This window comes from Plectropomus leopardus, chromosome 18 (genome assembly GCF_008729295.1).
Source record: "Plectropomus leopardus isolate mb chromosome 18, YSFRI_Pleo_2.0, whole genome shotgun sequence".
NCBI lineage: Eukaryota > Metazoa > Chordata > Actinopteri > Perciformes > Serranidae > Plectropomus > Plectropomus leopardus.
The window spans coordinates 6,411,557-6,661,011 of NC_056480.1; the positions used below are offsets into that span (position 1 = coordinate 6,411,557).

The following is a 249,455-nucleotide window of genomic DNA, read 5'->3' on the forward strand; positions in this document are numbered from 1 at the left end:
GTTTGGCTCATTGCTGAGGGGCTGCTAACTACGATGGCGGTGTGAAAACAGGAATGGTCGTACCTGAAGTCAGTGGTTTGTTTTCTGCTCTGGGCTACTTCATCAAGATGGTGGACTCCTCTCTCTAAACATCTCATTCTAAGGTAATGAAAACACACCAACTCTTATTTTCAGGTGATTATACACTAAAAAAAACATACTAATTATACTAGATTCCATTTCTGTTTATATATCCCCCTAAATCCTACACACCGGACCTTTAAGAATTGAATATAGACTAATTACAGTACTGTGTATTTATTCAGGAAGACTGCAATAGCAAAAATCAATCTGTTTTCACTTTGATTTCCATCATGCAAAAAGTCGTGCCACCCCAAGAGGACCCACCTACATAAGAAAAAAAATCAGTAAAAGTAATATTGCAAACATCAAATCAACCTCCAGCTAAGATTTGATTAAAGCGCGACACCTCCTGTGAGCTCCAGTCTCTCCTCCAACACTCTCACGCTCATCTTTCTGTCTTTCTCTCTCACACATGCATGTTTGTTGAGTTTTATTTATTTATTTATTTTTTTTAGTTGTTTACCCGTTTTCAGCCTGTCATCTTGTCGCCAGTGGAACCGAGGGAGAAAAAGCACTATACCTGACCAAAAAAGGGACGTGAAATCACAGGAAAAGGATTTACAAAAGCCCAAAGGGGGGGATGGAGGATGGGAGGGAAAGCAAAAAAGAGGGGGGGAGTGATAGTAGGATAAGGAGGATGTTCTATTTTTGTCGGATCTGGGCTGGGATCAGTAGCAGATCGGGGCTCAACGCATCACTCAGGCACTACAAAGATAAATATGTAATTGAAAGAGAAAGAGAAACAGAGACGTGTGGGATGACAGATGTGTGATTCAGACTCGAGTCCAAACCTTTGAGGCGATCTGATGCGTGTCATTAGCCAATGTTTTTTCATCTCCACCATGTGTACCTGCATATACAGTATGTGTGTAATGTGTAATCAGAGCGAGTGTGTGTGTATGTACAAAGGACTGTGTGGACAGAGTATTTGACGGCTGCCGCGTGAGTGTGTTTTTCATCATCTATGCATGTTTGTTTTGGATTTTTGAGCAAACAGATTTGTGTGCATTTGTACTGATATGTGCTTTCAAGCGACTTGGACAATTAAGTAGCGTTTTCTATCGGCTTGTGTGTGTGTGTGTGTGTGTGTGTGTGTAGGATCTTTGTATTTAAGCAAGCGTGGATAGCAGCGTGCAAAAAACAGCACTTATTTATGTGTAATCATGAAAAGATCGCTTACTCCCCAGTTGAAGGAAATAGAGGAAGAAGAAAGGGATATAAACAAGGCTAGATGGGAACTATATGAGGAGAAGGCACTCCCCAGGGGCCAATAAACTTGCTTAATTATGGGAGGCCTTGTTAATTTAGTCTCTGGCAATGCAGAAGATCTCTGTCTTGCCAAGGAAACACAACAGCAGCTGCAGCAGCTGACTCTTCGCTGAACTCTACACGGCCTTTTCCCAGTCAGCACAGTGCAAGCAGGAAGAGATTTATGTACAGTGCATGCTTTTTGTTGTAATATTTTGGGAATGTCGCTGTTACGGCATGAGTGTGGCAAGTGTCTTAAGTTCTTGGAAAGCGGAGTGAAAATCCTGACTTCATAGAGGGGCGAGATGTGGAAATTGGTTCAGTATGGGGATAACAGTGCACAGTTTGAGTATCTCCTGGAAGACATTCACAGTTTTGACCTGGTTGTTCAATTGAAAAGTGACAGAAATAGTTGTGTTTAAAGAAAAAAAAAGGAAAAAAGAGTGACAGAGAGAAGTCAAAACTCTGGCTCCTGTCTGACCTTCGCAAAGCTAGCCAATCATGGCGTGACATTGTGCGTCAAAAGGGCACAACACCTAAATTAAGAATTCCAATATGTTATTTCCATGGTCGAGGAAATTTCAGCGAACATATGTGAGCATGAGCTACTTTCTCTCACGGCGAGAAACCAGAGAAGTAAGTCTCAAACTTGAGATGTAATGAAGTATAAAGTCTGAAGCTCCTCCGTGAACATGTGAGAGTTCTCAGTTCTGAAGCCGAAAATGTACCCGTGTCCTAGAGCATACTGAACATTCCTCCTGGGCGCTCTCAGTATAATGTACAACATCTTCATCGGTTCACTGTCTATGGAGCAGCTCCAGACTTCATACTTGATGACATCACACATTTGAGCACTCTAGCTTTTGGACTTGGGCGAGTTCTTTCATGTTTTATTAATATTTTTTGGACTGTTAGATCATAAGACTAACATATGAATTTTAAAAACTGGCGTAGTTCCACTTTAAAGCATAGGAAAATGTCTCTTCTTTTGCCACTTTGACACAGTGTTGTTATTATTATCTCATCTTTTGTCTAAAAGTTTATTCTGAACGCCATGATAAAAGTTCGTTTTTAAAGTCTCTGCCAACCACAGATGTGTTTCCTTTTTAAGTTTCATAAGTTATAGTTTTACATTTCATTCGTAGTACCGCTAACAATGTGGTTATGTTCAGGCTCAAAAAATCCCACTTGACTGTAGGGTAAGGACAATATCATGTTTTGGCTTTAAATACTCACTTTGGACACCACAAGCAAGACTGACCATGTGTCCTCAAAAAATACAAAGATTGTTGCAACAAGAATGGCTGGAAAAGTTTCCACGTGTCATTTAAAAAAAATGGAAAAATATAAATATCCCCTCATGGTGTTGAAAAATACCCGGTTCTGTTGAAACAAAGTTAGAAATGTCCCAACCTCTCGTTAAAAATACCCTGTTTCATTGCAACAAACATCACTGGAAATGTCTCTACATGTCCTGAAAAAATACCAGGTTGTATTGCAGCAAACACAGCTGGAAATGTCCCTACGAGTCATTAGAAATACCTTTTTTGTAGCAACAAACATAGCTGAAATGTCCCAATCTGTTGTTGAAAAATATCCTGTGTTATTGCAACAAATATAGTTGAAAATTTCCCAGTGAGTTTTTAAACAATACCTGCTTCTGTCGCAACAAACATAGCTGCAAATGTCCTAACAAGTTGTTAGAAATACCCGGTTTTGTTTGTTGGTTTCGAACACAGTGGTCTGCTGCTGCTGCTTGACAGTCGTCTCGCCACGTCTCATGCCATTCATTGTCTCCTCCTCCTGATAAGAAACTCAGCTCATTTCTAATCCAAACTTCGTTACTATATTACTCTACAAAAGTTAATATGCTGTGTATGAAATGATCAAATCTGACATCTGTGGTTTGGATAACGTACAATGCACACATTTTATTTTGGCGACTGGGCTTAAGGTTTTGTTACCTTTTGCTTTTCATTTGGTCGACTTCTTTGTGATACTTACTCGACACTAGACACTAAAACTTAATTACTTTAAACGAATACAGCAGTTTTGATAAATGTGAGTTGAATATTGTTCTGGTGTTTTTGCTGCTTTGATTTTAATTTACAAGGGCAAGTATCCACTGTTCCGCTGCTGGGAGATTAATTCTCATGCACCATTTTGGTAACACTGTCTTAACAAAGACGAACCTCCACAAAGAAACAACCAACCAAACAACTGGTCAGATGAAAAAAATTAAAATAGTCACATTTCAATAAGCTGTGGTGAAGAGGAGGGGGAGAGTCGTGCTAAATTATTGTGAAGGAACTCATATCTTACTTCTAGCAGATGAGATGTTGTTAGCCCTCCCCTTCCCTCAGAGTGACTGTGAGTTTGTGTATACAGTCTGTGTATATGTGTGTTTGGTATATTACAGCATATTGCTACACAAATGACCCCGCTGTGAAATGAAAACTGCCATAGAGGGAGTAAGGGAGGGAGGAAAGGAGAGAGGGATTTAAAATATAGAGGGAGAGTCATTGATTAAATGCTGCAAAGTGAGAGTAATTCTGCGAGCGCTGGGAATACACACACCACACTCCTTCCATTATTCATGCCCCTGCATTTCTCTCCACACCTTCCTCTCCTTTCATTCTCTGCCTCTCTCTCCAGCCTCCCTCTCTCTCATCTGTGAGCTGGCTGTCGATGACCGATGATGAATTGCGGCCGGTGTAGAACCTGCGTTTAGTTCTGTCATTATTCAATAACAGGTGCAGCAGAAATCAAGGCAGCGTGGCAGTTATTGTACTGCTGCTGGCGCCATGTGATTATTCGCCATAATTTACTTTACTGCCCTGTCCTATAGAACCGACGTTAACTTGAGTTGTTTGTCTAACTGGGAGAGGAGAGAACTGTGGGTGTCCACCCGTCTGAGTAAGTACCTCAGTTTAATAAGAAACAAAGTGTTCCACAGTCGTAGATAATGAGAAAGTTGGCAGCGCTTTATCGGGGAAGTGGTGCACAGTGGCATTTATCTTTGGCAGCTTGTGCAGACACAACATGGAAGCAGCAGAAAGTGTATTTGAGATATGGATTAAAGAGTGGTTTTAATCAAATGTAGATTAACATATGCTATATGAAACAGAAATATAGTTCTCTTCTATATACACATCTTTTAAGATGTCATAAAAATAGTGGAATTGCCTATCACAGTGTTTCCCAGAGTACAAAATGATGTTTTTGTCTAATAAAAAGTCCAAAACACAAATATTCTGAATTTACATTGATATAAAACATAAAAAATTGCAATCATATGCAATTTAAGACTTATAATTTCTGAAACAATTCATCCATAACTTCAGACAGATGTAGGGGAAGCAGGCTTGGTTTCATACCCAGGACATCAAAATGTGCTCCTTGGGCAGTGTCACCTTGTAGCATCTGTGTGAGACACACTGGGCTTTGTACAAACTCCAATGCAAACCCATCAATATCCTTAATAGATGCTAAAAGCAGTGGATGTATTTTAAAGGCTGCAGATGTCTGCGTAGGGTGGCTGGAAGAGGATGTGGATGGATCCAAACTCAGGACTTTGACACAGGAGACTGTTGTGCGTGACAAACAAACAACAACAACATTGGCTGTGGAGTTTGTGCTACTTAAAGCCGGATGTTATTTTTAGCAACATCCGCAATCTTTTCCTAACATAACCAGGTAATTTTGTTCCCTCAACCAAACCGCTGACCCCTTGTTGTAGCATTTTGCTGCAGTTTCCACCCTTAGCTCAAATGATCATTTAACAGACATAACAAGCAGCAACATTTTCATCTTTCTTCAAAAATGAAGCCACACTTTAGACAGTTTATTCCTCTCGACATTGACTACTTCTTTTTGCCAGTTTGCATCAGCGTAGACACATGAGTTTGACATCTTTTTATGCCTCCTTTCAGTGCGGCTTCAGCGATGGCTGGAGTTATTATGTTTTTTCGGGTTGTCTGCCAACCCGTTAGTTTGCTGAAGGGTTGACAGACAACCTGTTCGTCTGTCCATCCCACTCTGGTGAACTCAGTGTCTTAAGAACGTCTTGATGGAATTTCTTCAAATTTGGTGCAAATGTCCACTTGCCCTCAGGGATTAACTGATTAGCTTTTAATGGTCATGGGTCAAAGGTCAGGGTTACTGTGACCATATCTCACCCATTCTTGTTAACACAGGGACAACTTCTGCCGCTGCAAAGCAGCAAAACATGCGAGTCAGGATGAAATCACATTCTGATGAGATTTCATTGGAAAAGCATGCCTCTCATGTCAAATGATAACTTTGATGGACTATTTGATCAGTGATAGCCAGCTGGCTAATTAACCATTTCAGCTTTTGTAAGAGCAGATAAACACATTGTTTAATTCCTTTATAACAATTGTGCCCTTGTGTTTTTAGTTTTAGAAACACAGCTTGACAGTTCATTTGTGTGTAGTTAAGGCTGCTAAGCTATAATTGGTCAACTGATCTTCGTATGAGGTGTTTAGTGAACTGTGAATTGTCTAATTGTTTCAGTTGTACAGTGAACACTGTTGGTTATGAAATCATACAGTTGTGTTGCCAGATTGTATCACGTGTATCATGACCTCCACATTAGTAGTTTTGACTGTCACAGCTGGCATCCAGCCAGCTCAGCCTGACCCCCTGCAGCTGTAGCAGATATATCAGCCTGCTCAGCTTAAACCGCATTGATATGTGGGGGATTCATTCTGCAGTACGTTAAGCCTGCGGGCTGCAGCCTGCTGACTTATATTGGAGTCGGCCACAGCGATGGCCTACAAGTGTTAATGGGTTGGCAGTGGGAGCTGAGGACACAGGAATTAGGCCTCTGCTACTAATTGCACAAGGGAAAGATTTATTTAGATTGGGAGGGAATAAGCCTGCTGTGCTGCAGTAGGGGGTACTCAGCCGAATATGTCGAGGCAGTAGAGAAGCCGGGCTGCATTTGGGGAGCTTCATTGACAAAAGCAGAAAGATAGGGATAGTTGCTCACTTTATAGATGTCACATTTTGTTCAACTGATGATCACTTTTTGCTGGTCAGCATAACGGTAGCTCATGTTTTTCTTTTCCTTGAGTTCAGGTCTGGCACATTAAGTTTAAAAATATGACTTTTTATATCTGAAGACTGCTAATATTAAAATAGAATGGAAATAAATTTGATTTTATTGATATTAATACCATAATCAATGCTGAATCATTCTGAGTCTTTATAGATTCTCGTATTGATGTCTGATCAGTTTTCTGCATGGAAAAAAAATTGGCCTATACAGGTATTCAGCGTCATTGCAACTGTTTTATTATTCATATAAAATAATTGAAATGTGAAAATATTTGAAAAGGCTTCATTTTTTGGACATGCTGCTAGGTCAGGATGCAATGGCGTTTAGAATGTCAAATATAATCCTAGAATTTAAGCCCATGTTGTGACAGATGTTTTCAGCATGTTGCTGGTGTTTCCACCTTTACTTGAAATGATCATAATACAGACATTAAAAGCAGCGCTATTGTGATATTTCTCTGTGAAATGAAGCCAAATTTTAGACTGTTTCTTATTCCTCTTCGCCATGACTCCTTCTTATTGTAAGTATCCAGCGGCGTTGACACGAGTTTTTTTTTTTTTATGTTTTGCAGTTCAAAACTGTCAAAAAAATACATCGGCATCAATAAAATGAATTGATAAGCTTGGAAGCATATGATATCGATGAATCAGATAGTTTGGAACTGGATCTTGGTTCCCATTCCTCAGTTAAAAGAACTTATTGTTTTGCTCATCATTTGAATTTAACTTTCTCTTTATCACAGAAGACTGACAAGGGTCAATTAAATAATTGCTGGTCGTCAGCTGGTTACAGTTCAGTAACTCTGTGTTGTGGTGTCTTTCAGCTCAGCTGTCTGTTCTGCTAGTAGAGAAAGTATTAGGACATTACTGTATTTATGACAATACTGAAATACCCTGGTATACCATAGTACTTCCACTGGCAACACACAAATTAATTAAATTTTCTCAACTCAATTTCAAAGCACCTATGATAATCGAACTTGATAACTTGATTTGAGCTCAAACTTTAATTCATTTATGTGTAACAGATTGAGGTAATTATTCAACAGTTTTCTTTTTTCAGCATACCTACATGACTTATAGTTTTTCAACTTTGACCCCAGTCTCTGCTGTCACTCTGCTTTGTGCACCCAACCAGTCATCCACCAGCCACCGCTTTTTTTTTTCGCTGTTCCCTACCTATGTCAAGTAATCACCAGTATTTTAATTTAAAAATGTCTCCACTATTGAATAACGTCAGGCAGCTAATCCCGTTGTGCCTGCATTTATTGCATGTAAACACTGATTGCTGTGGGATCCCAGGAGCCTGGTGCAAATGATTAGGAATGATGTTTCAATGAGTTCTTATTGATTGGCTGAAGGACGGATGCAGAATAATGACGGTCCAGTGGCTCATTTTATGTCCTGCATATGTGTGTGCAGGCTTCCCTGGTCCCCGTCTTGGACCCACTGCTTATAAAATTTTGCCACCTCGGAATTGCACCAACAATAAGTATTGCATATTATTCCCAAAATCCACACCCCCTCTCCTCCCTCAACAGTCGCTAATCGTGTTCATGTTCCTCCCAGCGGCGCTCACCGAGATGGTGTTTGAAGCTGGAGGTTCCTCACTCCACTGCTACTAACTCCCAATAAAGGATGCAGCAGGAGATAAAAAGCCTCTTGAAGCATATTTTTATTTAGCAACAGATGCATTCACGTCTGTCTATATAAGCTCTTATGCTCTTTTTCACTCCCCTCCTTTAAACGTTCTCCTCCTCTCCACCCCTCCTTCTCTGACACTCTGTTAAGCCCGCTATCTGATGTGGTAATGAGGCACTAATGAGACAAGGCCCGTCTTAATCTCAGGCAGAGAATCGGAGCGCCGGACGATTTTAAACAGTCTTTGGGATTAGCGGAGGGAAGGGCGTTTCCGTGAGGCAGGGCGTGAGAGAGAGAAAAGGAAGGAGAGAGTGAGACTTGATGGAGACAAAGGTGAACAGCAGAGTGTGTGTGTGTGTATACATGTGTATGTGGTGCAAATTAGTTGTGGACTTAGTGCACTGTTGTGTGACTTCAGAACATGAGTGGGTGGGGGGAGTCAGTATCTGGAGAAGAGAGTTGTGACCCTGATGGGAAGCAAATAATGAGGCAGTTGTTGTGTGCACACTCGACACCCACACATTTGTTTTAGAAAGAAAACACACAGAGATTGAAATCTTCATCACTCGTGAAGCTCTCTACCATCCTCAAAGTGGCAGCATCTTTCATCCTCTCTCTCAGGTCCAGGCCAGCTGTCCTGTGGCCGTCTGTCTTCGGCTTTCTGAAACATGAAGGGATGTCCTTTATTCTTTCAATAAAAAATCGAGGAGCTCGGCTGCAGATGTTCCGTCGCTTCCACCTCGTGCACCGCTGGGATCCCGCTAATCAATCGAGTCAATTACCACTGAAGTCTCATCATTTTCCCTCATCACAGGTTGATTTTGGTTTGATTTACTTGAAAGTTCGCCGCCGTGACTTTATCTTGACTCACGAGAACTTATGGTGGGGAAAAGTTTTTGATTTTCTTTTGCCTAAACTTGGAGGCATAAATTATCTCAGAGCAGTGACTTCTTTTCTCTTAGATTGTCACTGCTGGCTTTGCTATGAGTCAGGGGTTTGAGGACTTTTGCCTTGCCACAGACTTGTAAAGCTGACAGCTGATTTTGGCTGTCCCAGTCTGAACTGCGGCTGTGAAGTTGCCCTCCTGCTTGCCTTCACACTCTTTTTGTCTGACGCCATATGTTGCTTTTTTGACCGAGATTCTGCCCAAGGGATTATCTCGGATTATCCAAAAGTCTCGTCTTCGAGCTCCAATCCCACTTCTGGCTTCCTTCTCTGACTTCTGATTCCCCTCTGCAACCAGAAACTTTTCTCTTGGTGATACTTGCAGATTTGTCCAACATCTAGTTGCTATTGTAATGAAATGCAAAATACTCAGAGCACATCTCACAATTACCTGAAGACTTTAATAAAATTTGTCTCTGCTTAGAAGAAGCCGTGGTGTCGTATCCTACAGAATAGGAAAAGTTTACCAGAATTTACTGGAAATTTAAATTCCACAGACGATGTAATAAAATGTACTACAGAACTCGTAACCAATTAATTTCCTGTAAATGTAAGTACATTGAAAAAAAAAGAAGCCCTTTGAAGAAGAATTTCAAATGGCTGGAGCAGAGCATTTTGAATTTGTGTGTCGGTTAGTTCATTTAAGATGGCAAAATAAAATCAAATGATTCCTTTCTGCACAGACAAAAACAAGTTATATGCATTTGACATTTCTTAAAAAAAAAATACCCAACCTGTAGTTTTCTAGTAAGTGGTACACTGCAGTTTGCCCAGATGTAGAGAACTTTGTTCTTTTGATATTACTGTAAGAGGACGTCCCCCCTGGCTGTCTTCCAATGATCTCTGGTCACTTAGAAAAAGCCAGTAAATGGATGTATTTTTTAAGCTGTATTTAGCTTTCTGGTACAGTGTATTGCTCTTAAATAATTCAAAACATATTGAAGTAAAGTTCATTAGTTTAAACCTATTTTAAGTTCATTTATTTACTGTAATTCATTACTTTTTCCTGTGAATAATACACTTAATCATACTGCTTTATGAGACCAGCATCACAGATATATACAATTACAAATGACAAATAGATTAATAACATTATTTAAAAATTTTAAAAGACTATATTCTAAATAAGTGGTTTGTTTTCAAGGTTGTGGAAGCTTTTCAGTCATGTTTAGATTACCAAAACACAATGAATTTACCCTAAAACCATAATATTTGCCTGCCCCAAATTTATGCAGACATTGTAGTGAATATATCATAGTTTTGCTTTTGTTAAACTTGGACCCCTGTGACTTCAGTTGTTTGCCATTTTTGGATTCTTAGCTCAGTGAAGCATCTTACCAAATTTAACATAAAACAGAGCGACATGTTCCTTTAGGACAAACATGCCTCGGCAGTGTAACATAAAATCTGTTGTGTTCCCAACCTTTTACACTCTACAAATGTGTACATTGTCCAATGTGATGGAAAATGTTGAAACATGTAAACATTTACTTCTTGGTTATATTTATCTTGTACATTAAGAAACGTGGAGCAGAAAGCATATGAGTATATTTATGATAGCATGCAGGACTTGTCTCGTATAACGTAAGTGACAGTAGGATTATGGGAAGCGGAGCTGCAGCAATCTGTCTCCTCACTAACAGAACTGGGTCTCACGCCACATCATGCCACATGGGGGAAAGTGTCAGAGAAGTGATCTCTTTTAAGGATTTGCTGCTGTAATATTTAGGACACACACACACGCCACACACGGGCTGTAAGGTTTGTGCATGCAAGCGAGCACTGAGATACACACATGCACGCATGTTTGAATTATGTACATTATGCACAGATGCTTTCTATATACACACACACACACACACAAACAAACACTGCAATTCTGCTTCAGGCAGGCATCCTGTGCACTCACAGGCAACCAGAGGCAGCTCCTGTTTGCATGCCAACTGTAACATACTTGAATTGTGTGAACTCGAATCCACTCAAGTGATTTATGCAGGAAACGTACAAAACAGCGACCTAAGAGAGAGAGAGTGGAGGAATGTTGCCCCACTTGAAAACTGAATATTTATGACACCATGACACAGTGTACTTCCACTAAGGCCGCCTCTCTCTTTCTCTGTCTCCTGTTAAAGTGATAAATCTATTTTCCAAGGTTGTGATTACATTACATTGTTTCATTCCTCACCTCTGTATATCCCCGTGCAAATAAACTGAACTAAGCAAAAAACTAAACAGAATTTAAATGAATAGAACCAAAGTCACAGCAAACTAACATGAATATAAACTCGACCAATATTTTTTCTCCAGCTCCTGTTTTTTCTCTTCGTCTCCATTTTTTCATCTCTTATGGTCAAGAAATAAACTTTTCAGGCTGTTTACAGGCTGATTAATGTGTGTGCACCTGCTGCATGTGGCCATTTCATCATTCCCTCCCGCAGAAGGAATGACACATGCAGGCCATACACATTGTATAAATCCGTCAGCTACAGAGGCAGATAGCGTAGCCTAATACACTAATGCATAACGATATGTGGAACTATAAGAAGATTGGTTACGCTCTGACACACACGGTAATGTGCTCTTATACATATGTATGTACACGCATAACACCATTCGCTCTTATTCATAGCAGCTATCCGGCACACACGGTGATGAGTAAGGTTGTTTATAAATGTATAAATACTATGAATGCTAATATGACGCTTAAACTGTAATACTCTTAAAGACTTTGGGTCTTATTGTATTTTATAACAGCAATTTACACATTTCTTGATAATCTAACACTGGAACTGGGGCTGGACAATATATTGATATTATATGGGTATTGTGATGTGAGATTATATATTTTCTTACATATCATGTATGTAAGTTTCTACAGCAAAGCCATCCTGCCACAGGGATGTTGTTGCTTGTTGTAATTGTGGATTGAGCAGTGCAGCTAGCTTGCTTCAGTCTGACCTGGGTGGTGTGCAGTGCAGAGTGCTTACTTTAGCTAACCAGTGGGGACCAGAGGGTGGGCAATGGGCACAGTGTTTCCACATATTAACGTGGCTAGCCGGCTGTCTGTCTGCAAAACCAACAGAGAAAAAATAAAAGGCAAGACATAACATTTCGACGCCTCTAAAAGGATAGTGCTTTGAAATGTGGCGTTAAAGCTCACTTAGTCAGTGGAGTACCAGACTACAAGGAAAGGCCTCTTGTATTTTACTTAATTAATGGGTTACTGGGTGTTGCACGATTGGAAGAGAATTAACCAAAACTGACATCCCAAGTGAGAACCCAAATATCAAATGTAAAGATGAGCAACAATTAACATCTTCTGTCTCTCAGACAAGGCACTCAGGAGAGCTGAGACTTCTGTAGAAACAAGCTTTTCATGGTTTTAAATAGAGAACCAGCTTGGAGCCACTGACCTTTTAACCTCAATTAGATCAGAAAAATCGAAAACCAGTTGTTTGACCGCCGCCCAACAGACAGTATTTGTAATTGTGGCATGCACTGAAGAAGAAACACGCAACATGGCTCACATATAGAGTTTAAATCCAGCATAACTAATTACATTCAACAACACACCAGACTCATTACACGATTTGCTCTCCCACATGCAGACTGAGGTGTGACAACCCCCATCTGTATCAAAAGCATTTTTATTGTGTGTGACAGCTAAAGCCAAAGGTCACTTTGCACGTTTTGTGGAATATATGATTTGATTTTACAGTGTATGCTGATTAAAATGTGTATAGTGGGAATTTGTGCATAGATGCTGTAATGTGAAGAAAAATCCACTCTGGCATATGTATAACACATACAGTCTATGCAGCAACCTGTTGTGGATAACGTACAGTATTTTTAAATGATTTCAGAGAAGCCAAAAGACACTTAGTTGCCAATTAATTAGTTATATCTACAGCTAAAATTGACCTAGCCTAATACAAAAGCCCAGCAATAAATGCTACCCTCATGAATTTTGGTTTTTGTTTTAAGTGTTTCAGAGAGATAGTCCCAGTCGGCACCACAAGTCAATATGTCAGATAGAAATTGGACTCTTATGTTGGACAGTCATAAGACTTTAATTGGAATGAAAATCATGTTGAGGATATTTTAGATGTCCAGTGACTTTAACATTTTATGTTGTGTGGATGTTAACATTATGAGGCTTTTGCAGACATTGGGTTTTGTTCTCCATGCCTTATGATCGATGTTGTTATTGTACGTTGGCATGAGATGTTTGGAAGATGCTGGATTTTGGTTTCTTAACAACTCCACCTAAAATATCCGCGTCATAATATAACATAATACTTTATTGGTAGCAGCAAAGACATACATGATACAGTGTTCAGAAAAATTACTAATAAACACTTGTTCCGCATCAAATTAAGGTTCACATCAGACATTGTTCTGACATTGAATTCAGTCACCCAAAGTCACAACCTAAATGCAACCAAATATCAACATCAGACAATGTTGGTGACCAGCTTGGTTAATAAATAGCTCTGCGGCAAAAATATGTACTTTTGATAAGGGGTCCCTTTAATTGATATATGGACTCTTTTTGTAGACTAGCCTTTGTTTTAAAAGATCCAAATAAACAAATCTGTAATGAAAACAATCTTTGGTTGCAGCCCTAATGTGAGCTCTATAACACTTTCGTCACACCTGATCTTTAATTAATTTAATTTAATTGTGATGAATGATGATTGTAAATGCTGTGAAAATCACAACACGGTAATTGTTTTCTAAAACCTTGCTTTCTCCACTCAAGACTTTACCACTCTTCTTGCAAACCTGTCACTGGGAATAAAACCAGACATTTATAGCTAAGGGGACATTAGGACCGTCACTCTCTTTTAATGGACAACTTTTGAATTCAGTAGACCCTCAAAGCTTCAAAGCTTGCCAGAGCTGTACTTCTTAGAATTATGTTATTCAGCTTTGCTCCGCGTCAGATGAAAAACTGGCTCCCCACTCTTAAAAACAGGCAGATTAAATGCAGTGGTAAATCTTTCACCAAGCGAACTGTAGACACTTGCCAGGCCCCTGTGTGTACTGATGTGTTTTTCAGGGTGGCTAATTAAATACCTGTCTTATGAGTCCTGATTATGGTAATCGACTGCCAGGCAGGCAAGTCTCTGTAGATCAGACAGTGGATGTCCTTGTGATTAGAAGTGTAGCAGAGCTGGAGAGGACCAGGGAGCAGATCATTAGTAGGTCTAAATGTGGTAGCACCACTCAGGGGGCCCTATGATCACTCCTGAGAGAGCGGCAGGCACAGAGAGAGGACGGAGATTGAAGATTGTGTTTGTGTGAAGGCCTGTTTCCACTCAATTTCTGTTCCATCGGCTGAGGCAGAGAGTGAGGAAAGGTTTAAGCTAGATTAAACATCAAGAAGATAAGAGATGATAGATAGCTTTACTGGAGCACCTGAGTCTTACCTGATCCGATCCCAAACTGAGTTACTTTGATGTAGCCGGGAGTTTAGAGTACGGCGTGAGCGGGACGGTTTTTAACTGATATTTTATCCACCGTGGTTGTGAGGAACTCAACACTGTAAAAGTTTGTAAGCATGGCCAGATTAACCTGTTAGGGCAAAAATCCACTGTCAACCTGTCCAAGACAATGACCTCTTTGCAGTATGTACGTTCTGAGGGGCTAACTCTGGTTCTGAAAAGTTATAGTGGCCTCTGTTATCTGTTCATAGGTAAATCTTTTGTTGTAAAGGTATGTAGCTCTTTTTCACACTTTTTGCTTAGTTTTTATCACAAATATTATTATTCTTTTCTTTTTCCTTCTCCCTAATCCTGTGATGTTTATATAATAATAATAATTGCTTATTTTAATTTAATCGCCATAATGTTTGAATTATAAAGGTGTTTGTGTTTCGATTACAGAAAAGCTTAAAAGGAAAGAAAATATTTGGCCAACAGCCGAATTTGTGAGCATTTGAAACAGTGGCAATTGCTGTGTGGCATCTGAGTCTTGTAGAAAAAGAAAAGTGAAGCCAGTGCAGACGTGCCATAAATCTGCCCACCAGGGGGCCACTTCACCAGTTGCAAAAAGAAGTCTGATTGTAAAGAAGTCTATAAGAAAATGATCCTACTTCTTACTTGATTTATTAACTTAGAAAACATTCGTAATGCGTTTATGGGCTTGATTGCTAATTTCAAGTCTTCTTTAAAACAGCATCATGTTCATTTAGTAAATTCTAGTCCTTTTCAGAGTTTAAAAGACGATACACAAGGGTATGTTTTAGGGCGTGGCTATCTTGTGATTGACAAGTCGCTACCACCGCAGCGTCCGAGGGCTCTCAGTCAGATCACCCCTCGCTTCTCCACAGCTCCACCGTCTTGTCCATGTATAGTGACCGCTGGCCCAAAAAAATCAGAGATGGGCCATGGCCGAAATGCCAAACTCAAGGCCTCAAACAGGTAGTCCAAAAACCACTGGCTCATGTCATGATGTCCACTTCTTCTACACAGTCTACGGTATGATTCCTTTTGCATTCATGTTTTCATTAAGTTCAGCACAGAGAGAAAAGTCTATGTGGCAGCTTTATTAAACACCCAAACATCAAGCGTTACTCCCATGCTGGGATAATATTACCTGTCAATTAGTTTGTGGAATGTTGATTAAATAACTTTAATGAAAAATATGTCAGTAAATGTAACCTTAAAAACCGAAGGTGTTATAACTAGATTTTGACACAGGGCTCGTTTACAAGATAGATCGGGTAATGGTGCTTTATTGATGTTGTACTTTAATTACCAACTGGCACACAGTGAACCTGGAGCTTTAAGGGACACTGAGGGTCTTTGGTAACTGCCCACTATTCCCAGGTGCTATTCTTAGCTGTGGTCATCACACTTGGTGAAATTATGTTAATTTGAAACTAGAAAATAATAATCCTTGTCAATGTTTTTGAAGATTTTTGAAGATTTAAATACTATAGATATTATTATTTTGTTTGTTGTTGTTGTCTATTGATGTTTTTGTATCATATTTTTCTTCCTAACACTGCTTTTATTGTGGCTTCTTGGCCATGGTTTTCATAGTGAGAGATAATAATCAAGGAAAACTAAGAAAGAAAAAATAAGGTGGAACCAGGCCCCACAGAGTGGGGCTCAGCCTTGCTTTCAATTTTTCCCAGTGTGGTATTGCAGTAAAAAAAATCCCCTGCGGCCAAAATACATTTCCCACATAGACCAACACTGTAAAAGAGACCTCTGTTAAACTGTTAAAAGGACACCTCAAACGGCAAACAAGATCAGTTGTGACTCTTTCCATTATGATTTTTAATTCATGTTTTTTTTAATTATTTTTAAACTTTCCTGTAGCCAAGAAAAAGAATTTAAAAATCTAGTCTATGAGCTGAGAGGGCGAAACATTACTACGCATATTCATTGCGCAGCATACAATGGAAGTAAACCCGGAAGCTTGAAACTTTTTTTGGGTTTTGCCAGGTGAGCAGCTCTATTGGACTGGAAAGGCGCCATCTTGGGTTCAAGGTATTGATCTACATCTATGAACAGAACAGAGGCAGCAAAACATGATGCAACACGTCAACAACTAAATTAAGAAACAATTTTTACACCTAGGACCACATTAAGACCTCCTAACTCATTTATTAAACATATAAGTACACGTGCTTAATCAATCTTATTTATGTAAAATACGGTAAAATATCAGGAACAATGCAGTGTGTCTGCCTGGCAGTCAAAGCACTGACACAAATATGTACATTTTATTGAAGGGTACTTTTAATATTTCCAATCTATAGATCTGCTTTGAGTGGATGAAGTTTGAAAGTAAAAGTAATAATCAAAAATAGGCGTTTGAGAGGTATTTCGTACAAGAAGTCACAATGAGATGAACTTTTGAAAAATTAATCGACATGACAGTGATTTTTGTTTGAATATGTGCATAAAAAGCAGTTGATACGATATAGGAACACCAGAAAAAAGATTACATGAGGCGAAAAGTGTTCGGAGCACTGATTAGGTTTGAGCTGCGGGATATATGATGAGATTAGTTGTGCTGCCATGGCAACACTATCTGTGACCTTAATGTGTACGGAAAATATAATGCATAACAGTAATACCTACATGCTGACACGTATGATTGTGTGTTTCTCTGCATCACACTCACAATACACAGGGACTGCCTGTCTCTCTCTTTCTCTCACTTCCTTCCCATCTGTCACACACACACACACACACACACACACACACACACACACACACACAGACACCCTTCTAGACCCACCACTAGCATTGTGCACGCACAGCAGAGCGCACGCTTTGTGTGTGCTCGCAGACCGCTGTGCTCTATTTGACATCATATTGAATTTGGTGGGGTTGAAGACAGGGTGTTTGCTGAGCCTAATTTACCTGGGCTAGACCTCACAGAGGGCCTGGGAGGGGCTGATAATTAAAATGGCTTGCTGCTGCTGGGATGGAATATTCATGGGAGATTACTTCCACCCTCAAACATCCCTGCACTTCACCAAGCTGTGCGTGTGTGTGCAGGAACATGCTTGTGTGTGTGGTGTGGAGTCTACGTTTGATAAGAGTGTTGGCAATGACATTTGTGTGTGTGTGTGTGTGTGCATGAGTCAGTGAGATTGTGTGTGTTTTTGTGCTTGTCTACACCCCTCTGTGACCTTTCTCTCCCCCCATAATGTAAAGTCATCAACACGCCGCACAAGATATTTAGGTCAGTGTGAGACACCCCGCACAAGATGAGATGAAAGACAGGCGGAGTGAGAGACGGACAGAGAGAGAAATAATGAAATTGACGGGTCCCATGAGGTGATGACAGCAGGCTGTCCTTACTGGTTGACGGATGACAAATGCTCAGTGTCCATGTCCATCAGAGTCCCTGCACATCTCTGTCAATACGACACAAGTTAAACAGAAAATGTGGCCTTTTGGCTTTAATTAAGTTTGTCACTGACATTTTCTCCACACAGATAATGTTTTCATGACATGTGGATCAGTGACGATTTAGGAACTGTCACAAACTCAACTTTGCTAGTGGAGTTTCTGGACATGATTATGTGTACAGAGCACCTGCTACATCATGAATATTTGAAATTTTCCACAAATCCGTATTAAAGGAGCAGTGTGTACGATAAAGGGAGATTTAGTGCCGTCTAGCAGTGAGGATTGCAGATTGTAACCAGCTGAATTCATGTTAAAAATCAATGTTTTCTGTACCCTGTTTGCGCAGCAGACCTTCAGCAGGTTTTTCACCAGGAGCTGAATTATCAGCTGAGGTCTCTGACTCTCCAAGACGAACAGACCCTGTGATTAAAACCACTGAAAGTATTGAAATGTTCTTTTTTTTCTCTGCAGCAGTTTGTGACTGGCAGAGTGGATAATTGATCTGATTGTCACATCATAAATACCATATGTATATTCTAATAACGCTCCTAATAAATGGTCCGGCTTCAAAAATAGAAAATCTGTTTGTGGCGGCAGATGTTTCATGAATAAATGTTTGGGAAATTCTGCATTTCTGCTAATATCCCCCCCTAAATCCTACACACAGGAGCTTTAACCAGGACAAAATTAAAATTTCTACTTCGACTTTTCTTTCATATTTCTAAACTTAACCAAATGACCCATGGTACCTATTTTCTTTATGATGAGTCCTAATGTGCCTGTGAGCGATGCAATGGGTGCTTTGTGACCAGATACGCAGTCCGAAGAGCCTCGACCTTTAATCCAAGTGGCGAAGAGGCTGGCTCCACCTCTCAGCCTCTCTTCCTCCCCTGTCTTCTCCCTCTCCTCCTTCCCCGCCTCATTACGGTGAATTTGAATCTAAGGCCATTAAGGAGCGTGAGGCGAGAGTCTGAAATGAGATGAAAACAGTAGGAAGGCAATAAAAAACCCTTGTTAGAGGAATTTTATTACCGTTTTCTCCGCTCATAGTCTGGAGAACAGCCTGCGTCACACCAGGCGCTGGATCTATATCTGTCATAATGGGGCTGGAAAAAGACCTTTGCTTTTTTTCAAGTTTTTCTCATGTTTAACGCAGACAATTTAAGAAGACACTCAGGGCCATTTTCACTTACTCCTAAAACCAACAGAAGTAAATCCCCCCCGCTGATATCTAAAAAAACATGCCCTGCTGTCTCGTCGTTTGCTACAACTTCTTAGAAATCAAGCAGCACACGACTTCGCTGTCATATTTTGTATGAGGATCTAAAGCGGAGCGTCTTCCATATACCTGTGCAGATTCAGGCCTCTGACCCGCCCATTAATCATAATTCTGTGGCATTGTGTGTGAGAGAGATAGAACAGCAGATGAAGACACAGAGCAGATTGAGCTATTTGTTATCACAGCTTATCCCAACACCGGGATGCCTGCTATTATCCTGCCAACACTGGGAATGGCAGGTGGAAAATGGGATTCCGCCCTCTGCTCTGTTATTTTATTGGATTTTTTCCCCCCTTTATTCTTTTCTGCTGCATTTTCAGACAGATTGAAAATAATTTTACAGCGTGCATTCATGGAGGTTGTGGAGGCAAGGGCACAAACTGGGAAGAAGGTGGCGGAGGGCAAGATGAGAGAGGAGGAGGGGGGCTGACACGCTGATAGTGATAGATAAACATTTTTCTGCAGTTGTTATCCGAGGTGAGGCTATGACCTCTCTGGCTTGTTGATTGTAATGTTTGGCCAAGGCGTTATCTCTCCACCGCAGAGAGCAGCAGATACTGTCTGGAATATTAGCCTCATGTTAGCCGGGCAAAGACACTGGGATGCTGGAGCTTTGTTCTCCATAGGAGCGTGTGCACATGTGTGAATTTCTAAGCTAGGTGAGCAAACACACCTATTTTTTCCTGAGGTATGGCGCTGCATGTTATACGGCTCATTTTGCGTGGAATCCTAGCAGTCTGTGTGTGACAGAGAACACAAAGCTTCAGTGCCTCAGCATGAATGAGTGAGAGGAAGGTATGAAGTATATTTTTAGCTCAGAGCGGCATGCGTGCCTTTACCTCCTGAGGTCAGCTCACAGGGGGGCTGTGCGGATTAAAGATAGCGTTCAAGTAGATTCATTATTTATTCATCCACTTCCACCTGCCTCCACCACACCACTTACATCCCCTGTGGGTGAGTGCAATGCAATTAGATCTCTGCAAATGAAGACTCACCTTATCTGAAGTGAGCTGTGGACGAGCTCGTAGGGTTACTGAGCAGTTTTGTGAACTGATGGGCGGACTGACTCGCTGCACAGTATTAGTTCCTTCAAGCTGATGGAGGTCCATTGAACCTTGTGAGTTTTTTTTGCATAATATGTTACATACACATTCGATAGCAACAGCTGCCCAAGCCACAAAACTTCTCTTCAATGAACTCCCAGTTATCATGTCTACATTTACATTTGTAAAAGTATAACATTCATTTGAAAGACATGATTCAGCATCCCTCTTGTATATAGGTAATGAAAGTTGCTCAGTGGCACATAAGGCCAAAACAAGTTTGCCTTCACGGGCATAAAATTGCACTGATCCTCCTCATCATTGGGTCCATACTGCCGGCGCACTGCAGACTTTACGAGTAGGCGGTTAATTTCTGGTTTAGTGCTCTGCTGAATAAAATAGGGATAAAATGATTGAATCACGAGTCTCCTCTGGACTTCCTAAATGTTATCAAACCAAATTGATCAAATTTACAGTGGTTGTGACGTTAAAGAAAAACCCTTTGGAACTTTTTTTTTCCACCAGATGGACTGTTTACGCAGCCACTAAAACTGACCTTTGTTTACAAGCTTTTCTGTAGATGATCTTCATGTGATATGTCTTTGTTTGTTTTAGATTTGTCTGTTTTTCATTGTGTTGTCTGATCCATTTCCTTCCTTTGCTCTTTGTTATCATGTGTTGTGTAAACACAACAAATGTTCCCATAATACAACCTGAAGCTCATAAACACACTGAAGTCAGAGGCAGGACCATCTGAGTAGCACACGAATGCACCACTGGCCTTAGCTGCTCGAGGTTTAATTGCTTCTTGCTCACTCACAGAAGCAGGCAGCATGAGCAGTACCATACGATGACAGCAAGTGGGCAAGTGAGAATGTTGGGAATCTTCGAGCACTAGGATGTGCGACAAGCTGACGCGGTACATACTGGACACTAAAAAGAGTCGTTTGAAAGGATTTGTTCTTTTATTTTGCCCGTAGGTGTAGATTTTGAGGGAGATTTAGGGGACACACAGGCATTTGTTCCCCACAATAAAAACTTGAAAGCTTATCTTACAGTTTGATGTAATTCTTATTTTAGTTAATGCAAGAAATGCACGATGTGGTGTAAAAATGTAACCGAATGCCGGAAATCAAGTCTTTTGGGCTCAATACTTCCTGTAGGAGGGTGCCCAAACTCGCCCATTTCAGATGCATTTTCCCCTAAAATGAAATCTACACCCTTGATTTTTCCATCGTGTTGACAGTCGAGGAGGATGTTTTACAGGTTATAGCGTGATGCTCTGTTGCTGCAAAAGTTAAAAATAAATGAAGCAGTGGAGGATTAAGTTGTGATGAGGCTGAAGAGGAAGTTAAGCATTATGTGCGTGATGCAGTGGCATGAGAGAAAAGCAGAGTATGCGGGGGAAAAGAAGATGGCATGTGGATTTGTGTCAGTGGGTGATTTCATGTGCGAGTGGACTATGAGCGTGCAGTGATGGTTGTGTGTGGCAGAAAATGAGGGCATGTGTGCATTATTGCGTGCGGTGGTGGCGGGAATGTGTGTGTGTGTGTGTGTGTGTGTGTGTGTGTGTGTGTGTGTGTGTGTGTGTGACTGTCTCTATACCCTCTGGTCAGGTACTAGCACTTGAGATTGGGTCAACTTACCCCTGCTGAACAGATGGGGGTCAATTGGATGCACCCATGCAGAGCCAGCCTAACCTTGAACACTGGCACTGGGTGCGGGTTACCTTTCCAATTTACCCACTGCTCCCACTGCCAAGTGGAAGAGCCATGCCAGCCGTAACCAGCCCCCTCCTCCTCCCATCCAATCTACCGTGCTCGCAGCTGCCAACTACCCCCTAAGCCACCAGTCAGAGGGAGGGATGAAGTGGGGGAGGGAGTGTTGGGGCGTGTGAGAGAGACAACAAAAAGAGGGATTGGCAATAATGAGGATTTACAGAGAAAATGAAAGGAGAGATGTAGCAATGGCATGGTGGAAATGGGAGAGGGGAGACTGAGACAAAAAGAGAGGATTGACAGAGAAAATAGGTTAAATCAGGGAGGATGTGTTTTAGTGAGAGGGGCCAAAGGGGAGGGAGAGGGAGAGCTTCAGCCCCAGTGGCTCTCTGGAAAGCATGCATGCCGGGCCTTCTGATTATTGTATCTCATTGGCAGCCATCGTGGGGCTCCTTCATGTGTACTAATTGCCTGCTGAAAAAATGCAGACAATGGATTGTCTAAAATATTACACTGGTCACGAACTGCTGCAGGCAGAAAACAGTAGAAAAAGACAAAAACGCCAAATGCCAAGTTTCCCCGAGGCCAATTACAATAAGCTGAGACGTCAGTGTATAATGGTGAAAACAGAAATTACTTCCACTGAGTGTTTTTTTCTCTTTTCTTTGTTGAGAATATAAAAAATGACAACTTAATAATAGTGGTTTTGGTATGCAAAACACTAAAGGAACTTATTCTGTTTGCAGAATTGATATAATTTTCTACAGAAAACAGGAAATGGATTTTTGACAAATCCAGTTCAGCCCTCAAAGTCACTCAATCATTTCTACTACGTCAGCTGTAATTGGATGTGTGTGTTTACCACCACGAGTCTGACAAATACACTTTTTAATGACTGTCGTTTGCAAGTCTCCTACCTGCGTTGGTAAGCTCTGTCAATGGGTTGCATGAAGTAGCATCATATTGAGCATTTGGCATTTGAGATTCAAATACCAAAGGCTTTCGTTATTTCTGGAAGTGTCCTCTTTGCAGAGTGGAGGTACAACAATCATTCAGGTTAAGGCATTGAATTATCTCTTTTGCCATAACAACAGAAGTTGTTGCTAACCGAGTCAAAAAACATGCAATATACATACAATACCATAGATATAAAAGATAAGCTTAAAACGGAACAGTGCCCAATGTTTTTAATTTGAGTCTTATGACCTCAGGGAATGTCTGTTTTTAACTGAATTGCCAGAATAAATTGTATATAAATTGTATTTTTCAGCAAACTTTGGATCTAACATTTGTTGCCACAGTCCCAACTGGAAATGTCCCGATGTGTCCTTAAAAAATACCTGCTTTTGTTGTTTACTGGTCTTGATCAGTAGTCTGCTGTTTGGCTGCTTGGCAGCCGTCTCGCCTTGGTCTCATGCCACCACCGTCCCCTCCTCCTCCTGATAAAAAACTCCACTCACATACATCTGAACCACATCACTTTAGAAATGTTGATATGATAGGTTCAAACACATATCTAAGGTTTGCAGAAAAGTACAATGCCAACATTACTTCTTGCGACTAGGTTGCTTCTTTTGTACCCCTCGGATTCAAATAGAGTTGCTGGTGAGGCCAGACTTCTTATATTAATGAGAAGGTAGGCGAGGAGTGGTTCAATTTTCTTCAATATGTTTTTTTTAGTTGAAGTCAGTATACCAAACCAAACTGTGCTGGTGAATAACTAAAAACTGGGAAGATTCTGATGTATAAGTAGGTGGCAACACTTATAGGCTTAGCAGGACAACTCTTAAATAGATACCCCTTTCCCCAGAGGAAACCCAACGCACAAGACTACACACAAAGTGATAGATGTTGTGTGTGGCACTTAGATAATACAAAGGGTATCTGATGCAGACAGATTTGTGTGTGTGTGTGTGTGTGTGTGTGTGTGTGTGGTGAGAGAGAAAATGAGAGTTTGTACAGCAAACGCTGTCAAGTCCATTTAATTCATTCAGACACACAGAGGTAAACACACACCCCCACAATCCCCTGACATCCTCGCAGTCGTCATGTTCCCGAATCAGGTGTTCCCAGGTCCGGTGTGACAGATTACAGACGAGCCAAGCACTTCCTGGTTTCTGCTCTGCTTCTCCTATCAGAGGCCACCATCTCATCTGACACGGCCGGCCGAAAGCCCGTCCCGTAATCACATCAGAGAGAGAGCAGAGGGAGTGACAAATCACATTACAAGCACTGACTCACTGCAGTCATTGTGTAGCCTCGATCCCGTTCTCCGTCTTTGTCCGTATCTCTCCGAATGAAGATTCATGGTTTGGCCTGTGGGAGGAAGAGTAATGTGATAGAGAAGGCAGGCAGTGAGTGAGACTGGATGAGTGTGTTTGTGTGTTTGCAGGTGTATGCAGTCTATAAAGCTGACACTCGCCAGCCCACAGGCAGGTGGGACGTTTGGTGGGCCCGTAGTTCACATGGTCTGGTTTTGTTCAAGTAACTGTGCGGAGGGTGACGTCATTTCTTTTCTACAACTTTCATAACTTAACTTTTTCGTGGTGAAAGAGTTCATTTGAAGAAATATGCTAATATTTCTGACTGCCTCAAGAGTTCCATGCACATCTATAGTTACACCTGATGTATGAACAATTTACTGTTAAAAAAAAAAAAAAAAAATGTAATGATAAATAGCTATAAAAGTTAAAGTTACAGTAAGTTAGTTAAGGTGAATATTTAAATCACCTGAAATATTTAATTAAATAATTTAACATTTGGGAAATATGCTAATTTGTTTTTCTTTTCTAATAGGTAGAAAACTAACAATACTTTATTTAACTTTATTGTAACAATTACTTTATTTGACTGTATTAAAGCACCTTTATATATATATGTATATATATATATATATATATATATATATATATATATATATATAGCATTTATTAGAACAGAGCTTTATTTGATGGTATAAAAGCATTACTTTAATTAAAACTTTGTTATAACAGTACTTTATTTAACTTTATGAGATCAGTACTTTATTTAACGTTATTCTAACAGAAATGTATTTAGCAGTTCAGTATTTTAGTAGTCTACAGTAGTTTTGATGAGATTTCAAAATTTTGAGATATATTTTGTGCATCGCAATATAGCCGAAACATGCAATGCAATATATTTTCACTGTGAATATAATATTTAAAAACACTTTACAACAGGATATTGATTGAGTGGATGCCTCTTGTTTCCTACTTTTGTGTTTCACACTCCATGTCTTAAAAAAAATGAAAGGATGCCCTTTTCCTCTGAGAAATACAATGCATGAATAATTTGAGTGGCACTGGCAACGCACCATGAATGAATCCAATCAAGTACAAATCGCTATTTTTATAGATAACCCTATTAGTGCAGTGCCTTTGGAGCATAATTACAGGGATTTTTATGCTTATGAGGCTCCAAAGTGAGGGATAGCACCCTTCATGGAACAATCAGGCAGCTCAGAAAAAGAGATTTTTTTTTCGGTGTAATTTACATAATTATGATGTAGACCAGCGGTAGATAGCAAGGTAAGTAGGTTGGTGGTACCGTATGAAAGTGACATTTAGAAAATGAGACAACTATTTCTCGATGGTGTGTTAGGCCTGTACTCATCCTGGTTTTGGTGGTGCTTAACTTTGATCAGACATGCTGCTGGTGTCGTATATTTTGGCCGATCCTGAAGAGGGCTTGAATTGCAGGCTGCGGGGATTTTTCTTTTGGGTCTAAAAATTGTGATGGCTCTACCCCAGGCACATCCTCTCCTCTCCTCTCTCCCTCCTCTCCTCTCCTCTCCTCCCTCTCCTCTCCTCTCCTCTCCTCTCCTTTTTTTTTTTTATTTTTGTTTTTGCATTTTGCCTTTATGATAGGACAGAGTCACATCATGAAAGGGGGATAGAGAGAGGGTTAATGTGCAGCAAAGGGCCATGAGTCGAACCAACGGCCGCTGCAGCAACAACATTGCCTTCATACATGGGGTGCCTGCTCTATCCACTGAGGCACCAAACACCCTCCTCTCCTCTCCTCTCCTCTCCTCCTCTCTCCTCTCCTCTCCTCTCCTCTCCATCCATCTTCATCTCTCCTCTCCATATCGATCTGTTATACCAGTACACCAGTGGGACACACATACATCCTTACCACCCACCTGCCTGGGAATCCAATACCAGAACTACATCGTGGTACTGTCTTACAAAAGCACAACACAATGAAAAGCACCTGGTAAAATCAATGACGACCAGGTAGACACACACATGCACACACACACACATGCGCACACACACACACACACTAACACAATAGCACAAGTTCAACCACAGGCTGTATTAGGAGTGGGCTTACTGGTATGTAACAGCAGTCTGAGGGGGATACGACTCAGGCTTAGGGCTTTAACGGCATCACTTTGAGAGGTTTAATTTTCTGATGTCCAACCATCAGCGAGCCAGGACGAGGAGGGTTTACAAGCTTGTATTGTGTCTTTGTGTGTTTTAGAAAAGGATGGCAGCTGTAAGGATGCCAAAAAGTGTTTGCAAGATAGTGCTTCATGTGTGCAAAACACATTAAAAAAACCTCTAGTTTGGATATAAACTAGGGCTGTCAAATGATGATTTTTAATGGCGTTGCGATGATAATTAATCACATTTTTTAATGACATGTTTTCAATGCCATTATTTTGCATTTAAAAACAGTTAGGAAGTCCATATTGGTACAGTGAAAGGAAATGTTACTGTGTGCCGCAGGGGTCAGATTAGGTTAAGCTTAAAGGTCCCATGTTGTGCTCCTTTTTAGGTTATATTACTATATACTTGTATTTCTAGTTTATACTTGAACATGTTTACATGCTTCAATGTTTAAAAAAACAAAAAAACTAGAAAATTCTTGTCCAGAAAAAGCTCAGTCTGTTCTGACTGGTCAGTGTTTCCGGGTCTTCCACATCTGCACTCTCAGCATCAATGCACCATCATTGCAGCAGGGGATTGACTGTAATGGCAGTGTAGCATCCCTTTTCATTTTTATATATTATAATTGTTACATTAAAACTTCAAGGAAGTCCTGATGGCTCGTTTAAAGGCGCAATTTCTAAATACAGGCTGTATTTCTCTGTGGACTGAGCATTTTGATGCTTACACAGTATACATATAACACCTAGACCTGCTATATATTATATGAAGACATAGAAATCTGACTTTTTACATTATGAGATTTTTAAACAAGAATGTTTGTCAGTTTGAATTGTAATTTTTCTTCTTTTTTTTTTGCATTTTTTTTGTCATTGGATCAGTTTTACTTACCAACAATTACTACAGCTTGGATCATCCTAAAATTTATGAATTATGAAAATATGAATCAGTGGGAAAATGTGTTATTACTTTTTGCAAAAATTGTGTTTCCTTTGATTTCAAGGGGACACGGGGGGGCGTTCCCCTCAATATGTAGAACATGTGCATTTTTTCCCTCTGACCAAAAAGCAATAAGGTAACAGAGGACTTTTATTTTGACAAATAAAAGCATTTACATGATAAAATGAAGAAAAAAATGTACAAACCCCCAAACTCACCATTTGATGTGTTCCCCAATGTTGAATCAACACATACACCCTTGTGTATTTTCACAAGTCTTTGTGTGAGTGAGCATGCTTGCTGTAGGTTTTTTTTACTGTGTATTTGCGTGTTTATGCATGCATGTGACTGTGTGTGTGTATGTGTGTGTGTGAATAATACAGAGGCGTAATTAGAGAGACGGATGTAAATAAAGTGTCAGCAATGTGTCAGCCGATATTTCCACAAGGGTTTTCTCTGTGATCCCGTTGTTTAAATAAGGAGCTCTACTTGGCACTGTTGAGTTGTGTGATGTCAGCACTGTTGGGGTAAAGAAGGAAAACAAAGCCTTGCAGTTTGTGTGTGATATAGAAAGCATCTCATCAAGCATGATCATCAATACTCCAGAGCTGTGAGAGCGTGTGCTTTCTAGCACAAGCCTTTCTTGGCTTACACACCGAGTTTTACTTTGCTGCAACTTGATGAAGTTACAAAGTGTACGGATGTTTTGGTCAAAGCAATAAGGGCATGCTGTTTCTGGGTCCAATTAATTTGCCACCAACTATCTCCACAGCGCTGTGTAATTCCCCAAGGCCTCTGGTGCCCATATTTGGGCTTTCATCTTGTCTTTGGGGCTGAGGAGGAGGGAATCGTTTACCTGATCTGCACACTAACTTCCTTGTTCACTCACTTTTTCCAACTCGTGCTTTTAGAGGTGACTTTTACACAGCTTCTAAAGAAACTTAAAATGTCATTGCATTTTCCCTGTGAATTCAATTGGCACACACAAAGCAATTTGAAAACCAGATGTAATCTCAAAGCATATGAACGCATTGAAATGCATATATACACACAATCATGCACACACAGATAGCATCTTGGAAACACATTAAAAGAAACACTGGCAGGTACAAGCACATGCCACACACGCAAAAATAAACAAAAACAAAGTGTCAAAAAAGGCAGCTCATAAAAACTCCTCCAAAAGAAAAACTGCTGATTTTTCTCTGCCTACACAACCCAAATTAAGCTTTATGCAACACAGTATTACATATTTAATGCCAGAGGAGGGTAAAGAAAGTTCAGCCAAAGTTTGAGGAACAATTTTTCATTCACACGCCTCGAGAAATCCCGGAGAGAGGGACCGCAATCGGGATGCATGAATATTCTGCTTTGAATTTACATCTGCTTAGCTCTCATCCATCCAGCCATCCTTTGGCCAACTTGTACCTGGCTCCATTGACTGTAGGTGTAATCAATTATGCAAATAGTGCTGTTGTCCTAGCAAAATTGAGCACTGTCAGCGCACATTGGAGATGTTGGAGAGAGGAGTTGAAGGATGTTTACACACCTTCTCATCTTGCACTTGTAAATACAACAAAGCTTCAGGTAGCCAGTGCGTGTTTGGAAGTTGTCAGATGATGTCAATTCAGTAATGTTTTATGACTCAACAACGTCCTCTTAAGGATTGACTGACAGCCCAAAACATGATGTGCAAGCATCGAATTGCTGAAGTGAAGAGTTCTTTGTCAGTTTTCTTATATAAGCAGTTTTTAAAGTTTTGTGTGCTGAGGAAGTTATAGCAGTTGGAAGTCACAATAGCCTGTTGGCATCGCCTTAAGCCTTTTCATTTGGATATCCTCAAATGTCCATATAGCGATGCAACACACAGGCTAGGTGTGGACTTCTTATTGTCCTGCCCCCAGCAGCAATTTTAATGGAACTTTTTGCTGTTAATTATGATGCCATCAGACTTCATCTGTTGCTCTAGAAGCTTCCAAATGTGCTGATATTCTATTTTTTTTTCCCCTTTACATGGGGATAGCCAAGAAAAGGAACAGTCTTTGTCTCTTATATTTCATGCAAACAGACTTTTCGTCTTTGTCTTTGCGTGTCAGATCTGGACCATGACTTTCACAGCTATGTGTGTAAGGTTTACAGTGTTAAAGGAATATTTCACCTGCAAAATGATCATTTATATTTTGTGTCATTCATTTGTATCGCATGACTGTGAAAACATAATTCGTATTGAGAGGCCAATCAATGCTACCCAGAGAACCTGTCCCACCATAACTATATGCACTTGTACTGACACTTTTTTCTGCCCTTTTTATGCCAATGCACTGACGATCCTGTGACTGAAGACATAATATTTTTAGGTTGTCAGTACATCTGTACCTACATTCCTACCTGTCCCGTTCTTGTAAACACCAAGAGGGAATTTCTTCAAATATTGGCACAACGGTTCACTTTTAGTAAAGGATGAAGTGACCCACCTGGTCTAAAGCTTTGAATCCACCCACTCTTCAGAGTTGTCTAATTGGTCTGGCATCGTGGCATGAAACAGAGGTTTCCCAGTCCAAAAAAAATGGTTGATAATATGACTACTGCAGGGAACTAAATTATGATAAGATAATAAGCACTACAGCTGGAGCTAATGCCATTGTAAAGTTGTTTTATGCAGACAGTGTGTCCTCACAATGTTGCCTAAAATCATAGTTTGTTTTTTCTCCACTCTTAAAATACCGGGAAAACTATTATGTTGACATGGCTACACATCAGTGTAAACTTAAAATGACATGAGATTCAGGCAGGTATGTTAGTCTCTGTGATAGGTAAGGGAAAATTGAATCCCCCTCCCCCAAGGACATCGATTAAAGCAGACACAATGTCAGGTTGAAGATGGAAACAGTATTTAACGAGTTGACAGTTTTGTCTGATAACAGGCATACCTGGGTTCATTAACTCCTGTAAAAACCTAGTAAAATCAAAAAGCAAAGTTGGCATTGGCAGTTTATTTCATTTAGATAGACTAGTGGAGCTAGCAGTCTCACACCCACTGCAGGACTTAGTAGTAAGTCAAAACATCATTTAACAGCTTCCATAGGAATGCTCACACATTTGCCACATTTCACAATGTGTATTGATAACTTCACTAAATGGGGTTTTGTATTTTCTTACAATCACCTCTTAAAAATAGTTCCAGTCTATTCATAATATCTGTGCACGTATACTGGGGCATCACTTTCAGAAAGACTATCCAAACTCTTTCTGTTGTAATCACATACAGCCCACACTCAGAGGCTCTTTTCTGCACAGAGCTATCATCTGTAATCTACCTCTGGTGATTTTTCTCTGAGAATGGCCAGAAAAAGAGAGAGAGAGAGGAAGATCTGCCATCTGTTAAGCTTCAAGATAACGGCAATGAACGCCTCAGTTCTCGCTGCAACCCAATCTATGGCAGTGTATTGATATGAGATTGGTTTATACTGTAAGTGGAGCGATGTTATTGCCAGCCTCCAACCATTATATTCATATTCATTTTTTGTAAGATCCAATCTTAGTGCAATTTAAAGTCCTCATCATCCAGTAGCAAGGAATAAACAGGGGTGATAAAAACAGTTTGACCCTGGTCACAGACCTCAATAATGCCTCCCATATATGCAGGAGCCTGGCTGTGTGGCTATCTCTTTCTCCTCTGCCGGCCATGCATATTTCTGTCTCTTTATTGTCCTCTCAGTTGGCCCCACAGTAACCTAATGCCTGCCAACTATCCAGCCACTGCCGGACCCCCGAAGAGCCCTTTCTAAGCCTTCTAGTCACATCTCGTTCCATATTTTTTCCATGTTCTTGCTTTTAAAATGTTTTTTGTCTACTGTTTGTATATTTTAATGTTTAAACTCTTCCAATATTGATACTTGCAATTACATTTTTTCACTGTAAATACACACAAGCCAGCTGGGCACTTTGAGCACATAGACATTGCACAAATATTTAATATTACTGTCGTGGTTGTCCCCTCACACACACAGATACAATGTGGCTGACATTAAGACATGCTTAAAAAGAATACAACATGTTTTATTTGGTTAATCTAAAGTATTATATTGCCTCAAACAAGCTTCATCATCCTTTCCTCTGATATATAAGCAGCTCTTTGTCTGTGTGCGTATCATTTTCTACCCATGCTCATTATGAAGAGCAGTAGGAGGGTGAAGAGCCGATTTCTTGCATGTCTCTATGACTACAGCGAGCAGAAAGTTGGATGTCTTAATTTCTGCAGTGAAGATATTATTAAACTACCTTTGATTTGCGGAGCTGTAATCTAATTTACACACCCTGTGCCCTGTATTAGGTAGCTGCTTAATTACACAGTGTGCCACACATGCCACTGCACATTTTGTATTAGTGTAGTGAAGCTGAACCCTGCGACTCAAAGCTGTGATGAGGTGTCACTTGCAAAACAATAGCGGCTGAGACTTCACAGGGACATGCTGTATCTAAATATATTACAGCTACATTCAGCAAATAATAACATAGCCCATTGAAAAGTTATGTGTGTTCCCTAAGTACTGTGTATGATATGTTAGAGGGACAGTTCACCCCAAAATCAGAAATACATATTTTTCCTCTTACCTGTGGTATTTATCAGTCTAGACTGTTTGTGTGTGAGTTGCCGAGTGTTGGAGATGCCTGCTTTCCTCGTGATTATAAAAGCACTAGATGGCACTCATTACAGATGGGTATTAGTTTTCAGTTTTGAACATATACAAAATAACCCAGCACTAAGTAGTACTGGAACATCTCTAGTCAAAGGATACCTGCACTTGACCTTTTTAGTGCCGGGGGTCTCATCTCAGACCATCCTGACTCCCTGCAGCGTCAGCATACTTTCTGTTGCTGCTGTCTCTGGAGCCATTCTTCTCAGTGATTAGTCAATTAAATGTGTTGTGCAGTTAGCACGAGTGTAGCAGCTGACATCCAACACTGAGCCATTAAACAGTCCCAACAAACTTGCTTTTGCTGCCGTCTTCGGAGCTGCTCACCTCAGCGCATGGTCAGTTCATCCTCTGCCTGGTTAGCACAAGCTAAGATAGGTAACAGCATCTAACATTCACCATCAAGCAGTCAACAGTCTCATCATACTCACACCGAGACCTAAACAGCTCGACATTATGTAATGTTAACCGTGTTAACAGTTAGCCCTGTCACTGTGTGATTGAGCCAGGCAGACTCTCACGTCTCATGTCCCCAACGTAGAGCTCACACTCCTGCAGCAGCAGCTACAACCCAAATGTTTTGTTTGTGATGTGGTGAAGTCAAGCAGTGTCTTTGATGGAGCTGGCACTTAAGCATGCCGAGATGACAACAAAACTTTTGTCACCTTATTTACGTCATGGGTATGGTATGAGAGAGAGAGAAATCCATTCAATTTGAGAGAAGGCCGACATTTCAACCGCAGATATCTCCAACACTCACAACAAAACAATCCAGATGGATAAAAAGCACAAAAGTGTAAAAATATGTATTTTTGATTTTGCAGTGGATTGTCCCTTTATGGTTAGGATATTAAGTGATATAAAGACAAAGTAGTCACCAGCAGAAAATGATTGTGTGTGTGTATACAGGAGACATTGGATTGACTCTGTTCTTCACACTGAACATCTTGTAATAAAATTCAAACCTTGACGTACAAAAACCAAACAAATGTGAAAAATATTTATGTGCACACACTGTACACATCCATCAGCCAGGTATTTTAGTCTACATGCTAAAGAGTAATCATGAAATGACCTACGATACACATACATGGACACAAGTGTAGCCCCACACACACATGCACACAAAGGAAAGAGGGATACTATTGCAATATAATTTGTCTCTCGTGATGAATTCCCAACAGTGTCCCCTGAGACATCCAGCCCATGCTGACAAACCAACACATTTTTCACTCTCAGTCGACTGCTTTTCCTTCTGTCTCTCTATTTCCCCTCGTACTTGACTCAATTGATTTTTCATGCCCTTCTTTCTTTCACCTTTCCTCCAAGAGGAGAAAAGAAACGTACATAGCCTTAAAATGTGGCTGACGGCTGCTGGGATCACTCTGGTTATTAAGAGCAAAATTTGATGCCGGGGGTCTGACTGTTGCAGCACATACTGCGCCGTGCTTTATTTTCTCAGCTGGAGCCGGCAGAGTTGGTTTTGCATGTTTAGCTATGTTGATAATTCACACTTTTTGGCACATTTCCTAACATGGCCCACTGCTGTTTTGCAGTAAAGATGAAACACTGTAGTTTTTACCCTCAAGATCTTCTTTTTTTTCCCCATTTTTAATGGTTAGAAATTTGGTTTAAGTTTCCAGAACTCTGAAACTATAAAACACAAGCTGTTGGTCACTTAATTCTGTAAATGTAAAAAGCAGAAGGAGAGGCATCATTGTGGGTTCAATTTGTGACTGCAAGAGACAGACAGATTGAGACAACAGCAAAACAGAGAGTAGGCAGGTAGCAGGAGGAAAAAAAGAAGTAAGATAAAAATGAATAAGAAGAGGAAGGGTATGTAAAGGGAGAAGAGGAGGGACAGGATGATAAAAAAAAAGATAGTTAAAGGAGCGAAATAGAGGTGAAGAAAAAGCAAAAGAAGTCACAGTTGTTCCATTTTCCTGGCTGTCTGAAGTCGGCTCTAAAAATTGGAAACAGTGGCGTTCCCGAATCTCCCATCACCTGCACAGAGTGTATTCAGTGTCTGATAAACCGCCCTGCAACCCTGAACTACCACACACACACACACACACACACACACACACATTTAAATATAAAAGGATCATCCTGCTAAAGACGAACAGACACACAGCTCCATACAGACCAAGGCCATTTGTGTAAACTGTATAATTGAACTTTATCTGAAGTCACGATAGGTTTGCGCTATCTGTGTTGATATTTAAAAATACTGGCGCAGAAGCAGTGGTGGCTGGAATAACAGTCCTTTGGAAAAAACGATATCGGATTCAGTTCCTGCCGAGTGAGTCGCCTCAGAACTGGCCTGCTGCGGTTGAGAAATGAGGCCGCCGGGCAGATGTCATATCCGGGGAATGTGTCGGCGAGCCGTAGATCACACTGTATATTCCTGATTACTTAGTCATGGGCCTTATCTGCAAACTGCCACATGGCTACTTGACAGTTGGCTTGGCCCTGATTTCACTGTGTCCTCCTTTCTACCTCGACATCCCTCTTTTTCTCTCGCTCTTTTTAAACATTTACATTTTACTCCACACCTTTTCTTTCTTGGTGTCCATCTGGCCTCCTTTTGTTCAGTGCTACACTCTCTTTTCACCCTGTGGTAACAAAAATAAAAGATGAGTTTCACAGAGGAAAGATATAAAAAGTTTGTCAGTGACAACAGGGCAGGATTTGTGTTTCATGTTTATCTTTTTTGCCAAAAGGTCTGTAATGCCTTCCAGGATAACGTCATACTCTTTCTACTTTCTTTTTCAGATGTTCTTGCCCTCTTAATTTCAGAAAATTGGAAGCAAGAATGGTGTGAGCAAGATGTTGTTTTGACTGGCATTAAAAATTGAACCCCACTGCGCTTCCTTGTTATCCCAATTGCCAGAGTACTCAGCCAAAAATGTCAGGTCAAAAGCAAAACAGCAAAAAACCCATCTGGAAATAGTTCCACTTCAAAAGCAACCTCAATTATATGAGATCCTTTATTTTTGGCCACAATGTCCGAGACTAGTGTGATCGCGCTAATGGAGTCTAATTTCAAAGTTAGATATGTGCCACCCACTCTTAGAGAATTAATTTCATCTATCCATAACAACGTCCAGAGAAGTGGACCCTGAACAAAAATAGAATTTCTTTTTTGCTTCCTTTTTTCACAAGTTGAAATAGAAGGTCTAAGACTTTTTTGTCTGCAGACTAAAAGCTAAAAGAGTATAGAAGGAGTATATTTTCATTGTTGTAACTGTTCTTTTACTAAAGTAAAGCATATGTGTCCTTCTTCCACCACTGAGCCCACACCATGTCCAGCTGTGACTTTCGAAAAACTTTTGTATGACCTTGATGACACCACAAACTCTTGTAACCGGAACTAATTGCAACACGAGGACTCATTAGCCAATGACAGTCATCGTCCCATGGGTTGCTTTACCCATTTTTTCCCAGGACACCACGCACACACCAGTGTGACCTGCTTCCCAAATGAGACTGAGATGTAAAAATTTTTAAAAACGACCACATCCTGGTAGAGTCTAAATGTTACCAATCTGCTGAACTACGACCCCTCCTCCCTCTCTTCTCACTTCTGACGTCCTCAATTATTTGAAGTCTGATTTACAGTCAAACCACACGTGGAGGTTATTATCTAATTTGCATTAAAAAAAGAAAAGTATGATTGCAATAAATCCACTAACAAAATCACAAACAGGCCATTGTAGAAATACTAATGAAGGTAATAAAAACAATCTATCCAGAGATATTGTTAGAACGTATCTGTAATCTAATTTCATTATGAGATGTTGGTGTGATTAACGCCTGGCTGCTAATCATGTCATAAAGGGAATGACGATTGTCTACACACCCGTCTGAATAAAGAAAAGAGTGACGCCTGCTCCCCTGCGCCCATGTAAAACACTGAATCTGTTATAGTCACCACAGCTTTGTGTGTGGCATAGGGATGTGTGTGTGGTAACGCAGGACATCCTGGTGTATGTGTGCGTACCGTATATGTGTGTAGGCGTATATCTCTTTCAAAGACATATTAACACCTTTTCACTTGGCAGCGTTTTCAGGGTCCTGTCTTGGGAATAACACAGCTATGGTACAATACATCAGGGACTTGTAGCCTACTGTTATCAAACACCCGCTCTCTCCACCACCTCCTTCCATCGCCCCGTTTCATCTCCTCCTTCTTCCCTCCTTTTCTCACCTCCCACCGCTCTTCACTCCTCCTGCGCTGTGCGTAAATCCCAAAGGGTGTCAAAAAATTACTGTGGCATTATGCAGAAGGAGGATAAAGAGGGGGGACATTGCAGGGGTGTCAAACTGGAAACTACTCACCCTCGTTGCTGTGGCTTACACCATGTCCTCACTAAGGGACCATTTATACCGCAACAGTTATTGAGATTTTTTTAGAGGTTTTTCATGAAATGTTAAACTTTTGTTGCGTTTTGGCCCTTTATTCTCACAACAATGGTGTTTGTGTTGCCTGAAAATGCAAACTTTTGAAATCTGGTTCCAGAGTGTAATCTTTTGAAAACGCAACCCGCTCTATTGCGGTGTAAACTGGCAATGTGCAGATCCTGTGAGAACAGTGACGTCACGGCCGTACTTGCGCCTGGTGTTCTTCTATGGTGTGTCATTACGAAGTTGCACCGCCAACTCCTGACCTGGCATACATGCTACAGCCTTTTCAGAGGTTGTTGCAGATCTGTGCACACAAGGATCGTTTTCACAATGTTATTATATAAACATGGATTTTTTTTAAAAAGGCAAAGAGAAGACTTTTCCGTTTTTAGTAGGGCTGTTCTCGTCTAAACATGGCTTCATACTCATATTGGTGACAAAATAAAACACATGAAGAGATGACACTTCAATGTCCACACATTACAAATACCACATTTTCAGTGTCATTTTTCAAAATGTAAACATGTTGGCTTTCTTCAGAAAACAAAAAACTAAAACATATTGTAAAAACTAACAGAAATGGCACTTCAGAATAAAAGGTCTTTGTTTAAAATTCACTGTACTTCAAACATAAAATGTGTTTTTACAAACTTGAAACATTTAATAGTCTATTGTGGTCCATTAAGAATTGACCCGCGACCCACTTTTGAACCACAACCCACCAGTTGGGCACCACTGGTTTACATAGTACATGTTGTAACCTTAAGGCCAGAACAGAAGTTTACCCAGCGGACACTTGAGCGAGGTAACTGAGCTGTCTGTCCCACTCCTTACCAGATGATGGCTGTGGTTCACAATTTTGAGGAGGAAGAAATTTTTTTTTTTTTTCTGAATGGAAATCTTTACAAAAATGACCCAGGTAGCTTTTGCAAACAGCCTTTTCTGTTTTAAGCCAGCTAAGTGTGGCTGTACAGTCACACTTGTATGACTGACAGTGTGTGCAGGCCTGTATTCATGCACGCACTCCCACACCTCTTCTCCCATTATCTCTTTGTTCCCCCCTCGTTCTGCTTGGATGGGTGGGGAAATGGCCAGGGAGCAGAAAAGGTCAAGTGACTTCCTTTCCTCCCTCCTCCTCCTCCTCCTCTCTCTCTAATGTGTATATGAGGAGGAGCAGAGAGGGTGGGGTCAGCAGAGAGTATCAGCATGCAGTTGTCACATAGTAATAAACCTACTTGAACATGTATGTGCGTGAGACGCGTGCTGGAATTAACATGTATTTACTGCCTCAGTCCCCCCCCCCCCCCGCATGCCATCAGGTTGTGATTCACATGTTTTTATTTTCCCTGGTCATTATGTTCCTGATCAGTAATAATGCTGACACATGGCAGGGGAGGCGTTGCAGCAGATTGCCACCGTGTGTGGGCATGTGTTGACAGAGGGCAAAAGGGAAGAAATACTTTATGTGTGCAATGAGAAAAGCAATCAAGCAAAATAGAGAAGGAGCTTTTCTCAGACACTTAAGTCTGGTAATATTCTATTATCTCTTATTGTCTCCTGTTAACAATTCACATGAACAGACCAACTTCTGCGCCTTTTGTGTGTGTATTTAAACCTGATGCGACTTTTTTCTCAGCCCAGTCACCACGAGAACCCTGGATGGTACGTTTCATACCTATCGTATCAGCATTTTTAAAGTGACCTAGTATACAAGCTGACTCTGTCATGGGGAGGTGGAGGTGGAGGTGATGGTGGATGGCAGGACACCTTGGCAAGACATCTGCCAAGCAGCAGAACAATGTGCAAGACCAACAAATGACAAAACTAGTTGTTTTGTTGCGAGTAATTGCTACATGTTCAGCAGCTTTTTAGCCACCAGACGACTTTGTTGTCACAGGAAATGGTACCACACCACAAAAGGCAGTTGTCCTTTTATATAGAGACATTGTTGTATAAAGTGGTTGTTGTTAACCCTTTGAAACCCGAGCAAATTGGTTTGATTTCTTAAAAAAAAAAGGGAAAAAAGCAATGGCCAATTTGACAAGAGATGTCCCACAGCTTACAAGACATGAGTAAAAGGTGAAAATGACCTGAAAATTACTTTTAAAATAAAATAAAAAAATACACATTTAATTTTGGCTCATTTTATTGTTTGTTTTTGTTATTTACTTTTCCTTTTTTGGCTTATTTTGAGGTAATTTTCTTGATTTTTTCCCCTAATTTTTTGCTATTTTTTGGGTCATATGTTGCTCATTGTCTTCTCCACGTGTTTTTTAAAGAAATCAAATTTGCTTGGGTTTTAAAGGGTTAACTAAGACCACTGATTTTCAGTGGGGATTGTGCAACCAAAAGTGGGTACTTTAAGCCAAGGTGGGATTTGTGCCTAAACACACACATTAACCAACAAATTGTTGAAATGAAATGAAACAAAAACTTTTAAGCTCTGCATCATAACAACATGCAAATGTAAGGAATTTGTGGTTTGTGGTTGCATAAACGTACAATGTCAACATTCAATAGATCATTCATAGGTCTTAACTGTTAAAAAAAACTCATTGACCCCCACTGTTGTACCTCGTGACATGTTCCTAAATATCTTCAATTTGTGGCCATAGTATTTTTTTAGTGTTATTAGTACTGACCTGCTGCCAAAATCACTCACTAGTGTGTTTTAGTGTGCAGTTAAAAGTAGTCCATAGAAAATGCACTATTTAGTCCTGATTGAGTAATGTTTGTTAAAAGCTGCGATGCCAAGCTGTCTCAGAAAACTGATGAGCCTTTTAAAAAATGATCTTGGGGCTGTGTGCCTTAAACAAGGGAGGAAAGTCAGAAAGCAATCAAACAAGGGTTAAAAGTTTGGTGTTTTTTGCCTTTCCATGGGTTTTGTTGACAACTTAAAAAAAAAAAAACATTCTTTTGCTTTAAACCATAAGGTTTCAGATGACAAAATGCACAGGACAGTAAGTACTTAAACATACTGCATTTTAAAAATTTCATCGTGAAACTGGGCAGATGTGGTCATGGCAAATATGTGATGTGAGACTGAGAGCCTAAAGCAGTCTGTGTGTATGTAATGGACTGTGAGGGGAGAGACAGGCACAGAGTGAGTGAGCGGGGCTGTTGGCCTCTGTCCTTGGTGAGTAATGACCACAGAGGAGGACAGATGATCATGTTCATCAGCTCCCAGAACTGAGGCTACCAGCCCCCCTGCTGGGGAGGATCAGTCAGGCTGATGGCCCATAATCTGTGTGTGAGCGTGTGTTTGTGTGAGTGTGTGTGTGTGTGTGTGAGCCTGTGGTGAAGTAGAGAGAGAGCAGGGATGGAGAGGGGGGCTGGGTGACGACAGTGATAATGAGTCCTACGGTTGATCACAGAGCATATAGGACGGTGCTTGTGTGTGTGTGTGTGTGTGTGTGTGTGTGTGCATTCCCTCACATGCAGAGGGGGAGTCTGAGTGTGTGCGTTATTAAAAGTACTTACTACATTTATTACAAAGCTATTTTATGTCGGACAGTTGCAGGGCTTGCTTAAGGGGAAAATTAGGTGTGCTGACTAGCCTTTTCATTAGCATGTCATTAAAGTTTGAAAATTAGCTAAATAGCAAAGGCTGGCGGTATATATGGAGGAGCTGCCAAGGCTCAAAATCATTAACGCAATTCTCTGACCAGTTTATGTTTTTTAGGAAGTTTCATCTTTAAGCTTTGAACTCAATTCTTTGATCAAACTCACAAAAATAACTAAATGGAACCTGGACCCAGCATTCAGGTTTCATTTTGGAAGCTGAGTGTACAATAAATGAAAAAGCAAGGATCATTTCATACTATACATAGACTGATGGCTCAGCCTGTTCTCACTCCCAGCTCATCAAATACGGTTGCTTTGTCTGTGGACCTCGGCGTCAGACACCAACACCCTTTGCGGCGGTATGATGTGCATCGGGCAGCAGCAGTTTGTCATGCCGGCGGTAACTAGTGTAAAAGATAAAAAAAGTCTGTATAGGGCGGCTGGGAAGGGGGGTAGATTGGTAAAACAGTCCGGACTTTCACCTTGGAGCCTGATTTTTTATTACCCGTTTGAAATGAAAAGTCATTAAGTTATATGTTAGTTATTTTAAAAACAACATAATTTCTGATTTTTAAAATGCAGTGAGGAGAGCTCTGTGAATCTCCTGCAGCCTTCTCCTCTCAGCGCTCAGAGAAGACTGAATTGATCGGAGAGATTCAACCTATGTTCACATCACTAGTTTTCTCTCTGCACAAAACACTATCTTGCTTGTCAATCAGCAATAAACTGTATTGCTTTCCAAGCTAAACTGTGAGAATGATCAATCCAGGGCAATGCTTCTGTGCATACACTTTCTGTGTGTGTGTCTGTGTTTGTGTGTGTGGCTACGACAATGAGAGATAGCAGGAGGGACCTTTAAGTGTAGTCTCAGTGTTACAATGATGCAAACCCTTGAAACAGCACTTCCATGTTTCAATTCATTTTGCTCTCCTACCGTCTGAAGATGCATAAACAAACCCGGTGGAAAAAACTTGATAAAATTGCTCTGTGCAGAATGCCATGAACATGTCTACTTACTTTAAGCTGCATCAAATCAATAGTCCAGGAAGTGATTTTCATTATAGAAAGTGTCTTCAGTATATTTGTAGGCTAGGTGTGAAAAGAAAAATATTAAACTATGTCAATTATGTTGATTAAATTCGGCATTGTTACTGTAGATGTTAAGTGGGATTTTTTGCCCAAGTAGCCTTGGCAATTTTGCTATGTTTTCATGTGAAAGGATTTGTGGACACTGTCACAGATTTTTAGGATTATAAGGAGTTTTATGTAGTTATATGTAGTGCTGAATATATGATAACAGGAGAAACACATCAATAGGATCTTCTTTAAATCCACCATTTGTAGATTTTGTATTCATTACAGCATCTTTGCAAATGATTGTGATGACATAAGTGTTTGTAGAGGAATGAGTCAATGGTGATTTAAATGTGTTAAGTATGTGTTGCTCTCAGCCCATTTATTTCCGTTTAGGGGTGAGCAGACGTGAAGTCAAGTATGATCAAGTGCTTTTCATGAGTGGTTGCTGATATTTGTATTGTGTCATTATATTTTGTATATGTAAGGTAGAGTTGTCTAAGGATATGCAGACTGTAGCCTTAACTATAAATGCTGCAGTATCTGGTCTATTTGTTGTATTTGTCCCTTTCAAAAAGAGCATTAAACAAATAAATGTTCCCAGGTCAGATCCCTGGATCTTTTTTGATATTACAGTATCACTGGGAGGAACTAAAGTCAAATGCTTTGTATTTCTATGCATTATGACTTTGAAGTAGCTGTATACAATATTTAGAGCATTAAAATAGCGGCAAGCAGCTATTTGCTGTGAAGATATAGTGTAGATAATGGCATCCTGAGCAGAGAATGAAGCCTAACTCTCTTTCTGTGTTGTAATCTGAGGTACTCTGTTCTTTGTTGTGGTCTGGCTGACATGCATGTATATGTATGTGAGTCTATGTGTGTGTGTCCCACTGGCTAGCTAATCTTCACACCGCACCCATATGGCAGTTACTGCTGGTAACACTATCCCAACCCATGGTGTAGTTGCAGAAGCCTAACCACATGCTTTCGTTGTCTAATCTTATTAGGAAGTAAACCTATAAACACTTTTCCCCCCTATGTGCTGAGTATATTTTGAAAAGAGAATCTATGCATTTAAAAAGCAGAAACTGTACATTTTCTATGAAAAGGTAACATTATTTTGAAAAGACACGATGCAGGTAACAAGCGTAAATCAGCATGCCTTCCCCGAGCGGCCAAAAGTGACACTGACACGTGTTCAGAATCGGGTGTTCTTTGAGTGACCTTTGAGTCATTTTAAGGTAGGTCCTCACCATGTTTCTTCTCTTAAACCTAAAGACAGTAACTCAGCTTGCTTAAACCTAACCTCCATTACTTTAAGTTAATCATGTAACTGTATGTTAAGGACGTAACGTCACTCACGGGGCGCTATTTCATAGGCTATCATATGAATTTTTTGTGCTTTTTAAAAGGATATACAAACCGTTGTATGAGCAAACGTTGCTTTGTTTGCACCGTTAGCAGCTAGCTGCCACCTCAGCCACCTGCATGTTGAGAACTGTGTGCAGACAGCGTGAATCAGACTCTGATGTATACCCTATACAGTTCCTTTAAAGTCTGATTTTTGACATTTTTGTCTATAAAAATTATAATATGGCTATAACTAAATTCATGCACAGCTTAGCAACACCAAAGATGTGTTTTATGAAATAAAGACTTAGTCCTTATTTAATGTATTTTTCTAAATGAAGGAGCTGTCAGCTTTCATTGGAGTTACCGAGGTCAACCTTTTGCTACATTCACATCCAGGTTAAACCTCAGTGAAAGCCACATAATTGAAATAATAACACATAGTTTACGACCACCTGAGCCCCCTTTAGGACCGCTGCTGAATTCCGCACCCAAAATCAGAACCAAAAAACAAGCTCACAGGACTTTGAACAGAGGAAGGTAATCCTTACTACACTCAGAGATACATATAGGTTATAATTTACGCAACTCCCTCCACCTCTCAAAAAAAAGTCTGTGAAAAAACGCATTGTAAAAGAGTGTGTTGACTACAGTGGAAACACCTGGCGCGGAGATTTCAGGTTGCAGCTCCTTGATAGGTCGACCCTCCCGTACCCTCGACTCCACATCCCACTTCATTGCGCTCGCCCGCTGTCAATCTCTACCGTAAAACCCTCCCCCGAGATATCAAATAGACCGTGTGGCTCCCTGGATCTTGCACTATTTGCCCAGACGGCATCCGCTCCGTTCAAACACCGAGTGCGTCTCTGCTGCGGTGCGTTGCGCGCAGGCTGGAGAGAGATGACAAGAGCCCCGCGGAACTGGCCAGACAAACATGGATCTCCGTAAAACGCTGATTTCGGTGCTTTGGATATTATTGCTCAACCTAGAAGAAGACTGTCACGCCGAGGAAGGTATGTGTATGTGTGTCTTTTTTGTTTGTTTTGTTTGTTGTACCCAAACCGGTCGCCGCAGCCGTTGATCGACAGACAGATGTCCGCGGCGGAGATAGTTTGGCGTTTGTCCCGTGATGAGAAGCAGGTGCATTATTGACGGCACGGATAATAGTTTAGTTAAAACGGTCTTTAATTAATAAAACAAACCGCACACGGGAAGGAGAAATCTCTTTTTGTGTTTGTGGAGAGACGCGTCTCAAAAAGCTTGACAGATTTACGCATTTGTGCTCAGTTAACTCAAAGCGTTTCCCCCGAAAAACAAACAAACATGCGAATAAATGTGGTTTATTTAGACTGTCATGACTCAATTGCTTGTAAATCAAACTACATAAACATGACACTTGAGTACAATAGCGCACCAAAATTCCGTAAAAACTGATTTTTATTTAAAGCATCCACTCCAGATTGTGAACTGATTGTGGACGAGTTGATTTTCTTCTGAAAACAAACTGAGCACAATTCCTACATCTCTGTAGTTTCACAGTAGAGACCCTGTCTGCTCCAATATCCAGTTTGTGTTTTATTCAAAAGTCAGTTTCCTTCAGGCAGCCCTCTGTAGGAAATAAATCCCTGGTCTGTTGTCACAAAGATTTAGAAATGTGGTGCTCTTTCGTCACGGCATCTTTGTGCAACTGGTTTCTTTGTCTTTTCACACTCTGACAGTCACTGATGCTGTGGCACGGACGACAGGATGCATTATAAGCTGATGCCTCACTGCTTATCCCAATGCATGCAACTCTCCTCCGTTCCTCTCTGATAAAACGGCAGTTTTCTTTGCCTCAGTTAGTTTCTTTGTATTTCCATCAGCATTAAAACCAAGAATCGTCATCAGGGTAGTAATGCAGGGGAACAGAGTCACTTTATCATGATTTAGTGCTGATTTGGGATCCGGATTTGGATTGCTGGCTTGTTTAATTGCCCCTGTGCATCTGCACTGGAGTGTTTGGGAGGTGGGGAGGTGCTGCTGTGGTCCAACAATTCACCGGCAGCCTGGCTGATTGCCACTGATAAATACTTTCTGCACTCACAAGTTAGCCAGGATATTGTAAATCTATAGCTTATATCGCTTGAAACCAGCGCTGATTGGATGTGTTTCTTAGCAGCTGGCTCAGGTGAAGCTGGGAAAGTGTTCCCAGTCTGTTCTGAGATTGTGAGGAGGAAAAGAACATAATGGCTTTGGACCCTCAGGCTCTTTCTAAAGAGATGCTTTTATTGGCAAGGTATAGCTGAGTGGATTTGGGATACATACGCTTGCATGTGCAGACAAACACATTCGGCAGACATATATACATTAACCTCTATGTACTCAAGAAAAGTACATTTGGCTCACTTCACAGCCATACATCATTGACACACATTAATGCACTATAGTGGCACACACGCGACTCACGATCAAATGCACACACTCACTTGACACATATATATGTTTCCTTTGCATGCCAGTGTTCTCATGCAACGCTTGCGCACACATACTTAAGGGCCCCTTTTGTGCACGCACATGCACGTCTGAGCGCTCCCACTCCCTTTCATTACACACACTTCCTCTTGAGCATTGGATGCAACACACGCCGACTCACTGCCAGATTGATTTGGTTCCCTGGAATGCTGGGTAGCGGGATTTGGATGCTAGCTTTTGTTTAATTGATGTTGTGACAGCGATTAATTGCTGTGAAAGCAATGTGCTCCTGAAGGCTGCTATTGGCAGCAATTCTTCTTTCTGTTGGTACGGATTTGGCTGATAAAGAAAACACTAGGGAGAACTTCTCCCCCTTTTTAAAATTCTCTGCCATTATATCCATATTAAATTTACCTACCTGTCTATGTGTGTTCTGTTGTAGTGCGAAACGCCATGGGAGCTGTGTTTTAACAAAGGAAGTGTGTGCATAAGTCTTCCTTGTATTTGGGATTTTTAGAGTATCTGTTTAAAGCTATTATATTATATTACAGTATTAATGCAACTCTTTGATCACTATTCATGAATTTCTTTTTCGCAGACTGTGCTTGTCCGCGTTTTAATCCTTTAGTTGCTTTTATTCATGGTTTTTAAAGTCCCTTTGTGTTTGTCTTTTCTCTTATTTGAATTTTCTTTTTTTTTAAGAGCCAGCAGCATTTTCCTGCGTTGCATCTATATGAGGCTGCATTCTTATGTTGTACTTCTTCCTTCCTTTGCGCTCTTCTCTTCTTTCTGCCTTCCTGTTTTCCTTTGTTCTTCCCACTCTCCTCTCATATGTCATCCTCCTCATCTTCCTCTCCCTCCTTTCCTCCCTCTCCTGTACATGCCTCCCGCATCCTGAGCTGACTTAGCAAACACTAATACGTCCGGGGGGCTCCGCACAGGCAGAGCCGGCTGTCCACTATCCACCTATGCACCTCACACACAGTCAATCTAGCCACTCCCCCCCTCCTCCCTTCAGGCCGCTTTTCTCATTCCCCACGCCTCACCGCTAACACACCTTGGCATCTCATCGGGATCTCATTTACTTCTCCTCTCCTCCCTCTCCTCCCTCCCTCCCTCCTTCCCTCTCTGCATCCATCCATTCTGCAGCAAGCTGAGAGAGAGGGCACGAGCTCGGTACAGAACAATGGAGGCAGAGTGATGGAGAGCGGCGGAGTGATTGAGAGCGAGAGAGTCTCAGCGTAACCTGTGGGATCATCCTGTTTGTGCGGCCGTAGTTTGTTTGATGCCTTGTCGTGTCAGAATTGCCGGGGTGACTTGACTGCACTGTGCTCTTGGCAAGCATTCAGCCTATTGTTTACCTGCAGCCTAACTACGCTGCTCTACCGCTGAAACCTCTCATGTCATGTGTAATTTCAAAGTTAAAGCTGACATTTTCCACCAGCATGCTTTGTGATGCTGATGTCACAGTATTTATACTATTAAATGTGTAAGAAACCTGAAAAAAAATCCATCCATAGTGAAAAAGTACTTTTTTTTAGGGGTCTATAAGTCAGCTCTCTCTTGAAGCCAAATCCTGATATAGTTCCATTTTAAAATAAGTGTACCTTTAGGTTTCTTTCAGCATCTGTCTTATCTTAAAGGTGCTATAAAAGCCTTTGTGAAACAGTTTCTCAAAGGGGTTCTCTGAAGATTGTAATCCAGCATTGTCTGATTCTCTAGTACAGTTTGTGTCCAGGGAGCCTTTTATGTAGCAAAAGTTGCCGAGTTTCAGGCGAGTGGAAGGGCATGCAACTTCTGCGAGACTGCAGCTTTAATTTCGTCTCAACGTACTCGTTGACCCTGTGTGTGTGCGAGCACAGAGAGAGATTGTGTGTGTATAACAGCTCAGTGTATGACTGATTTGAGAACCAATAGCTCTGATTCTTTTCTTTTTATCCAGTTTCTCTCCTTTTCCGCTCCTCTCTGCATGTTTATAAAGTCATGAGGGCTCGGCGTAAGCTCTTTGTTTTGGATCAAGCTGAAACATTTCCAACTCGCTAGGTCACTTCTTCGCCTCAGTTTGCACTGCCCAGGGTGATTTTGCTACCCCTTGAGTCTTTTCGTGGATTTTATATGCTAACCTCCACCTCTGAAATAGCTGTTGTGTTAAGTTTGAATGCTCAAAGCTACAAGAAATGTCGGCATCTCTTCTTCTTTTTTTTTTTTCTTTTTTCAGTGACCTCAGTCTTTTCGTAAGCATATCCAGGAGTCTGAGTTGCCGAACCTTAATCGTACCTTAACCTCAGTTGCACTTTTCTTAGGCATTTGATTAATTCATTTGAGGTTTTGCAGAATCATCCATATTCATCTCTCTGTCTGGCAAGTGAGTTGCTGCAAGTTAAAAAATCCTGAAATGGCTTTTTATGACTCCGCACTGGTGATAGCTGTGGCCAGAGGCATTATGTTGTCGGGTTGTCTGTACATACATGCATGCGTCCTTATGTACATCTGTCCATCTGTCCCCTTCTCATCATCGTGATATCTCAAGAAAACCTTAAGGGAATTTCGTCAAATTTTGGCACAAATATCCAAGTAGAGTCAACAAAGAACTGATTAGAGTTTGGTTGTCAAAGGTCACTGTGACCCCACAAAACATGTTTTTGGCCAAAACTAAAAAAAACATCAAATAATAATGACAAAATTTCACAAAATTTGGCTGATAGAATAAAATGATGAGTTGATGATATTTTATATTCCAAAGGTCAAAGGTCAAGTTCACTGTGACATCAAAATAATCTGCAAAAACACTTTTCTGGCCATAACTCAATGCGATAACTCCGGAACAGAAGGGGAGACATTTGGTTAGATACCAAATTGTTGACACTAATCTTGGGTGTCCACCTTAACTGTCCTTATTTTGCAGATCTTTTTGCTGACGGGTTGAAGATGTGTGTGAAGCATCCAGGTTTTAGTATAGGTAGCCTCTTTGCAGCAACACTTGAACAACTGTCAACTGTCATGTGACAGGCATAGATGGGCGTAAACTGTAAGTGCAACTTGACTGGTTTACTGAGGCGTAAAACCACAAGGCAGTAATTTCACTTTTGTTTTAAGATGAGGCCGAGGCTATCTGTATCTGTATCTATAATCTTTAAAGGTTTACCTTGTCAGGTTTGTTGCTTATCTATAACTCCAATGATATCTATTTAAAAAACCCTCTATATCATAATGCAAAGCCCAGCCATTTCTCTTTACTATTAACTTCAACACAACATAATTCAAGTGACTATTCATTATTTATCTCCATTCATATTTCATCTGATTACTGAATCTTATAATTAGTGCTTAGAAGCAATCTGACTAATATTGGGTTTACCAGAAACTGCCAGACTGGCAGAGGAGTAGCACTCCACCCTCTACCCAGGCTTCAATTGGGACTAATTGTCTGTGATTGATGCGGGCTTATTTCTGCTCTGCTGCCGCTTCTGGGCCGGATGCACTGGTCCATCCTTGGCTGGCAGGGACAGCCTTGGACCTGCACGCGTTGAATCAGACGACTGTGACCTCTGTGTGGATGAAAGGTCAGAGTGATTTGTGAAGACAGCAGGCGTAGCGGCGCGACATTCTCTCGTCGAAGCCTCGGGGACGCTGTCATTTTCAGCAGAAAGACGGAAGAAGGGGCAGAAGCACAGGTGTGGGCAAATGAATGAATGTGGGGGGTTGGAAGAGGAGTCTCATCCCAAAAAAATGATGCATTACAAGTAGGAAAGGGAGAAGAGGTGTGTCAGGTCAAGGGGTGGAGAATGAGGGAGGCTGAATTAAAAGCAAAAAGCGAGGAGCGGCGGATGAGGGAGTGACAGAAATGAAATTGGAGGAGAGTAAAGGCATGTGGGAGGGAGAGGGAGCAGGAGGGAATTGTAAGCTGCCGCTACTGTTTTGTTCCACAGCCACTTGTATGTTACATGTAATCAAACAGAGCGAGGGGTTCCTGTAACAAGTCAATGCAGCAGCTCAGCCAGGTCCTTATTTACCTCCCACTCCACTGGAACACATTGACCGAGACTGATAGATGAATTGTGTGTGTAAGAGAGAGTATGCGTGTCTATTGGATCCCAATGGGGTCACCTGATTTCTTTTGTTCAGGGTAAGGACATTACTACAGCATTTATTCTGCTGGATCGGCAAGAATGAGCTTTTGGAGAGGGAAAAAGAGCAGTCTGTGGTTGTGTGTGTGCGCACATGTGGCAGGAAAGATGGGGCTTTAGCAGGTGTTTCAGCCATATTGGACAGTGAGGAAGGGGCTCTGTGCAGCTGCCTGTGATAAATGGTGGAACTGCGGATGGACTGCGCATTTGGGCCGTCATTTTATTGATGAATCTATGCTGAAACATCTTCCGCTGCCGTCTGTGTGTATGCCTATGCGACAGCCTTTGTGTGTGTGTTTTTCGCATACTTGTGTGCATTTGCTTACATCCACGTTTCCATCTAAAAGTGCAGGAGATATTTTCTGCACCTTGTTTCTTTTGTCTTTTCTGAGAGGCATCCTTAGAAAGCGCAGCTTTGGGAAGAATTAAGTGTAAACAAACCACATTCTGCTCAATGCATCTTAACCAACTCGTTGTTGTTCTGGAGAATAATATGAAAATTAATGAAATGAATGAAATGTTATTAATTTGTGTGGGGGGATAATTAAATCATTGCAGCAGCAAATGTAATTCAGCATGGAAGAGGACTCGGAGGGTAGGCTCGTATCAGCAATGGCAATGAAAGAGAGAGAAAATAGAGTTTAAAATTGGAATAATGCACACAGCAGAAAAATGAGTTTAGTTCATTATCGTTTGTCAAGTAAAAATGGCAAAGATTATCATCTCAAATATGATTATACACCACTATTTTCTTTTTTATATCTTTTGGTTTGGACTGTTTATAGATGTTACCTTGGGGTCAGGTAAACTTCTGCTATTTTATCTATTAAACAATTAATTGATTAATAAAAATACTAAGTGATAATCTCAATTGTAAAATTTAGCTCTTTATAGAGTATTAAAAATTGCAGTTGGTTGCTAACATGTATATGTGATGTATTGGTGCACTGAAGAAATTACTAAACTAATTGAATTTGAGATTTTGAACACACTGCACACCTTATCAATCAAAAGTAGCATTTCACCAAATTCTAATCATCAGTTCATCTGCCTATTTTTATGCCTTCACACTGGCAACAGTGGTGGCTGCAGGCATTGAGTTTTTAGGTTCTCCATCTGGCCTTTCAGTATCCATATGTCCATCCCATTCTTATGAATGCGATATCTTAAGAATGCTTTGAATTCCACCGTGAAAGTGTGCCGATTGTATAAATCTTGTGCTTCCCCATGGAGATGATTGTGAAGCATCCATGTTTTAGAATTTGTGGCTTCTTTACAGCAGCATCCATATTTAAAGCATTGCATACTCTCACGGCTACATATAAGTCTGGATAGACATCCATGTAAATTGATAATTGACTGGTTGGTGGCGGTGTGCAAACACAAGCAAATAATCGTTCTTTTTCTTGTTTGTTTTTTGTTCTTAGTTGCTTTGTATATGCAGTCAGACCTTTATATTACTACATTCCATAATATTCACTAAGTTCAGCTATATTATCATATAACCCACAAGCTAAAAGTTATGAACATATATGAAATGAACACACATTTCATATAAAATAGAGCGAAAATAATCATCATTGCATACAGTATGAGGAGAGCCAAGAAAAAAAAAGTCTCAAAGCCCAAAATGAAGCATCAAGCAGAGCTGCTTTAGCAAATGTTCCTGTGCTTTCATGCCAGAGTCTTATGTAAACATCTCAGGGGCCTGCTCTCTAAAGGTTCTTCAAAGGTTATATGCAAAAAAAACCTGCAATAAATTAAACTAGAAAAGAATCACATTAAAAATGTTCCCACCACCCACACCACCAGCATCCTGGAGTTAAGACATATTTCTGCCTGATTTTTATATGGATGCCTCAAACACATTATTCATCTTTGCTGCTTTTGTTGAGATACTAATGGATTAGAGGAGTTCTTGCTGGCAAGCTTTTCAGTCCTGAGGTGTCTAAAGTTGATAAATGTCATTGGTGTGTATTTGTGTGTAGCTAGAGCTGTGCTCTTGGCATAAATTTCAGCTTGGGGTGTTTTTTTGCATTGAGGGTAAACACTAACTGCATTAATGCGAGGCTTGATGTGGGTGGGCATGTTGGGAATTGAACTGACAACTCGGCTGAGCTCAGTCAGTCTACAGCCCTCACACTCCCAGGATTTCATTTAATTTCCTTGTTTTTTGATGGTGAAAACAGAATCTCCCACTCATTTGGACTTAAGTTTGAAAATCAGATTCATGGGAATAGATTTATTGAGGCTATCAGGAGTTTGTTCAGTCCATCTGTGCTCATACATACAGGATCTACTGGCCAAATACACTGGCAATCTGATAATCACCTGAAAACTCCAGTACCTGTGGAGTTATGGCTCTGTTGGAAAATTTGGCGTCATGAATCTCGACTGAGTGGGCCAGTTTCTCATACTTCTTTGTTCTGCTGATCCTAGACCTGTTATTGCCAGTTTCAATAATGATTGAACTCACATGACTCTAAAGTGGACTCATATTGCTCGCTGTTATACAGTTTTGACCATGCTGGCTCTGATGCGTCAAGTTTCTTTTGAATTAAGAAACGACTTTGAGGCTTTTGTGAGGAAAAAGCTGGGGGAGTAAGTGTAGCCTTTGTGTGTGTGTGTGTGTGTGTGTGTGTGTGTGTGTGTGTGTGTGTGTGTGTGTGGAGGCAGTGTTCTGCCAGAGGTTAAATGTGTTGCCCTCCCTTTCAGATGTTGGCTTAGAGACCATCAGCCTCAATTGGGCCTGGTTTAGGCAGTCGTATCACACTGTCATGGAGGTGGCCGAGGTCTTGGATTGCACCAAAAGACAAACACACTCTCACAGTTTGATTGTGCACAGTTAGCCATGCTTCTTTAAAGAATCAAAAACTTTTTAGATAGTCTTTTAGCAACTTAATTTGTGAATTCTAAACTGTGATGAAATGTAAATAGCATATTTTTTAATGCTCAACACCTTTTTGTCACATAATTGCAAACATTGACTGTATAGAAAGATGGACTACACGTCTACCCTTAACCCCACTAAATATAAATGAAGCCAAAATATCCTGGAAACTGCTCCTGTCATATTGCTCTGGTTATATACTTTGGAGCCAGAGACTACGCAGTAGCGATCTCCCCAGTATTGAGATCCAGCCATCTGACCAGTCACGAGCACCACCATTGAACGCAAGCACACTGATTGGTACGCACAGTAAAGCCAAACTTATCGGGAAAATAACACTTCAACAAACTTCAGGGTGATGAGAACTACCCAAGATAGCTTTGGGAAAATGTAGTTGATCTGTAGGTGCAGAAAGTACATGTATCTTGGTTGTTGGCTGTAGTTTGACTTGTGTTTTAATGCAATGTTTTGTCCGAGACAAGTCAAGTCAAGTCAATTTTATTTATAAAGCCCATTATCACAAAACACAGTTTGCCTCAGAGGGCTTTACAGCATACGACATCACTCTGCCGTTAGACCCTCATATCTTCTAAGGAAAAACTCTCCTGAAAAACCCCTGTAACGGGGGAAAAAATGGTAGAAACCTTAGGAAGGATGACTGAAGAGGGATCCCTCTTCCAGGATGGACAGACGTGCAATAAACACAGGTGACATGAAGCGAAGCAACAGTCGGCCTTCTTCCCCCTGTTGATTTATTATGTCTGGGCATTCAAAAAAAGGCATATGTTATTTTGGTTTCCTCACGGAAGATTGATGCTACCCTTTTTTTTCTGTAAGGACAGTCTTATCTTGATATAATAATTCTCAAATTCAGTATGTTCACCACAATCTGGGAAAAATACTGTCTTGGGCACAAGGTCATCCAACAGGCTTTGAACCTTTGGATGGGCTGCAGCTGAGGCGGTGATGTCCAGCAGTCCACATTCAGTTATGTAACAGTTACATGAACAGACAAGTGTGCTCTCATCTTGTTAAAACGTGAGGCGCTGTCCTTTTCATGTGTTCATGTTCCAAAGTGGAAATATAATGTACATGTTTTAAAGGCACATGAGAAACCACATCTCCTCTACACAGATTCATGCACATGCTTCCAACAGTCTTTCTCTCTTATAATCTTACACACACACACACACACACACACACACACACACACACACACACACACACACACGCACACACAAACACGTGGCATACTTGGAGACCTCCATACACCTCTACATCTCTGAACTCCATCCATGTCTTTGCCATTAGCCTCCCCTCTTCGTCTGCGCTCTGCTGTGTCAGTGTCCGCCTCGCTGGCTCTGGCTGAAGCTGGCCAGCCCGCTGCCTCTTAATGTGCTTTTCATGTTTGCTGGTTCTCCTCTGACATATCTGACCTGAAGACACATGTTAGCAGAACTTGCACCTTGTGTGTGTGTTGGAGAGGAGAGGAAAAGACGGCACATTACTCTTACTGCACGATTAAATTCTTTATCATGCTTCTTAAGTCCTGCTCATGTTTCTCTCTACAATCTCCTCCAACTCTATACAGCAGAGATTGTTAATGAAAGTTTAATAATTTTCTATACATTCTTCTAAAGTGTTATCCAAAGATGTGTTATGTAACTTTTATGCATTTGTGAAGAACACTTCTTTGCATGTACTCACAATTGCATGCACTCACCAATATTCAGAAACACACCAGTTGTAAAGATATTGAGTGTTGCTCCAATGGCAACCGAGTGATAACTTTGGCAATTACTTACTTTGCTCAAGAATCAAACTCAGACTCAAAGAAAAACAAAGACTGAGCACAGGCTGCTTTATGTGTACGTGGTGCATTCAGGCTTGAAACCTGTGTACATCTGAAAGTCAAACGTTGGCTGACAAACAACATCACATTAAAATAGTACCCCAGCAATCAATCATTGCACCCTTATAACACATAATATTGTTAGACTCACAATAGCACTGGGTATTCTCAAAGTAGTTATAGTACCAGAATCAATAATAATACCCTTAAAACGATACTGATACCAATAGAGTCCCTTGTGTGATGCCTTTTTTTTCTATTTCATTTGATACCTGTCATGTGAATGGAAGAATTTAGTTGTGCAAAATGCTACCAGACACCACAGGTGTGTAGTTAAGCCATTCTTTCAGGAAGCATGTTGGCACACTAAACTGCCAACAGTGCTCAACTTCACCACACCAAAGACTGCGTGGGTTGTAGATGCTGCTATAGTCGTATTAAAATTATATATATTGTCTTTTTTCTGGAAGTGGATACAAAAAGGATTGAATCCAGGTATTTTTTGATCAGAGAAGTTTTAAAACCACGTGGTACTGGATGATTTCGGCTGATACCTTGAGGGTATTGAGTATTGATCCAGGTATCAGAAGTGTTGTCGTTTCCATTTTCAGTTTGAGTAGTATTGACCAATCACGTTTGAGCAGGCTTTGGTTGAAGGTAAGCAGTCCATGCAGTTAATCTGGTACCTAAAACTTAGAGCTGTTTACACATAATCAAGCATGCACAGGGATGATTTACACATGTACATCGGGTGGTCATACTCACACTGTTCTCTACCCAGTGTCTGCTCCCCAGCAGCTTTGTGTCGTCCTTGTATTTGCCTGTGATCCCTCCTTCCGTCTCTGCTCTGTGGTGGTAATGACCGTCATGTTGGAAATGTGTCCGGCAGGGCCTCGTAAACCATTACCCCCGTGCCTAGGAAACCCCATTAATCTTTCTGAGAGGCGTTTGACCTTTCAAACTCATTAACCACAGCCGGTGTGCAGACAGACGTGAACGCATACACAAAACCGCAGATGCACTCACTTTTTCCTCCCTTGCACAAACAAACAGCATGTGCACACATACAAGCGGGGCGCTTAGGCAAACTTGGCTTACGCACACACACACACAGGTGAGGTGTGAATGCGCCGATGTGTGTCCAACTGCCAATATCGCCTTTACCAGCTTGCCATCGTAGCCACTCTCGCTCTCTTTATCTCTGTTGTCTCTCCGCTCCTGTCCTCTTCATCCCCTCGCCTCCTCACCATGTGGGTTCGGTCAGTGACCTGGAAAATTGCCCGACCTTTTAATACGCAGCTTCCTCGGTGATGAATAAATACATAAATCGCGCGGCTCCGGCTCAGTCACTTTTATGATACCCCTCCCTACCCCCTTTCTTCTCTCCCACACACCTCATCGCACCCCGTCATCTGCACCCTCTCCACACAGACACGGGAGAGGGAAGCAGGGTGTCTTTGAAGTGATAGCCCCCCACGGAGAAGAGTATCCATAATGAAAGGGTGTTAGTGACTGGGCCGAGGGCGAGGGAGTGTGAGTGTGTGAGCGGCGTCGATGGCAAAGGATGTAATGGGGTGAGTGGGTGAGGCAGGTTAACACACCAGCATGGGACCTGCTCTTCTCAGTTTATCAGAAGGAGAGGGCGGGAGTGAGAGTGCTTTGTAGGTGGCAGAGGATGTAATGTGGCGAGTGGCGAGGAGAGTTAACATAGCAGCATGGGACCTGCTCTGCTCAGTTTATCAGAGGTGCAAGGGAAAGCGGAACAGGCTGTAATAGGCTAAGTGGAGGGGCGGGAATGGATGAAACTGCTCGGTTTACAGTAGGTCCGAATGAGGGAGGGAAAGAGGAAATGAAGCATAGAGAGAATATGGGTGGGCAGTTGAGTGGAAAAAAGAGACAAAGAAAGAAAAGGATATGGTGGAAAAATGAATTTAAGAGTGTGCAGAGGCATTGAGGAAGGCAGTAGTTGGGTTGCAGACCTCTAAAAAGCCAAAACATCTGCAGAAGACGGCAAGATAGCTGGAAGGGAGAGCGGAGAAGACATGGAGAGCAGAGGCAGATATTGGGAATATCTGAATAGCTTAAAAGCTGCTTACACTGTATGTTCTCTGGACACTAAAGGTGCCCTGTGGAGTTTTCTTATCAACCAACAAAAAGTTGTGTTTACATTCAATGTTTCTCGCCAAAACGCATATAACAAAAATGAGTAGAGCACATTTTATCCCTCAGAAAACATTTGCAGATGCATATACTTCCACATAAGCCATTTAGACAAAATATTGCTCTATAATGCTACTTATGGTCAACAACTCCACAGGGTACCATTTTAATATACTGATGTTTTCAGCATCTCTACAGTGAAACTGCAACCATGACTTCAGTCAAATTTTAACTATGACCCCATTTTAACTGTCACATTCTGTAGTCACCCTGTTATTTAAAGCTGCATTAAGCAATTTTTGACCACCAGAAAGCAGAAAGCAGTCTACAAAACACACTAAAAGCAGCAAGCCCAAATGCAGTATACTTGTCTTTTTGGCATTATGTGAACCACTTAAAAAAACAGATGTCCCGTGGACAGGTGTGGGAGATTGTTGTTTGCATGATCCAAAATAAGAACAGAAAAATAAGAACCATAATAGCTGGAGCATTATTTTTGCAGCATTAAGGTAAGGCTTTTGTCTTCCCAATCATCATGTCATTACTTTACCTTACCTTTCATTTCATGTAAATGTGGTATTTTGCAATAACTATGCCATAATGGCCACAGAAGATGGTTGTTGGCATAATCCTGTTTTAATCCATATAAAATAAGAACCATAAGAGCTAGAACATTTATCCTTTGCAGCAGCAGAAAGTTAAGGCTTCTGTCTTCAGGTCATCACATTGTTAACTTATGTTACCTTACCTTACCGTACGGCATATGTGATGAAAATATGGTAGTTTGCTGTAATTATGCTGGTATCCCCCTGTAATGGCAGTTGGTGATTGTTGTTTGGATAATCCCATATATATTGATCTAAGATAAGAACCATAATATCTAGAGAATTCACTCTGTTATCTGTGTCATCACGTTGTACACTTGTAATTACGTCATTATGCTGTGTTATATGCAGTGGAAAACATGCGTGGTGGTGCCAGAGAAATGAATGATGGATCTTGCCTTTGCACTTTGCTCATAAAAATCAAGAAATCCAACTTGAATATGTACATCGTTCACATAACATATGTAATATTAAGAAAAAAAATGTTCATTTGTCTACATTTAGAAATCGTGATTGATATTTAAAGTAAAAACATGTCCAATTTTGGTAGTTTATTTTACTCAATAATTATGGTTTATTGACTTACATAACCTTTTATCGTGGGTTCCACAGTTTTCAAGGTTTGTGAAGCAGTCAAAGATGCTAAAAAATGACATAACAATAAGCAGCATTTCCACTGAAGGCACTGGTGAACCATTTCTCTTGTTGAGTTCACATATTTTTATGTAATGATAACAATACTGATCATCGGAACTGTGTAGGCCAATGTGTGCTACTTGGTTTTGTCTATATGTGCATCTGCTGTTTCTGTCAGCTTTGTGCATTTGCACTTTTGGCGACTTGTTATGTTTATTATAGCGACCAACAGTACATCTTGAACATATGTGTATTTGCGTGCATGTGTGTGTTTGTATTTTTTCTTTGTGTGGCTGTTGGTGATTGCAATCAGTGCACGAAATTTGGATGGAGCGCGCTCCTGTTGTTTCTCAGCTTCCTCTCCACTATTAATGTTGCCTTCCTGTTTGCAGGTCAATTAGTCTGCCAGCCAATCAGTGCACCAACCAGCCAATCAGTGCACCAACCAGCCAATCAGTTAGTCAGTTAACCAGCTGGCTGGACAACCCGTCATTTAGTCAGGTACTCTGGCAACGGAGCGACCGCTAAGACAGCTAGCCAGGAAAACCTTTAATCAGCCAGCCAGCAGTTAATCAGAAAACTATTCAACTCATAATTAAGTTAGCCAGATGCCCATTGCCATTTTGTCTTCTGCTTTGTCAGCCAGCCGGCCAATCACAGTGCATGGCATTTGATTAATCAGTCATTTCGGAGAGCAGCCAGTGATTGTCTGTCAACAGCATGAGCAGCAAAGGCATTTGTTCCTGTGTTGTGTCTGTAATACTTTAATAGAGTGCGATCTCACTGAACTCTAATCTTGTCACTCTGAACCTACATGACGCATAATCATCCCCAAAGCATCAATCACTGTCACTGATATATCAAAGGAGGGAATTGTTGTTCCTCAGGCAATGTACAGATTCAGCAAAGTAAGTGAATCCTGCTTGTTTTGCACCACAGGTGCCAGAACCAGAACTACAGTAAGACTGCAGAGGCTTTATTTGCTAAGAAAGTATGCAAATCAAGTTGTAGCGCCGACAGCCATCAAAAGAGCACAGCACAAGCGAAAACAAAAAAAGTAAAAATAAATCTTCACCAACTGTTGCAAGTACAAATGGTGCACCTCAGCTGGAAGACTAATCCACATTCTGGCACTGTAGCGCCCTAAAGCTCCCTCTCTAACTCTAACTGGGGCATTCTCTCATCTGATTTGAGAATGCAGGATGGAAACCCCCTCCTCTGTACGTGGAAACATCTTTTTGTGTCCATTAATGCAATTTAAACATCAATAACATTAAACAAATTGCCTGCTCCCCATCTCACCTGTAATTCATGCATGCTGGCTTGCATTGATATTGCTTTGGCCATACTGACACCTTGCATGAATTAAAATATCACGCTGTGCTGTACCTCCAAAAGCACACACTCACACACACATGCATTGACGTCATAAGCACACTCCATTCTCAGCTTGTTGAGTAAATATGACATGCAGTAATAAGAAAAGTGAATGCTCGATATAAAATATTGAAAAGCTTTTTTTTTCCCTCAGCAGCTTAAGCTCTGAAACTATTACATGGTTTTTCCGTATCGCTCTCTAGGTCCAGCCTGTAGCTAAACACCAGCTATGGTTATTATGGCTCTGCTGAGAGGGACTGAGTGTATAGTGGCGTGTGCCTTTGCAAGAATTGGTTTATCGGCTGTAATTGGTTTGCCCTCACATTCAACACGTGCTGTGTGTGGTTAGCTGTGTTTCTATGTGTGTGTTGGGCACACCTTTCATGGATGAATTGATTTTAATGGGGTTACTGAGGGTTATTATAAGGATGATAGTTATGTAGGCAATATCCTGTACTTTCTGTTGTGTGGTTGCACACTGCTGTTATTTGTGTACTTTTTGCTCAGCCTGAAACATTCAGTTTTTGGCGCTTGAATTTGCATGAGAACATATCGCATGAAACCCATGCAGTGGTGTTTGTTTTGCAAAGTTATTTGCTGTGCTTTCGTGCGTTTTTTATCTTTTCAGAGAAGATGTTAAGTTCATTAATAAATGACTCTGCAAGAGGGTAATCTGTACATGCATCTCAGCAGTGATGTAACGGTCAGATGGTCTGACTGGTATGGAGCTGAGGTGACTGGGGTACTCTCTCTAGGGCAGATGGGAAGGGATGCTTTTCCACAGGAAATGGCGGAATAAAGTGCCTTCCTCACTCCCGTCCTTATTCCCACTCACTCTATCACTCCCCCGTCAATTGCCTCTTTCCATCTGTCTCTCCCCTCCCTCTTTCTCTCATTCTCTTTCGCATTCTCTTACTCCATCTAACTCGCTCACGCAATTGAACTTGGCAGTGTTTCAGGGATTGAGTGGCTTGAGTTAATGGCGAATTACCTGCCTCTCAGAAGTCTTGAGTGTGTATGTGTGTGTTTGGAGGGGGGTAAAGTAATGGACTTTGCTACAAGGTCATTTGAAGGAGCCTGCCACTAAATCACTAAATGGCACTAAAGGCACTCAATGAAGCCTATTCATTTGCGGGGATTGTGTGGATTTACATGTGAATGTAAATTGGTTACCAGTTTGTGAAATGTAATTGTTTTCCTTGCTGAGGAATTTGTCTCCGGCACACACTGTAGCAGTGGCACTCAGCTCTCAGTACTGAAGCCAAGAGCCACTTTTCCAGCAACCTTCAACCTCCATACATGGTTTTTGTTTGTTTATATAGTGTAGCTAAGGTGTGTGTGCGTGTATTTATTTGTGTCCTTGTGGCATTTTTGGGTGATGTTGATAATGACGCACGGTGGCAACACCACTCAGACGTCTGACTCAGACCGCCACATCACACAAGACTCAAGTTAATAAACCATCTAGACACCATGATGACTGAAAGCACTTTTTATCCGGCTCCAGTTTCCTGAGCTGTAGAGAGATATGGTTTCTTACAGATGTGAATCTGGGAAGTTCAGAACAGATAAGAGTTGGTTGTTGGGGGTTGCAAGCGTTCTAGTTTTGTCACTTAAACTTATTTGTCCAAGTTGGCTCAGAATGCCAACTTTGTGATCACATTACTATAAAGTCTACTTTTTGTAAAGGGACATATTATGCTTATTTTCATATTTATAGCTGTATGATGAATTGATGTAGGATAGATGTTCAAAAAACAATTTTACTCATATTTTCTGTGCTTGAACACCTGTATTTACTCTTTGTCTGAAACACTCCATTTTAGCGACTTTTTGGTCAGCGCTTCTGGGGTCCTCGTCATTGCAACCAAGAAATGACTGTTACAGAGTATAGCACCATCCTGTACCCCAAAAAATCCTCAGACATATTCCACAAGGATCTGATATCAGAAAAAAATAACATCTGTAAGCAAGAGTACTTTCCCAGACGTTGCAGACATGCAGCTACATGTAGCAGTGTACTTGCAGTCGATGAGTGACTTTAAATGAGCAAAGTGACACTTTATCCCATAAAAAAATTACAAGTAAAAGCCTTTTCAACCAAACTTTTTACAGCAGGACTTGTTCCAGCAAGAGTACGATTCACAATCAGGGAGAAATTTAAAATATCAGCAACCCCGATTTCATGTTTCTTTGATGTTAGCATGTAGTTACATGTAGCAGTGTACCTGCAATCAGCAAATGACTGTTAAGGAAAATAGCGGTGCTTTATCCCATTAACAACATTGGCAACCAGGTTCCATGTTTTTCTAATGTCAGCATGTGGCTACATGTAGCAGTGCAGGCTATGTAATGTAAACACTGTAGTGTGCCTGGAGCAGATGACCATAAAGCTAATGCGCCACTATCCGATGTCACCGTGTCTCATAAGTGGAAAATACTGATAGGAACAGAGTATTCAGAATGGTCTAAAGCCTGAGATTTTCCTACATCGGGATAACTTTTACATTTTTTTACCTCATAACTTAAAACTTTGGTCACTTTTAATATGAACATCCATCAATGCTGCATTACACGGTAGATAAAAATAAGGGAAAGCATAAAAGGTCCCCTTTAATGTGGAGATTGTGTTCTTTCAAAAAAGTAATTTACCTAATCTGTTTGCTGTTTAGATTAGTATAATAAAATAAAATAATCTCACATATAATGTGACCTCCCAACACATTTCCTGTGTCTCTTAGATTTCAGCTTTCCCCTTCTTTATGCTGTCCCTTTTTTCAGTTTTTCTTTTAGTTCTTTTGCTCTGTCAATCTCTTTTTTTCTCACCAAGCCTTCTCTGGGACTGAAAAGTAGCCAAGAGCTCAGAGAATGCCCAACAGCAGCGAGTCAGAGATAATAGGGAATATATTAGCATGTCCTTGTAAACTGACTTTCCTTTCTCTCTCCAATTTTCAGAAGAATCAGTGCAGATGTGTTTATACGTAGGCCAAAAAAAACCCCTCAGTAACAGGACACATGATATACCTACAAATGCACACTTTTTTAAAATTCTTGATACATATATATACTCATACATATACAGTAAGAAGGCAGAGGGAAAGCTTGCTTTTAGCTGGCCACCCCCCGAGGATGAAGGCTGATGAAAAATTCAGCTCAGTTAGTCAAAGTGTGGCTCACAGGAAACGCTGTTTGGTTTAGTTGCACTTTTTCCTTCTTTCTCTATGTGCCTGTCTGTCATTTTGTCTTTCTGATTGTCATTTTCTCTACTCTCATTTCATTTTTGTTTTGCATCACATCTCAGATTTTCTCTCCATTTCTCCTCTCTATGCATGGTTAAAACACCTCCCTGTATCTGTTTGACAAATGGAAATGCCTTGTGATTCTGCCATGTGTCACACAGTGTAACCATTGGTCACTGAGCAGCACTCTGCGGTCGACATTTGCCCTGCGCGAGCTTGGCTCGAACTACAAACCTTCTGCTCACTGGGGCCATGTGACCACAGCAGTTTAACTGGGTTTCTGACCCGTGACTGGGAGAAGGTTTGAATTCATATGGTGAACTGATAGCTTTGTAACAATTAACAGGCCAAACCAAAATCTGTCAGCCATTAAACATTAAACCAGCTCATAAAAGCTGATTCATGTTGGTTTTTAAAATTGTAAAATGGCTCATAACGCTTCCAAATTTCCCATCTGTGATCAAACTTTTGATGTAATGAGGTTGTATCTTTAAATCTTGTGGGCGCACTTGTGTCACAACTTGTCAAATAAACCACTTTAATCAGTTTCACACTTTAAATTGTTTTCTAATATCCTGAAAGTTTTGTTATTCTTTCCCAGCGCTCATTAGGTTGAAGCCTTATTGAAGGTCTGTTGAAATTGCGAGCAGACAAGGGCAGAAGGAAAGGCAGCGAGGATGACGATTGAAATGCAGCTTGGAGAGGACAATACTGAATCTAATCTGTTTATACAACCTCACCTCCAGTCTCCCTCCTGTCTCCTCTCATTTCAAACTTGACAAACAAACAAATATACACACTTGTGCACAAACACACACACAGCTACACTTTATGAAAGAAACAGAGGTCCTTCGCTTATCTCGCAGGTGAAATCTGGAAAAATGGAAGTGTTGCATTTGCATTTTAATTTGCCCTCAATCAGGCATTGTGTTTGGTGTTGCAGCGAAATTGCCTGGTGTTTGCTCCTCGTCCCTATTTATAGGGGCTCCATGAGAGACGGGCCCTAAATTCAAATCTGCCTGCTATCACAGAGTATGGAGATGAGGCTTCCTCTCTTTTTTTCCTCATTGTCTCCCGCTCTCCTTCCGTCTGTCACTCATTCTCTGCATGTCTGTCCTCCTCTACCTTCATTTTTAATCACCTCAGTCTTTTGTTATTTTCTTTACTTTTTTTTCTCCACACACCTTTTTTTTTTTTTACAGTATTTTTTTCCTCTCCCATCACTTTCTCCACCTCCCGCCCCACCCATTTCTCATTGCCAGGAGAGCGAATGCACAGATTTCATTAGCGATGCCATGTGCGGCACCTCTGAAGGGCTCCGGCAGTCAAGGAATCACGACCCTGTTCTGCCCTCATCATCTCAACCCTCTGTCACCCCCCCCCCCCCCTTCATATCTACCGCCCTCCATCCGTTCTTTCCGCTCTAGCCGTCTAATACACAGCCATAAGCCGTCTGAAGGACCTCCTTCACACAGCTAACTGCTCCCCAGAGTCCAGAGCAGGGGAAGTTTAACCCAGTGGTGACTGTAAAGGCTGATATGGGCAGTAAATGGTGTGTGCAATAAATTCCCATAGGTTATTATGCAGCAGTTTGATAGAAAATACACATGTAAGTAATCACATAGCATTCTGTATCTCCAACTTAACAAAAATAGAGCCGACGCAACAGAGTGGAGCTTGTTTGTAAAACTGCCGCTGTGAACAAGTTTAAATCCCATTCTGGATTGTTGTCCTCGTTTGGTTTCCCTGAAAATCTCGTACACGAAGATCTGACTGCGCCTCCGGTTTTCTCCTCATATCAGAACCCTTTGTGGCCATCTGTGTCGGGTGCTAAAAGCACCTCATGATCAAATGCCTCAGTCGATCCATCATCTATGATTTGCACATGAGGCTACAAAACGCCTGAAGGCTTTCTGGTTGTAAAATGAGGTGTACACACGTTTGATCAAATCCCCCTACAAGCCGCTCCGGCTGCTCTGATTGGTTGCTGTACTGCTTGGCCGCGTCGACATGACCCTCGCTCGAAAGGCCGGGTCCTCCAGGGACGAGACCTTTGAGCTCTGCGCTGGCTGTTTTGATTGTTTGATACAAGATGTCAGGGAGGACTTTAGAGGTCAGGACAGATGACCTTTGCCCTTTAACCCTCAGGGGTTAGTAAGTTAACCGCAGGGCTGTCGGTATGGAAATGGGTTGTGTGTGTCCATGTAGGCTTGTTTATGGCAAGGAAAAGTGTGTGTGTAATTAAAATGTAGTGGTGCAGAAATAGCCCGCAGTGTGTATGGATGTTTACTGCTGTTGTACTGATTGGGGTTCACTGCCCTTTAAACATCTCAATAACTGTGATCAAAAAGACCAAAATTATTTTTATAATTATTAATGCTGAAAGTTTGAATCGTATTAGATATTAAGTGACAAGAATTTTTACCAGCAAGTCGTAGGGCTGGGTGATATGGAGAAAATTAAGACTCTTTGACCTAATACCTCCAGCAATATTGTGATAATATTAGAATTGATTGTTGGCACTTTCACAAAATATTGTCATCAAAGTTACAATAATAAACACTTCATTTTTTGAATGATCGTGGTATACTCATTTTACACACATAGCTCAGCGTTCTTCATCATATCTTGATTTTTTAATGATAAATGCACAGGCAAATGAGCTGTTAACAGGTTGGCATATAGTAAAATATTTCACTTTATATAGGTGTGTTACTTTTTTGTGTAAGTAAATATAAAATTGAGTGTAAAAATCTACATCATAGCTCTGTATCACTCGCTAATGTTCTCAATAAAAAAGCTGAACAATAAAAAAAGGCATTAAGCATGAAATAAAATCTGCAATGGTAGGCTGCGTGCTTCTATAACACTAATCCTTCTGAATATCCCATAATACTGTAGATGATAGAATTTAGGGAAAAAAACAACCTTGTATTTTTTAATCTCTGCCCCATTAGTCAGGCCTAATTATGAAAATGCTGTTATTGTGGTAATATTGTCAGTGTGTATGTGTGTATATTAATGACATGATTAGTGTGAGCTGAGTTGTCATATTGATGAACTATAATTAACTAAGGCCCCATCTGCAGATTTTATCACCCAACACGTTGCTTCTGTTGCTCACTACTTGTCTTTCCTGAGGATATCATATCAGCTTGATAACGACACACACGCACACACACATGCATTTGTAAATGAACACGTGTGTATCAGTGCACAGTCAAAAAGACATTAAGCTGTCCTCTGAATTACATGAGCATGTGTGTCACATGTTTTCACTGTGACTTGTTGAAGTGACTGAATGGTGGCTGCGTATGAGTATGGCAGCAGAGGGAAAATGTAAGTCTCTGAGTTAGGGATGTGACTCAGTTAATTTTTCTTTGCCAGCCCGACAGCCATTAACCACTAACTCACCAGTTTACTCACCAGTTCTTTTTAACTCCTTGGAGGAGTTTTGCCAGGGGGTAAGGAGGGATTTCTGGGCGCTGGTTAGGTGGAGAAAAGTTTACCACAGTTGATCCACACACTCTACCATCATTGTTTTGGTCGAAAGCTTGTTGAAAATTGGCGAAGTATCACTTTAACCATTGATATTCTTACTCTGTATGATTAGGTGGATGTGGTAAATTTAGTGGCATAGGTAATCACGTATTATGAGTTTGTAATTTCCCAGCAAAATTAGGAGTAGCACTCCTTCTACAAGCACTACTTGATTACCACACATTCACAGTTATTTAATCTGAACGCTGAAAGTACTTGGGTTTACATGTGAAAGTTCTTGACTTCATGATTTCCCACTGCAGACACACAGAGTTCTGTAGTAGCCAGCCACAAATAAATACCTGCTCACAAAGAAAAATCACACCCCCAACTCTGACAGACAACAAACTGAAACTTTAAAATGTCAAGCTGAGAAAGACATCCTTGTTTCCTGTGGTGTCCTCTCACCCCCTGCTCCTTCCAGTGAAAGTGGTGGCCACCTCAGGCATCAGCACCCAGGGAAGTGCAGCAGCGGTGGTGGCGGTGGTGGCCCTGTGGTTAACAGTTAGAGGAAAACAAGTAATTAGCCCTGATAATTAAATCCTCCAGTCAACCAGACAGCCCACGCTGTACAACCAGTCCTGCTTTTCTGCCCATTTACATAAACAGCAGAATTGGTCTGTTCAAAAAATGAGGAATTAGCAGATTAATTCTGTTCTATTATCTGTGTGGCGATAAGCAAATAAACAATTGGCCGTGGAGAAATAAAATAGGATAATGGATGGCGGAAGGGCCAAGAAGGGGAGGGGGAGGAAGACAGGGTGGTGGCGTTTAACAGCCACTGGTACAAATGAGGAGTACAAGCTGGCTGTGCTCTCTCCTAGGACTGGGAAGATTTTGTTAATTTGTGTGCGCGTTTGCGACTAAACTGTGCTCGTCTGTGCCTCTGTGTGTTTGCAACTTTATTGTTTAGAGTGTGTTTGTGTGTGTGTGAGCATATTTAAGAGCAAACTATCAGCATGCACTTGCCTGCTTTTGCAATCTGTCCTATTGGGTTCTTGTTTACCCGAGGGGGGAAGTCATCAGTAAGGGAAGTGCTCTTTGTCTCTCATTAGAGCAGCTCTTTGATTTCATTAATTACTGACCTACTGCTGCTGCTGCGGTTTGGCTCAATCTGGCATTCTAACCACTCACAGCGTACTGCCGCTGCTCCACTCCGCATTATTTATTTATCGCCTTGGCTTGATAATTAATAACCATGATTTCCCAAGGAGTCCTCTTCGGTGTGTGTGCGTGCGTGTTTGTGTGCATTTGTGTGGTTATCGTGAATGGATCGCTTGCTGAGGAGCGTCTACATTTCTAAAGTTTCTAGCACTTCCTTTTCAGCTCTGTGAAGGACCCGAGAAATATATTTTTCTTTAGCTTTTTGTGTCTTTGTAGAGTGACTGCAGCAGGTCTCTTGTGGAGCAGCCGGCTCGATTTTGCTGATGAGCTCCCATCTGATATGAATCTAATATCACCAGCTGCACAACCAGATCATTAAAGGGTTGTCTAAAATGAGCTCAACTGTTCTTCTACAGAAACTTGGGAACTTTTTCAAAGGATAATAACAGTTTGTGGTGCCGTCCGCGCTTGAAGAACTCCTCACATACATCCTTTGAAAGGTGAACCCAAGTTTGACTCACTTTTACTTTTCATGATTGTTTCTAGTCTTGTCATCTTCCCAATCTTAAAGTTTGTTTGGTTGGCATGTACAGAAGTCAAGCTGTGCTTCTAGACATCTTAACGATTCAGGAAGTCTTTCTGTCTGTGGTGCCTTTTTGTGTAAATAAGACACAAATAAACAGCAAGTTCTCCGATTACGTTGTTTATATATATTATATGTATATTTATATTGTTGATCAGATGGGCAGGATTCTTTCCGAGAGCTTTGCCTCTGAACTTAAACATCCATTGTTTTTAGACATTGTCGAAAAGACTGATGCTGTCATTTTTCTTGGGAGGACTTTCTCCAAATAAATACACACAAACACAACGCTGATTTCTTATTGTTTCTTCGCCATGTTATCTCATCCCTCATCTGTTCTTTTGTTCTAACTGACGTTCTTTTTCTGTCCCTATTACTCTTCACTCCTCCACCATTGTGTTTTTGTGCCATTTATACTGGACTTGTGTCATAGCAGACAGGCGGTATGTTTTTCTGGCCTATTGACTGCTACAACCAAGCCGTCTTTTCTCCTCCCTCTCCGCTCTCTGTCCCTGCCTAGCAGAGCTAGTTATGGAGCCTATTGACTGATTGGCTGTCGGCCACATCGATCCCCAAGGTCGCACTGCTGGCTATTGACGAATGGTCCCACATTGCCCTCCCTCGCTCCTTCCATCATCTTCTCCCTCTGCTCTTCACCTCTCTTGTATTTTCCTACTTCTCTCTATCTGCCTTGCTCCTTCTATCACGCACCTCATTTAATTTCCAGTCCCCTCCTTCTCCTCCACTCTCTGCATTCATCTGTCTGTCCGTCTTTGCATTCGTCTTTCGCTCTATCTCCTCTGTGTCCGTTGCTGCTATCGCTCATCAATGCAACTTGAGATCGATGCAGAGGATAATGGGTACCGGGTCCGCAGGGAGCTGGGCAAAGACTGTGCGGGTCCATAGACGCGGTGCTGACACGACTCGGATGATAGGAAGAGAGCGTAAAGATGAATAGATGACATGTGAGTGAGGTGGTGATGTCGCTCAAGGTAAAGCGGAGAAAGAGGGGAGAACAGGACAAGGAGAGACACAGAGAGAGATTCAAAGACGAGAGGAGAGACGGAAAGTGTCTGCCTGAGGGCAGCCATGAGACACATGGGGTGGCTTTTGGGAAAAGACAAGACAGAAGGTGATGAGAGAGGAGAGAGCTGCAAGAAGCCTGAAGCTGCCAGAGTGCTGACTTTATTTTGTGGATTGTGTCACTGAATTACATGAAGGTGGCTAATGTACCTCCAGAGTTAGAGAGCTCTGCTCAGTAAAGAACAAGCTGTCCTCATTGCCTGGACATGGTGACGTGGTCACCCACAGTTCATATGCATGATATATCAGTATATTATTGTAATATATTTAGGGATGCCCCTTTTGTGGGAGATTTAAATTATCAGTCTGAGACTGTATGTATTTTTGTTGCTAGTCAGTGTGCTGAGCAGTGTTCTGCTGGGGACATTTTGGTTCCCAGATTTTGCTGCAGAGTAAGTGCTCATGTCTTTCACACTACTCTTTGGTACAAGCAGCTGCATACATGCAGGCAGCAGCACAGAGGGAGCAATACAGCACCGTAATGTGAAGAAGTGGTGAATTAACAGCTCACAGCAAGTTAATATGACACAGTGGCTGGATCTTGGATAATATTTAGTGTTGGCAAAACATATTGTTGCTTATGTGATATGTTGTTAGTGTTGTTAGCTTGTTTATTATATTACATGAATGCTGCTGTCATACCAAACGCCCTGCTAAGCTTTGTTCAACCTTTTAAACTTTAAATGGAAAACAACAATCGTTGAATACTCGTGTTGAGCTGCCAAATCTGATTCAACTGGCAGAATTTTGAGTCAGGTATAGCCCTAAATACATTTAGGATTTATTAAGGATAATCTAGCACTGTAATAAAGCTTAAAGGATTAGTGCAACCAAATCGCAAAAAGCCATTATTATCTGTCATGAACTTTGGTATCAAGCCATTGGCTAGTGTTGGTTTAATGTGTGCTTCTCTGAGAATTTTACTGTCAACCTAATCTACAGTGAAGATGACTGGGATTTTGTTTGTTTTGTATAGGTGTCATTCACACTGGGGACACTGGGAACACATCCCCTTGTCTTTCTGAAGTGGTTGATTTTGTTCTCATCGGTTTTTGAAACCAAAATTTGTCAAAATGTTGTAAAAGATAATTTGCACCAAGAAAAATTAACAATTGAAAAAGGTTTACGTTTTTTTTTTCACATCAAGAAATCATACAATACAATGTTAAGCAGAAGAAGAAGAAATTATACCCACATACTCAGCAGATATAACGTTAAATAAGAAGAGTTGATTTTTGGGAGAAAAGATATTTGGAAGCAATACAGAATGCCAGAAATCCTTACTACATTATGTTCCATTGTATTTGTATATTTTCAGTTGTTATCTGCTGACAGAATATAGTTTTTTCCTTTACTTAAAGAAATTTTACTCATGAATTGGGGCATAAAAATACACCAAAATACAGGAATGAAGTCTGTCAAGCTCAAACTTTCCTGGAGGAGGGGACCATTAATGTCAAAAATTCTACCTATGCCATTGATAGTAGCCTAGGCTTTGCTTTTTAAACCCACCATTTTATTCTTAACCCGCCGTAATTATCTGCTCTGTCCTGATGCCAGTCCCACCAATGCATTGCCTAAAAGAGTCATTCTCAAATGTCAAGGAATTTTTTATTGCATTTAATTGATTTTTTTCATATATTTTTGTATTCAGAAACATTGCATCAGCTGAGCACACATCCTTTCCTTGGGGAAAAAAGGCTTGAGCATAAAGTTAAGTGGGCTTATAGATGAGGTTATCATCTCATTCTTGAATGTGAAATAATCCACTCTTACTGACATCCTCACCAGATGGCTAATGCATATGTATTAACCTAGTTTAACTGCAGCATTTTCAAAACATTATACTGCTGCCATGGCTGCAAGACAGAGGTTATTTAAGATGAGGTGATGTGAGACTATTAGAGCCCAGCAGACTGCCCCTATAGAAGCAAATGTCTTTTACATTACGGGAGGGAGTAGAGAGTAAGGGTGAGAAAAGGTACTAGTTTGAGAGCATGGTAATGATGCACAGTGTGTACCATGTGTTTATATATATATGCATGCAAATATGTACCTATGGCTTTAGCCCCAGGGAAACAGTCAATCATGGTGCTAAGTGTCTCAGATTAAAGAAGGTGAGCTGAAGCAAAAATATAATCGCACTCAAAGAGGTTCTCTGAGTCAAGCTACAGCGCTGAGTGATTGGTATGATTTCACGTAGGATCACCCACCAACACGACCAAGACATGGGGATAGGGTGATATATATTAGATATATGTGTATCTCCGTGTCAGCAAGTGACAGCAAGCAAGCAAAATATCCCTCTTCCCTCATCTTGCCATGGATGTTGCGTCTTTTATTTAATAAGGACACTTCTGTAAAAGGCTCTGTAAGAGGTCCGTGATTCCTGCACAGTCTACATGACATCTGATAACTATATTTCCCCTGATAAACTATATATCATGGTCTTATGCAGAGTTTATAGCTAAGGTACTCTGCCTAGCCTAAAAAAAGTGCAGTTTATATCGATAGATAGAAAGATAATATTAGGCTTATAGACTTATGGAAGAGCAAGCAGTGGTGATACTTCTCTTACTTAGAGGGCACATTTTTAAGGAGTGAAGTTATATAAATCTAGCAGAGATGCTTCAGGCTGTCTGAATCAGCGCAGCAGGTGACTGATTGATTGATCACATAGGTTCATTGTGCAGTGATTAATCTGAGCAGCATGTCTTCATGTTCAGGGAGAAAATGTAATTTAGGTTGGAAAAGTGGAGACAAACAGCCCAATCAGACACAATCAGGTGCTGATGTGTGAGAGTAAAAAAACGTATCACTGCACTGCAGGTCTGGTTTGGTAGGTGTCTGTATTTCAGGACAGTTTATTTGTTACCTCGACAATAATTTAATCATTGTGCAAAAAGTTGATGGTGTCATATTCCCATTAGGAAGTGGGGAAAATTACTGAATGGATGGTCTTTTTTAAATTTTATTTTAGGCAGACTTGACAAGCCTAAGGTTGCAGTTTTTGTCAGACAGAGAAAACACCATGGTCACGTGACTTCAATGTTGCCACCACGACAAGGCTGTAAAGCAGCGTTCAACTTGATGCCGCCCTGTGGCCTCATTTAGCCACTTGTTAACCTTCGTTAATTTTAAGGCTTCAAAATGTATGAATGACACAGTTGAAGTTGTCTGAAAACAACTGAATGTTCTGATCCCAGTAGAATTGCTCTGCAAGCAGGAGAGCTGTGCCACTGCAGAAATTGTTCGAAGGGATAGCTGGTTCACCTGGGGTTTAATACCAAAAAACATGTTTTTAAGACATTCATCTCTCTATGAAATTGTTTTTGAAGCCTAATTTTCTGTGCTGCAGTGTTGTCAGTGTCTTCCGTTTTCAGTGACTGGATTGTGTGTTTTGTTTACCTCTGCACAGCGGGATGTTTGCTTTGCAGTGCACTATGGGAAGATAGGAGAGAGACGATGAATACTGTTATGTCTGTGTAAGTGTCTGTGTGGTGTGTGTTCATTTATTTTTCTAGTTCTGCATGATGACACTTCTGTGTGTGCAGTAAGAGAAAAATAACCTTAGAGGAAAACAATAAAAATATAGGAAACCTTAAAGATGTCATATGGATTATACCAAGAATGCATCAGATGGATTGTGTTTATAGTTTTATGTGCATGTTGACCCCCAGTCAGCCCCTGTGTACATCAGCACTGCTGCAGGTGTTCTCTGTGTTTTAGCTGTCAGTGAATTAAAGGAAGAGGGGACGGTGAGGAATGAAGCGGGATAACAGGATACATCGGGGGGGGGGGGGGGGTAGAGGAAGACAACCTAATTTAATCCAAAGTGGTTCTCAGATTGAACCAGAGGGAAAACAAAGTCAGCACAAAACCTGCTGCAGTTATGTAACTCACTCCTCGCTCACTTATGAATGAGACAGGGAGAAAGGGAAGGTAAATAAAAAGACGAGGGCAGAATGTACAAAAAAGGTGGCAGGTGAGGGAAAAAATCGAGGGAAAAATTGGAGGACAGAAGGATAAAGTGTTGTGTTGTGCAGCGGGGAGAGAGCAAAACAGATGAGGGTGTTGTAAAGAATGAACCTGACAAGAGAAGATGACAAAAAGTTTTACTTCTCTTTGTCACACACACTATTATCCTCTCTCTTCCCTCCCTGTCCTGCATGTTTTCTCTCTCTGTCGCACTGACATCAAACTGAGCCCCCAGCAGGCTCTATTCCAGATAGTGGCCTGAATGAGTGTCGAGTTAAATAATGCAGTCTGCTGGCTGCCAGGCTGGCTGGACTGAGGAGAGACTAAAGGAGAAGATGGAGGAAGTAGTGGCACAGTGCAAAGATACAGACCTCTATTATTTAACAGTCCTCTGAAAGGCTTGCAAGTGAGGCATTCCTAGAATTAAAACTAAGGCTGGGTGTGTGTGTGTGTGTGTGTGTGTGTGTGTGTGTGTGTGTGTGTGTGTGTGTGTGTGTGTGTGTGTGTGTGTTCGCCAATAAATGTTGGCATTCAAAGTTTTGAGCCCAGTCATGCATTACATATGCTGACACAGGTGCACTTATATTTTTGCATGCACAAATCCAGCTTATATTAACCTGTGGAGGTGCATGCAAAGACATAAGAGTGTGTGTGTGCAGATATGAATGCCACGCATGCCACTTTTTCTTTACGCTCTGTGTTTTTATGACATTTGAAACAGTCTCCTGCACTCAAAAAGGTTAACGTTGGAGCTTGTCACGGCGGCAAGGGAATATAATTATGTGTTTGTGTGTGTGAGTGTCATTGCAAAAGGGAAAGTTTGCCACTAATTCTGCCTTCAGTGACATTTTCAGTCTAATTTTTTTCAGAAGCTTTTGAAATTTATGGGCAAACAAGCGTGATATTTTTAATTTGGCACGGGCTGTATTAAAGCAACATTCTTTATTTGTTGTGCAAAATGATCTAACAGTTGTGTATTCATGCTGTGCCAATGCAGCCATCCGAGTTTCTTCTGCATGAATAACCTCTATTTGAACTTGTTTCTTCAGAGAATCTGTAAGATGCAGCATACAGTATATGCACTCTACCTCCGAGATGTGTAGCCATGATGAACTCTGTGCGCACTTCTATTATGCAAGCACATTTAAAGCTGGGTCACTGAGCTCAACACATATGCACACTCACTGTTGATTGCTATTTTTAAATAGGGCAATGCATAACATAACATATGGATATCTGGTTGCATAAGAGCCCAAGGAAATAAAAGTCATGTATCTTACCTCATAAAAAGAAACACTGGAAATGGTTACATGTTTTAAAAGTTCCAGCGTTTAAATGGGTGTTACCTTGGAACAAAACATCAGTAATTCAGCATCTTCTATTATGATTTCTATTCAAGGCCTGTTGTTTTCCAAAAGCCTCTTTTTGTCAGCCTTGTTGTGCAAATATTATTAAAAATATTTTTGTCGCTAAGATGCTTTTGATTTGAAAAAAATAAGATTTGAAATTGTTCACTTTAAGGGAGCAAGCTGCATTTTTTTTTTTGAAAAGTCATCAATATTCACAGTCTTGCTAGTAGGACTGGGATAGAGGGTTAAAGGGACAGTTCACTTCAAAATCAAAAATACACATTTTTATGGTGATACCCGTGGTTAGAGGCATAATGTGTACGGGTTGTCCGTCCGTCCGTTCCCCTGTCTCATTCTTGTTAATGTAAAATCTTAAGAATGTCTTGAGGGATTCACTTGGACTTCACCGTAAAGCAAATAGATTTCGGTAGTCAAAGGTCACTGCTACCTTGCATCTGTCTAATTCTTGTCATTGCAATATCGCAGGAAATTTCCTCAAAGTTGGCACTAATTAAGTAATTTGGGAACCCTTTCCATAAAACTCGCCAAATCTATCACAGCTCAGTCCTCCTCAACTGAGCTGCAATGTTCGCTACCTCAGGAGTGCTCGGTAAGCTATCAGGAGATGCAGGCTTCCTTCTGCATGGTGATACAGTTGGTGGGTGTAGTTTGGTAGAGAAAGTAATTCCTCAATCAAACTTCTCACCACAAGGCCAGTAGATCATCTTGAGTAACCAGGTCATGATTTCTGGAAAGAGACAATGCTGATGAGTTTTTTTAAATGTATATTTTTTGGGGCGCTTTGAGCACCACAAGCCGAGTGCCATTTAGTTCCATTATATTGGAGACGAGGCAGACATCTCTACGGGCAATATCTCCAATGCTCTGCAACACCAACACAGTCTAGATTGATGTATAGCTACACAGGTACAAAGAAAAACATGTATTTCTTATTTTGGGGTGAACCGTCCCTTTAAAATTTCCAATTGGAGCTCATCACGTTCTCTGGGTGGATATACAGAAGCAGATGTATTCACTGTATGGTTAACTGAACATACACTGAAGTCACGTCTCTTAAAAACAATTTAAGTGCTTCAGACAAGTTGTTTATGTTGTATAAAGTGTCATTCAGTATCCGGATATCAGCGAATGAAGCCGCTTTGGAGCTCCATATTGCTGGCTTGTTCACAACTACTGATGCCGCACAAATTGTTCTTTTTTCAGAAATGATTGGTGTCACATTTAATGTCTTAAATGATCAAAAGGAAAGAGGAAATGAGTGAACTGTCAGTTCCTCTTGGTTATTTAAATAGTCATAGATTTAGCCTATTTCTGTGGGCAGTTGTGTCACCCAGTCCTGAAAATTGTGGCCAATTTCACACCCTTTAGGCTTTATTGGCAGCAAGTTCAGGACCCTGGATACAGAAAGCTGAGTCATTCCAGCACAGTAGAAACAGCTTGTCTGTATTTAAGTATCTCTTTCGTCATCTTTCATCCTCTCACTTTTGTCCATCTCTTCTATTTATGTCTATATCTGCCAGAGTCTCTTTCACCTGCATGTTTACCTGGTTGATATCTGCCATGGAATATTCCAGCGTTTTTATTTCCAGCACCTTGCTTTTAGTGCTGTGACTGTTCCCGAAATGGTTTCTGCATTTGTCCCTTCGCTTACCACTCTGTCCGTCCTTTAAATAGGTTCTACTTGCATGCTCCACTCGTTCCTTTAAACTGCTCATTCCTTTTGCTAAAAACAGGGTTAAAGTGGCTCTCCTGGACCTGAGCCAGCAGTCACGGAAGAGAGGATGTTAATTCTGGATTTCTGTGTCCTAAATGTAACCTGATACATAATATGATGAGTGCAGACCAGTGGTAGACAAAGTATTCAGATCCTTTACTTAAGCAAAATATTAATACCACCCTGTGAATATACTCTGTTGTAAGTAAAAGTCATGCATTGAAAATGTTAATTAAAAGTAAGTAAGTATAATATGGAAGATATACTTAAAATATTAAAAGCAAAAGTACTCAATGCAGAAAAACCTTTATGAAACATACAAAACAAAACAAAACCTTAGAATTATTTACAAAAACAACACATAGAAACTCTAAATTATTAAATAAAAAACAACCAAAAAACTGATAATTATCAGAAGTTTAAAAAGCACCCTCAAACCCCTCAAAATTCTATTTAAAAAACCCTAAAAACTCAATCATCAACAACAGAGAGAAAACAACAAAAACAAAAAATAAAAAATAGAAAATTATTTTTAAAAAATGAAAAAAAAAACCTTAAATGTTTTTCAAAACTAATCAATTTTCAGTCAGTCGACTGATAGATTAATCAAACAATCGTCACAGCTGTACCTGTATAAACTATGTGGTAATTTAATTTATTACAAAAGCACATGTTGTATAAAATCTTGCTATGTTTTAATTGAAAAGTCTTAATTTGTAAAGTAACGTAACCATTCAGATAAATGTAGTGAAGTAAAAATTACAATATTCTCTCTGAAATGTAGTAGGGTAAAAGTATATAGTAGCATTTGAAGAAAACACTCAAGTATAAAAACCTCAAATTTGTACTCAAGTACAGTGCTTGAGTAAATATAATTTGTTACATTCCACCATTGACAATAATATATCAGCCTATCTCTTTTATAGTGAAATCTTTGTGGTGAAGGCAGCGCTGTGCTTTTTTGCAGAAGTTTGACTTTCAGCCTAGTTGCCAGTAAAGCAGGCCTGCACCTAGGAGCCATTCTGTCGTAACAATAAGACCTGACAGCGCTCTCACCGCTCTCACTATATCAATCCAGACAACCAATTACAACCTCTTACCAGATCCTACAAATGAAAATAAGGTCCTTTGGCCTCCGGTCTCTTTATCTCTCTCAGTCTTTTGCTTTCTTTTGCTCCATCTCTCGCTTTCTGACGGCGTGTTTCTTCCATTGGTTCTGATTTTTCTATCATTTTTTTCCTGTGTCTGGCAGGAAAATAAAAAGGAAGGAATATCTACACTCGCAGCTCTGGAACATATTGTAATAAAAACGCCCCGCAGCCGTGTATTTATTCAGTAGCATCAGGTATAACTTTAATAGCATCTCTTTTTCTTCCTTAGATGGCTGACTCAACCTGTCGTTTTTTCTTTTTACAGTCAGTCCTCACTCTTTGCCTGGATTTAGCTATTTCCGCCTCTACCATTTCTTCCTCAAACACACACTCTTTGCTTTCACCGTCTCTCTGACTCACTCAATGACTCTTTTCTTTCATTCCCCTCGAGCACACACAAACATGCATACACACACTCACTTTATTCCCCCCTGGAAGCGATTTGTCTTAACAGGTGGTCATTCAGATTCAAGGCCGGCGCTGCAAGAGAGGTAGAGAGGCGGGGAGGGAAAAGGGAGAAGTACAGGAGGAGCAGATGAGGAAAAGAAGGTGGGGAAGTGATTAGAAAGAGAAATGATGTGCAGGGGACACAGAGAGGCATTATGTTTCCTGTGATGTACTGTACTTTGCCCCTAGGGGAGATTTCATAAAGGTTGTCGCTGTCATCAAGGTGCTACAATAACAGCAAGAGTTATTTCTGTATAGCACATTTTGCCTTGATAGCTCAAGTTTCTTCATGTCTTTTTTTTGTAAAAATTCATTCTATACTGTTATTGCTGATGTTGAAACCTTGACTGCTCGCTGCACTTTTCAGTTATTGCAGCCTTACTATTTTTTCTGGTCTGCCCAAGAAGCCAGCCACAGAAAATTCTCATTTTAAATGTAAAAAAGAAAAAATACGACCATAAAACAGCTGTTCTCACATCTGCACACACTGGCTTTTCCTGTAAGCAGGCATGGATTTCTGGATTTTACCTTAACCATATAAAACTGTGAGAGGATTAGCACCTTGTTTCATATCATCTGCCACAGTATATACCTCCTCACACATGCACATATAGTCATATTTTATAGAATTCTTTTTTTAATGGAGTTATTAGATTTGTTATGTTTCATTACACATTTTCAGAGTTGTCTGCCCATTAGGGCTTCACCCGACTCAGAATCATGTCAGGTGAATCAGATATGGCTATTAACAAATGTTAGACTATTTTATTCCTCTCTTTCCATATAGAGTTTGAACAGGGTTTGGTGAGATGTTCAGTAGGGCTGGGTATCAGTATGCAATACATTTGACCAAAATAAGTAGTATTGAAAATTCTGCATTCTGCAAATTCTGCAACCTGCATTTGATTCTTTTTGGACCCAGATCTGGAAAACCGTAACTATTTGTATGATTTTGCATGCAGCCAGTCACCCCATGCATTCTTTGATTTACGTGATGTGTGATTGGCTACTGCAGCAGCTACAACCAATTCAGTCTGTGGTGTGGTAAAGTTATGATGAGTATCAAATTAAATACTCAGTTGGTAATTGTACCCCTTTAAGGGTACTGATATTGGTACTTGTATCATCATTTTTTACCTGCTACCCTGCCCTTACATTCAGGGTGACAGCGACATTCACGCGAACAGGCAAAGTTTGCCCTCTGAGCTAATGCGTTCTTGGAAATGTGCAAAACTTTTGCCAATATCAAAATGACACTATATCCTATTAAGTTGCTGTAAGCTGCAAATTCGCCACTTCTAAGTAGAGGGGAGAAGATAACGTTATCTCAAAGCCTGACTGGGCAAAGTCTCTTCTCCTCCGGGCAGCTTCCTCCGTCTCACTCAAACTCACCCTGGGTCTGTGTAGAGGCAGCTGCAGTCAATTTTTTGAAAATGCTTCCCCTTGTGGCGTCATAAACTGGCAATGCATGAATCATATGAGAATAGTGATGTCATGGCCGAACTTTGCATATGCGCGTGGTGTTCCCCCTCTGGAGTGTCATTACAAACTTACACTGTGAACTACTGGCCTTGTATGCATACTACAGCACTTTCCTGTTTTTAGTAGGGCCGTTCTCGTCTAAACGTGGCTTTAGAGAGAGTTGACTAAGGGGTCTCTGACCTATGATTCAAATCTTCAGCTTTCAAGGGACAGCCCTGCTGACAATAGCAAGGTAATAGAAACTCACTTTTTTCTAGCTTTAAATAGTCTAAAACCATTAAAAACATTCAAGAAAATGGACGCTGTCCAGCATGTATGTATGTAAGGTTAGGGTTTATATGCTGAAAAAAAAATCCTGTGTACATGGTTTTAATTACTCAAATCTTGAGATTCCACTATGTTTATGTTTAATATTTGAGTTTGAGTTTTGACGGTTGGACAAAACAAGCAATTTAAATACAATACCCTAAACTGTGGAAACCTACTGTATCATGGGCTTTTTTTCTCATATATGTTTGACTAAGGACTGACAACTAATACAACAAAAAAATTAACAAATTAATCTGTGGTAAAAATGATTATGAGTGGTAGTCGTAGTTTATATACTGCACACTACTTGACAGCTTATTTGAGCACAATGTATAGGTAAGAGACACATGCTTTGTACCATGATAGCATTTAACCGTTAACCCCACAGTCATGCATCATGTAGGTAATTGCATGGTGGGCTGTGGAGAGCAGACAGCCAAGTCTCTTTGCAGTATGTCACATTACCGAAGTTGAAAGTTTAATGACTCTGTTAAAAGGAGAGCCGTGTTTGAAGTTAATGTGCTCTGCTGTTAGAGCTGCTATTATGATGCCACTGGCTCTCTCCCTCTGTATGTATGGGTGTGTGTCAGGGACAAGGGGTTCCCAGACACCATTTGTTTTGGAAGGTAGCATGTGTGTTTGTGTGTGTATTTGTTCCTGATTTGTGTGTGTGTCCGTTTATACACAGCATTTATCTTTTATGTGCCTGTTTGTGTTTTTATGTGACACTTCATATCCCCGTCCATTTATCCTTTTTTATCTGTCCTACAGAAGCATTACTGTATTGCTTCTGTTGGAGTGTATATTATCTCCCCTCCCACGTTCGTTGAGCAGCAGGGTGGTGCAGCAAACGGAAAGATCATTTTTCATATGAAGTGTTGCGATTCAGGCCCTCCAAGTCCCATGTTCCCGCCCTGCTCTAGTGTCCTCGAGCAAGACTGTAAATCCCAGCCAGCCTCAAGAGTGCTGCTGCTTCCATATTTCAGTTCAGAGGGAAAGTAAAGAGGTAGTCTCCCTCCTTGGGGATCAACAAAAAACTCTCTCTGCCACAGGTGTACATACCTATGTATTTTTCATATTACATGTGCTACGTACTGTTTAAAACTGTTCTCAAGTTTCTATTTCACATTTTCTTATCAGAGCTTCTGATACTAATGTCGTTGCCCGCCCCCCCAGGTGACACTGTGGCTTGTGGCTTCAAAAAAATCTACAAGCTGATCAGTAGATTATCATTGGGGTTTTTTTCTGGTGAGTGAAGCAAATCTAGCAGCCACTTGCATATTTTAGCAGCATTTGGCTGGTGGCTGGCACTGATTTCCAACCCTGATTTGGTCCCTTCAATGCATAGGATATTCTAGGCCTAGTATGTCTTTACAAAGCATGCGGGCCTATTATTGTTCTGAATGTTTTTGTTTTTAAGTTATTCCTCCAAGTCTTTAGGGAGTCAAGTCCTCATATTAATAAAGTTTCACAGAAGTTTAGTCTCCATTTGCTAGTTTTTGTGACTTCCTTCTTCACTTCTTCCATCTCATCTTCAGGCTGTTTAAAGTCTCAGTTTCTGCTCCACTCTCCTGTTGTATAAGAAGGATAATGGCTGGACAATAGTCGTCCCAGTGGAGCGTCAGTGGCTTGTGTTTATCCGCGCCTCGGTGCTCTCTCATCGGGCAGGTTGAGCTTCCTGAGCCGCGTGGTCTGCCGTGGTGTTGGCTGGCTGATAAGTAGCCGGCAGGTCGCAGGGAGGACAGCCAAAGCCAGAGCTAATCCTGCCATGAAGCTATAGAATATAACCAAGACCAATTATGAAATGAGCCCTTTCACTGGGAGGGATTTAAATCATCGGTAAGAACATACTTGTATGCTACATTGTATATTCTTGAGCGGCGTTTCAGCAGAGGCGGATTCCTTTGTCTGACAGAATTTCGTAGACTATTTATACACAACGTTGTTCATTAGGCATGTAGAGCATCGCACAACTTTTTGTTCTCTCTGGTCTTTATTCTCCTCTTTCAGATCAAATACTTGGCTACGGAAGTCTCCCTTTACTTTCAGTTCAAGAGTGGCAAACACACACTTAGTCGCAGCAGAAAGAATAAGAACCCTTAACTTTGGAGACTCTTGAAATTGGCCTCTGTTACAGAGCTGTCTTCATGTTGCCGTCCACTACTATACAGGAAAAATAGCTGTGTAAGAGCTGGCTACACACTCGAAAAAGGCCAGTTGTCAGTGCTTGCTTCTTCCTGAGAGCTATTGGGTATACCAGAATCCCTCCTTTCCTTTTTTTCTTTTAAACACTTGACCTGAGAGCTGTAGTCTCTCCTACAGCTGTCTCGTCCCTTAGTGCTCGCTTTGAATCCATCCCCGTCTCATCCCTGTGTGTCAGCACGGCAGAACAGCTCAATTAATACATCACACACAAACCAGGGAGAGATGAAAGCGTGGGTGAGGCAAGGGAGATAGAAATTTTCGCTCACACACTTTAGATTTAATGAAACCCATCACTGCAAAACAAAGAAAAAAACAACAAAACTGTCTAACACACTCAAGCACACACATGAAGGCAGTCAGACACATGGAACAACAACAACAACAACAACACACAGTATTAAAATCTGCAGTTTCAAGTCAAGGACTCTTCTTAATGCATCCTTCAGCCTGGAAACCTTCATAAAGTTCAAAAAGGTCATATTTCTAAGAGAAAAACACAGACACTTTTCACTCTGAAGTGCACAAAAAATTATTTCAGTATTCATGTACTGTGGCAGCTTACATGGCTCTCATCCAGAAGAGTGTTTCCTGGAACTTAAGAGTTTGCTAAAGTGGAAGGTCTGAATTTCAAGACAGGCATCCGGTCACCTTTGCTCCATTACTGGTGCAGTGTCTGTGCGTTCTAATGGTAATTGATTCATTATTTTAATAACTTTTTCAAAAGGTTTCTGTAGTCTATTCTTTCAGACTTTCTGATGAAAGCGCTTTTATTCTTCAGTGTCTCTCTCCAATGTCTGCTCATTTTTAAAGGGTGCGTCCATCTGCATTGTCTTCCATGTTTTTCAAATGGAAAGTAACACTTAGCTGTTACCAAAAAGTGGTGACGCAGGTTACAGTGCTGATTTTATCACACAAACTCACCCCCCACGCATGCCGTAGGCTGACCGTGTAAAGCATGGAGAGTGAGAAACGTCTTAGCTTGGAAGACTTGAACTTAGAGTTGGAACTTTGTGCTATTAAACCTCAACTTAAAGTCAGCAACCAAATGTAAACATTAATTGAATCCCTTAAAACTAAAACCTAAACCTCATAAAATAATAATTAAGATGAAGAATAAAACTTTAAAAGACACGTCATGAGTCAGAATCAATAAAAAATGTGTTAAAATTAAATAATAATAAAAATAATAATACTAATAACACTACAAGCAGATCAATAAAAGAAAATAGTGCATATGAATTAAAATACATTAAAATACATAAAAAAATAAAAACAGAATTAAATTGGATAAATAAACCAATAAAAGATGAGAACACAAACAGTAACACCACCAACCAAATAAAATAAAATGACAGATAAACCATTAAAAAAGTAAAAGTATAAGAACACCTGAAATAAAACCAATGAAATAAAATAAAATAAAATAAAATGAAATAAAATACTAGTTTAAATAGTTGAACCAGACTACTGGAATGGCTGGCTAAAAAAAACCATCTTCAATCTGATTTTAAAAGATGATACAAAAAAGAGACAAAATTACATTGTTATATACATTATTATATCATTATATATAGAAGTTTTTAAAAAGAGTTAGGAAAATAGCATTTTAAGGCCAAAACCTACATATGTGCAAAAGCTGGAAAGCCACAAATTGTATAAAAACCTAAAAAAAGAAAAAAAGAAAAAAAAGAAAAACAAAACAAAACATAATGGAGCCTGCTTTCAATGAACATCAGAGCACATGTAACTAATTCTTATATAAGGTTTTCTCTCTTTACTGAAGCTCTCCATGTGATGTGGCTAAAGCAGACAACGCTGTGTCCCTCTTTATGCATCCTCTGTTGTCTGGCCGGTTTGTGTTCATCTGTTGGCGAGCCTTATCTTGTGTCTCTGAAATAGGGCTGAGGCCAAATGGACAAAAAAACAAAATTGGTCCACACATTCACATTGTCCCTATAATGATGGGCAATTATTTATGAAACAACCTTTGAAATTGCTGTTTAGTAGCTAATGTGTCACGACTATTAGTCATAGGAACCATGGATAGCAGAGAAGGAGAGCTTTCTTTCTCACGTGTTCTTTCTCTAACTTTTCCCTCTTTTAGTGACCCTTCTCTAGCCTCCTTTGGTTTTCTTAACTTTTTTGTCTCTCTCTCTCTGTTATCTGCCTGTATTTCTTTCTCCCTCCTGCCCCCAAAGGCCCATTAGTCTGTCTAACTAGGCTGTGATTACAGGACTTATGTGTTCAGTGTGTGATCATAGCGCCAACTTTGTCCTCTGAGTCCCTCTCTGACTGACTGACTGCTCACTAAGGCACACTGATCCCTCTGTGTATTGCTCAGAGTTTTCATTTATTTGCACTTCATGTGTGCCTTTCTCTCTTCCTTTCCCTGTTTTTCAGTCTCTCTTGCCGACTTCACTTTTTTTTTGTCTTTCTCTCTTTCAAGTTGGCTCCCTTTCTTGCCTCTCTTCACCCTCCTCTGATTATTTTCTCTCTTCAGCTCCCGCCTCAGCCTTTCTCAGTGTCTCTCCACCACCCTTGGCCTCTCCCACTCTAATCTTCTCCAAATGCCTCTATGTTATCAGCTAACCACAGAACCATGCTTTGGGCACCCGGCAGTGTTAACCCAAAAAATAATAACGTTAAGTGTTTAGTAAAGGATCTCCCATGGTCCGTTGAGGCTTTCCTGCGCTGAAGCCAAGGCACCAGTGTCTCATTTTCGAGCTGAAAATTAAGAAAAACCGTTCACTGTCATTGGCCTCTCAGGGGTTTGGCTGTCCAAACTGTGGTGACACTGAAGTCTTTTATTAAAATGACCCTCAAACAACGTTTATGTAACCTTGTATTTATATTCTCCCCCTGAATCATGGCCGAGGGATTTTTTAAAGAACATATTTGGGAAAATAGTTTTCTGCAAGTGATAGGCAGGATTGTGTAAAAAGTTCAGCCAGTGTATCGACAGGTTCGTTTCGACACCTGCTTCTCTGTACAACTGCAAAACATCAAAAATCTTTCTTCGCTTTTGGAACATCAGCACATCTTTGTGTCCGAGTCCATCCCCTCCCTGTCGAAACATGACTCAGCAAGATTACAGGTCCCGAGTTGCCACATCTTATGAGGCCCACAGCGTGAGTCACACTGCGTAGGATTCTACTCTTTGCTCACCAGGACGTCCATGTGCCCAGTTATTCATGTATATACAGCCAAGTATTTGTCATGTAGCAGTGGGTATGAGATCAAAGTCGCCAGCACTGCTGAAGATGAGGAGAAATGGATGCTTATCAAGGAGTGTGATGCCTCCTCAAGACTCTACCACGCGGGTTATTTTCGAAGGGTCCTGAAACTGTTGAAAGTGAAAGCAGAAAACAAAAGTTAGAGCCAAGTAACACAGTGAAGAGTGAAGGTAGCACTTTTGGAGGATGAAAAATAGCAGCCTTTGCACAGGGTGCTCTTCAAAGTGCTGAAAAAATGGTTTTGTTTGGTTGTCAGACTCATACTGCCTCAAGGCTGTAGGTGTAACACTGCAAGAGAGCCTGAAAGTCTGTGTGTGTGTGTGTGTGTGTGTGTGTGTGGGGGGTAGTACAGGAGTGGGTCTTTTTAAGCAGACGAGCTTTAAAGCATGGGTAACTCTAATGTCAGCAAAATCCCTTAAAAATGAGGCGGTAATGCAGCTCACCATATGCCGCTACAGATGTTGATATTACATTATAGATTAAGATAAATGTGCTGATGATGGATTTCATGCACGCCTGCTGCATACTACTGAGTCTGAAACAACGGCTATTCTCACTCTAACTGCTCAAAAACATCATGAGGACTGAACTCTGTCTTCTTGGCTGCTATGTCAACTTTGGTTTGAACAGGGTACATAAGTATTAGGTGATGCCTTTTATTGTAATCACTGATATTTTTCAGCGGTGGACACATTCAGATGCAGCTAAAGTTGTTTTATTAATTTGATGAATATTCTCTCCTAATCACTTAATCTTTGTGTTTTTCTCATGTCCCAAAATTATGAAAAATGTCTGTTATAATTTTTCAGAACCCAACATGACTTATTGAACAGGGTTCCTGCAGATCCTTATAAAGTCTTAATAGGGATTAAATTCATTTAATATAGAAAATGAGGCCTTAACTGGTATTAAAATGTCTTGAATCAGCTTCAAAAGTCTTAAAAATGCTCAGACATGGGAAGTGTGATTTTATGATTTTTCCCCCTGATGTTGCATTGTAAAATATCAAAGTAATAAGTAACATCTATTTTAATTTTTTTTTTTTGAAGAATTTACCGAATGCTTCTCACATTATTGTCACCTAGATCAAGATGGTGCAACAAACAACTCTTACTTTTTGTCAGCCGAGATTGTGAGAGTGTCTGTTAACTACTTGTTGTTGTACCCTGGGCGACATGCGTAAGTGCAAATTCAATGAAAATTGGCTATTCGACCAAAATTTCACAGCATGGATAAAACTGGCACAAGACAATGTGTCCTAGGCTCCGTATATGTTATGCAAAAGGCTTTTGAAACTTGGCACGATGGGAATCAAGGCAGTGGGATCCCACATGCAGAGTGAGAAACATAAACTGCCAAGAAAACCCAACAAAAAAAACATAATCTCTTTCGTAGTTCTGTTCTCCCTTCGTCTCTGTGAGATAAATCACGTTTTAGGGCAAAATTATCCCTAATCTTATGTATTTGGTGTAGGTTCATGATTTTAGTTTTCTTCTTCAGTTTTGTTTGTTTTGATTTTGCATTTAATGCCCAGTGGTATTAAAAAAGTCTTGAAAGTCATACATGTAACTTGCATTTAGATAAAGCTGTTCCTTCATATTAGGAACCTGTAATCAGAGAATATTTGTTTTCTTTTTGGCTTAGAAATGACAGAGATGATTAATCAGTTATCAGAATAGTTTACACTTAACTTTTGATTAACTATCCAATAACTGTTTCTACTTCTGTTAGAAGAATATCTTGGGTTTTGGTTGGACACAATAACAAATTTTGGCTCTGGGAAGTTGTGACGGAGACCTTTTTTCCCACTGTTTTCTGTCTCTGTAGACATGTCTTCGAAAGGATTAAGCCAACATCATATTAATTACACATGAAAAACACATCAGTTTCAGCCTTGCTTTACATTCTGTATCCTTAGTAAAAGTATTGATACTTCAGAAACAAAATGTGCTTAAATTGTCAAAGATAAGAAAATAAAGCAACATATAGATGTATACATTTTTCAGAGGTAAATTTAACCATTAACTATACCTGTTAGTTGAATGCATAGAAGTCAAAAAGTACATTTCCCCCTAAACATATTAAAGTAGAATAATAAGTAGCATAACACAACTAACTACTTAAATAAAGTAGCCCAAAATTTTACTTAAACTAAGTAATAAAGGGAATGTAAATGTAGTAATGTCCTTTGACTGGTATTTTAGTGAGATATTTCTAACATAAACAAGAAACACTCACACATAAAACATGTTTAGTTAGTAACCTAACTCTTAGATGCTCCTTTTAGGAAACTTCACCTCGCTGTGTCTTTTATTTGAGCAGCTAATGCTAAAAGCCAAAATAAAGCACTGAGCTCTTTCTGCCTTCACACCACTGTGTCTCGTGAAGCTGTCCATGGTGCTGAACACAGACTCAGAGCTGCTCCCTGTCCGTGGTGCTGAAAGGAAAACACATGGAGCGCAGACCTTTAAGTACAGTGTTCTCTCTGCTGCGCCATTGAAAGCTAACTGAGGGGCACTCCTCTTTGTCTCTGGGCTTGTTTTGAAAGCCCTGCGGTCTTTGTTTTGTGTGCGGTCTTTGGTGTGTTTTTGCTGCCGAAGCCAGAGGATGATGGAAAACTCTTTGCCTGGCTTAAGTCCTCAACAGATGGTATTAATGCACTTATCAAAGGATACGTTCACCCTCACCAGATTTTGACAAGCCTGCCTCTGTGTTAATGGCCCGCTTTCAATATTCCAGATTTATTGTGTCATGTTATTGTCTTACATTGTTAAATTTAAGACTACTCTGTAGCCTTTAACGTGTTTTGTTGACATGCACTCGTGGCACACTTTTGACGAACTTATTTATACGGACAAGATAAAATAAATGCAGACAGGCTCTATAATCCTTCCTAAACTGACCTCTGTGCTTCTGTTTGTTTTTCCCCTTTATTTCCTGCAGTGGTGCTGCTGAATTCTAAAGAGACTCAGGCAGAGCTGGGCTGGACGTCCTATCCCCCCAACGGAGTAAGTGTGCTGACTTGCATTTTTCATTGTCTTTATGTTTGTTTGTACACATGCTTGTTCACTCGCTCGGCTCAACAACACAGCTGCTTGCTTAACAGCTGGCCCACACCTCCCCCTTTTTCATCCCTCCTTCTTCATGCTGTTTCCACTCTTTGTTCACTTCCTCTCTCTTCCACCTTGCCTTCTCTTCTCTCCTACAGTCCACAGCTCATCATTATCATTAATCGATGGTGCTTATGCAGGCTAGGATACTGCGGTGTCCAAACCAGCCACACAGATATGCTGCCACAGATAAATGGTCCCCCTCTGTATCGATCGATTGGGCTTGTAAAAACCTGAGCGCCAAGTTATGACTGCGAGACAAAGGCAGGAGCCCTTTTTAAAGAATAAGCAATTTGTCACCCACTTCCCACCTGGAGTTTGGCCTTTCCATGCACAGCACACTCAAAATGTCCATTATATAAGCAGCAGTGTACACGTGTGCACTGCTTATTGTAGATTGTGAGTCACTGTCAGCTTGAAGTGGCTGTTGGACCACATGCAAAGCTAAATCTAAGATTAATGGACCTGTAAGACTCGCTTACGTTCCCCAATAGAGCTGTGAGAGAACACACTGCATCCACTTTGATTTAGTCACCTTAGCAGTAGTGCAGTTTATCACATTACACTTTTAATAATACTTTATTGATTTCATACAAAAAGATTTATATACATTGTAAAATATAAATGGGGCACATTTCATGACAAAACAATGCCCGAAGACACAATACACTGACTTACAGAGGTGTTTATCTCTAGTGTCTGATGTGAAGTGTCCTTTGCTTTTCAGTTCAGTTACAGTTTGTTTGAATGACGCATCGTTAGAGATGGTGACTTGGTGAAAGGACCACTGCACACCTTTTCTTCTATATTCATCTTGCAACAGTACCTGTTATCATCCAGTGAAGTTCTTGCTGCAACTTGGACAGTTTAAGAAAAAAAAACACATCACTGCTTTCTAGTTCATATTCATATCGAAAAACACCTGCACCTATGTCACATTACAATCACAGATGTCCTATTGTCACTATTTGGTTTGTTGTGTGTGGTGTATGTGCAAGATCCTCATTTGGTGCTCAGATTATCAAACTGTTTTGCAAACTTAACCTTATGTTTTATTTTATACAAAATCAACTTTTCCATGATTAATATATTTTTAGACCCCAAACCCTCACCTACAATAGTGAACTGGGGGCTTATACATCAGGGACCCAGGGCTGCACTCGACCCCAAAGTCCTGTTTGTTCGATGAGTGTGAACACTGTGTACTGTAGCGGTACACTGGATGCTAGTCTGTGCCAGAGCCCACTTTATAAGTTGGTCTCAGTTACAGTTCTTGTGTATTCTGGTGTGGTACGCGTCAGGTGTAAACAACAACTTTACCAAAACAGAGAGTGGACTGCTATTTGACGAGGAGTTTTTAACAAGTTATGAAACAGTCTCAATATAAATTGATGCCTCTATCTAAGACGGCAGATGAGAACCAATCTGGCTTCACTGCAGAATTTGACCTGCAGCTGGAGCAGAAGCTGTAGGTGGAGAGCTCTGCGGCCAATAGCAGGCTGCTCCTGGTCTGGCCCGCAGCAGAGGTTTGCTTTGCTGTTCCACTGCTCCCCACTGAAGACGGTCCCCAGGGCAGCAGTGTCCATCTGTGGGACATTTTTATACACATTGTAGAGAAAAAAAAAGTTGTGTATGATGACAGAAAAACATTACTAATGTAAAGGGGGGTGGTTCTCGGGCACAGTACGAATCAGTTGTCCTTATAATGAAAATGCCCTAAGTGCAATCTGCTTACCATAAAAGTGCTTTGAATTCATGACATAACAGTCATTTTTGGAATAATGTTAACAGAAATTGGTTTCTATAAATATTTCTGTATTTCATTGCCAGTGTTGAGACTAAATGAAAATAAGTTGTTTATAATGCCATGTTTACACTTACCTCCGTTCATTTTTAATATCTTAGATTCATCTTACTGTATAACCCTTTTATGTTACAATTTCTTTCGAGTGAAGCAGCAGAGCGTAGGCGGCAATATTTAACAAACATGCCTAACAAATGCCATTACTTTTAGTGACAAAGGCGGCAGAGATGAAAAGAAACTGGTTGAAAAAGCAAGGTCTGACCCAGGGTTTCAGAAACACCACTCAAGGCTGATGTAATGACTGAGGTTGTGCAGTTTGTCATTTTCTCTGTGACGTTATTAAAGAATCTGAGTGCCGATGCTTTTTCAGGCACCCACACACCCACTCAGCAGATTATGTCATTAGACTGTTAACCTGTACTGAGTGTTTTCTGTCTTTGTCTGACTTTTGACTTTCTTTTTCATTATCTGCGTTGCCTCCCGCCCACCTCGCGTCACTTTGTTTTCTGTCTTTTTACTCCCTCATATCACTAAACTCCCCACTGATCCTATGCCTCCCCACTGCTGATAATCGAGGCCGGAGGCATTATTTTTTCGTGTTGTCCGTCCATCTGTCCGTCCGTCCATCTGTCAGTCTGGCACATTCTTGTGAACGATATCTCAAAAATGCCTTGAGGAAATTTCTTTAAATTTAACACAAACATCAATCAGGATGAACTGATTTTGGTGGTCAAAGGTCAAAGGTGAAGGTCACTGTGACCCCTTCAGTCTCATTCTTGGGAACTTGATATCTTAAGAGCAACGTGAGGGAATATTCTCAAATTTAGCACAAATTTTTGAGTGGATTCCAGGATGAACTGATTAGTATTTGGTGGTCAAAGATCAAGGCCATAGTTACCTTGCATTTGTGAAAACAATATTTTTACCTTGGGGGAATTTCTTCAAATTTGGCACAAATGTTCGAGTGGCCTCAAGGATGAACTCATTGGATTTTGGTGGTCAAAGGTCAAGGTCACCTCATAAAGTACTTTGGGTGCCCTCTTCGAAACTGTGCTGATTGCATAAATCTTCTGTGCTGTCGGGGGAAGCCGTGTGAAGAATCCATGTGTTCACAGGCATGGATGTAAACTGTAAGTGCAACTTGACTGATGCACGAAACTATACAACAGCATGGCGGTATATCCAGTTTCCTCTGTTGTTTTAACAATATCATCAACTGTCTTTGCATATTTTGTGTTCTCTCCTTCTTTTCTCTCATCCTAATTCTGCATCTCCACCTCCACCTTTGTTCATCTTTATAATCTTTCTCTCTCTCTTCCTTTTTCCCCTCCACAGTGGGAGGAGATCAGCGGTGTCGATGAGAAGTACAAGCCTATCCGGACGTACCAGGTCTGCAACGTGATGGAGCCCACACAGCAGAACAACTGGCTGCAGACTGGCTGGGTGGCGCGCCGAGGTGGCCAGCGTATTTTCGTGGAGCTCCAGTTCACACTGCGTGACTGCAACAGCATCCCTGGTGTGGCGGGCACGTGCAAGGAGACATTCAACCTCCTCTACGTCGAGTCAGACAGGGACCTCGGGGGTGTGACCCGAGAAGACCGCTACACCAAGATCGACACCATCGCTGCAGATGAGAGCTTCACGCAGGGCGACTTGGGCGAGAGGAAGATGAAGCTGAATACAGAGGTGCGCGAGATCGGCCACCTCAACCGCAAGGGCTTCCACTTGGCTTTCCAGGACGTCGGCGCCTGCGTGGCCCTGGTCGCTGTGCGAGTGTACTATAAACGCTGCCTAGCAACCGTCCAGAACCTGGCAGTGTTCCCTGACACGGTGGCTGAAGCAGCCTTTGCCACGCTGGTAGAGGTGCGAGGCACCTGCGTCAACAACTCTGAGGTTGATGCTGACAGCCCTCCCAGGATGCATTGCAGCGCAGAGGGGGAATGGCTGGTGCCCATTGGGAAGTGCAGCTGCAGCGCCGGCTACGAAGAGGGACACAGCAGCTGTGAAGGTAGGAAATAAACAAATAGAGGGATGCATGGGTAGATGAAAGAGAACAGAAAGCACAGAGGGAGCAAAAAGAACAAGAAAGGGACTGTGTGAGGAAAGGAGAACTAACGAAAAAAATGAAAGAACAAGGCAAAGAAATGTTTGCAAAGCAGATGTGAAGGTAGGAGACGGAGGGAGGGAAGATGATGTTTTTCAACAATTTTCAACAATTTCTTCAGTATGAGAGTGAAACAGAAAGTGAGAACACTGCAAAAATACCCAGCTTTATAATGAACTCTTGTGTATTTTTTAAGCCCCAAAAGCTTTGCCGAATCATAAACAAAAATCTGCACAGTATGATTCGTTTCCAACACTGCTCAGCTTTATTTAAAGGAGCCCTGTGGAAGATTTTTTTGGCATCTTGCTTTTAGAATTGCAGATTGCAACCAGCTAAAACTTCTCTCAGTGTTTTTTGTACAGAAGACCAGCTGATTTAATTCGGTAAAAACACGAGGGGTGGGCTAAAAATTGATACAGCGTAGTATCCCAATATCATTTTCCTTTAGGGACATAATTTACAGTTGAAAAAGGGTATTCAATTGCAATATATCTCAGTATATGTTCTCGCAACACATTTAAAATCGCAATAATATTGCATCATGGGGCTTCTGATGATTCCCATCCCTAAAAAACACTGAATAAAGCAGTTTCACTTTACAAATCAGATGCTGTTTGGCATGTCAGAGATGGGCAACTAACACCAGCTAATGTTTGCTCAACTTTTTTCTCCGAAAACTTCAGATCCAGATATTCAGGAGGTGTTTAAGGGGACCTGAATTATTTCTACAGGTCTCTTCCTCTCTAAAACAAACAGACCCAGTGATAGAATCTGGTAAAAACACTGAATAAAGCAATTTCTACTACTATGCTGGCAGATACAAAAGTGGTGGTGCAACATGTCAATCTCTATAGACAATCTAAGGCAACAAAAACACAACAATTTTTATTTTCAGGCGATTATATAATAAAGAAAACACACTTACTTATGTACATTACATGCCATTTCTGCCAATATATTATATGATATATTTCCCCTAAATCCTCGTCACTAAACCTTTCGGGAATTTTTAGGAATGAGAGGTCAGGGAAGCTCACCTCTTTGTAACTTAAATTTGTAACATATTAAAATAACAGAAGGAAAACAAGTGAAAGGAAAGGTGTGATCCATGTAAAAAGAGAGGGGTAGAAATAATTGCATGTGAGCAGGAAACGAGAGGCGAAATGAAGAAAAAAGGGCTGTTAGCGACTGTTAAGGCAAGGAGAAGGATACAGAGTGGACAATAGAAGTACAGAAAAGCCTTTCTCACTCCATTTCATTCCATTTCTGCTTTTGTTTAACGCTGACATTGACATCAGTGCCGAGGCCTCGATTTACCCGTAATGTTACCTTGTTTCATGAGTACGTCCAAAGAGTGTTGTCACACCTATCGACATGTGAGGCGTGGTAGGTGAAGCGTACGGCTGAGTGGTCTGAGCGCTGTGGTGTAAGTGTGAACACGGTGACTAATGTTCTTCAGACGGCTGTGCCCTATTGAGTTTAACACCACAGCCTCTCTTTTAACATTTGAATGTAGCCTGAACTGCCTTCAGACACACACACACACACACACACTTACTGTACGTGGAGCGTTGTCAGTGTAAAGCCGGTGGGTGGTGTGGGGTGTTTCTCTCTGACGTAAACAGAGAGGGACAGTATTGGAAGCTTTTGTCACAACCCATTGCTCATACAGCAGCGGCACTTTGAGCGCCTGACTGTTGCTGTTAGCTTTCACACACCATCTTGCATTGTTGTGCAATGCAACGTGGGAGTTGGAGTCACTGGACAGCAGACTGTGCAGATAATTTAGTAGGAGTGCTGAACTCTTGGGTTGTTGCTCTGTCTGATGGTTTGAACTGATTGCTATATTTGGAAATTAACTTCTTCTGCCAATGGTGTGTTTTTATGGGTGTGATATACAGTACTGACTTACAGCTGTTTTTTTAATCCAAGTTGAGACCTTGATAACATGCTTCACTTTGAGCTCATTGCAATAAATATTTATACCAATAAACTGCATAAACACAGACACGGAGCTAACAGAACATCTGAACTATTGATCCTGCTTCGTTCTCATGCTGATATAGTGATTAATTAAAAAAAAAAAAAAGATATTGAAAGAGAGAAAAGAAATAGAGATAAAAGAAAAGTGAGGTAATCGAGCCAAACAGAGGATTAATATGTATAGAGGCAAATATATACAGTTCCAGTCAGTGTTGGAAGAGAACAGAGGTGATAATGGAGTGAAAAAGGGGGTGGAAGAATGTCTATGGCAGATGTAAGACCAGATGTATAAACACAGCATACACCAAAAAAAATCAGACTTCATTCCTCACACATAAAATTGTATTTAAAAAAGAAGAATCTGCAGTGAAAATGAGGCATAAAATCCATCACACTACAATGATGTTGCCAAGTATGTGTCCTGCGTCCCCGACGCATCAAAATCTGAAAGGACTCTGTAAACTCACTATTGACATTTCCATTGGATGCATCCTATTATTTTCCACAGTAATGCTACGTAGTGAACAACAAATGTGTGTTTACATTATACAGTGGCAGTGGCATTGCATGACTTTGCTTGTTTTGAAAGTCTTTCTTATGTCACAATAACCACCAAGAGTGAGTTTTATGTTTTGGATATTATTATCATACTGCCGGTGTTCTTGTTCTGGTGCTCTGCACAGATCTGATACTTGACCGCTAGAATGGGGCAGTCTGTACACATTTTTGACCAAACACCTTGATATTGTGACGATATTGTAGGTTTGTCTATTGGTGCTTTCACAAAATAAATTTACACAATGAGATTTTTGATAAATAATCAGGAAAAACATTAAAAGACAACACTCACCATAATACAGTATTCAAAATCCAAGACAATATCTAGATATCTAATATCTAGTCTCATAGCACAATATCAATATAACATCAATATACTACCTGCCCAAAAAGAAAATAAGCATATTTCTAGAAATGTTGAACTAATAAATATATATGTTACCTTATTTAATTTTTTGATTATCCCATAATATTTCAATCATATTTTACATTTTACTTATTTAATACTGGGCAGGTGATTTGGTGCTTTCAATACTTAACTTAGGTTGTGGCATTTGTACAGTTTTTTGTACACAGACTGTTTACAAAGATACAGTCTATGGCTTTGTGGATAGCATTTTCAGATTCGGGATTTTATTTATTTAGTTTTCAGATGTATGTTTAACATAAATAAATGTAACCTTAATTAAACCCATATGCTATCAAACATGAGTTTAACACAGCACTTTATCAAAAAACAAAGTACAAAATAAAGTAAAAAAACAAAACAGTAAGTGGGTAAGAGGAAGTGAGAAACAATTTGGAAGAAACAGAGTGACAGAAGCAACTCTCAGCTTTTTAGAGGAACCAGCAGTTGATAACAAGGATCTGTGTGGAAGTGGGAAAAAGTATCAGTAGGAACGTTGGTGGAATCAACTCTGCTGATCATAAGTCATGCAGAACTTTGGCTGCGCTGCAGAATTTCTCTACCCACAGTAAGTGTTTGACAGTTGGAGATAAGCACTGCCCACTGATATTGGCAGTTGGTCTGTGTGCAAACAAAGTATGTGTTGCTTGACCTGCTTTTTGTAATTACCAACAATGCTTTGTCTACAATAAAAACCGAGCTGAGGACGATAAAATCTGATGAAAAGACACTGTGAGCGGAGTAGTAATGAAGTCCAGAAACACAGGAAAGACGCAGGTGAGGGGAGGAAAAATATGTGATTTCTATGAATGACAGGAGGATAAAAACTTTTGAAGGAGAAGCAGGAGTAAAGGGAGAGCAGGACACGGTGTTGCAGACCAGAATGGTGAAGTCCAGACGTGAACCAATGAAGACAGGAAACCTAGCAAGAGAGAGAGACAGAGAAAGAGACATCTTACGCTGTATCCGGTGGTGGACCTTCCCTTGGTACAGTTTAGTGTGTAACGGTGTGGTCTGCTAGGTGACAGGGCCTGTCATATTCCCTAAAAGCAATCTACCCATACACACACACACACACACACACACATATATATATATATATATACACTCATAACATCCCTTGTATTGTCTCATTCCTCAGTTCAGCCGTAATGGCATGAATATGCAGCCCCAACCCCGACATCTCCCACTGCACCAGAGCTATTGATCAGCCGTAATGCTCCACTAAACTGAGGAATTGCGCTGGGAGCGCTCACACACACATAGAGTAAGGACACACATTCAGTAGCATGCTGTGGTACGTGCAACTACACAGCAGACACACACACACACACCCCGGTTGATTTAATTTTTGGACAAGAAAAAGTCTGTGTGTGTATGTGGTATAAACGGATAGCGTGATTTTGTGTGTCATAGTCACGCTGACTGTATGTGTTTGTGGAGGACATGCATGACACACTGCCGTGAAACATGATATGATGAATGCAAAGCAAGCAAATCATAACGTAACCGTAATGTTCAATTAATTTGTGTTTGTATACAGGCCCTGTAAGTACGTCTTATTTACTCCTGGGTCCTAATTGTGTTAGTGTGTGAGACCAAATGCACTAAGCGTCTCGCTGCAGGTCAATAATATTGAATAGCCAGTGAGTAGCTACTGATAATGGTGTGAGCAGATAGTGTCATGCAGTAGAGAGGAGGATTATTACCACACACAGTGTAACAGTCACAGCAGACACAGGCAACACCGGATTATGTCAGATTATAGCATCTGTTATCATGATCTATGTTCGCTAGAATTTTCTGCTCTTTATGCTAAAGATATGTTTATTTAATAGAATACTTCACCTGCAAAATGACAATTAATATATCAGTGACTCATCCTGTGTTGCATTTCATTTGTAAAGAAAACTTTGTTTTTCTTGCATGCCTTCACAGTGAACAGTAAACAGTGTTTATTTTTTCCAATAAACAGATTTTTTATGAATTAGAAGAAAAGAGGTCCATGTTAAACAACAGCAAAACAATGAAAACATCAGTTTACAAACTCTTACACAACTGATGTTGTGTCATTGAAGTCTCATGTATTCACTAGTTCCTAAACACGTTTTCACTAAAGCCGGACTATTTACCTATGCATGCGAGTAGTGCACATGAGCAGTCGTCTGCGTTTGCTCATGAATTCCATTGAGCACAGTTCAAATGCATGCGTGTGGTAGTGGATGCCACTTGTCCCTGCCTGAGACTGTTTTTGAGAAAGTGTTTCAAATAATAAAGTTTTACAGGAAAAAAATGTGTCTGGGAAGTAGTGGGCATATGACTGGACAAATGAAACTTTTTGTTTTGTTGTTGTTACATGCAGGTGTGTATAACTTAAAATTGATCAAAAACATTTGCTGTTTTTAGATTCTTTTTTCCCATGAAGGTATGTGAACATTTTTTGAAGTTTTCTTCAAAAATTCAGTGTAACATGGGGTAGGTAATAGATATAGAGGTAGATACACAGATTATCATTTTGTGGGTGAAGAAGTCCTTTAAGAGAAGATACAGCAAATAGTCCAGGCAATACCTGTTTGCTTGCTGGAGAAAAAACAACATAAGAAAATGCACAGGTAGGATGAAAAAATCTCAGAGGGTTTGTAAAAAGAACCCACCTAACACTGAACATTAAAACATTTGTATATGCTTTTTACCAGTTTATAAATATATACAAAAAGACGTAATGTGATTTTTACACCACTAACACCAGAGAACAGCACGCTTTATTAGCAGCAAAAGGTATGATGCGGAGGGTGTCACATTTACATGAATTCACCTACATTTTAACCATGTCTCGCACTGGATAACCTTAAGTGGGACTAATACACCAAGTCCAATGCGATGCATGCTGGGATACTTAAACTCATGTGTAGCTATGTGTTAGTTTCTTTACTTTCACACATACACAAATACACAGTTGTAGCCCCATTTGATTAAGAAACAGACACAGGAAACATAGCTGCATAAGAAATAGGTCTTGGATGTAAATTTGTGGGAATTAAGAGATTCTTAATTCTCCTGCTTTGTGCATAATAACTGAATGAATGTCCAATTGCAGAAAGCCTTAACAAGAAAATGCATGCAGCATTCAGATTCTGTTATTCTTTTCCCCTGGCTTTGTCTCTTTAAATTGAGTTACCACAAATAAACTATAAAAAGAAAGAATGACTGGGAGGAAGAAATCCTGGCGCCTAAAATGAATGAGAAACACTTTAATCCCCAGTTGCTCGGAGGACTGGAAGACTGCGGTGGCACTTGACCAGCTCCTAATTGTGAATTTGAAGAGGAGTGTAAATGTGAAGGAGGGTGTTATTGAAAATTAGCATATGTGCCTAGTCAGCTTCCTCTTGTGTAATAAAGGTGTAGGAAAAGAAGAGGGAATTAAATAAACAGAGCAGTTAGAAGTGATATACTGTGATGAAGAAGCCTCGGCTCTCTGTCAGCGAGACTTGTGCACGCGCAGCGTTGTTACCGTATATCTTGACCCCGCGTGCATGTACTCGCCGTGATGAGCGCACACATGTTCTCCCATCTCATTATGAAATGCCACCAGCACGAACAGACCGAGGGGAAAAAGAAATGATTTAATAATTCTCCTCACAAATGCTATGTTTCATGTGTATTTATGTGTGTTTCTGTCGCACTCATGAGCTCCATCCTGTTCTAATTAAGCCAGGCTGCTCTTTCTATGTAATTACTGAGTGGAGCGCGCGCCTTCAGCAGCTTCTCTTATTATCTCCGTTGTTTGCTGCTCCACAATCCGGCTCCAGGCACATTCGCCACCCTGCGATTCCTTCCTATTGCTCTCCTTCCCTCTGTAATTTACTACACGCCTTCCTTCTCCTCCCTCTTTCCCCATTTCTTTATTTCTCTCACCCATTTACCCCCCGTGCACTCCCTACACTGCCAAAGAAGTGTGCACTTAATTTCTATCCCACTGATCTCAGCAGTCCTCCTTAACTTCCTCTAAAACCTCTCTTAGTTTCATTTTCTCATCCTCTACCTCCTCATTTTCTCTTTTTTCCTTTTTTATTTCTCTCCCTCTATTTGATTTTCTTCCATAATAAGGAAGATGAAGAACTTTATTTGTCATCATATGAACAAGCATACAACAAAACTGCAAACTCATCATGATGCGCAATATAAGTTCAATAAATAAACAAATACATCAAGAATTAATAGTCACTAAGTGAAGACAAGGCACTAAAGGTTAAATAGGCACTATAATAATAATTGATTCAATATTTTTTCCCGTATTTTTTATGCCTCCGCGTCCGTGATGGCCGAGACCAGAGGCATTGTGTTTCCAGGTTGTCCGTCTGTCCGTCTGTCCGTTGTCAGTACGTCTGTCAGTACGTCTGTCAGTACATGCATCAGTACGTCTGGCACATTCCTGTGAACGCAATTTCTCCAGAACACCTTGAAGGAATTTCTTCACATTTGACACAAATGTTCGCTTAATAATGAGCTAATTATATTTTGGTGGTCAAAGGTCAAGGTCACTGTGACCTTGAATTTGTCTCATTCTAGTGAAAGTGATATCTCAAGAACACCTTAAGGACATTTCTTCAAATTTGACACAAACATATACTTAGACTTAATGATGAGCTGATTAGAAATTGGTGTTTAAAGGTCAAAGGTCACTGTGACCTTGTATCCATCTCATTTTTGTGAACACACAATTTGAAGATGGCCTTGAGGAAGTTTCCTTAAGTTTGGCACAATCATTCACTTGGACTCAAGAATGAGCAGATTAAAATTTAGTAGTCAAAGGTCAAGGTCACAGTGACCTCATAAAACATGTTTTTGGCCATAGCTCAGGAGCCTTGGGAGTTCGCCTTGAAACGGTGCTGATTGTATAGATCCTCTGTGTGTGAAGCATCCATGTTTTCACAGACATGGATATAAACTGTAAGTGCAACTTGATTGGTGCACAGAGGCATACAACTGCGTGGCGGTATGTCTAGTTTTTCAATATTTGCTCTAACTTGCCGTCTCTCTCTGTCTCCGCCCCTCTCTGCTTCCCCATGTGGGGACCATGTGGCTGGGTGAGACAGGGTGAGGCAGGGTGAGTCAGGTTAACAGGCTGAAATCTGCCAGAGAAGCTTAGAGATTCATCTGATGTGTGTGTTTGTGTCCACTTGTGTGTGTGCTCAAATTTGGCACCAGTGGCCAATCATATGTTTCTAAAGTCGCTCCCTCTGTCGCACTCATCCTCCCCTCCGCCTTTTGTCACTTCTTGTCATGTCCTCCCAAACTCTCTTTGTCTCAGACAGACGTCGCCTTGTATTTTCTTCTTTGACTTTTATTTTCTTAAACCTTCCTGTCCCTGCTTCCCTCCGACTGATTTGTGCCTTTATACAAAAGCCTCTCAAAGCTATCACTTACCACCCCCACTTTCCCTCTCAAGCTTCTGACTCCTCTTTCATGCCCCTTCTCTCTTTTATCACACTTTTTTTTATTTGCACCCCTTTACTTCATACCAGCTCTCCCTGGCTCTGTGCCACTGCTGCCCATCTGCTCCTTCCCCCCTCCACCCCTCTCCTCTCCAGCCACGTCACCCACTCCTGTTAGTCATCCCTCTCCCCCAGCTTTCATTTTAAATAATTCACAATCTCCTGAGAGAAAGACAAATGTGTTCTTTTGAGCCCAGCATCTGATGTATTTATTCAGCCGGCCAGCCATACAACAAGTGGGTACAAATACACACTCGTTCCCTCATAGACATACATGCTCCTGTATGCGCGTGCTCACTCACAGAAAGACCATTAAAATGTCCTTTGGTTATTGAAAATGTGAGCTGGAGGGAGGCCAAGCATTCATCCTTCTTCTGCCTTGCTTTACCAAGGGAGAATAAGACAAGGAGAGAAAGGAAGGAAGCAAAGGGGGGGAAACGAAAGCAGAGGACATTATGGAAGGAAATGAAAATGTAAGGGGGGGAGGGTGAGGAGGAAGGAGTACACGGCGATGCAGAAAAGAGGAGAATTCTTGCGGTTGTTGTTTGTTAGTTGCTATGCATAAAAGCTGAATGCATAAAATATGAGTTGTAAAAGCGGAGGATGATTTAAAACGCACACAATGGTGGTGTTGGGAGATGCCTGTGAGAGATGGGAATGGGCGAAAAGAAAGGGGAGGATTGGTCATGTAAATGAAAATAGGGAGGACAATGTGAGGGAGGAAGTAGGAAGAAATGAGAGTCAAGATGAGGAAGCTGGAAGCCTAAAACTAGGAAAGATGTGAAAGAGAGAAAAAAGTGCCAATCATTGTAAGTAGAAGAGAACAGAAATGAAAAGAGGAAGTGAAACCGGAAAGATTTTGGCCACGGGCGGAATCACTAACAAGGTGGGACAAACCGGCGAATTATTCCGTGTTACCTCCATCCTTCCCTCTCCTCTCTTCCTCCTCTTACCACTTTCAATCTTTAACACCAGACTCATGAATTAAACACGGCCGACATGAATGCATCAAAGTTAGAAAAGGTTGGCATCCAGCTTAATCATGTTGCTAACTCAACCGACATGACAGCCTCATTTCTCCCGGCCTCACTCATGACCACTGAGCTGAATCCAACATTCAGTTAAGGAGGGAAATATCCTGAAAGAGAAACACTTAGATACACATATATGACAGGTGTGATGTTACTAAGGCATGTAAAAAAGAGATCACTAAGACAGCTTTCCTCCTTGTCACGCCAGTTCTACCTTTTCTTCTTAGTTTTGTTTGTTTTTTAGGGATTTCATATTGATTCTAGGACCACTACAATTTTGCCACAATGAACCACAGTAGATGTGGGGGACTGTAATATTACCCACTGCCGGAATATAAATTTTTTTTTTTTTTTTTTTTTTTTTTTAGGTGTTTTTGATTAAATCAGCAGGTAGAAACCTTAACTGTAACCCAGCTTATTAAGAAATTTGGATACATCCCTGCTGGGGAATTGTGTTTTGCAGCAGCAAGTGGAAATTATATACAGAGAGGACAATAAAATATAAATAAAAATGGAACAATGAGGGAAAGATTAACAGCATCATTTTTTTTCTCCCACAAAACACATTTACCTGACTGATGGTGGAAGAAGCATGTTATTTTAACTTAACAATATTGTTCTTCTATCCAGAGAAAACAGTACACATGGGCCTGGGAAGGTGGGTCCTGAGGGATTGTAACAGTCAGTAAGAAGTTGGCTGTTTACCATTTGATAACTAATGGGGGTCACTGAACAATTAATTTAAATTTTGAACAGCATGTAAGGTGTCTGTCGGAAAGTCTGTGACAAAAAAGATCTGATCTGATGTGGGAGCATCATCACATAAGTTGAAAGTGTAATGTTCAGCGAGACTTGGGGGAAAATGAGTTAGTGAGAGCCAATCAACACTGCGGACAGGCTGACCAGGCTGAGAAAGACCAGAAAACTGCAAGGACAGTTTTGGAGCTGCTTTTTAGATCCATAAATTAGCCTAGTTTCAAGTTTTAAAAGACCTGTATCATACTCATTTTCACTTTCATACTGGTAATTGGGGTTTCAACTAGGACATGTTTACATGTTTTAATGCTTAAAAAACACATCACTTTTCCTCATAGTGTATCTGTAATCAGCCTCTGTCTGAAACACTCTGTTTTAGCGTCTGTCTCCTTAAGAAAAACCAGTCTGATCTGATCGGTCAGTGTTTCCAGGTCTTCTAATTGATCTTTTTACAATATGGGACCTTTAAGTTATAGCGTGGACGGCAAGCATTGCATCATTTCGTGGGGGATGTGAGTGGCTTCAGCATAGAGGGAGATATCCAGCACCATGAAAAATGAAATATTAGAAATTTGGCACATGCGGTCCAGAGAGAAATTATATGTCTGAGGTGAGGAAATGCATATTCTTTAGACCAATGCTTCATAGAATCAACAATGTAGGTAATGTTACACATTTTCAATGTGCAGCATCCCAAAGTGAAAATGTGCTCCCCTGACAGTATCTCTCCAACCTGCCGGGTTTGAAGAGTTCCTTTTTCGTGCTGGGAGATTCTACTACATCTTGAGCTAAATAACCATTAGAGATGTTAGATTATCTGAAAATGCATCAACATGTAACTGAAAATGCAGCTTTTACTTATAAAAAAAGAGACACGGTCAGTGTTGACAACCGTCAGTGACAATATCAATATCCATCTTAATATGAAAAATTAAGATAGCAACTGATGGGAAAATATGCACAGAAGGTGTAAAGATTAATATGGTCTCAATTAGGCCTAAACACAATCATTTGTTTACAAAGACAGGAAATGATGAGTAGAAAGAGAAGCCCATGTAGTTTCGAATCACATCACCGCTGCCTCCGAGGGTCGATGACAAGCGTGATTTTGGACCACGGTTGCAGATAAGCTACAGATTGTGAATCCTGGGTGAAACACATCAAAGGTTGGGTGAGGACAAGCTGCCTCTGAGCCTGAAAATAAATTCCAAGTCTGATTATGTCAGAATGTGTAAGTCTTTGTGTCCTGAAGTGACACAGCAGAGGGACGCTGGAACCCAAGACTGCTTACCACTGTTTTCGTGTCATTGTAAACGTGCAGCCATGTCATGTAGAGACGGATTTTAGAAGCTGACAGAGAGTTATTTTTCTTTAGCCCCAACAGAGTAGAAAGACTGGGAATTACACACAAGAAACATAAGCAGACACATACATGTGCATGCTACCTGGCTGATATTCATTTGTATCTGCCCTCTGTTAAAAATGATATATGGTAGGTGAGAAGGCATTGTTGAGCAATTGCCCTGCTGTCACACAATCACCTCTTTCCATCCCCATTCAGCCTCCAGTAATAACTTTCCATCTTTTCAAAATTGATGTGGGATCAGTCTATAGATCTGTCTGACCCCACTTAACCTCAGAGAAACGTACTTATTCTGTCAAAATGGTCAAAAGACGATGAGCGCAGCAGTGCACGCAAAGGTGCTCTCATTCAAAAGTAAGTCTTAACAGGAATGGCATTAAAGCTGTAATTATTTTTAACATGCAGGTCTCACAGTGGTCACAGAAGGGAAATGAAAAAATAATATCTTTAATGTATCTAGAAGTGCAGAGTCAAAGGTGAATGGATTTGCAGAATTAGTCTTGGAGGATGTAAAACAGCTCATCCAGTTCTACTGCTTGGTGAGGTATTTGCTGGCATTTAAATTTTTCAAAAAGTCCACATGGTGAAGTGACATAAGTCATTAGGTCACATGTTAAGATTGGGTACCATTACCTCTGAACCAATACTGCTAGTTTCCGAAATTTTGTACCGATACCTAACAGTACTTCTTTTGGGTGTTTTACTATTTCTGTCAAAACCAAAATGTATTTTTTTCAAAGGCTACAGTCAGTGATTCCCTTCCTCTGCTCTTTCATAATCACAAAGTTTTTGTCTGTCTACTTGTGTGTTTTTCTGTGTGTGCTCCTCTCTCTCGCTCTCTGTTTAGACACAACTGACATATTTTGGAATAAGTACATAATTTAAAAAACACTTCACAGAAGTGGTACCTGGCTAATTCTTGATTAGCCAGGTATCAATTTTGATTGCCACCATTTTGCTGAAATCACTTCCCGGACTGGCACTACTCCCAGGGGCTTTCATTTCACAAATGAGCTGAACAACCATCATATGACATTAACATGTGATTTATCCAAAAAGGTTTAAAAATGCCTGGAAACTCTCCAACAGTCACTTAAACTAAACAAGTCTCGAAGTGGCAAAGCATTTTCTCCTTTGACTTGACTTCTTAGGTATTCAAGATTCAGACTGCAGGCAAGAAAAAACAGATTGGTTTCGTAAATCAGATCTGTGGCATGGTTATTTGCAAGTAATCAGATGGCTTTTGTATGTCCAAACGTCACTAACCTACGTGCATGGGTTCCTATGTTTATGACATCGGCATCAAAAATTATGTAGCAGAGCTGGTGATGCAGCCTTCCAATGCAAAAGCATAAGAAATGGAGGTCTATCGCTTTGCCCTCTAAATATTTATTTTGTTGTTTGTCCATGGACAGTTGTTCCACATGTTGTCTTCTTTAGCACTCTGCTAGTGGCAGCAGGGAACTCCTCAGCACTTCCGTCACTGTGGATTTGATGTCATAATTGTTTATTGTGTTCAAAGACATCCCATGTAAGCAGCCACAGTGTCCAGACATCTGTAGAAATCCTATTGGAATCACATTTCGAACCACCTCCAAATGTGGTTTGGATTAAATTAGCAAAAATCACAATTATGTGTTTTTTTCCCGTCCAGACTGCTAAGAATGCCAAAAAAATGGTTTGGATTGGCACTCTGAAGATTAAAGATATCATATCACTCTAATGAGTCATGACCTTAAATTGCTCATCATTACATACCGTAAAGGCTAGTAATTTCATCAAGGAGGTGTCATTGATTAGAAATACACTGTGAATGTCACAAACCTGCACACCATTATTGTGCATTTGTACAAAGGCATACATGTGTGTTTGCATGAGACAGGCTGCTATGCCATCAGTGTTTGCTGCCACTCTGCGCATGGGCCTGTGTGTGTGTGTGTGTGTGTGTGTGTGTGTGTGTGTGCGTGCGTGCGTGCGTGCGTGCGTGCGTGCGTGCGTGCGTGCGAGCGTGCGTGCGTGCGTGCGTGCGTGCGAGCCTGCGCGTGCGCCGGCTGTTGTCTCTGTATTCACAGCTCGGCTGAGGGGCCTGCCGCGAGGATAGAGGGCCACCCCTCCCCCCGGCTGCACAGCGAGGCTGGCATGCCAGCCTGTGCCAGCTTGGCTCTCCATCCCCCTGCCTCCCTCATTTTGTTGTCATTTGTCATCACCCTCCCTATCATGCGCCCTCCCTCGTACACACTGAAACACAGAATCCACATCCCGATGAAAATAGATGCCATTTCCAGGGACACCTGCGCCTCTGCGCTCCAAAACCTCCCCCCTACATGCACGCACACCAATGCACACGCCCTCACATATGCATGTAGATGTACTCCGGGATTTCTTGGACACGTACATTTGCATAATCACACGCTCATGTGCGGCACATGCGCGCCCACATACACGCACAGAAGCAAACAACACCACATATGCGTGCTCAGACATGGGCTTACTCCCACTCTCTCACAGGCTCGTGCGTTATTTGTCCATAACCCACTCCATCTGTTTCTGTCTTCTGCTTACCAGCCAGCACACACACACACACACACACACACACACACACACACACACTCACACACTCTGACACTGACACATACACACATTCATTGTTTTGATGTATAAGTGTGCACAGTTACACAAACACCTGTAGTCCTCATATTGACGAGACAACCCGTAATCCCCTTGGATGGACAGGCTCATTAGCACTCAGACGCTCCCACATCACTGAGCGCAAACACAAAAACATAAATCTCGACATACACTTTGGCTAAATCTCATTTTATATTCTGGTAGAGATTTGGGGGATTTTATGCGTTCACTATATCAATAATTGTCGCATGCTCTCTTTACACACATAGACATGTCCCTTGGTCTTTTTCTCACTCTCAGACACACACACATATACACACAAAACACAGTCACGGTGGGGAGCAATGTGAAGTGATTGGCATCCTGAGGCGAGTGTTATGGGTGACATTTCCACTGTGCTGTGGTATTGAGGTTTCCTGCAGAGCCTCTGGTCCACTGGTGCACTGAGAGATTGGGGACATTAGTTGGGCAGGGGTTGCTGAAATTCCTTTTCTGTAATCTTTGCTTTTTTCATGTGAAATGCTGGCTAGTTTTACCCCTTCAGGTTTCTGTAAAATTATTCACGTTAACAACAGAGGTCAAGAGAACCACTGCTTTACCCTGTACCACTGATACTCAATTTAGGTCCTGTGGGCCAAATATGGCCCCTGATAGGGTGCCGATGCCCCCCCAACCATTTCTTATTTCACAGTAGAAAATAGTGATTCACACTGGGAACTGTTTTTTACTTTTAGTATACATAAGGTACCAGAGTGCATAAAATAGCACCAAAATAGAGCTTGTTCATTTTTTTAAATTAAAAAAGTGCTAGTGGAAGATCCCCCACACCCCCTGACAGAGTTCCCTAAATCCTAAAATCCCAAAAATGTCCTAAAATCCTAAAAAATGTTATAAAAACCTAGAAACATCCTTATATCTGAGAAAGATCCTGAAATCTGAAAAATGGCCTAAAATTCTAGAAACATGTATAGAGTCACTGTGACTGGCCCCAGGCCAGTCAAGTGCCCCCCAAACAAAGCAAGCTGAGTGTCCCTACTATTTACTATGCATAGTTCCCTTAATACCCTTTTCTGTACCTTACTGTCACCACAATTTTTAACACAATGCGAGTCTCCTTTAGATTACTTTGAAACTTAAACTGGTTCTCTTAAGACTATCACAGTGCACACAAACACACACAGAAATTGAGATAACAGCATGAAACTCGCAGTGCTTTCCTGTCTTTTCTTTATGTTGTTTAATTTCCTGTGATGTGCTTATGCCACTGAGCAACAAAGAGGAAAACTGGCCTTCTGAATAGCAGATCAAATCTTTTCAGAAGTGTCTCTTAAGAAAAGAAAACAAAACAAAACTCAAAACTGCTCATTCTCTATCCCGTGTCTATACTGTAACAGCCCACACAGATTAAAACGCTGTCCTTGTCTGCTTGTGGCCTTGGTAACAGGCTGAAATACAAGTATGAACCTAAAAATGAGCACAATAGGTCCCATTTAAACTGCACTCCCTCAAATAACCACCAGACTGAGGATCCAGGAAAACATAAGAAACAGCACAATTTGGGAAATTGTGTAACATCTGTTAACTTCTTTAAAGAATCACAAAAAAATGTAATATCTGCAGTACTTAGAGGAGGAACAGTTTATTATATTGCTTGTGAACTGAACTATGTATTTTTTAAAGGAAGATTGTAAGTCTTCTTTCAAACATTGCGTAGTCATGCTTATACTCAGTCATGGTGGTTTTCGTTTGCTTTTACAACTCAGCCCAAATTTGGATCTACAGTAACTCAAGGCTTCAAATCATCCTCCTGGACATCTACTTTATGGGTAATGTGATAGTCCGTAGTTTGCAGTTCATTATTTTCACTTCTTTTAATCAGTTACTGATAAAGCAATGCAAACGGCACAAATAAATACCAACATGTAACCACTGCAAGAGCTTGACTCTCCCTCCTTCCTTCTTCTCTCTCCCACTGTGGTGTTGTGTTGCTCGCCATCCAGAACAATGTAAATCTACTGTTGAATTAGTTATTTTCCTTCCCTATCATCCATCACACAGGACACACTGAGAGGGCGGAGTGCGGAGCAGTGAGTCTGTGCGGTGCAGTGAACCATCGCCCTGTTTGCACAGATTGAAAAATCGGACACGGGAAAAACAAGAGTTCACACATGCCCGCCCATGTGCACTTTTGCCAGGCAATGCACACAAACACAAACACACACACACGTGCACAGAAAGTCATGCACAAAGAGTTAACGGTTGACCTGCTCATGCACAACATACATGTGTACACACAAGCTGTACATTCCACTGTTTGGTTTCCCCACTATGTCTGGACATGTGAATGTCTTTAGTGCAGTGGACTGTGTCTTTGTGTAAATGCACGTATAATACTTGGATGGAAACACACAAACACACCTGTTAGTCAACACAGATGCTTAGTTCCTTCTCATTACACAGTGAAACTCACTCAAGTGATGTGTGTACATAAGCACAGTTCAGTGCTCATATTTTTGCTTTTGTTTGGCTCTGCTGTATAAATGTGTGTATGTGTTGTCGTGGCACTGAGAAGACACACACACCGAATCAATGTTGTGCATGTCATGTGGTTTTAACTGGCCCTGCTGGCGGTGATGGATGTTGTATTTATGAAGCCCCTTTCCATGCTCAGGATCAAGGACTGCAAGCGTCATCCAGTCAGACGCAGAGAGGGACGGGTGGATCAAGGGATGACAGAGGCGAGGATAGAGGGAAGGAGGAAGGATGGATGGCTGTAGGGAGCAAGGAGACGGCAGAACGGAGGGATTTAGGGATAGAGGGAGAAAGTTGGGGGTTCGGAATGAGAGAAACAGGACCGCCTGCTTGGAGGGAAGGTCATAGTCAGCAGGGGAGGCTCAGAGTCCTGCTGAGACAGGGACACGAAACATAAACACACACACACAGTTGGGCAGTTTTTTTTTCAATCCAAAAATAGCACCACGTCTTCCGTCACTCACTGACAAGCATTAGTTACCTTTTTTAAAACACACATAAAATAAAAACTAAGACAACATGAGGTGAGCTTGTTACCAAGGTATGTGATGGATATTTATTGTCTTCCAGATTAACTCGACAGCTCACACGTTCTTAACTGCCTCTATCTAATGCAATGCACATGCTTGCACACACACACCCACACACATACAGCAGCCTCGCCCCCTCACTGTTTTTATTTGTCCTTCCTCCTGTGCTATCTCATCTATCCAGTCTCATCTATTCCCACGTCGTTATTCTCATTTGGCACAAGGATAAATCTGGTCCCAGTTTATGAGGCAGCACTTGTAAGGCAGATAGAGGTATACATGGAGCAGCTAGTGAACTATTAGACGGAAAGACAGATGGGCAGAGGAGGGACAGACGGCAGGAACAAGCAGAGCTGCTGAAAAGAAGGATGAATAAGCAGGCAGAGAGACTGGAGCGCAGACATACACACATTTGCTTGCTGTTTGAAAGGAAGACAAACATTTTGCAAGACAGGTTGCAGGTTGAAGGCAGAATGGAAGCAGGTTGGAGTTTTGGTTGCATGATTAAATCTCAAAGTAGAGCTGTTCTGCAGGCTGAAATAATCTCATTGCAGTACTAGAGTTTATGTGTGGCAGGACCAAAGGACTTTTTTGTGTGTTTTGTGATGAACACAGCACAGTCGAACTCTTCATGGGATCTTTTTTTCTCCAGCAGCAGATTAAAAAATTTGAATCGCAGGGACATAATTGAGCGAATCAATGGAGTGAAAGTAAACTTTCAGGCCCACCGCAATGAACTGTAAAGTTTCATTTTCACTGTGACTGGTGTTCTGCTACTCCCTTCGTGCCCAGAGTACACACTGCGTTCTGAGAGTGTGGTACAGCGAATTACTTTACAGTAAATATATTCCATTAGTTCTTCTTCCACCTCCAAAAATATTAAATCAGTATGTGGCAGCACAGGTTTTAATAGTGGTAGGTCATGAAAAATAAATAGATGTGTGGGAAACCCTGCGTTGGTTGGGTTCAGGAAAACATGGACAATTGCATCAAACTGATGTTTGTATGTCAAGTCTCTGATGCTTCACAACTATCTGTAGAGGACCATCATGAATATCACTGCGCCATTAATGAAGAGAGACGGCGTATGAACTGTCTCGCTGATCTTTGCTCATTCAAAGAACTTACCCTAGCTAGAAATTGTAGAAACGATTGCCGAGCAAAGTAGTTAGATCCGCAACCAAAAGTGGCAACGACTTCTATTGAGCACAAATCATCTGATTGGAAATGGAAATGGCAGCTATGATGCTGTTACAAAACAAACACTAGATAAAGCACTAGATGAATGAAGGTAATTTCGCTCGGTTCATCGTGTGCATCCCCATGTTGCTGTGACATCAGATGTGTTTGTGTTGGGGAACTCAGGCTAGATGGATTCTGCCGAGTTTCCGGCTTGAATGACCGTTCCTTTGCATTTTTCTGTGTTGAAGGTAGTTGTTCTGAGTTTTGACTACAATAGATTGCAGCATTAGTTTATAACAAACATGGAGGGAGAAGAAGATGACCTGCAACACAGGTAGACTCAGACTTGGGACGTTGTGATTACATAGTCAGCACTTTAAAGCCCTCAGCCATCAGGATGCCCAGGCCGCATTTCTAATACTGAGCTGGCAAAATGTTGAAAAAGAACATTTTGCCAAATATAGTTAGTAGTGACTTTTTTATTCATTACTGGTGATGGAATTTGAGATCTTGTCTCATGGTATCTAACCATAGCTCACCGAAATATCTATGAGTTATGGTTAAAGTTTGGACTTTTTTAATTTGGACATACAGCTTTTTTCTTTCAGCCTGAGCCTTGTCAGAACAACTGTGTTTGTAGCTCTACAAAGCCCAAGCTTTTGCTCCAAATTAATTTACTAAATTCACTCTCCAAGTGTTTGTAACTAAAACTCTAATTTACAGCTTGGAAGGCCATGACTGAAAACCTGCATTGTCTATTGAATACAAGATAATATGCAGTTGTGCCTACTCCCTGGGCACCAGAACTAGTGTTTCCAAGCCAGAGAGCTGTGTGTGCGGGAGTCCTGCTCAAATTCTGTTCTGGCAGGCAGCAACAAAACGCAGTTTCCTGTCGATTGCTCTGAACAGAGAACCTGTTCGCTGTAGAGCTACAGTTTCCTTGAAAAGGCTGCTGCTCTGTATGTGGTATCTGTAAGTGCAGTGGTAAGGGTGGCCTGCAGAAGGTTGGGTCAGAGCTGTAAAGTGGCAATAAATGAACTGAAAGCTCCCACTTTCTGCTTTTTGAATGCCTTATCCTCCAGGCGCCCTCCTCCTCTGGGATGAAACTGACCTGGGACTTGATATACCTGTGGGATCAGGTGTACAACAACTGGCATCATCAGTTGTTGCAATTTTTTTTAAAAATGTTTCTTTCCTAAAGATAAATGTCTTCTTGTATCACAATAAAATTCCCTTTGCTGAGCTTGCTGACATAATTGTGCCTTTACAGCTTTAACATTTTTGGTATTTTAAGTGATTATCCTGTATACCCTCAGGGACTGGTAATTTCCAGAAAGAAAGAGCGGGTTGATTTCAGTGGAATTAAATACCTCTTAGTAATAAAATTAATTTCAAGCATGCCTCATATTTACTCAATATAGTGCTATTAAATGAAAGCACCTTCTATCCCCTCAATCCGACTTGTTAATTCTAAAGAAATTGCCCACTGCTGCAGGAATCAGTCTGCGGCGGTGCAGCAGATGCCTCATTCTCTGTCTGCCAACCTGCCCGGCTGTCATGGAGGTGATGTCCTCTATCAGGATAGCACAAATTGACCTGGCCCCCGGGGCTGCCTGCGGGGACACTGCTGACTGTTCCTATACCGTCTTCAGTGGCTGTCAACTGCAGAAAAAGCTCTGCCAGCACATCTTACTTAAGGGAGGACACACTCGAGCATAGTTCACACTGAAATGTCAGGGAAAGGTGTTCAGCATGTGGCTTATTTCCATAGGAATTATAAAGTAGGTAACTTATTTACGACTCTTGATTTCTTAGTAATGAAATTATTTTCAGGAAAGAACTATGCAATTATGTTTGCATAGGGAAATAATTTGATTTAATTTATCGTTTCATTAGCGTTAGCAAGCAGCTTATATGCATCAAAATCAGAAATTAGAGACCACAATCTGAGTAAATACACAAAGTAAGTGACAAATTCTATTGAATTTAAAGAAAAAAATGGAAATTATACAGTTTTGATAAAATGATCGTTAGTTTATAAGTAGTTGTTGACTTTGAATGTTGAAAGAGCAGCCAAATTGTTAATGACTGGGAAAGAAAAAGACCAAGAAAAGATCCAACTAAAAAGATCCAATTAAACTCAAGTAAAGGTTAATTTGTCAGAACTTTAGTATTATTTTCCAGTTTGAGTTATGTGCTTGTTTGCTGTAATGCTAAATATTTGTAACTGCTCATGATTGCTCCTCCCAAACTGGTGGGGTCTCCGCTCTGTAGCTGGCTGTAGATTAACAAATAGAAAGTGTCACCTGGTTAAATTTGTGTAACTTCAAGTGTCAAACACAGTTAGAAGTTGTTGTGTATTTACCTGCAATCTCGACCTGCATATTTTGCATACTGCAGTTTGTTTTTTGTTGACCACTACATTACCACTACATAGTTTTTATTCATGGACAAGATTATCTTTGGTTTAGTTTTTTCTAAATGGTGCTCAGTAGCATAACATTAGTTTTTCATTTGTTTGAACAAAGTGGATCTGGAGAATTGAGTGTTTAATAGCTGGGAATGAATGTTAATGTTAGTTGATTCAGGAAATGAAGGAAAATAAATCTATTTGTTGCACACATTTTATGACCTAAAGTTTACTAAATTTCAAATTTTCAACAGCAACAACCAAATCACAGATAACACAATTCCCAAAGAAAACTAGACAAAAGAGAGAGGAAGAAAATAAATAAATAGATAAATAAGGAGTAAATAAAACCAAAAGACAAAACAAAAACAAATAGACAAGAGCACCAGTGGATGATAGAGTTTTATTTAATTTTTAATTTAAAGGCTCAAGTCCAAATGATGTCATTGAAAAGTCCAAGTCAAGTTGCAAGTATCAACAAGTACAAAAGTCATGTCTGACTCAGGTTCAAGTCATGTGACTCAAGTCCACACCTCTGGCAAATAGTGTGGTGAACGTTGCGCAGGGTCAAGTTGTATCCTCGTTCGTCGCTTTTGAAGAGCGTTTCCGGTAAATGTGGTGATAGCATGCTGTAGTATTTAGCAAATCTGCGTCTCAGAGCACAGACAGCTTTAGTGTCATGGTTATATGTGTATTTGTGCGTGTGTCTTGAGGGAGTCGTGTTAGTGGCAGGCCTGCTTTGGCGTCCCCTCCATCTGTGTGCTTTGTGCTATGGTTCCCCAGAGGCCCTTACACACTCTCTGATGGCACATCAGAAGCCTCCACCTGTAAACACCAGCATCAATAACCTCTCGCTCTCTTTCTCTCTCCCTCTCTCCCTCTCTCTCTCTCTCCGCTGGCTGACTGTTGTTTATATGGCTGTAAAATTCAATTAGGCTGCAGGGGAGCGGGCCGGCCTGCATTACTGCCTGCCAGGGTGACATTTCATTTGCAATGAATCATGGGCCAGAGGAGGACCGGGCCGGCGAGCAAAACAACACTTCTCCTCCTATCTGCCCCCCCCCCTTCTCCGTGCCTCTTCACTTACTTTACATCCTCTCCCCGTTCCTCCAGTGCATAAACCCTTCTCCCCCTTTATTTCTCACCCAGAGTCGTGACGCTCCGAGCAAACCTCCAGGGCTCACTTGTTTACTGCCTGCTGTCCATGAAAAAGTACTTGTGTATTCACCACTGCTTTGATTTTCTCAATCTTCGTCTACTTCTCTCTCTGCTCCTCATATCTTCCCATTGTCTCACTTTAATCAACATGGTCATCTCATGTTTTTCCCTTTGTACTCTCGCTTTCTTTTCCTCTCTGCCAAACTACAGTTTCAAAGCACTACATTATCGTCCATCCTCTCTTCTTCTCTCCTATCCATCTCCAAATCTCTGACTTCTGTCAAGATTGGGATTTTTAGCTCAGGTGAGCCTCTGTTCTCCTCTTATCCACCTCATTTTGATTGAGGCCAGGACCTCCACATTCATTTTAAGTCCACTTCAGCTCCAACCAAAACCCCACAGACGAAGAAAATGTCTCATCAAATTTTAAAATGCATCGCTTTGCCCGGCCAAAAAGGTGTCAGGCCACTGCCACTGCCGAAAGGGTTGGGACAAGGCCGATCTTGCCTGGGGACATGAAAAAGAATTAGATAAAAGATTTTCCAAGAGCCCCACTGCAGGAGTTTGTAAGTCAGAAAATGATGGATTTAAGGAGTTTCCTGCGTATACCACGCGAGTGTGCTGACTGCATTATTCTAGAATAGATAAAAAAAATTCAGCTTAAGACCAAAGACAGAATTGTGGGATGAGAAATTGCCTATTGTGCTCATTTAGGCGATGTAAACAGAGAAGAATGAATAGGGTGGCATTGAGAAAAGCATGCAATAACACTCTAAATTAATGCATAAACTGCCTCTCTGATTACACAGCGAAGGGATTCTACTTAAATCGAGGATAAACTGTGAATAATCTTATGCAACGGCATCCACTCTGAGGAGGTATTAGTGTCGCCCTTGGAAGCGTGCTTATGAAAACATACCAGTACTCTTGTAGTTTTGAATTCAATCTACCAGAAACAGGCCCGGGACTCATTTTGGGTTCTGGTCTGTAATTCAGGGAAACCCAGTGTACACTATCAATAATGCATGTTAAGTGCTCTGATTTTAGCTCTGGTTTGTTCTTTTGTTCTTTCCCTGAGTACAAAGTTTGGGTGTTTTTAGTTTTGTTTATTTGTGTGCGTCAAGATAGGAGTGTTTCTGGCCTTTGAACAAGGTTTGTGGGTTTTTTGCCGTTTGTGTATGTGTGTGTTTTAGTGGATCTGAATACATGTTTTAGAAAATGTACTGCTGTTGCACTGGTTAAAGTCCTATTCCACTCAAAATTAAGTTTTGCTTGTTCTCACTTACCTTGAAAATTTCAGCTATGCTACATGGATTGATGTATATGTCTGGCACAGAATGTTTTTTGTGCATGCCTTAAACATGACTGTTACGCTTCATTTCAGACAACTCAGAAATGTCTGACCTGCTAGAAGAAGCAAAATGGAAAGCCACTAAAATGAAAGAAACCATAAAAGAGCCAGTTGTTAATGGAAAAGCATCTACTAAAAGGCAACGTAAAGTATATTTGCCAGCATTTCATTAAAATAGTAAACACTTTCAGCTATTTAGATTCCATCTATAAATATGCCAGAAAATAAAACATTTAATGTTGTCTACTTACCTCATCTATCGTTTTTTCCTCTGTGTTTTGTGTATGTGTGCCAGACAGCACTTGCTGAAGAAAAGTAACTATGACAGTCAGCCTTGTTTGTGGTTTATGTTTTGGGCTTCTCGAAAGTTTGGAAGTCAGAAGCTGGATATTTAAACGGGAAATTCTGATTTCTAACTTTGCCTGGAAAGCAGCATTAGTAAGTAAGAGACAGCTTGTGTCCAGTAGTTACAATTTTGAAATGAACAATGCTTGCATATTTAGAGATTCTGAATTTTTCAGTGAAGGAGTATAATGTAACTATCTTAATGTGTAATTTAACTACTTGACTGGATTTTTTGTGTGGAAAAAACATATCAAACACAAATTTTGATTGAAAGAGTATTTTTGTCTTAAAATGTGTTTGTAACATGGACGATTATGACACATGGGTCTCTGGGCCTGTACATGTCTAAGGCCCCCCTACTCTCTCTGAGGACAGTTGTGTCTTCCCATAGAGTTGAAGGGCCCATATTGCATAGAGTAGACAGTGTATCCGAGGTCCTGTAGGCAAACTGAGGGGATAGAAACAGTTATTATCATGATGCCCTTTTATAAGAAATGCACTTGAAGCTGAGGCTCCGGCTTTGGTGTCCTCTGGACCTGTGGACCCCTGGGCCTGGGTCTGATAGGTCCATTTGGTAATACACCCACGGTCTGGATGGTATCTTTAAGCAAGCCATGACCCTGTAGGTACACCAAGTAGCTTACTGATGAACTGCTCTTTGCTGTGCTCAAAGCTGACGTACACACACATTTATTTGCAGTATTGATTAACCTGTCAACTGTTTTTTCCCCCAATTAAGAAGATTGAGAAGAATGTTCACCGCTATTCACTAGAGTCCAAGGTGACTTTAAAATCTCCCAAAATTCAGTGATATTCAGTTTCTGAAGATATAAAACAGAAAAAGCAGCAAAAAAAGGAGCAAAATCTCAAAAATTCATCAAAAAAACATGCCAGTCTGTTCAGCACTGTTGTCTAGTGTGTGTCCGTCAGTGAGTGCTGAGATTACTTTTATCCACACGATGGTATCTGACAATCTCAACACTGTTTACTGGATGAATGACAGAGATAACGTGTCCTCTCAATTATCTGATACTGTACCAGATACTGTGATTGCTATGATTATGTGTTTTCATGCAAATGGGATGGAAGATGCATGGGAGCATGCACTGTCTCTGCTGTCAGTTCTTATATGATACTAAGCTTCCTCCCAAACTTTATGTTCCTATAAAACTGTCCAGTATTCAGTTTACCAGCCATGTGATAGCCATGTGCTGTTACTCGGTTGTGGGGGTGGGATGGAGGTAGTAAATTTACAGCAACGGCAGATATCGAAAGTAGCAGTGTAGTGGGATGGGGGTGGGGGGGTTCACTCCATGTGACACCTCCGATAACACTGGCTCAGGGAACAAACGCTAAATTCTCCGCCTTCTCCCACAATGCGTCACAGTTCAGCAGGAGAGAGCTGCAGCTGACCTTCGGGTGTCAGTATTTGCATGTTATCAGGCAGGTGTATGCCTGTGCTTGTGTTTGTGCATGTGTGATTGTTCTCTGAACTCCGCCAGCTTAAAAAAAATCTCATTTTATATTCCGGCTGAGATGCTCCGTGCAGATTGCTTTTATAATGCAGTTATCACCATGACATGCAGACACACACACACACACACACACACACACACACACACACACACACACACAGGCATACACAGAAACACACACCTTTACACATGCAGGCAGTTTTGCACTCTGGATCGTTTTCTCTTCACCTCTCTGTCTTACTATCCCTCCCTCATACACACATACACACACACTGAATGTCCACAGTGGGTCCGTCCTGGCTCCCAGTTTAGCGCTGAACCCCGTAGGGAAGGTGATCTTTATTTAAATCCAGTTGTCTGTGCTCCCTCCTAATCTCCTCCCTCAGAAAGAGGGGATTTCTCCGCTCACTGATGTGATTTACACCAGGAGGGGGAGGGAAGGGATGGAGGGATGAAGGGCTGGTGGTAAAAGTGAGTGATGGAAGATGGATGGGATGTGGGGAAATGTTATCCGTCTTTGAAAAGGTGCATAAAGGAGGACTGTAAATGAAAGATTGTGGGGTTGCTGAAATCCACTGTGAGAGAATACATGTAGTTGTGTGTTTGTGGTGTAGTTTAACGTCTGGGGTGAGAGTGTTTGATGTTGTAGACTGACATTAAAGGAATACTTCACCCCCTAAATGATCATTTATATATTACTTACTCACCCTGTGTTTCGCTGAATTCATGAAGAAAAGTTTCTTTTTCTCCTATGCCTTCACGGCAAACAAAAAAGGAAAAAAACTCTTGATGAATTGAAGTCACAGGGGTCCAAGTTTAACAACATCAAAACAATCATTTACAAACTCTCGACAAATCCTGCAGTATAATCTAAGTATAATTTATCCAGTGGTCATTACTTCCCAAACAGAGAGCCCTTTCCATCAGAGAACTCAGACTAAAGTGAAACTTATCTATGCTCTCTTCAAAGACTCCATTGACAAAAACAATCACTTCACCTCGCTGAACACAATAGCTGCTGGTTTACCACTGCCTCGATCTATAGTAATTTTGTATTATTGTGTGACTCTGGTGTTTTAAACGGTTAGTTCAGATCAGAGTTATTATAGTTTTGTATTTTTCATTATCTTCAATTTTGTTTTTTAATTCAGTTTAGTTTCACCTAGTTTACAGAGTGCTCGTATCAGTTTATGTATTGGTTAAAAATCTTTACTTGTTGATTAGTTTTTCTGAGTTTTAGTATTGGTTTTAGGTTTTTGTTTTTTTTTTACTATCATAATATGGAGGGCATTAGTTAGCAGCAAGATTATAAAAGTTCAAAATAGGTATTACAATACAAACACACACTTCGTAAAGGCACTGGACTCACAGTCATGTAGACATCCCAGTCTCAATAAACATACACACCAATGTCAACTCATGCATGTTGTGTTGACAAATTTGACTTGACAAAAATCAAGGTAATTTGGGATATAATTTTATTTAATTTTAGTTTGTTATTTAAGTACACAATATTGTTTAGTAATTTTCTGGAGTCTAGTTTTTATTTTCATTTCAGTTAACTAAAATATTTGTTTGTTTTCCCACACATATGTTTGGTTTACAGTTTAAAGTATAGTTAATTATAGTAATCTTATTTCGTCGTCCCTTAAAGTCACACAATAACACAGCATTTGATTCTAGAATCATAACGTTATCAAAATGGTATGCAGAGATGTCACGTGCATTTTTAAAAAAATAAAGCATAGTCTTTGTGAAATTTGCTCTATTAGAATGCGGTTGTGGGTAAAGGCACATGGAGGTTTGAAGGATAGCATGAAAGCAAAGTTCTTTGGTCTCTTAAGTTATTCATGTGTTTTTGTAAGTTCTCGTGCCAGTTTCTTTCTGTTTTCTTTGAGCAGCGTGATGTGCATTAGATCACCTACAGGGTTATTCCTGCACGCATGTACTCTGCAGCTGTAATTAAAGTTTGACTGGCGCTCTGGGTGACACACTCAGCGTGTTCGCCACTCTGCATCGCCCAGGCATTCTGCATGGTCAAACAGCATTACAGAGCTAATTCCTATTACTCCTACCGCCCTAACCTCCAGTCTCCTTTTAACTTTTCTCTCTCTCTCTCGCTCATTCGCTTGCTTGCTCGCTCACCCAAACCCCAACTTTTTCTCAGTCTCCTCCACCCTTCAGCTGTTCTTTCTCAAAGACGAAAAGTTTTCCACCCCTGTCTGAGGGATTGGATCGATCCATCCTCAGACCTCCCGCCAGCGCCCTCGACCGCTGGGCCGAACCATTAAACTCCGCATGGGGGGATTACGCCTTGTTCCTCACTGTATTCCCCTTGACTTGTCTTCCCCATCGCTCTAACTGATACCGCCTGAATGTCTTTGTCTCACTCTCCTTCATTTACGCTCACTCCTCTCGCTTTGATCGATACCTTTGCTTCCTCTCCACTTTTCTCCCCGCTTGTCTGGTCTTCTCCCGTGCCCCCGCGTCCTTCAGTTGCTCTTATGTGTGTTTGTCCAAGGGCCCTCCCTGCATCTCACAGGAGGGAGGTGCCAATTAGTGCATGGGCACCAGATACTTCGGCTGCCAGCTGCTGCGTCTGTGAGCTCCATACGACTTTTCTTTCTGTTTGATCAGTTCCTCATTGTAAACCGCAACAAACACACAACAGCAAAAGTTTGGAAAGATTAATGTGTGTGTGTATGTGGTTGTGTGTGTGTGTGTGTGTATGTGCGTGTGTGTGTGTGTGTGTGTGTGTGTGTTCAACACTGCGACCCAGTATAACCCACCCCCTGATAGGGGGAGTCAATACACAGTGTGAGAAAGGCAATAACCCCTGGTGGCAAACCTCTTATCTCTCATCTCCCTCTTTCTCTCTCTCTCTCTCTCTCTCTCTCTCTGTCTCTCTGTCTCTCTGTCGCGCTGCCTCTTTCTGCCTCCCCACTTCCACTCGTGTGTGTCTTTGACCCAGAGGACGCCATATAAACAACCCTGGTAAGAGGAACCAAACAAAACACACAAAGTGAGAGGAGAAATAAAGAACAAATCAATGAAAGAGAGAACACAGTAGGTTGACATGGTCAAGCTCTCAGGAGAGTTTGTGTGTGTGTGTGTGTGTGTGTGTGTGTGTGTGTGTGTGTGTGTGTGTGTGTGTTTGTGTGCGTGTGTGTGTGTGTGAGAGCAGCTTGTCAACTGCTGTTCGAGTCCATAGTGATGTGTGCTGTCACCACTCGATCACAAACATCTACACGTCTGACAAATGGAGATCATGCGCAAATGCAAACACACACACACACTGCAGATAACGAGATATTCACACGGCATGCGTGACCAGCCACTCAGCCCTTACATTACTCTCTCCGCGTCTTGACACACTCTGTCGACTCTCCTTGTGTATTTGTGTTGGTGTGGCACGGCGGTGTGCGGTTTGTGTTTTCCTCTAACCCTGCAGAACTCTCAATTCCTGCTGCCCTGCTCCCTAAAGACACATTTGTCACTTTGTCATTTGTCATTCTGGAGTCCCCACGGCTGGCTGGCTTCAGCGTGTGTGTGTGCGCGTGTCTCGTTGTGCTTGTGTGTGTTCTCCTGGACACGACACAGCTGCAGCCCTCGTTCTGGCCTCATTACTTCACACTTCACCCCTCTCCTCTCCTCCCAACTCCACATAATCGCCATCTCCCCAGCTCCCCCTCCTCACTCTTCTCTGGCTCTCTGGTGCTGTCCTTTTCTCTGTCTTATACCTTTCTCTCTCTACCTCTCTATGTTTTTTTTCACTGCAGTATATTTAATTTTCTTCTCAAGCTCTTCTCATGCACTCAGTCATGTTAAATATTTTGTATTTCAGCCTATAACTGCTTAAAGATCCCTGTGTTTTTTCAGCAGGGTGTTAAATGCAAAGAGGCGGAGGAGAAAGAGTTAAAAATCTGTCAGTTCAGTTCACCCGTCAGTCAGTTCAGTAAGCTCAGTTCACCCAAATTAAGAAAACATTTATTTATCTTCTCGCTTGCTGTGTTTTGTCTGGCCATGCAGCTCGTTTTGGTTTTATTTGTCCAAATATTAAGATTACCACTGAGATACAAAACAATAATTAAATGAATACCTCGGCCCCCAGATGATAGTTGCATATCAATAATTCACCCTTTTCTTACCTTGAATGCTTTAAGAAATCTTAATGCCCCTGGTGAATGCAAAGACGAAAGGGGTCCGCTTTGAACAACAACAAAACTAATATCAAAAGATCAGGTTACAAACTCTTACACAATTCATATGGTATAATCCAAATTTCCTCTGTCCAGTCATATGCTCAGCACTAGACAGCCCTTTCTGACGGGGAACTGAACTGAAAGTAAAACTTATCTCTATGCTCTTCAAGGCCAAACTCCATTGACAAAAATGGTAATTTTATCAGACTTAACACAGGAGCTGCTTACTGTCTTGTGCTGCAGTTAGTTTGTGTTATTGTGTGACTTTGGTGTTTTGAGTGGTTAGTTTGGATTCACCAAAGTCACACAATACACACATCACTTAGCCAGACAATAAACTAAGGCCCTGTGTCCACCATAGAGTTTTTATCCAGCTGAAAACGCCGGGCGCTCCTCAGTAAACGGCCAGCTTGGAGCATTTGAGGGCACTATGGAGGCGCAGTGTGTTTCAGCCGAGATTCTTTCATTGTGTCTGCTTGCTTTGATATGGAAAACCTGTTGAAGTAAACATGGCTGTACAAAGTAGACTACTGGATCTAAGGTGCAGGGAAAGCTGAAGCACATAGAAAGAGAGGATGGATCGGGCGGTCTGTTGTTATTCAGCACTTGTATCCCTTCGGTGGATACCTGCCAAAATGGTTAGGTTATTTATTTTAGAGTGTTGTTTAAGCAACACATTAGCCATACGGTGTGTTCGGAAACACTTACTCTGAGTGCCATAGTGCACTTTGGCACAAACTGGATGGTTTGTAAATTTAGAGCGCTGTTGTACCGTTCGGTTATCCATAGCACTGCACTGTCGGAGTGGCAGAGTGTACTCTGGGCAGCAGAGCGCCAAGTATATAAGTGATTAACTACACTGTTTGTTAATTCATGTAGAAAAACACCACTCTGTTTCTTCATTTTCGTGTAGAATGTCAGATTGGATTTATGAATGCACCCTTAAGGGGCAATCACACCAAGATGCTTCATGCCAGGCGCGACCGCTCCAACATCGGCTTGGAAGCGCATCTGAAAAAACAGCTGGGAGCGCCTGCGGAGCGGGGCTGCGTGCGCGTGGCCAAAAGTTACACTGATGAGCGGTGCGACTTGAGCAGAAAAGTTGAAAATATTTTCACTTTTATGTGCGACCAAAAACCACCAGAAAAATGCATCGGACAGTAGCAAGAGAGGAGCGCCGACAGGTGCGTTGTGCCATAGGGAAACAATGGTTTTGCTTGCAACACTTCTCTAGCGACGCGTCTCATCTGCCCTTTGGACACCTTGTAGCCTATAATGTCTAGCCTGGATACCAGTGAATGGATTAATTTTACGAAATGACAAATTTACCATCACAAAACAACCGCAATAATAAGAGTACCTCTACGTGTTGGTACAATAAGGGCTTTTAGGGAGTAGATTAAAGAGTCTTGTCAATATTTGCAGGGTCACAGTGTCAGTTAAACTGCTGCAGAACTGTGTCCGTAGTGGTTGCTAGGAGCAACAGAGTGCTCAAATGAAACCAGCTGTAACTACAGCTGAGTGAGAAAACATACTTTTTCAGTAATTTGGGTGAACCGACCCTTTTAATTCTCCCCTCATTAACATCCTCTGTTTTTGTATATTTTTGTCTCTCTATGTTTCACTGTCTCTCTCACATTCTCTCTCAGGACTCTGAGCATCACTAATTCATTCTACCCATTACCTCCTGTACCCCCGCCAGAGTAGATGACATATTTAATTAATCACTGTGTGTTGGTGTGTGTGAGCTCATGTAGCATTTAATGCATTGGCATGATGGTGAGATAGATGTACATGTATATGTAAGAGTGTGTTGCTTCAGGCTACCTGGATTGGAGGAGGGAATTTGGGAATTGTAACAGAAGAAGAAAGAAAGAGGCCTCGGCAACCCAAAGTCCCAAGAGGACACACACATACATCTAACGTCCCCCTAGATCTCCTCCTATAGCATAAAACTACCCTGAGGCAAAAAGTTGAGGCAAAATTGTTCCTCACGCTTTAGAAAAGCTTCACACACACAAAGTGGCATGTGGTGTATATGCTTCACACGCAACAGATTAGCATACATGCATGCACAGGAAATCACCTCGCCTCCTCCACATATATGTACATTCCAATTACCCGGCTATACACAAACACTCGTCCATACTTTGAAAACAGACACACAACTCAGTCGTACACATGTAGTCCCAGGCCAGTCATTGTGTATTCACAGTGTTGTCATGCTGTCTTTATCTCGGCTGGAGGCTCCTCGGAGCGGGACGCGGCACCTGTCACGATCCTTTCACCTAGCCATCAGTGAAATCTTCCCAGGAAAAACACCATCATTAGCTCCTCCTCAAGGGAGCTCTCTGCGGGGGAGAATAAGCACGTTTTAACATTTGCTAGACAGTGGACAAGCTGGAATTCCTCTTCCCTCAATTTGAAGAATGAAACCACCATCAAAGCGAAACAAGCATCAAAGCTTATCAGTGCGCTCGGGCTGTGGCTGGAGGGCTCCATTCTATGCTTGTAACTCGAGCTGATCTTCTCTCAATTGATTAAAGCAGCGGCATTATCATCAGTTTTCCTCCGAGCTCTCATTCTCAAACTATGAGACAACAAAAGAAATGCCATCTTCTTTGTGATTTATTTAACACTTGTGACTGGCCGTGCATTTTATCAGTAACCGAGGAACGGGCTAGGCCGATTGCATCGAGCTGTCATAATGACAGTGGCGCCATTAGCGCGCCGGCTCCGTACATGAATGAGCTCGGCTGTGTGTATGTGTTAGTTTGAGTGCAGGGTTTATAGACCATGCTAAATGTCCCTGGGATGTGAGCCATGTCGTATGGCCGCTGTCTGTCTGTCTGCTCTCTGCAGCACAGATCAGCACCGCACTGATAAAGCGTGAAGATAACAGTGGCACTAGTCAAGGACACACTCATCTCTCTCTCTCCCTCTGTCTCTGTCTCTCTCTGTCTTCCTCCTCCTGTATAGATTTCTCTGTCTTCCTCTCCTGCTCTCATCTCTCATCTTTGTCTCCCTCCACACCCATTCATCTCTCTTTATGCTCACATTGTCATCTTTTGATCCCTCTCTCTCTGTTTTTATCGGCTCTGTCCTTCTCTCTGTAGCCCTAATCTATCCTCCCTCTGGATTCACAGTGCACTTCCTTTTTGACTCAGCTCACTGTCTCTCGCTTACTTTTTATCTTCCTTCAGACATGCCACATATGAGCATTTCACTGTTTTTCCACAAAAACAAAACAAGATGTAGACACATTGTATGGGGACGGCCCTTTCCTGTTTCAACTTGACAATTACCACATGCACAAATTCCCAATATTGGTAACCTGAGTTTATTGCTCAACATCTGTGGGACAATAAATTCAGAAAAGGAAAAGATTCTTTCAAGGGTTCCTCCAAGCAAACCTTGTTATGACATTTACTTTCTCAAGATAGTCAAGTTTGGTAATGTGGCGTGTGAACCTTACCTATCCTTTATTCCTCTTGCGGCTGAATGGCAGGTACAAACCTGAAAAAGTTCTATCAGACCGTAATGTTTTTTAAATTTTTTTTATTTTCACTCAATAAATATGTCAGCAGTCAGCGGGACAGTGTACGGGAGTTTCTCTCTTTATCTTTAGATTCCACAAAAACACTTTTGCTTAGAACACAAAAGAAATAAAACACATTGCAAGAATAAACAGCGCTTAAATTTAAAAGCTCTGTGCCTTAAAAAGTATTTTTTCACAATCTTCAGTTCACTCAGAATGGACCGCGACCCACCAGTTGGGAACCACTGCATTAGGCAATCTCATTTAAGCAGTTATGGATTGTACGTGTTGGCAGTTAAGCGATAGCCGTATCATAATATTCCTACGGTGATACTTTATTGATCCCTTAAATGGGAAATTCCATTTCTGTTTGCACCCAGACTTCCACAGCGAGGTCAAAGGTCAGGGTCAGCCACACACCAACAGAAGGGCATTTTGTGTGTGTGGTTCAATCCCATTTACTCTGGGTTTTGGTTGAATATTGACAGATTGATATTTTTTTACACGTGTGTGATCAGTTAGATTGAAGTGCATTTTCTCCCACAGAGCGAGACAAGCTCCCCGCTCTGCCCCTGGCCACTTTAAATTTCCCCCCCCCCCCCTCCCTCCACCTAACACACACACACACCTGTTTGTGCACAGTCTGCACTTGGAATGAACCCTTTATTATCTGTTTGTTATTAGAAAACTCGGGTAGACAGATGAAAGGAGAGGAACACGAGTGCCCATGTAGCACTTTGAGATGAAGGGCGGAAGGAGGGAGAGCGAGGGTGGGGTCGATGCTTTGGAAGTGTCGTCCGACTGTTAAGTAGCTGTCAGACTATGAAATATCTGTCCAAGCAGATCTGAGAGAGCATCTAACTGAGTCAGGGTCGCTCACTGTCATGTGGACCAAAAGAAGATGAAAGATTCTTTTTTGCATTTCAGCTCCTCGTATTACCATAATACCAGATTTACTGGCGGTTAGCGATGGACAACACAACTTCAGTGAAACACTCACATCCTCAGCGACTGATGTTCAGCTCCTAACATGTGCCTTACAAGTAGTACCCTCAAGTTCAGACAAAAGCCTGTTGCACGCCATCAAAAACAGTCACACACTCTCTCTGCCTCCTCATCTTTCTTTTTAAAGTTAGAAAGAAAACCACTCGACATCAGAGAGTGATTTAGAGGGCAAGAAAGCTGTGAATAACACCCTCAGACTGAGAAAGGAGACAAAGAGAAGGAAAAATCAAGTGATGGATAGAGATGATGATGAGAGATAGCCCATAGCTTCCAAACCACTTGTCCTCATACACTGTAAAATCTGACATGTTGATCTTACTTAAAATAATCTTGGAAACCAATTGCCTTGAAAGAAGTAAAGTAAATATAAATATTTATCTTAATTTAGGTTTAGTTTATATCTTATTGTTAAGTTTACTCAACATTTATCTGTATTTATTTAATTTTGTGAAGTTTTTGCATCTTAAGAATGAGTAGTGGAATTACCTTGTAGTATTGACAACTTCAGTGTAACATGTTTGTCTGACTTAAGTTGATCATCACAAAGAAGATTTTTCCTCAATGATCAAGTTGGGAGATCTGTTTTGTTAGCATGTTTAAGAACTTAAAAATATGAGTTTGCAACCAGCAGAATACAGATATATATAGCACAGTAAACTTGAAATACTGAAGTTGCTAAAACTTTAAAAGATTGGTTTCTTAAACCTAACCTTTTTTAAATTTAAAAAACTTTAAAAATTAAGTAAATATAACTTTATTTTAAGCTGAGTTGTGTCAAGCCTTTTATTTCCTTTTGTCCTTTTGTGCACATACCCACTTTAATTACTAACATTGCAGTGTCTTATATTCTTGTTTGTAGTTTAGTCTGAAAAATAAATAGACCCACAAATTAAAACACAAAAGAGTGACACCACACAAATTTAAAATAATGCTCCCATACTTTAATAAAGAAATTGTTCCTCCAAAAGTAAACAGTACAATAGCAAATATAAAGTGCCAAAAAAATTAAAATAAGTAAGCCTGTATGAACAAACTTTTTAACAGCTGTATCAATTTATTTGTATATAAAAATTGGTCAGGCTATACAGACACTGCTCCGCCACAACACCATCTCTTAAGACTGAATTGCACCTACAAACAAAAATTCATTTTACCGGTCAAACAGTTCAACCTGACTGGGCAGAGAGCCAGTCGTAATTGCTTAAATTTTTCAAGGCAGTCGTCTTCCTTGATTTTTTTTAAGTATGACAACTTGTCAGATTTTACAGTATATCCTCCTTTCCTTCCCTTCTCTTTCTTTCACCTCTTCTTTCCATCGTTCTGCCTCCTCTGTTCTGCCTCTGGCGCTTCCTCTGGATCAGATCTGACTTGTCACGAGAACGCAGTAATCCCTCCATTACAAGTGACCTGCCCAGAGTGTGTGTGTATGTGTGTGTGAGTTAAAGTCAGTGTCTCTAGGGCTATGGCCTAGTTTGAATTATTCATGAAGCATGTTTATTCCCTCTCCTTTACTCCCGTTCTCTCTCATTTGCGGCTTTCCATCCCTGCACCCCACCAACCCTCTCTCTCCTTGTCTGACCCTGCTGCTACAATCACTCTCACGCCATGTCAGCATGTTTCAAGCACATTACATGCTGCATCTATACATTGCGGTACAGACATTGTTGTTTTGTGTGTGTGTGTGTGTGTGTGTGTGTGTGTGTGTGTGTGCATGGATATGTGAGGTGGGGGAGGTTGACGACAGTGCGTGAGTAAGTCTAACAGACAGATATGTCAGTGGGGTGGCTCGCTAGCTGCAGCTCTGCCGAGACTCATAGAGTGACATCAATGTCTTGTACCGAACACACACACACACATGCAAAGTCAGGGATGAACTTAGCTGACCTGTGGGTTCACTCAAGTTCTCTGATTTAGTTTCTCTTACATGTCACATTTTCTCTCTTGGTAGTTTTCAGTCTTTTCTGTATTAGAGATGGGCCGCTAGCCCAGCACCTACTAATGTGTGCTCACCTTTTTTGGAATTCAGACATTAAGGTGGTTTTTACCATGAGCCAAATTATGTGCAGATGTCTCCTCTCCAAAACAAACAAGATTATTTAAACCCTTAAAATCCTCAAATCATTATTTTTCCCAATCCTTTTTTTGTGAAAAATGAAGATCTAGACATTCAGGAGGTTTTTAACGGGAGCCGCGTGATCCACAGAGGTCTCCTCCTCTCCAACACAAACATACCCAGTGATTTAAACTCAGACGGAAAAACGCAAATAGCGCTATCTAGAGCCAGTGTTTGGTTTGTCCTTTCTGGGCTGTTGTAGAAACATGGCAGTGCAACACTGGGATCTCCTCATACGAGGACCCTCTCCCTATGTAGATATAAATAGCTCATTTTAAGGAAAAATAACACAACAATTCATATTTTTTGGTTGTTATACACTGAAGAAAACATTTCTGCCAGTATATCCTCCTGAGTCCCACACATTGGACCTTTAAAGGCTGTTTTCTTGATACTGAATCATCATCCCACCTTGTCTAAGTTGATTGACAGAAAATGTAAATTTTGACAAGCGATGAATCGTGCTTTGCCATTTTTCAAGCCAAAATGTCAAACACCTGCTGGTTTCAGCCTCTTAAAGGTGTGTTTAATGATTTTCTCTGTTTTATGTAGTTGTTATTGAATAGCTTTGGATTTTGGACCCTTGGTTAAACAAAGACAGCAATTTGAAGATGTCCACTTTGGCTCTGGTAAATTGTGATGGATTATTCCTGACATTTTATTGACCACTTGCTTAACAGATTAATCCAGAAATCTCAAATCTCTTTCTCATCTCAATAATGGGTGTCATTGTATGCCTGCCTCCACTTTATGTGTGTATAAACACGTGTGGCCGGCGTCTGCTGTTATTGATCTGCAGCGACCCGCGATCAAACACAATTAGGTGTGAATTCTCCAGATTGTATATCGACATGTCTCCTTCTGCTGCTGCCGCTGCTGCACGTTTGTGTGTTTGTATTGAATCAATAGGTACGCAGACACTTCACACACACGTCAGAGGTGTTATCACACTGAGCTGAAGCCCTGTAGTAAGAGCTGATAAATAAGATGCAGGTGCTTGGTGTTGTAAAGAGCTGGTTTGCCCATTTGTAACCACATGACCATGCTCGCTCTTTTCCCTCTCCTTGCACTTCATATCTCCAGATCTGACCTCGATGCTTTGTGTGTGCACGCTTTGGGGTTGCACTTGTCTCTGCATTGATCTGAATAGTCTGCATCTCAATACGCTATTGATTCACCAGTCACTCTGTGTGTGTGTGTGTGTGTGTGTGTGTGTGTGTGTGTGTGTGTGTGTGTGTGTGTGTGTGTGGTAAGGATAGGCATGAGTACTCGTTTGGACTTAAGTATTCTTTCAAAATATAAAGCCTCCCTTTCCACATGTGAACATGACTTACTTTTCTAATTTTTTTTCAAATCTGTAAAATCTTATTTTAATATAGAGCTGTATGCATCGTATTGCTTCACTCAGGATCTCCTTGCCCCTTTGTCTCTCTCTGTTTATCCATTTCTACTGCTACAGGAGTGTAGGAGAGTCCACCTGCATGTACATACACACACACAGGGCTTAGTGTTAGCATCAAACGGCTAACGATTAAAAAGGGGTTTAACAACAGAGTCAAGCTGTTTTGGTGTTGCAGAGAGCTTGTTGGGTTTTTTAAATGACTCGGTGTCATATGTTAACAGGTGTTAGCTGCTGCTGCCGTGTTAGCTCGTGCTGGGCAGACATTATCTGACTTGAGGGAGAGCGGTCTGGGGGACGATCCCTCAGTGCTGCCTTTAACCTGTAATGTAAACGCCGGAGACAGAAGGTTTGCTGACTTAAATCATGTCTATTACCAATTTATGGTTTAATAGGCTAAATGAAGCCTGGTTGTTCAATATATGAATTGTATATTGCGCTGTTTTACCTTCCTATACTTCAGTAAGATTATTTATTTATTTATTTATCGCGTACTTTGAGCACTCGAGTACTCTTTAACAATTTGATGCAAGTACTCAAATATGGAAGTTACTTAAAATGAGCACCTCAAGTGTGTGATGCACACACAGACTGGCCTCATACCTCTAGCTTGAGGGAAAAAGACAGAATATACCCCTTTTCTACCAAAATTAACACATGCACACAGGTTTTTTAAACACAGGTTAATCTGCTAAAAATAGACAATAGACTCCTTTCCCATTGCTAGTAGACCACAGCTGTGTACACGGCTGTGCAGCAGACAAGTATGCTTCTCTGTGCGCGTGTGTGGTTGTTTTTTTGGTTGGTCCCAGTGGATGTCAGGACAGGCCAGCAAACAGGTAAATGGTAGAAAGCAGCCTGGTCTGAAGTCTGTGAAAACTTTACGGTTGCTACTTCTTAGTGATGCTCAGGTGGAGACGGACAGTAATTAGTGGTGGTGCATCATTGCATCTCGCTGGTTAGAGAGCTAAAATTAGTGCATTCACTCAGGTGTTGTGTTCCCATCAATGCCAATTGGAGCCGGAAGCGATAAATAGCCGTGTCAACTCCAGAGTCAATTGACCTAGGTGTGAATGCCAATTGTGCACTTTCCCACTGCATTAAAAAGCAAGATGTTAGCAGATGTTAACGGGTTTTTTGTGCTGTGGGAAAGAGGCTATAGATTCCTCTGTGCCTATGTCTTTTTGTCCAACCCCCTGCCAGCTGTTGTCTTGATAACCATTGTTTACCCCGTCATTCCAATATCAATCTAATTGGCGAGCTTGGTCTCCCTCAGAAGCCCCCCTTCCCACCCTTTCACTCTCTCCCACTACCAGCAACTAATCAAATTCACTCAATGAGAGACAGGTATAAATAAAAGGAAGGATGGATGGAGGAATGAATGGCTTTTGTCGTTTATTGACCACTGTGTGTTATATCCCAGCATGTTGTTGTTTTTTGTCTTACTGCATTCGTGTAAGTGTGTGTGTGTGTGTGTGTGTGTGGGTTTGGGGGGAATTTGAAATGTGGTTTTGCAGCTCAGCAAAGGTCATGCATTATTCGGCTGCACCACTGAGTGAATGCAATATGATGTATTTCTTTTTCTTTCCATTGTGGATTTTTCTTTTTGTGTTTGCCACTCATACATTAATGTGTGTGTTTGTGCAAGTAGCAATATGAAGGGCTTGGCTCTGTGTCAGCTGAAAAACAAGCAGACTAATTCAGACAAAGGTGCTCCGCTCATTGTATCCAATCAAGGAGAGACATGCCTTCTCTTTGTTTGAATGCTACCCAGCAGGTTTTGTGGCCATTTAGCGCAGTAACTATGAGTGCGGGGCCCATTTAGAGTCATCAGATCCCATTCTAGTCCAATTATACCGGTGCTCAGTGGTAGATATCATAGTTGCACAACAAGTGTCTTGAGGAAATACTAATGAGGACTCTTCATAGACACAGTGGGGCACACACAATCCAACACATGCCCGGATGCAAACCAACCAAGCAGAGAGAAATATTTTTTTACACAGGGTGGGTCGCCCTGGCAAAGCTAATGCATTAAATTGAATTAGCAACTCCAGTTAACAACTCATTACATAGCGACGGCAGTTATGGAATTTATTCATCCAATAAAAGAACAATGAGGCCTCAACAAACAATATTAACAGTTAAAAGCTGTTTAATCATGTATAAGCGATGATTGTGTACATTTTTACAGTTTACAGGCCCCTCTGTGGGTGTTACTGTTGAGTTGGGCCATAATCAGAATGTGCTGCCTCTAATCAGCCCACATCAGTAGCGTTGTCTAAAGTAATTTGCCGTAACATGTTCTGCTAGCAACACTGCTCATGCTAATTGTTTGTGTTTGTTGCCAGTTCCATTTACGGCCACAACTCTGATATAATTATGCCAAAGCTGGAGGAAAACATTTTTCCTGTGTCACTCACTTTCTTCAGTCCCCTCTGCTGGCTGCCGAGCAGCTCAGAGCGAATTTAAAACCCTGCTGCTAGTGTACAAGGCAGCTCGGTGCCTCCCAGGCCCGGGGCCCAGACCCGAACACCCGCCTTTGATCTCTGCTCTGTCCCGACCAGCTGCTCAGCTGCCCCTAGTTCATCCCATGCACACTGACACCCAACTCTGATCCTTATGCCTTCCCAGTAATAGATTGACCCTCCTTCTGCCCTCGGAGAACTCTAGAGTCACTCCCACTCCCCATCATGGTTTGAACACTCATTTTTGAGAGAGGAACTTTCTTTTTCTCCACCATGCTGCTTTTGTTTGCTCAGTGGCCGTTGCTGGCTTAATTGCACTCTTGGCTTTCTCACTCCTGAAAGTCTGAACCAATTGGTTAACATTTTTGTGACACTGTACACTTTTGATTCAGTAGTTTTGGTTTAAAATTGCAATTATGCCAAACCACTTAAGAACTATCCATGACATACCTATGTCCTGTAGTCATCACCTACATGAGCTGCATTTCCTGATACTTGACATTGATTGGTTTGGATTAGTGCACTTTAAAGGAGCTATATACAACATTCAGAAAATATCTACAACTTAGAGTCTGATTCAGGTTGTCTGCACACTGCTCTCAACATGGAGTTGGCTGAGCCGGCGGCACAAACTGTGCTGACAGAGCTAAAGGTGTCAACCAGGGTGGGAACTGGAGGCTGTGCGCTATGGTCTTGAGACAATGCGGTCCTGCCAGCACGGATTGGGAAGGCATCACCGGAAGCAGTAAGGGCTATGCGGGCATTACACTATGCTATGTAAACAGTGGTCATTAGCTAGCCAGTGAGATACACATACAAGGACTCACATGCACTAACATGCATGCACAGCTGAATCATCCACCACAAAAATGAACAGAGAAGCTTTATTCTCTGCTTAGGACGATGTTACTCCATCATATTTTTACATAGTAAACAGTGGTTCGATGCAGCATTAATGTTGTATGCAGAACCTGTAAGTCTAGTTCAGTAAAATGGGGAACAACTGAGGTGGATTTATATGTGGAAAAGGCAGAGTGAAAAGACAGACTTCAGACACTCCAGAAGTTTAAATGCTCCAAAAACTGTGAAATTGACATCTGGACACATTCTGCATTTTTGCAGGAATCTCTGAAGTCCATCTCTGTGTGTTAGTAACAGAGCTGACATCTGCATCTTTTGAGGACGTGTGTGTGTGTTTGTGTGTGTGTGTGTCTTCTGCATTGAACAGAAGTGGACTTGGCTGTGAATGTGATGTCTGTGCTGTTTCCTGTCTTGCTCGTGTCACTTCCTCTCTAATAAACTGTCATACCGTCTAATCTGCCCAGCTGGCACTGTCAAATCATGTGTCTTGAAGAGGAGGATAGAGATGATGTGTGTGTATAAAGCCTACTGTATATGTATGCATGCAATAGTATGTTGAATTTTTTTTTCTACTCATCTGAAGTCACAGATGGATAACAATGGCACTCAAACGCCTAAATTTTGAACAAAGTTATAAGGTTGTTGGACTAATTTTTAAATGTTAGAATCAAGGCCACATTAATGTCCAGTGTTTTGTGTTGAAAAACAAACATTGACTTACAACGTACTGTTAATGTAAGCCAAATGGGATACTGGGAAAGCACCAGCTCAGCATTGTAACCATTCCACTTTGCAATTACAGCTCCCTATTGATTTTTTTAAGAGCAATGCTAACAGAAACACTGAATGCTAATAAGATCCTTGGTTAAGCTTCTTTAGCGGTTGATGCTGAAATGATCCTGTGACGCTGGTCTGTTATCAAAAGCTCTATTGGGAGTCCAATATTTGCTGGCAGCTTGTTCTTCCACTTATCAAATCCCACACAGGCTATTGAGCTCAATTACAGTCTGTCTTTGTGAGTACTTTGTCATTCATCATCATCGTCTCGATCCAAGGTTTAAAAATGTACTGGGAATGCAACCAACCCTTAACCAGTCAAGATGCACACAAACTCGAGAAACTCAAAATGCAGTCTAACTTGTGACTCTTCCCTCATGTATCAGTTACATATCAAGTTTTAGTCTCAGTTGTTAAACAATTTGTGACCAAAAATGTCACACTGACTCAAATCACTTTATTTCAACCCAGTTGTCAAAATAAATATTGGTAACATACATTTAAATGCTGATGTGTAACATTTGTACATTACCGTGCAGGAAATACAGTATATTAGATATTTTTATATTTGCATATTGTAAGCACTTAAAACATAGTTGATGATTGGTAAATAATCGATTAAACATGATTTAAAAACAAACAAAAAAAGAAAAACTTTGCTTATACCAAACAAAACAAAGTGCATTTTTTCCTCAGTCAAGCGCACAGCAACATATTGTATATTTTCAGACAGTATTTCAAAGCCAATGACACATATTAAGATGTCGAGGGCTAGACATATGAAACACATGTTAAACACTGAAACATGCTTTTAAAATACACCATTCTACTGATAGCTGGACTATAATAGAAAACTAAACATTGTTTTCTTTCAGAATCAGATCTTATTTGATTGATTGAATTTTATTTTTGATCAAATGCGTAACGACCAGTTAATCAACCGGCAGTTAATCTTTGTCATCCCGAATCTTTACCTTTCTTTACAACACGCTGTGCTCAATGTATGGTTATATTTAGGCATAAAACCCACATGATTATGGTTTGGATGAGATAATGCTTTAGCTTAGTTTTGGTGACATAGTTGCAGCTGGAAATGATGTGATGTCTCACTAAAAAAGCAGCAGGTTATGTTGTTTGTTTGTTTGTCTTGAACAGCAGTCTGCAGCTTGGCAAATGTCTCAAAAATTACAAAAAACACTTGGTTAGAGTTAGGAAAAGACTGTGTTTTGGCTTAAAATACCCAGTTTTGGTACCTCAATCCCAGCTGGAATTGCAGCGATGTCTTGCTAAAAAACACCAAGTTTTGTTGTTTGTTGGTTTTGAAGAGTGCTCTGCATCCTGGCAGCCTTCTCAAAAAGCACAAAAACACTTGGTTAGGGTTAAGAAAAGATTGTGTTTTGGCTTAAAACATACTGTTTTTGGTGCCACAAAGTTCTGAAAAAGCTGCAGTATCTTGCTGGCGGCTGTCTCGCCTAGCTGTGTCACCATCCACCATCGCCTCCTTTTCCCAATGACAGACATAGTTCATATGCATGTAAACAGAACTACGTCATTTTAGAAATTGAGATTGCACATATGAAATGTAATTTGCAGGATGCCAACATTTCTTTTGCTGACTTTCACTGGGCTGACTCTGTATGTGTAAATCAGCTTATTAGTATGTGACGAACATTGAAATAACAACACTTTATTTAGTCAAGCAGAAAATGACCTGTTCTTCAGCTCAATCAAAGCACACACACAGGTTTTTATTAAATTTTATACGTAACTTGGCCGGTGATGTAATTATCACAGATTATGGTTCACTGCATTAATTGGTATACGTGTTAAACAGCAGAAAAACCCAAAATAACAACTTGATAGAAGTATGTGTGGGAGGGTGCATGTTATGCAAATGGGTAACAGCTGAGGTCTGAAAAGTCGGATTTTCTTCAGCCAAATTCCTAAAACAGAATGTTCTTTAAATCCAATAAGTTTTTAATGAATCTCTCCCTGTTTCTTTACAAGTTTTACTGTGGCAGAATCCTTTTTCATCACAGTGGTGGAGCAATTGTAGTTCTTATGTATATTTTTCTTTTGTGGTTGTAATTATTGCCTGCAGGGAGGAGTAAACAAGTGTGTGTAACAGCCATCATTCACAGTCTTTGTACTGCTGCTTGGGTTCTTCCATGGGGACAAAATCAAATACATCAGGGAGAAGGGAGGACATGTTGAGAAAAGAAAAAGAACAGAGAACGCTGGGAGACATTGAGTTTGTGTACATGTCAGTTTTGAGTGTCTTCTCAACTTTCCCGCTGGCTACCACACATTTCTTTTCCTCTGCTCTCACTTCGCTGCTGTAGGTTTCACTTTGTCCTCTGACACGCAGCAGGATGTCTGCGAGAAAAATCAGTGTGCGTACAACCCACCTGAACACTGCATCAAGCACTGTTTGTGTGTGTGTGCCTGCCATATGCCCAAAAATCTACACTTTGTGATAAAACTGCTATCTTACAGTTGGCAGGGAGGAAACTACACCTTTATATGAACATTTGCATTGTCCTTGTAGGAGGTATACTTGTCTCTGTGTCTCTGTTCTGTGACTAAGAGAAAAAAATTCAAAGCGACAAGACGGATAGAGAGAGAAAGGGAACATTAAATGCCATAAACCCTGAAAGCTGAACAATAAAACTGTCCAGAGGGACTCATGTTGTGTATCCTGACACTTCCTCCCTCAGCCAACCTCATATTTCCTCCGTCCTCCTGCTCCATATTCCTCTCCAGCCACCCACCCACACACCCAGCCACTCCGTCTCTCCCTGCGCCCACCACCTCATCTCTGCAAGCAGTTAAACTCGGCAGGGGATTCGGTCCAGACAGGCTCAATTCCCTTCGGTCATGTTGCGGTCATGTCGCATCAAGCTCCAACCATTTGTGTATCTGTCTCCCTCAGCATCCCTCTTTGTGTTGTTTACAACGTTCAGCCTGCAGTCCACACACAACGGCCTCCATTACTACTTTTTATTTGCTTGCTGAGGATATCTGTGTGGGCCGGTGTGCTGGGTCTTGTATTTCGTTGCAACACCGTGTCCTTGAGGCTCCAGACGATTTGTCTCTAAATGGTAGCGGCACACTTTGTTCCAACACTGTCAGGAGCTAAAAACTTGAGAAGGCTCAAGCTTTGGTGTCGTGGAACAAAGCTTTGAACAATTGAGGTGTATATCAAAAATGCATTATTCTGACATTTACACGTTTACATGTCTGATCTTCTTGTTCCTTATTATACTTCTCGACCACTCCGATTCTAATATCTCTGCCTTTTATCCATCCCTTGTTCCACCTGCAAAACAAAAGGTGCATTTGCTGTTTTAGCCCCTACCCTCTGGAACAGTTTTCCCCAGTCCATCAGATCTGTTGAATCTTTGTACAGTGTTTTAAGCATCTACTGAGAACCCACATTTATATGCAAGCCTTTCTACACATGTACCCTGCATGTGTTTTATTTTTATTTGTTTTGGTCTTGTCGGCCCCTAATTGTGCTGTGTCTTATATTGTAATTTATTGGACCTTGATTCATTCATTCATTTATTTTAGGTGTTTGTATGTGTCTGTGTGTGAGTGTGTGTGAAGCTCTTTGTAACTGTGTGTTTTAAAAAGTGGTATAACAACGCTTTACTTACTTACTTACATCTAGCTAAGGTCATTAATGCTGTGACATATGTCGTTGAATTCCCCAGTACTTCTAACGTCAAAAATCACCTGTGTTGGTATGCAGCAGAAAAATGATATTAAAAAAATATCACATACTTGATTTTAGTATCTATCCAGTGGTTTTCAAATAGTATTAACGTCAAGGCGTGTTCAACACTGATCCTTGATGCCTACCCAGTAGCGCTCCTTTGGTCCTCAAGGTAGGGCCCTGTGATTTGATCTGGCAGAGGCCAGACATTTGTCCAGAGGCGGTGTCTGATGTTTCTACATCAAGCTAGCAGTCACTCGCATCTCCATGATTAAACCAGCTGCCGCAGAGTTCTCCTGTATCGGGACCTGTAAATGCATTGAAACAATGGATGTATAAAGGGACCTACACGCAGTGTTAGAGGCAGGGGCCTGTTCATTAGTAAGAAAGATGCTAAGTGGCGCATGAGGCCAAAAAATAAATTGTGTTTTGTTTTTTTTTTTGGTTTACACTGTTAATACATTTAAAAAAAATAAGGCATGTTAACTTTAATCAACATGGTTCATATGTACCTGAAACCATACCATAAGCATTTGTCACGCAAATATAAGCATTGGCTGCATCTTGAAATTGTCAACTGAATTGTCAACTTTGAGGCAAACAATTCAAACGAACTTCCCATTCTGTAAAACTTATTTTCATAGCCTGCATAGCACCACTAACATGGTAGTTGGAGGCATTTCTGAGTCTAACTTATCCTTTAAATAACACCATCTGGTGTACCCAGCTGATACCTGCAGTGACTGTGCCAAAACCTGTAAATAAAGAGAGTGAAACTGAAGAATAATAGAGATCAAAAGGTTAATGTTAAGTGATGTTACTCACTGCTGGTTAAGGCAAATCATTCTTTGTGCTCAGTTGTTCTTGAGGCCGTTCAAACGATCTCAGCTCAGGGATTGTATTCATCATATTATTGCAGTTTTAGCCGTAGCACCGAAATTGATCCCCTCATTACCATGGTAACTGCTCACTGCACTCTGTATACAACCCCCCAAAGGCTCAACAGGGATCATTATTATTTTTGCAACATGTGTAAAACTCACAACTTCCATTGCAATCTCGTCAAAGTACATGTTACTTGTGACACCAAACCATGCATACTTAATTCGTCGAAACTATAGAAACTGACGGCGTGCAAGCTAGCGAAGGGGAAATTACATTAAGCAAACTGCCAGCTCTGTGAGTTTTCAGAGTTTCCAACAAGAGAGCTAGAAGCATATTTGGAGAAAGCTTGCAGATTATTAAGTAGTAGAAGGGATGGTAGTGGGTGTTTCTGCTGCTGGGATGATTGTGTGCATGTGTGTGCGTTGGACTCTGTTTGTGTGTGTGTGTGTGTGTGTGTGTGTGTGTATGTATGTGTGTATGTGTGCACGCGGATGTTTTCATTTTCGACTTGGATCGCGGCCGCTCCTCACTGAGTTGGAGTGATCCCACTCACTCGCTGCTCTTTCCTCAGGGCACGGCGATAGTGAGAGGTATTAATGGAGAGAGTGGTGGGAGGAAAGAGAGTTAGTGAGTGAGTGGGAGAAAAGATGTTAGAATGAGAGGAGAGATGGATGGACAAAGAGGTGAAAGAGCAAGATGGATGGATGGATGGATGGAGGAGAGTGGGCGGACGAGGTCAGCTTTGAGAGCAATGCAGATCAACAGCGGGCAAGAGGAGGTGGAGGGGTGGAGAGGCTGGCATCCAGATGGGAAGGTATTTTGGCAAGCAACCCCCCAACTGGCCCGCCACAGAAACTGCCAGTAATGACCCATCCAGCCCCGCCAGAAAGCAATCATACTGCAGTTTCATCTCTCTAATAAAATCGCTCTCGCTCACTGTCTCTAAAGCCTCTTTGTTTCCTTCCGCCTTCACGACCTTTTCTCAAGTAGTTTCAAATACTTCTCTCTCTTCCTCTCTGATCGTCTTTTGTTCTTTTAATCAGTGTAATCTGAACAAGTGCTTAGACCAAACATCGACATGCTCTGCTCAGGGGCCACTTTTGCCAAATGACAGGAGACCAGGGACCAGTGGCAGCAGCCCCATACATGTTTCTAGTATTTTAGGACATTTCTAGGGTTGCAGGGCATTTCTAGGAATTTAGCACATTAGGATCTTAGGAAATTTCTAGGATTTAGCATGCTTCTATGGTTTAAAGACATTTCTAGGATTATAGAACATTTGTAGGATTTCAGGATTTTTATAGGATTTTAGGAGCTTTCTAGGACATGTGGGAAGTTTCTAGGATTCAATTGAACTGAAATGCCCTAAAATCCTAGAAATGTTCTCAATCCTAGACACATCCTAAATGAATTTTAGGGCGTTTCTAGGATTTTATGACATTTGTAGGATTTTAAGACATTTCTAGAATTTTAGGACATTTCTTTGATAAACAAGCTCAATTTTGATGCTGTTTGTGCACTCCGGCACCATATGTATACTAAAGGTACAAAAACAATTCCTAGTGTGAACCACTTTATTTTTTTGTAATTCGAAAAATGGTTGGACGGCCACCTAAGAGTTACTCGGGGGGCAGATTTGGCCTGCACGTCGTAAGATAAGTATCACTGCCATACCCTATAAGTTAAAGCAAAAATGAAGTAAATTCATGTACGTGAGATGACCTAAAAGCACAAAAATCCTGAAAAAAGTCACATTCTGTCCTCCTGTCCCACTTTGTTTTGAGTATTTGCTGCCTCTGCATAAGCTCGACTTGTTGTGTACCCGAGTCGACCCTTGTGTGAGGACAACTGGCTGATGTGCCAAAGGCAGGATTGTAACAAGGACACGGCGCAGCAGAGGGCAGGGAGCAGGACTCTGCATGTGTGAAGTGGGGAAGAGCGAAAGAGAAAGAAGTGCTAGAGACAGATAAGTGTGTGTTAGTGGCAGAGGTTGAGAGAGGGATAGAGTGAGTGTGTGTGCGTGTGTGTGTGTGTGTGTGTGTGTGTGTGTGTGTGGATGGGGAAGCCAAAACAGTGAAGTTGCAGGGTATTTAGATAAACTCAGTGGACCATACAGAGGCATCTGCTATGTAAAATCAGGACCCCAGGATCTTTTTTTTTTTTTTTTTTGCAGACATTTGTTCTGAGAAAGGGACAGACACTTGAAACAAGAAGCAGAGGGTTGAGTTATGCAGCCTAAAGTTGGCCTAAGGCTGTAATTTTTGGGAAAGAAATGTATCCTTGTATAGTCAAGATGAGCACAAACTTTAGGATTATTTAATCCTACAGCATGTATGTGCTAACATACATAATTTCTATTAGTCTTGATAATGAGAAAGGAGCAGATATTGAAAGACTGAGTCAAAAACAACAACACACTGTTATGATCTTTAGGTGAGCTGCATTGAAACCGTATTCATTAGGATCTGAAATCATTTTTATTTTGTCATATTAATTGTTCCAATTCTAAGTTATAAATTAAAGATACGTTTAAAGTAATAATTAATGATGAATATGGTGACAAACTTTACTTTTTAACAAATACTAGAAAAACCCCAAAACCAACAAACAACATAGGCACTGTTGTTTACCTTGAGCTAATCCCAAATACATTGGTCTGGTTGTGTGGTAAGAGGTTGAAAAAGTGAAATCTTTTTAACATTGCTGCCATAATTCCTCTGTAATATCAAAAGTTTAGCATTATCAAACACTACACACTGTATGGTTTTACCTCACAACTGCCACCGCCAATTGGCCCAAGCTGGGACTCACCTGAACTTTGTCTGATCAGTCGTGACGCCCAAATCACAATCATTATTGCCTCAGAATTGCAATTTGCCTCTTGCCTAATAAGAGGGAGAAGAACAACTCTTTCTAAAGTTACAGAGTAGAATGTAAAGAGCCGCATTTACATCAGAACAACAGTACATTTTGAGGAACTCCTAATATGTTTTCCCTGCCTGAATTATTGAATAGTTGAGCCTTTTCATTATTACGACAATGTAGAAAAACTCAATAATGAGTTTGCATACTGCATTTATGATCCACCTCTTTTGTACTGAATACAGAAATATCCCAAAGTAAATCATTGGGAAGCATGGTGTCAGATCGATACTGCATACAGTTTTGGTTGTATGGAGAAAAAGGATTTGAACTGTATAGTAATCACTGTAGCCTTTTCTTACAGCGGTGCCCCCACAGTGAGGCTTAGTTGGAAATACAGACAGAGACTTATATTGAACCACTCTGCTTCCACACACACTCAAGCACACACACACACTCAGACACACCTACACTTGGTCCACTTCGGCTCGCCTCCCAGCAATAGAGAGCTCCAAGTGTGGAGGGTGCGAGCCAACAGGAAAGCAAGGATTGAGGGAGTGAAAAGAAAGTACAACAAATGCAAAGGGAGGGATGGTGCTACAGCGCTTCAGGGGGAGGACAAATCGATACACTCGCACACATAACACTCCCACGCAACCGCTAAATAATGCTGGTAGTTTGTCTTGCCTTCTCCCTCTGTGACCTCTGTCATCTTTACACACTGCGTGGAAGAGTTTATTCTTGTTTTGCAAAATTACAGAGTTTTAAACAATAGATCGTGTAAATGTTAACAAAACTTTTTTTTTTCCCGTCTGCTTCCTTGCTCTTAAAAAGCTTTTTTTATTAACTCACAATTCTCTTGAAGGACTCATTTGATATTTGCTTTGGCTCTAAAGCCTCTGTTGTCCCAAACTGACACCTTGAATCTGTTTTTTGTGCAAATGGCTGCTTGGAGAAACACATCTTTGGTTGCATTTTGCAATTTTTGCTCATTAAAACTCAGTCAAGGTCAAGGGTGTGGCATCATTTACACACAACCCTCAGTGGTACTGCAGCACATGCTGGCATGATAAAGCTAGATGTTTTAAGTTTTGTATATTTGTAGCTCCAGCCATGGCGAATGGCTGTTGCTTAGTAACTTGATTATATGCCAGCGTTTATTTCAATAATTGGCCTTTTTCCTAACATTTTCATCAACGAGGCAGCTAGAGAAGGACATAGATTTTTGGCAACTGCATCTAAACCTTTACAAGACTGCAGTTGAAGACTAAAAACATCAAATGCTGCTGTTTGCAATGCTATCCCACTCTAAAGGCCTCTCCAAATGAGGTGAAAAATGTAGCCTCGTTTTGCCCAAATTTGGTGGACACAACTTGTGTATCCTCATTTTTAACTGGTCTCTGGTGCTTTAATGATGCATTCACACAGCCCTCATCAGTTTGTGGAGCTGGGAAAATATGCATTATTTTCCATGAGTCAATGCCAATGAGTATTTACCTCACTGCAGACTGTGAACAATGCAGGCCAGCATACACTTTGCTGCTTGTCCTTGGTAACAATCTAGACATCATAATCATACAGTGACAGAGTAATGAAAATTAAATGGATGAATTGACCATTAGCATAGTCCAAAACTCAGATATCATTATTTCCTAATTGTGGTATACATATAATGTCCCCTGTGAATATTATTTGGACTTTTTTTCTGCAAGTACACTAAGAAAAAAGTTGGGAAGACTGAATTAATTTAGAATTCACTTGTAGCCATGATCAGGCTCACCTAAAGAAATGACTTGGGTCCTGCAAAAGGTCTAGTTAGTGCCCCCTGCCCAAATCTGTTTTACTCATGTCAGTGCATGACTGGTCATGTGACCAGCCACACGTAGACACACATCAATGTTTTGGGGGTTTTTTAGGCTGTGGTCGGAGGCAATATGTTTTTGGGTTGTCCATCGCATTTTCATGAACACGTTTTCTTAAGAACACTTTGAGGGATTTTTTGTTTTTTTCAAATTTGGCACAAAGTCCAATTGGACCCAGCAATGAACTGATTAGATTTTGGTAGTCATAGGTCAAGACCAATGTGACCTTGCATCATGTTTCATTCAAGTGAACATGATATCTCAAGAACACCTTGTGGGAATTTCTTCGAATTAAGCATGAACATCCATTTGGACTGTACGATCAACTGTTAAGGTGGTAATTGTAGTGTCTCCACACACGCCAAGCATTGGCATTTGACAAGTTGGGAGTGAGACCGCGTTGGTTGATCGTGAGCCTGAGCCCCAGAAAGCTTTCTTCCACTTCCCCCTTATACGCGGCCCTGGCCATGATAGTCAACATCTCTTTATAATGCACTGAAGCAGTGGAGGAGCACTTGAACAGCTGAGCAGTAACAGCAGTAATGTGGATGTGCAGCAGGAGCGAGTGTGAATCAGGCCAGTTTAACTGTACCGCCTAGTGTCAGAGTTTGATTGTAAGCGGTGCTGATGGCCTCTGTGGAGTGGATGTCTGCTCGCTCTGCCCAAATTATGGAGAAAGTACTGTGTCTGTCTGGTCAGTAGATTTTGACATCCAGCCAGTGCCATTATTCCTCTAAGTGACTGGTTAGTCAGCAGGCTGTCTGACAAGTCTTATTTATCAGCAATTTATGTTTGACTCGCATTTAATGTAGTAGAAACATCAGCATGTGACTGTAGTCTGTGAAATGCCTAGAGTGGGATTTTAAGGATTTGTAGCCCCTAATTAGAAGATGCTAATGAGCCAGATAGTGTTTATTGTAAGTCAGCCTTAGATTTTGCACTGGCACAATGACAGAAATGATATAGCAAAAAGCAGAATTTGGGGATTTGGCTTAACATGTATCATGATGGACCAAAAATGACAGGATGCTTAATGTATTCTCGTGGCTGCTGTGTCCAAACTTTACGACCTACCTTTCGACTGTTCACACACCATTTTAAGCACAATCTGACTGCGCAGTGAGGCTCCTGCCACCTGTTTGTCTACCTCTCCTACCTGTTTCAAGCCGAGCCTCACCACAGCTCTCTGCCTGTATTAGGCGATGGTTGTTGACAGCACTAAGTGAGGCAGTAAATAGCTCTGTAAAGTGGGTCTCGGAACGTCTGTCGTGTCTGCTTGTGCAGCACGATTCTTTTTAGTTGCTCTCTGCTCTGTTTGAACAGTTGGTTTTAGGCATCGAGGCCTCTTTTAAGCACAGATGTAAGCATCGCTCCCCTCTACGAATGGTATGCTGAGTCTGATGCCCCCCACCCGCCCCGAGATCCTCACACACACGTAAACGGACACACAAAGTGAACACGCACAATTGCATTTACACAGAAATGCACACATGCAATGCTTCTTGAGTCACTTTACTTGATGACTCACTGTCTGGTTCAGTCTGTCTCCACATGCTGCAGCGTCTGGACCATAATTCCCAGCTAAGACCTTAGTAGAGTATCCTGACAGTATGTGTGTGTATGTGTGTGTGCTTGCTTTCATGCCAGGAGGGGGATTGCACTCAGAATATAGTGAAAACCCTTCAAAGCTGCAACCGTCATTCATAGATTTTTATTGTAAATGACTGTTCTCTGTAACTTTCTGAGAAATCGTCAGTGGGTTCAGAGCAGGAGGATGCTGTGACAGATTGGTTCAGAAAATAGTCACAGTCAGGGGAAATGAACAAGATGCAAAGAGCACTTTGGAGGTATGAAAACACAATAAGAAACGAGTGATTATGGTAGACTGAGACAATGGTAACAGAAAAAACAAAGATTTTACTTTCTGTTCACTTCTTGTCATGTCTTTCTTTTAACTTGTGTCTCTCCCTTCATCCCCTCTTTTCTGCGTCCCTTAATTGCTTGACTTCTTTCCCCTGACTCCTCGTGACGCCATCTTGCACGTCTTAATTAAACGGCTGCTTAGAAGGAGGAAGGCAATGAGTGAACGAGGGATTGGGGGAGGGGAGGGGGAGGGGTGGCGGGGATTAATGAAAGAAGAGTCTGTTAATTACACAACAAGGTCAAGGCCGCTTTACCTTCACAGCTTAATTGCGGCCTCTGATTGTGTTGCAAGGCCTCATTTTTAATTCAAACAACGGCAAGACTAAACTGTGTTAATTGTCAGTGTAGTGTAGTGTGTGTGTGTGTGTGTGTGTGTGTGTGTGTGTGTGTGCGCGCGCATTTGTGTTGGTCTGTGTGTTTGGGTAACAAGTGGATATTTTATTTGACAATGCATCAGCTCACCCATGATAGTTTGATTATAGGGCAGGGTTATATTTTGGCACTGTTGGGCTGAACCCTTGTTTGTCCAAAACCGCCACTTTTAGGAAATGAAAGAAAAAAACCTTTGTATTTGGTCAGACACGTGTGTGTGTCATCATATATTAATGTTTTACCAAGCAGAAACCTATGAGGATAAAAAATTAAGCCAACATGCAAGTGCTAAAAACTGCCATTCCTCAAATGGCCACTTGAGGCTGGCTCCAAAAGTGAGTTTCCCATAAATCCCCATGTTAAAATATCCAACTTACAGTAGAAATAAATATCTTTACAGCCTGGTACAGAAAAAAAAGAAACAGTTTTGGTCTTTACAACTAATTTCTGTCTTCATGAGAAGTTTAACAGTAGGATTTGTTTTTTTACAAGTCATTTACATTTTGTTAAGACTTAAAGTTGCACATATTTAATGGCAGGCTGCTTCAAGTGACCGACTTAAAAAAAAAATGTAAACATTAAACTACAAAAAATTAAAAATGCTGCATTTGTTATCTACCCTCTACCTTCTAAGTTCTTTATTTAGAAGTCAGACTAAATCGCCTCATCACTATTTAACTTCAGCTTTGCTGTGCTCAACACCAAAAATGATGATTTTTTTACAGCCATTTATTCACTGGAGGCAGGGTGGAGCTTTAGGTTTTGCCGACAGTTTAAGGATCTCTTGGGGTGATGAGATTTAGTTACAAGCTCTTTTCAATACTTTTTATTTGTTAAATAATCATAAAACTCACATACAGATGTAAAGGTTAACTAATATGTTGACTCCATGATTTATAGAGAAAAAAAAGGACAAGAAAAACAGAGATAAGAGTTTGCGGCCAACAGCGATTATTTGTTTTTAATCAGTTTATATACAAACAGTCTTGTCAATCCAAGTCTTTTTGGAATTTTGGAGCATGAAAGAATGACCGTATTTATTTTGATTATTAAAATGTTGATGAAAATTGCAAAAAAAAACCCACCAATAATAAAGAAATTTGGGTGATTCTAGAAATGCAATTTCCAGTGAAAACACTGCAATTTCACAGTGTTCGTTTTCTTCTTAAACTTTCTTCAAGGGACTCTGGTGCGTAATCAGCAGCTCATTTGCATTTCCTCCTCTCACTTTTTATTACAAGAAGCATTTTCTGAGCTGTGATTGTCACAGGAAGACCTTGTTGACTGTAAACTGCGGTGATCACTGTGTTTTCACAGCAAGGAACACAGTCAGTTTTGGATTCTGGGAGACATGAAATCCTGGTGAAAATCAGATGAAATTGATGCTCTTTTCATAAAATTTTGGCATTTTTCACCAAAAGTCAGTAGGCGCTGAAAAGGATTCACTTAAAGTGCGTTGTCCATGTTTATATGCGCCTGTTTTGAGCCCTCTCATGAAGCTCAGCCATTAAAACCGGTGGGGGGTCGGAGGGGTTGGAGGATCGGCCCACCTAATCCATCTCCTTCATAGACCAACTGTTCCTCATTATATGGGGTCTGTGTGTGCTCATACACACACACATATATACACATACACACACCCTCCACAAACATTGTAACTGTCATATGCTCTGACCATGACTCCCTCCACCAGTGGAAACACTTAATCAGCCTTATGGTCCAAGTGACCCCCTACCGCCATCTCCATCCATCTCTGCAGCCATTCAGCTTTTTAATAACTTTGGATCTCAAATGTCACAGAGGAAGAGTGATGAGCAGGGATTAGGTTTGCCTTCAATGGTCAGCTGGACATTAGAAATCATAGATACCTGTGTTGGACATTAACGTTTTACAGCGGGAAAGCTGTGTGTCTGTAACATCTATAATTAATGGTATTTTCATGCATTTAGGGAGCTAATCAGTTATTTGGAGTGGTTCTTCTCTTTCAAGCATGTTTTAGACAGTTTGGGGAAAAAGAAGGGCCCCTGTTGCTTTTGAGAAACGCCTCCACAAACACCAACACACATTATGAAGACTAGAAACAACTTCTCATGCTTCCTTCCCTAAAGCCCCTTTTTCATTTGCATATTAAATTAGATGCATCATTCTTTATGTCTTTAAAGCATTTTAAAAGAAGAATGACTGGACACATAGAAAACAAAAGATGTTGTGGGAACCCAAGCACATTACCTGCTGAAATTACTTGTTCGTGTTTGCATGAAAAGGAAAAACATTGATCACCAGTTTTCCCTGGAGACTACTGTATGACCTTTGAGATTTGACCTCATGACCTTGGTTAATACATACAGGTTAGGTGTCAAATGAGGATCAGGCAGGTGAATCACTGAGGCGTTCATTGTGTATGCCAGTGTGTGCATGAGAGAATAGAGCACAGAAAAAAATGTAGACAAACACGCAAGTTGAATGCTCATAGTGACTACATTTACATGCCCAAAATACTTTTTTTGCCTATTTTGCAAGAAATACAAAATTCCCACAAGCTTTATATGGCTGAAATATGGCTGAATTCTAATAATATTCCTGTTAACATGCAGTGCCTCCATGTGACAGTTTCAGTAAATCTGTTTTTTTTTTTTGCAATAAAGGTCACCTACTGTGGCTTTAATAGTGGAGTATTATAGTGTGCATTTAAACGTAGCAACTGTCAAGCAAACATAAATGAAGTGATAAGAAAAATAGGCACCTGTATGATGTAACACAATGCAACACAAAAGCTCCTCATTAAATACTGCTCATAGTTGTTTGTTTTGACTGATACATTTTTAAGATGTACTTTGTGGATGTGGATGGCATCATACTGATTGAAACATTTTCCCACCTCACAAAACAATGCAAAGCAGTAGAATAGCATAATGTGCAAACAGTATCCCCACCGACAAGCATCAACGCCTCCCTTGGACAGTGTCAAAAAATACAATTTGTAACTTTCACAAGGTTGTATTTACTTCAGGACGGCGGTATCGGAAAGCATTACAATGCGCAATGGTTTCTATTATAAGCAGATGGTTGTTCCCACTCAGTCTGTCAGGAGACTAATGTTTGCAACTAGAATTTGCACCTCCATTCCCCTCGTGGCTGTGTATGCACGCACACTTTTCATTCACGAACATTAGGCACTAATATGCTGTAAAAGATGCACACTCATACAGGCATTCATATACATAAATACACTGCATAAGAGCACAACCTCTCCCTGTCCTGCTCCCCTCTAAGTGACTCTAATAGGTGTGTCTTCCAGGGTTGAGGAGCTATCTGATTACCCTTGACCTCCTCTCGTTTAGCAATCCGACAAGACAGACATGAGATTGAATGAACTGCTCTGCAGCTTCTTCTTTTCTTTCCTCTGTTCCCCTCTCCTCTGCTGTACGTAAGGCTCTGCAGTAGCACTCATCTATCTGCACTCATGGGAATCAAATTTATCAGGCCGTTTTGTCTATATCTGGGTCACGGTCTTTATGAAAATGGCTGATTGGGATGAGGCGAATGAAAATGGAATGTCATTAGTAGTCGAGAATCATTCAAATTCGCATCCCAGATTTGAGTAGCTGATTCGAAAGAATCAAATGAAATCGGCGTGTCACAACAGACTGCGGGCGCAAGATTATGCTTGTTAATTTCCATAACCAGGCCATATCCAACACACACAAACGTGGGGTCTGCAAGAAAACAAAAACTCCCTTCCACTCTCCATATCCTCCCTAATGCTTCCACCAGTGAATGTGATTAGATTCCAGTTGCATATATTATTAAATGTGTAGGAAATGTAGTATCCTAGCGTACATGTCACAGTGAATTATGATTGGAATTGACTGCAGCAAACACATTTTTTCAGGATTAGTTGCTGGGTTTTTTGTCTGAGGGTTCTAGTTTTTATTCCAGCCTCCTACAGAAACACAGATTGACAGCATTTTCATTCAATACTTTTTCACGACTCTGTAGTTGTTATATACAGCACGCTTACAGCGCAGACGTACTGTCGACAATGCACTTGATGCATTTTTATACATGAAAAATTGGAAGTAGTGAAGAATGACATTACATATTGCCGTTGCAAATGGGGAAAGATGTAAGTGTCTAAAAGGCTGCTGTGTGTGTGTGTAACCTTCAGCAGCATTACAAATCAATATTGCTTCTCTTACCTAAGCTTATCTTCACTCTGGGTTTGAGGTAGGAATTGTATTTTGGTGAAGTATGACAGGCAGCAGAGACGATGCGCTCACATGCACACGCACACACACACACACACACACACACACACACACACACACACGTGACACACAACAGCATGACTGTTCAAAAAGAGCAGAACATTGAATCTCATTTTGCGAGCGCTCGACCTGAAATTGCCTGACATTCACATGCAAACATGTTTGCTGACTTGCAGCTGATATGGTTATAATGTAAATGATTGGGACGCTCCCCACTTTTCCTCACAAACACACACACACACACACACACGCACACACACACACACAAAAAAATACACAATATATTAGCCTAACATTAACATTAACTGAACCCGTCTTCTGCTACAAGCTGTTTTCCATGCAGGCTGGGCATGTGCAGTCAGGAGTGGGACTGTGTGACTGTCCATCTGGATGTGATGGTGGTGGTGATGATGATAATGGGTATCAGTGGGACGTGAAGGCTTAAAGCCTGCAGGCCACCAGGCTTGACGATATTCACTACATTTTGTTTTCACAGTGTTTTACTGCCCCTCTTTCTCCTAAACCTCTTCCTCGGTGTCCTTCCGTCAGTGGAGTTGTTTCCTGTCAGTCCACTTTGGATTTGATGTCAGATTCTTAGACAGAAGTGCTGCTTTGTAGTCCACAGGGTGTTTTGTGTCTGCATATGCACATAAGCATTTTGAGAAGCATTGTGTGCGTTTGTGCTGGCGGCCGCCTGCAACCTAAATGTGTCTGTTTGCTTTTTCCACACACATGTGTTTGTATGTCAGCGCCATGTGACTCGGATAGGCACGGACATAAATAAATGCCTGTGTGGTTGAGCTAAATGGAATCCATCAATCACACACACGGGGGAAACAAAAAACCCACTGCCTTCAACACAGTGACCACTGGAAAAGGTGGCAGATCTCTCAGTCAGGGGCTTGCGAGTAAGGTGAGGTTTGATGATGTCGAATTTAAGCTACAAGGCTTGAGGCTTTAGATGACGATAATGCTATTTTCTGTTTAAGAATTGACGAAGAGACAGTCAGAGAAGAGAATGAGGGGCAGAAAATGAAACAAAACGGGCCCTTAGCCAGAATCAAACAGCAGGCATTGTGATTACATGGTATGCAACCCAGACCACGAGGCTGTGGAGTCATCACAAAACCAGATAGAGTTCATTTCTTTGTATTAAAGGAATACTTCACCCACAAATGATCATTTGTTTATCAGCTGCTCACCCTGTGCAATGTTGAATTTGTGAAGGAACTTTTATTTTTGTTGCTTGTCTCCTGAAAGAAGAATCAAAAACCCAAGACAGTTCTTGATGAATTGGGGTAAATGAGTGTTGAAAAACATCACAACATCCATTTACAAACTCTCACACAACTCACAAAACATTTTCTTACCATACAATTTAAAAAAGTTCTCCATATTATATGAGTAAGGCATCTGGCAAGAGCGTGCGTTTTAGTTCTACTTTTATTCACTACTCATTTTATTCAGTAGAGTTCAAACGCACGTGCTTACCCAGGCATGCTACTTGTCGATGCATGAGACTTTTAATGCCCAAATGTTTTAAATAGTAAGATTTAAGCAAAAACGCATGTGTTTTGGAAGTACTGAGCATAAGACTGGATAAATTGGTCTTGAATAATACTGCTGGAGTTGTCTGAGAGTTTGTAAACACATGCTTTTATATCGTTTTGCTGAAGTTAAATGTGGAACCCATTTACATCGTTTTCTCCATTTTGGATTCTTTGTTTACCATGGAGGCATGTGAGTAAAAGAAAGTTTTCTTCAGAAATGCAGTATAACAATCAGGTGAGTTATTGATGTATAAATTGTAATGTTGTGGTTGATGTGTTCCCTGAAGACAATGACTGCCTGTAGCCTTGTGCAATGATTGTGTCTGAAATCACTTAATTAACCATAAAGTGCACTTTATTTACTGTCCGCTGTTTTATTTAAAGTCTTTATTAAGTGTGAAATGTATCCACCATATAGTGCCCCAAAAATTTCCAACAATAACACCAATAAAATAATGTCTTTAGGGGGAACACTTGCTTTGGTCCAGACCTTTGAATCGATTCCATTAAGCTAAAGTTGACTGATTCTGAAGATGGAAACAGAGTGTAATGAGCCGTCAGTTCTGCCTGATGTCAGGCACGGTGTACACCACTTTTTGCTGACAATACCACAAATGTGTTGCATGAGGCAGATGCAAAAAAGAAATGTGTATATATATATATAAATACTATGCAAAAGTGTCTACAGTAAATAAGTGAAAGGGATTTCAGATACAGCCAGTAATTTCTTTGGCCAGTGTCGTGATGACACTGAGAAACTTCATGCCAGAGTTGTTGATGTCACAATCAGGGAGCAGAACTTGAGGCCTAATCTGTGACGTCATGATTAAGATGTCAGCATGAGTTTAAGCTGAAGATGTTTCAGTGAGGCAAAGATTAAATTAAAGGATCGCTTCACCCATATTACAAAATAACATTTTAACAGTTGTGGTATCTTCACATGAAAATATCTGTTGTTGAGGTTTCTGCCTCCAATCCAGTGTAAACGGTGTGAATGGGATTTCATTTGCACTGCTCAAAGCTTTGAATAGTCATATTTATTTTGGTTTTCCTAAATGTTACGTTGTTCAAAGAGTCGCAAATGCATGTTATGTAATTGTCTGTCAAAGCTGTGTTTTTGATGAAAACAGAGAATCAGAAAGTCACAAGTTCAACACCCACATATGTAAGCATATTGCAGCTCTGGATAAGAACTGCCAAATGCAAACAGAAATGTTAATGTGTGTGTGCATGTGTGTGTCAGTGAGATGGGTTGAGGATAGGAGGAGGCGATAATATCCTGAAATTGTTCCCTCTCAGTCTTTTGTTCCACAGCCTCTGATAATTTCGGCAAAAAATGATAGCCGGAGCAAAAGTAGGGACGGCGAATAATAGACACAAAGGGAGGGAGGATGAAAAAGAGCAAACATGATAGCGGGAGGGCAGGGGGGCACGTGGCAGAGGGGGTGTGGGCAGCATTTGGCAGGGAGCAAAGCTGATAGCAGTCAAGAGCTATTTGAGAAGATGAGATGGGAGAAAGGTAAACATCAGAGTGACACGGGTATTAGAGAGAACGTCAAAAACATAGGAAAAGAAAAAGAAGAGGCTATGCCAACAGTCAGTGATTGACTTATGTTTGTATTTGCTTGTGTATGTTGCATCTTGTATTATCGATGGCTCAGCCTAGTGAGTGCGTGTTCACAAAATACCGATATGCATGCTCCACCCATCTGTCTGTTCTAATTGTGTACACTTGAGAGGAAATACAGTACATGTTTATTTAAATATTTGCAGTGCATAAGACATACTGTATCTTTTGTATTTATTTTGTGCCATAAACATGAAGTAACAATTAGGGCTGTCAAATAGTTTTTTAAATTGCGATTAATTGCAGAATTTCTGTAGTCAATCGTGATTAATAGTATTGTTTAATCACATGTTTTCAGTTCCTTTATTCCACATTGACAGGGTAAAGCAATTCTTACCACATTGTTCTGATTAGAAGTCAAATGACAGCAAAAATCTGCATGGGATGATTGATGATTGATGAAGAAAGCTGGCATGTCTATAAAGGGAAGACTCATGGGTACCCAGAGAGCCCATTTTTACTCAGATATCTTGAAGTCAAAGGTCAAAGGACCCCTGTGAAATGGCCATGGCATTTTTCCATCACCAAAATTTAACCTAAGTGTTGTGTTGTTCCGCCCCTTAACTGAAGCTAGCATTACATGGTCGACACCACTGGATTCCTCAGGTGTCCTAGTTTCATAGGATAGCAGGATCATCACTGTAGCTTTAAAAATAAATCAGCCTGGAACAGCCTCTTACAGACAGGAATGATGGTCAGTGATAAACCTACCTAGCTACCTTTACAAAATATTTTTAGCCATGCTAGCAGCAAAATATCATAACAACTATTGGATTGCACATTACATTTTGTACAGACATTCATGATCTCAAGAGGATTTATCCTCCTGACTTTGATGATCCCCTGACTTTTTGCTGTAGCGCCACCATGAGGTTGACATTTGAGGTCTTGACATTTGAAATGTTTACATGCAACCATTGGATGGATTGTGATGGCATTTGGTTTAGACATTATTATTCTGCTCAGGATCAATTGTGAGCTTCTTGTTGACCCCATGACTTTTTCACTGGGGCCATCATCAGGTCAAAATTCTGAATCATCAACATCAAATCATCAACACTTTCATTTATGGCCAAATACCGACAACACTAATGATGTGTTGTGCAGTATTTTGATTGCCTTTGTCCTTGGTTTGTTTGCCTGTTTTTGTTTCTGGATTTGTTCGATGTATGTCTATATGTTTGAGTGTAAGTACATGTGTGTTTGATCCTCTCCTGGTTTCAGGTGTATTTGTGTTTGTCTGTATGGGGTTGTTGCCTGCCTGTTCCCTTGTGCACCTTCTGTCTGATACAAACAGTACAGACTTGGCACTTCAGTGCTGTGATGTAACACAGCAGCTCTTTGTTGGGTCCGTTTTGTGATGTAACCACTCTGGTATTGTTAAATGTTCTGTGTGTGAGAAATCCAGTGAATGGATCTGTAGCTGTTTACATTCATACAAGTGTGTCACTGTGTGTTTTTCTGTGTGTGTGCACATCTGTCACTGTGCATACGTGCTACACTCAGCATTGGCAGAATTAGACTTGTCTTCGGCGTAAAGCCCGTACACAGCACCGCTGACATTAATACCTCTGATGGCATTGTTCGCTAGTTATCCTCCTGTGTTCTCTGTGTGATGTCAGTCTGTGGTAACCAGGGCAGAACAGAGAATAAAATGATAAAGCAAAGCATTGACCTGAATGGCATGGCTCAGAGCTTTCTCCCCGATTACAGTGTAAGGCAGCAGCCAGTCAGTGGGTAGACTTGAATGAGGTCTTTACTTTGAGCTGATAACAGGGATTTCTGCTGTAATTCAGGGCTTGGTCATACCTTCAGAGCAGCTAGACGCACAGACAGGTTATGACACTACGTGTAGCGCAGGAGAAAATTGTTGTTTTCAAAAAGCAGACCGTGGAAAGTGTCACAAAACTGCGTTTTCTCATCAGTCACTTAATGTCAGCCTAGAGTACTAGAAGACCAAAGCCTGATGACGAAACTGTTTTTTTAAATCAGTAGTGCACTGTTTGTACGCAGACTTGGAGTTGTCATTGAGGGATAAAAAAGGATTTCTGCTGTTAGTTTTGTAATTCATGCTCTTAAATAGGTCTTAAGTAATTTTTTAAACCCATTTTCATTCCCAGGTCGTCAAACTTTGTCACACCCCCTTAGCATGCAGTACCAACGCTCAAGGCACCCTCTAGCTTACCGTCTAAGACACATTGCTGTCTCCATGGTGATACACATTAGCACATGGTTAATGTTTTGAAACAGTTGCGGTTTAGTTTAAGGTTCAGTTTAGTTTAGTTTGGGTTAAAATAAGTAAGTTTGTGACAGTTTAAGGGTTTGTAACGTAAGGTAAATATGTCAGGTGACATGCATACCTAACTTAGCAACATAGCAAAAAGTTACCATTTTGCTTTAAGCACGTCAAATGACCATGGCAAACAGGTAAATGTCCATTCTGCTCTCATTCCATTTTTAAAAAGCTTTGCAGAAAATCAAAGTTGAAATAATCCCATATGTATTTCCCATAATACATGTATTCTGGCACTCTTTGCCACTGACAGTTGGCTTGATCAGTAGAGCGAGCAGTATACTTGCATTGACCAGGGTGCTTTGGTTGGTTTTGAGAAAGAGAGAGCATTTTCCATTCATTGTTCGCACTTCTACTGCAAGTCTGGGGATTCACGCTGGCAACCCTCCAAGCCCATTTCCCTAAACTCCAGGATATCCTAAATCTACTCTACATTTGGGCTGCAGTTAATATCTTTAGCAAGCACTGGGTTTTTGTTTTCAAAGGGGGGACTGGCTCCATCCAGTTCAATTCAATTTCAACATTGGTTCATATTTAGTCAGGGACTCATACTGGGCACCATGGACCTCATCAGTTCACAATTGTCTAATTTGACCTAAAAACCTGAAACAAGTTGCCAAAAAAAAAACATACCAATCAGGGTCATTTCTCTCCAAAACCCCGGCCTTCTTGTCTCCCCTCGAGTTTTTATTGCCGTGTGTGTGTGTGTGTGTGTGTGTGTGTGTGTGTGTGTTTGTTGTGTGTGTTTGTGTGTGTGTGTATAATGTGTGTGTGTGGTGTGTGTGTGTATGTGGTGTGTAGAAGGAGAGGGACCTTCAAAAAAAAACCAGTTTGGGATGATAAATGGGGCGAGAAAAATTCATTTTGTGGATGTGGTTTAAAGCTTTGCTACCAGCTGAAAGAATTAGCAAATCAGAATTCCAGCATCAGCACGCAAGAGGGCACTTGATCTTGAATTAAAGCTTTTCTCCGAATTATTGATTTCCACCTCGCTGGGGGATCACATCCTGTGTTCTACTTGTATCTCTCTCATTTCATTGCCATCCAACTATTTTCTTTTTTCTCTCGCTTTTTTAATCCCTTCCATTTGGCCTCGTAAATCCCCTCTGCAAAAAATACAAACTAAAAATGAAAAAATATAAAAAAAAAAACTGAGAAATTTCTTCAAAAAAAGCCCAGTGCAGAGTAAATAAAAAAAACTTGAAAAAAAATACTAGGTATAAAAAATGACAGCGGGCCCTCATTTACAAAATGAGGTGTATGCCAGAAAACTGGCCATCCCAGGGCCATTTTCCACACAAACCTCCTATCTTGGCATTTATGGGAATGTGTACATGAGGCGAACGCTACAATCAAACTTTCTCACGTCAGATCTTAAAAAAAACAAGAAAAAAAACTCATGTATGCAAGTTTGAAGTCAGCCTGGACTTGCAGGTGCAGCAAGAAAACTCAAAAAATTAGACCATTTTCTGGAACTGGTATATAACGTTTTTTTGCACCACATATTTATCACTTGGAAAAATTTAGAGTAGATGGGGCCAAGGCAAAAGATTAATTTTGTAAAACGGCACACAACGTTTGGCTGGACTTTCTCTATCATAAAACTCGAGTGTGGGACTCGCTACAGGGCTGACTGAAGGCTGATCATTTGTGATAGGCAGCTGTAATCCATTTTAAATAATGTAAATACTAGTAGCTTTAGGTAATTATTTTTTTTTTTTAAGTTGTACAGCTCAGACACAGGGGGGTTCCTGCATTTGTTTCTCCTCGGACAATATGTTATAAAAGCCGACCTGATACAAGAGGCCACTTACTCCATGTTCAGAGAACAAAACTATATAAACTTATATATATGAATATCATAACAATATATTATATTAGATGTAATATATATGCATATATAATGCTAACTAAAATATACATAGCTTACAGGTCACAGTAGTTTGATTGTCCACTGTAACACTTTTTTTTTGACCACAGCAGTGATTTCTTTCCAGACTGCGCTTGTTTTTACAACTTCGTTTGCCCCACTTTCAGGCTGCCAAATAGAACCAGTTGGTTAAAATTGGACCTGGAAAAGGGCATCAGTGCTTTCATTTCTTGCTCAGAGTATTTTGACTTCTTGGCTGCATCGCACCTCTCCATGTCATAAACTCTCAGGGCAAGGTCTCTAAAATCTAAATTAAGAATATATTGGGCGTGAGATATATATTTTGACGGTTGTTTTCAGCCGGGGGCCCGCATTTATCTACTCTCGATCATCTTTACACATGTTGTTTGGTGACATAATGAATGTTTCATTGGGATCACACACCAAAAAAAAAAAACCTGTTGTAGGATGATTTTCAGATCCTCACTGATTTGTACATTAAATGTAGGGGGGGCCTATGTCTTTTTTTGTCTCAGTGTGTGTTTTTTGGGTTATGTGCAAAAAAAGTTGTTTTTTTCAGGTTTTCCATGCATAATTTGTATTTATTTATTTTCTAAGTGAAGTTTGGGAATGTGCATTTCAGTGAAGGTTAAGAATTGTTGTTGTAAATGTCTACAGCGAACCCTTCTTTTAGTGGTTCTTAATATTAATTAATGCAGCGCTGTCAGAGAGGCAAAAAAAAAGAAAAAGAAAACAATTTCATTGCTCACATTTTATTGTTAATTAAGTGCTTCATGACTTATTTAAATGAGCATTTTTAAGGTTAGAGGAAAAGAAAAGGAAGGGAAAAAAAATAAAAGAGAAGGGCCCACAAACTATAAATTAAATCCTCCCATAAACACTAAAGTACCCTATTTAAGTAATTTTTTTGCGAGCGCATTGAAATGTGGATTCTTTGGCCTTTTTTAGTTTTTTCATTCATTAGACGATGAATCTGTTGGCATTATCTCAGAGCGTCATTTTGATCCTGATATGTTTTTGCTTTCATTTATTTGATTAGATTTTGATTGATACCGAAAAAAGGGCTTCTCATTTTTTTCAATCCTTTGCCACCCCTCACAAGGGGCTCTCAGCGAGTACCCACACCCGCCGAACACTGTTTTGCATATATTCCCACTATAGATGACCTTAGTCTTCCCCCGCTCGCTGTCACTGATTCTTTCAGCGCTCCTCATCTGTATGCGTCGCACGTCGGTGCTTATCTTGTTTTTCTGCCTCTGTCTATCTGTCAAGGTTGCTGAAGGAGTCCATTCTCCCCTTTCCCTGTTTTTAATGTCCCTTCTTTTTTACAGTACGTGGCCTACCGTCTCTCTGTCCCTCACAACACCATCTGTCTGGTCTGTTCTCCTTCTAAATAAAACTATCTCTCACACCAGTTGGTCTGCTTCCATTCTTCTCCGCTGTCCCCCCCAACCCCCCTCCTTATTTAGGAAAACTTGGGGACACGTGGCAGCATAATCTATATTATTTTCACCTTGAAGAAATATGTCTGTATATACGTGTGTCTGTGTGTAACTTGCGACGCCGTGTTTCCGTTTAATCGAGGCTACCCTGTTGGCGCATAGGACAAATTGATCAGTTGGTTTGCCAGCTGTCCCCCTGGCAGAAATCTCTCCTTCTGTCTCTCTAATTTCTCTAACAATCCCCCTCTCCCTTTCTTCTCTCCGACGCTACTCATTTTTCCAGTTCAACTTGTGTACCTTGGCAAAGAAAAAAAAAAAGGCAAAGACGGGAACGGGGGGTATGAAAAAAAAAAAAGAAAACATGTCTCTAATGATTTTTGAGTGGTCTTCCTTTACAAGCTTTTTTTTTCCAATGTTTGGATGCGCTTTAGCGATTCTCCCATTGGCAGGTGGCCGACTGGCCCATTTTGACTGGGACATGATCCTTTCCTGGCATCAGCTGTTGGTTTTGGCGCGCCTTTTCGAATGATCCCTTCGCCGCAGAGAATTTGGATGGGCAGCGTGGGGGGCGTCGCCAGCTCCTTTTGTTAAAATCTGAGCCGCACTTATTGTCTCTTGATACAACCCCTATCCCTATTAGACACACGTTATCAAGGTGGGCTGGCTAAATGTGTAATCCACGCTGAATTGAGGAGATAAGTCAGAAAAATTGCAGCCAGCCACGGGGGGAATGTGACTCGCCCGCTTTTAACACATGATAGGTAAGGGGGGGGAAAGAAAATGCAAAACCCATTCCTGTTCTCTTAATAGATCTATGCATAATTTCGCCTTGATTCCGGTTGCTATTCACAACGCTTGATGTCCTTGGCGTGGCGAGGGAAGGATAGTGGCAGCCACGGGCAGGGCAACTTAGGAACAAAGGGAGTCTACTTTTCAGTGCCGCTTGACCAGGGTGTGTGTGTGAGTGGTGTGTGTGTGTGTGTGTGTTGTGTGTTGTGTGTTGTCTGTTATTTGGTCGCCCCCTTTGCTTGGCTGTGCTGTGGAGGCTGAAAGCGACGGTAGGCTTTTCTCTGTGTAATGACCAGACATTAGAAAGTCGATTACAAGGTTTCTTTACAGTCTCGGAAACTCGCAGACATACAGACATGTACACAGGCGCAGAGAAAAACACACTGGATGTGCACACTCACGCCGGGTCTGAGCCAGGGCAGAGGCTGACGAGGGAACCGCTAATCGATGTGTGTGATTGGCAGGCCTTTTTTGCGTATTTGCGTGTTGTATGTTTTTGTAAAAGTGGCTGAGATTAAAAGAGGTGGGACAACAGAGGCTCCCTTCATTATTGTGCTTGTTCCTTGTTTGTGAACGTCCATAAGCCACAAAGCATTTTAGGAACAGCACTTTTGTGTGTGTGTGGGGTGATTTTTTGTCTATACACCTGCTGCTGTGTGTACTCCACAGGTCTCTCACACACAAGCCGTTGTCTCCTCTCTGGCATAAATTGGACTGGATTCTAGTGTGGACACAGTGCCAGGAGGGGGAGGGAGAGATGATCCAGGGTCTTTCTCCACAAAACTTCTTCTTACTGTTTTTTTTAACCTGGTTAGACCTTTCAAAATCTCTGCTCATGCCTCAAATTGTGCCACACAATTTCAAATATGTCTGCTGGTGCTCCCCCCCCCCCCCCCCCCACTCCCCCCCCCCTCTGGACCGGCTGGGTCTCCAGTTAGAGAAGCAGCCACAGTTTTTGATAAGGAGGCTGACTTGCTAACATTAGCTAATAAAAATTTTATTCAATTCATTGGCCAGCTTGCTGATATCAGAGATGTTCAGCAGGGGGAACCTTTAATAAATCTTCGTAATTGCTTTAATTATTTGTCTTGGGGGAGGATTTTCATTAAACAGTCTTCTCTTTGTTCTTGGTAAGTGTCCAAAAGCAAGGGATTACTCTCTGAGGTGTCCTCACACAGAAAAAAAAAATTATGGATTTTTTGTTGTTTTGCAAACTCATCTATTTTATTGTGTCACATCAGGGCACTTCATTGTGTGTTTTCACATATTTAAGCAGCTAAGTCCTAAGGGGAACAAAAATGCATTCTGAGAAAACAACTGTTATTCTTTTTAAAAACGTGCTAAACAGTGGCTAGGGGCCTGGCTCGGGACTATATATATTATATATCAATATTATGATATGAGGGGGACTAGATTTTTTTCTTAGATTTTGGATATTGTAAATGTCATAGGTCTTAATTCCTGATTTTAAAAGCTGCATTACATTAAAAAGTGCTACTTAGTTGCTATTATGAGATGCACCAGGCTTAAAAAAAGTTACTTCCGAAGTAATGTAAACCCATCTGCGGCAATACTTTGTCCCTAAGAGCAACCCACGTATAATGCGAGAAAGTCTGCATCGGAAGGAGGACAAGGGTGGAGGGGTCAAGCAAAACTGAAATTTCATTCAGAGAAACATAGTTTCATGTCCTGTGACCAGAAGTCAGTTGTTGCTCAGTGATTTGTGGGTCAAAAAAAAAAATAAAAAACACTTGAGACAAGTTTTCAAGTTGCATATACTAAAAAAAAAAAAAAGTTAATATTACGTCTACGCCATCTTATATTTTATTGCTGCCATTACACAGAAGATTTAGAAAAAATTGTTCCCTCAGTCTGTCAGCTAAGTATACTTTCAGAGTATAGCTTTTCAGTAGCCTCCAGAGTACCTAGGTCGCACACTGAATGCAATAATTCAGTATATACTTGTGTATTATATTATATTTTATGATAATATTATATATATATATAGATACATTTTAAATATAAAAAAAAAAAAAAGTTTGCACTCCATTCACTTTTTTTATAATGTCTGATGGGACTTGTAGCATTTGTTTTAATACCAATAGATTTAGGTTTTTTGGTCAAAGATATGAACCTTATGATGATATAATTTTTTTTTAATCACACAGCCCTGCACTTCCTGTGTTCACTGGTTAATGTAGTCTCAGTGTTTGCTGAATACGTCAGGCACTGTGATCAGTGAGGCCAAAGTTTGTTGTTCCTGCCACAGAAAACACAGAACAAGAAGCCACAGACTGAGTACTAAAATGATAATGAAATGCTCATTCCCTTCCTCTCAAACCTCCGGAGTTAATCCATGGAAACGGATGTCTGTTGGAGGTTATGTGTTTTTAATTGGAGGAGGGAGAGAGAGACTTAAATTGAGGGAATGAGACAACAGAGACAAGGAGAGGAAGGAGGTAGAATACAAAATAGACGAAGAAGAGCGGGAAAGCGCTGAGAGAGCCAGATGTATTAGGAGAATAGAAAGAGAGCAGAGGAGAGCGAGGGGAACAGAGGGAGCGAGCCTCCCAGAGCTGTTAATGTAGACCCGCCGTTTAGAGTACAATCTCAGAAGAGAGGAGAGCGGAGCAACAAGCAGTGGCTGGCAGCCTGATTTCACACCCATTATCACCTGCTGCAAAGGCACGGCAAGTGGAAAATGAAACTGCATACAGGGAGCGTGTAAAATAACCTGTTTTATTCTCCGTGTGTTCGTGAGTGCGTGTTTACGCGCCGCCCATTGTCACACATGCATTGATAAGCTTCTGTTGTATGGTGTGTATTGTTGTTTGCCTCACATGTAAGGTCATGAGTGCTTATCACCCTCGCCCACATTCTCACCTTTCATAGTTTCTCTCTCGCATGGAGTAGTTCACTCACTGTAGTGGGAGATATGTGAAAAAAATAGTAGATAAAGTTTGAAAACAACAACAAAATTAAGTTTTGGGCTTCTGCAGATGCGTGCCGGCACATTGCCTTGGCTTATTTTCGTTTGCTTAGCTGGTTCAATCCAGCAGCAGCCTTTGATGCCATTTGCCAAGGCCACTGATCACACGTAATGTGAGAATTGTGTTTGTCAGATGGATTTAGCCAAAGTCTCCTCTACTTTTCTCTCCTAATCATATCTTTTATCTCATCTGTACTTCCCCCTGGAACCACTTCCTTTCTGTTTTCCTCTCTGTTCATTCTTAATTTTCTCTCTCATAAACTGAAAGGGAGATTAGAGCTTTTTTTGTCTTTGGCTTTCAAATGCTGCTGTGTTTAGATGACTGGAGCTTCTGTGCAAAGAAGTGAAAATGCAAAAGTTATATAAAGAACCTTTAAATATATTTTTGAAAGAGCTAAATAATTTTCATTAGCCTCTATGCAGAAATATCTCATGGTTTAAATGTTGTTTTGCACCATGTGTAATTCGTGTATTCATCCCCTGCGTGGAAATAATTAGCTTTCAAAGGAATTTCCATTGTTAAGACAAAGAAAGCAGAAATTAGGGTGGCACAATATTGAAAAAAATGACATAGTGATATATATTTTTGAAATGATTCATATTGCAATATAAAAAAATACAGGAATTATCACCAGATGACTTGAAAAGCTCTTTTTGGAAAATAGAGTTATTGGTTTGGTTTTGTGAGGAGAACATATGAATAGATTTCCCTTTATTGCCTATTATTGGAGAAATTTGTCTTGGACAACCAAGAGACCCAGGCTACACGATCGTACAAATATACAGTCAGGCTACAGTTAACACACAGTATCCTCCTCGGATCCATACATTAGGACAAGAGAACACAGACGACACGATCACACATTTACAATCAAAGTACAATTAACACACAGTATTCCCACCTGTCCATACATCCAAAAGTACTGCACAATGCCCTGAATTGCATGGATGCTCTAATAATAGTAATGACAATAAAGCTGAAAAATTAAGGTAGTAAGGTAAATAAGGTAGTTTGATAAACTGGTTGACTCACCACGACACCACTGTATTCATATAAAACTTTTCTATCAATCCAGGCGACAGCCAAAAGTCTTACAAGTCATATTGGTAATGCATTCCCTAAAATAAGTGGGCTCCCTTAAGTTGCCCCCGTGCTGTCCATCGCTCATTTTCAGGTTGTGGTTGACTACTAGCATGCGTGCTTTGGTTGTTTATCAGACAGATTTCTCTTGAAGATTAATGTTACACCAAAAACACACCTAACAGCATCAAAGTGAAGCTTGAAAGCTGCAGCAGCCACTAGAAAGTTGGGAATAATTAAATGTTTGTATTGCAGCCAGAGAATACCTGCAGCCACTCACTAAACAGCGTCCTGTGTCTCTTGTGACATGTAGATCTATGTTAGAATCTCTTTCGCCTGAAACACATGAACATGCCTCCTGGCCACAGAAAAATGTCATTATTTCAGCGAGCAGCACGTTGCCGCTGCTTAGTATGTTTGTGGCTTGAGAGTTGATGTTACCTTTACAGCCTTGTGGCTCCCGTATGACTTACCTGACATTGTACGTCCTGCATCGTGACTACTGCACATGCACACTTTACAGTGTCAATGCTGAAATGATCATGCACGCCTAGCAGAAATAATTAAATCAGATACCTAATGTACAATGTTTTTCTGTGTGTTCTTTTTCAGCGTGTCCTCGTGGCTCCTACAAGATGTCCTCCAGGCAGCAGGAGTGTTTTCCCTGCCCGGCCAACAGTGTTGCAGAGGAGGAGGGATCAGTGGTGTGTGTGTGTGAGGAGGACCACTTCAGAACCCCCCTGGACACACCCTCAGCACCATGCACAAGTAATAAGATTGTAGATTTATGTTTGTTTGTGTGTGTGAGTGCGTGTGTCCTCTCAGACTGCATCTTTTCCTTTGTCAGTGACTATCGCACCATATCACTCACACTATCCTTTCATCTCGACATTTTTTGCATTAAGAGAGCAATTTCACGTCTGTGAGTCGATCATTATCACTGCCCTTTCCTCTTTATCCTTAAAGACCACTTTCACCCGTCCTTCACCCTGCATCCTTTCATCCACCTTCTCTTTTTTTTTTGATCTCATCACCTCTTTGTCTGACCTGCAACGACTTCTCCAGTCTCTGTCTCACCATCTATCCTCATTCTACCGTCTCCATCTCCTCCTCATCACCCAATTTCCATGTCTCATCTCACCCAACCTTCACCTCTCCTTCACCTCACACCCCTCCTCTGGTATTACATTCCTTTCATGTAGAAAAATCCACCCAAAAACACGTCAGATGTTTCTTTTAATCATCCCAGAAACAGGAGACGGTATACGTGCCTCGTGCTGCTCTGCTGATTATAAAGTTGGGGGTTGGTCAAAGAGTTTTTTTTACACATGCAAGCTCAAAGAATGTGTGCACTCTTTGTTTTTTCTTATTTCCCATTGACAGCTTCAGTAAACATTGAACATTTGCTGTCTTGTCGGAGAGAGTTAAATAGTAAGGATTTTTTTGTGAATTATTCTTGAGATGTAGTACATTTTAAGGATATCAGATAAGTCTAATCCATGTTTAAGAAATTTTTAGAGTTGATCTCCCATAGAGAAAACATCGACATGATTATATACATTATTATGCTTCCATGCTGGCAACATCCAAAGCTGGAGGCATTATGATTTTGGTTGTCGGTCTGACCCATTCTCATGAACATGATATCTCAGGAACACCTTGAGGGCATTTCTTCAAATTTGGCACGAATGTCCACCTGGACGAATGAATGAAGTGATTAGATTTTGGTGGCTGCAGGTGAAAGTTCAAGGTTTCTGTGGCCTCTTCCATCTCATTCTTGTGAACATGAAATCTCAAGAGCAGCTCTGGGGAAAGTTGTCAAATTTGGCACAAATGTCCACTTGGACTAAAGGATGAATTGATTGGATTATGGTGTTCAAAGGTCAAGGTCAGTGTGACCTCGTCGCCTTATTCTCATGAACGTATCTCAAGAACACTTTAAGGGAATTTCTTCAAATTTGGCACAATGCCCACTTTGATTTGGTGGCCTTTGGTCTCACAAATCATGTTATTATATGCTAATTATGACAAAATTTAACACAAATGTGTAATACGATATATCCAGATGATCAAAGATTATCTTCACTGTGGCATCATAATGTTCTGCAAAAACACTTTTCTGGCCATTATTCAACGTCATAAGTCAGAACCAGAAGGGGAGACATTTGGTCAGAATTAGTGACACTAATCTTGAAGCTCTGCTGATTGCATAGATCTTTTGTGCTGCTGGGGAGTAGATGTGTGTGAAGCATTCATGTTCTCAAACACATGGATGTAAACTGGAACTGGAACTTGCCTGTTTTGCGAAGACATACAGTTGCGAGGAGGAAATTCTGTTTTCATGTTTTAAGGTGGACTTTCTCCCCCATCTGACCTATGCTTACACCCCCATCTATTTCATCTAAAAGTATACACACATTATGTGTCCATCCACTACAGCCATTTTCTCTGCCTCTTAACCTTTATCCCTTTTATCACCCACCCATCCTTCATCCCTCCCTTAATCTCTTCTAATATTCGGCCCACATTATTAATTCGTCCAAAAAGCCAGTCGCCCCATTTTCTCCATCTTTTTGCTTAACCTTCCATATACTTCCACCTTTTATCCTGACATTACAGATCCATTTTCTGCCATACATCCATTATCCACCCCTTTACCGGACCACCCCGCTTTTTTTCTACCCCCTCCACTCCTCCTTTTTGACCCCTAAACACACATTCCCCTCCTCTCTCTCTCTGTCTTCTTAACTCGGCCACTCATCGCTCTTCCTTCTGCCAACTGCCTCTTCACATTTCCCTTCCTCTTCATCCTTTCATCCGTGCACGTTATCACCCCATTCTTCTTCCCTCTGTCAAACTGAAATCTCATGTCTCTGTCCTCAAGCGACAGACTCTATGACCTCATCCCCAGTGTCCGTGCATTATCCGCTCATCCCTCACCTCTTACCTCACACACCGAATTCCGCTTCAATAAAGATGCACCACAAGGCCAATAAGACAAAGGCCATACAGGGAAGCCCTATTGATTTCTGCATGGAGAGCAGCCTATTGATATAGCTTAGAAATGAGATGGAGGAATAATGGGCTCTATATCCTGTGAGTACTCAGGGCAGTAAATCCGTCGGGTCACAAGGTCCACGTGCATGTGTTTGTATACATTCACATTCACTTGTGTGTGTATATATATAAGTGTGTGGTCATATAGCTTTTATGGTAACCGCGATGGAGGGGTGTAATTACAATATTGATTGCGGAGCTCTCTGATCCCAGTGTGATAACATTTATAGCAGCCTAATGACCACATTAATTACACTATTGATTCGGTAATTATGATCATCCCTAGATTCGGCTAATTCACCGCGTGGTGAGAAAGAGGGAGCCTGATGAATCTGAGATTATAAGAATAATAAAAGAGAAAGGGAGATTTTGTCAGATGAATGAGGTTTGATATGTGCACCTTATTATCTGGGCAATTAAAGAATAATACCAGTGTAATTTTATCCTTTTCCCTTCGCCATTAATGCCTGTGAAGTGCCTGAAGCCGACTGTGTTCCCCACAGTTAGAAGCCACTGCTGTCTCTTTGAAATAATAAACTCTCAAGTGTTTAAAGAATCCTTTTGAAACAGGTGAAAGAACAGGCGGCGTACATCTTGTAATACCTCTGACATGACTAATTACCATCGTTAGCGATGACTATTTACAAATGTTTCATTACAGCACACTACTAAATATTTCAAGTGGCAGTTAAGACACAAAATAAAACTTTGGAAACAGTGAATGGAAATGTCTCCCTGGGGACACAAAAATTTCTTTGCATTCAGTTTTGGCAGAGTGGAACTCCTGCTGACAGGACTGCAATCGTAATGATTGTAGCATAATAGCTACCAGCAAAAAAGAAAATATCTTAAAGTAATGCATAATGTTTGTCAATGTGTGTCTCTGCAAATGAATTTCTCAAGACACTGCTGAAGACTTCCAGGAGGAAGGATAAAATTGCAGCACAACAGCTTCACTTCGGACTTGGAGAAATGCATAAACGCAGGCTTTTTCTACACTTCAATGGCAGAAAAAAATAAATCTCAAGAGCAAGTTTGGATTCGCTTCAAGACATCTTAAACTTGGAATCTGCTATAAAAACCTAAACAAACTGGTCTGCTTTTTTATTTTTCCCCCCCCCCCAAACGTTTGTGCTTCGTGTGGTGCATTCACACAGGATAAGTGATGTCTGTGCAGTACTTTAAATTAGTGACATTTTTCCCTGGATATAAGGCTCCACATAAGATCCTGGGATCTTTAAATCCGCCCCTGCTCTTAGCCTTTTGAAAGATAGAAAAATGCTCCTTACTGCATAATATGTCATCCTTCTCATCAACTTTTGAGATTTTGCTCTTCGGATGGATTTGAGCTTGCTCTTTCTGTGAATGGGTCTCCATGTTGTGTAGTTAGATTAGCCTCCCAAATTTGCAAGCAAAATGCTGTCAAAACATTCATTTATAATTTCCACTGCAGCCTCTATATTTCTTCACCAGACAATGGTGCACAGAAGAAAAAAAAACAGCAGCAAATCACAGAGATACCGGACTTATATTATCACATAATCTCTGTGTTGGGCAAAATATAACTACTTGAGGTCCCCACATAATACTAGTCCCGTAAGAATAGGGCTTAGGTCTCCTTTATAGGTTACATTACATTACCTTATTTATTTCAACTTCTCTTCCTCTGAGTCAGGGAAATAGGGCACCAATACTCCTCATAGGCTTTAATACCAATGCAAATATAACATTAAGAGCTAACATTAAGTTCTAAGTTGCTGTGATGCAGTATTTTGAAGCTGCAGTGAAAAGAGAGTCAAAGACTTATTTAGATGGACAGGGGATAAGGAGACAGATGGAGACTGAAAGAAGGCAAAAGCTGAGAAAGAAAGGAGCAAGAGAGTTGTGGAGGTCAGGTTTTAATAACTCAAATTTGAAGATGATTCGAGAAAAAACGGAAACTTCAAGAGAAAGAGAGAGCACAAGGCCGAGAAAGCACGAAAGCAGAGAGAGAGGAGAATAAAAGGCCCAGCTGTGTCTACATCAAATGTGTGTGTACGTGTGTTCACACTCTGAATGCACTCTGGGCTTACGTAACTCTGTGCTCCACGTGTGTCTGGAAGCGGGACGCAGCTGTGGTGTGTGACGTGTTTGACAGCACGCACAGAGCAGCACACCTTCACTTATTCATTACACAGCACATGCACACACACAGGGACACATATAAAATTCATGGCCTTTAATGGACCTTAGCCCTGTTCAGCCTGCGTGTGCAATGACCTGCAGGAAAAGGCACAGGTCAGACTGGACACGGACTTCGTGATGAGATACAGTCCTCCAGCCTGACATTTCACAGCCCTAGAGATACTGGACTGTGTTTATTATTTTTAGCTTTTTGTCACAGATGGTGGTTGATCTTAAAACACTAACTGGTTAATTCTTAAGAGAAAAAAACAAAATGATATGAAATATAAGAGGCCCTTCTTTTTATTCCTTTGCTGCATTGACTTAGTGAGCTTAGCAACACATTTCATAGTACTATCCATTTCGAAGTGGTTAAATTTTAACCACTGGACAGTTTTATGATTTTTAATTTTTTTCTATGTTTCTGCATGTTAACACAGCTGACTAGCTGTGTTAACATGCAGAAACATAGTGCCCACTGCCTACCCTCCAGTCTCCACTATTTGGCTAATGTTATCCTCTACCCCCTTTAGCATTGTGAAAGTTCTACTAGCTGTGCTTACACTGCTAACTGTGCCAACAGTGGTCAACAGTGCTAAAGAGATTTTTGCCCAAAATTGAGCCACTTACTTGCCAGTGCAACCTGGGGAGAGACAGGAGGGTGGGCACAATGTTTCCACAGCAACACTGTTGGGTTGGGACAGAGTTACAAGCGGTAATTGCCAAATGAGCAGCACTGCTAACTAGCTCCCACCTGACCTGAGTAGTGCACAGTGCAGAATCATGGATGTATTAAGGGACCTGGATACAACATTTGAGGTGGGGCCCCTGTTCGTTCCTATGAAAGTTGCTCAGTGGAGCATGAAGCCAAAAAAACTTTGTTTCCATGGTATGAAATTATCCAGCGCTGCTCTCGCATCACTGATATAAAGATGCCCACTAGAGACATCCATCCAATCTGGCTACTAAAGATTTAGCACTCTGCTAGCTTGAATTGAGATAAAATGATTTAATCTTGCAGCTCTAAAGAATTTCCAAATGTCATCAGACTGAGTGGATCAAATCCTGACAAGGAAATGAGTGATTCTGCAGAAGTTATGACACTCAAAAAAATGTATCCACTGATTTACAAATGTCTCTTTCCCAATTCAAGTCAATGGGAAAAGCCTTTTCTGGGCCCAATTACATCATGTGACAGGGCCAGGAGTTAATTCCACTATTTGGCCAATAGGAAAATTGGCTTTGAATCCCGGCGAGCTTCCTGGGGCTTTGATAGAGACCAGAGAGTGGGCAGTGGGCACTGTGTTTCAGCATATTAACATGGTTAGCAGGCTGTCTGTCTCCCACCGGACCTGGGTGGAGAGCAGAGCAATAAACTGAAGAGTAGAAAAATGTACCTATTGACCGACATGTGTAACTGTTATATAATATTCAGTGGTTAATCGATTACCGTTGGCAGTCCTCCTTGGAGATTTAATTGACATGAAAAGCCCCTATACCAGACAGTGGTCCAGAGACAGATGATTTCATAGGTTTTGACAACTAAAGTATAATCCAGACATGCACTATATTTGTCCCATGTTTTACCTTGAGCGCCCCCCCACACATTTTGACATACACAGCCTTATATTAAGCAGCCTAGACTCTCATGATGCATCTGGCACATCACAACCCTCATATCAAATCAGACTGATGTTCCAGGAGAGCTAAAAGCCTTCACCATGGCAACGCACCTTTATTTACTGATTCTAAGTGGAGGATTTGTTCCACGCAGCACTGTTGACATCAGTGCATAATGGACAAATTTGCTATCCATGCTCATGCAAGCACATGTTCAGACAAAAGGTAATGTCACTTCAAGTCATCAAAACACACAGATACTGCTTTTAGCCTGAGTATTATTCCCAAGTGTTTTCCTGTCTGTCTGCATCATCAATAATCCCAATCCAATAAATGCTTCTCTGACTCCCACTGCAAAAACAAAATAATGACATGTATGTATCCCAGAAACCACTTCACATTTCCAATTGCTTATTCCGATTGAGGTCGAATGGTTCTCATCAAACCAATTGTTTCCTATCATCAAATCCAGGATAAAGCAGGATTATCATAGCATGATGTGTGAACTGAGCATTGCACAGTAATATCCAATGCACTTAGTCCATCAGTCATGCCAAGCTTCAGTAACACAACGCTTGAGCAGTCTCTTGAAATTGTTTCAGTAACTGTGTTATGGTTAAACATATTATTGCTTTTATTTATCCAGGGAACCTTTCTATGAGCCCCTTTTCCAGAAATGCCCAGCTTTACATTTACAGTTACAGCTGTGACAAAAAGTGGATAATAGGAAGTCGTCTTTAAGTGCAATATTTAAGGAGCGAAGACTGCTGCTGCTGTGATCGCTCCAGTTTGTGTAATAGGCATGGCTTTTAATGATGTGATTAGACAAAGTGTAAAATCCTTTTGTCAATTTCAATTGCTGCATAACAATCGCAGAAGCGTGGATGTGTTTGATAAAGTATTGATGTTTACAAAAAAAGAGAACGCATATTGTCTAGTCCTCTATTTCCATGTGTCTTTGTTCTCAAAAAACAAAATATAATAAATTGTTCAGGGCTTCTAACAATAATGCAAAATGCATTGTTCTTACTCTTGTCTCTCCAGGGCCCCCCTCCCCGCCTCGAGACTTGGTTTACACCCTGAAGCAGTCCACGCTGATCTTAGAGTGGACCGCACCGTCTGACACAGGAGGCAGGGTCGATCTGACCTACAGCGTTGGGTGCCGGAGGTGCGTCCTGAGGCAGTGCGAGCCTTGTGGGGCCAGCGTTGGCTTCGTGCCTCAGCAGGTCGGCCTGACGGAGAGAACGGTGACCGTAGTCAACCTCCTCCCCAACACCAACTACACGTTTACCGTCGAAGCCTTGAACGGAGTGTCGGAGCTGCTTCCTAACAAGAGGTTCTACACACAGGTCAACGTCTCCACAAGCCTGCCCGGTGAGTCCCAGTTTGACCTTTATAAATAACCAAGCACATTAAACAAATTCAGACACATGAGAGCATGTGCAAAGAAAGGGCATTTTACATTTTAAGTAACAGTGTCTCCACACTCAGGAAACAAACAACAGCTGAGCGAGAATGAGGTCACACTGCATTTCCAAAAAGAAGACGTAGCAAACTGACTCAAACGGGACAAACCAGCACACTTGGATATCTCGGCTGAAAATGAATTTTAGATCAGCTTGCACTGCATGTCTTTCTCTATTTGAATATGTTGTACTATGCTGTATTTATAAGGGAGTCCACAAGGATCACGCTGATTTAGCTGAACTAGCTTTTCCAGAAGATTAAGATGCAATATTTGTGTTGTTTTGCTAAAGATTGTGCTAATGTTTAAAACCAGACAGTGGGGAGAGATTATTAGAATCTGTTGTGATCATTTTACTACAATGCAGTCTAAAAATAACTGCACACAAGACATCTATGGCCTTAGCGATGTATAAAAGCACCTTTGACCTCTCAGTTTTTGTTTTATAAAAGTGCATTAATTTATGATAATTTTGGCAGTGGCAACTCCAGAAATTTCTCACAGGGTTGGCCACTAAAAATATTGTTGAAGTATTGTTGAAAATTATGTTGATATGGAGGATTAAGGAATTGCATAGTGATATACTTTTCTTATTATCTGATGTGGACAAACTTATACCGGTACAACATTTTTCTACAACAATCCAATTTTAATGTGTTATATATTTATACATGTTAGGGATTTCATTGTTCTTCAGATAGCCAGTAGTCCTTTCCTTAAAAAGACAAATATTCTTTTTTAATTTGAAGGAGTACATAGATTGTAAAGAGCAGAACACTAACAGGGAAGAAGCCCTCTCAAGTTTAGAGGCGAACCCATTTTTTATTTCAGTTATCTTGAGGTGAGAGTTTAAGGACCCCTTTGAAATTGGTTATGCTAGTTGTTTACTTAGGCAGATTTATTTTACCTAGGAATGTTAATTAGCACTCTTTCCATGAAACTATGCCAACATTGTTGGTAGTTTCACAAGACACTATCTTTATGCTTCTTTAAAGGTTGTGTGTGTAGGATTTAGTGAGATTGGCAAAAATGAAATATAATATAATTTCTTTGTTGTTACTAGTACAAGGTACTAGGTAGATTTATTAGTCATTTTATAAACATAGTTTAAAAAAATGAAATTAAAATTTGTCCTTGATCCTGCGAAATCTATTGGAGTCAAGGCAGAAGTTTAGGAGTCTCACCGCCTGGGCGATGGAGCTGCTCTGTAGTGTGGTGGTACAGCAGCAGATACTTCTGTATATACTTTAATACATAATATATTATAAATACTAGTGCCTACTACTGCCTTTAAATGAGCCATTTATATTTACTCTGTTGTTTAAAGCCCCTTTGCAACTAGAGTGTCGGAAAAACAATGATTTTTTAACCTGTGACTGGGGTTTTTTTTCAGTGTTTTTTTTTTTTTTAGTTTTGTTTTTTTTTAGTTTAAATTGTATCAGAGGGCTCTGCGCCCCCTGGCTCCATTGGGGGGGGGGGGGCACTGATTGTTGGAAGCAGTTGTCAATTCAGCAAGTAGGCTGCACATGCCTACACACGACCCCACAATACATATGCACACACGGAAACGTGCACACCTGCAGGTGGTGCATATGCCTTTTCATAAATAGATTTATGCACATTTGCAAATACACAATGACCTTTGAATATACTTATAATTTATGTAGATTCTCAACATGCATACACCAACAACATACAGTAACTGTACACACATACACAGAGGCATTCAAAACCAAATGTGCATCCAGCAGACTGATTTTCATTTGTGTGTATGCTTATGGCCACACAGACTCTGTCCCCACACTGTGCCCGTCACTGCAGATGGAGCAAAATGTCTCGCCCGGTGGAGGTGATCTCATTTTCATCAGCAGAAGTCTTCAGCAGGCCATTAGCCAGGGGCTTGAAAAGCACTTTGCCAAGTAGCCCTGTCAAGCTCTGCAACAGCACTATTTGGAGGAGCTCAAGTGTGAAAAGACCAAACACACACACATTCTAAAAAACGTACAATAACACACTCTGGCTTGAATGCTGACAAACACTCTCTAATACACAAATGCATTGCACACATACATTTAGCTGTCATGCCTACTGTGCATATTTTTGAAAAATCTTGTTTACGCTGTTTGTTTGCAAATCCCTCATTTGAAAATGCTGAAATAAATATTAGTCTGAAAGGTCTGCACAAAGGAAACAGGTGATGGAGAAACAATGACAAAGTGAGAATGGCAGTGCGTTTTTGATTGGAAATTAGTTTAGAGAAATGAGCTGTATAATGAATGGAAAACTGTTAGTCAAATGTGAGTGCTGAGACGGCAGTAGCACTCAGTGTGGGTCTCAGGTTAGATTTAAGTGAGGTAAGTCAGCTATAACAGTTTGTTATGATAGACTCTTACTTCTAAACTTTAAGGAAGTAAGAGCTTTGCACTGCATTGAGTCTTTTATCTCTTATTTGTTGAAAGTTGGGTTTATGACTGAGATTGTCTCTTAATGTGTACAAAGATGGGGATTTTAAGGAGATTGCAGTTGAGGGTATTTATAATGAATGAGTGTGCTTCCCAGTGGCCCAGATCCTCTTGTTGGCCAACTGTAAATGTTACATAAGTGTAACATCTGGACATCTGGACCACATAGGGTGAGTGAGAGGCCAAAGGACGGCTTTAGGTTTGTTCTGTACAACACTGATGACGTGTGGCTAGAGCTGATATCAAAGTCACTCTCCTGGATTTGAGACTGCAGTATTTTATCAGAAAAGTAATGACAACTAGGCTTGGGCACTATGTAATATTTCATACCTTTATACCTTCTAACAACCTTCCCCCCAGCGAGTGCCCTGCTCATTTCAGTATTTCAGACTAATAGGTACACAATAGAAACCCACAAAAAACTCACTCCAACCATCTTGGTTAATCTTGCTAGTAATCCAGTTAGTAAGCCCTCTATTCCAACAATCACCACCTCCGGTTTGGCCAAAATAAATCCTTAATTCACCCTGCAGTGTCTTTGCCTGCGTGCCACCGGCTTTTTACAATCCTGTAATTTATCCCTCCACCTCTAGGTGTTGCAGTGTCTTTCAGCTCAGCTGCCTGTTCCATGATGCCTGATGCCTGCTGTGCACTATATACAATGAGTTTACCACGGTATTCAAAAACGTACCTTAGGGATTTATAAATACCCTGGTAACGCCCGTAATACCATGATACTGCCGAAGCCTAATGAGAACTAGTAAGTCATAGGGAGGGAGGGAGGGTGAAGAAGCACTGGGTAGGAAACAGTACAATTTTAAAGTTGTAGTGTGCCAAAAACAAGTTGTGATAACAAGAGGAGAAAAAAACATGAAAAGGTATCACAAGTCAGGCAAAATATGGGAAAATTGACCTTGAGAGGACCATGAGAGGACCTTGAGAGACCGTGAGAGGGCAGTTAAAAAACAGGGGTACTGGCAAATATGTACAATGTAAGTGTGTGGCCAAATACCAAAATATGTAAAAAGTTTAAAGCAGCTTGGCTGTGTTGAGTGTGTCAGTGAGCGATGCTCTTCATGGTGTTCATTGATTCAGTGCTTTCTTCAGTAATATTACTTAATGCAGTTTAACCTTGTCCAAAGAAAGCTTTGCTAATTGTGTAGTTTACGCTACCTTTTAATTTACAATGTTTATTTTTGAGCCAAAATATTTCTACAAGATATTTTAAAAAGAAAAAATCAAAGCCTTCTGCTGTTGACATTTATTTTACAAAAGTTTGTGCGTCTGCTCTCACTAGAGCCTGACTGTGATAACACATGTGACGCTAACATGGCTAACAAGCTACAACTTCGCCGTCTCCAGCTCTCTAAAGGGATTTAGCTCCAAGGTTAGGGACACTATATCAGAAAAGGACAAACCTGTGGTGATTTATTTTTCCCGTCCCCACAGTAGTTTCAGCCCTTCTACCTTTTATCTCCCCCTTGCCTGTCCGTCTGTCTTGTCAGCAGTTGCCATGGCGTTGATTTGTGGTTATTATGGGGTATTAGGGTGTGAGTTGTCCCGCTAACCGTGTCATCCAGAGGGATTGGACAAGGGGTTAGGGGAGTGTGTTTGCAGGGGTTTCAGAAGACTTTCTGTGTCAGGGAGGATTTAGACTGACATTTGGTGTGGGGTGTTTAATGCTGCCTGTGTGTGTGTGTGTGTGTGTGTGTGTGTGTGTGTGTGTGTGTGTGTGTGTGTGTGTGTGTGTGTGTGTGTGTGTGTGTGTGTGTGTGTATGTGTGTATAAAGGGAGACAGAGCTAGTATTTGATTTTGAAATGCGCTTTGGAATTACTTAGCTATGTGTCTTCTCTTACCTGACTTAAGCTGCCACATGTCAGCATTTGGTAAAAGACCTGTGGTGTCTACACAAGAGCAGCAGAGCACAGTTCAGATCAACAGCTAACAAACTAAAGGGCGCATAAGCTCTCCACAATGGAAAGCTTTCCTTAGGGTCAAGTGAGACTGGGCTGTGTGCACATGCATTTAAGTTAGTGTTGCTCTTGTGCAGCCTCTTGCTTCATATCTGTCTCTTTCTAGTAATGTGTTCTCAGACTGATTCTTGTAGTCAGTTCGATTTTTTTTTGTAACGAGAAAAAAAAATTGTTACCCTAATCCATGTCTGATCCAGAAACTTTAACACTTCTACTCTGAGGTCTGGTGTTTCAACATTTGAATCTTTTGACATAGCAGACCACTAAAAATATCAGAGAAAAGGCCAATTCATAAATCCATACGGGTGCTGTGTGTCTAATTTTTGCTGCAGGATAAACCCAATCGATTTTCAATACAGAACATTATTGGGGTCGATCAGAGTCTCTGTGCAGTGTGACGCAGTGTGAGGTAGCTCATCTGCAGGAGCAGGTGGTCCTGGGAAATACTGTGTAGCCAGGTCAGGTACAGAATTGAAAAAATCATTCCTCAACCTTGTGTCCATACATGTGTGCGCACCTCCACACCACGACTTTACACCATCAAAACTTACTGACCTTTATGAATACTGCAGCGGGATTTTGGAGCAAACTAACACTCACTCAAACACACACACACATACACACACACACACACCTCATCATCTCTTTATTACCTTTGGCTTTTCTTTTTTTTACCTCCTCCTTCCCCCCATGTTCCGATCTCTTCTTTTTTTACCCTCTATTTCCTTCCTCATTTCCCCTACCTTATCCTTTCCTGCTCTCCCCATAAACTCACTATTCTTAGATGGTAATTTCTCTCCCTCCTCCTCCTTTTGCTACTTCATCCACAACTGCTCTTTCCACCATCCTTACTTTCTCTCGCCTCCTGTCTTGGCATAATCACAGCTGCCCTCTTCCTCCTCACCCCTCTGCTTCTCTCTATCCTCTCTATAACTCTGTCCCTATCCGCTCTTACTGAATTTGTTTTTCTGGGCACGGTAAGCTTGTTAGCAGCGGGTGGTACGGGTTAGCTGGCAGCTGAGGGCCAAGAAAGCCTGAGGATTTAAGGGCAGAGTCTGAATAGGGGAAAGGAGGTGCTAACGGATGCTATATTGTGGCCAAATAAAAAACACACACACACATATACAAACAGGGGGTCAATTTACATCTATGCAAAAGATTTTCTTTCTCAGTGGATGAGACGCATGTTTTTTCTATCTATCTATCTATCTATCTATCTATCTATCTATCTATCTATCTATCTATCTAACTGTCTATCTATCTATCTATCTATCTATCTATCTATCTATCTATCTATCTATCTAAATCTCTCTCTCTCTATATATATATATATATATATTATTACACTTTTACACTTTAATAAATGTGCCTTAAAGGGCCTTATATGCACAGTATGTGCACTGTGTCAATCCTCTGCAGGAGAACTAATGTGGGGGCGAGATCACACGTATATATGTAGATGCTGGGAACCTGTTGTTATCTACTCAGTCAGATTTTTTTTTAATGAATAAACAAGATATTAATTTTTATTATTAGTTTTTGATTGAATTACTTTTTCTTTGATATACTTTACCATTTTGTCATCTTATGTGTCATGGTTTAGGTTGCTGTAGATACTGTTTTTCTTATGGAAACAATAAAAAGTATGATTGAGAAAAAATACAAATTAAATTCCTTTAAAGCATCTCTTTGTGCCGATTGCTTGCACATGCACAGTGGAGGAGAGGATTTCTCTCAGACAGATGGGTTTTATCAGGACTCTCCAGGCCACCAAGGGGACGGGGGGAGTTTTGCATGGTGCGTCAAGGATGGCTGGATGAATAAAAGGGAAGAGGGGAGAGGGGGATAGAAACATGACTGGAGTTGCGTGAGGAGACGGGGCATGGGCTGGGTAAATGGGGGATCAGTTTTGCCCAGGGCTCATGGGGCCCCTTATCCAGCTGTGGATTAGGGACGCATGTATATTTCTGAGTGTGTATGTGAGTGTGAGTGTCTGCTCCGTGTGCACCAGGCCATGCACGTATGACGGTATTCCGTATGTGTGCTTGCATGCAATACGCTTTGTGCATTGCTTCATGCTTGATTTGTGTACGTGCAAGAGAGGATGCGATAATGACGTCTTGCCTCTGCATCTATTTAGTGTGTGTATGTGTGATCTGAACACACTTGGGTTGAATGTCTTGGCCCCCAGTGGTACATCCAAAGCGCTTTAGCTGAGGCAGGGAAGAAGAGAGGGCTGCAGGAAGGCTGTAGAGATGGGGTGGAGGTGTGGGTCAGGGAGGAGGAAGGATTGGCATTTCAATATCCTGAGAGGATTACTGGCCGGGCTTTAGATGGCTGGTCCCCGCGGAGTAACATGGGCCTGAGAGGTGGATGCATAAAGGGAGGAAAGGAGAGAGAGGGATGAATATAGAAGTGGAGGGATGGGGAGAGGTGAGCGGTGCAGCATTGTGAGCAGAATGCCTTCTGGGTACAGGAGAAAGGAGGCATGCAGTGAAGAGCAAAAAGCAAGAATACATGTTTTTGGGGTTTTTTTTCCAGAAAAAATATGTGCACACAGTTGAAACTTTTTGTATCTGAACTATGTGGAGCTATTTGGTGCATTTACAATTTTTGTGTGTGGAGAGAAAGCAGGAGATGAGAGGAGGACAGTAAGGTCTTGAGATAAAAAAGGAGGAAATAGACAAGGAACATAAACAGTCAAGAGACACGTAGAAGCAAGCGAGAACAATTGAGACGAGCTGCACAAGATATATAGTGTGAGAATACAGGAGAATAAAGTTGTAAAGTTGAGGGAAGCAGAAATTGAAGGGGGGCAGAAGTTCACTGATTATTTAATTAAAATTACTATTAGCACAATATTAAAAATACTTTATTATTAAAAGAAGTCCTGTGTTTACTCAAGTAAAAGTACAGTATTATGAGCAAAATGTACTTTAAGTGGCAAAGGTAAAGGTACTCATTCTGCAGAAATTTGGCATATTGTTATACCAATACAAGAGGAAAGGAGAAAAAACAAGTCCTGCACAGTCCTGTCTGAGAACGTAAGGTGGAATCACTCTCTGGTGAAGCTGCTAACAACTCATGTGCATTTTCAATTTGCAAATAAAAATAAACGGTGTTGAGACGCTAATCACCATTCAAAAATATCGCTAGAATTTTTACACATTGGGTTGGTGGAAAGGTGTTGTATCAATTGAAGGTTAATGTGAGAAAGTACATAGGAAACAGATTGAGTAAATAAATGATGACGTACAGTCATGAGATGCCACCTGTGTAGGCCTCTGCAAATTCTTCTCTTCATCTCTGAATGACTTTTGACAGCTTATGTATGCACACAGGGTTGTTACCAGAACTCTCTGAAGGGATCCAGATCAGTATAAGTTGTTCAAAAAATCTCTATTTCCCTTATCCAATGTTCTCTCCATTATTAAACATCAATTTCTTCCTTTGTTTGGGGTTTGACTGGCATTCCTTTATTATTATTTTATTATTATCTCATCACGCCTTCCTCAGTGGCACCTGACTGAAGAATTAACGCCACCCACTGCTTATCCCAATGAACCAACTCCCAGTTTTTGCATAACAGTAGCAGATGGAAAAGTGCGAATGTTCACATTTTCTTTTCTTGATTTTTATAGAAATTTGGTTGAAATTTGTGCTACATTTGCATCAGACAGCCAACTGCAGTCATCTGAAGCACTGACAAAAAGTCGGAATCAGACACTATATACTTTGTATATGTTTGAAAATACCGGTAAAATCTTGAACAATGTACTGTATGTCTTGTTTATTAAATGTATTATTATAATGTAAAATCTGAAAAGTAATATTTGCTGTCAAATAATTGTGGAGTAAAAAGTACAATATCTCCCTTCAAAGTGTAGTGGAGAAGAAGTATTAAGTATATTAAACTGGAAATACTCAAGTAAAATACAAGTACCTCAAAATTGCACGTGCTTGTTATACAGTATTTGGCTGCATTTACTCACTTTGCACCACTTCCTGACACAGTGTGCACCACTTCCTGACACAGTGTGCACCACTTCCTGTAGGGTGAGAGAAAGTGAGGAGAAGGGAAAATTGGATGTGTGAAAGATAAGCGCAGAGTCTAAACCTCAGTGAGAGAGTCAGAGTTGTGTCTGACTCTCTCCATGTAACAGCTCATGATTTTCTAAGAACTCTGATTGACTTCTGAGTACATGTTTCAATTTGACTGTTTGAATATTTATAAGCTGGAGCCCAATTTAATTTGGGATCACACCTCTCCTGCATCGTGACAGAGAAAAACTGTCTGGTAATGTTTTTTTTATTCCTTCACTGAATGAGCGCTCCTTAATTGTCAACGTACAAAACTTTACCACTTTGTCATTTCGTTTCCAATACCCTTCTTTTTCCCCTCACACGTCCCCACCTTCTCTCCCCACATCCCCGCCTCCAGCCCTCTGCATAGAGGCGTTTGGATCCTCTTTGCCTCCTTAATTAGAAGTGATGGGAAGGTGAGGCTTCAGCAAGCACCAAATGAATAGAGTCATCAAGCTACTTTTCAGGACTATAGCCCAGCCACTTAAGATGCTTTTTCACCCTGTGATGGGAATTTTAATTGCTTACCTCTTGGCTTATAATTGGAGTCTATGAAGAGGCACTCTGAGGGTCTTTAGTATGTGTGCTCTGTATGTGGATTTACAGGCTGTTTCTTGTTGTTCGGGGAATTGTGCCTGTTCACTTAGGAAGAAAAACAAAGCTCTGAGGTAGCTGATGACACAATAATCAGAGCTCTATACAAGGCTTGAGGGCTCTCTTTGATGCACTTCTTTTTCCAAACCCAGGAGGAGAGAGAAACAGGAGAAAACACAAACTCTTACTGTCACGAAGAGATTGGAGAAGAAAAAAGTTCAAACTTCAAAATCATTCTCATCTCTCATTTTTCCGTCGAATACCTTCTGAGGTCTTTATCGTGCCTCTGTTGAGAGAGCTCGGCTGTGTTTGTGTGTTCGTGCCATCTTTGTTTTTTTTGTTTTTTTTCATGGGGTTTTGTTGCTGGAGGGGAGGCGAGGTTGGCGACATCCTGCTGCGAAGGAGAAAGAGAGAAAGTTGTGTGTGGATGCAGCTGTCTTTCTGAATGACAGCGTACTCGTCTCTGATACAGCAGTAGGTGGGTGACAGACAGTTCAGCTCATCAGACCAATATCGCACTCACAGACACGAACACACCTCTTTGTCATTCACTGCGCCTCTTGTACTGTCTTAAAAACAATGTATACAGTATGCTTTTGTTGAAGACTGTATATTTACACCTTTTTTCAGTATCTTTGTATTTATTTTAGAAAATATCAAAACAATAGTGTTTTATCTTAGCATTTACAGAAAGATATTTTATTCTTTACTTAATTTGAGTCAGTGCTTTCTGTACTGCTTATTTGTAATGTTTGATTTTAATTTTTTCAGCCTTTTACAATAGAGAAAATAATATGGAGCCCACTTTTTCCTCACAAATTCTCATATTGCAGGTAAACAATGCACTAAATTATATTTCTGACGACATTTTAGGTGAGAAATAGTCAATGCAATAACAAAATTTTGGTTTATAATTGATCAACACTACTAAGTTTTACACTAAGATCTCAGTTTTTTGAGAGAGAGAGAAAGAGGGGCAGCTGTCTCTCTTGATCCACTTTTGTACTCTTTGTGTTTGTGGTGGTGGGCATAAGAAAATGTGGAATCTGTAGCTATTTTTGCTCAAGTAAAATCTCTCAATACCTCCTCCGCCACTGCATTCTCTAAACCCAGTATGCACTACATGAGATCACCTCTCTCAACATGTTTGACTTTCACTATGTCAGAAGTAAAGGAAAGAGGATGTAGAGATGCAAACGTTTGTGTGCATGCCTTTGCTCTCCTTGCGAGTCTGTCAGGGCAGATAGGCCTTTCTTCACCTTCTCAGCCAATCTCCTGCAGCAAAGCTTGGGTCAGCCACTCTATGTGTGTGTGTTTTTTTGTGTGTGGCCTGTGTTTTTATTTGTTGGAGGCTCCGGGCAAAGTCTGTCTGGCTTGACGGATGTGTCGTGATCAGACCATGCCTCTGCCTTTAGGCTAAAGCACACTGGGCCTGAAGAGTGTTCAGAATCAGTCAGCGAGCAGCTGTCAAGAGCAGTTTAAGCAACTCGGCCCTAGTCGCTCTCCCCTGGTGGGGGTGGGATGCCAGATTTGACAGATTTGTAAGCAGGAGAGTCTGAGCCAACAGGTAATAGTGGTTTTTGACATACAGCAGGTCCTCGTGTTAAATCATCCTCTAATATGACCAGACATCCTCTCATCTGACTTTAATTGTGTTACTATTTCACTGAAAGCTTATATTTCAGTACCTGGTGTTTTGGCACAGCTGGATTATGTTGATCGGGGCCCTTTTGAATATATCATATAGAGAGATTTTTTGTCCTGCTTCCTCGTTCACTCTCTGTTCTGGTCGTCCTCTCACCTACCCGCCAACTGACTGACACATTTAATCATTCCATCACTGAGACTCTCCTCTCTGTTACACACACACACACAGTCAGACACACACGTGCACACACTTAGTGGATCACGTCCCTGCAACATATAATCTTGTAGTTTAGATGGAAATGTGCCCGATCCAGGTGTCTCTCCTGCACCATTCCTCCTCCTCACAGACAAAAACATCCAAATTTGTGTGTGCATGTGACACCTAGACAAGACTCTTTCCCTCCAAACACCTCCCGTCCCTTTTTCTTCCTTTGCTGATATGAATGATAATAACCAGAGATAATGCCTGTCTCTGACTGCATCTGCTCACCTCGCCTTTGAAGCATGATCCTGGATAATATTTTTCTTTCCTACTGTTGCTCTTTCTTACTGTTTGCTCCTACTTTGCTGATTTGGAGCAGAGCAGAATAATTGTGGGTATATTTGTGTATTTGGGATGAGGCATCCAGGCAGATGGATACTGATCAGGCAGATTAAACTGAGTGGCGAGCGGGGACCGGCTGCCAGATAGCGCTCCACTGCTGGGGCAGGCAGATTAAAACAGCAAGGCTTGCTGCAAGATAGTGAGATCTGGGTGGGGTAGCTGCTCTTTTATTATTAGATTGGGATGCAATCACACGCATGCACATATGACCACCTGGGGAATTGTGGAAATGAAGATGTTGAGATTTTGAGTCACCTAAATACAGCTAGTTAGCTTACTTTAATCACACACCTTTCAAACTTCATAGTTTGTGGGAAGAAATGTGAACTGTTTTTTTTTCCGCATTTGCATCTGTATTTATCTGTTTTTGTATTTCATAACTGTTAAGCACTTTGGTCAGCTGTGGTTATTTTTAAATGTGCTCTACAGATGAAGTTTGACTTAATATTATAAAAGTTGACTTGAATGCCTAAAAGAACACTTTAAAGATATTATATTGTATTGTTTTTTCCCCACACTAGTGTGTTGGAAGAAACTATTAAATATGTTCAAAGCTGGAAAGCATTACTTGCAAAACCATGAGCACCAAAATGTAATGTAAGACACAAAATGACTCCAAAGATGCATTAAACAACCAAAAAACTGCCACAAGAGAAAGAGAATGACCCAAAAGAGACACATAATAACCACAAATAGACACAAAATGACCAAAACCGACGCAAAATCACCAAGGGACACAACACAACCAAAAAGAAATAAATTGACCTCAAATAGACACAAAATGACTTCAAAGACGCTCAAAAGTACCACAATCATTCGGATTTACCAATTTGGTAAATAAGAGGGAAGAAAAAAAGCGGTGACCCCCCACCTCTGAAACAGTCAAAAAGTCATAAATTATTTATATTCCTATAGTCTGTAAGTGCCTACTGTTAGAAAGAATCGAAAGCTTTCTTCATAGAATGATATGATAGTTGATAATGATAGTTGAAAGTGTGCAACAGTGGATTTCGGCTTCAGATTATCAAGCGTGTTTGAAAATCTGAGTGAAATCTGTTGAGGAACAACAATAAACTGTCATTACTGTAAAGCTTAAACCAGTGAAAATACTTTAAAAAGTTAGCCACACAACTACCTGGCCATTTGAAACTTCAATGACTTTATTAAAGTAATGTGCATGCAAATATACGCTCCTCTGGGATTTTGGGACCACTGACAGCGACGCTCGTGGCGATAGGTGTATAAAAAGCCCCAGGGACAGCCGAAACCAAAAGATACTAAATGTTCCCACTCCTCCGCTGTCAGTCACTTAAATCGTTGCACTATCCGTTTAACTCCAGGTAGAAGCCAGTGTGCCGTGCCCAGAGGGAACAGCGCTCTGCCTTCCCATTAACCCTTTGAACATGAACAGGCCTGACAGATACGGCTCTCTCAATCATCTCTGCCTATAGGACTTATAGCTATGCACCCTCTAATATCCTGTCTCTTCATTCCGAACACACATGCCGTCACTCTTTAATATGCGAAGACACACGGGAGTGCGTAAAGTTGCATGCAAGGCGGAGATGGTGAGAAGTAGAACAATGAAACCCCCTCCTGACAAGATGGATGTCATCTCAGCAGAGGCACAAACAGGCCTGCAGGGAACAGCGGATTCCCCCGAGAACTGAAATGGAGACGGAGCTGTGTTAGGGGAAATGGAGAGATAAGGAGACGGAGAGATGGCGAGAGAGAATTTCCAGAGAGAGGACCCACAGAAGTGTGGAAGAGAAAGAGGGGAAAAGTAAGAATGACTGCGAGATGTTCAGCCCCGCTTGTGCCGACGCCCCTGGGGAGAGCAGCTCCTCTGCCTGTCTCCTTTGATAACGGCACAGAGATGCCAGTTGCACCTCAGCTGCCTCTGTACACATGGATGCAAAAGCCTACAGCAGCGGCTGCCATTTTGTGCCATAGTCTATTCATAGATCTACCTGCCATAGAGACCTGAGCATACAGCTGCCAAATAACCCCCAGTGTGTGCAGGATTGGGTATGGAGAACTGGCTCTGTTTTGGAACTTGTAAGAACCGAAGGATTCACTAAGAAACATGCTTTTCAATTTAGCTTTTTGATTTCTGAAAGCAACTTGGGACCACCTGTGCTTCTGTCCATAGTGCTGATTATGCATGCACCAGCACACGCGTACGATGTTTGCAACATGGGGAACTGTAGTTAGATTAAAGGGCAAGCTCATCTAACATAATGAAGCATGTACTGTAGTATGGTGTGGGTATTTCTTATGCTTCTAGTAGTCATGGATGGATCACTGAAAAGGTTTAACTGGCACAGGCTCAGGGGCCCCAAGCGTCAGGAGCCCCGCTGACTTTCACTGGAAAAATGTCACTCAAACTAACACATACTGACCATGAAGAGACTCAAATCGACCACAAAGAGACCCAAACGACCAAAGACGACACAAAATGAATTCAGAGAAAAACAAAAACACACAATGATCACAAAGAGATACTAAATGACCTCCAAGAGTAACAAACAACTAGAAAGACATAAAATGACCACAAAGAGAAACAAAATGACCAAAAAAAGATATAAAATTACGTCAAAGATAAACAATGACACAACATGACCACAAAGAGACACAAAACAACTCAAACAAAGGACATAAAATTACTTCAAAGACACAAAATGACAACAAAGACACATAAAACGACTTCAAAGACATTCAAAACTACCACAAAGAGACACACGATGACCATAAAGAAACACTAAATGACCAAAACAGACACAATACCCCCAAGAGACAAAATTGTATTATTTATTATTTTATTTTTTTAAAGACACAAAATGATCAAAAAAGACACAGTATCAAACCTCATAGAGACACTGAACCACAAAAAAACATAAATAAAGACCACAAAGAGTTGCAAAACAATAAAAAAAAGTGCCACAACCATCACGAAGTGTGTGTGCCTTGCTCCTATGTAGGAGGGGTGGTGGAGCCTTTTAGATACCTGTGCCCGGGGTCTATGATACTCCCATGCCAGTTCTGGTCAGGAATGAAGAAAATTGGCTAAATGTGCATCCAAAGTAAAAGATAACAAATACTAGAGCATGGCAAGAGGTAGAGTATTCATATTTTCCTTTCAACCAAAGAAACTCTTAAAACACCATGTTGTTCATAAAAAATGACCTTTTACAGCAGCTTAAATCTGCCACAAATGAAAGTAGTTTTTGCTTTCTTTATATTTTCTTTTCCCTCTCTTTCAAACAATATGAAAATGATCTTCCACTTTGTTTTCTGGAGTCGTCTGGCCTTCAGTTTGTGACAAATGTCTCAGTGGTGTAGAAATGTATAGTTCAGTTTCAACAGAAAAAAAACTGGAACTGATGAGCAGAGTCTATAAAACCTAAATGATACCTGGCCCTTGCTTGTACTCACAGCCTGCAGAAGTTTAATCACTGCAAGGTACAGCTGTACGCTGCCTGTTTGCCATTTTGTGCCAAACTCCCTCTATTATACTTCCTCATGCCTCACTTTCTCCCTCTCATCACAGCATCCCTTTGATGTCTAAAGATCATTATCTGTAGCAGTGATTGGTGTGTGTACAGCAAAGCTTTCATACTGGATGGTATCAGGAGCTGTTTGTCTTTGTGACGAGTGCCTATCAGTGCGTCTGCCATGTGATTTGTGCTGTGTGATGAGGCTTTGAAACGTCTGCTGCGTACTTCCACAGCTGAGCTCGAGAGGCTTATTGCCCACAAGGCCATCACCTCTTCTATATTACTTGTGAAAATCATTGGGCAATTGTGTGTTTTCTGTGTGTGTGTGTATATTTGAGTGCGAAAGCCATTTCAGACGGCAGTCGGCATCGATTTCTTCCTCTTAAATACAACGCCAAAACCAACAATGCTGGCCGTTTGCTGCCATATACTCGTGTGTGCTGTATGTGTTGAAGTGGTGGGCGTACTGTATCTGCCAGTGGAACGTGTGTGTATGTCTTGGAAACTGTTATGTCCACATAGTAACCATTGCTCCATCGTTGTGGCCAAATCCCTCATAAATGCACAAACAGAAATAATCCAGTGGAATGTTGGAAGGCAAATTCTATTAGAGATGGACAAACACAGTGATGTTAGTGGTCCCTAAAAGACACCACTTTTTTTTTTTTTATCATTCTTTGGCTTCTTGTTCCTAAAAGACATTTTTTCTCAAAATTGCAAATTCTTTCTCTGGTGCTCTGCATGACATCTTTTTGTTGGCCAACTCAGAAGTTAGTGTCAAACATGGCTCCCTTGACATAAAGCCAATGCGACTGTTCTGCTTGATTTGGGATTACTGCAGAAAACGGGCTCTGTGGCAGACAAAAGACATGATATGATACTTAAACATTTTGTTTAGCAAGATAATATTCACACTAATGTTGTCATGATACTGACATTTCTAACTTTGATACAACACCTTGAAAAAGATAATTATTTGATACCATTTTCAATTCCACAGGTAGAAATTGACATTGAGGGGCAAACAAGTTACATTTTTTTTAAAGATAAATATAGCAAGGCTATAACATAAGATCTTTGTTTTCGTGGTTAGTAGCAGAGCACAGCAGAATGACATTAACAAAAAAGAGAGAGCTAATGATAGAGGTGTGTTGATACTAAATTTTATACTGAAATTAGTATTGAAACAGCACAGAATCGCTATGTATTAATACATCAATATTTTTTTGACAGCACTACGTCACAAAAGAGCAGTTTTTTATGATTATTGAAGCTTAAATGTTATTGCATGACTTCAACGTCAACGTAAAAGCTTCAAAATTCACAAATGGGGTATTTAGCAAACAGCAACCTCCAGGGCTGAAAGATAAAGTGCCAAAAACTGCAGTTTCTCAAATGGCCACTGGAGGCTGGCTCCATGAGCAGGTCAGTCCCCATAGGGCCTCATGTTAAAATCCCTAACATTACAACAGAAATAAACAAATTTACAGCCTGGTACAAAAAACAGTTTGGTCACTATAGCTAATTTCAACATTCATGACAATTCCGCAGGGAGTGAATTTTTATTTAACTCACCCATTTTATTAAGGCTTGAACTTTCACATATGTAAGGTGTGACTGAGTGAGTTACTGGCTACTGTTTAAGAGGCATCGCTGTAATCTGTGTGTCAGATCTACCTCTCAGTCCTCCACAACGCCACTCTCTCATCCAAACATGGGCACTCCTGGCTCCGAAAAAAGCAAGATGACAGTGGTCAAAATGCTGAACTTTATACAGTCTATGGTATTTATTGATATATTTTATGTATATGTTATGTTTAGCCATCAAAGTGCACTGCAGGTTTTCCAGGCCAAAGGAAAGATTACTTCCATGTTAATATAAACGTCTAATTGTATTTATTAGTGTACATGCTCAACACTGCATTTTGTGTATTTTATATACTGTGACTGCCTCAAGGGTTTAGAAATTGTACCAACAGTTCGGACACCGCTAGTTTGTCTGCCACACTTCTTTTTCAGCTGCAGAGGTGGAAACACCACGTTATCCAGCGTATTACTTTGAGTTTTATCCCTCAGGTGATCGTGTGTGCCGATAGAGAACTGGTGCTCACATGTTTTTTATGTGTCAGATTGAGCTGTGATGTGATTTGGTTTGGTTTGGAGGCAGGCGCCGGTCCTATGCATAATTCAGCACACAAGACAGGAAAAAATAGCAAACAATAGCCTGCAGTTGTAGATGGGGGGAGCAGGTTGACACTGTGTTCTTGGTTTAGTATGTGTTTTGTGTGTTTGGATGGCAGAGACTTGAAGAAAAGGGTGTCTGTTAAGCTTCCTTTCACTCTTAAGTTCTTCCTACCGAGCTCCTTTATCTTTTATTTTTTTCTCATTTCTTTCTCTCAGTTTCTTTTGTGTTTATCCTTTACCACCTGCCCATCTCATCTGTACACTTTATTTTTTCTTCCCCCTGCTTCTTATGCTCTCTGGGAGTAATTGCTTTATTTTCTAATGAGCAAGGCTGCAGTCTATTTCCTCTACACTATATAATAAATGCCTTTACATATTCATTAATCACGAAGAATAATCTCTCTGCAAGAGTTTATTTACATTCTTGTATAGTGTTCATTAGCATCTTTCCTTCTCCTTCAGCCCATTTCTTTTCTAAGACTCCCCTCCTCCTGTGTCCGCGTACTGTTTGTGCTGATGTTGCATTATGTGGGGATGTTACAATGACTTGATGCCTCAAAGCAAAGTGTTCATGCTTTCAAAATGCCACTAATTGGCATGATTAGGGTTTGAACGCTTTGAATGTTTATTTGTTTATGTATATACAGTATATATAATTAATATGGTTTGTCAATGCCAAACAAAAGTACAAGAAAAATGCGCATCTACTTAGTTTTCTGGGGAAAGGGGAAATTTCATATTACAGTGTCATTTTCACAATTCTTTATATATATTGAGACATTTTTTCTTATTTTATTTTTATAACAAGTATAGTAAAATGAGCCTTAATAGAAAGAAATAGTGACACACAAAAAAAAAAAAATCATTTTTTTGCCTCCCTCTGTCATTCTTTTGACCCCCTTAAAATGGTGGCCGTTGTGATACTTGCACAAATCCAGAACCAACTGATATCCAATTTTATCATTATGTTTAAAAGCAGATGTTTTGCCTCTTCCCAGAAATATTGGCTTTTCTTTTGGGCATGCATCTCTACGACAGTCTTGCAAGATGTTGCTTTGTTGATGTGTGTACAAAGTATCCATGACAACGCTCAGAGCTGACTGTAAACAGCCAAGAGGCTCTGTGTTGCAAACAGAACCCAGTTGACACGCCTATTCTGAATGCACTGTATGCATGTCCAAACAATGCTTCATTTGGAAGAAGGCCTAATTCAGAATATCCAAACTAAATATGTTGTTTACATGAACTGCATCAAATCCAGAGTATTGTCCTATTCATATTCCTTTAATGGAATATTAATGTGCATGTGAACAGAGTCACTGACCAGGCTCAATGTTATTGAATCAAACTGATTTCTTATTATTTTTAGGGAAAAATGTCATCTTGAATTGTAAAACTGCTCACTAGATTTCTCTTCATGATTCTGAATTTGCAATTTTATATTTTTGGTTTCAAAAAAATCTGATTTTTTTAGAACAGGTAAAGAGCCACATTCCCACTGAATGCAGTTTGAGTGACAATCACACACACTAACAGATGCTGCTCCATCATCCTGCCTGGATTTTCTTCCTCCTCTGTTCAGCTTGATTGGACGGACCTAAAATGCAATGATAGATGCAATGATACAAAAATTCGCAGAAGTCTCCATGAATTATGAATACCTGTGTTTTCAGACATCAAAAAACAGACAGATGGAGACGGACAGTGAGAGACAGATCGAGAGTGTCTTTGATCCGCTGCCTAAAATGACTGAATTATCCTGCTGCTCCAGAGGACTGAAGGAGCTGCACAGATGCTTTGTGTGTGTGTGTGTGTGTGTGTGTGTGTGTGTGTATGTGCAGTCGCATAGTCTGCTGGTGTGAGTGACAGGCAGAACATATTCATTAGTGTGGCTGTTTTCACAGAGGAAAGAAATGAATTGATGGGTAAAGGTCAGGAGAGAGATGAGCAGGAAGTGAGAAGACCACGAAAGAGGAGCCGTCAACCGATAGGGTGACTGAGGGGAGAGTGAAGAAGGACAGAATAAGAACAGAAGACAAACAGGAAGGGAAACAGGAACTTGAATGCCATAAACGATCCTGAAGGCCATGGAATGTATTAAAAGACATTTGAAAAAGGGCAATAATTATCATCCAGTCCAAAAATAGATGACAGGAAACACCCCTTACACTCCCCCGCCACTAAACTTAACCCTAATGGCCTTAATGGCAGCACTCCTCCCAAACATAAAGGTCTTTTGACTACGATAACTGCACCCCTTTATTTTCCTTACTATTTGTGAGTGACAGCCCATTTTGCTACTTTATTATACACGGCATAATTAGCACTTAAGCAAGAGTGGGTGGCGCTTGCTGATTATCATACTATGTGCTGCCTGTCACTTGTTGACAGAGAAACAAAGAACTGGTCTTTCCTCAGTAATGAAATTGTTTGCTTAGCGAGCCCGCGCCATTACACCTCGCATCCAAATTTGGAAAGCTTTGTACAGATAATTCATCTTCAGTTCTGTTCCTCCGTCCTGATCAATAGGATATGAGATATCTGTCAACATAGATTTCACTGTGGCTCCTGCAGATTGAGTCAGAAAAAGTTTTGAGGTCAGTTTAATTGAGAGACTCGGAGAGGAAATGGGAAGTCCAGATTAAGAGCGTCTTCATCCGTTAGTCTCATGTCAATGCGGGCTTGTCAGTCAATCCATATCTGTATTGATCTGTTGTCAGTCCCAATGTACCACTGTTCAGTGCCACACACACACACACAGACAAAGACACGTGCACAGTGTTTATCCATTCATGGAGTACGATGAAGCTGTCTGCTCTGACACAGCTCGGCTTCAATAATTAATGCGTTACCTCTGTGTTACCTACTTTTGTCCTCTTTCTTTCACTCTCTTTGTTCCTCTGCTCTCCTTACATCCTTGTTGGTTATTCCCACAATCCACATTCTTTTGCTGTCTCACCTCAGATGTGTGAGTACAGTAGGGCATACTGTATATATATCAATGCTTTCTGGCAAAAAATCCTCCTTGTAAGAGAATTCTCTGCATTCCTCCCTTGACCTTTGCCTGCACAGTCAAGCTTTATGTGAAAACTGCAAATACAAGAGAGGAAAGGCTGTTTCTGATGTCCTTGAGAAAACTCCTCAAGATATTGTATCCATATTGAATGAGACTGGAATCCCCAAACTCATCTCTCTTCCTCTCTTCTCTCCTCTTTGTAGCACCCTCTCTGATCAGTGAGCTACGAGCGGAGAAGATCGAGCAGAAGAGCATAACCCTGGTGTGGAGGGAGCCTTCCTACCCAAACAGCAGCCGCACCGAGTATGAGGTTAAATACTATGAGAAGGTAAATCTGCCAGTACATCCTAATCTGCCCACACTGTTTTTCACTCCTGTTTTGTGTTGTTTACATCAGTTATCATGATATACCTATACCGTAGCCCCCCCCCCCCCCTTTTTTAAGCAGTAAGCCGGGGTAATCTTTAATTTCTCATGTTTATTCTTAAAATGTGTAACACTGTGTAGAAATCCAGCAACTTAATGAAGGGAAGCATTACAGGAATATGTTCAGGAACATTTGAAATGTTTTTGATATTCTCCGCTAAAATGAGAACCCAAATTATACATCTGCATGGCTTACATTATTAGCCTTTTTTTTTAATTTTGTTTTTTTTTCAATGCCTGAGCTCTAGTTTATGATTAGTGATTAGAGGTTGAACAATATTGGATTTATATATAAAAACAATATTTTGGGACTGGAAAAAGTATGCATAAATGAATAAATAAGCAAATAAATGAATAAATAAATAGGCTAAATAAATAGGCTAAATAAATAATTTGATCATGTTGGAAATAAACAGAACATATATATATATGTATAAAACATCATATTCAACGCAATTAGCAAATCTGGAACTGTACATCAAACTGGCCATTATAAAACGTTTTTGAAAATCTAGGTGGAATTGATTTTTATTTAAGTCAACCTGAAGTACACAGGTCCCTTGACTTAATGCATGGAGCCTACATGCAAAACTCCATACTTAGAGATTGACGGTATGACTTTTTATTTTATAGGAAATATGAATTTCAATTACTTTTGCATATTTTTTAATTGGTTAAAAATTTAACGCAATTTACTTTTTTGCTCTAGAAAGGGGTAAATTGTAATTTAAGGAAATATTCAAAATGCTTTCTCAATGATTAATAAAACGAGACTAGGTAAAAGCCTAGTATTTAGCTGGACTATGAATGAAGCACTAAAGCGGGATGTGGTATGCTGTAAAAGCCCTCTGAGGCAAACCGTTTGTGATAATGGGCTTTGTTAAATAAAATTGACGTGACTTTTATTTTGAAACGGGCACTTTTAATTTGTAACCGGAAGTGACGACACGGATTGGCGGACTTTCATGCTAGGACGCGACGCGTTTGCTCTGGATCGGCTGTTTCATTCAAGGCAAAAATTTCGTGTAAATCCATGTTTAAATGAGGAACAGGAGCGGTTTTTTGCTCCGGAGCAGGACCCACTCACCGTCGGTAAGTAAAGTCAGTGTGTGACTGCGAGAAGCTGCACGGCCACCGGCCAACTAAGGAGGAAACTTCCGCCGACGATGATAATTTGCAAAACATCCTAATAAAGCGGCAAATAACGCGACATTAACAGATGGCAGTGGTCAGTGGTTTGTATTTCGGTAGTTTTGCGCTGGCTGTATGTTCTGTTATTTGCGTTCAAACTGGTAGAACATGATTGTTGTTGTTGTTGTTGTTTCAGTAATGACGACAGGCTTCATACACTTACATATACCTGAGAGCACTCCCATCAGAGTCACAAAGGTTATTATACAGATGCATTTACTGGCTGATGTTTAACTCCAAATTGAAGACTAAACTGAACCCCTTTAATTATTAACCTAATTATCTTATCAGATTTTTAAAAAAACTCATTCATTCATTCAAATTATTCAGGTTACAGTCAGTATCCATGGTTACAACATAAAGCCTAAAATCGTTTTTATGTGTCTGTGGTGCACCACGTTAATTTGCCAGCAAACCCCATGATGAGTGATACTGAATGCATGTACATTGATGTGGAAAAATTTAAGGAGAATAGAAATTTCCCAGAAGGTCCACTAAGGGAATCGATGTAGTGATTGTTGTAATATTGTGTGTCTTTGGGGCTAATTAGAGGTGCTATTTTTACAACCCTTTCTATTAGATGATCTTAATATGCTGCTACTGAGATATTGGTAAAAAACATGTTGTTTTCTAGTGTATTTCAAGGGCCAATTATGTCTAACCCTGAATCCATATTACTGACACATTTTCCTTTGCTTTTATGGATAACCACTGTAATTTCATCGGCCTTATCACGCTCATTTAACACAGCACTTAGTCAGATTGTGGCCGCCCCGTCAACAAGTCACAGTCTTCACAGTAAATCTGTCATGCACGTAAACCACAGCTGTCACGCTCGCACTTCCCCATTTTCATACGCTGCATTTTCTGGCAATGCCAGGTCTTTGTGTTTGGCTGTGTCACACTCGCACCCATTTTCACACCTCCTACTCTTCTCTATGCTTCACCATATTTAATAAAGCCCTGCTCCTCGTTGCTCCACTCCCACAGATTTAGAAAAAAAAGAGGGGAAGATTTAGAGGAGGGGTGGGTGAGGAAGAGAAGCGATAGGGAGAGGTATACAGTAGGGCATTTTGAAAGAATGAGGTGCTGGTGTGATAGCTGAGGGCGAGAAAAGATTAGAGAGGGTATTTGGTACAGATGAGGGGAAGATGACTTGGCGGAAAGATGCTTGTAAGAGCACAGTGATTGAGAAAAAGAGGTGAAGGTGCTTTGTGGGGCCGGATGCAAAAGAAAAGCAGAATGAGGGAGGCGGATGAATGAGGAGAGCAAAGGATAGATGGAAAATAAATTAGAGTGAGACAGGAAAATTGGTGACAGGCCATGAAATGAAAAGGCAATACAACTACACTGCAGCAAAGAGCCTATTAAAGTGTGAAGTATGGCTTTGCTTAGTCAGTGTATAGCTTTCCTCTTCTGATTTTTTTTACTATCAAGATGTAGCTTTACATTATGAGCCCACACAGTGTTGTATTAGGTATTAGCCCTTTGAAACTGAGCAATTCAATTTATTTATTTATTTAAAAAAACATGGGGGAGGTTCCTGTATGATAAATAAATGATGATACAAAAGGTGACAAGAAAATTACCTAAAAGTAGTTTTAGAAAGAGCGTTGGATGATTATTAGAAAATAGTTTTAAAAAAAGAGAAGGGGTGGGTTGGGTCCAGAAAACGGCGCTTTTAATTATAATAATTTTATATTTGAAATTATGTTACAGACAAAATATGTACATCCAGCACAGGTAATTTTCTTGTTTGTTTTTTTTACTTTTTTTCTGCTTTTTTTCGGGTAATTTATTTGTTACTTTCCGACTAATTTCTCGCCATGTTTTTTTTAGTTGCCTGTTTCCTTCTCCCCATGTTTTTAACAGAAATCTAACCATTTTGCTCAGGTTATAAAGGGTTAAGTGCTTATCTGGCTCATAACAAAGAAGAAATTGTTGACGACAATAATGACCAACAATGTCGATGACTAGTAATGATTAACTCACTGTTTATTCATTACGCGATATTACAGAGTGTCATCTGTGACTCTGTTGTTGTTTTCCTCCCACCAGTCTTTTCTGAGGACTCTGTGTTTTCCTCTCTATCCTCCTGTGTCCATCTCCTCTGTGTGTCGCATTCTTAAACAGGAGTCATTATGCATTAGCTGCCATTCTCTTTCTCAGTTGATCTCTCTTTATTTCATTCTGCCTGCGTCCCCCTCTCAGAGGCTCGTTCTGCTTTCTTTATTCCCCCTTCGTGCGACGCTATTCTTGGACATAAAGCAATAAAGATCATGCAAGTAGTGTTGTGCAAACTCAAAAACTCACTTTCACTCGCTTCACTGTGACTGTTAAATCAGATTTATCATCAGAGCTGTCATAGAAGCTCAACTTCAGTTGGCGTGATCCTGTTGACATGCAGAGGCATGACGTGTGAAGATACAATAAGGACTGTTTGTTGGAACAAGGTGGAAAACGGATTACACTGAAAAGGCAAAAACAAACATATCAGGCAACAAGTGGAGTAGCTATGCTAATGTGTCACCTACTCGCTGCCCCCATTGTGCCCACTTCTGCAAGATGTGAGTCATTCTCACAGAGAGAAACAGATGAGCACCATCTTTGGCTTATTTTCTAAAGACCTCTCGAGTGAATGGAGCCATGCTTTTACTGGATTTTTCATCATTTATTTCCAAAGTGCAGAGAGATGCTACTTTATTGAAAGCTGGTTAAAGGTGCTGTATATAACTCTAGAGAAAAATGGTTGATTATTGAGTCTCATACCCAGGTTTTCACATACTGACACTTTCCGTTGATGATTTTGGTCCGACTACCAACCAGAGTGTCTGTATTTGATAATGATAATAATAATAATGATAATAATGATAATAGATATTATTTATAGATTGCTTTTCAAGAAACTCAAGACACTTTACAGATGTTATAAAAAGACCTTAGAAATACATTAAAATACTGGTTCCAGCTGTGACCCTGCTTCATACTACAAAGGGAGTGTCTCAGGAGCGAAATGTTCTGCCTGCCTGACTTTGTAGACTTGCAAATTTTGTTGATTTGGTAACTTTTATTTGATATTTGTACTTCTGCCATCAGTAAGTAAGCTCCTTAGTTAAAGATAAACAATGCATGTTTTTCCTGAAAAACAATGTAATCCTCCTCAATCATCACTTATGAAGCCTGTTACAGTGTATTTTTCTGTGAAGACTCTTCCCTCAGCCAATATTTTCTTATCTTTTTCTTATTTCCTGTATTTGGGAGGTTTATAGGTGTGTGCACCCACAGCGCTCAGGTGAGGTTGGGGCTTTATAAAAAGGTAGTCACCAGGTGCCAGACTGTAAGGTGCAAGCATCCAAGAGATACAGTGCCAAAAAAAAACCCCAGCAAAAATAGTGAGGCAAAACACCAAACGAAAGTGAGTCTCAGATTATTTCCTTTTTCTTGTGCCTTAGCCTACAGCCAAAGTAAATACTGTTAAAAGTCCAGTTATTAACAACATGGATCAAAGATTTGTGACTGTGTTTTATTATTTTGTGTCGATATTTACATAAAACCTTTGGGTCTGGGTTTAAAATAAGTATGTTTGTTATGTTATGTAGGTTGTAGCAAATATGTAACTTGAGTGACATCAAAACATACTTAAATTGCATAATGTTAGGTTTAAACAGCACTGACTTTTTGTTTCAAGCAATATATGAACTGCGGTCTCCAGGATGAAAGTATGATTTTGTTTTAACCATCCACCTCCCCTCCTTCCTGCGTTTTTGCTCCGTAAATTCCGTCAGCTGCTCTCAGCGTCATGTTTTGCGACTGATGGGTTTACACACCAGTCACCTGAAAGCCCGGTGCATCTCATAAACACACTAAAGGACGCCTTTCATGGCGATATCACACAAAGTGCAGCTGCGCCCGTTGAAATCCAGGGGTAACTTTTCAGCTTGGCCTGACAAACTGCGTAAAAACTTAGTCTGAGTATTTGAAATGCTGTTTCTCTGTCTCAATAAGGGAAACATTACCAGAACCCTTGATTCGGTTACAAAATTGTCTTGCACATCTCTCAGCATTACAGAATCTGCCATGGAAATGAACGAGGCATCTGACAAATGGATTCCACCTACTCGTCTCACTCCTCCTTCTGTTTTTTTCCTCCTTCTTTGTGTTCTCCGTCTCTCACTTCACTTTCTGTCTCCGCAGGAACAAAAGGATCAGAGTTATTCTACTGTGAAGACAGCCGCCACACGGATCAGTGTCAACAACCTCAAACCCGGCACCACATATGTCTTCCTCATCCGCCCTTTCTCCACGCCGGCGCCCTCTTCATCCCTGTCCTCCTCCCCTCTGTCGTCCTCCTCTGCCTCCTCATCCTCGTCCACTTCCTCCTCCTCTTCTTCCTCATCCCCCTCCTCATCGTCCTCCTCCTCCTCCTCGCCGCCGCCCATTGACTACGGAGCCTACAGCACTCCCCTGGAGCTGCAGACACTTGGCGAGTGTGAGTAGCCGTTTTACGCCTCCTCCCTCCTCACTTTCTCCCCTTTCTCTTCGCTCCCTCCTCTCAACACCACCAGGCACATTGGGATAGGGGGTTTGTGTAGGCACCTGGCCAGCCCACACAATGAAGCGTGCTGCTAGAGTGAGAGCGATAGGCAGAGACAGAGGAGGGGATGTGACTGTGTCTGAGATTATGTGTGAAGACGCAAGATTTTACCAGTAAGCTGTGAAATGGTTCATCTTTGTGCAAGTTGATGCCGTGTCCCTTGTGTCACCTCGGGGTCTGGTTGGGACTCTGTGTGTCTAATGTGCGTGTGTGTTTTAGGCCTGGTACTTTTCATGAATTCTTTGTTTTGAACCTTTTATTTACCAAGGAAAAGGATTTGTTGAGCATTCACAGTCGAACTCACCCGAGAGCTGCCCCGCACAACCACTATCTTCCACAGTTGGCCAAAGACCAGCTTTACCAGAGATTATTTGTTTTTTAGCGAACAGGGTCTTGCACTTCTCTTGCTTTGCTTTAGGGTGAAGGATCTTAGTTGTACTGTTACTTTTTTGGACGATGCATATTCAGTTTGCTTCATTTGCCTCAGGCTAGATCAAAAGTCAAGTGAGTGACGACCTGACACGAACAAGGCAGCAGCACAGCAGCCTCTTGTGGGCGTGAACAAAATGCAGGCATGCAAACAGATTTTAAACAATATTAACAACATACTGTCACATTTAAACACATTATCGTGACATTTATATGTCAAGTAAATAATGCATTAAGCAAGCATAACTGTCTAGGTTGATTGTGAGCAAACGGTCGGCAGGTGCAAAGCTACAATACAGAGGGAGAAAGTGACTTTTCTATATTAAGTGTTTGCATTTAGGTGCTGAAGATTAATATTCACTTTTGAGAAGATAAAGGGGGCTGCATGTTGTGATGTTTCCGGGGGTTGTTAATATTGTCGATCTGTTGAGGTTCAAAGTTTAATTGACCTTGAAATGGCAGACAGATGAACTATTGCTGTTTTTAATAAGTCTGCCTGTCATTGCAAGGTCACCATCACCCTCAAATTTAGACCCACGTGGACAAGAAGTTCTTGAACTGCTCATCAGAAATGGCGTTGTGAAAATTATTTCTAACAAGCAAACTGGTAAAACTGCCATCTGCTGATTGAGACAGTGTAATGTGACTGAAATCAGTTTTACTACGGCAGTATGTCGTGCATTACAGACACACATGGTGTCATAATTTCTGATCCTGTATGTTAACACTCTTTCTGACAGTGTAATGTAAGAGGGTCAAGTATAATATTAACAATGTGGTGGAGGTTACGGCTTTCTGAAATAAAAGAACATCCGTTTACCCTCTGCTCTAATCAACGGCCTATGAAATTAATTCAACCCTGAGGGTCAGTGCCTCATATTTTCTCTCATCTCCTCTACTTGTTCTCACTTGATACACAGTAATTGAATATATGTGCTGCATGCTTGTGTGTTAAATTGTGTTTTTGTGGTGTGATGACAAGTGTGTCGCTCTTTGCTCTGCTAATTGTTGCACACACAGATCAGTAAGGAGTTTTATCATGGTTAGAAGAGGCCTGCCACACCTACTGTTAGCTTCAAAAGGCCATTATCAGATTTATTGTTAGGAGACAACCTCATGTGACTGGAATAATTATGACTGGAGCAAAAGAAGAAGTCAGGTGATGTAGTATAAAGAACGAAAAAGTGTCCATGTTGGACAAGAGGAAGGGGTCGTGGATGGGTCAAACAAACACAGGACGTTCACTCATGAGAGAAGACTTTTTTGTCAGTGTGAAAATCAAAGTTGACTTATTTTAACCAATAACAGCTGAGTAGAGATTAAGTCATTTACCGTGACATTGGCATCCAGCTGGTGGCTTTTGGTGCTAATGATGCCAAAAAAATGTTTGAAAAACTCAACAGCAATGTCTTTATCCTGAATTCTTGACCCAGTTTTCTCAAAATAATCCACAGACCTTGTGAGCAGTTTCATGTAGGGACTATTTTCTTTATACCAAACTACTACTATTACCGTATCACAGCTCAGAAGGAAGTGTGCATCTACTGCAAGCTCTCCTAGCACCACTGCACTAGTCAATGTTAGAGCTCAGCTGAGGAGGACACCATCAATGCTTACAATAACACAGCCTCTCGTCCATGAGTAGATGCACGCTTCCTTCTGCGCTGTGATACGGTTGGTTGGTGTAGTTCAGTAGAAAGAACATAGTACCTACATAAAACTGCTCACAACAAAGTCTATGGATTATCTTGAGTAATTTGGTTCATCATTTCTAGAAAAAGATATTGCTGTTGAGTTCAAATCTGTTTTTGGTGCTTTGAGCATCACAACCCATTTAGTTACATTACATTCGAGAGACGGTAACGTTGACATATTTTAACAAGAGACGGTAGTTTTAACTGACGTACAATAAGTTTTTCTTAACCTAAACGCAGTTTTTCCACCTAAACCAAACAACAATGAAGACTAATAAAAATGGATCTGTTCTATCCTAATAGTCATTTAATGGGCTGAACCCGTTAGTATGTGTTGCATGCTCTTGCTGACCCATATCTATGAGTATAAAAACAACCGATAACAGCCATTTAATTGGCTGATAACATCCAAATTGGTTTATGTTTCTATTTCATATGTCTAATAAATATTTTGCCATTTCCAGTGGCACTGGCATCCAGCGAACAGAGTCCAGTGGTGATCATCGTCGTCGTGTCTGTGGCCGCCCTCATCATGCTGCTCTCCATGGGAGTTGGACTGCTCATCTGGAGGAGGTAGATATGTGTACACAGATGAAAAAAATGCATTATCCACCTCCTATAGCTCATCCTGTCATTCTCAGATTTTCATACTCTTTGCATGTTTCTCAAACACACACTGACATGCAAATGTGTACATACACTCAATCAAATATTCCGTCAACAATCACACAATACTCTGTCATAATCCAGATTACAGTAATCCAGAGACAGGAGGAAGTCCCTCTGTGAAAAGAATGTGCAGTGGTGGGGGGAGAATGGCTGAAATTACACGATAACCAGTTACACTCATCATTTAATACGCCACATAAAGAAGTCAGCTCGATAATGGTGCCGTCTGCCGTCGGGGGGAGGCGGCGTTGGCAGGGTCAGAACCTCCTTTGATCATTTTCTTGGCTCGAAGTTCATAGTTCTTTGCTATCTAATTAGTTTTCACATAGAGAAGTGGGAATTGTGAAACAGCAAAGAAGATGAGAGAGAGGTTAAAGCAGTGTCACTTGTACAACAGCTGACACATCGTTTACTCAGACCGGTAGTTTGCCCTGCCACTAGAAAGAAAAACTCTTTTGTCCAGTTTATAATATGAGTGGACGATCCTAATTCATTCTTTCACCACATGTTTAAAAAGATATCCTCAGAAGAGTAGAGACAGCAGAAGTATTTTGCTTGAAAGCAGATGGTTGGAATTGCAGGTAATTACAATCACTTCTATGACTGTGACCTGTGGACACACTGTTCAGTCTTATTTAATCAAGCGTCTTTCAACTGGGAGAGTTTTGTGTTGGCGGGAAGAGACCATTCAGACTGCAGCAATCAGTGTGAAAAGCTTTATTTCTTTAATTTAAAGTGGCAGCTGGTACACTTATATCAAATATTGGGTCAGTTTGGGTCCATTTTAAATGTATGAATTGTAAAGACGCTTTAAATTGGGTCAAGCATTGTGTTAGAAACTGTTAAGTGGGACAGTTTAACGATACACTCCTGAAGTTTGTAATTATTTTTGCTGCCTCAGGTGATTAGTGGACATCACTACACATTTTTTGGTAATTACAGTATTGTTGCTGCAGTAGTATTTCTGAATGGACTGAAGAGTGAAGCACCTACAAAAGAGAAAACCAACAGAATTGCAGCTGATGCTTAAGACAGATCATTTACGGGCACTTATTATAGTTAGGTTTCAAATGTGAAGAAAACTTTTTCTTTAATGCCTCCACAGTGAACGAATAACTTCAAAAAGTAAGAAAAAATGTCATGAATTGATGCCTTTAGTGTAACATAAAACATACGTGTCTGCAGTGCTTGCTAAAGAATAATAATGGCATAACATGGTGATAACAATGATAATCATCATTTACTGTCTCCGTTATATGGTGACTGGTCTCATCCTCTGCTTGGAGGGCAGGAAGCTCCCGAATCTCAGTTTTCTCAATTTGCTGACATTTACAGCGGCTGATCCTCTTCCTCTTTGAGTTAGCCACTTCTGCTTGCTGCTTTTTATAATTCCCGGGCTGGGCAGCATACATAACACATCGTCAAAATGTCACACCCGTCATGCAGGCTGTCCTGGCATACAGAAACCATTTTGGCGCTGTCACTACCTACCAAGGCGGATTAAAGGCGAGACCTCTCTGTCCCCCCATTTCGAGATCCTACCTTGTATATAGAACGGCTTAACCCTGCAATAGTCCCACTTTGAACAGGCAGTATAAAAGGGGCTAATGACACTGTGTATAACTGGATAAATGAGACTAAGTTTATACTGCATGAGCTGTATGAGAGTTTGTAAATGGATATTTTGGTATAGTTTTGCTGTTGTTGAACGGGGTTGCCTATGACTTCAGTTCATCAATAATTTTCTCAGTTTTTGGATTCTTCGTTCCCTGTGGCAAGAAAAACAAAGTTTTCTTCACAAAGTCAATGTAGCATAGGGTTAGTAACTGATACTGTCTGTTGTTGTGGGGGGGGGGGTGGGGGGGTGAAGTATTCATCTAAATAGCCACTCAAAATTGGACTTGTTTCTGTTTGTAGCATTCGCAGTCCAGTATATTACTAAGACAATCTAGACAAAAATTGAAAAATAATTAAAAGTCTTGTTTTAGTTTTGTAAGTCTTGTTATATGAATTAATTTGTCTTTTAGGTTCATGATCCTCCTAAACTGAGAGTCACAAGCAATCACTCAAACAACCAGACATGCAATGCATTCCTTGTTCCGATTCATTGCTGCCATTCTGCGTCATCTCGGGTGCTTTAATGAATGTTTTATTGTCTTGTTTATTGCACTGAGTATATCTGGCCATATACTTTACATGTTTTATTCAGCTGAGGAGATAAAGGGGGGCAAGAGTGCATTTTTGCTCGCCGTTCCAACCACTTTGCTCTTTGACTCTTGTCCAATTCTATATTCTGCCAGCTCGCCTCACACACGCCCACACAGACACACACATTTACACAATGTATGGTGTATGCTCCATCGCACATGTGAACACATAAGCAGGGGGCACATATCTCCTCCCACACAGAACACACACGGCCAGAAAACAGTTGTTTTGTTCTTTTCATTAGGTTGGTATTCAATTGATGTCTATCGAGGGAGACTTTTAGATTCATTGTGAACGTGTTCGTTTGGATAGGTTGTGTGCATTTTCTCCCTTTTTCCTCCACATGCATGCCACTTCTCTTCTGAATAAGGCAAAGCAGCCTTTTCCAGGGGAACGCCTACCTGTATAAAGACAGAATTGTGAAATAAAGACCACAAGGACAAATCGAGGTGGACACAAACAGTCCAATGATGGAGTCAGCCAGGTGTAGAAATGAGTTCTATTCACTACCAGGGGCACCATACAAACCGATGCTGTCAGTCTGAAGGAATATATAAGAACAGATGTACACACATGCAGTACAGGGCTGTGCAAAATGTGCTTTAGCTCCATACAGACACACACAAGTATTTAAACACATTGTTGCTTTCAGAGAAGGCAGCGTCATCCCCTCGCACACAGCCGAGTAATGAATAATAATGCTTATCTTTCTCTCCTTTATTTCCATCACTGCATTCATTGCAAGTGGTCTCCATTGTTCATCGCTGCTGGACCATTAACTTTCTCTTCATGTTTTGCATAGAGACAAAGAGGGAATGGCTTGATGCCTCAATTACCATGCTCTCGTGTTTGCAAAGACAGCCAGCCGCAGGTCGCAGCTGGAGGGGACTCAGTTACATCGATCTGCCCGCTCACACAGACACATGCAAATGAGTCCCATTGCACAATCATGAAGGCACGAACACAGGCGGTCACGTGCATGAAAGGCATAGGTTTGCATTTATAGAAGACCACTTAATCAGGAAAGCTCACTTTTGATGTAAGGTATGTGTCAGCAGCGGTTTGCTCTGCCTCTTTGAGTATAAAATATACCAGCAGCTTCCCTGCCTTTTTTTCTGTGTAAAGGTATGTGATAGATTGAATGTACCATTGTTATTTTCGAGTATTTTTGCCAGTCAGTGTTTCAAAAAATTACCATCATAGACAGGTATATATTTTTATAGGTCAGTAGAATAATTTCATTGTTCCAGGCTTTCTATTTCCACTCAGGTAATAAAACAGAGCTTCTAACAAACAGAGAGACAGTAATGACACTAAACACATAATGATGATTTAAGCTGCATTTTAATTGTGCAAAGTTTGTTATATCCCTGGAGTGATAACTGACAGTGTGGCTGATTTTACACTCTGATTCAATCACTGCAGCTCAGAATAACACAAGACACCTGTGTGATGATAATGGAAAAGAAAAACTTTTGTCTTTTATAAGAATAATTATCTACACACTGTTAATTGGCTCCTGTGATCATCAGTCATTAAAGTATTTTCCCACTTTTTACTTTGGCAGCAGAAACAGTCTGGCAATAGTTGTTAAATGTTTTTGAACTCTCAACAGAAGTAAAAACTTATGAAGGGACAACACAGAATGAGTACTTTGTATTTTCTTCTATTTCATACCTTATCTTGACACTTTATCTCTTGACTTAAACACACACACACACACACACACACAAACACAAACACTCAAAGAGACCATTGGTGCCTGACAGACTTTGATAGAGCCAGAGTTCCAGCGCATTGCTCAGACATTCTCCAGGAAGCCCAGGCTCGACTGGTCATTGTGGGGATTGTTTACCCTCCACTGGCCACACCAGCGTGCACGTGTGTCTCTCATGATTGAGTGTGTGTGTATGTCTATGTCTTATGAGTGTGTAAGAAGTTATCAGCAGCAGGAGATGGAGAGGAGATCACAAAGAAAGGAGAAGGCGGAAAGTGAACCAGAGGGTCATTTCATAGGGCCATTGACTCTTGGCGACACAGTGGCAAAAAGCGGGATCCGGGGGGGGGAGAAATGAGGGGGGGGGGCAGGCCGGGAGAAAAGGTCTCAAGCACCGTGGTGTAGTTTCCCGTATGTCTCGCACAGATCAGTGCGTTTCTGTTTCAGAAAGCCCCCCCACCAACAGACACAGACATCTTCCATTTTTAATGTGTGAGCTGTCTTTCCAAAGGGCTCTGTATCTGTTTTGGTAATGTGATGCCATTTCTTAAACACAGTTCCTGCAGATCCTGGAAAAGTCTTAAAAGGCATTGAATTCATTCTTCTAAAAATTATTAATTGGTATTAAACTGTCTTAAAACAATCTTGCAAAAGTTTTAAAATGCTAAGACATGTGAAGCATGATTTTATATTATTTTTCCTGATGGGGCGCCGCTAGCATACCTAGTAGAGTGGATGCCCCATGTACAAAGGCTATGGTCTTGTTGCAGTGGCCGCAGGTTTGATTCAACCCTTGGCCCTTTGCTGCATGTCATCCCCTCTCTCTCTCCCTCTCACACTGAAGCATCTTGTCAATGAAGGCCAAAAGCCCCAAATTTGGGGAAAAAAATCTGATGTTGCAAAGTAAAAACAAATAATTAGTAACATTACCTGAATGCCTTTTGCATTAACGCCAGCATATCAGTAGAACAGCAGAATTAACACCTCTCATATTTTGTTTCTAGATGCTTAAAGCAGTTGATCCACTGTCTGTTCACTAGCTGTCACTTCATCCTTAATGAGATAAGGAAGTGCGAATCCAACAAAAATTGTCTCTTATCTATGGAAAATTTCCCTTACAAATTCCATGCATTTCCCCCAAAAAGTCAGGGTTTATGTTACAATATAACTTTATACACATTTTCCTCTAACCCTACATAATTTTTTGAATTATTTTCTTAAGTTTTTGTCATTGTAAAATTGGTCCTAAATTTAATTTCAAGTGACATCAAAAACGCCTTAAATCTAACATGCAATAAGCTGTAGGAACCCTCTTAAAGTCCGAAATGAATCAATCATTACTTTTATCTTTAGGTCTGGAGCTGAATCTAAAACGGTAGTGTCTTTACTTTTTTGGGGATGCTGATGTAACCAGCAGGAATCAGTCTAGTGTAGATTTTCAAGAAACAGCTCCTGGCAGTGGAGGAAAACAAAGGTGTCAAAGTGAGTTTTATAAACTAGAATCATACTAATGGATGAAATGGATGATAGATAAAAGTTAAAGTGGCTTTGTGAAATTCCAAAATTTAAAATTTTCCATGTATTTTGCCCTACATACCTGGCCTTATTCCTCTCTGCCTCACTTTCACCTGTCAGCTAAGATCCTATTCCTGCTTTCTCACCTATTATACATAATATTTCCATAACTGCACTTTATTTTAGAGGAGGATTCGGATACGGAGAGGCAGTGAATAGGCTTCATTTACATGGTATCTGTTCCTTTTTCTACTTTAATGTTCTTTCCTGAAAACATGAGCAAGCGGGCTCGTGCTTGTACTTGAAAATGAGCAGAAATTTGAATTTGCCATTGAGATGCATAGTGTCTACGCAGATAAGGTTTGTGCTAATTCTGTCAGCCCAAATCATAATGACAACTCCTTTTTTGACAACCACCACTACTATTACAATAATGCCATTTGGAAAAAATACTGTATGCTTCCAGTTCAAAAATAGGCACCGGGGGAAAGATACATTACAGCCCATCTCTACTGCCGTTTCTGAAAGACTTTCCCCAATTCCAAGACTTGTACCAACGATAGGTTGTTGGCAAGTATTGCAGCTAAAGAAATACATTTTCCCCAGTTATCGAAAATATCTTTAAAATTGTAGGTAGATAAAGTTTTTTGAAATATTAAAAAAAGATCTAAAAAAAATATATATTTATGATAAATTTATGTTTTTAAGATTTATAATGACAATTGGAGGAAATGGGTTTAGGCAATGGCGCTTAGAAATATAGGTATTTTTATCCTTTAACTTTTATGACAGTGGCAAATTTATTGATATAGCACAATTCATTACATAAACTCAGAGTGCTTTACATTGAAAGAAGATATTACTGTCATTATTATGACATTATGTACAGCCAAAGTTGGAGAGAAAATATATTACTCAATTATTTGTGCAAATCTACCCATTACATCAATTATGGCGATGAATACAGACTGAAATGCTTTTTCAAAAATCTCTGAAGGACAAAGACTAAAACTAAGATGGCAGTTCTTGCCAACATTAACATTTGATGAGGCCGAGTCGACAGTGACAGAATTTGGCCAGAATCTTCAGTGTTTTGGCATCCACACATTTCTTTCTGCCATCTGGTTCTTTAGAAGCGTGAAATTTAAAAATTGGTCCAGAATTCAAGTCAAAAGCATAAAATTAGAACCAATTTTTGTAAAGCATGAAAGAACTGCATGATATATTTTCAAAATAGAGAATATATGTTTTCAAAGTGTTTGTGATCTATGAATATTTGATCATTTTTGCTGTTTTCTTGGCCACATTCTCAGTATTCCAATGGTTAGAGTTATTAGATTTCGGAGAAAGAAATCTTTTTATTAATCCAAAGTTGTGTTGACTGACGTCTTTAAAAGTCATGAGAAGAGCCAGCATTGACATTGGCACCCCCCCCCCCCCCCTCCCTTGTCTTTTTCCCAGCAGCGTCTGCTCGAGCTCCTCCAATGTAACTCCTGCTAGCGTGGTGCTGCTCTCGACCTCCTTCTCCACTCTTCCTCCTCCTCCTCCTCTCCTCTCTCCTCTTCCTCCCTTCACACAGCTGATGCCCAGGTACACTGGCATGTCTGCATTCCTCCTCTCCCCTCCTCTTTTCCCCTGCACCCTTTTCTCCTCTTTTCATTTCCTCCCAGTCGTCCTGCCATCTCTACTTTACCTCTGCGTCTCTTTTAGCTCTCCACATACCAAGAGAATGATAATAAGCCAAAACCATTTCTCCCTTTTTCTTCCCTTTTTTTGTCGAGGTTGTTTGGCCCAATTCCATATATTCTCAGACTGCGCTCGACCACAATATGAAATGAACTTGAAAATATGATGGAGACTGTTGCTATTGAATTCATACCCCAAAAAGAAGCCACCCTCCAAAAAAGAACTACTTTGCATCTGCTATTTCATTTTTGTCACATCTGTGACATTTCAAAAGTAATGGAAATGGAATCTAGTCATGCGACTTTGCCTTCATGCAGCCCTGCCAATTATTTTTTTTCTTCCTTATTTCCTTCCTCCAAGGCTCAGATTCCTCCTTGTCTCCTCACCTCCTGTATGTTGCTTAACTTGTCCACTTAAATCTTTCATTTCTGTACTCCTGCTTGCTGCTTTGCTTCATTCTGTTAACTCATCCTAACTGCAGTTTTCCACCCCTGCCTCCCTTCCCTGCCTTTAACACGTTGAAACCTAGATGGACATGCATTTTCTTGTGGTGCATTCAGACAGATTTCACAAGTTTTTAAACCTTTGAACCCTGAACAAATTAATTTGACTTCTTTCAAAAATATGAAAAAGGCACTGAGCAACTTGACCAAGAAATGCCCAGCAAATTGCATGACATCTGTAGATTTTGATTTTTTTTTTTTTTTTGCTATAATTTCTAAGCATTTTTCCAGGTCATTTCCTTGTTGTTTTTTGATATACTTTTTCATTTTTAAATTATTTGCTAATTTTCAGTTAATTTTCTTGTACTTTTTACCAATTTCTTGCCAATTTCTGTGTCCTTTCTTTTTAATTTCATCATTGCCTTCTTCCAGTGTTTTTAAAGAAACAAAATTTTCCCAGGTTTCAAAGGGTTAATCTCTACCATGCCTTCTTTCTCTGTTTGCTTCTTCCTCTGCCCCTAACCGTATACTCAATGGGCTATTCTATGTGCCTCTTCAACTATTTCTCCTTCCTTGCATACCCTTCTGCCCAATTATCCTCTTATCCGTAACCTCATATTTTCTTGTCACTTCCTCTGCTTCTCCGTCTCTCGACTTCCTCGCATTTTGTCTCACTGATTTCTCCCCTGCTTTGCCCTCATCCTCTTGTCATGTTAACCATTTGCTCCCTTACCTCTTCTGTCCCCCTGTAGGTCTCTTGCATCTTGTTTCCCCTGGTACCGTCATGCCCTCCATCCTCATCCCCCCACCCCCCATCGCTCCCTTTTCCGCTGTGCTCCCTTATCTATTCATTCTTGTCTCCTCTCCCCTGTCTGGTATCTCCTGCCCTCAGGATCTGTGCTGCATGTGTCTGCTGGTGTGTTTTGACAGACAGGGTCCTGACCTTGTCTCAGACCCTGCTGCTGCACAGGCTGAGGGATGTGTCAGCCTCGCCCTCTATCACATCTCCCCATGCAAACACTCACATGCAAAAAAACCCCCACAATCCTGTATACGCACGCAAGTATTTGCACGTACATGTGCATAACCCTGTGCATATATACACACACACGCATTAAGAAAAAGGCACACAGATGCTTAAAACACAATGAGGGTCCGTCAGGCTCTCTGTGAACTCCCTCTCAGCTCTGCAGCGATTCTGTGTGAAGTGCTGATATGTTCTGACATTCACATTAACGCACGGCTCCCTGAGCAGATATTATATATCACTATTTCAGACACACAAATGCATGCACACACACACACACCCAGGTCTTTAGACGCATGCATGGGCGACCTCACTCGTTGACTTTGCCGGCTATAGACTGAGCATTTCAATGTCATCAATCAAAGCTCAATTGCCAGATTGTGGTAGTGGATAACAAATCTGTTCTCAAGTAAAAGGACAATTAATCCTGTGAAAAAATGACTCAAGTAAAGGTGAAAAAAGTACCTGGTTAATGGATTACTCTAACTATGTTCCATTTTAATATTTTTTAGCTTGTGTATGCCAGTGCAAAATAATGAACAAAACAGAACTTGTTTTGATAGGCAGATCGCATATTTAAACAAATGAGGATAGTCTATACAATTAAGACATTAGAAATCTTTTTTTCTCTGTCCATCCCGTCCTCTCTACCCCTTTTTTCCTGATCATAACATCAAAGCTCACACATTACAACATGAAAAATAAACATCGCTAATATTAGCCAGCTTCATTTTCACCTCAGTATGTGCAACTTACTTACAATGTGCTTGCAGAAGTAAAAAGAGGATATTTATGGAGATATCAGAGTTTTTTGGGAGGCTCAGCGAGCACGACATTATGTATAACTGTCTTTTTATGCATCTGTGCCGGCCATCTCCGTGGCTAAAGGTATTCCCTCTATCCCATTCTCATTTGGTAAGATACTGAATGAGTGACATTAATCTTCGGTGTCTACCTTTATGTTGTGCTGATTGTATAGATCGTTGTATAGATGCTTTGAAGACGTGTGTGAAGAATCCATGTGTCAGAATCTGTAGCTTCTTTGCAGCAGCATCCACATTTGAAGCATTGTCAACTGTCGTGGCTGCATATGACTCTGGACAGACATGGATGTAAACTGTAACTTGACTAGTTTGTTAAGGCATACAACACCTAGGCTGAAATACTAGTGAAGATTTTGATATTGAAAGTGTCGCCAGAAGTGGTCAAGGATTGTTGCTGTCTCTTGTAATGGGTGTCGCTCCGTCATCATGGCATCGCTGTCAAAAGACTGTTGCTGCTTCTTTTTCTTCCAGGCAGCTGCAACTTGGCATCTGCAGTAGAAATGCTCCTTGCACACAATGACGGAACAAATGGCAAATGTAGCAAAGTAAAAAATAAATTTCTGGCTCAAAATATACTTGAGGCAAGAAAACTGTTTTAAAAAAGGAACATAAAATTACTTAATCCCTAAAAAAATATCAGTCACTTTATCAGTCAAAGCGTTATTACCCAGCCCTGCCAGACTGTCTCTGAAGCTTGGTAACCAGCCATAATAAAAATATCCCACGTTCCCTTGTTGATAAGATGCTTACAGAGACAAGCATGTGTAAAAACGTCATAAATTCAACAGCATATAAACTAAAATGCTGCAGAGTTTTAGCTGGAGGAACAATATTTTCATATATATCTGAGTTGTATTGAGAATATATTTCATCAGCACCCTGTTTATGAGAAGAGCCTCTGACGTGCTGTCGATTTTACCATTAAAACTTTCTTCAGTTCCTTGGCTGTATCCCTCTTGTCTTGTTTTTCATCCCTCGCTCTAATCCAAGTAAGCACGGCGCTGGCCATCCAGAATGTCTGTTCATCACTTGTTAATCTCTCACTTACAGTATGTGTGTGTTTTTGTGGATTGTGTGCGTGTTTGTGAGCGTTAAGAGCCAAGTTTTCCCTCTAAGCCGTAAAGCCGTCAGCAGTCAGATCATAGAGAGCTCTTTCCTCTTTAGACCCCATATGGTGGCAAGGGATGAGAGATAACAGTGTGCGAACACACGTCTAGAAAAGTACGGTTGCCCCATGAGTGTATTTGTGTTTGTGTGTGTTCATCTTTTTCATAAAAACTCCATCAGGGTGAAACAACAATAGCGTATCCATTCCCGACCTGTCTGTGTGTATCTGTGACTGGCTCGGTTAAATCAGGCAGGATTTCCACTTATTCAGCATCAGATCTTTCTGTTGCTCATCAGTGCCGTCACATCAGGGGTCTCTCTGAATGCCTCTCCGTATCCTCGCCATCTCCACCATCGATATTCGCGTCTTTGCTTTCTCTCATCTCACAGTTTTTGCACATTCCATGTAATCTATTACATTGGGAGATAAACAGCGTCTGATGCTTGTATTTGTTTGTGTCTGTGGGATTAAACAACTGTCTGATGCCTTTCTTTGTTTCTCTTTGCAGACAATGCGGCTACAGCAAAGCTTCACAGGAGGGAGATGAGGAACTTTACTTTCAGTGTAAGTGACAACAGCGATCACTCAGTGAAATCATTGTGGTGTTTGTGTTAGAGTCTAGGCAAAGCAAAATCAGTGAGTTCTTTCTAAACACATTATACGTGTTAGAAAACATTTGTGTGGTACTGAGGTGCTGTGGTACTGGTATCTGTGTGGTACAGAATTATGAAGTTAGACCTTTAAAACCAGTCCTTAGCACATTTGCGTTCAGGCTTTTTTTGGATGGGCCTGAAATCATATTTATGCACTGGAGCCATTTTAAACATAACCCCTGCCCCACTATATAAAAACTACGGTAGTACTGATTAGCGCGTAGCACCACTGTGGTCTCATTCATTGAGTGTTTGAGTGGCAGATATGCTCCATCCCACAAGCTCTCTTAGCTCTTAAAAAATACATGAATAAACATCCTTGTCAAATGCTACAATCATATAAACACAAGCAAAATAGTTATAATTGACGCACCTTTTAGTCTTTTAGCCCGAATTGGCGACCCAGCCCGCCAACAGTTACTGCTTACTGCTGTGGGTGTGTGTGCTTTTTTCCAGTGTAAGCCGCTGTTAGCTGCCAGTATAAGTCTTTTGCTGCAGAGTTGCATTCATTTTTTTGGCTCAGGACATGTGTGCTATGCTACCATAGACTGTGTGCTACTGCGTTGGTTGTGGCTTGTTCTTAGGGTCAGGTGCAAGCCCCCAGAAACTGCACTCAGACTTTGTCAGTCTATAGTGCACTTACTCTATGGCCCCCCCAATGTAGAAGATCCCTATAATTTCATACCATGGAAATAGAGCTTTTTTTGGCTTCAGGCCATTAAGCAACTTTTAAATGAATAAATGGGAGCCTGCTTCTTAAACTATACCCAGTTCTCATTATACATCCAAGCTTAGGAGCCGTGTGTGCTTCTTGCTACTGAGTTAGCTGCTCGATCAGACCCTCTCCCAGCATCTCAGAGCAGAGAATACAGCTAATTTTTAAACAATTTTGAAACCTAATTTTATATACCAGGCAATTCTTTTGATAATTCAAATTTGGCTGGGTGGTTAATAGCACTTATTTTCTGTGCTCTTACAAAAATCATTAGATATGTCTATATTTTCTTGACCTGGACATTAACTGTGGGTATTTATGTTAAGACTGTAAGAACAGAAATATCTGTCAATAAATGCTTTGTCTTCCATGTGCTGCAGTGCATGCGCGTGCAATTCACATGACTTTTGAGGCATTAAGAATTGCCACGGCATTAATTCTTAATTCTGGGTGCATGTTTAGCCAACTCTGAGCACACAGACACACTCCATTAGGTGGTGTGTGTGGCTGAGTTTGATGGGGAAAGATTGAGATTAGGAGGAGGGGGGAGATAAAGAGCTGCAGGCACAGGGGGAGGGGAGAAGGAGAACGACGGAAAAAGCTCCAGAACAAGGCAGGCAGCAGCTGAGATTGCGCCTCCAAAACAGACGTTAAATATTGTTGTTGTATATGTTGTACAAGGTCGTAAATGCTGCTTTTTTCAAACTCAGCACACAAAGCTCTCCGTGGGCTTTTTTTTGTTTGACAGTGACAGAATGGAAGTAGTTTGACATATCTCTCCCTGTTTGTGTGGAAGTGTGCATGCCAGTGCTTTGCTAATGTGGTGGATATAGGGGTGAATTTCCAGTTTCCTTTCGTGTGTGTGCGTGTGTGTACACAGTTTCGTGTATGTGGGTACCCGAGCGTGCGTGCTCATTTGCGTTGTTTAATCTCCCAGCATGCTGAGCCCTCTGGAGAGGTTTGGAGCACTATGCCTGATGAATAATGAGCCGAAGCCATGCGGCTGGGAATTAAATCTGCCCAAACAAAGACATGCCAACAGCTGACAAGCACGCAACACACACACACACACACACACACACACACACACACACAAACACGCACATTTTTGGCCAGCTCTTCAAACACACATCTTTTTTTTTGTAGAACACGGACACTCATAAATAGGCACAAAGACACGTTTTTGTTCTCTTTATCCAACACACACTCTGAGTCCACTTCCTGTTCCGTGACTGTGGACTCAGGACTACATGCTCTCACAGCGCTGCAGGTCTGCCGTGGAGTGTGTGAGAGTGTCATGTAAGCCTGGTTTAAACCCCCCCCTCATCTGTTCGCCTGCTCGACTCTTAAAAACGCATTCCTCGACCATATATTAACACAGACAGACAGGGGAAGAGAGAATGAGTGAATAAATGAGTGTGCGGGTAATAAAGTGGAGGAGGAAGAACGGAGTGAAGGGTGCTGCAAGAGGGGAGAGAGTTGGAGTATGAAGAGGTGAGTTGGCAGAGATGGAAAAAGACTCATCAGAAGTGACACTCTGCAGAACATTAGTTTTATGTCGGAGTGTGTGACCTAGAAATATCCAATGGGGGGATGCAAACTCCATTTCCAGTTTTAGATATTATCCAGAGTTTGATTTCGTGTAAGAGAGCGACAGAGAGAGAAGGTGGCTGGGGAGATGGGGAATGCAGAAAGATAGTAAAGCACACGAAAGTTTGAGGAAGGAATGCACCGGTTTATCAGTTGAATATTGGTATCGGCTGATATTCACCTTATTTGACCGCCGTTGGCCTATCTGCAAATAAGATGACATTCATTGAAAGCAGTGGCATGGTTTTCCCACATTTTCATTTACTTGTGGTGGGCTTCCACAACTAAATCATCTGCCGCCACAGATAGATTTTTGGATCTGGACTGTAAATTAGGAGCATTATGGGAATATACCATTGGGTTATTTATAGCGCACTTGGAGCGGAGACGGCACAGCAGAACATGAGGCTCATTGAAAGTGAAACTTAACCGTTCACTCTGCTGAGTCTAAAACACCTGTAAAAATGTTGTATTTTAGAGTGAGGATACAGAACAATATAATTATATGATAATGATTTACGAACACTGATGGCAGATGTTTTTCTGTTGTCTGTTTTGTGCAGGCTAAAAAGCATGGCTCAAGACTAATGGCCATAAACTTAAATTAATGAGCAGGTACAAGAGGAATACAACAAGTGTTTGGAAAATGGGCTCTGTGATCTCTCTCTTGTGTAACAAGATGGTGAGTAGCAGCGAGCGTCCCATCGTGTTTTGGACTAACAGAGATCTTCCCCCGGATGCTTTTTGGATGAATGGACCCAAGAAACTCACTAGTGACGCCCTATTCTCTCTATGAATGACTAGTACTTGTTGCCTTTATTGGTTGAATTGGTAAGGGCAAGTGGAGTGGGATTGGTTCGGGTTAGAGTAAGAATGTCAGGGTAAGCCAATCAGAGGCAGAGTAAGGCGGGCCATTTCTTTGCTATGTGAGGATTTGCAAATTTGATTTCCTGACAGTGATACATTGTGAACAATGAATCCATTTTTAAATCGGCAGGACGAGAGTTGGTCAGTGTTAGCTGTTAGCAGCAGGTGGCAGGAACTAACAGCTAACAGCTGTTACATTGAGTTACATTATGATGTGTTCAAGCTGTGTTAACTAAAAATGACCGTTAGTTGAAGGTAAATTGTAATTTAATCATGTTATGCTCATATTTAATCTCGTAAAATCTGTTTTTTGAGGGGGACCTTAAGTAAACACAGTTGTTTGCAGGCAATATTAAACAGATATTAGAGAAGAAATTGTGATATATTAAATGTATATTGATAAAAGGCTTTCGTGTAAGAGGTTTATTAAAAGTTGAGTCAAAAATGTGTATGATTGAATTTGTGCTCATTCAAAGGTGGTGTAATAAAGGGCTTAATGACTTCAAAACAGTCCAGTAATTTTAAGTGTAGATTTATTTATAATAGCAATGAAAACAAAGTAAACATAAAAGCATCAGTATCTGTCAATGACCAAAAATATCAGTATCAGCCTAGAATGTCACAATCAGTGCATCCATAGTTTGTGGTCTTTTGTTAGAATGAAAATATTTGGGGCTAGGCGTGCTCCGTGTCTGGTCCACTGAAGATTATGCAGCCGAGTGTGAACATGCTTCAGTTTCCCCTCAATCGCTCATGGCAGTGACACAGTTAACCCTGAAATTAATCAGCCACAGAGCCAATGAAGCGTGCACCTGTGTGTCATACGTGCATCTGAGCGTTTGCAGTCATTTTCCTCATGAAATAGTTCATTTCATGAGGCATGTGAGCACCCCTCTTATGTGTGTGTACTGCACAGCTGGTTGTTAGCTACAGCTGTGTGTTTGAAAACCCTATTTGTCAGAAAAGAGTCTTCGATCCTCCACTCAGTCCTGGCCTTGAATAGAAAAGGTTTCATTTGCTTCATAATTGGACTTTTGGCTTTATTTGTCAATGTGTGTGTGTGTGTGTGTGTGTGTGTGTGTGTTTGTGTGTGTGTGTGTGTGTGTGTGTGTGTGTGCGCGCACACAAACATATCTGTGAGTGTGTTTGTGTTGGATCAATAAGCCCTTATGAGGCAGCCAGTATAGGGTCCCTCGAGTCGATCTAGAGCTGTAATCACATCTCGGAGCCTCGGCTCCGGCTTTTGGGAAAATCTCCAGGTCTTTTCCTGGAAGATTAGCCTTAACGTGTAGCAACTTGGTTCAAAGGTCAACTAAATGAGAACTACAGCCCATTGGTTAATGGTTATTGGCTCCACTGGCTAGTTTATTTGCCACTTGTTAGTGTTCTGTAAATACAATTGGCAGTTGATAAAGAAAACAAGAGGCTCATTGAAAAGCGAGTAGTGCTTTTGTTTTGTTGTGTACAGTCGGGGTCAATATCACTCACAGTTTTAAATGTCAGCTGAAATTTCCAATTGTTGTGTCTCATTATTGAGTTAATAATAACCTTTTATTTAACGAGTGGATAGGTCAACATGAACTAATTCATCAATTTGAATTTAGTATTAGAATTTATAATTTATAATTATTTGAACTGATATTAAAAGGTTGGCCTGTATGAGTTACTTACCCATAGCTGGTGTATCACATACAGTAAATGGCGGTCAGCACACCCTCAGTTTTGAGAAGCGGGCAAGAGTACCACCAAGAAAGCTAAACAATATTCTGCTATGCACAGGGGCAGCAAAACGTATTTTAGCCACCTAAAAAAGTGGCACCTAAAAGATTCAGTAGCAGTTTAATTTTATGCTATATTTTAAACATAATGTACACTCGAAACTGATATGGATATTTTTTTAGGTCGCTCTAATATGTTGGCCCCCATCCACAGCAGTACATTGCTTATCTTTCATAGCGTTACTTACTGTTTCTCCAAATTGGTGGTGCACCAATTGCTTTTTACTGTAGTTAATTCACTGACTATGTATAAGTACCTCATACATCCCCATTTTGAAATACTCCAAACTATCTGTTTAAACCTTGTTGTTGTATGTTAACAAGTTATTTAGCCCTCAATACATCACTTTTAGATTTATTAGGCTATTTATCAAATGTTACATTATAGATAGAGGCCATAGAAAGTTATTTTTGAACCTTACCTGAGCTGTCATTTTTTGGGAAGAACCATTACCCCAAACTCTTAAACTAACAACAAAGCAGCCAGACAATTTTAAGTACCCTGCCACTTTAAGGTTTCTCTGCCTCAGCATTTCAGTGTCTATTATGTCCTGTCCCAATTTCTGCCTGAAGATTATATTGTGTCTGTTATTTTGCATGTGTGTGTGTGTGTGTGTGTGTGTGTGTGTTGGTGAGATAACATTTTGAAGCAACCAGAAAAGACAAAAAGCCTCGTGGAACAGCGCTGTGATCTCACTAAAGCTGTATGGAAGAAACCCAAAGTCAGATTTGAGCGCTCAGAGCCTTTGATCTCATTTTTTTTCTCTGTCTTTGGAGTTCGCAAGGTCAAAACAAACAAAGGCGGAGAATTAGACGAGTTATGAATAAATAAATGGAAGCATCTTTTAAATGAAGACATAAAATCACGCAAAAATGGTTTCGAAAAAATCACCTACCGGCAAAAGATTTTTAATTTTGGTTGTATTTGGTAATTGGAACCACAAAAAAATTGCTAAATACGTTGAACTGAGATATTTAAAGTAGACCTGCAGTTATAGTGGGTTTGATAGCAGAAAATGTTCCAGCTATCTCAGACATCAATGGTAAAACTGAGGTATTGATTTCAGCCTCTGGATCAAAGAGCAAGGGCTTCTTCCGAGACACATTTTGGTCTAATGTTCAACAATCATACAGAGAGAAATTCTTTGGTGGAAGAGGCTGAAATACCAATTTCTGCACTGACTGTAGTCTCAATAGAGCACAAAGTGATACAGGCATGAGAAATGTTTTGCTTTGTGCTGAGAGAGAGAGAGGCACCGCCAGGGCAGCAGACATCTCTTTATGCTAACAATACAGTTGGCTAGCTATCTGTATTTATTTGCTTATACACAATTTAATGGTATCTTTATCTGAGAGTGGCTCCTTTTATCTATTTTGTGCCACATGTAGACATTTTGCTGCTGGGACTGCAGACTTTTATCTTTTAATGTGTTTCTTTGTGCAGACAAGCATGTGCACCATAAATTATGTGTTGCTGTTCTGTTGATTTAATGGAGTACCGAAAGTCTTGCCTCTGCTGTAGACTTCTAAATGCATTTTTGTGAGGTCTTATATTGTATGTTTGTGTGTTCAGTTAAGATCCCAACACGGAGGACCTACATTGACCCAGAGACCTGTGAGGACCTGCTGCAGGCCGTGCATGCCTTTGCCAAGGAGCTGGACAACTCGAGCATCAAGATAGAGAGAATTGTGCACACAGGTACATGACGGAGCAGGTCTGCTGCTCTTTTTTAAGGGTGACTTTGACAATTTAGTATTCAAAGCGGCAAAGGCTGAGATATCCTGAGTTTTACACCTTGCATTGAAATGTGTCTTCGATCAAAATTGTGTCTAGATATGATTTAATCTGGTTGCATTTACATCTGACGTTAAAAGTGTACACACTGAGATCTGATTTAGATCCAAACCCTCTGTTCAGCTCGAGCTCCTGAATGGTTGAAGCCACATTAATGGTTCTGTTGCAGCATAATTTTAATAAGTTTTGCTTGTATGCTTTCCTTGGACCAAATTTAAAGGAGACGCTTGGTCTCGTCATGACTCTGCCATGCAAAGTATACCCTTTCAGCCCTTTCGGTCCAAATGTGCCCCGCGCCCCACCTGTCAACCACTATTATGATAACAATGTTTTAAAAAAAAACATTTAGGGTGGAAATTATGCTGTTGTCTGAATCTCCAGAGCCAATGTTGGCTTAAAAATAAAAAGTGTTCAAAAATTTTCTTTGTTAGATGTCATAGCTAAGTCTGGGCAATATATTGATATTATATTGATATGTGATATATACTAGATATTGTCTTAGATTTTGGATAATGTAATATTGTAAGAGTTGTGTTTTCCAGGTTTTAAATTACAGTAAATTGATGTCATTTTTGAACTTATCAGGCTATTATAGCTGTTTTTATATTTGTTTTTACCCACTTAGTTATTTTATTTTTACATTATTATTTATTTTTGTAATTATTTTGTAAAAGCACCAATAGTCAATTGTACAGTATTGTAGCAACAATACAACATCATTATCAAGGTATTTAGTTAAAAAAAATTGTGATATTTGATATTCTCCATATCGCCCAGCCCTAGTCAGAGCCAGGCAGGAAAATTTAGATCAGAAAAAAAATTTAGATTAGAAAATTTAGGCAACAGTGAGGTTGAAACAAGCCTATGTGTGTTGTAAAGACAGTTAAAAATAAATCACAGCTTCAGCGTCAGGTGAGGGAGAGCCACTGCCACAGTACAGTGATGTCTATCTGCTTATGTACTTATTGTATTTGGATTGAAAGCACAGTTGCATTTACACTTATTTTTATTGTGGTGTCAGTGCATCCATGATCATCTCCGGAGGTGGTTTGGCAGATTTGATCACAACCTGTCCTCAGTGCATTTATGGTGGATTTAAATTGTTCTTTCATGGGGTCAAGCACCATCCAACTTCAATCCAAACACTCAAAATGCATTTTAATACACGTTGTAGAGGGGTCTTAGTATTAAGTATGGTTCAAGCTCCTATTACACTGTACTCTACATTTCCCAGAATGCAATTGCATCTTTTTTTTTGGACCCTCTCTGTCTAGTAACGCCTGTGTCTTTCAGACTTCACTTCCCAAGTTCATAATGCAGGCTGTTGTCTTAAGCCCATCATCGGGGTGTCTTTTCAGACTTTAGAAAGCTCAATTCAGAGCCATAAAAGCCATTTCACATCTGTTTTTACAGGGTGAGCAGCAAGTTAAATGATCTTCATGTGTAAAACTAGTGGATTGCCCCTTTAAATTTACAGCAGGATCTGAACGCCACATTGGGTATAAAAGAATATAATGAGCATGGAGTCTACGGCACAGAAGAGATGATGCAACTCAGTTTAAATTGTCCAGAATGGTAACAGAAGCAAAAATAATTGCTACCATTTCTATTGTGAAATATGGAAAGATAAGTCAAAGACAGCAGAGCGGGGACGATCAACAGCTGCAGTAATCTTGAGGGAACTGGAGTTATTTTTGCTCTTTCACTCAACCTGCCTTGAGACAAATTGGAGAAACCAGTTCAATCAGTCTGGCAACTTACTGATCTGCCAAAATCGAGCCCCACTGTTTGCCTCGTCTGCACTTGATGTTCCACTGTTTCACCTGCACCCTACTCCATCTTTGATCTCGCTTTGATCCCTTTGTATTTCATGTCTCTCTCTCCCTTAGTAGTGTCTGTTCATTTGCGTCATCTCTCTTCATCCACGTTTGTATTTCTCCATCTGATTCTGCTCCTACCTGTTTCCCCCCCTCTGTCTCACTCCCATTTGTTCCTTTTCACTTTCTTTCAAACTTTGCTCAGATATTACTCCATATCATGAGTCTGACCTGCAACACCCAGCCCCGTTCTTCCCCCGCTCTTTCTAGGTTTCCATCAATCAATAGAGATCATGACCTGTGTTTGTCTGTCTCCACCTACAGGCGACTTTGGGGAGGTGTGTCGTGGCTGCCTGAAGCTCCCCAGTAAGAGAGAGCTGCCGGTGGCCATAAAGACGTTACGAGCCGGCTGCTCTGACAAACAGCGTCGCTCCTTTCTCAGTGAGGCAGGCATCCTGGGGCAGTTTGACCACGCCAACATCATCCGGCTGGAGGGCGTCATCACCACGGGTAAGTAGCATATGAACATGTATTTTGGACACGGGCCCAGGGGCCAAAAGTTTCAGACCCCACCCCTTTTTACTTCACCTCCTGCAAAATAGCACTCAAACTGACAAATATAGAACTGGAAGACACTCAAAAAGATCACAAAGAGATTCAAAAAATTCCAAAATGACAAAAAAAGCACAAATGTACCTCAAAGCAAGAGCATGGCAACAAATTTTGGATCCTCTGCCTAAGTATTCTCTGTGGGCCCCCCACCCTTCCTCTCTTGATCCATGTCTCTATCACCCACCTTTTGAATTTTTCTTTCACAAAGTCAGTTTGCTTTTCTCCCCTTTGTTTATTTTTTGGAACCCCAATTTCTAGCCTAAGCAATCACTCACGTGGCCGTCGCTGAGCTTGGAGATGAATCCTTTTGCAGGATTGGACTTAAACATTCTGTGCTTTTAAGGATTGAAAGGGGCCTCAGAGAGCTTCCACTCTTTTCATACATAAATCATTTTTTTCAGCCGATTTATTCAGCTGATTTTAATTTATTTATGACATTAATTATTTAGAAATTAAAAATTGCAAACAAAACCAAACTTTTCAATCAGGTTTTTTTGATGCCTTCCCCTTCTATTAGGGCCCTGGGTAATCGGTCCCACTTTTTGCCTGCAATCCCCCTGTCAAAGAGACACAAATTCAATTTTAAAGAAATACAAAACAATAATAAAGACATGCAAAGCAGCTACAAAGAGTCAAGTCAACTCACATTTATTTATATAGCACATTTAAAACAACCAAAGTGTTTTTTATTTCAGGCAGGTGGGTTGAGTCTGCCTCAGTGCAGGTTTACATGATTAAAAAAATAAAGCATCCATAAAAGGCAGTGAATGACCTTGAAGAAATAAAACGACCTTAAGGACACATGAAATTACCACAAAGAGACACAACACAAACCAACAAAAAGAGCACAGGTTCTGTGTGTCTTACTTCTTTGTACGAGAGGTAGTGGGGCCTTTTGCATGTTTTAGCCCAGGGGCCCATTGTCTCATAATCTGCCCGAGGTAAGGAGGATAGGGAGGGAGATCAAGGAGAAGGTGAACGGCAGTTGGGAGGAAGACAAGCTGGTGAAGATGAAAAGAAGCACATAAGGAGAAAAAATCCAGGGTATCTAAGGATCAAAGGAGGAGTAGGACAGTTTGACCACTTCCAGGATCATAGAGGGGGTTCATCACCTCCATTACCAAGGAGGAGCGGATGGGTAAAGCTGTCGGGATGCAGAAAGGGGTAAACAAGGGAATTGGAATTTGACCATTTCAATATCGCACGTGCGGAGGGGGTCATCACTTATTGTAACTGTGGAGAGAGCTGGGAAGAAAACTGGAAGAGGAGCGCAGACAGGAGAGAAGACACGACAGGGAAGAGCACTGCGATACTCTGACCACTTCAATATCACACACACAGAGGGGGTCAGCGCTCGCAGTGAAGAGGGCGGGACGGGAGGACGGAAAAGAAGAAAAAGATGACGAGTAGAGAGCATGATGGCAGGACGGATGCCGTACGCTAGGAGCAGCTGAGCTACATCAAGGCCCATTTTCCGCTGACAGATAGCAATTGAGGTCCTAGAGCGAAAACAGGATGGAAGAGAGGGGGAGGGAAAAAAAACCTGAAGGGAGAAGACGGAGGAAAGAGACATGAGAGACAGAGAAGATGAGGTAGAGGTTAATGGGAATGGCAGGTGAGGGGAGAAGCTTTAAAGAGTTTGTGAAGTTTTTGTTACTGCCGCAGTGATGCTCAGTGGTGTGTGTGTGTGTGTGTGTGTGTGTGTGTGTGTGTGTGTGTGTGTGTGTGGGTGTGTGGGTGTGTGTGTGTGTGTGGGTGTGGGCATGGTGCCCGAACACACTCTGCGCTCAGTAGGATGGCAGCAGATGTGCAGGGTACAGTAATTGGTGCTAGAGACCCAGCGGGGCACTGAGATCCACTCCAATCTCTCCCACCATCACGTGCACAAACACCCACACACTCATTCACACACAACTTATGTGCATGCTCCCTCACACACACACATACACACACACACTCACACACACACAAAGGCGATCCCATATGCTCACTTTCTCTTTCACTATCATTGACACACACACCTGCTTGCTTGCCTCCTCATTTGGCATGAAATCACACACCCGTGCACACAAACAGTAAACACACACCCACATACTGTTAGAGTACAAATCACCTGCTTTACATCACTTACCCCCCACCAGATCCGCACTCAGCTCTCCTTCATCCCTCCACCACACCCACCTGCAAACAGCACCCACCTCCCCACTGCTCTTCCCTTCCTTTCACCATAATTTAAGACCACATGAAAACATAGGCGTGTCCCGTTAATTTGAAAAGCTTCCCCCTTTATTTTTATTCCTTTATATGCTCCTTTCATGTATTACCCACCATTCAGTCCACCTTCTTGCAGAAAATTCCAGCATTACAGACAGCACCCAAAGGAGCTACTGGACAACTAACAATAAAAGAGACTCTGCAGAACAGACTGCATATGCATCAACCTCAAAGAACCCAAAAGATCGCAATCAAGCATTGGCATATTTCATATAGCAAGATATGGTGCCTTTTCATATACAGTAGATGAAAAAGCCAGATTTTTTGACTGTTTAACTTCACTAAAAAGGATGTCTACTCAAAGAAAAGAGGTGCATTATATCTGTGAAGCAACATAGATATTAATGTCTAAACAAAATGTAAAAGTAAAATGATTCCAGTATGTTTTAGTGCCATTTTAAGAGTTTTAAATGAATCATGCATAGCAATTATTTTGGCCAGGATAATCATAACATAACTTTTCTTGCCCCTTACCTACCAGGAGGTATTTTCACATGCAACACCTCCTGTGCCCATCCATAGCTGAGCAGATCCACCAAGCTCTTGATCAATCCAATACGTCCACTTTTGTTGCTTTTTCAGGGCACCTTTTCCAACAAGGATGTCATCATTTTTCCCTTCCACAAGTTAAACTTACATCAATTCCATGAAAGATAGTTTTGCCACACACTGTTTAAAATACTAGAATACAGTAAAATGTCAAGGATTTGCTTTTCAATATGTATTCAGATCATGACATACAAGTGTGTATGACTGTATGAACTAGTGTTTGTGTGAGGGAGCAAAAATCACTCATTGCCCCACTCCCTCTCTGTCAGTTTTTCATCTCCCCCTCCCTTCCTCTGCATTTCCGACAGACCCTCTAAAATACAATGTTTTAGCAGGTAATCACATAACACAAATTATATAATCCTTTTAACGAGGCCCTTGTTTGTAGCTAAATGTATCTGTCATGCCAGCCCTGCTCAACCCACCAACACACAGTTTAAACCACTGATTCACTCTCCAGCTCGCATTAATTACATGATGGCTGGCGTATTATGGCAGCGTCTCTGTGCTGACTCACAGTTCCCTCGTGTTGTTGCTAACCTTTCCAAATAGCTTCCTGAAAGCCCAGTAATACTGGCAAAGCATGAATTGTGGATATTACAATGCCAAGTTGTCATTTTTGTAATGTGCCTGCAAAAACTGTCAGTGCTGATATTCCACAGTATCATCACAGAGATATTTTTTTTTTTGGACATATCATGGATTTTTAGCTGTTTACATATCAATGAAGGTTTATCTTACACTCTCAAGCTCCCATAATCCACTCCTCCTTTTCTGCTCGTTCCTCTCTTCAACAACTGCTGCAGTCTTATTTTCCTCCGCTGTGCACTTCATAGCACGGCTGGACCCCTGCCATCTGGGCCTGGGCACTGTGTGTAGGTGTGTGAGCATGCATGCATGTGTGCAGTGTATACAAACATGCACACCTGGACTGTGTTGGTCTGTGTGTATGGTCATGCACAGATCGTGTGTGTGTGTGTGCGTGTGTGTGAGTGAGTGTTTGAGGGTCGTTAAACTTGCTGAGACAGCTGGGACAGCACACAGGTTCTCCTGGCTTCACCACAGTTCACTGGGTGAGGAATGGCTTTGCACAATGCCCGCCGTGCTGCCAAGTGGACTAGACTCACTTTATTCTTTCCCTCCCTCCCTCTCTGTGTCTCTGTCTCTATTACCTCTCTCTAGAGTTGGGACAGTGTAAAGATTTTCGAACTGGTTTGATAATTACAGCCGAACCGATACACCGAATAGGGGTCGACCGATATTGTTTTTTTAGGGCCGATACCAATTATTAGTAGTTAATGAGACCAATAACTGATACTTTCTGTCAGTATTTAGAATTGGGAATATAAAACTCCAACACAAAACTTTGCTTAAATGCCTTTGGCAAATATTTAATCAAAACTGAGACTTTAAACATCATATACAATAAGTTCCCAGCAACTTCAAGTGAAAATTCAAATAAAAAATGAAAAAATAAAAATAGCTCCCTGAGGATCTACAAAGTAAACGTTCCTCCCATGCTGACACTTTCTTTGCACTTTTCAATTAATTCATTTTATCGACGATCATTAAAATAAAATGTCAATAAAGATTATTGGCAAAATGCCAAATATCAGCACCAATAACTGGCCAGGCCGATGATCTGTCAACCCCAATACTGAATTTTACAAACTTGACTTAGCAGCAGCTCCCAAGTGGAACATAATGACATTATATCTCAACATAGAATAAGTGTACGTTTATTATAAAGCATTGCGCAGAATTCATCAGAATTCTTTGTCAACACTAAATCTAGTTAGTTAGTTATAGTTTATTTAATAAGGACATCACAGTAGTATTGGATATGGATATTTATACACAAGAACCAGATGCCATCTGTTCAGTGTTTGTAGCAAAATGGTAATTTGCGACACCTCTCCACCAGAGGTTTTTTTTCTCAAAAAAGAAGATATAGAATATTAAAAAGAAAAGAAAATGCATTCACCAGCACATGCACACAGAGACGCATCAATAAATCCGTACACTAAATACATCCACCAATATATATATAATAAGTATCACCAATACATCCCCAAAGATGCATTCACAAGTAAACATAAAATACACCCCCAAATCCATCTACAAGAAACAGCCACACATTTTTACAAAATACGGGTGTGTCTACTCTGGCTACTCTTTCATACTTCTGTTAAAAACAATAAAATTGGGTTGCATTTTCAGTTCCATCATTTAGCTCCTTTAATGGAGAAGACTTATTGTCTTAATGAAGTTTTGCATAATACAATGTGACAGTTATTGTTTGTTGTAGGCTGTATTAAATATGCGTCTTTGTTACTTCATGTAAACAAACAGGTAAATATGAGCTGTGTGCTTGAGATCAGACTAAACACGTAACTGATATAAAGATGGGAGAGACACCTGCTTGCTGTCCTCCTACATTCCTGCATTTTATATCATATTTATTGGAAATTACAAACAATATAACAAACAGAAAGCAGCCTAACATTTGCTTGCTAATAACAATAAAAACTCTGCAGTGAACAAAAGTTTAGCCTCTAATGGAGTATCGTGGCGTTTGCAGTTGGTAAGACACATCTTTCGTCTGCTTGCAATCCAAAATGTTGCTATACTGGTGCAGTAATTTCACTTATTCAGACACTGTTTTGCTTGTTGTCTTTCTGCAGGTAACACCATGATGATCATAGTGGAGAGCATGTCGAACGGAGCCTTGGATTCCTTCCTCAGGGTAAGTTGGATGTGTGTTTATGCATTCATCTTAAACATGCAGGCGGACAATGTTTGCTGGTTGTATAATAACTAAATCAAGCCTCATCATTATCGCCTGTTTTGGAGCCGTTTCACAAACAAGGCATTTTGTTCTAATGATCCTAAATTCACTATTATTATAGAGCAGTCCTAGGGCAGCAATACTTGTGCTTATTACAGTAATAAGGGAAACGTAGCATAATTAACAGCACAAATGGAGTGTTCCTGCTTAAAGATGCTGTAAGCTTCTGTTATTGTGCCCCTCTGCTCCATGAACCACCGCGGCGTGGTTTATAATGATATGAATTAATGGCCTGTTTGTTTTTATTCTCCAAATAAAGGGATTCTGCTCAGTGAGCAAAACATTGTACTGTAGTAACAGATGTTCTGCCTTTTTAGGATTACTTCATACATACACACACATATATATATATGTATATCCACTCAACTTATTTTTTCTACCCTCCTCTCTTCTCTTTCCTTTTCCACCTCCTGTCTTTCCTCTTACCTCCCATAACCTCAGAAACATGAAGGCCAGTTGAGTGTAATGCAGCTGATGGATATGCTGACCGGTGTGGCATCAGGGATGAAGTATCTCACCGAAATGGGCTTCATCCACAAACGCCTGGCTGCACACAAGGTAAGGGAGCAGGTGGGAGGCGGTGATGTAGGGTGATGTATGTCTCAGACTATTGCGAGTTTTCGCAGGTGGGTTTTACAAAATACAATTTGTCCGTGCCTGCAAACATCTTCGACAATCACTTGCCTGTAGGTTTTTATTAGAGTAATACACAAAGCTGAAAATGACAAGACAATACTGTCAAAATCGTTTTATCACATTCAGGGTTCCCTGTGTGGTGTTTTTTTTCTGAAACAGCCCGTCTGTCAGGCTGTAAATGCAGTGGTCACATTGCGGAAAATGAAGAACGTGGCCATTTGTGCTTGTAAACAATCAATTGTCCCTGGTGCGATAAGAGCTCTGCCCACCAGGGTGGCGAGCTCTCATACTGAGATTGTTTCCTCTCTGAATGTAACCAGTGCTCATCAATTTGTTTTCCTGAATATCAGGTGCTGGTAAACTCCAACCTGGGCTGTAAGGTATCTGGCTTCAGACCTCTTCAGGAGGACAAGATAGAGGCCATTTACACCACACTGGTAAGAGACAAACATGGTGAAAATGTGTGTGTGTGTGTGTGTGTGTGTGTGTGTGTGTCTACATTACATTCTACTCTCCTAATTAAAGCTACAGTCAACAACTTTATAAAAAAAATAACATTTTGCCATATTTGATGGATATGTCACTATAGGACATGAGGAAGATTATATGCATTACAATACCAATTACTAATACCAATACCAATACTGCCATACTATTTGGCTTGCTAAAAAACATGTCCCAATACATTGTCTAATGCAGTGTGCCAAAAATACCAGGGTGTCCTACTGCATCTGATTGCATTCTCCAGCATGCTTTTCTGACCTACAATCTTGCACCGCGACAGATACGTCACATTGACTGAGCAGCAAACAGACAGCAGCTCATTAGCAGCTCATTGACGACTCATTGACAGCTGACAGAAGCTGACATGATGGATGAAAGGGGCAATCAAATGACTGATGACCATTTGAATAGATAGTAACAATAGGAAAGGAATTATGTGAAAAAAATATTATTTTAAAGATAAGCAACAGCAAAGGGACACAGCTATGATAATAACAACACATAATGCATGTTTAATTTTACTGTTAAATTTAATAGTGCATATTTAAATCTACAATGTATGCAGTTATATTTTAAAAGCTAAAACTACATACTTTGCAAAGTAACAACAGCAGAGCTCGACGTCCACCTCTGACGAGCTTAATGAACGGCATTTTGAATCTCCAAGGTAACGTTAAGTGATACATTATGCAAGAAGGTCAAAGTTCTATCAGAGTGATATGAGAAAGTTAACATACGCCATGTAAGACTGTAAAACTTTGTAAGGGCAGCTGCTGTACATACAAAAATAAAACTATGCAGGGATAATCTAAAAAAACAAACAAATAAACAAATCATGTCCCTACTACTCAAAGTGCTTCTAATGCTGTTTAAAAGAATCCAGAGTGTGAATGAAACCAACCGGTCAGAGCCATGTATTCTCCAGTTCATCACTGCTCGTGAACTGCGGTCTAACTGTCAAGTTTGGCAGCGCTGACCGAACATGGATCAAGTTTATGTGACTGCATTGCCTGTTGCTTGTCTCTAATGTTTTCAGAAGCATATTTTAGTGTACTGTTCAGCTGTAAAATGTGAAACTTTGTGCCGGCTGGTGAGTGATGTTTCATTTAACACGACTGTTGGCAAAAGTTTGTGACCCAGCCACTATGTTGAAAACAGTCGAGCTAAAACCGGCTGATTGATATTTTTATTTTAGCACTGCCTAGTTTGACAGCTTGCAGTTCACGAGCAGTGATTGATATGATTGACAGCTGCATAAGAGACCTCCTCTGAATAGTTGTTTTCGTTCAGCTGCAGTTGATTCTTGGAGATGCCATTAGAAGCACCAGGAGGAGGCAGAGGAACATTTTTTTTCTCAGAATATCTGCCTCATGTACTATTGTCAGGATATAGTGACAGTTACATCGAATATGAAAAATTTTAGCTGTATAAAAGTTATCAACTGAAACTTGAATAACCGCCAAGGTGGTACAAAGCTGGTTTGAAGGAAGTTCACACATGTACAGGTGACATTTTAATGAGCTGAGGACCACATGAGAGTTACCACATGTCAGATTCAGTTGAGGTCATATAATTAAGCTTTCAGAGTACAAAAAAAAACCAAACATTCGGTGCATTATTTCACTGGATATTTTTTGGCTCACTCAAGGTGAACCCACTCCTCTAAAGATTCTTTTGATCCACTGAAAATATGTTCAAAGCTGTTCAAAGGGAATATTAAAGCTTTACTTGTGCGAACTCTCCACACCCTTTTACTCCACGTCTTACCTCTCCGCTTCCTCATCCAGCACGGAGGGAAGAGCGTGGTGCTGTGGACCGCTCCGGAGGCCATCCAGTACCACCGCTTCTCCTCAGCCTCAGATGTCTGGAGCTTCGGTATTGTCATGTGGGAGGTTATGTCCTATGGAGAGAGACCCTACTGGGATATGGGCAACCAGGATGTAAGTGTGTGTGCGAGAGAAAAGCTTAGAAATAGGAGGGTGCTTTCCATTAATCTCCCCAGTCATGTCCTTTATATTCCTCCCTCCTTTTTTTATAGAATATCTGCACTTTACCAGTCTCCCTCTCTCTTTCACCTCCCTCTATCAATGAACTCTGTAACCATGCCCAGCTTGGATCTTATTAGAAGAAAGCCAAGAAGCCACAGTACCTCTGAAAGCTTTTGCAGGGCCTAAGTCCCCCTCTTTAAGTCTGCATCAGCTCCATGACCAATCCTGTTTTCTCTTAAGGACGCATTGACCCCCTTCTAGTGGCCTCCGCCTGTCCCCCTGCTCTTAAAAGTGTTAAAAATCCTCCTGGAAAAAAAATCATCTTTCAGGAAATGTAAAGCGCTTGCTATTTGAGGGTTGAAGAGATTGTCCAGTCGATAGGACCCTGCCGCTTGTCCCTAGAAACCTATCATTTCCAAGTCAGTGTGGGTGGATGTTTTGCTGTTCTCCTTCCTACCCTGTTTGTCCTTCAAAAAAAAAGTTGTTTTTATGCCTTTTTTTTTGATGAAGTCGTGCATCTAAAGAGACCAGAGAGCAGATTATTCTTTTCACTGAAGCCGACTAAACACAGAGCACTGAAAATATCATTTTAAGACTTATTATCGTTCATCAAGTCCAAAAGCTTCATCATGTTAATGCCCCCTCCAATTACTGTCATCAGAAAATAATGCCCCCACTTTATGCAGGCAGGTGCATAGTTAAAAAAGCAACGAATTATTAGCATGTTCCATTTTTGAATGTCCAAAATTAATATGCATGAGTTATTCAGCAGGCACAAGAATAGCTTGCTTTTTAGAGTCCTCTTTCTTTCCCCTCCGGTGCCCTTTTACAAAGCAGGAGAAAGTTTCCTCTCAGCCTGGTTCATATTATCAAACTTTCCAATTGAGAGGGCAAAGGTCAAGCTTGTAGAGTGCCGGGGATATTAATCCACTTTAAATTGATACATTATATCATAACAGAATTGTTGGTCGGCCTGTCCACCTGTGATCCACCGTGCCCTTTACCTACCAGCTTTGATTAAATGGAAAATGTCAAATGCTGAAAAGCATTTTATGAATGCTCTTTAGTGAGGTAGGAGCTTAAGGGGCTGAGAGGACGGTGGAGTGGGGCGGTGGGCGGGTAGGCAGAGAGAAGAATGAGTGTTAGGAAATAATGCTGTTGATGGATGTCATTTTTGTGATTATGCTCCGACTATTTCCTCCTTTTAGGAGATTGTTTTTCTTTAAGTGATACAGGAGGACGTATCTCATGTCCCTGGATATACTGAGAAGAAGTCTCTTGCGAGGTGTAACAGTGAATTATTTCTGAATGGGGACAGCATTATTTTGATGGAGGAACATGAGGAAGTCTGGAGGGATGCTTTCATGCTCTGCTGTTTGAAGACGGCGAGGTTTCACAGGGCCAGATGAAAAAATGCTGAGCTGAGATGAAACATTGTATTTGGTAGCTTATCTTTTAGAGTGGGTCAGGTATGAGAAAATGCCGGCTCTGTTTGTTTCATCTCTGTAATTTCTCTCCTTTTACAAACCTCTTAGGATTTTTTTTTTGCAGGCCTATAGCATATTGTATTATCGGAAATTAAAATGTTGTACATTTTTTCTGCTGATAGGAGCCCAGCTTTTGTGATACCCTGTCAAATATCCTGTGAAGTGACACTGAGACATTGAATATCCTGTTAAGTGACCTTTCATCGTGCAGACAAAGTCAGTCAGTCAGTATTGATGGATTTTACATCGTTCAGTTTCTCTTGTCTTTCGAAAAATAGCTGCCCGTTGGCATTATGGGTCTGTTTTTTTGTAGAATATTTTTCAGAACATTACTGCAGATTTGTATTCAACTCATATTGTTTAGGTCAGCAATATAAATCTGTGAAATTCTGTTTATTTTGCAGTTGGTGCGGGCTTGCAAGGTGCTCGAAAGCCCCAAAATAAGTTCAATTACCCAAAAACAAAACAACACAATGGAACTCTGTACGTGGTGTAATTAGTGACAAGGGAAAATGAAAGCAGCAGCACTTATTTATCCGTGTAGGACCTGTACTGTCCAAAAGCTTCTATTCTTGGCAACTAAGCCACTGTAAAGAAAAAAAAAGGTTTTAATTTCCTTACTCAACTTTTTAAAGTAGGACAAAACTTTTTTTTATTCACTTCCTTCATTCTGCCCTTCCAGTCACACACATGCCCTTTGGGAATTCATCTAATTATAGTATAGGTACTGGAGAAATCACAACACTACTTCCAAATGTTCAAACGTGATATCACTGTTTTCTGTCCTCTGCATGTCCTGTAGGTGATAAAGGCCATCGAGGACGGTTTCAGGCTGCCGGCTCCAGTTAACTGCCCTCCGCATCTCCATCAGCTGATGCTGGACTGTTGGCAGAAGGAGAGGACGGAGAGGCCCAGCTTCAGCCAGATCCACTCAGCCCTCAGCAAAAGCATCCGCTCCCCTGATGGCATTGGTTCCTCCACATTGGCGCGCAGGTACGATTTGGAAATGTATTGGCTTAGCAAAATGGCTTTTTTTATCTCCACGAAACCAACCTTATTTCTTCACCTCTAGAACCCTGAGTTCATCCATTACGCTCGCAGAGAGGCCTCTGCCCTCCTTCCCATCCTTTAACTCAGTGGGAGAGTGGCTGGACGCAGTGGACATGGGACGATACAAGGACAACTTCACCGCTGCAGGATACTGCTACTTGGAGTCTGTGGCACGAATGACTGTGCAGTGAGTGTCTTTATACAACTCTGTTTTAGAGATGGTGGTTAAGTGAGATAACAGAACATCAATAACACAATTTACTATTTGAAAACATAAATTATTTGGGGGAAATGTCCACTCGTTGCTTGATATTGTTTTTTTTTAAATTATTGACTATCAGAGAAGATAAATAAATTAGATAAGATAAATTCTGCTAACCCTTGGAGTCTTAAAATGACAGGGGCATTGGGAAAAAGGCTGAGACAATTAGTTATTAAACAAAAAAGATAGGAACAATTCTAATAATTGTAATTTTTTAAGCAATAATCACATCTCTGGTTCTAGCTTCTCAATTGGGGATTTGGGATCTGCTTCTCTTTTTGTCGTATGTAATAAACTGAATAAAAAAAATTGGTTTAAGAGTGTAAGGAATTGATTTTCGACTGCATATTTTACTCTGACTTTAATTCAAGATTTTGGACGTCATGCTTTGACTTAATTTTTTTAAGATTTTGGACAACTCACTATACCATGACATATTTTTCATGTTTTTGGACGTCATACCATTCTATGATTCTTTTTTTATGATTTTGGACGACATACGATACTCAGACTTTTTCCCATGTTTTTGGAAGAGATATTGTAGTATGACTTTCCTTTCAAGGTTTTGGATGACATGCCATGCTATGACATTTTTTTCATTTTTGCAGCGTGCTATACTATGAAGTTTTATCATGATTTTTGATGACATCCTATATAGTGTTTTGGTGATTTTTGACAACATAATATACTATGATATTTTTACGTTTTTTCTTGATTTTTGACGACGTATGACACTGACGTCTGTTCAAGACTTTTGACAACATATGTTACTACGGCATTTTTTGATTAGTTTTGACAACATACTATACTATGGAGTTTTTTCATGATTTTGGATGACATTATGACGTTTTTTCATGACTTGTGACAACATACAACACTGTGATGTCTAATCATAACTTTGTATGGAAGGCTACTATGAGTTTTTTTAATCATTTTTGAAAACACTGGTTTTTGTTGCGATTTTTTTATGACATACTATAGTATGACGTGTTTTCATGGTTTTAGAGAACATATGATACTATGACTTTTTTAGATAATATTTGGCTACATGGTATATTATGAGGTTGATCATTTTTTACGACACTTTAGTATGACGTACACTGTACTATGACGTTTCTTCATTATTTCAAGTGACATACTATAATATGACATTTTTCATCATTTTGGATGACATACTATATGATGATTTTTTTTTAATGATTTCGGTCTACATACTATACTACTACTACTTTTTTCATAATTTCAGACGACAGGCTAAACTATGACGTTTTTTCATCATTTCGGACAGCTCTGCCCTCCACTGGGACAATGTTGGGGGGGACTTTCCAGTTTAAAGTAATACATTTTTTGGCGGCTATAAAGGCAAGATTACAGAACTTACCTTGATAGCAGTTCCCAGAACTAAAGCTCCCAAGTGGGCAGTGACGTACACAGGGCTTTAGATTGATTTTCAAGATCATTGAGGTAAGAGAAAATATTTTCTCCTAGAAAGGGTTAAGTTTACAGCAAGACCATAACATATGAATTAAGGTTTCTTTGTGTCTTTTGCACCTCTAGCATAAAAAGGACATTTCTGAGTGCTTAGTATTCAGTTTTGTAGTATTCAGGAGTATAATATGTTCTATGGAGAATCTTAAATTGTAAAAGTTTGTGTCTCCAATTGTATGATCCAGACCGAACACTGACACAGATCTGTGGCCACTCTTCCACCTCAATGCCTTCCTTGAGGTCAACTTCCCATTTTTTCATTGTAGCCTGGGTGTCCTCTGTGTACGCCTCTAGCAGACCTTGGCAGAGTTTAGTCATGAGTTTATTTGACTTTGCTGATTGTCTTAGTATCTTCTCTGTTACCGATGGCTTTGGTTCTTCCGATGTCTGCTGAGTAGAAAACTTCTTAATTGCAGAAATCTGAGGAACTGTGATGTAGGTACGTCATATTTTTCCTTGATCTGATTAAATGAAAGAAGAGTTACATTATCATACAAACTGGCAAATGTTATGAAGCCTTTTTCTGCCCACTGTTTAGAGATGTTATCAAAAAATATGGAAGGCAATTCTGGATTCTTCCATATGAGACAGTAAGGAGAAATTCAGAAATGTATGCACAGTCCCAAATTCACACCAAATTGAGTGCAAATGGGTTGTTTGTGAGTCTCCTAAGATTTTTCACTCTACAGTAAACGGCATAACCTAAATCCAAAGGTGAGACATCACTGTTTGCTATTCTGACCCATGCACAGGGTAAACCATTGTTTCTGCTGTCTTAACTGGGGAGCCGAGTAACACAGTTTCATATAGGGTAACCCAAGCCCACCTCATTCATAGATAAGAATAAAGATTGGATCCTCAAAAAAGTACAGTCAAAAAAAGAATGTCATTGTAGCGCTCAAAAACAAGCCATATATAGCATTGCATGTCCTTAAATCACAGCGTTATATGTAGGCCTGTAAATAGAAATATCCACAGTAACAGTACTCACGGACATTACTTTTCGACTGAGATAACGCTTCTGAAGGCAACCAGTGGAAGTCCCACTAGGTCTTATTTTGGGCCGAAAATTTAGCTGCTTCTTCTGCTGATCCGAACACAATGTCTTTGTCCTCCAATTTCAAATGACATAATATACTTTGACTTTTTTTTCATGATTTCGTTTGACTTACTGTACTATGACGTTTTTCTTATCATTTCGGACGACTTACAATATTATGACATTTTTTCAGGATTTAGGAAGACATACTATACTGTGACATTTTTCTGTGTTAATGGAGTCGCTCACCCCAGCCAATGACATAGATTATCTTTTTCACTAATCTTCTCATTTCTGTGTCCACAGAGATGTACTGAGCCTTGGCATTACTTCTCTTGATCACCAGAAGCTGATTCTTGCTGCCATCCAGACCCTTAGAGCCCAGGTCATCCAAATGCACGGCCGTGGTGTGCAGGTTTAACAAACAGTTAACACACCTACTCTCACACTGCTGCTGCAGACCCACACGTGTGCAGGTGGGTGATGGGGTGGAGAAGAGGAGAGAGAGAGCTCTTCTAAACTTAAGGAAAGAAGAGTAGATCTTTCAGCTAACTGCACTCTATCTACTCCACGTCCCACACTTTTCTCATGCCTTCCTTGATTCCTTCCTTCCTTTTTTCTACAAATGCCCTCAGACACGAGCAGCGTTCTTGTCGCAATGGGGGCATAGCAGAAGAGTGATGTCACCTGACTTGTTTTCGTGACCTCCATCTGCACTTCAATAACTGTTTCAGCTCCATCTCAGTGGTTCTGGATCAGTGTGTAAAGACAAATGAAATATTGTCTCTAGCAGGACAGGGCTCTGTCTGAAGCTAACCTCTGAGCCGCTGCCGTAAACACAACGGTTATGGACAAGTGCTCAAAGAAACATTTACATTTTGGGGAAAATTTCCCCTTACCACAACAGTGTTTCACTTCAAAAACAATATGTCGTCAAAGCCAGGAACTATTTTACTGGCCATGGATCAAATTACTCTCCCATCAGAACTTGCACAGCTGATTTACTACAAAGATACAGAGTCATATCATTGTACGTCGGAGCTGATCTCATATCAGATGACAACAAAACAATTCTGAAGATTAAACATGGCAGCAGTAGCTTAAGAAGACTGTGCTGTCCCATGTCAAGCGTCCAGGAAAAGTGAGGTTAGAGGAGTTGGACAAGGCCTCAACAAAGGCTAAACCAACAGGGCTAGCATACAGTATAGTCTTATATACAGTATATAAAGTGTGCTGACAGGATGAACGCAGCTGATGGCATACTATACTTTCAGGAACATGAACCTGATTCTTTTTTTCTCTGGAGCTACTGATGGTTAAACAAAAGGTGCAGGATACAATTGTAAAGGGTGCAACGTGTGTTTGATTGTTCATTAATTTGGTGGTTGTCGTCTGTTTTGCTACTTTCAATTGGTTCTTTTTTCCCCTCTTTTCTCTCCGTCTGTTTTTGCATTTAAAACATCTAATTTTCCCTTTCGTCTGCAGGATTTTGTCTTGGTATCATAATCCTCCTCTCCAAAGCCTCTCTCACTACCGTGTTTAATTCTCTGTACAGAGCACAGGCCAACTCTGGAAGATGGCCTGTTTCAGATATTTATCCATATTTATTTATGTTTACAGACTGAACCTCCGCAGAAAGGAGGTCAAAGGGGTTTATTTAACTAAAAAAACTAAAAAAAAAAAATTAAGCAAAGCGGTTGTCTCTTCTTGTTTTGTTTCTATTTTGTTGAATTATTATAGGACTCTGAGTTTATACCTAAACAATTTGGGGTTTTTTTTTAAAACAGGAAGGGAGAGGAACACTGGAGGGTTTTCACTGTCAGCACACAGTATCTGTGTATTCTTGAACACTGGAGTTAGTACAGTTAATTTTAGGTCCATTATCATTGGATTTGCTGTATACATTACAGCGGGTGTGTTGCAGTACGGCTACAGTATTACAGAATGTCATGTTTTTGTAGCTGTTAAATCATGGTATATTTATGTTGCTGTTGATATCATGCTCTGCCATACTACGTTGTTGCACTTTTTCCCCTGATAACTCCCAGAATTCTCTCTGTACAGTGGTTGGCCCCTTGCCTTTTCTGTCCTATTTCAATACAGGAGGAAGTTTATGGGGACATTATTTTATTAGCATACATTTTCACACTAAAAGGCACCACCATTTTTGACGGGAATATTGTAACTGGTTTGTATTTGGTACAAAATAAGTTTTTTGTTCTTCCTTGTACTCTCCTCCTCCCTCCGTAACTGGTTTGTTAAATTAAATATTCTCATATGTCCTTACAGATGTTATCACGCACATGTTAACATATCCGAGCAAACACTAATGGTCCGTACACACACTACAAAGACACACACATGCAGTTGCTGACACATAACAAGCTGGACCTCATTGCCACGATGAATGAAAAGTTGTTTCCCTTCCCTATCCCCCTCTCCGTTACTGTGACCATTATGATATATGTTTAATACTGTAAATATGTATTTGAAAATGCTAAATCTATTTTTATAATTTGTTTGAAGAATAATGTGTTGAATATAATATCTGCTCACTGTGTAAGGGTTTTATTTGTTTTAATTTAGGGCCATAGCCAAGAAACAGTGTTTGGAATATAAAACAACAAAAAAAAGTTTCTTTTTTTTTCGTTAGTTTTTTGATGATTTTTACCTGTTAGAAGAAACTCTGATGGCTGTTGCAATTGAAATGTGTTATTAAAAAATCTAAAAGAGAAGGAAATTATCTTCTCCTTGACTTCTCTTTGGGGATTTTTATGACATTTTTTTCCATATTCTACTATGATAGTTTTCTGTGACATTTCAGACAACATACTATACTACGACGTTTTTCTTATCATTTCGGTCTACATACTATACTATGATGTTTTCATCATTTTGATGAAAATCATATTATCGTGAAAATCACGATAATATGACATGCTATACTATGTGGTTTTCAGCAGTTTTTTCGACATGTCATATTTTGACATTTTTCGACATACTTAGTATTCCTTGGTCTTTTTTTTTGACATGCCATATTATGGTATTTTTAGCCGCTTTGCATTATTCTATGCTATGACGTGTTTCAGCATACTATTTTATGCAGTTTTCAGCTGTATTTGGGACATGTCATTTTTGACATTTTATGCCATACTATAGCCTTTCTTCTGGGGAATCTTTTCACCATGCCATATTATGGTATTTTTGGCCATTTTTGCAACATGCTATGCTATGGCATGTCTCAGAAAGCTCTTTCATGCAGTTCTCAGCTGTTTTTAGGATATGTCATTTTTGACAATTTGGGTTCACCACCCATAGGAGGGGCCAAAGGGGTTGGGTGCAATATGAGTTGGGCAGCAGCCGAAGGCGGGGACCTTGGCGGTCCGATCCTCGGCTGCTGAAGCTAGCTCCGAGGACGTGGAATGTCACCTCTCTGATGGGGAAGAAGCCTGAGCTGGTGTGCGAGGTTGAGAAATTCCGACTAGATGTAGTCGGCCTCATCTCAACACATAACATGGGCTCCAGAACCAGTCTTCTCGAGAGGGGTTGGACTCTCTTCCACTCTGGAGTTGCCACCTGTGAGAGGCGCCGGGCAGGGGTGGCAATACTTATTGCCTCCCTTGGGGAGTCCTGTGGGGGGTTCTCTGGGAGTATGGGGTATCGGACCCCCTGCTACGGGCCGTCCGTTCCCTGTATGACCTGTGCCGGGGCTTGGTCTGCATTGCCGGCAGTAAGTCTGACTTGTTTCCAGTGAGGGTTGGACTTCACCAGGGCTGCCCTTTGTCACCGATTCAGGCAGAATTTATGGGCGCAGCCAGGGTGTTGAGGGGGCCTGGTTTGGTGACCTCAGGATTGGGTCGCTGCTTTTTGCAGATGATGTGGTCCTGTTAGCTTCATCAGGCCGTGACCTTCAGCTCTCACTGGATCGATTTGCAGCCGAGTGTGAAGCGGCCGGGATGAGAATCAGCACCTCCGAATCCAAGGCCATGGTTCTCAGCCGGAAAAGGGTGGAGTGCCCAGATCGGGGAGGAGATCCTGCCCCAAGTGGAAGAGTTTAGGTATCTTGAGCTCTTGTTCACAAGTGAGGGAAGGATTGAGCGGGAGATTGACAGGTGTGGTGCGGCATCTGCAGTAATGCGGACTCTGCACCGATCGGTCATGGTGAAGAGGCAGCTGAGCCGAAAGGCAAAGCTCTCGATTTACTGGACGTTCTTCATTCCTACCCTCACCTTTGGTCACAAGCTTTGGGTAGTCACCGAAAAAACAAGATCGTGGGTACAAGCGGCTGAAATGAGCTTCCTCCGTAGGGTGGATGGGCTCTCCCTTAGAGATAGGGTGAGAAGCCCTGTCATCCTGGAGGAGCTCGGAGTGGAGCCGCTGCTCCTCCGCGTTGAGAAGAGCCAATTGAGGTGGCTCGGGAATCTAATAAGGATGCCTGCTGGACCCCTCCCTGGTAAGGTGTTCAGGGCACGTCCTACCAGTAGGAGACCCCGGGGAAGACCCAAGACACACTGGAGAGACTATGTCTCCCAGCTGGCCTGGGAATGCTTCGGGATCCCCCAGGAAAAGCTGGACGAAGTGGCCGGGTAAAGGGAAGTCTGGGCTTCCCTGCTTAGAGTGCTGCCCCCACGACCCGACCCCGGATAAGCAGTAGAAGATAGATGGATGGATAGCCTTGCTTTTTTCGATGTGCTATTTTATTTTGTTTTTCGCCCTTTTTGGAACATTCCATGCTACGGCGTGTCTCAGCACACTGCAGTTTTCAGCTGGGATGTTTTTGCAACATTGTGTGTGTCTCAGCGTACCATTTTATTCAGATTTCAGTTGTTTTCAGCATCTTTTGGGAGATGTCATTTTTTGACAATTTTTGCCATACTGTAGCCTTGCTAGCATAGAATGTTGCAAAAACAGCCGAAAACAACATAAAATGGCATGTCGAAGAAATGACCCAAAAAGCAAAGCTATAGTATGGCAAAAGTTGTCAAAAATGGCATCTCCCAAAAACTGCTGGAAACAGCTTAAAACTGCATAAAAGAGCGTGCTGAGACACGCCATAGCATAGAATGTTGCAGAAACGGCCCAAAACAACATAAAATGGCATGTTGAAAAAATGACCCAAAAAGCAAGGCTATAGTATGGCAAAAGTTGTCAAAAATGGCATCTCCCAAAAACTGCTGGAAACAGCTTAAAACTGCATAAAAGAGCGTGCTGAGACACGCCATAGCATAGAATGTTGCAGAAATGGCCAAAAAACAACATAAAATGGCATGTTGAAAAAATGACCCAAAAAGCAAGGCTATAGTATGGCAAAAGTTGTCAAAAATGGCATCTCCCAAAAACTGCTGGAAACAGCTTAAAACTGCATAAAAGAGCGTGCTGAGACACGCCATAGCATAAATTGCAAAAATGGCCCAAAAAAAACAACATAAAATGGCATGTTGAAAAAAAAATGACCCAAAAAGCAAGGCTATAGTATGGCAAAAGTTGTCAAAAATGGCATCTCCCAAAAACTGCTGAAAACAGCTTAAAACTGCATAAAAGAGCGTGCTGAGACACGCCATAGCATAGAATGTTGCAGAAATGGCCCAAAACAACATAAAATGGCATGTTGAAAAAATGACCCAAAAAGCAAGGCTATAGTATGGCAAAAGTTGTCAAAAATGGCATCTCCCAAAAACTGCTGGAAACAGCTTAAAACTGCATAAAAGAGCGTGCTGAGACACGCCATAGCATAGAATGTTGCAAAATGGCCCAAAACAACATAAAATGGCATGTTGAAAAAATGACCCAAAAAGCAAGGCTATAGTATGGCAAAAGTTGTCAAAAATGGCATCTCCCAAAAACTGCTGGAAACAGCTTAAAACTGCATAAAAGAGCGTGCTGAGACACGCCATAGCATAGAATGTTGCAAAAACGGCCCAAAACAACATAAAATGGCATGTTGAAAAAATGACCCAAAAAGCAAGGCTATAGTATGGCAAAAGTTGTCAAAAATGGCATCTCCCAAAAACTGCTGGAAAACAGCTTAAAACTGCATAAAAGAGCGTGCTGAGACACGCCATAGCATAGAATGTTGCAAAACGGCCCAAAACAACATAAAATGGCATGTTGAAAAAATGACCCAAAAAGCAAGGCTATAGTATGGCAAAAGTTGTCAAAAATGGCATCTCCCAAAAACTGCTGGAAACAGCTTAAAACTGCATAAAAGAGCGTGCTGAGACACGCCATAGCATAGAATGTTGCAGAAATGGCCCAAAACAACATAAAATGGCATGTTGAAAAAATGAACCAAAAAGCAAGGCTATAGTATGGCAAAAGTTGTCAAAAATGGCATCTCCCAAAAACTGCTGGAAACAGCTTAAAACTGCATAAAAGAGCGTGCTGAGACACGCCATAGCATAGAATGTTGCAGAAATGGCCCAAAACAACATAAAATGGCATGTTGAAAAAAATGACCCAAAAAGCAAGGCTATAGTATGGCAAAAGTTGTCAAAAATGGCATCTCCCAAAAACTGCTGGAAACAGCTTAAAACTGCATAAAAGAGCGTGCTGAGACACGCCATAGCATAGAATGTTACAGAAATGGCCCAAAACAACATAAAATGGCATGTTGAAAAAATGAACCAAAAAGCAAGGCTATAGTATGGCAAAAGTTGTCAAAAATGGCATCTCCCAAAAACTGCTGGAAACAGCTTAAAACTGCATAAAAGAGCGTGCTGAGACACGCCATAGCATAGAATGTTGCAGAAATGGCCCAAAACAACATAAAATGGCATGTTGAAAAAATGACCCAAAAAGCAAGGCTATAGTATGGCAAAAGTTGTCAAAAATGGCATCTCCCAAAAACTGCTGGAAACAGCTTAAAACTGCATAAAAGAGCGTGCTGAGACACGCCATAGCATAGAATGTTGCAAAATGGCCCAAAACAACATAAAATGGCATGTTGAAAAAATGACCCAAAAAGCAAGGCTATAGTATGGCAAAAGTTGTCAAAAATGGCATCTCCCAAAAACTGCTGGAAACAGCTTAAAACTGCATAAAAGAGCGTGCTGAGACACGCCATAGCATAGAATGTTGCAGAAATGGCCCAAAACAACATAAAATGGCATGTTGAAAAAATGACCCAAAAAGCAAGGCTATAGTATGGCAAAAGTTGTCAAAAATGGCATCTCCCAAAAACTGCTGGAAACAGCTTAAAACTGCATAAAAGAGCGTGCTGAGACACGCCATAGCATAGAATGTTACAGAAATGGCCCAAAACAACATAAAATGGCATGTTGAAAAAAATGACCCAAAAAGCAAGGCTATAGTATGGCAAAAGTTGTCAAAAATGGCATCTCCCAAAAACTGCTGGAAACAGCTTAAAACTGCATAAAAGAGCGTGCTGAGACACGCCATAGCATAGAATGTTGCAGAAATGGCCCAAAACAACATAAAATGGCATGTTGAAAAAATGAACCAAAAAGCAAGGCTATAGTATGGCAAAAGTTGTCAAAAATGGCATCTCCCAAAAACTGCTCAAAACAGCTTAAAACTGCATAAAAGAGCGTGCTGAGACACGCCATAGCATAGAATGTTGCAAAATGGCCCAAAACAACATAAAATGGCATGTTGAAAAAATGACCCAAAAAGCAAGGCTATAGTATGGCAAAAGTTGTCAAAAATGGCATCTCCCAAAAACTGCTGGAAACAGCTTAAAACTGCATAAAAGAGCGTGCTGAGACACACCATAGCATAGAATGTTGCAGAAAACGGCCCAAAACAACATAAAATGGCATGTTGAAAAAATGAACCAAAAAGCAAGGCTATAGTATGGCAAAAGTTGTCAAAAATGGCATCTCCCAAAAACTGCTGGAAAACAGCTTAAAACTGCATAAAAGAGCGTGCTGAGACACGCCATAGCATAGAATGTTGCAGAAACGGCCCAAAACAACATAAAATGGCATGTTGAAAAAATGAACCAAAAAGCAAGGCTATAGTATGGCAAAAGTTGTCAAAAATGGCATCTCCCAAAAACTGCTGGAAACAGCTTAAAACTGCATAAAAGAGCGTGCTGAGACATGCCATAGCATAGAATGTTGCAGAAATGGCCCAAAACAACATAAAATGGCATGTTGAAAAAATGACACAAAAAGCAAGGCTATAGTATGGCAAAAGTTGTCAAAAATGGCATCTCCCAAAAACTGCTGAAAACAGCTTAAAACTGCATAAAAGAGCGTGCTGAGACACGCCATAGCATAGAATGTTGCAGAAACGGCCCAAAACAACATAAAATGGCATGTTGAAAAAATGACCCAAAAAGCAAGGCTATAGTATGGCAAAAGTTGTCAAAAATGGCATCTCCCAAAAACTGCTGAAAACAGCTTAAAACTGCATAAAAGAGCGTGCTGAGACACGCCATAGCATAGAATGTTGCAGAAACGGCAAAAAAACAACATAAAATGGCATGTTGAAAAAATGAACCAAAAAGCAAGGCTATAGTATGACAAAAGTTGTCAAAAATGGCATCTCCCAAAAAACTGCTGGAAACAGCTTAAAACTGCATAAAAGAGCGTGCTGAGACACACCATAGCATAGAATGTTGCAGAAATGGCCCAAAACAACATAAAATGGCATGTTGAAAAAATGACCCAAAAAGCAAGGCTATAGTATGGCAAAAGTTGTCAAAAATGGCATCTCCCAAAAACTGCTGGAAAACAGCTTAAAACTGCATAAAAGAGCGTGCTGAGACACGCCATAGCATAGAATGTGGCAGAAACGGCCCAAAACAACATAAAATGGCATGTTGAAAAAATGACCAAAAAGCAAGGGCTATAGTCATTCAGTCATTTTCTGTAACCGCTTGTTCTCGTAAGGGTTGCGGGGGGGGGGGGGGGGGGGGGGGGGCAATCCCAGTTGTCAGCTATAGTATGACAAAAAATGTCAAAATATGACGTTCCGACAACAGCTGAAAACCCAATAAAATGGCCAAAAATGTGAAATTTTGACATGTCAAAATATCGATGAAAACAACAAGACATGTCATAGTAAACAATGTTGGGAGGTAAGGCCAAAACGTCATAATTTAGCATGGCGAAAAAAATAGCCAAAAACGACATAGCATAGTATGTCAAGTCTAATTTTGACATGTCAAAAAAACTGATGAAAACAACATATAGCTTGTAGAAACATGTCATATTATAAAATTCGGGAAAAAAGGCCAAAAACATCATAATTTAGCATGTCAAAAAAAAGGGTAAAAACACCATAGTACAGTATGGCGAAAAACGTCCAATTTTGACATGTCAAAAAATGGCGGAAAACGACATATTATAGCTTGTAGAGACACGTCACAGTATACAATGTTGGAAAAAAGGCCCAAAACATCACAATTAAGCATGTCGAAGAAATGGCCAAAAACACCATAATGTAGTATGTGGAAGATCCCTTGCATGTTGAAAAAAAAAACGGCCAAAAAAGCCCTTCGAAAAAACAGCTGAAACCACATGGTATAGCATGTTGAGACACGTCTGTTCTATTTTTGACATTTTTGACATGATTTTGGTTGACATACTATACTGTGACATTTTATCTCATGATTTCAATCAACATATTACACTATGGCATTTTTTTCAGCATTTTGGTCAACATTCTATACTGACTCTTTTTCATCCTTTCGGATGACATACTATACTATCACGTTTTTTCATCATTTCGGTTGATAAACTATACTATGACGCTTTTTTCATTAATTGGGGTCGACATACTATGCTGTAATTCATTTTCATAATTTCAGACGACATACTATGATATTTTTTTGAACATTTTGGACAACATACATACTATGACATTTTTTTCATAATGTCAGTCGATATACTATACTATGGCAGCTCTGTAATCATGTGGTTCCAGTGGCTGGCCTTAATCATTTTTAATGTGGTAAACTTGGCTTGAGTTTGATTCCTCCATTTCTTTCTCTTCCAATGAAGAGCTGAGATGAGATCACAATGACAGCTTATCAGGCTTTGTTTCATTCAGAGTCTCTTTGTCCTACAGTCTCTCTCACGCAAAGTCCTTTGGTTCTAAATTGTCTTTTAGGACACATGTCACACGTGCTCTTTTAAAAGTTCTCTCTTTCAAGGTTGATTAACAGCAGCTCTCAGCATCTCAGGGCTGCAGCACAAGCAGACAGACAAAGTATTAAAGTACTTCATATGACCGAAGGTCTATCAAAGAAAACCCATGATTAGAAAATCACAATTAGCATGATTACCAAACAATATAGCATCTGCAAACAACAGCATATAGGAAGGATAATTAAGCTACAGATAAAGAGATGCATATCAAAACTCTGTATTAAGATTCTTTCCATTCAGTGTGAAGCACACTGCTGGCAGAGGGGGTTATGAAAGGTCTCTCTCTCTCTCTCACACACACACACACGCACGCACACGCACACGCACACACATGCACACACACATACACAGACACAGCTTGTGTTTGTGCAGAACTTTTCAGACAACTATGCCATCATGGGCTGCATCAGCAGGGGTCAGGAGGCTGAGTACAGACAGGTTTGTGGAGAGGTGTGGACTAAACCACCTGCAACTCAACATCACAAAGACAAAGGAGTTGTTGGTGGACTTTAGGAAACAAAGTACCCGTCCAAACCGAGTCACCATCAACGGATCAGAGGTGGACAATGTGGATGAGTACAAGTGCCTGGGCGTCCATATAGACAATAACCTGGACTGGACTAAAAACACAGATGCTGTGTACAAGAAAGGTCAGAGTAGGCTGTAAATTCTCAGGAGACTCAGATCTTTCAATGTCTGCAGAACCATGCTGCAGATGTTCTGTCACTCAGTGGTGGCCAGCGTTATCTATGCTGTAGTGTGCTGGGGCAGCAGGCTGAAAGCCACTGACGCTTGCAGAGTTGGTTCTGTCCTAAGGGTGGAACTGCAGTCTTTATTGGAGGTATCAAAGAGGAGGATGTTGAGGAAACTGCTCAGTATAATGGACAACATCGCTCACCCCCTGCATGCCACACTGGAGTTCTATAAAGCACCTTCAGCTGTACACTGAGAACACCGAGGAGAACCACAGAACGCCACAGCAGGTCTTTTCTACCTGTGGCAATCAAACTGTATAACTCCTCCCCCTTCTGCAGTAAGGAATACTAGTATTTTTGGTGTAATAGTACTTATGTTAACATGCAATTTTTAATTCCAGGTGCGATATTGCATTGCATTGACTAGAACGTCTGCAGTGGGTTTCAGAGGCCGTGCTGCGGCCGTTACAATGCTGCTGACAGACCTGGTAAAATTTAGGGGTTACTATACTGTGACGTTTTGTGAAATTTTGGACGACATACTGCTTTATGTTGTTTTTGAGTCATTTTTGACGTCATTCTATGCTATGTCATTTTTTTGACATTTCTGACAACATAATAAATTGACATTTTCATGACAGTTCAGATGACATAGTACACTATGATGTTTTTGTGACATTTTGGAGGACATAGTACACAATGGCCTTTTTTGACATTTTGGATCACATACTATAATTAAAGGTACTATGACATTTTTATTACATTTTGGACACTTTCTATACGATGACATTTTCATGAGAATTTGGACGCTATACCATACTATAACATTTTATTTGACTTTTTCGTTGACATACTATACTAGGACATTTTAATGACATTTTGGACAATATAATATACTGTGAAAATGTACATGATATGTGATAATGGTACACTATACTATGACACTTTTATGACATGCCATGCTACAGCAATTTTTGGTCATTTTTGTAATTGTCTTCCTTTTTGGGATTGCAAATTTGCAATAAAGCCTGACCTACACTGACCTATACTGTCTAGAAAAATAAAATGATTTGCCTTTTCTTTCATAAATGCATAATAATTGTTACCAATATATGTTATGAGCAGGACATCTTACTTAAAAAATTTTTAAATAAATACATCAGTCATTGCTTTCTTGTGAACAAATGAAACAGTTGCGATTCAAATATTGTGTTTTTTGGGTGAAACGACCCTCTTAAAGAATTTTGCAGTCGGTTTCAGAGTCTTGCCTCAGGGAACAGGTTAGCTAAATGCTTAAGGTGCACAGGTTATAAATGATAAACTCCAATTATACCATCTACCCTTTAACTTCCAATACAAAGAAATGAACTGTCGGCCTCTAGAGCTAAATCAGCTTTCTAACCTTAAAGCTACCCGGGCCTCTTGTACTACTTACTTATCGGTGTGTTACGAGTTTAATGCCGTGTATCCTCTGAAAGAATTCAACTTTCAGTTACCTCTCCTAGCATGTTTCTGTGGTTCACAGTTATCTTTCTTCTCTATCATGTGAACTTATTAAGTCTGTCACTCTGGTACGGAGGTTATATTACTTACTGTTTTATTACACAACGCCCACCTTTACTCTAACACTGAGCGTATGGGAAATTATTGTAAATGCAAATTAACTTAGCGTGGGATTGCTGTGGGCAACTGCGTGGGTGTAGAAGTGAGTGAGCTGCTCCGTGTGTGTGTTCACAATACTGTGTGTAAGTGCATATTTTGTATGTGCGAATGTACTCCCAAGTTTGATGACAGTCCTGGGCATACATTTGAGAATGAGATCTTTTTATTTATCTCACACAGTTGCAGCAGCAATCCATACTTTTTATATTAAATTCTTATTGGAGTTGAGGATTGGAGTTTGAGACTTAATGAGTTTCATCTCAGAGCCATCGCTGGCTCCAGCTTTCGAAACCTCCCACGCAATCAAACATCACCTCCTTCAGATGCTGCTTAGCAGACCTCAGCTAAGCAGCATTTGAACTCCTGCTGCAGTAACACTGGATTTGGATAATCATTATTGGAAGCTTAAGAGTAAATTTCTTGCTTGCATTCAAGATGTAACATGATAAGGAAAACATAAAAAATCTTAATTGCATGCCAGGCTCATTAAGATTATGTGACTGAAACACCCAGATTGTAACTGGTGCCTTTAAAGAAATGGTTACGCATGTATTTACTGTGATTGACAAATGCAAAAATAAAAATAAAAAATCTGACTAAAAAGCTCCAGTTCTAGGCAGATTGCAGTACTGGGGACATAAACTCAAAACCAAAATATAGCTGTAAAAAACCATGTTGCGAGCTCTAATCTACATAATATAAATCATGAAATCCTAATAGCCTTGACACTTGACTCCTTCCTGCTCTGGGTCATGATCCATCTTTGAAGCTGCACACATGCTAAATGAACCGAATAGAGGGCCTAATCAACTGCTCTCTGCCTGCTTTTCCCTTGTGGTACAATATAATAAAGGCCGTTAGTGTGAGTGTGATGTCTTAGTATGCAAACAACATATTCCACAGTTACTCTCCTCAGTGGCAAGGAGGGGTTTGTGTTACTTGGTATTTTATCAGGCTTCTCAGGGTTTGAGCGTAAATCTTCAGTCAGATTTGCCTGTTTATTCACTGTAAATGAGACTGGGACAGGGAGACGGGCAGGGATTCTTCCAAGAGATTACAGCAAATCATGTTTCAAATTGCAAAATATAGATTGTTGTAACTGAAATCCATCACTTTTTGAAAATCAAGACTTTACTCAAGATGCATTTTAGGCCTTAAAATAATGAAAAAATGTACCATTGACCAATGGGTGACAAAATTTGATCTGTAATCATTATGTTATTTCTACATTTATTGATAAGGCAATCTATCATTGTTGGCTCCCGCTTCTAAAATCAGATGATTTGCTGCTTCTTCTCCATTTTATATAATTATAATCGCAAATTTCCCTGTTGTAGGACTTTGATATCTTAATTATAAATTAAGCACAGTTTAATTTTTGAATATTTGTTTGACTACACATTGACTTCGCAATTTAAAGACCTTACTTTTATTTCTAAGAACTGGTAAGGAGCGTTTTTCACTATTTTGTAACATAGAAACTAACCAACAAATTACTCAATTGTGAACATAATTTTTAGATTAATAAAAGAAAAAAAAAAAACCTGATATACTCCATACATAACAAGCTTTTTTTTTTAGCAAAAAACCCTTACTACTATAAGGTGCAGCCTTGTGATAGTAGATACAACCATAATAAAAGACACATTTACAGTTGTAAAAGAACTAGTAAGAGTCAAGAAATGTAAAAGGAAGAAATGTCAAAGTGAAAGACGTAAAAGAATTCAAAGAGGCACATGGGAAAGCAGACAACACCTCTGTAAAGACATTAGTGATTCCCAGCTGTGTGTTGAGAGCCCTCTCCCCTTCTTGTCCTCCCTCTATCCCTCGCTCCCTCCGCTCCGTGTGAAGATTAAAGCAAGCAGCATAAAGGGGAGCGCAGTCCACCTCTAAGCTACTGTGAAGGGGAAACTTCCCCCAGCACAAAAGTTCTGCTCTCCGCTCTTTGCCGAAGCGTGCCGCAGCTCAAATCGGCTTTGAGAAATTAATCCCTGCATTATGGAGGGAGTAAAGTAAACAAACGGAGGACAGGATGGGGACCTGCGAGTGTGAGACGGTGAAGCTTTTGTAGGTAAAAGCTTGTGTTTCTCCAGAGAAAAAACAGAGCTGCGAGGGCTGTGTGTGTACAGTGAGAAGGAAAGATTGAGCTCAAGAGGTGATGGGGGGGTGAATGCAGGAAATGAAGCAGCAAAAGCCTGCTCAATCCTCAGGGACGCTCCTGGGAGAAGAGCGTCGCAGCCTTTTGGCTGCATGGTCTTAAACCTCTCTCTCTGTCTCTCATATGTCCAGCTTATTACTGGCTTTGTCTTCCCCGGCTTCATTCAACCACTTTGCCCCTGTGGCAAAGAGTCATTGTCTGCAAATCCTCCTCCTGCAGTCGTCTCTACTTTCCCCTCTCCTTTTCCCATCCTATCTCTCCACTGAGAGGGTACTTAGATAAGGCCCCGGGTTCAGTCTGACGAAATCAGAACTTCCCACTGAGCAGAGATTAAACTCTGAGTGACCGAACGGACAGCTTCCCTCACTCTCTGTGGTTGGCTGGCAGAGAGTTTCTATCTCTTCTCTTTTTTTTTGACAGTTTAAACACCCGTCTGTCTGGGTGCCTCCCGAGACTCTCCATAAGTGCACTTTCAGTCTCTCTCCGCTTGTCTGCTTGTTGCCTCTCGCTGTCTCGCCATATATCCGATCATCACTCTCCATCTCTCTCAACTTTTCTGCACATACTTTGAAGATCTCCACACATCGTCTGACTCCCTTCACCTGCATCTTCCTACACAAGTACAAGTCCGCCCCCTTATATAAGTCCTCACTCTTTGGTGTTTATTTCTGATGTTTTATACAGCTTGTCTCTATCTGCCAGTGTTTTGATCCTTCCCACCAACCACCAGGCACACAGACCAGCAGACACACAATATGCAGGATTTAGAGAAGTGCATCTGCTGTTTATATTTTCCCCCTCACAATCCCCCAAAACGAAGCAGCCGAGCAGAATGACACCACACTGACACCCAGCCTTTGACCTTGAGGTGTTAGTAGATGGTTGAGCCTGCAGGGG

At 40.8% G+C, this 249,455-nt stretch overlaps 1 protein-coding gene across 1 annotated transcript; it reads left to right on the plus strand.

The window, feature by feature from the left end:
• The first annotated feature begins 43,252 nt into the window (after positions 1–43,252).
• Positions 43,253–235,481, plus strand: LOC121957491 (ephrin type-A receptor 7). Its single transcript, XM_042506084.1, has 18 exons — positions 43,253–43,420; positions 86,887–86,951; positions 90,193–90,865; positions 162,692–162,847; positions 169,964–170,293; positions 190,649–190,773; positions 196,257–196,551; positions 199,244–199,352; positions 210,485–210,540; positions 217,153–217,278; positions 219,516–219,701; positions 225,311–225,372; positions 225,916–226,032; positions 226,461–226,547; positions 228,402–228,554; positions 230,892–231,082; positions 231,162–231,326; positions 234,235–235,481. Exons 1-18 carry the CDS (start codon positions 43,342–43,344, stop codon positions 234,347–234,349), a joined length of 3,090 nt encoding a protein of 1,029 aa, XP_042362018.1. The 5' UTR covers positions 43,253–43,341; the 3' UTR covers positions 234,350–235,481.
• The last annotated feature ends 13,974 nt before the right edge of the window (positions 235,482–249,455 follow it).

Excerpts from the sequence above, each read along its gene's own strand:
- LOC121957491 (XM_042506084.1), top strand. The coding sequence starts at position 43,342 with ATGGATCTCCGTAAAACGCTGATTTCGGTGCTTTGGATATTATTGCTC. Across the intron at positions 43,421-86,886 it reads AGACTGTCACGCCGAGGAAG|TGGTGCTGCTGAATTCTAAA; the intron begins GTATGTGTATGT and ends TATTTCCTGCAG. Across the intron at positions 210,541-217,152 it reads TGAGGAACTTTACTTTCAGT|TTAAGATCCCAACACGGAGG; the intron begins GTAAGTGACAAC and ends TTGTGTGTTCAG.